A 279501-nucleotide genomic window follows, 5' to 3' on the forward strand; every position below is an offset into this window, starting at 1 on the left:
CTACTCAAGACTTTCCAAGTCTAATCTTTTACCGTGCAAGCAATAACATAGACTGGTTCGGTGGTTTTCCCTCTATAAATAGATCACATGTTTCCATATTGCAACGTATCTCTCTCAACCCTCACCTGACCAATACTACACAAAATTTTTTACTAACAGTTAGAGAGCCTCCAACATGATGAAAGGTAGTGTTCTCATGTACCAGGTTGCAACTGTGGCCCTGTTGGCCTTGGCTTGCTCTCTTGCCTTTGCCTCTGACCCTAGTCCTCTTCAAGACTTCTGTGTTGCGGTCGACAAGTACGATTCTGCCGGTATGAACACATTCTTATTACTACGTAGCTTCTTTTGGAAATATTCATTTAATTTAAAGCATCTTTACTGATTTTCTCATTATCTATAATTATGCTTGAAGGTCACGTTATTAACTACATTACATACTATCAATTATGATGGACATTTTACTGTTCCTTTTTTATAGTAACAGACTTTTATTTTCTGCATGCAGTATTTGTGAATGGAAAGTTTTGCAAGGATCCAAAGGATGTCGAAGCTGAGGACTTCTTCTTCTAAGGGCGCCTAAATGTTGCTAGAGACACTTCGGGTAAACAGGGGTCAAATGTCACCACCGTTACTGCGAAACAATTTCCAGGCCTTAACACTCTAGGCATATCCTTGGCTCGCCTTGACTTTGCACCATACGGCCAAAATCCTCCACACACACATCCTCGTGCCACTGAGGTTCTATTTGTCTTGGAGGGTACTCTTTACGTTGGCTTTGTCACCTCTAACCAAGCTGATGGAAAAAACATTCTCTTCACCAAAGTTCTAAATGTCGGAGATGTCTTTGTATTCCCAGTTGGTCTCGTTCACTTCCAATTAAATATTAGAAAATCCAATGCCATTGCCTTTGCTGGTCTCAGCAGCCAGAATCCGGGAGTTATCACCATAGCCAATGCAGTATTTGGATCTGAGCCTCCCATTAATTCCGATCTTCTCACCAAGGCCTTTCAAGTAGATAAGAATCTGGTTGAATATCTTCAAAAAGTATTCTAAAAATAGAAATATATAAAATAATAAACACATTAATGAACCGTTAAACAATTCTAATAAACTGAAAATTTTCATATATATTTCATTTGTTGTAACGTTATTTAAATAATTATAATGAAATAAGACGGTTCTTTACGTACTCTCTCATTTACTTAATTAATTACTCTACTTGAGTTGTGGCATCGTACGCTTGACGTAAAAGGAACGAGTATTGTAGTAATTTTGATAAAGAAATAAATTTACCCGTTATAGTGCATAGATCCGTTACGTTTTTATTTGTTTTAATTAAAAAAATGGATCGGGTATATTACTTATTATCTGTTAACCGGACTCGCTATCAGCCCAAGTGTAAGGCAAATATCGGATCCAATTATTTGCCCTCTAGTCATTAACATTGGCTCTGATAAACGCATGGACCCAAGTAGCCAACCACCATTCATCTCAAAGAAACGTTCTTATTAACAAGAAAGAAATGAAAAGAAAAGAAAAGACAAATCAGTAAAACCGGTGAATTAATTATTTAAAATTACTTTGATATTTTAATTTAAAATATTTTTTAAATAATGTGATACTATGTTAAGTGTTAGAGTGAGTAGTATAAACTAAGAGAGAGTAGAGCTTTTTTTTTTTTTTTCCCTAAAATTATCTCTAGAGTTAATACGCTTCAAATTTTCGTAGATTCATGCACAACTAGTAAACCGACGTAGAAATGCCTCATCATTCGTCAAATTGGGCGTTTGTCAAGAGGGCCTCGAGCAGTGTTACCCAAATAAAGAGAGATGCTGAGCGTATATGAAATTTACATCATTCAAGGGACGTACGGTAACACATATTTATGCGTGCCGTCTAACATAATTACGGTAAAATTGACTATATGTAAAGTAGAAAAGGAAAAATGATAAATACACTATACTTTTCATAACATATTTCAATCATATTTTAAAATTAAGGGCATTATTATAAAATATCATCTAAAAAAACACTACTTTATAAAAATACCTTCATTTTATATCATGTATTGTGAAAAGTATTATGAAGAATATTGTGTGTATCATTACTTGAAAAGAAAATACAGTGCAACTCTTTTCCCTCCGCTAGAGTACTACTCTCTCATTGGAATAGGTTAAATTAAATAAAAACATCGATTTCACTAAAATCACTCCAAAAATTAATTATATACATATACGTACGCAAGTATGTACAACAAGTAATAATTTCCCATTAATTCCTTTTAGATATTCAGAAAATTTTATTTAATTATTTTTCCTTTCAGTTTTATTAGATGTAAAGTCAGACAATGTGGACGTACGTACGTACGTACGTGCTCCATCTCTTCAAAGAGAAATGATATTTGCAATCGTAGTTATGCAAGTAGCGTACCGTTACTTTGAAAGAAATGAATTAATATGGGACCAACATGAAAAAAAACTAACTTTTTAATCGTGGACCCTACTCTTTTTCAAAGCGATTGTGCGGCGTTTGCAATTCCACGACTGTATGTAGCACTGCTCCTCTTTAAATATATACATATACAGAGCCATCTTTACCTACCCGTTGTTGGCCTTGCGATTTTGTTGTTGATGTTGTTAAATGGAGGGGCGCCCACATGGGACAGACTCCTTCTTCACTTTGTCTAACGCATAGCCTAAAGGCCATGCGTTATTTGCTTATAACGTATGGCTTAAAGCCATGCATTACTGCCATTAAATGGCAGTTTTACGCTGGCCTTTAAGGCCAGTGTTGTAGGGGGTTATATATAGTCTCCCTCTTTTGATTCTTGGTAATCATTTAAATTAGTAAAAAGCTTTCTCTCTTTTGTTCTCTCTTAAAATAATATTTAGGTTGTGGATTTGTTAAAGCGTTACTCTAGTTTTAAACTACATAGTACGCTTTACCACTAAGTGGAAACTCTTGAAATTTGTCGATTTGGAGAAACTTGTAGAGCAACTTTATAAGCTGAGCTTGATGTACTTTCCACTATGTTTTCTTACATTGGTATCTGTGATGACCCGTTTTTGAGTGTATTTTCGCTGAAATATTTGTTTTTATTTTAATTAATATATTAGCTATTTATTTTAATTTATTTGCGTTTTAAAAATTGGGTTTTAATTTAATTTATTTTATTTGAGGTTGTGTTTTATTTCTTTAAGTTGTTTTGTGGTTTTAATCTTTTTGGCGGTTTGTTTCGTTTTCCCGGAGTGAGGATTGGACCTCATCTCTTTTCACATCTTTTTCATTTTTTTCTCTTTTTCCTTTTTCTTTTCCATTCTTTTCCTTTTTTCCTTCTTTTTCTTTTTTCTTTTTTTCTTTCTTTCCTCTCCCGCTCGACCGAACCCCCCCCCCGTGCTCTCTCTCTCTCTCTCTCTCTCTCTCTCTCTCTCTCTCTCTCTCTCTCTCTCTCTCTCTCTCTCTCTCTCTCTCCCTCTCCCCTGCGTCGTCCCTCTCTCTCCTCCAGCCCAGCGCCGTCCGGCCACCAACCGGACCCCCACCGGTCCCATTTTCTTCCCCTCCCTCCGGTGCGCCTCCCCACCGAAAACCACCCCCAACCGGCCGGCCATTTGGCCGGAAAAAGCCCAACAAGCCTCCACGGATTTCACTCCGATCCGCCGCCGTCGCTCCACCTCCGGCCACCATTTCTTTACCACTTCATCACCGGTCCCTTGCCGTCCTAACCCACCCATTTCCGGCCTCCAACGACCACCGGAGCAGCTCCCACGAGCTTGTTTTCCGATTTGCTCTTTTTGGCCATTTCCGGCCATTCCGCCGCCACCCACGGCCGTCCGTCACTTCCATTAGCTTCACAACCATCCCTTGACCATCCTCCATCAATCTCGTGTCCTAGTTTGTCCCCGTTCAAAAGTGGGTTTTTCAGACCCACGGCCACAGTGAATTTTCACTGTGACGTTGCTGTTTTTCCGCCGCTTGCAACGCCGCTTGTTTTCTAAAATTGCCGTATAGCGCTGTAAGTATTTTCCAAACCCTATTTTCAGATTTTAATATATATTGCTCATTCAAATATTTTACTGTTGTTGGTTGTTGATTCCGGACTGAGTCCGAGGAGTTTCGGGGGTCGGATGGATGGAGGACGGAGTTGTCTGTTTAATTGATTTATGTTGGTTGGTTAATTTATTATGCATTGATATGGCATTTCATGGTGCATGCATGGGTGTTTTTGTTCATGTGTGAAAAGCCTGTGTATTGGCGTGAGTGGTTTTACGGGTGCGTGTGTATCACGAGCCCAAGCCGGGATGGGTTATTATCTCGGTGGAGCTCCTCTGGTCACTCGGGAGCGGAATAAACTGAGTGATGTCCCCTGAGTTGTCGAGAGAGATGACGGGAGCGGGGCTAGGGGATGCTTGGCTACGAACGCGCCGGGCGCGGAACCGGGCATCGCCCTACTCACCGACTCCGTGGCCCTTCGCTGGCGAGGGCTAGAGGGTGCTTGGCTACGCACGCGCGGGAGGCGCGGAACTGGGCATCGCTCGTTAGGTGTCACATGCGTGGTGATACTCTACGGTGTGACACTGGAGCCAGGGTGTGCGGATGACCCCTAGGGGAGGTCATGGTGCATACGGTTAAAATTGGATAATGGTTTATGAGGCCAAATGGGACTTTTGGCGTGGGCCAGATGGACTTCTGGCGAGATATTGGGCTGGATGGACTTCCGGCGAGATATTGGGCCAAATGGACTTTTGGCGGCCAAATGTGACTTTTGGCGTGTTTTTCAGAAAGGATATGCTTTTGGGCCAAATGGGTTTTTTGGCGTGTGTGGAAAACTTGGGTTTTTTGTGGGCTTTGTGCATTGGGCATGTTTCATGCATCTTGTATGAGTTTTATGTGTTTTTATCTGGTAGTGTTTGGGTTTTACTTACCTGCGGTACCATTCGTGGTTCCGTAGCTTTTGGTGCAGAGTTAGAGGACGAAGAGGAGGAGGCTGAGCCCGAGGATGCGGCTCCGCCGGGTTGCTGATGCTATCTTTATATTTGTTTAAAACTGTATTCGTGTTTTGTAATATTTATCTATGTACGTTTTAAACAGCTTGTATTACGTTAAGAAAAATTCTGGTACTTAGTTATGACTTTCGTTATCCGCTGCGTGTTTCTCTGTACACATCTGTTGCCTTGCACACACTCGGCACCCGTCGATGGGATGGTGACCCGGGTTGTCACCATCCGGACGTCTCAATTTCCCCGTGTTCGGGCGTGGGGATTTTGGGGGCGTCACAGGTGGTATCAGAGCGGTTTGGCTCTGGGTAAAACCACATGTCCCGTAGGTAGTACCAGAATGTTTTTAAAGTTGTGTTTTGAAAATTATGTTAAGTATAGTTGTCTTATTTGTTTTATTTGTGTGAGCTTGTTTGTTTGTTTTATTTATTTAGTTATGTTTTGGCATGCTGGTTTCTTTTGTTTCTGCTGTGTAGTGCTGTTTTTGTTTTTGTTGGTTTTATGATGGTTTTATTTGTTTTCTTAAAGGAGGGTCAAGAGTAGTGTTGTGACGGGAATATGGGGAGACCAGGGAGACCAAGGAAAAATACTCAGGAACCGCAAGAAAATACCTCCAGAGATGACTCCATAGCCGAAGCAATTCGGCAGATGACGGAGTTTATGCAACAGATTGCGAGGTCCCAACAGGCAGGGCCTTGGCCACCACAAGGACCTTGGCCACCACAAAGGGGTCCTTGGCCACCATCAGGAGGGCCTTGTCCACCATCAGGAGGACCTTATCCACCGTCAGGAGAACCTTGTCCGCAACAAGGAGGGTATTGGCCACAACCAGGAGGTCCTTGGCCATATCAGGGAGGGCCTTGGATGTATCCAGGAGGGTCCAGCAGCATGGTGCAGGCCGGATGCACCTATGAGCGCTTCCTAGCGCATCGGACTCCACACTTCGCGGGAAATGAGGATCCAGTTCAGGCTGGAAAATGGATCAAAGATCTGGAGAAGACTTTTGAGGTGTGTGGGTGCACTGAGGCACAACAAGTACTTTACGCCAGCTACCTCTTGCAGGGCACTGCTTCTGATTGGTGGGATACCAAGAGGGTGCTGTTGGAATCTGAATTGGGATCTTTTGCTGCGGTGACCTGGCAGCGTTTCAAGAAAGAGTTCAATGACTACTTCTTTCCCGCATCGGTAAGGAAGCAAAAGGCAAGAGAGTTCTCTAATCTGGTCCAAGGGGGCGCGACAGTGGAGCTGTACGCCCGAAGGTTCATAGAACTTGAGCGGTTTGCTCCTCATCTTGTCGCCACTGAGGAGATGCGAGCAGATCGTTTCCAGGAGGGGCTGCGTCAGGACATACGCCGCATGGTGGTCAGCCATCGGATAACCACTTTTCAGGAGTTAGTGGATGTGGCCACCCTTATAGAGAGGGAAAATAATCTGAGTTTGGGCTCCCCTTCAGGGCAAAAGAGGCGGAGTTTTTCTGGTGAAGGAAGCAGCTCGGGTTCACCTCAGAAGTTTGTTCAGTGGACTGGAACCCGATCTCAAGCATCCTCCAGTGTTCGCATGGGAGGACGTATGCCTGTTTGTGGAGTTTGTAATAGAGCTCATGAGGGCGAGTGTCGGACGAGTAGCGGACCCCAGTGTTATCGGTGCGGCCAAGTGGGGCATATTGCTCGGGATTGCCCCGTTAGAGCTCAAGGAAGCCGTGGAGGTAGACACGGTGGAAGAACCAACCCGAGACAAGCAGTGCAAGCCCGGGTTTATGCTGTCACGCCCGGAGAGGTGGACGATGAGGCACCAGCGACCCATGATGCTGGAGTAATCACAGGTATGGATCAATTTAGTCTTTTAAGTTGGATTTAATTTTTTTTGGTGCATTTGGTTTCTTCGTTGTTTTTTTTGGATTTCATGGGTTGTGTGTTTGGTTCAGGAAGAGTCCGTTTGTATGAGTTTTATGCTTGTACTTTGTTTGATTCCGGTGCTTCACGATCGTTTGTGTCTTCCACGTTTGCTCGGGTGTGTAACTTGGTCACGGAACCGTTGCCGAAGGCTATGGTAGTGGCGCTACCCGATGGCGAGATGGTGTGGTGTTCCAAGGTTGCGTTGGGATGCCCGTTAAATCTTGAGGGAAGGTTTTTGGATGCTGATCTGGTGGTATTCAAGCTGTTGGGTTTTGATATCATCCTCGGGATGGATTGGCTATACCGATATTCTGCGACTATTAATTGCAGAAGTCGGACAATTAGCTTTCAGCTTCCGGATGGTGATTGTCTGGAATTTGCGGGGAGTAGATTAAAAGAAAAGCCGATGATTATATCGGCGATACAGGCAAGAAGAGAGATTGCATGGGGAGCGGATGCATTCTTGGTTCAGATGGTGTCCACGCCGTCTGAGAAGAAGTCCTTGGCAGACATTCCAGTTGTGGAAGAGTTCCCCGATGTGTTTGTGGATGACTTGCCCGGACTACCCCCCGTGCGAGAGATGGAGTTTGTTATAGACTTGGAACTTGGAGCGGCTCCTGTGCATAAGGCTCCTTACCGCATGGCACCGGCTGAATTGAAAGAGTTGAAGACTCAGTTGCAAGAATTAGTAGAGAAGGGGTTTATTCAGCCTAGTACGTCGCCGTGGGGTGCTCCAGTTTTATTTGTTAAAAAGAAAGATGGAACCATTCGTATGTGCATTGACTATCGGGAGTTGAACAAGGTGACCATCAAAAATAAATATCCTCTCCCGCGAATAGATGATTTATTTGACCAACTTCAAGGAGCAGCCGTGTTCTCTAAGATTGATCTGAGGTCGGGATACTACCAGCTGAGAATCAGAGACCAGGATGTGCCTAAAACTGCTTTCAGGTCGAGGTATGGGCATTATGAATTTAAGGTGATGCCGTTTGGGTTAGCTAATGCCCCTGCAGCGTTCATGGATTTGATGAATAGGGTGTTTCAACCTTACATGGATTCCTTTGTGGTAGTATTTATCGATGATATACTGATTTATTCCCGAGATGTTGAAGAGCATGTGTATCATCTTAGCCTGGTACTAGAGAGATTGAGAGAGCACCAGTTATACGCCAAGCTCAGCAAGTGTGAGTTCTGGTTGGAAGAAGTTAAATTTCTTGGGCATGTAATTTCCCAGGGTGGAGTGGCAGTTGATCCTAGTAAGGTAGAAGCCATTTTGTCATGGCCACGCCCAACTACAGTACGCGAGATCAGGAGTTTCTTGGGACTCGCCGGTTACTACCGAAGGTTTGTAGAAGGTTTTGCTCGCCTATCCGGACCTCTCACAGCTTTGACTCGGAAGAATACAGAATTTGTGTGGTCAGAGAAATGTGAGAGAAGCTTCCAGGAATTGAAGAACAGGTTGACAACGGCACCAGTGTTAGCACTCCCAGAACCGCATAAGCCATTCGTAGTCTTCAGTGATGCGTCTAAGTTCGGTTTGGGTTGTGTCCTTATGCAGGAAGGACGGGTTGTAGCCTATGCATCTCGTCAGCTTAAGGACCATGAGAAGAATTATCCGACGCATGATCTAGAATTGGCTGCGATTGTTTTTGCACTCAAGATCTGGCGGCATTTCTTGTATGGGGAAGCTTGTGAGGTATTTACTGATCATAAGAGCTTGAAGCATTTGTTTTCCCAGAAAAATCTGAATATGAGGCAAAGGCGTTGGCTGCAGCTAATCAGTGACTATCAGTGTGAGATCAAGTACCACCCGGGGAAGGCTAATATAGTTGCTGATGCTTTGAGCCGGAAGTCTCATTTGGAGGATGAAGCCGAACCGTCAAAAGTGGATTCATTACTTTATGGGATGAGAAGGCTCCTTATAGAGAGTTCGCAGCAAGTAGAGATTTTGTCTTTAGTTCTTGACATTCGGGTAACAGATTTTGAAGAATTGAAAGCTCTCCAAAGAAAGGATCAGAAGCTGCTGAACATCAGGAAAAGAGTCCGAAAATCTCGAGGGCCGTTGCACTATAGCATGGATAGTGATGGGGTACTTCGGTTCCGAGATCGCAGAGTGGTCCCGAAGGACTCAGATTTCAAAGAACGAATCATGGCGGAAGCTCATGCGGCCCCGTATTCAGTTCATCCCGGCAGTACAAAGATGTATCGTGACTTGAAGAAAAATTACTGGTGGGATGGAATGAAGAAGGACGTTGCCTTATATGTGGAGAAATGCCACACGTGTCGTCAGGTAAAGGCCGAGCATCAGAGACCTGCAGGCATGCTCCAACCCCTCCCTATTCCTGAGTGGAAATGGGATGACATCACGATGGACTTCGTAGTGGGTTTGCCGAGAACACCTAGTGGGAAGAATTCTGTTTGGGTGATCGTGGACCGGTTAACGAAGAGTGCTCATTTTCTGCCTGTTAACAACACCGACTCTTTGGGTAAGTTGACCCGTTTGTATGTCAAGGAGATAGTGCGGCTACATGGCATACCAAAGACTATAGTGTCGGATCGAGACCCGAGGTTCACATCGCAGTTCTGGAAGAGTTTGCAGGCAGCTTTGGGTACTAAGTTGAAGTTCAGCACTGCTTATCACCCGCAGATAGACGGCCAGTCAGAACGCACCATTCAGACTCTGGAAGACATGCTGCGAGCGTGTGTCATGGAATTCCAAGGGAGTTGGGAAAACCACTTGCCGCTCATTGAGTTTGCCTACAATAACAGCTACCATGCGACCATTCAGATGGCTCCCTATGAAGCTCTTTATGGAGAAAGTGTAGGTCGCCCTTGTGTTGGGATGAAGTTGGGGAGAGTAGGGTAATTGGACCCGAAATAATTCAAGAGATGCAAAGCCAAATCCGGATCATTAGAGATAAAATGGCAGCAGCTCAGAGTCGCCAGAAAAGCTACGCTGATACCAGGAGGAGAGAATTGTCATTTGAAGTTGGTGATTGGGTGTACCTTAAAGTCTCTCCCATGAGAGGTGTTAAGCGTTTTGGTAAGAAGAGGAAGCTAGATCCGAGGTATGTCGGCCCTTTTCAGATTCTGGAGAGAGTAGGGTCCGTTGCCTATAGAGTTGCTTTGCCGGATTATTTTGGGGATGTTCATGATGTCTTCCACGTATCATCCCTGAAGAAGAGCTTTGGGCAGCAAGAGCCACGTTTCGTCGACCCAGCAGGTGTTCAGTTGCAACCGGATCTCACTTACGAAGTTGTTCCGTCGCAGATTTTGGATTGGAAGGAGCAACAGTTGAGGTCCAAGACGATACCTTTAGTTAAAGTGGCTTGGGGAGATCCGTTAGCTCAAGACTTCTCTTGGGAGCGAGCAGCGGACATGAGGGAGCAGTACCCGTATTTGTTTGAATGAAGAAGGTATGTATCTTGTTTTTTTTTTTTATCACAGTTGGCTTATGTACGTTTGTGTGGCTTGGTTTAAGTTGGTGGTGATCTTGCAATTTCGAGGACGAAATTGTTTTTAAGGAGGGGAGGATGTGATGACCCGTTTTTGAGTGTATTTTCGCTGAAATATTTGTTTTTATTTTAATTAATATATTAGCTATTTATTTTAATTTATTTGCGTTTTAAAAATTGGGTTTTAATTTAATTTATTTTATTTGAGGTTGTGTTTTATTTCTTTAAGTTGTTTTGTGGTTTTAATCTTTTTGGCGGTTTGTTTCGTTTTCCCGGAGTGAGGATTGGACCTCATCTCTTTTCACATCTTTTTCCTTTTTTTCTCTTTTTCCTTTTTCTTTTCCCTTCTTTTCCTTTTTTCCTTCTTTTTCTTTTTTCTTTTTTTCTTTCTTTCCTCTCCCGCTCGACCGAACCCCCCCCGTGCTCTCTCTCTCTCCTCCCTCTCCCCCGCATCGTCCCTCTCTCTCCTCCAGCCCAACGCCGTCCGGCCACCAACCGGACCCCCACCGGTCCCATTTTCTTCCCCTCCCTCCGGTGCGCCTCCCCACCGAAAACCACCCCCAACCGGCCGGCCATTTGGCCGGAAAAAGCCCAACAAGCCTCCACGGATTTCACTCCGATCCGCCGCCGTCGCTCCACCTCCGGCCACCATTTCTTTACCACTTCATCACCGGTCCCTTGCCGTCCTAACCCACCCATTTCCGGCCTCCAACGACCACCGGAGCAGCTCCCACGAGCTTGTTTTCCGATTTGCTCTTTTTGGCCATTTCCGGCCATTCCGCCGCTACCCACGGCCGTCCGTCACTTCCATTAGCTTCACAACCATCCCTTGACCATCCTCCATCAATCTCGTGTCCTAGTTTGTCCCCGTTCAAAAGTGGGTTTTTCAGACCCACGGCCACAGTGAATTTTCACTGTGACGTTGCTGTTTTTCCGCCGCTTGCAACGCCGCTTGTTTTCTAAAATTGCCGTATAGCGCTGTAAGTATTTTCCAAACCCTATTTTCAGATTTTAATATATATTGCTCATTCAAATATTTTACTGTTGTTGGTTGTTGATTCCGGATTGAGTCCGAGGAGTTTCGGGGGTCGGATGGATGGAGGACGGAGTTGTCTGTTTAATTGATTTATGTTGGTTGGTTAATTTATTATGCATTGATATGGCATTTCATGGTGCATGCATGGGTGTTTTTGTTCATGTGTGAAAAGCCTGTGTATTGGCGTGAGTGGTTTTACGGGTGCGTGTGTATCACGAGCCCAAGCCGGGATGGGTTATTATCTCGGTGGAGCTCCTCTGGTCACTCGGGAGCGGAATAAACTGAGTGATGTCCCCTGAGTTGTCGAGAGAGATGACGGGAGCGGGGCTAGGGGATGCTTGGCTACGAACGCGCCGGGCGCGGAACCGGGCATCGCCCTACTCACCGACTCCGTGGCCCTTCGCTGGCGAGGGCTAGAGGGTGCTTGGCTACGCACGCGCGGGAGGCGCGGAACTGGGCATCGCTCGTTAGGTGTCACATGCGTGGTGGTACTCTACGGTGTGACACTGGAGCCAGGGTGTGCGGATGACCCCTAGGGAAGGTCATGGTGCATACGGTTAAAATTGGATAATGGTTTATGAGGCCAAATGGGACTTTTGGCGTGGGCCAGATGGACTTCTGGCGAGATATTGGGCCGGATGGACTTCCGGCGAGATATTGGGCCAAATGGACTTTTGGCGGCCAAATGTGACTTTTGGCGTGTTTTTCAGAAAGGATATGCTTTTGGGCCAAATGGGTTTTTTGGCGTGTGTGGAAAACTTGGGTTTTTTGTGGGCTTTGTGCATTGGGCATGTTTCATGCATCTTGTATGAGTTTTATGTGTTTTTATCTGGTAGTGTTTGGGTTTTACTTACCTGCGGTACCATTCGTGGTTCCGTAGCTTTTGGTGCAGAGTTAGAGGACGAAGAGGAGGAGGCTGAGCCCGAGGATGCGGCTCCGCCGGGTTGCTGATGCTATCTTTATATTTGTTTAAAACTGTATTCGTGTTTTGTAATATTTATCTATGTACATTTTAAACAGCTTGTATTACGTTAAGAAAAATTCTGGTACTTAGTTATGACTTTCGTTATCCGCTGCGTGTTTCTCTGTACACATCTGTTGCCTTGCACACACTCGGCACCCGTCGATGGGATGGTGACCCGGGTTGTCACCATCCGGACGTCTCAATTTCCCCGTGTTCGGGCGTGGGGATTTTGGGGGCGTCACAGGTGGTATCAGAGCGTTTATAATTGCTTCCAGTTTCTTTTTGGCATATGCATGTAAATTGTGATTGTGTTTTTCTTTTTTTATGTGATTCGCGCATATGTGGTGCTACATTTTTTTTTAATAATTTTTTTTGGCATGATTTAATATATGCTTAGATATATTGTTATATTACATGTGATCTTTTATTTAATGTTGTAGATTAAATGTGATTACATGTGAATATTTGGTTATTTTCATGCTATTTTTTTTCCATAATGTTATAATACATGTGATCTTTTATTTAATTTTTAGATTAAATGTGATAACATGTATGTGTGTATTGAACATGTAGAAATATGATTATTTTATCATCTATGAATGTTAGACTTGAATGTTTAGACATTAGTCTTTATTTCTTTTAGTGATAAAATAGAAAATCCCACTAAGTAGTCTTAGTTAGAATTGTTAGTGTGAATGATAGGCTGAAAGAATTGCAGTGACCCCAGTAAGAACTGTAAATGCACTGTATAGCCAAAAAGACTACAGTGGCCCCAGTAAGAACTGTAAATGCACTGATGAAACAAGAAAAATGGACTGTAATGGTCTCATATGAACCATCTTTGTAGACTGGCCCAACAGGTTACTATAGTCTGACTGTCTTTGTAGATTGGCCCAACAGGATGCTATGGTTTGGGTAGCTGTCCTTGTAGATTGGCCCAAAAGGTTACTGCGGTTTTAGAAGGTTATGTCTTTACATGTGACTAGGTCTAGATGACTACTTAAGATAATGGGAGTATGGTTGAGATTTATGATGATAAATTCTCCCATATTTGTTTTTTTAAAATTTGCATGAGAATTGAGCTAGAAATCTAATAATTGGATATTGTGGCACAAGAAATGATTCTTAAGCCTAGTGATTTTTCGATCTTGTGACATATCTAAATTATTCTTTTTCTAACTTGAAAGGACGCGGCATATTTCTTAAGTGTCTGAGTAATATCCCTTCTTTGTGTATTGTAGTGAAATGGTATCCAAGAATATTGTTACCGACTTACATAAATGGGAGAAATTAGATGGAGAAAACTATGACATATGGCATCGCAAGATCCAATATGTTTTAGATGAGCAAGAGGTCTTGGAGGCCTTATCTCACACTCTTATTATGCCCGAGGAAGGGAACTCGGAACAACACAAGATAGATCAACAAGCTTATACCCAATGGGCTAAGAAAAATCGGTGCGTGCGCATAATTATGTTAAGCAGTATGCACAATGATCTAATGTGTGAGTTCGAGGTCTATGACACTGCCCAAAGCATGTGGGAGGCTTTGAAGTTGAAGTTTGGTAGAACTTTAGCCACTAGGTTGCGTGGATTAACCATGAGGTTCGACTCCTATAAGATGCGCTTTGACCACATGATGAAGCAGCATCTTAGGGCTATGTTAACTATGATCCTCGAGCTTAAGTCGGTAGGAAAAAACCTGACAGATGAACAGCAAGTACAGGTAGTGATAAGATCACTACCGAATTCTTGGGAGAATATGAGTCAGAACCTGACGCATAACGAGAATATCAAAGACTTTGATGATGTCTCACATCACTTAGAATTGGAGGTTGAGCGCCTAGAGGCTGCTAAGCCCAATCATACGGCCTATGTGGCTAATGCTGGTTCGCGCAAGGCATCAAGGCCTAAGCGCAAGAAGTCCAAGAATGGAGTAGCCGCTGGACATATTAAAAAAGTGTCAGGAACTTCTCAGCGCACCAAGAGGGGCAAGCGCGGGAAAAACAAGTCAAAATTAGAGTGCTTCAACTGCGGAAAGATTGGCCACTTCGCTCGTGACTGCACTGAGCCGAAGAAGGTACACTCTGACTTTTCTTGCATTGTTTTTGTAACTAGCCATGTGATGGTTGCTGACTCCTATCCTTTGTGGACTGTTGATTCAGGAGCGACCGAACACATAGTGCGAGATGGAGTCGGATTTGTGGAGTATCGTCGGATTCCAATTGGGAGCCGTGATATCAAGGTGGGGAATGGAGCTAGCGTGGAGGTACTGGGACTTGATACCTACAAGCTGAACTTGCGGGGTGGCCGCACTCTTTTCCTCCACAATGTGCTATACGCTCCCGAGATCCGACGAAACTTACTTTCAGTTGTTACTCTATTAAAACTTGGTTTTCGGATTTTTTTTTAAAACAATTATGTTGCCTTCCATTTGGGCCATGTGTTTTATGGCAATACTTTTCTTTAAGACGGTTTTATGATATTGGATTTGGTTTGTTCTAATATAAATGAATCTATTACTTTTCTTTCTTCATTTATTGATAATTTGGATCCATACACATGACATGCTAAGCTTGGCCATATAGGGCAAGATAGAATGACTCGATTAGCTAGAAAATGCCTAATAGGCAATCTCGCTAAGGTCATCTTGCCCATGTGTGAACATTGTCTAATGGGAAAAGTTAAGATAAAACCGTTTGGAAAAGCCACTAGGGCATCTTTTCCACTGCAATTAGTCCACTCAGACATCTGTGGTCCAATGAGTGTGAAGGCAAGACACGGAGGTATCTACTTCATCACTTTTATAGATGATTTTTCATGTTACGGTCATGTCTATTTAATCTCCCATAAGTCTAAAGCATTGGAATGTTTTAGGCAATATCTAATAATGGTTGAGAATCAGTTAGATAAGAGTTTAAAAACTCTAAGAACTGACCGAGGACGAGAATATCTCTCTGAGCAATTTAAAAGGCTTTGTGATGAAAAAGGAATAAAAAAACAGTTAACGATGCCGAGTACGCCGCAGCAAAATGGCGTGGCAGAAAAGAGAAATCGAACACTGCTTGAGATGGTTAGGTCAATGATGGCGTAAACAAACCTACCAATTTCTTTTTAGGGGGATGCACTTTTGACTGTTGCCTACATTCTTAACCAAGTGTCCTCCAAATCAGTAACTTCCATCCCATATGAACTTTGGATCGACAAGAAACCCAATTTGAGTAACTTGCGGCCATGGGGTTCAACAGGTTTTGTTCATGATCTTTCTTATAAGTATGAAAAATTAGGCCATAGAGGGAAGAAGTATATCTTTATAAGGTATTCAGAACATTCTAAAGGGTATGTGTTAATAGGTGAACAAACTGATGGAAGTGTAACTGAGATTGAATCACGAGATGTGGACTTCATTGAAAATGAATTTCCAAGTAGAGGTGAGGTTGATAGGAGTTTAGAACTTCATGAGATTGTAGAACAAGAGGAAAGTGCTCCAAGGAATTTAGTTGAGAATGAGGAAGAAATTCTTCAAGCTCCTACAAATGATAAAAGGGACTTAAATCCGAGTGGGAGCACACCACTTGTCAATCAATCACAACAACCTCAGCCGCTTAGAAGCACACATGAAAGTATTCCCCGTCGTCGTTTTGAGATTGAAGGGGAAGCTTTTATGGTAGATCCGCATGATGATGATGAGCCTAGGACAATTCATGAGGCTCTCTCATCTTCTACTAAAGATGAGTGGATGAAAGCTCTTAATGATGAAATTGAGTCTATGAAGACTAACCAGGTCTGGGATCTGGTTGATCTACCAACATGGTGTAAGACTATTGGAAACAAATGGGTTCTTAAAGTCAAATGCAAGTCGGATGGATCGATAGATAAGTACAAAGCTCTCTTAGTGGCGAAAGGATATACCCAACAGGAGGGTATAGACTATGAGGAAACTTTTTCACCAATGGTAAGGTTTGCTTCAATTCGCTTGATTCTAACTATAGTAGCAAACATGGATTAATTGGAACTCTACCAAATGGATGTTAAGACAGCATTTCTCAATGGAGAACTAGATGAGGAGATCTATATGGATCAACCAATGGGTATTGTGGTCAAAGATCAAGAGCGCAAAGTGTGCAAACTCAAACGATCAATATATGGCCTAAAACAATCATCTAGGCAATGGTACCTCAGATTCCATCGAACCGTTCTTTTGAATGGGTTTACGATGATCACAGAGGATCATTGTGTCTATGTCAAAAGGTCCAAGAAGAGTTTCATTATGTTATCATTATATGTTGACGACATACTACTAGCTGGAAATGATAAAGAGTTGATAGTCGCCACAAAAGAGTGGTTATCCTTCAATTTTGAGATGAAGGATATGGGTGAAGCAGAATACATTCTGGGAGTTAAGATCTACAGAGATCGCTCAAAGAAACTTTTGTGTTTGTCCCAACAGACTTACATAAAGAAAGTCCTCGAGCATTTCCAAATGAATGAATGTAAACCCATTGACACCCCTGTTGCAAAAAGTGAGAACTTATCTAAAGAATTGTGTCCTAAGACTCAAATAGAAAAGGAAAAGATGGCCCGTGTCCCTTATGCTAATGCTGTGGATAGTCTGATGTACGCAATGATGTGTACTCGGCCTGACATATGCTATGCAGTTGGCTTAGTGAGTAGATTCCAATCTAACCCCGGACTGGCTCACTGGAAAGCAGTCAAGAGGATTATGTGATATCTCCAGGGAACTGCAGACTATGTGCTGTGCTATCAAGGTTCAGATTTGCAGCTAAAAGGTTACAGCGATGCCGACTGGGGCAGTGACCTAGATGAACATAAATCAACCACTGGGTATGCCTTTCTGCTCAACAATGGCGCCATTACATGGAGCATCAAGAAACAACCCTGTATAGCTTTATCCACCATGGAGGCAGAATACATAGCTTGTTCTGCAGTGGTTCAAGAAGCTGTTTGGTTACGAAAATTCCTCAAGCATTTAGACATTGGCATGGATACTTCAGATCCAGTGACAATATTCTGCGATAGCACGGCTGCTCTCGCATATGCTAAGGACTCTAAGTACCATGGAAGAACCAAACATATAGATATCAGATACCACTACATCAGAGACATAGTAGCGTAAAAGGAAGTGGTTCTGAAACACCTCTACAAGTCGCATGGTTGCTGATCCCTTAATGAAGCCCATAGTAAGAGATGTCTTTGAGGCTTATGTTAGAAATCTAGGACTACGTAGACTGTAAATATATTTTGTGTTTCAAATGACATTGAGATGTAACATTTCCTTTGAAATATTAATACAATATGATTCAGTTATTGTCTTTATCGTATTGTTTTTTCTAATTCACACACAAGATATGTCAACGGGCTTAGATCGGCTCACTCACACGAGCGATCGCCTCTAGCACTTGAGAAGCAAGTAGAGATGAGACATTGTGTTCTTAGATAATTGTCCAAATGGATAATTTAGTTAACATAAATATATGTCGTTTTAGTGGGAGCTAAGATGAGGTCCAATAAGAGGACTATGCAACAGTTACCCCACAACCTATGTAGCCTGTGGTTAGCCAGATGTGAGATCCTCTTTGACGCCTTGGATGCGAGCAAATAGAGGAACTCGGGTTAGACGCTTAAGGAGCGGCTAGACTAAGATCTGTACGATGTTGATATAGACATATGCTCTTTGAGAAAGAGAAATCCACCGTAGCATGTGTTTCATACTACATGTGCTTATTCGACCAAAGTGAATAAATAGTTCTCCTCTTTCTCACTGTGTGAGTCTCATTTTTTTAAGTGTCCTTTACTTTTGACTATGTCACAAGATGGAGGTTATGATGTTTGCTACTTTGGCAAGTTGTCTATGGCCATGATCAATACAGTCTAAAGAGGAATTGCTGGGAAAGCGGTTTGACCAAAGTTGAATGATATGAGTGCAAAGGAAAGATTTTTCAATATCGCATCTTCGATAGTGTTTGCTGACGTCAAACTATGACGCTACATACTGGTAGCGACTAAGGTTGTGAACATATTGAAATGATTTAGAGATAGTCAAGCATTGTTTTGAGTTTTCTGAAACTCAAGAGGGTTTCGAAAATGCTTAAACTGATGCGATCGAATGAGTCTAGGACATAACCATACACTTTAGGGATGTTACTATGCTAGTCGATCTTCTCTAGAGAGATTTAGTGTATGTACTCCCACCTTTCTATAGATATGCTTGGTGGTCGCACGACCTATTTACTTTTATGAATAAGATTGAGAACATTAGAGAGATGCTGACCTGGGGTCATGCCCACTGTGTGCGAGTGAGAGATGTTAAATGGAGGGGCGCCCACGTGGGGCAGACCCCTCCTTCACTCTGTCTAACGCATGGCCTTTAAGCAATGCGTTATTTGCTTATAACGCATGGCTTAAAGCCATGCGTTACTGCCATTAAATGGCAGTTTTACGCTGGCCTTTAAGGCCAGCCGTGTAGCCCCCCTCTTTTGATTCTTGGTAATCATCTAAATTAGTAAAAAGCTTTCTCTCTTTTGTTCTCTCTTAAAATAGTATTTAGGTTGTGGATTTGTTAAAGCACTACTCTAGTTTTAAACTACATAGTACACTTTACCACTAAGTTGAAACTCTTGAAATTTGTCGATCTGGAGAAACTTGTGGATCAATTTTATAAGTTGAGCTTGAGGTAATTTCCGCTGTGTTTTCTTACAGATGTGAACAAACCTCTCTCACATCTGTAATGCTTTGTCGTTTTTCCTCTCTTTTTCTCTTTAAATTTTCAGATTTCTCTTTTATCTTCATTGGATGGTTTTCTTGTAAGGCACAAAATTTTTAAATGTGTTATTGCCGTTAGAGTAAGACGCAGAAATTCTTGAACTCTGATTTTTATTGTTTTTGGTATCACAGGGTAGCCCATATGTTCTTAAGTAGCCTTGTCGCTTGCTCGAATTCGACTAACCACTACACAATTTTTAGGTATAGTAAACTGAGCTTGGGTCTCACTTTTCACCCAATTAATTCGTGGCATGTATGATTGTTTTTGTTGAATTATTTTATGCATAATATTGGAAAGGAGCAACTGGCTTTGTAATTCTCTTGTATAATTGTTAAGGTGTGGCAATTTGAGGTTAATTTAAGTGGCTATATAGGATGTTTTTAAACTATTTTACTTATTGTATTCGGGCTCTTTTGAGTTGATATTGGTTTCCAGGATGTATTATTGGCGGATTATGTAATGTAATGTGTGAAATGGTGGAGTGGGGTATAGACTAATTTATATAGTTTTTTTTTTAATTTAATTTTATTTTTTAATAGCCTGGGGGTTAGTTTGAGCTTTGTGGTACTCCTCTTGAAACTTTGCATCAGACATGTGCTTATGTTAATTCACACCTTTATTAGGTTGGCTAACATTAAAATACTTGGTTATATGCTATAACACACTTGGGGTGAGTAGTCAAGTATATTGAGGTCTAGTGGTCATCAAATGGCCATCTTCTTTTCCTTTCATCTCAGTGCAACTTCTTTTACTTGTGTTAAGGTAAATAGAAAAAAGTAACCTATTACTTAATGTCTCTCAAGTAATAGTATACATGCATGTTGCAGAAAGAAGATCATAGTATATGCACAAAGAATATTCCTGTTATATTAATCAACTTCTAATTACACTTCCAATAAAGAAGATCATAAGATTGGTTTTGGAGATATTGAACTGTATATGTTTAACCAACCTGAACTCATGTATATGTTACATTGAACTGTAAATTTACATATTCCTATAGATTTGAATTTGACTTTAGAATTAGGATTTTCCTTATTTTTGGTTTTGGTTCTATTGATATGTAACCCCCAAGCTTTGTTGTGATATTGTATTTCTTTAACAGAAGCGTTGGGCAGACAATAAATAGCTTCAGCCCAGTTGTGATTTTGTCCAAGCGTCACAATTTGTAGTAAGCCATTATCAATTGCTTTGACACCTTTTGTTAAGATTTATGTGTGACAGCCTTATGCCATGACAGCTTTCTAGTTTTGGTAGTATTTTTTACTTTTTTGGTTCGTAATTGAGTATTTCTGACAATTTTTAGTCGCTGGAAACTAGCATATGGCTATAGCATATTTTCATCGCTGCGAGAAATATTATTTCTCGATTTTATATATTTGGTATTTGCAACAATAAAAATTGCTGCAAATACTAAAATATTTGCAGTGATTTTATACTTTTGCTGGTTTTGTTTATAAGTAAGTAAATAAATGCAACTAACATGCGGTGCAGTATAAATCGCTGAGAATAAATTTTTGTAACGATTTTAGGGGCTTTTTGTGACGATTGATGGCACTGGAAAATGTGTATGTTAGTATTTTTTTTAATAAATAGCTTTTATTCATAATTTGTTTTAATTTGATTAAGTTGAAGGAAGACTTATAGGTGGTTTTCTTTTTTGGTTAATTTTAAGTGTTCATATATATTATTGCATGTCTTCAACGTTAGATTATTAGACGTTATAAGTTATGAGGTTTATTGCTTGAAGTTGTTTAGCCTACTTTTATTGTCAGTAACAGATCTCATGAAGATCATAATGTTGGCTTCTCAATTACTTTGCTGCAATTATCTTTTTATTCTTGTACGAACGTTGGCGTTAATACCTCATATCTAGCTGGACTTTTAGTCTTGGAAATAACTGCAGGTATAGCCGATTCTATGGATTTGTACGTTTCTCAGTAACTTTCATAATTCTTCAGCTTTATTGAGGTTTTATTTATTTGGATTTTATTTCTTGATTTGAAATAATATCATCTAGAAGGGTTAATTCGTATGGTGTTTTTAAAAAGGGTCTAACGACTTATTATTTGATATATAATATAGAAGAGTTTGATGGATAAAATATATATAGAAAAAATACGTGCATATATATGTTTTTTTGGCAAGATTTTCTAGATAATAGAAATATGTTCTTTAAGTGGAGTTTTGGTCTCAATCACTTGTGTAGAGTTAGTTCAGGTTATACTTCGATCAATTGGCTTGTTGTATTATGAAAGAGTCAAGTCAAAAAGAGTGTTGCCGCACTGATTAATTTGAGACTTTGTAGAGCGATATTTTTGTGCCTTAGTCTAAACTGGTTTCGTTTCAATTTTAATTTTATTATAATTTTCATTATATTATTGTATAATTTTACCAACAGTGTATTTCCTTGTAGTGGGATCATACAAGGATCAGCGTTTTGTGTAATTAAAATCGTCAACTACGAACGTAAGTGGTTTTGAATAATTAAATATACCCGTGCTTTTTGTGATATAAAATTCATTAACAGGTGAATACGATAACAATGTGAGTTTCTTGGTCTAAATCATGTGCATGCGTCCACATACATGCAAGTTTGAAATATTCTGCCTTTCTCTCCTCAATATATATATATATATATATTATGATAAGTAAGAATGAGCCTTTCTCACCTAGCCCAATATTCTTTCATCATTTATATTATTTGATATTTGTAGATAGAGAACCTAAATCGTAAGCAAAAGGTGATGGAACTTAAGTGAAAGACCAAAATATATTCTTATATTTTTAAGTAGCTGATCGATGGATAGTAGGTTTTTGTACGTACCTTGAAATGTTTATGTTGTAAACATTACTTGTAATATTATCTCGAGAAGGATAAATATCACAAATATATAGGTTCTGTAATACGAAGCAAATTACTCATTCAAGCTTATTCCATTATATTTATTTACGGTATTACAGTGCCATCGTTCTCTGAGATCGATGAACCGCATGATCATGTTTCCCAAGTCTCTACGCACATATACATGCATAATATATTACATACAACATGAAGCTGAATATTACTGGTAGGGAGTGATCTGACTACATCCAACCAGTTTACATTTATATCCTGAAATGATAAATTTGGATGTTTTCAACATTGAGTTTCTGGAAGTTACTGCGCTTTCTGTTTGTTATAAACTTTCCCCAGTTGTATGCCCAATACTTGGCAGGGTTTTGCTCATTTGTTAGCTCCTCCAAAGGCTTAACCATGGTGTAGTGTGCCGGGTTGAAGAAAAAAGGAATGGAGAACCTTTCCCTCTCTGAGTTCACCATCGCCCTGTGCTCCACGCTCTCATATTCGTCATTGCTCCAAACCTGAATCATTTCCGTTAATTCTTTGAGCGAAACTGGCAAAAAAAAAAAAAAAAAAGGAACTCTAAAGGCATGCCACAATTCACATTTATGGATAGCGATCTTGATTGGACCAGTAATTAAGATACTTCCAGTTTGCAGTTTTGACTTCAAGCAACTTGGCTATCCAAGGTGCTCCATAATGTAATCACCATATTCTTTCGTCGTATAATTAGCAAGGGTTACGAATAAAAGTACGGGCAATGTTAGTCAAGAAAACAGATCTTTTCTTGAGATCTGAAAATGATATACCTGGACAATGTCACCAACATTGATAATATAAGCATTGGGGGTGGGTTTGACCCGAACCCACTCTCCATCTGTTTTGCGCTTCACTTCCAATCCTCCAACATCATCTTGAGCAAGGATGGTTAAGGCACCCCCATCCTTGTGTCGACCAACACCAAGAGCTAATTCAGGGTCAGGGCAGGGTGGATAGTGGTTGAGTCGGATAAAGCTGGTTTGGTCTTTGAAGAAGCCCCGGAAGCTATCTGCTGGCAGGCCTAGGCTCTGGGCCACAAGTTCCATTGACTTGTAAGCTAGTTTTACCATCTCTTGAGCATATTCTTGGCATGCCTCCCTGCTCAATATTGCTCGAGGGAGTCCCTCCGTCAGATCACAGTAGTCACATTCATTGAGTCCCTTGAATAGGGTCTCAAACTACTAGACTTTTAGTAATAAAAAAAAAACACTACTGTTTTTCACATATTTTTTTTATATTTATTTTCCAGTAGTTTGCGTGTATTCTCTATTCCACCCCCGCCCCCCATGCCAAGACCGATATAATATCATATTTCTACTGTTCTATTATCCCAATATTTTCTGAACGTGCATGGTATAACATCCTAAATCACACTTCTATAACCAACATGGCGTTTTGTACCACCTCTATGTGCTGGCTATGATCAGGGAACCATTCAAACTGGTACAGCTCAGATAGAATTAAGAACACTACATAATACTAGGGACAGGCTTAATTATGCAGTTCGGCACGTTAGTCAATTAAGCATATCATAATCGGTTAATCGTGTAAGTGTTTCTCTAAGTCAAAATTTTCTATCTGCAGTAGTAGTTATTATAAGTAGGATTTTAAGGTAAAATCTAAGACTTCAGGAGAATGTTGACGACGGTGTTAATTAACTTTACCTTATCTCGGGCGGGTATTCAGGCCACTGATTAATCCACTCTGTCACCTCCTTGTCATCAGGCTCATGGGAAGCCGGGACGAAGGTGGGTTCCTCTATGGTAAAATCAAAAACCTCCTTCCAGTCCCTTACGTTCTTGGTGTGCTCAGTTTCGTAGTAACCCAACACCTCCTTCTCATTCCTTCTGACCTTCCTCTTGTCCTCTAAACTCTGTGCAAAGAATTTCCTCGCTGCAGCCTCAATCCTCTGGCGCTTCTCCAAGGGCACCCCGTGGTTGATCACCTGGAAGAACCCCCATTCCTTGCATGCTTTGCGTATCTCGCTAACAAGGCCTTCAACGGCAGAAACATTTCCGGAGGAGAGTATAGGAGAAAGATCGATCAACGGGATGCGTTCGGCTTCGGTGAATACGATTCTGGGTCTGTGTTCAGGGTCTTGGAAGAAAGCTGGATCAACCTCTCCCATAGTTGGTGATTTTTGTTCCTGCAAAAACGTGGTTTTCTTTGTTCTTTAGAACTAGCCAGTACCTATAGTGATGCTGGAATGGTGGGTTTTATGGAGGGAGATTTGAGTTTGATGTGCAATGATACAATGAACTAGGACGGGTTTTCGGATTGTGTACGAGGAGATGATGATTTCCAACTTTGTTTTGTATATGTGCTGTTCTTTAATGTCGTACGTGTGACGTTTGCGCTTGCCTAAGTTTGACACTTCGGATATTTTGTAGCACTCCGAAAATCAGTAGTTTTTTTTTGTTCCTTTTAAATTCTTAGAAGACACATTTTGAAATGGTGGGTTTTATGGAGGGAGATTTGAGTTTGATGTGCAATGATACAATGAACTAGGACCGGTTTTCGGATTGTGTACGAGGGGATGATTTCCAACTTTGTTTTGTATATGTGCTGTTCTTTAAGGTCGTACGTGTGACGTTTGCGCTTGCCTAAGTTTGAAACCTCGGATATTTGGTAGCACTCCAAAAATCAGTAGTCTTTTTTTTTTTCTTAGAAGACACATTTTCTGAGGTTTCATGTTTGGTACTTAATACTTTCTTATAATTAAGCAACCTGCATTTTACTTCATTAAAATCATCATATGTATGACGGTACAGTCAAACATTAATAGAAATTAATTAATTTCATCATCATCATCGAATAAATAAAATGGTTATATATTCAACTAATTAATTGTTGTCCCATCATAACTGTTGCTGAAGATGGTTAACCAAATTCTTGTCCACTTAGAAGGCATTGGGAACATCAGTATTAATAGTAGGATTGGATTTAAAGACTACATTGTCTATAGTGATAATCTCAGGAATATTGCAGTCGACAAGTATGATTCTATTAGTATGAACACATTCTTATTACTACATACTTTCTTTTGGAAATATTCATTTAATTTAAAGCATCTTTATTGATTTCCTTATAAGCTACAGTTATCCTTGGAGGTTATGATATTAATTGCATAACATATTATCAATTATAATGGACATTCTACAGTTCCTCTTTTATAGTAACGAGCTTTCTTTTTCTGCATGTAGTATTTGTGAACGGAAAGCTATGCAAGAACGCAAAAGATGTCAAAGCCGGAGACTTCTTCTTCCAGGGGTGCCTAAATGTTGGTAGAGACACCTTAGGTCGACAGGCGTCAAATGTCATCACTGTTACTGTGTAACAATTTCCAGACCTCAACACTTTAGGCATATCCTTGGCTCGCATTGACTTTGCATCATATGGCCAGAATCCTCCACACACACATCCTCGTGCCACTAAGGTTTTATTTGTCTTGGAGGGTACTCTTTACGTTGCCTTTGTCACCTCTAACCAAGCTGAAGGAGAAAACCTCCTCTTCACCAAAGTTCTAAATGTCGGAGATGTCTTTATATTTCTAGCCGGTCTTGTTCACTTCTGATTGAATATTGGAAAATCCAATGCCATTGCCTTTGCGGGTCTCAACAGCCAGAATCCGGAGGTTATCACCATAGTCGATGCAGTCTTCGGATCTGAGCCTCCCATCAATCCCGATGTTCTTACCAAGGCTTTTCAAGTAGACAAAAATCTGGTTGAATATCTTCATAAACTATTCTAAAAATAGAAATATATAAAATAATAAACACATTAACAAACCGTTAAACAATTCGAATAAACTGAAAATTTCCTTAATTATTTCTCTTGTTGTAATGCCATTTGAATAATTATAATAAAATAAGACGGTTCTTTACGTACTCTCTCATTTCCTTAATTAATTACTCTACTTGAGTTGTGACATTATACGTGTGCTTGATGTAAAAGGAGCAAGTATTGTAGTAAGACAAATCAGTAAAACAAGTGAATTAATTATTTAAAATTACCTCGACGTATTAATTTAAAATATTTTTTACACAATGTGATACTATGTTAAGTGTTAAAGTGAGTAGTATAAATTAAGAGAGATTAGGGCGTTTTTTTTTTTTCTAAAATTATCTCTAGCGTTAACACACATCAAATTTTCGTAGATTCATGCACAACTTGTAAACCGACGTGGCAATGCCTCATCATTCGGCAAATTGGGCGTTTGTCAAGAGTGGCTCGAGCAGTGTTACCCAATAATAAAGAGAGATGATGAGATAGGATGCAGAGTGTATATAAATAATTTACGTCATTCAAGGGACGGTAACATGACGTATATGCGTGCCGTCTCACATAATTACGGTAAAATTGACATGTAAAATAGAAAATACAGTGCAACTCTTTTCCCTCCGCTAGAGTACTACTCTCTCATTGGAATAGTTTCAATTAAATAAAATCATCAATTTCACTAAAATCACTCCAAAAATTAAATATATACATATACGTACGCAACTACGTATACAAGAAGTAATAATTTTCCATTAATTCCTTTTAGATATTCAGGAAATTTTATTTAATTATTTTTCCTTTCAGCTTTATTAGATGTAAACTCAGGCAATGTCACTACAAAAATAAAAAGAAGATTAGGCTATTTTTATTTCCGGCAACACGAATATTGCTGGAAACACCCATATTTTTATTTCAACTTAATCTTTGTGGCTACTTAGAAAAAGTAATTTACACATTCTCTTTAGATTTTATCAAAAGTTGTTAATGATTCTGTTTCTTGAAACATCCACTACAAAAAAAAAAAAAAAAAAAAAAAAAAAATTAGCAGATTGGGCTCTTTTTATTTTCTGCAAGACTAATATCGCTAGAAATAACTAATATTTTAGTTTCAGTCGAAATCTTGTAGCTATCTGGAATGTAGCCGGAATTAATGACTTCATGTCTCTGCAACATTGCTGACTTTATCTTTGGATCATTTTGCATCAATATGTTGATCTTTTAAATTCACTAAATATGTTATGAGAGGACTCTCCAATGGTACATGAAAGAACTTCTCCAAGGGTTAGCTTAATTTAAAATATATTTAGGTTTTTGGCTTTGTTTTAGCCAATCACTGTCATTTTTTTATTTACTTTGGTTCTTTGAAATTATGATTAGTGTGTAATCGGGCTCCTAAACAAATCCCAATCAAAAAAATTTCATCTTGTAATCGAGATCTCGTCTACTTGATCTGATGAAACTAATTGATTGTTACCATTCCCATATTCTATTATTTGGCAAAAAAAATTTGGCAGACAAGGAAACACACTGTCTGCACTGTGCAAACTTTTACCAATCTATGATCAAAAGCTAGCTAACTAAACATTACTCAATATGTATGGTCAAGGTGATTTCCAGACGACTATATACCTACCCAAACTCAATAGGCCAAAGGAAAAGAAAAACAGATTCTCACGCACCAGCTGCAAATTTGCAACCTTCAGTTCATCTTATAATGGTTAGAATTGATAAAGCTGGGCTATTCACGACCAACACTTGGAGTCGAAGATCGTCAAACAGAATAATACAACACACTATGAGTGACAAGTTATAGGAACGATAAGCATACCCACAACTCTACAGCTTTCCTTTATCGGGGCATTTTGAATATAGAGTACTTTGTGATCATTGTGAATGCATGATTTACTAGAAATATCATAATGTGTAACTTAACCTTACCATTTATATAATGTTACCCTCGTTATTGTGTCTATGGTTCTAATATTATTATCAATATATCTGGGGATTTCAACTGTAGGATATTGTAGATATAGACAAGCTATTCCTATAGGTTCAAAAGGGTGATTAGATCTTAATGCCAACTATGGAATTAGAAAAGCTTTCCTCCCGCAGGTATGGATCTGTACAGTAATCTTGTTCTCGAATGATATCTTCTTTTCGCTTGTACTAATAGTTGGTCTGAATACCCATTGAAAAAGCAGTAGTTCTACATGATACTACACCTAGAGGGGGGGTGAATAGGTGTAATCCAATTTTTATGGCCTTTTGAAAATTAGTCAAACAAGTAGTTAGTAAATGAATCAAATAACACAAATAATCAACACATGATTTTGATCACAGAGTGGAAACTCATTTGAAGAACATCTTCAAAATCTAAAACCACTCCGGGTGTAAGACACCACCTCAAATCCACTATAAAAATTTTAGTTCGTTACAACCAATTTAGAGACACTCACAAAACCTTTGTAGTAGCTAAAATTGACTTGCAACACCACGAGTGACCCACTCGATCTCTACACGCATGTAGTGTCGGAACTCCGACCTTTCTATAGCTTCCCACGAGAACCTCTCGATCTCTACATCAACAGCAGCTCCGAACTCTTCCGGCCAACAAATATGTCCACTTCAATGGACTCATGTAAGAGTTGATTTTGAGTGCGTTGTGGTGGAGAAGTGTTTATCCAAGAGAGAATCAACCAAATGGGAGAGAGGTTGCTCTAAGAAGTTCTTGGAGGCCCTTAGGGTTTTTGCTCTAATTCTCCACACCTAGAACAGAAGTTAAGCTGTTCTATTTATAATTCCAATCAAGGAGGTGCTTCAAAACCCTAAATTGCAAGTGATCTGGAACATTGGCTCGAGCGAAGTATCGAGCGAGGGTCGAGCAGCACAATCTGCCTGAGTTCGCTCGAACTCAGTGTCGAGCGAGGGTCGAGTGGTGCAATCTGCTTGAGTTCGCTCGAGCACCACGTTGAGCAAGGGTTGAGCGGTGCAATTTTTCAGAGTTCGCTCGAGCGCCCTGTTGAGCGAGGGTCGAGCGAAGACATCCGTTTTGACCAACAACGAGCACACTTCAAGCACGCTTCAAGCCTTTCCGCAACAACACTTGTTACAACACTATTTTACACAGATTTTCACAAGAATATGCCAATACACTCATTTTTCCCTCAACACCCGTGAATTACAACACATTGATGCACTTTTATAATGATACTCTTTATGGACTTCTTGCATCTAAAAGTTGAGAATGGTGTATAGAAAAAGAGGTACACTTGATCATCATTTTCTGAATTTTATAACAGCTAGGGTTGATTGCCCTGACAATTTTTACTAATAACTACAATTTCCTTGTTTATTTATTTAAAACATGTTGGCTGATAGCCCTTCAAGTTCATAATGTTTGATTCTTGGTTTTCATATCGTGTAGCTCACATTATGTATTCCACATCTATAACCGAGCAAAAGCACAAACACATCAAATTTGGAATGAATGTTAAAATTAAAATTAAAGTTATGACTTGAAGAATTGAGAGAAGGCAAAGGGGATTTTTTTTTTTTTTTTTAAATCATGCCCTGAGGTTAAGAGGAATCAGGAAATTGCAGATGACACCAGAGGGCAGGGACAGCTGACTTGATGAACTTGATTAAATATCCTAAAAAATTGAGGTCGTAAAGCAGTTTGATGCACCACTTTGAAAATATTCGGATCCAACTATATATGTGTTCTCTGAGAAATTGAAGAACTAGTAATTCACTTGTAAGAGTCGTTAAACCATACCAACTACCACTGAGCTGGAACTATGATGATCAAGGACTGTGTAATAATTGTACAAGTGATTGGCTATAGGAGAAAACAGTTCAATTATTTTTTACAACAAAACCCATCGATCGCAACATAATTTGATAAGCAATTTCAGATAATTTGGGAAGGTCGTCTGTACAATAAACAATCATAAATATACAGAACGTGGCAAGTTCATCATCTTAAAATAAATAGAAATATAAGCAATCAAAGGAAGAGAATAAGATCCGAACACACTGGAAATATGTTGTCCATTATTTCAGAACTCTAGTATTTCCTTTTTTATGTTTTGTGAACCTTTTTGGTTTTTAATTTGTGCTCTTTGAGTGGAGCTTTAAACAAACTGTGTAAAGAATCTGCACAGAATTGGACTGTTCCTAGGATTAGATGGAGATTTCTAAAGAGTATTTGTTGGCTGGTAAAAATTTCTTTGCTATGATTATGTTGTGTGCTGTGTCTATTTTAGTTTGTCTTGATTTTGTTAAAATATGCCATTGACATCTTAGTAATTTTTTTAAGACCTAAACTTTGTATCTTGAAAGTTTTTCTGACTCTTTTACATCTTTCTTTAATTAGTTTGCAGTTTTGCTCTAAAGACAACATGGAGGACAAGTGTGTAAAATCAACACTTTCCAAAAATAGGAGGTATTCTGTATATTAGATACAATTGAAAGAAATAGTTTGGTGGGTTCTTTTGGGTCTTTTGCTTTTCTTAATGATATTAGCAAATTTTAATAGTAGTGCTTCTCGTTTATAGATTTTATAAACTTTAAAAATTAACAGGAGTTCATAGTTTGTTTTGTTGAAAAATTTACCGTTCGCCAAGCAAAATTTTATTTGCTGAGAATGAAATCCATAAGATTTTGATCAATTAATTCTCGAGTGCTTGTGAAAAAAAGACACATTTTATTTGCTTTGAAGAAGAAAAAGAAGTTTATTTGATATGAGTGAATAAAAATCAATATAATTAAAAAAAAAACTGAAAAAAAAATTATGAATAGCAGTCGCGAGGTTTTTTTTGGCCATTTTATACTATTTACAGCGACTCTTAGTCGCCACAATTAGTAACGATTTCTGTCAAGTACGTACTACAGTAGCCGCGGGAAAAAAATATTTCCTTGTCCAAAATTTGTGGCGACATGGGCATTTTTTTTTTTTTTTGCCGCAAAATAGGTATTTGGGGCGAAAATTAGTCTATTTGCGGCGACATGTTTGCAGTGAAAAAACTTATTTCTTGTAGTGGACGTACGTACCCCATCTCTTCAAACATATGCTATACACATAGATCACATATATATATACAAGGATCAGGGTTTTGTGTAATTAAAATCGTAAACTACGTACGTAAGTGGTATGGAATAATTAAATATTCGCCTGCTTTTTGTGATTGATATAAAATTAATTGACAAGTGAATGCGATAACAATGTGAGTTTCTTAATTGGTCTAAATCATGTGCATGCGTCCACATAAAATATTCTGCCTTTCTCACCTCAATATATATATATATATATTATTATAAGTAAGAATGAGCCTTTCTCACCTAGCCCAATATTCTTTCATCATTTATATTATTTGATATTTGTAGATAGAGAACCAAAATCGTAAGCAAAAGGTGATGGAACTTAAGGGAAAGACCAAAATATGTTCTTATATTTTTAAGTAGCTGATCGATGGATAGTAGGCTTTTGTGCGTACCTTGAAATGTTTATGTTGTAAACATTACTTCTAATATTATCTCGAGAAGGATAAATATCACAAATATATAGGTTCTGTAATACAAAAAAATTACTCATTCAAGCTTATTCCATCATATTTATTTACAGCTAGCATTACATGAGTGTCATCGATCTGTGAGATCGATGAACCGCATGATCATGTTTCCCAAGTCTCTACGCACATATATTTATATATGTATAATATATTACATACAACATGAAGCTGAATATTACTGGTAGGGAGTGATTTGACTACCTCCAACCAGTTTACATTTATATCCTGAAATGATAAATTGGGATGTTTTCAACATTGAGTTTCTGGAAGTTACTGCGCTTTCTGGTTGTCATAAACTTTCCCCAGCTGTATGCCCTATACTTTGCAGGCTTTTGCTCATTTGTTAGCTCCTCCAAAGGCTTAACCATGGTGAAGTGTGCCGGGTTGAAGAGAAAAGGAATGGAGAACCTTTCCCTCTCCGAGTTCACCATCGCCCTGTGCTCCACGCTCTCATATTCATCATTGCTCCAAACCTGAATTATTTCCTTAATTCTTTGAGCGAAACTGGCAAAAATAGAGGAACTCCAAAGGCATGCCACAATTCACATTTATGGATAGTGATCTTGATTGGACCAGTAATTAAGATACTTCCAGTTTTGCAGTGTTGACTTCAAGCAACTTGGCTATCCAAGGTGCTCCATATTGTAATCACCATATTCTTTCGTCGTATTAGCAAGGGTTACGAATAAAATTACGGGTAAAAAAAAAATTGATCTTTTCTGGAGATCTGAAAATGATATACCTGGACATTGTCACCAACATTGATGATATAAGCATTGGGGGTGGGTTTGACCCGAACCCACTCTCCATCTATTTTGCGCTTCACTTCCAATCCTCCAACATCATCTTGAGCAAGGATGGTTAAGGCACCCGCATCCTTGTGTCAACCAACACCAAGAGCTAATTCAGGGGCAGGGCAGGGTGGATAGTGATTGAGTCAGATAAAGCTGGTTTGGTCTTTGAAGAAGCCACGGAAGCTATCTGCTGGCAGGCCTAGGCTCTGGGCCACAAGTTCCTGTTGTGCCTCCGGCCTGTCCAAAAATCACACAAGACAATATTTAAGTGGTTCAGCAAATTGCTTATGTCCACTGGAGCCTCTTTTATAGAATTTGTACGAGATTTACAAAAAAATCTACAAATTTTTATCTCTCATGTCCCTCTTTCTCTCTATTTTTCTTTCTCTCCCACTGCTCCATTCTGCAACTGAGCTCTCTCCTATTTATAGGAGAGCAGACCTCTACGGTGCAGCAATCTGCTGCATGATGTTTGGGGAGGTGCCTAATAAAACAAAGCATCAAACAGTGCCTAATAAACCAAAGCACCAAACGGTGCATGTGCAGCAGGCCACTTGGGTGGCTTTTAACAATCACCCCCTCCACCCAAGTGTGCCATACCAGGCTGCTTGCAAACTGATTCATTTTTCAAATGAATGCATCTCTTTCTTTGACATGAGAGACTTCTGCTATCAAATACGCTCCAATGCACCCAAGGGTGCTCAGCAGTATACAATACTGATCAAGTTCAAACAGTGTTGGAACTTGATCCCTGTGACGACTTTCGTTAACATATCTGCTGGATTATCTTTAGTGCCAATCTTCTGAAGTTTGATGTCATCTTCTTATAATATTTCACGTACAAAGTGAAATCAGACATCTATATGTTTTGTTTGAGAGTGATATACTTGATTCTTGGCCAAATGAATTGCACTATGACTGTGACAGTAAACGGTAACCTCTTGCTGCTTAAAGCCCAAATCTGTTACCAATTCCTGTAACCAAATAGCTTCTTTCACGGCTTCTGTTACAGCCATGTATTCAGCTCAGTTGATGATAGTGCAATTGCCGACTGCAAAGTTGATCGCCAACTAACTGGTCCTCCAGCCATAGTGAACACATATCCAGTTGTCGATCAGCGTTTATCAAGATCACCTGCATAGTCTGAGTCAACATATCCAGTTACTAGACTATCTTCACTCTTCTCGAACTTCAAACCAACATCTACGGTCCCTGAAATATACCATAGAATCCACTTAGCCGCATGCCAATGAACCTTTCCAGGATTATGCATATAACGACTAACTAACCTAACGGCCTAGGAGATATTAGGTCGTGTACACACCATGGCATACATTAAGCTTCCAACAACACTTGCATATGGGATATTCCTCATGTAGTCCTGTTCTTCATCGGTTTTAGGAGACTGCAATGCACTAAGCTTGAAATATAGGGCCATAGGAGTACTCACCAGCTTCGTCTTCGAGTCGATGTTGAAGCGTTGCAGTATTCTCTTCAGATACTGCTTCTGAGTAAGGTGAACTTTACCTTTCACCCTATCTCTGCTGATCTCCATCCCCAGTATTCTTCGTGCTTCTCCTAGATCTTTCATTTCAAACTCATGATTTAATTGAGTTTTTAAGCGATCTATCTCCCCTTTGCTTTTACATGCAATTAACATATCATCTACATATAAAAGTAAATAAATGAAAGATCCATTTGTAAGTTTTCTGAAATATATACAACGATCGTATTGGCAACGAGTGTATTTCAAATTCATCATAAAGCGGTCAAACCGCTTATACCATTGCCGAGGTGACTGCTTCAAGCCATAGAGAGACTTCTTCAGACTGCATACCCAATTTTCTTTGCCAGCTTCTTTGAATCCTTCTAGTTGAGACAGATAAATCTCCTCTTCCAGATCACCATGTAAGAAAGCTGTTTTCACATCAAGCTGTGCTAACTCAAGATCATATTGTGCAACCGAAGCTAGCAATATCCGAATGGATGAATGCTTCATAACAGGAGAGAATACTTCACTGTAGTCAATTCCCTCTGTCTGAGCGTAGCCCTTGGCTACCAACCTAGCTTTGTATTGCAATCCATTTTCAGCAGTTTGATCATCTTTTTGATTGAAGATCCACTTACAGCCAATTGTCTTCTTTCCTTTTGGAAGCGGCACAAGCTCCTAAGTCTGGTTTTGGTGAAGAGACCGCATCTCTTCATTCATCGCCTTTGTCCATTCAACTTGTTCACTGGACTGTATGGCTTCTCTGTAAGTGGTTGGGATCTCACTCCCTTCAACTGGTAATGCATATGTCACATAGTCTGCAAAACGTGTCGGTACACGTTTCTCTCATCTCGGTCTGTTGGTTGCTATTGATTCAGGTTGTACTAGAGGTACTGTGACTGGACTATCAGCCTCATCTTGTCTGTGCTCTCCATTTGTTTCTCCTGAATCCTTTCGAGTGGAAAACTCCACCTTTTGTGAATCACCAGGTGTTTCGCTATCACTGCTGCCTTCACTGGAATCTTTATGCTTATGTGACTTAAGCATCTCAGATTCGTTAAATGTAACATCTCTACTGATGATCACCCTTTTGGACTCTATGCACCAGAGTCTATACCCTTTTACACCAGTACTAAAGCCCAAGAATTTTGCTTTCTTGGCTCTAGGATCAAGCTTACTTTCTTTAGCATGATAGTAAGCAGGACATTCGAAAACGTGTAAAGAGTTATAATCAGTAGCATGTGTACCTCTCCACATTTCAGTGGGTGTTTTCCCGTCATTGGCAGCTGCGGGTAGTCGGTTGATGAGGTGGCAGGCATATGTCACAACTTCAACCCAAAATTTCTTACTGAATCCAGCATTCAACAACATACATCGCACTTTCTCTAATAAAGTATGAATCATTCGTTTTGCCACACCGTTCTGCTGCGATGTACCTCGTATCGTGAAGTGTCTGACAATTCCCTCTCTCCGGCATACTTCCATGAAGGGATTTGAAGTGTATTCACCTCCATTATCAGATCTGAGCCGCTTGATCTTTATGCCGGTCTGAGTTTCAACCATTTTCTTCCAATCAAGGAAGATTTTCAGCACTTTCATCTTTATTCTTCATCATATACACCCACACACGACGAGAATAATCATCAACAAAAGTCACAAACCAATGCTTACCTCCCAAAGATGCATTTTGGGTAGGTCCCCAAACATCGGAGTGCACATAGTCAAGTATTCCCTGTGTATTGTGTACTGCGGTTCCAAACTTGATCCGCCTCTACTTCCGCAATACACAGTGCTCACAGAAAGACAGTTTACCAGTCTTGGCACCTTTGAGTAAGCCTTGCTTCACCAGTGTTTGCAAAGCTTTTTCTCCTGCGTGTCCCATACGCATATGCCAAAGACTGGGGGTGTCGGCATCAGTCTCATCTAGCTTCTCACAGCCTGTGGAAGCTCTTCCATCAACAGTACTTCCTTGCAAGAAGTACAAGTTTCCTCGCCTCAAGCCATTCATTGCCACCTGAACTCCCATTAGTACTTTGAGAGTTCCGTCTTCAATGGTGATTCTGAATCCCTTTGAATCCAGAGATCCCAGTGAGATGAGATTCTTCCGCAAGTTTGGAACGTACCAAACTTCTGTCAGAGTCTTGACGCTGCCATCGTGCAGCTTTAACCAAATGCTACCTATTCTCTGAGTCTTACAGGCACTGTCATTGCCCATAAGTCCTGCTCCACCCTCAATCTTTGTGAAGTCAGTAAACCAGTCCCGATTGGGACACATGTGATAGGTACATCCGGAATCCATAATCCATTCATCGGAATGACAAATGGATGATGAACTTATCAAGAAAAAATCCGAATCATCATCTCTGTCCACGACATTGGCTATGGAGGGTTGATTCTGCTGTTGTCCCTTCAACTTGGGACAATCCTTCTTCCAGTGTCCTTTATTGCGACAAAAGGAACACTCATCTCTGGCGAGCTTTCTGCTGACTGATGAACCACGTGATGTGGCCCGAGTTTTTGATTGAACACCGTTCTTCTTTCTGGGATACCTTGACTGTGGTCTCCCTCTTGCTGTTAGAGCTTCACTTGATGTATCTTGTTGTACCTACTTATTCTTTTTCCGGTACTCATTGCTAATTAAAGAGCTGGATACATCTTCAAAACTAATCTTTTCCTTCCCATACAATAGAGTAGTAATTAAATGCTCATATGTATCAGGCAAGGAATTCAACAAAAGTAAAGCTTTATCTTCATCTTCGATTTTAACATCCAAGTTTAACATATCAGCAAGAATTTGGTTATAACTATTCAGATGTTTAGACATTGAAATACTTTCACGAAATTGAAATCTGAATAGCTTCTTTTTTAAGTGCAAACGGCTCTCAATGCTCTTCTTCATGAACTTATCCTCCAATTTCTGCCAAAGTACCCTAGCATTTGTCTCTCTCATGACAAAATACTTCTGTTCTTTGGTAAGGCATAATCGGATTGTACTACAAGCTTGAGTATTAAGCTTCTTCCAATCCTGATTAGTCATATCATCTGGCTTTCCTTCCAACGCAATATCTAACTCTTGTTGGATCAAAACGTCCATGACTTCACACTGCCACATGCCGAAGTTGCTTATTCCATCGAACTTCTCAACTTCAAACTTGGCATTTGAAACAGTGGACCGACGCTCAGAGCTACTGGCATTTTCAGAGTTCCTATCTCTTCCAGATCCTTCCATTTGAATTTAGAAAATTTAGACTCAAAATTTCAAAATTCTAACCGTACGGATGAGTCTAGAATGATCCAAATAGTTGGAAAGCACTATTTGATCGTTGAAATCGAACTCCAAATGGCTGAGATCAAGTCCAAAATGGATCTGAAAAATGGACGGTCTTGATCATCTGGCGCGTGGGATGCATGCGCTGCGTAGGGTGTCTGGTGGGTGCATGGAGAACACGCGCTTCAACTCTGTAGGGTGCGTGGGGGGAGCGTGGGTGCGTGTCTGTCACGCATCTTCCACCTCTGGCGCGCGTGGGGGCACGTGGGAGCGTGTGGCTCAGTCGTCTTCCTCCTCCGATGCGCGTGGGGTCGTGTGAGTTACAGCAGATGCACATTTCGATCTTCTAGGGGTGCGTGTGGGCTCTTTCGACCTCCATTTTCGATTCCGTTTGCGGCAACGGATTCATCTCAGTGCAAGGAACACCCTGGAGTTGTCAAAAATTGATTTTGACCAACTTGAATTTTCAGACAGCTCGAACCAGAGCTCTGATACCAATTGTTGTGCCTTCGGCCTGTCCAAAAATCACACAAGACAATATTTAAGTGGTTCAGCAAATTGCCTACGTCCACTGGAGCCTCTTTTATAGAATTTGTACAAGATTTACAAAAAAATCTACAAATTCCTATCTCTCTCTCACGTCCCTCTTTCTCTCTATTTTTCTTTCTCTCCCACTGCTCCATTCTGCAACTGAGCTCTCTCCTATTTATAGGAGAGCAGACCTCTACGGTGCAGCAATCTACTGCATGATGTTTGGGGAGGTGCCTAATAAAACAAAGCACCAAACGGTGCCTAATAAACCAAAGCACCTAACGGTGCATGTGCAGCAGGCCACTTGGGTGGCTTTCAACAGTTCCATTAACTTGTAAGCTAGTTTTACCATCTCTTGAGCATATTCTTGGCATGCATCCCTGCTCAATATTGATCGAGGGAGTCCCTCCGTCAGATCACAGTAGTCACATTCATTGAGTCCCTTGAATAGGGTCTCAAACTACTAGACTTTAGGTAATAATAATAATAAAAAAAACACTACTGTTTTTAACATAATTTTTTTTATTCATTTTCCAGTAGTTTGCATGTATATATTCTCTATTTCCCTTCCAAACCGATATAAACATATGTCATCAATAAAAATATCATATTTCTACTGTTCTATTATCCCAATATTTTCTAAACGTGCATGGTATAACATCCTAAATTACACTTTTATAACCAACATTGCATTTTGTACCACCTCTATGTATTTGCTATGATCAGGGAACCATTCAAATTGGGAAAGCTCAGATAGAAATAACAACACTACATAATACTAGGGAAAGGCTTAATTATGCAGTTCGGCACGTTAGTCAATTAAGCATCATAATCGGATAATCGTGTACGTGTTTCTCTAAGTCAAAATTTTCAATCTGCATAGTTGTTATTGAGAGGATTTGCAAAACCACCACACAACCGAATGTGGTGAGTGATCTCTTTATATATTTACTCTATCTGAATCATTTACAAATCATGTACATAATGATGAATGGTAAAATAAAAGGAAACTAAATCAATCTATACAATAGAATTGCTGGAATTAAGGACAACTAAATGAGCCTAGAATTATGGTAAGGTTTCCTTAACAGTTTCCTTAACACCCCCTGCAAGCTGAGCGTCGGATTGGAACAGACATGAAGCTTGGTACGAAAAAACTCAAAGATAGGACTAGGAACACTCTTAGTGAAGAGATCAGCAACCTGTAGGTGAGAAGGAATGTACTGCGTCTGAAGTTTGCCAGCAACCACAAGCTCTCGAAGAAAATGATAATCAAGCTCAACGTGCTTGGCCCGTTTGTGAGAAACAGGATTAGAGCTCAAGAAAATAGCACTTTTATTGTCACATAACAGGAGTGGTTTCTGTGAGAGGGGGACCTTGAGATCTTGAAGAAGGTGCATAAGCCAGAGAAGTCCAGCCGCAGTGGTGGGAAGAGCACGATATTCAGACTCACAGCTGGAACAGGAGACAGTAGGTTGCTTCTTGGCACTCCAAGAAACTAAATTGTTGCCAAGATAAATAGAGTAACCAGAAGTGGAGCGACGAGTGTCGAGACAATGACAGAGTTTACAGAATAAGCAATGTCTGGACCAGTGATGGTCAGGTATTGGAGGGCACCAACAAGTGATCTGTAAAGAGTGGGATTCGAGAAAGGGGAACCGTCGCCAGTCAGATGCTAAGAGATAACCATGGGAGTGTGAACCGGCTTACTATCAAGCAAGTGGGCTCGAGTAAGAATGTCCCGTGCATATTTCAGTTGACTGATAAAAAGACCATCAGTAGTGGATGTGGCTTCCAGACCAAGAAAATAACTGAGGGAACCCAAATCCTTGGTGGCAAACTCAGAATTGAGCTTGTGAGTGAAGCTGTCAAGAAGAAAGGGATTGTTGCCAGTAATGATAATATCATCAACATAAAGGAGCAAATAAATAGTGTCAGACTACTGGTGGAAAACAAAGAGAGAGGTGTCAGCACGGCTGCAAGCAAAACCAAGTGTAATAAGAAAAGAACTAAACCGCTGAAACCAGGCACAAGGAGCTTGCTTGAGGCCATAAAGTGCTTTCTTCAGCTGACAAACATGGTCGGGATAGCGAGGATCAACATATCCAGGAGGTTGCTCCATAAAGACATTTTCAATAAGGTGACCATTGAGAAAAGCATTCTTGACGTCCAGTTGACGAAGAGGCCATATGTTGGTAACTGCAAGAGAAAGGACAACACGAATAGTAGTAGCCTTGATAACAGGACTAAAAGTGTCGGTGTAGTCAAGTCCAGGTACCAGAGTGTAACCTTTGGCAACAAGTCGAGCTTTGAGGCGCTCAATGGATCCATCAGGTAAATATTTGGTCCGAAACACCCACAATGTTGGTGTTGACAGGGCGAGGGACCAGGATCCAGGTGCAATTGGTCTGTAGAGCATGAACTTCTTCATCCATAGCAGCAAGCTAGGCAGGATTCTTAGCAGCAGATTTGAATCCTTTGGGCTCAGTAGATGCAAGTAGAGCAGAAAGAAGTCCAGAGGGTTCCAAGACAGTGAGATCCGCCGAATGACGAGTCTGAAAGATATCGGACCTGGCTCGTGTGACCATGGGATGAGAACCCAATGATAAGGCGAGAGCGGATGGGAGATCAGGAACAGAACGATCAATGGTAGTCTCAACAGGAGGCGGTGTAGGATCCAACAATGATGAGGAAGGACCTGCAATAGAATGAGGAACCTGCAAAGACTCATCCACTGAGTTAGTACAAATAACACACGGGGTGGATCCGGAAGGCGTAACGTGCGGAGAATGGTGCATAGGGAAAATAGGAGGGGGGTCGTTGGGACTGGGTTCAAGAAAATTGGAAAAAATGAGAGATTATATAGGCTGAGCTTGAGAGCTGATATGAGAGGGGAAATGGTGTTCATCAAATTGAACATGACGAGTGATATATAGCCTAGAGGTAGTGGGGTCAAGACAGTGAAACCCTTTATAGGAAGGATTGTTGATGAAGCACTAAAACTGCATGATTAAGTTACTTAAGTGAATAAATTGTTTAATAAAAAATAATTTAAGTACTTAATTATGCAATAGATCACAATACTTAAGTCAATTGATAAATTCTGGTATTTTTGTGCTTAAAAAGATTTATAATACAATTGTTTCACATGACAATAAATATTTCATTTTGATTCCTCTCATAACAGGGGTAGTTTGGGCAATACACAATAAAGATATCATTCAAGTGTGAATGTACACGTGCTGACCATTGCAAGACATGCAACACACATGCAATACACGTGTAGCATGAGCTGCACATTTGCTGTGAATTATATAATAAAATGACAACACACACTCATGCTGGAGCAAATCACGTTGAGCAACAGAGGAACGGAGGCTACAGCTCACACACGCAGCACGTTAGAGTAGACTCACACATGCAAAAAAGTGCAAACACAGTAGACAGCAGCCTTCAGACAGCACTCACACATGCACACATGCTGACCAAACTCACATGGACAGCACACAACCAGCACGTTACAGTAGACTCACACATGCAGAAAAGTGCAAACACAGCAGACAGTAGCCTCAAACGTGACAGCAACTCACACATACAGCAGAACACTCATTCGGACTGAAACATGCAGACCAACTCACACATGCAATACACATGCAGAAAGAAACTCACGTTGAAGACAGCAGCTGGAGCAGCAGAGATTATTCCTCCTTTTTTTTGTTCGGGTAGCAGACTCTTGAGGAGCATATATATTTCTTTTATTTTCTTACCTTTGGAAGAGAGTTTTTGGGAGTATTCTTGCTTTGTTTTCAGGACAGTGCAGTAGCTTAGCTTGGTCTTTATTGTTTTCTTTCATATTTCATTCGGCTACAGCAGTAGCTTAGTTTTGGAAGTTTTTTTTCTTGCTTTTCGTTCAGACCTGGAGTAGAGTAGTGGAGCATTTATTTTCTTCCTTCTCGTTTAGAGAGACGGCTGGTTTTGGCCTTGTCTTACACTTTGCTTCTCGTTAGAGATAGAATAGCAGCAGAGTGAGCTTGGAGTTTTTTTATTTCCTTTCTCTTAGTTAAGACAAAGACAGCAAGTTGCTGGTTTTGTTGCCCAAACATTAATTTCATTCTTGCTTTTTGTTTTAGACGCTAGCAGCAGAACAGTTATTTATTTTCTTTACTTCTTTTTCGTTTAGCTGGTAGCAGTAAGGTAGTCTTCATTTTATTCTGCTTTACTTTTCGTTAGAGACCTTCGGCAGCAGCTTTGATTTTTATTTTCTTTGTTTTTCGTTAAGACGCAAGGCAACAGAGGATAGTGCATTTTTTTTATTGTTTTTTTTAGAGAGTACTTTCTTTCGTTGCAGACGGTATCTTTATTCCTATTCGGCTGAGGCTCTTTATTTTTTGTTTGTGGCGTGAAGCTCTCTCTCGTGTTGGATCTCTTTTCATTTTATTTTTCTAGTTTTACGTTCAGCTGGTGCGGCGTCTTCTTCTTTTAATTTTCTTTCTTGCTTTCGGTTCATTTTATTTATTTATTTTGGGTTTCTTTATCTTTCATATTTTGTTATGAGTTTACTTAGATTACTTTTTATTGCTAGAAATATCATGTGTAGCTAATTTCTAAAACTTGGGTTGCAGAATGAGATTTAAGTTATTTTAGGTTCTAGTTTAATGCAATATTTTATGGTTGAATGTTGATTTCACTAAGTTACTAATTGAATTTAAATTGAAAATAGATTGAAGCTCTTGCTCTTGTTTTGTTGTTAACGTAAGGCACAACAAAAGCTTGAAAATTATCAAGGCTTCTCTCAGTTGTTTGTTAATGTTTGTTCGGCTAGTAAAGTAGAAAATCCCTTAGGAAAATATTGCAAAACTTGAGCTTATCTTTTTATCTTCCGATTATCAATGCCTTGATTGGGTTGTTAATCGAGAAAATTATCTAGAATCCAAAATAAAGAGAGTCTCATACCCAACCCAAGTGTTCATTAATTTGTTTTTTTTTAGAAACTCTAATTTCAACTTTGATTATCTTTTTGCATTGCATTTGAATTTTATTTTCATCTCTCATACTTGATTCATTTGTTACTCACAAATCTCTTATATGCTTTGATAACCCATTGTCCCTGTGGAATACGATTATGAACTTATCCTTGATACAACTTGACACTTCTACACTTGGAAGCACATTCGACCACGAGTCAAGTTTTTGGCGTCGTTGCCGGGGACAACTGGTGCTTATTAGAGCATTCCTCTACTGCTGAGAGGACGTTGTGGAGCTATGAACCTTTTCACAGGCTGGGTGACATCTAATCTTTTTCCCTTCTCTCTGTTTATTTTTCATAGTCTTTGATTATCTGCTCTTGTTTGTATGACTAGTTGGACTAGAGACCATACATCTCGACTGTTTAGGACAGAATCATTGACATCTTTTAGCTCTGCATCATCTTCTGTAGAATCATCATCAGACACTGATAGCATCATGGCTGAAAATGAGCATCATGATAGGGAAGTGGAGAATCTAAATAGGACTCTTAGAGAATATCTTCAGCCTGTTAGGACTAGCACACCTTCTTGCATCATTTTACCTATTAATGCAAATGCTTTTAATTTCAAACCCGGGATGATTCCATTGTTACCACACTTTCATGGTATGGAATCTGAAAACCCCTATTTACATATCAAAGAGTTTGAAGAAGTGTGTTCCACATTCGTGGATAGAACATGCACTGATGAGGTCATAAGATTGAAACTGTTTCCATTTTCCTTAAAAAACAAGGCTAAGACATGGTTGAATTCTTTAAGATCAAGATCCATTGGGACTTGGCAAGAAATGCAAACTGAATTTTTAAAGAAATTTTTTCCCATGCATAGAACCAATGCCTTGAAAAGACAGATCATGAATTTTGGCCAAAAGGATGTGGAAACATTTTATCATTGTTGGGAACGATTCAAAGACCTTTTAAATGCATGTCCTCATCATGGATATGAGAATTGGAGGGTCATTAGTTTTTTTTATGAGGGATTGCAACAAAAAATGAGACAATTTGTGGAGACCGTGTGTAATGGAGCATTTTTTAACAAAGAACCTGAGGAAGCTTTTGAATATTTTGATTATCTAACTGAAAATGCACAATCATGGGATACATCTGATGTTCATGATAGGTCGAAAAGTTCAAGGACAATTTCAGGGGGTGGGAAATATAACCTGAGAGAAGTAGATGATTTGAATACTAGGTTGGCTATGATTTCTAAGAAATTAGAAACCATAGAACTGAAGAAAGTGAATGAAGTACAAGTTGTACCTCAGATTACCTTGAGCTGTAATATTTGTGAAGGCCAAGGGCATTCAACTAATGATTGCCCAACCATTCCAGCTTTTAAAGAAGTTCTTTTGGATCAATCTAATGCTGTTAATATGGTTGCTAAATCATTTTTCAGGTCCTTATTCCAACACCTACAATTCGGGATGGAGAAATCATCCTAATTTCAGTTGGAGAGGTGATCAAGCTGTTTTACCTGCACCCAACATAGCTGGTCCTTCACAAATTGTACCTACACTATTCCAGGAGGTCCAGGACCATCTCAATATGCCAACCACATGGTCCCAGCTTAGAAAAAGAACCTTGAAGATAATTTCCAGCAATTATCCACCAACTTCCAGCAGTTGTCCACCAATTTTCAGCAATTCATGCAAAGCCAAGCTGCTATCAACAATCAAAATTCACAAGCCATTGCTGAGATTCGTGGGTCAGTCACAAGGTTGACTACAACCATGAATGCTTAAGAGAAAGGGAAGTTCCCTGCACAATCTCAGCCTAATCCCCAAGGCCAAAACCACCAATTTCAAAGTATGGCAGGAGATTCAAATGTCAAGCAAGTCAAGGCTATTACAACCTTGAGAAGTGGTAAGGTGATTGGCATTCCAGCTCAAGAGGTAGAAAAGAATGGTAACACCTCTAAATCTCCTTCTGAAAATGAGGAACATGATCCTTTGAAATCTGAAAGTGTCCCAAGCACTACACTTGCACATTTTCCTCAAAGGTTAGCCCCTTTGCACAAAGATAAGCATCACGCTGAAATTCTTGAAATGTTTAAGCAAGTTAGGATTAATATACCATTGTTAGATGCTATTCAACAGATTCCTACCTATGCTAAATTTTTAAAGGATTTATGTACCGTAAAAAGAAAATTGAATGTGCAAAAGAAAGCTTTTCTTACTGAGCAGGTTAGTGCTATTATCCAAACCAACACTCCTCCCAAATACAAGGACCCAGGATCCCCTACCATAGTTTGCATGATAGGGAGCTCAAAAATAGGCTAAGCATTATTAGACTTAGGTTCAAGTGTGAACTTATTGCCTTATAATGTTTATGTTCAGCTTGGATTGGGTGAGTTGAAATCTACTTCTATCACATTGCAGTTGGCTGATAGGTCTATTAAGATTCCTAGGGGTGTTGTGGAAGATGTTTTGGTTCAAGTAGACAAATTCTACTATCCAGTAGATTTTGTCGTACTCGACATGCAATTGACTAATCATTCTACTTTCCAAGCACCTGTTATCTTAGGAAGACCCTTCTTGGCTACTTCTAATGCACTCATAAATGATAGAAGTGGAGTTTTAAAGTTGAGTTTTGGAAATATGACCTTGGAGCTAAATATTTTTAATCTTTGCAGGCAACCGCAAGAAGTTGAAGAAGTTTATGAAGTGAATTTGCTGGAAAATTTCATCGATGAAAATTCTGCACATTACTTTCAACTTATTGACTCTTTAGAGAAATTTGAAGAAGATTTGAAAATATTTGATAATGTTAATAACTCATCTCTTGTTTCCTCAATAGGTTAGCAAGTTACACCACCATGGAGGCCAAAATTTGAGCAACTTCCACCATTGACATCAACCCTCAAGCCTTCGGAGGAGCAATCCCCAACTTTGGACTTCAAACCTCTTCCATTGGAGTTGAAGTATGCTTTCTTAGGACCACAAAGCACCTTCCCTGTGGTAATTTCTTCTCACTTAACTAGTGAACAAGAAGATAAATTGCTAGAGGTTCTTAAGAAGCATAAAAAGTCTATTGGGTGGACAATGGCTGATATAAAAGGTATAAATCCCTTGGAGTGTACCCATAGGATTTATTTAGAAGATGATGCAAAGCCTTCTAGGGAAATGCAAAGAATGTTGAATCCCACAATGAAGGAAGTGGTTAAAGGTGAGGTGTTGAAATTGCTTGATGTGGGTATCATTTAGCCCATCTCGGATAGCAAGTGGGTAAGTCCTATTCATGTAGTTCCAAAAAAATCCAGGCTTAACATTGTTAAAAATGAACAAAATGAATCGATTCCTACGAGGATTCCTACTGGTTGGCACATGTGTATAGATTATAGGAAGTTGAATGCCGCCACTAGGAAAGATCATTTTCCTTTGCCTTTTCTTGATCAAGTGTTAGAAAAAGTTGCTGGACATGCCTTTTATTGTTTCTTAGATGGATTCTCCGGTTACTATCAATTAGAAATAGCAACAGAGGATCAAGAAAAAACCACATTTACTTGTCCTTTTGGTACTTTTGCTTTTAGGAGAATGCCTTTTGGTTTATACAATGCACCAGCAACTTTTCAAAGATGCATGCTTAGCATTTTTAGTGACATGATTGAGAACACCCTAGAAGTGTTTATGGATGATTTTTCTGTATTTGGTGATTCATTTGAGAGTTGTTTAACCAATTTACAAGCTGTTTTGGCCACGTGTGAAGAGAAGCAATTGCTATTTAATTGGGAGAAGTGTCATTTCATGGTACAACAGGGCATTGTTCTGGGACATATTGTTTCATCTAGAGGACTTGAAGTAGATAGAGCAAAAATTGAGTTGATTTCTAAACTTCCTACACCTAAGTCAATAAAAGACATTAGATCTTTTCTTGGGCATGCAGGTTTTTATAGGAGATTTATCAAAGACTTTAGCTCTACTTTTAAGCCTCTATGTAAGCTATTGATGAATGATGTAAAATTTGATTGGACACCCGAGTGTCAAGAAGCTTTTTGTCGGCTTAAAACTTTGCTAACCACTGCTCCTATTCTTCAACCTCCTGATTGGTCACTTTCTTTTGAAATCATGTGTAATGCAAGTGATTTTGCTATAGGAGCTGTTCTTGGACAGCGTAGGAACAAACTTCCTTATGTCATTTACTATGCAAGTAAAACTTTGAATTTTGCTTAAAAAAATTATTCTACTACTGAAAAAGAATTACTTGCTGTGGTATTTGCTTTAGAGAAGTTTCGTACATATATTCTTGATTCTCCTATAGTCATCTTTACTGACCATGCAACTCTCAAGTATTTATTGACAAAGAAAGATACAAAACCAAGGTTGATTAGATGGATACTTTTACTCCAGGAGTTCAATATTATCATCAAGGACAAGAAGGGAGTAGAGAATGTGGTAGCCGACCATTTGTCTAGGCTCACAGTTGCTGAAACTGAACAAACGACACCTGTTCTTGATTGTTTTCCTGATGAACATCTTATGTTAGTTGAAAATTTACCTTGGTTTGCTGATATAGTAAATTTCTTGGTGACAGGACAAACACCACCTCATTGAAGCGCTCAAGATATACGAAAATTCATGCATGAGGTGAGATCGTTCTTCTATGATGATCCTTAAGCGCTCAAGATATACGAAAATTCATGCATGAGGTGAGATCGTTCTTCTATGATGATCCTTACCTTTTCAAGTATTGTTCAAATCAAATCATTAGGAAGTGTGTGCCCAATGATGAAATTTCTGGTGTCTTAAATTTTTGCCATAAGGAAGCTTGTGGTGAGCATTTTTCAGCCCACAAAACAGTGGCCAAAATTCTTCAAAGCGGATTTTATTGGCCAACCATGTTTAAGGATGCCTTTAGTTTTTGTAAAACTTGTGAACCTTGTCAGAAATTAGGAGGAATCACTAGGAGAAATATGATGCCTATGCAACCCATACTAGTGATTGAAATTTTTGATTGTTGGGGGATAGATTTTATGGGACCATTTCCTTCTTCTTATGGCTATTTGTACATTTTGCTTGCTGTTGACTATGTTTCTAAGTGGGTTGAGGCAATCCCTTGCAAATCTAATGATCATCAAGTTGTTTTAAAATTATTGAAAGAAAACATTTTTGCAAGGTTTGGCATGCCTAAAGCCATAATCAGTGATAATGGCACCCACTTTTGTAACAAGCATTTCTCAGCCTTAATGAAGAAGTACGGTATCCATCACAAAATCTCTACTCCTTATCATCCTCAAACCAATGGACAAGCTGAACTCACAAATAGGGAGATTAAAAACATTCTTGAAAAAACAGTTAACCCAAACAGGAAGGATTGGTCTTTGAGATTGTCTGATGCCTTGTGGGCTTATAGAACAGCCTTTAAAACCATTTTGGGCATGTCTCCATATAGACTAGTGTATGGTAAGGCTTGCCATTTGCCTGTAGAGTTGGAACATAGAGCATATTGGGCCATTAAGCAATGCAATTTTAACATTGATAAAGCTGGTTGTGTGAGAAAATTGCAGTTGTCTGAATTGGATGAGTTGAGGATGGATGTCTACAACAACTCTAAGTTGTCCAAAGAAAGAATGAAGAACTTCCATGACAAACACATCCAACGTAAGACTTTTGAGTCTAATCAAAAAGTGTTATTGTACAACTCTCGGTTACACTTGTTCCCTGATAAGTTAAGGTCTCGATGGAGTGGGCCTTATGTGATACAAACTGTTTTTCCTCATGGTGCCGTAGAGATAATGAATCCTCTCAATGGTAACATTTTTAAGGTTAATGGTCAAAGGCTCAAGCCTTTTATTTCTAACTTTGCACCTGAGGAATCTTTTCTACATTTGCTTGATCATAATTGATGGTTCTTGATCTATCCATTTCTTTTCATTGTTTTCTTTTGTTCTTCAGTTTTTATTTTTATTTTGGCTGCATTCCTTTCAAAGCTATCCAGGTACTTCCTTTTCCTCTTTCCTTCAGTTTTTCTTTGAATTTTCGGTTCTTCTTTTAGTTGTTTTGCCCCTTAACTGCTCTCTTTGTATAAATTCTTTCGTTTCTCTTGCATCATTGATGACAATGCTACAATCTAGTTAGGGGGTGGAAGAGAATTTATTTCTCTGTTTGCATGCCTTAGACATATTTTGGTCCACTTTGGGGGAGTGTTAGTAATGAGTTGAAAGCAGATTAAATCCCTCATTCTTGAAGTTTACACGCTGGAAAGTGATTAAAAAAAAAATCCCTTTAGGTAGACTAGTGGTAAGGGCTGATTTGTGAAAGTGTGGGTAGGCGCACATTCATAGGTCTGATTCCCCCACTAGGAAATCTAAAAATATAAATTACATCTGTGTAGTGGAAAATGCTGCCTACTACTGGGGTCCTTACAAAAAAAAAAAAGTAGGCACCTTTCAAAGTGTAATAGCGTGAAAGCCGCCACTACAATGGTTTTGAATTAGAGTAAGACCATGTGGTTTTCGCAGATTGGTTGTTGTGATTGAAACTGTTAATGTCTCTTGGTAGTCGATCTTGGAATTCTAACCCCATTTCCATGCACTTGAAAGAAAGCAAACTTTGTTACATTTAATTCCCTTGGTTGATTAACTAAATGGTGTATAAATCTCTCAGTTGATACAAAATTCATATTAATCTATCTCCAGTGTTCTTAAACTCAACAAGTCTACTTCATAGCATGTGATTCTTGAATTTTCTGAAATTGTATTTGGTAATCTCACCTTCGCATGAATTCGTTCACTTTATTTGCTAGAGTCTAGCAAAAAGCTAGTTGGGGGGGTGTGAGGAAGCACTAAAACTGCATGATTAAGTTACTTAAGTAAATAAATTGTTTAATAAAAAATGATTTAAGTACTTAATTATGCAATAGATCACAATACTTAAGTCAATTGATAAATTCTGGTATTTTTGTGCTTAAAAAGATTTATAATACAATTGTTTTACATGACAATAAATATTTCATTTTTATTCCTCTCATAATAGGGGTAGTTTGGGCAATACACAGCAAAGATATCATTCAAGTGTGAATGTCCACGTGCTGACCATTGCAAGACATGCAACACACATGCAATACACGTGCAGCATGAGCTGCACATTTGCTGTGAATTGTATAATAAAATGACAGCACACACTCATGCTGGAGCATATCACGTTGAGCAGCAGAGGAACGGAGGCTACAGCTCACACACGCAGCATGTTATAGTAGACTCACACATGCAGAAAAGTGCAAACACAGCAGACAGCAGCCTTCGGATAGCACTCACACATGCACACCAAACTCACATGGATAGCACACAACCAGCACGTTACAGTAAGACAGCAGCCTTGTCTTACACTTTGCTTCTCGTTAGGTTGTTAATCGAAAAAATTATCTAGAATCTAAAATAAAGAGAGTCTCATACCCAACCCAAGTGTTCGTTAATTTGTTTTTTTTTAGAAACTCTAATTTCAACTTCGATTATCTTTTTGCATTGCATTTGAATTTTATTTTCATCTCTCATACTTGATTCATTTGTTACTCACAAATCTCTTATACGCTTTGATAACCCATTGTCCCTATGGAATACGATTCTGGACTTATCCTTGATACAACTTGACACTTATACACTTGGAAGCACATTCGACCACAAGTCAACTGTAACCGAGAAAAATACAGGGAATGCTGCGAGGAGAAAATTTGTTAGGCATATAATCACGTAAGCAAGGATAAACACGACAACCAAATGGATGGAAATTTTCATAATTGGGTGAGGAGCCGTAAAGAAGTTCAAATGGGGACTTAGCTCCAAGAAGCGGTGTGGGCAAATGGTTGATAATGTAAGTTGCAGTGCTGAAGGCGTCAACCCAGAAGCGAGGGGAAATATGAGAGTGAGAAAGAAGGGCTCGACCGGTCTCAGTCACATGGCGATGTTTCCTTTCAGCGCGACCATTTTGAGCGGGTGTGTATGGGCAGGAAAGTTGGTGGTGAATGCCTGAGGTGCTAAGATGGGCTTTGAAGCGATTGCTTGTAAATTCTGCACCACCATCACTTTGAAAAATTTTGATATGAGTGGAATGTTGATTTTTCACAAAATTTTGAAAGTGAATAAAGGTATCATAAAAATCTGATTTGAATTTTAAAGGATAAAGCCAAGTGAATCGAGAGTGATTATCAATAAATATGACATAATATAGGAAGCCTGATGTGGATTTGACGGGGGAGGGGCCCCAAATGTCGCAATGAATAAGATCCAACACATGTGATGATCTTTTTTCATTACGTGCATAAGGTAAGCGATGATTTTTGGCAAGTTGACATGTAGTGCACAATGCAGGAGAAGGCAATAAAGATGTAAGAGAAAGATAACAATTTTTATTCAAATAAGAAATAATAGAGTGATTAACATGTCCAAGACGAGCATGCCATAAATCATAAGAAGCATGAAGAGCTTTATTTTTAAGAACAGAAATAAAAGCGGAGTTGCCGCATTCCAGCACATACCGGTTGCCACCACCCTTCCCGTTTGACTATTCTGGACAGTAAAACAATTATTAGTAAATGTAACTGAGAGAGGAAAATCAGAGGTTAATTTACTAATGGATAGGATATTTTTGGTGAGATGAGGAACGACTAAAACATCCAATAAATGAAGATTGGGAGTTGGAGAAGTGATACTGGTGTGGGTAATGGGTAGGGAAGCACCATTCCCTACAATTACACAATCCTTACCCGTATAGTTATTGGACTGGTCCAAAGTGGAAGGGTCTTTGGTCATATGGGTTGAGGCTCCAGTATCTAAGTACAATCACTGGGTTCGGTAGGGCTGTGCTCCGATTCCGACGGAGTTGGAATTGGAATTCCTACTTCCGATTCTGACTTTTGTCGGAATCAAAATCGAACTCCGATTCTGATTTCGAAAGGAATCGGAGTTCGACTATGTTCAGAATTATGAATTCTGAAGTCCTAACGGAAGTCCGAATTTCGATCGGAATTCCAACTTCCGAAGTCCTAACGGAAGTCGGAATTCCAATTCCAGTCGGAATTCAGAATTCCGATCGGTGCCAGAATTCCGAATTCTGACTTCTTTATTTTGATAGGTTTTATCTTCTTTTAAATTTAATTATATACTAATTTATGTATTAGTTTAATGTGATTAATCAAAAAGTTTATTTTATTAAACATAATATTAATTTAAATTTTAAATATAAAGAAATCAGTATTTATACATAGATTAATACACAACTCTGCTTATAATTTATATGTAGTAAAATTCTTTATAAAAATATAGGTCTTGATCAGTTTTTCATGCTTTTTTATAATGAAGTCAATCTTTTTATAAAAGACTTGAATTTGTACTTTTGAAATTAGTACATGGCATTTCTCTTTTACCATTTATGATTAATTTACTAATTAAGGAGACTTGCTTAACAATATATATATATATATTACTTATATATATATGTGTGTGTGTGTGTGTGTGTGTGTAGGCAGCTCATGATCTAGCTAGCTCCCTACGCATTTTCGAGCGAAAATCACAAAGAAATTTCCTGCATGCTTGAGGTAGGTACTACTAGCTAGTACTATTTTTTTTTGGAAAATCTTATAATAATTATGGGCATGCATGCAATGATTTGATGATTGACTTTTTTTAGTGATCATGATCAGATAGATCAAGATGAGTGCATACAACGTCACGATTAATACCGTTTACGATCGAACTCTAAATTTTATTCTCCAACAAAAATACCAACCAAATATATTATATAATAATAATATAAATAAAGCTCTAAAAAAAATGATAATGTAGGGAGAATTAATCAAAGTACGTAAGTGAAAACTGCAAGTGTGGGGAGAAATGATATGGCATTGTGGATATTTATAACTGAGTTTTGTTACATACAAATGAATTCACATACCGATCTGCGTATTAATATCATTATCTTCATATTCAAAATTTAAATTGACATAATTTTAATTAAAAGTCTGACTTTCTAACCAATCACGTTAGATGGGTGCGCGTACTGGTATACAGAATCGTTTACGACAATATATTTCCTTTATAGCTAGTTAGGAGCTAATTATACATAATTCAGAAGATCATAAACAATGAATAATAGAAATAACAGCCGAGTTCAAAATTTGATTAAACAGTACATAAGAATAAACATTTTGATTCAACCAAAAAAAAAAAAAAACATCATTTGCAACATCGTAGTTGGTCATTTAAAGTACCTGAAATTAAGATAAAAAAGTATTCAATCAAGAAATGTAACCAAATATTGATCCAGAAAATTGAACACAGTAAAAGTAAAATTTAATTACCATTAATACCAATAAAGATTAAGTTAATTCTAATATCAACTTATCATAATTCCATACTCCATCAGTCATCGGCAACTATACTGGGGTTCACAATTACATCTGTGAAATGATAAAAAAAATATAAAATAAATAAATTTATGAAATCATAAAAATAATTAAAATAATCAATAATAAAAAAACAAGTAAAATAAGGTTACCATTTTCAAGCCTATAGCTCTCATCATCAATGCCAATGCTATCTAGTCCAAGGGGTGTATCACTGATCTAGTTCTGTGTGCAAACGAGGGCCTCCACGGTTGACGGTGACAAAAAACTCCGGAAAGCATCTAACACTCGACCTCCAGTGCTAAACGCCGACTCAGATGCAACCGTCGTAATAGGAATGGCTAGCACATATCGGGCAATACGGGAAAGGATTGGATACTTGATGGAATTAGCCTTCCACCAAATGCATATCTCAAATGCAGGACTAGGTGCCTCGACCTCTTCCATAAAATACCGTTCAACCTCTGAAGTACACCCCATAATATTCTTCGATGCAATGAGCTGATGATACTCATTCATGATGTCGTAATTCCTACGGCGTCGAGGCAATGCACCTACTGGGCTAAAGTCATCAAAGGGAGGTGTCGGAGTCACGTGTGAGGTACCCGCTGAAGATGAAGGCTGTCCACTATTTTTGTAGTGATTGTACAAGTTATCGAGATTAGTTTTAAGCGATGTAATAAACGATGCAGCCTTCATTGCCCCAAGGACGGAATTTGCCCAATATTCTATCACGGCCAACTTGATTCGGAGGTCAAGGATCATAGCCACAAAGAGTAATCTATTTATCTTCTCAACTTGCCCCCAATATTTATTATATTTGGACAGCATCCTCTGAGCCATACCAGATAGAAGTCCGCTAGGGTCATCACAACCATCTTCCAAGTGGTGGTGTAGTGTGGAGATCTGACTGAACCACAAGTTTGCAGTCGTGTATGCGGATCCAGATATTTTCATTGTAATATCATAAAAAAATCTGCAAAAATGTGACAAAAAATCCTACACTCGTCCAATCATGTGTGTCTGGCGGACCGAGCCCCTTTCTGGCAGGCTCCAGCAAAGCATACTTAAGGCCCCCATTTTCCACCTTCATCCACTCAAACACTTTTTGGTACCTCTGTGCCACATCCAGCATCATATATGTAAAGTTCTATCGAGTGGGAACGTCCAAGCACACTGTCCGTGAATGTTTTATCCCAAGTTATTCTTCTATTGCCTTGAAGTTTTTCAACCTTTGGGGGGAAGCCCTCACATACTGCACAATGTTGCGGACTTTTGTAATGGAATCATCAACCTCTTTTAACCCCTCAGTCACAATCAGGTTGATTATGTGAGCACAACAACGAATATGGATAAACTCATGGTCCCGGATGACATCATCTCTCACTCTCGTATTCCGCTTGAACCATTCAATTGCAGTATCATTTGCACTAGCATTGTCAACTGTAATGCACAAAACTTTCTGAATTCCCCAATCTTTCAAGCAATCATCCATTGCCGCCCCAATTGATGCACCCTTATGATCACTGATTTCTTTGAATCCAATAATCCATTTTTTTAAAGTCCATGAACTGTCAATGTAGTGTGCTGTAATACACATGTAGGAAACATTCTGTATAGACGTCCATGTGTCAGTCGTAAATGAGATTCTCTGGCCAGTCCTCACAAACATTTGTCACATCTCAGCCTTCTCTTTTAAATGTCTTTTCATACAATCTCGCATCACTGTTTACCATGACGACAATGGGAATCGTGGCTCAATGAGCTTGATAAACTTTCGGAACCCTCTTTTCTCAACTGTAGTGAAAGGTATCTCATCTTCAATGATCATCTTGGCAAGCGCATCTCTCAACATCTTCTCACTGTACTGAGGGATGACCATTTTCTTAAGTTGCGTACCATCAGTCACAGTAGAAGTTTCATAACTTAGCATTGTCTGATCTTTGGCCGCCAATCCCTTCGCTATCTTATACCTCTGGCAACCATTTAGATGTGATATCAAACAAGTAGTGCCTTGTTTCTTTGAATGACATGCAACTTCTTGGCCACAATGGTTGCAAGCTGCGTGCGGTTCCGAGGGATCACCGTCAACTTTGATGAAATGTTCCCACATCCATGACCTTTTTTTATTTGATCGTGGACGTGGTGGCTTGGCCCTTGCGGATGGAGGTGGTGCATCCGGCTCATCCCCAATACCCATCTCATCCTCCTCATTAAATGTATCCTCATCTTCTATGTTTACCGGGAGTGGGAATCGACTACTTGCACATGAAGTTTGTGTTCTTGACATGGGTCTCAATCTCGGTGCTAGGGACGGAATTGTGACATCCTGATCCTGTTCTGGGGTCCTATATCGTTCTTCCTCCATAGCTTGAAATCTGACACATATATAGAAGACCAAATTAAGAAGTTTATTAAATAAATAAATAAATAAATCTGACACATATAATAGCTTGTAAGTGTCTGTTTCTATGTCCTATTTTTTCAAACCATGGGCATGGGCAAAAGGCTGATCATGCTTACTGTCCTGGTTACATATTAGTTAAAGAGTAATAACAAAGAGTGAAGGAGTTGGTCCATTGTTGTTTTAACAGGCACAGTTCCATAACTGGTGGTCAGTGTTGTGTTTATAGCTAATATTACAAGTCCAATGGTAGCAGTGGTACTCTAAGCAGATTTTTTGTAAGAATTTAGATGGTGATTCTTATGGAGGCATGCTGCTAATAATAAACAAGGTGTCATGAGAAGATGCAAAATTTTTCTTTCAAGAGCTTATTTTCATTCTAAGAAAATTTAGATACAGAACCCAAAAATTTTCAACTGCTGTCACATATCACAATGTACTTTATTTTTGGAATAAAAACTCTCCTGAAGTAACAAATAGTGGCACATGCCCCCACCTCTATCAACATGCCATCGGGAAAAGAATCGTGCATCTCACATATTCTTACAGAAACTTTGCCGTCTCAAAGAGCAAATATAAGGTGGCTTTCACCCATTAAAAGAAGACAAAATGCATCCACGAGTCAGATAAACTATCTTAAATTTGGTATGGCATATTGGTAGTTAATTTTCTAATTCTTGAATGTACAAATATTTATTTTACGATCTTCACACCTTTTGGAAAGCAAAAGGACTGAAAATATGCTTACTACATGGAGAAAAATTATTCATTACCACTACATTGTATGTCTTGAGGTCTGCTCTAATACTAACAATTATGGGACTCACCATTCTTGGAAATATTTTCTGATGTAACTTAAATAATGATTTGGTTAAAAACTTAACTAATCTTAGGAACATAACATGCCACCAATTACATGGCCAAATTACCATATATATATATATATATATATATATATATATATATATATCTCATAGATATCCTTTCAACCAGGCCTATGAGTACTTTTGTACGAGAAAAAAGGCCTACGATTGCTGCTTTTAAACCATATATATAATTAATACTTCTTGAATCAGACGTGCATCAGGTCTAAAGTTCTATTAGCTTTTTTCCTTTTATAGAGTACTTCTATTTCCTTGTCATGCAACTTCATAAATGATGAGCGCACACTTTTTACTTTCGGGAAGAACCATATATATATATATATATATATATATATAAACATACAATATAGAACATGCATGCACATGATCCCCGACCCATAGAGAAAGATATCATGCATGCAGCTGAGCCTGAGATGTACGTCATATATCTTTCATGATACATGCATGTATGTGTTTAATGAAAATTTCCATGAATTGTCCCCCAAAACCTAAATGGTGACTGACCAGTTTACATGTAGGCATATAAAGCGGCTTTCACCGTAGGTGACATCTAGTTGAAGATGCAATTGCAACCTTCCCCACGTGGCTATCAAAAGCCAGAACCCATTCATCTATTTCTTTGCATAGGTGATCAACATAGGGTTCTGTTGGGTTATCTTGAAACCTTGGAGTGCCTGATTTTCTATAACTCTATTGAGTATTGAGGAACATGTTTTCTTTGTGACATTTTCACAAACAGGTTGTCTTCAATGGAAATCACCAGCAGTACGTAGTGGTCGATCGAGTACGTACCCACCGGGCCACCAACGCAGGACTCTATTAGATATGAGATCGATACTCTAGTCAAGATCTAGTAGAGAATATGAGTTAGGCATGATCGTTGGCCAGGTACTCCCTCTAGTCGGGTTTGAGTTAGAGGCAGGTATATTCACCGATTGGGAAAAATATACCTGGATTTGGCACTTCGGCGATGCTACCTCTGGCAGTCTACGGCCGACGTAGGTCCGTGGGGGGCTGCGGCTTCGTGCGACGTGTGGCGTGAGAGGTCTCACGATGGGTCTGAGAGTGAAGGAACGAGGCTACGAGCTATGGAGGTGTCAACTGTCAAGGTGAGACCGTGAGACTTGAGAGCACTGAAAGCAGTGAGAGGCTTGCAGTGATGGACCCTCGAGAAGAAAGGTGCCGTGATTCAAAACGGCGTCGTTCCCATTTAAATGGAACGACGCCGTTCCAGTCAATAAGATTTAAATCCAAGTGCAAAACGATGTTGTTTTGCACCTGGATATTTTTTTAAAAAAATAAGTCGAAAGTCGGAAATCGGAACAAAAGGGGTTACCGATTCCGATTCTGACTTCCGACTTGGAATCAGAATTACTCCGATTCCGATTTCAATTTCTGAAACTTCCGACTCCGCCGAAGTCAGAATTGGAGCGGAATCAGAAGTTTCAGAATTTTGCACACCCCTAGGGCTCAGGCCCAGTCAGCCCACATGAAGAAGTGAAGGCCTCGGCAAGGTGTGCTGCTGAATCTGTCCGTGCATAGCATTGGTTGCAGCGGTCAGCATAGTGACCATCTTGCCTGCAGATCTGGCAGCGTGGTGGACAGTTGCCCTGGCCTGAATGGCTTCGCTGGTTCGACGGCCCACGAGTGCAAGCGGAATCGTTGTGGCCACTGCGATGGCCTTGCTGATTTCAGGAGGAATAATTCCTCTGTTGTGTCCGTAAGGTACCATTGTGAGTTGCTGTGAAAGCAACTGTTGGAGGAGCCGATGGTTCAAGAGAACGTTGAAAGAGTTCAAAGCCTTCGGCTTTGGACACCAGATCAGCAAAACCTGGCAAGGGAGTGAGGGCCATTTGAGCTGTGGAAAAATTAGAGAAATCGGACCCAAGCCCGCACAGGAACCAGTGAGACTTGTCGGTGCCATCGACAGGCCGTCCAATGGCATGAAGTTGGTCACAGAGGGACTTGAAGGTTCGGGCATACTCAGAGACCGTGTGGGTGCTGCGCTTCATCAACTGAAGATCATCTTTGAGCCGAAGCTCCCTAGCTTTAGACCGATGGCTGAAGGTGTTTTCAAGGGCAAGCCACACCTCACGGGAGGTGGACAAGCCCACTACCTCAGCCATGGCTTCCTCGGTGAGGGAGGAGAGGAGGAGGCTGAGGAGACGTTGATCCGTTTGCTTCCACGCCAAGTGTTTGATATTGGGTGTCTGAGAGGTGGGTGGGTCAAACTGTGAAGGGATTTCTAGAGTTCCATCCACATGTCCTAACAAGGCTTGGCTTTCAAGGAGAGGAAGTAATTGACTCTTCCATAGAAGGTAATTAGAAGAGGAAAGCTTGATGATAACCATGTGGATCATGGTGTTGAAGGGGAGAAAGGTGGAGTTGGGTTCGGCAGCCATGAGGGGAAGAGGGGATCGGGGATGTTAATCCAAGAAGGCTCGTGATACCATGAAAGGATTTGCAAAACCACCACACAACCGAATGTGGTGAGTGATCTCTTTATATATTTACTATATCTGAATCATTTACAAATCATGTACATAATGATGAATGGTAAAATAAAAGGAAACTAAATCAATCTATACAATAGAATTGTTGGAATTAAGGACAACTAAATGAGCCTAGAATTATGGTAAGGTTTCCTTAACAGTTATTATAAGTAGGATTTTAAGGTCAAATCTAGAAAAGCCTTCAGGAGAATGTTGACAACGGTGTTAATTAACTTCACCTTATCTCGGGCGGGTATTCAGTCCACTGATTAATCCACTCTGTCACCTCCTTGTCATCAGGCTCTTGGGAAGCTGGGGCGAAGAAGGGTTCTGTTGAGAGAAAAATGAGCGTATTGGCATATTCTTGTGAAAACCTGTGTAAAATAGTGTTGTAACAAGTGTTGTTGTGGAAAGGCTTGAAGCGTACTTGAAGTGTGCCCGTTATTGGTCAGAACACGTGATTCGCTCGACCCTCGCTCAACAAGGCGCTTGAGCGAACTTAGGCAGATTGCACCGCTCGACCCTCGCTCGACATGCAGCTCGAGCGAACTTAGGCAGATTGCACCGCTTGACCCTCGCTCGACACTGAGTTCGAGCGAACTCAGGCAGAGTCAACCGCTCGACCCTCGCTCGACACTGAGCTCGAGCAAACCTAGGCAGAGTGTGTCGCTCGACACTCGCTCGACGCTGAGCTTGAGCGAACTCAGGCAGATTGTGGCACTCGACCTTCGCTCGATCCAATGTTCTAGATCTCTTACAATGTAGGGTTTTAAAGCGCCTCATTTGATGGGAACTATAAATAGAACATCTTAACTTCTGTTCTAAGTGTGGAGAATCAGAGCTAAAATCTTAAGGGCCTCCAAGAACTTCTTAGAGCAAACTCTCCCCCATTTGGTTGATTCTCTCTTGGATAAATATTTCTCCACCACAACACACTCAAAATCAACTCTTACTTGAGTCCATTGAAGTGGACATTTTTGTTGGCCGAAAGAGTCCGGAGCTACTGTTGATGCAGAGATCGAGAGGTTCTCATGGGAAGCTATAGGAAGGTCGGAGTTCTGACACTACATGCGTGTAGAGATCGAGTGGGTAACTCGTGGTGTTCCAAACCAAGTTTAGCTACTACAAAAGTTTTTTGAGTGTCTCTAAATTGGTTGTAACAAACTAAAATTTTTATAGTGGATTTGAGGTGGTGTCTTACACCCGGAGTGGTTTTAGATTTTGAAGATGTTCTTCAAATGAGTTTCCACTCCATGATCAAAATCATGTGTTGATTATTTGTGTTATTTATTTCATTTATTAACTTCTTGTTTAACTAATTTTCAAAAGGCCATAAAAATTAGATTACACCTATTCACCCCCCTCTAGGTGTAGTGTTGTGTAGAACCACTGCTTTTTCAGGTTCCTCTATAGTAAAATCAAAAACCTCCTTCCAGTCCCTTACGTTCTTGGTGCGCTCAGTTTCATAGTAACCCAACACCTCCTTCTCATTCCTTCTGACCTTCCTCTTGTCCTATAAACTCTGTGCAAAGAACTTCCTCGCTGCAACCTTAATCCTCTGGCGCTTCTCCAAGGGCACCCCGTGGTTGATCACCTGGAAGAACCCCCATTCCTTGCATGCTTTGCGTATCTCGCGAACAAGGCCTTCAATGGCAGAAACATTTCTGGAGGAGAGTATAGGAGAAAGGTCGATCAATGGAATGCGTTCGGCTTTGGTGAATACGATTCCGGGTCTGTGTTCACGGCCTTGGAAGAAAGCTGGATCAACCCCTTGTTGGGAATTTGGACCTTCCAAATTCACCCCCTTATGATCTACCCTTTACAGGAATAACAAGAAAATTAAATAGAGAAATAATAACAACACAAGAAATTTATGTGGAAATTTCAAAACAGGAGAAAAACCACCAAATCCAGAGAAGAAAATTCACTATGTGAAAAATTATTACAATCACACAATTTTTCTCCTCACCCTCAAACACACCCACAAAGCTTCCCCACTAGTAAAACTTTAACTTTACACCTCTTCCCCTTTTACAAAAAGGCCAACAGAGGAATTTAACTAAAGTCAAAAGTTACTAGATAAGCTTTCAACTGGTGCACTTAAACTAAGAGGCTAAGCGCCTCTTATTTATAACTTAAGAATTTTGCTCCCTCATTATTTCCCACCGGCGTGGGACTAAATAAAGGAGCACAAAAGTCAACAATCTCCACCTTCCGACTTTGATTGGTCCCACAGCCAATCTCTACCTCAATGAAGATCTTCATAGTTTCCGCTATCATATTTCATCATAAAAGCATACCCACTCAGAATAAACCAATTCCAATCATTTCACTTCGGCCATGTTGAAAAACAACTTTGCTGAAAATCATGGTGTAACTTCCACGTTTGGCTTTCCTGGATGTTCATCAGCCATCAACATGAATTTCCACCACACACCCGGCATCAATGTCAAACCAATGCCTGTGTGCAAACTTGTGGACCCGTTAACATTAACACAGCCTCTATCATGACAACTTTGGGAATTAGTTGCATGCCATGAGGATGTACATGTCTCTTTTAAAAATCAAAATCTTCTATGGAAAGAGACCAACATTAGCATCATTTCCAGTATCTTCATTTACTGACTTGGAGCTACTTGCCGAATCTACTCCAGCTCTTGGATAATTTTTCTTGACGTGCCCAGATTGTCCACTCCCAGCAGACTACTTTCTTCTTCATGGAATTCTTCATCTTTCCATTTCCAGCTGCTACCATTACTAAATTCTCAAGTGGAACATTACTTCCACTACTTAGTTTTCTCTCTTCAGAAAAGATTTTACTGGTAACCTTTAAAAAAATTATTTTCTCCTTCCCATGTATCAAAATAGGTTTCATGTGCTCATAGGAAGGTAGAAGAGACCAGATGAGTCTCAAGGCTTGATCCTCATCATCAATTTTAATTCCAATAGCTTCTAACTCAATGACAATGCCATTGAGAACGCTTAAATAATCTGAAATAGTTGTACATTTACTCATCCGCAGTGTAAGAAATTGCTCCTTCAGGTATACACGATTTCAGACGCCCTTCGTCTGATACAATTCTTCAAGTTTTTCCCAGAATTCATTTACTGTAGATATTCCATGCACATTTGCAAGAACATTTTTGGTCAGGCACAGACGTATCGCACTTGCTGTTCTCAAATCCAGATCCTCTCAATTTTCATTGCTCATTTTAAATCTGCTCCTTTCACCAGTCACAATAGTACCAATGCTGACTTCAGGCGTTGGTCTACCCTTCAATGCCTTGTGTAATCTTGATTGAATAAAGACATCCTTGACTTGTACTTGCCACAAGCCAAAATTGATTCTCCCATCAAATTTCTCCATCTCAAATCTGACAAGATTTGAAGGCATACTTCCTGATATTACTTCGATGAATTTACTACATAAATGAATAGTACATCACTAAGTCAGTTCCCAGAAAAGATTGGAAGGTCACAATGGACACACTTAAAATTTTCAATCTCCTAGACAGAACCTCCTTAGATTATACGTATCCACACTACCACACCAAAGCTCCACCCTACAAAAAGAACCTAGTGGCTCTGATACCAATTGTTGAGAATTTGGACCTCCCAAATTCACCCCCCTTAGGATCTACCCTTTGTAGGAATAACAAGAAAAATAGAGAAATAATAACAATACAAGAAATTTACGTGGAAACTCCAAAACAAGAGAAAATTCACTATGTGAAAAATTGTTACAATCACACAATTTTTCTCCTCACCCTCAAACACACCTACAAAGCTTCTTCATTAGTAAAAATTTAATTTTACACCTCTTCCCTTTTTACAAAAAGGCCAACGGAGGAATTTAACTAAAATCAAAAGTTATTAGATAAGCTTTCAACTGGTGCACTTAAACCAAGAAGTTAAGCCTCTTATTTATAACTTAAGAATTTTTCTCCTTTATTATTTCCTACCGGTGTGGGACTAAACAAAAGAGCACAAAAGTCAACACCTCTCTCATAGTTGGTGAATTTTGTTCGTGTAAAGACGTGGTTTTCTTTGTTCTTTCGTACCAGCCAGTACCTATAGTGTTGCTGGAATGGTGGGTTTTATGGAGGGAGATTGAGTTTGATGTGCAATGATACAAAGAACTAGGACGCGGGTTTTCAGATCGTGTACTTGGGGATGATTTCCAATTCCAACTTTGTTTTGTATACGTGCTGTTCTTTAAGGTCGTACGTGTGGCGTTTGCGCTTGCCTAAGTTTGACACCTCGGATATTTGGTAGCACTCCAAAAATCAGTAGTTTTTGTTTTTTTTTCCTCTTAAATTCTTAGAAGACACATTTTCTGAGGTTTCATGTTTGGTACTTAATACTTTCGTATAATAACAAAGCCCTTTCATCGTTTAAACATAAAGTAAAAATTTGTGTGTTTGACAAATGTTTGAAACTATATGTTATTAGAGAAATGATATTTGCAGTCGTGGTTGTGCAAGTGGCGTGTAGTCGCTTTGAAAAAAATGAATTAATATGGGACCCACATGAAAAAAAAAAAACTGACTTTTTAATCGTGGACCCCACTCTTTTTCAAAACGATTGCACGGCATTTGCAATTTCATGATTGTATGTAGTATTGCTCATGTTATTATGATCCAACTCTATTCATCTCATTATATATGTTTAATAATATTGGGACTAATTATAAAAAAAAAAAAAAAAAGAGTTATATAGTACGTAGGATAATGATGTAATTTATGTTGTGGGAAAGGATTGACATTAATGATCATCATCATGTGTTGAATACTATATGTACGACATATTGACAAATTGGTAGTGGCAACGAGGTTGGTTTTTCATTTTTTTGGCCAACATAATTTGGTGGGAGACCGACATGCATGATCAATGATCAAGACGACTGCAACAAATTAAATGGAACTCATAGTCTTTAATCATATCGGCAAGATCGTCGGTACAAACATATTGACATTACTTCTCTCCTTCTCAGTCATGGTGGCAACCATGATATCACGGTGGTGCACTTTACTAATTTACTTGATCCACTACCACACGCACTATTGGTCTATTAATTCTAATTCCAAAACTTCATCATGCAGATCAAGTACCATTGTGAATTCGAAGTTTAATAGTGCACAACGTGCACTGCATGGCCGTGAGTTACATAAATATATATATATATATATGTATATATATATATATAAGCTAAAATTAAGCAACCCGCATTTTATTTCATTAAAATCATCATATGTATGACGGTAAAGTCAAACAATAGAAATTAATTAATTTCATCATCATCATCGAATAAATAATTAAAATGGTTATATATTCAACTAATTAATTGTTGTCCCACCATAACTGTTGCTGAAGATAGTTAGCCAAATTCTTGTCCACTTGGAAGGCCTAATTGGGAACATCAGCATTGATGGGAGGATTGGATTTAAAGACTGCATTGTCTATGCATGGTGATGAACCCAGGAATATTTTGGCTACTGAGACTAGCAAAGGCAATGGCCTTGGTATTTCTCAAGTTCAACTAATTAAAGTTAATGAGACCAATTGGAAACATAAAGACTTCTCTCTTGTTTAGAATTTTGGTAAAGAGGCGGTTACCGTCTGCATTATTGGATGTGACAAAGCCAACATGTAGAGTACCCTCTATGACCTCAGTGCCGTGAGGGTGGGCGTGGGGAGGATTTAAGCCATATGGTGTAAAGTCGATGTGAGCCAAGGATATACTTAGAGTATTGAGGCCTAATAATTGTTCCATTGTCACAACAGTGACATTCGACCCTACTTTATTTGAGGTGTTTCCGGAAATGTTCAACCCCAAATGGAAGAAACATGATTAGCAGTGACAAGTTTTGGATCTTTGCAAAACTTCCCATTCACAAATATTGCGAAAAGAAAAGGTACTTTGTTATCATCACTAAACACATCATGTTACACGGAATTAAAATGGAATCCAAACATATTACATATGTATGTGTGCATGTCGATCCATGTGTGTATGTATTTATATGTATTCAGATTCCAAATTAATTACAAAGAGATAGAAAACCAGTACTCAAGAATATATCGATAATATTAAAATAATGTGATTGTTGGGGGAGTAGGCTTTTGTACGTACCTTGAAATGTTTATGTTGTAAACAATAATATTACATTCTGTTCCATTCTCACCGATCTTTAATCATATTTCTCAAGTTCATCATTCTGCGTTGCATTAGATCTACTCTAACATGATGAGTACTCTGGTTCATTAATTAAACTCATAAAAGAGATATCAGCTTAGACAGTCTAGTTAACACCAAAAATTTCATCTGTCGTTAAAGCAAATAAGATGCACGTATGGCAGCGTGCTCCAGATATCAGTACCGTGTGTGGCAGGCTTTCTTTAAAAATTTGAATCCCAACAGCCTAATTTAACGCTGCAAAGGTGAAGGGAAGAAAGGTTGAAGGCATGCATCGAAATGGCACTTATGGAAGGAAAGAAAAAGGATATATACGTACCTGATGATGTTGGATCGGCCGGACTTCCTCCAACTGGCTTCTCTTGATCAAATTTGTTTGGCTGATCACTCGGAGTATCTTAAAATTTTGTGAATAATAGTCACTACAACAGATTGGCCTTTTCCCGGCGTTGTAAAATCGCCGGAAAATAGACATAAATCCCCGCTATAGTTATATTCCAGCGATTACGTAATCGCCGCCCATTCGCCGGTATTATTCTTCCACTTTACATATAGCACGGCGAATAAAGAAAATCACCGTGAAAAAATGAATATTTAGCAGCGATTTTTGTATCGCTGTCATATACTTTCAATACCATCAAATTCTATTCCAACGATTCATAAATCGCTGTAAAATTAATTAGCAGCGCTTCCATAGTCGCTGCCATATACTGTCCATGGTTACAAAACATATGGCAGCGATACATACATCGCTAGAAACTGAGTTTGCAGTGCTTTTGTAATCGCTGCCAAATACGTAACCATTTACAAAATTATATGGCAGCGATAGAAAAATCGCTGCCAAAGAGTAAGGCAGCGGTTTTTTAATCGCTGCTATATAGTTTTACTGTTTCAACAATATATGGCAGCGATTATAAAATGGCTGCCATATGATTTTGCAGCGCTGACGTAATCGCTGCCATATGCGTTTCCATTTCCAAAATCATATGGCAGCGATAGAAAAATCGCTGCCAAATTATATAGCAGCGGTTCTTTAATCGCTGCTATATACGTTGCCTGGTTCAAAACTATATCCCAGCGATCCCAAAATCGCTGCTATATGATATGACAGCGCTGTCTTAATCGCTGCTAAATCCATTTCTACTTTTCAAATTATATGGCAGCGATAAAAAATTCGCTGCTATATGATATGGCAGCGGTTTGTTAATCGCTGCTATATAGTTTTCTGTTTCAATAGCATATGATTTTCCAGCGACTAAAAATCGCTGCCATATAATTTTCCAGCGACTAAAAATCGCTGCAATAGGATTTTTTGAAATGGGAATCTATCGTATTAAATGGTTTTTTAAAATTATTGACGGCGATTAAAAAATCGCTGGAGAAACCTGAAAATCGAATTTTATATAACCTAGTAACCCAATATTCTTAATGGGTTACTAGGTCTCATTTATACTTTCTCCATTCATCCAATAGCACCTGATAGACATGATCATTTAATTTTCCATACTTAAACAAAAATTTCGCTAACCATTTCTATTCAATTCAAAATTTACTCATATGCATCAAATGAATTGACCAACAATCATATAATATCTTGTTACATTGGGTGGTGCATTATACGAGTCATATCAATTACAAACTGAGCTACTAATTACTCAAAAGATAAATATCACTAGTATAAGTTATTTCTAGATGACTCTACTCTCACTAAAACCAACAACTACCAGTAAAACATCTCATATTAGTTCAGGACTTTTCACCAACAGTCCCATCCAATTTTTCACAATATGACTTTTACAAAGAAAGGTGGTGAACACCAAGATAACGCCGCTTCCACAACTGTCAGCCCATAAAGGTGGTTGGCCATATCACCTGAAAATAACATGAGATATCCACAAGGGTTCAGAAATTGACAACAGTCCCATCAGAAATTGAGATAGTTTAAGAAAATATAAATGCAGTGGATTTAGTATTAATCATAGAGGCACAAGGTAAACTAACTAATTATGGCATGTTGTTGAAAGTGTATTAATTCTTGTATTTAATGAGATTTATTTGTTGTTAATGGTGAGACTAATAACTTACTAACATTTGTACATATAAATCTTACTGTCGTGGCGATTCAAGACTTGGACAGAAAGTGGCAAAAAAGTCAGAAGCCATAGAGTGCCCTTCATCTCATCCTATAATAAGCGGTTTGAGGAAGAATCTCGGCCAAATAAGAAAATGATCCTAGCATTTGGATGACCAAGAAAAACCCTATTTTCATGTTGTTCTTTCCGATAGCTCGCTGCAGCATGCAATTACTAATTGATATGGGGGTTTCTATTGTATGCTAATATATATATTTACTCGGCTGTAATGTCGTAATTGCATTACAGTACTACAAGTTTCTCTAGTTTTTGTTTTGGATCACATTAAGGAAAAAGCAAAAATCCTTAAATCATGTACCTTAGCCAACTATTTTTTCCAAAACTTTTTATTCCCATCAATTCACCATCTTGCATGCGCCAGGTACAAAATGGGCGTAGCCGTACCACGAGTTGCTTAATATTCAAGCAGCCATGGATGGATGGATCTATGGTGCATGTGCAATATGCTCGAAGAAGCATGAGAATTTTAGGTACAACTACGTCCTGGGGACTCAATTTATACAATCTCGACCAAAAAATGATGAAACAAGATTCAATTTAAACAATCTCGGCCAAAAATCTGATGAAACAAGACTCAATTTAAATAAGCAAAATGTGTATTTATTTTGTTAACTCACTCAAGGGAAGAATCCTTGAAGAAAGGCATGAGCATGGAGATAGCAATGGTTGTCAAAATAACCCTGATTGTGTCCTGCTTAGGCAAACCATTTCCAACAGCATTATTCCATACATGATGAATTAATTGAGTGAGTTAAATGACCAATCAGTTTGGAAATCTGAACGATATATTTAAGCAAAACTGTGGGCAAAGTTCAAGCCTTATATCTAACCTAGAGTATCTACCAACCTTGATGGGTCGATTCCCAACATCCCATGACAATCTGGAAAATCACAATCCAGCTATTTTAGATTGGTTCTTAGAATAAATTAACCATTTTATGGAGGAGTCTCATATTGTGTACATTGTAAAGCTTCAATATGCATGCAGCAGTTATAGTAACTTTGGCTGGGGGGGAAAACCATTCGCAAGATGACTCACATACCAATATGTTAAGTCAGCAGCAAAATCAGCACTCAGCAATTAAGTTGAGATATTGGCATGACCATCTTTTTGTCCCCTTCCATTATGACAGGTGCACCACAACCAAAACTTAAGTTATACTACTGCAGTGAGGGTACTGTAACAGAACTTATTCACTTCTTGTATGCAATCAGTGTTAATGAAGCTTACCATCATTATTTGGGACATGTCGAAGAGCTTCATCATTCAGTCCCAATGCCCAGACTTTAAAACTGTAAAACACCAACAAAGGAAGTATTCATTGCCTAAATAGTTGATACATGAGACTCATCCAACGATCATTATCTGAAAGAACTAAACACTTGGCACGATACAACCTACAGCACACGCTTGAAACCTAAGGAAAAGTGTATAACCTGCTATGATTATAAATCTGATTCCACGGGGCTTCCTTAAATACTCTGCCACATTCTCATATTCTAGATAAGCATTAACTGTACTTAAATATAAACACACGTTTTTTGCAGCCGCATATTTAAAAAAGTTGTTCCAAGGCAACCTCTTGCCCCTATTTTGAATGAAGCCATTCAGATCCATAAACATGTTTTAGTAGTAAAACATACAATGATAAATAACAATAAAAGCGACATTAGAATTGGTTATAATGATTACCTTCACTCTATTCCCCATGTGCATAATGCATGGTAATTCAAACCAAATAAACAAGTTAGTCTAGTATCTAAAATATAGGGCGCTCATAACTAATTTTCAGGTCTGGTTTCTGTTAATATGTGGATATGTCCGAAGGAGACGGGATTAAGTTGACAAGTGACTTTAATGAGTACCATCTTAGCGATGGTGTTAGTAAATCTCTAACTGCCGTGGAATAGGTTTATTTTACTTTAAATAAACCTACAGCACTTGTTGGGTTTCTTCAGTCCTAAGATGGAGAAAGAAGCAAGATATTTGTGAAATAATAGAGGGGAAAAAACCTAAAACCTCTCTAATGCACAAATGGTTGATCTCTGTTGAATATCGTTAACAGAGAGTATGGGAAAACCAGTGGCAACCTCAAGACATATAAATGCATACTTCCCTTCTTGTACATAATTTTGAATTTCAATTCTCTTTCATCTTGCAATGCCTTGTTGTTGCAAATGAAACATCCTCCTTTTGACCAAAACCCTATGGAAGCTACTAGTTCTGTTATTTAAGATAATATGTAATATAACTTACATTTATATATAACTGTATGATATACTTGAAGACAATAAATGAGATCTAGAAACATAATAGTATCAGCTGGGAGCTAAAAATGCAAATACATAACTACCATTCCAGCTTATCTGATTCATTTGGAACTCTCTCCTCCAAACTCTGTTCAGTTTTGATTAAGTCTGAAATGGAAGATTGTACACGTCCTCCTTGCTTCTCATCTCAACCTCTACGTGAATAGAACTGGGTCTCATTACAAAACAGGTAGAGATCAATGAACAACTCCAAAATGCACATAAACTTTATGGTAACAAGCCCAACGAACTTATAAAAAGTAACTTTTCATTTTCCCCCATTTACATGAAGAAACATACAACCAAACCCACTTACCATGCAGCATTTCCAACAGCTTCCCTCACACTTTCAAGCTTTTACAAAAGTGTTACTCCCTTTTTTTCATCATTTTGTTGGAACCATATGATGCAAGGTGTCAGCCTCGTAAAAAACAGATCTAATTTGTTCCAATTTCCCCTGCGAAATGTAGCAATAAAACACCACCACTTCAAACCTCAAAAGTTGAAACCCACAAACTGCACTAAGCAAAAATTAGGTGTTAAAAATTCAGAGGACAGAAATCATACCTCCATAACTCAAACTGTCAATTCCTTTCAGGTTATATTTATATAGATATAGTAATATCTATATATATTGAGATGGATATATTTATATAGATATATATATATATATATATCTATATATATATACATATATATGTATTGCCCAGTTGTGATATTGTCTAACAAAAAACCACCCAATCCAGTACAAAAAACCAAGGAGCATGTCACCCCCCTTATGGGTCGGGGGAATCGTTACACTGAGTCTGTCGATACGACTCAGTGAATGAAGGATGATCCTTAAAGAACTCCTGAAGCAATCTATCAGTCTGCATCTGATGCGCCCTAAGAGCCCGCATCTCTGATCTCATTTCATCCAGCTGACTCTTATACGCTTCAGCATCTTTCTTATGTTGTTCAGAGTCTTTCTTGTGTCTTTCAATCTCAGACAGATAGCATTGCATCTTAAGTTGGTCACGTTGTCTACTTGACTCGGGAATGACCATCTCCCCGAGTCCTCGCGCATATCCAGGTCGATGGCCAAGGACCTCCCTGAAGACAGTCGCTGCTGCCTCATCATTACGTTGCTCTGGTTCTAGGCCATCCAACCTACCTGTCATCTCCTTCTGCACATGCACAGAACAACGATTATTAACATAAGTTCTTCCTAACATATTACTCATTTATTATTGTCAAAAATAAACATTGTAGGGAGATGGACTGTATGTAATCTACTCACGTATGTTTCTTCTGTAGCATCTGTCACAAACTTGTTCTTCTTCTTCGACCAGCGCGTCTCTTTATAGAAGTCAACCAAATTTCCATTCTCAGCGCGCTACAGAAGATGAGCAACACGTATAAGAAGTTTTTTGAGGTAGAAACATAAGTTTATTGTTTAACAATGTGCATGGAATTACAAATAGCACATCGTGTTAATCAACCACTACCCAACTTTGTGGTAATTATATCACAAAAATGCAAAGGAAAATGGATTCACATGTAGAGGAACGTTTTTATAGAAAATATGGGTTTGGAATGCGATCAAGATTATTAAAATGAACATGGTCAGTTGGGAGGCATTCTCATACCTTTTGCTCAAGGATTCGGACGAATGATTTACGTCCTGATGTGTGATTAATTGCCTGCTTCTTCCTGTTCTCCCGGTTTTGAGATGAAATTTTCTGCAATGCACACATTTTTTGGTTAGCTATGTTGAACAGCCACTATATTTGCCTCTTTAGACATACTAATGGAAGGATTTATTACAGAAATTTGAGTTGGTTAATATATACCTTAAATGCATCACTGCCCCACCTTCCACACAACTTGACCCATACAAGAGGGTCCACCAAGCTTGTCCCACTAGCTAACGCCTCTTCATGGCTTTCAAATGATTGGTAAATCTTGTGCAAATCGTGATGGAAGGAGTTGAAGCGCTTACGAAGTGCCTTTGTCACCGTCAATCGGTGGTTTTCCCGTTCCCAGTCGAGCATGAAGTCAGACTACAATTCAGAGCAAACTAGTATTAATATTACGATTATGAGACATATAAACCACTTCAAACTCATCATATGATATCAAATTGATATCACTTACCCGAACACGATCAATGAGCTCCTCTTTCATGGCTTCTGGGACATCGGTCCAGCGCGCATAACTCATGTCACAATATTGTTTAACAATCCAGGATACTCGTGTCGTGAACATAGAAGCATGCTCACAACATGGGGCAGTCTCACCATCATTTATCTTTAAAAGTATTTTCCCGTACTTTCTCACCTTCTCAAACTCGATGCATCTAGCGGGCCCGCGAAATCGTTTTCTTTGTTGCTGCGTTACTTCAGGTTCTGTGGGGGCGTCCGCAACTGTATTGAAAAACTCACTAGATTAGTATATGTAATGTCAAAGAAACATAATTATAACAAACACATATTTTGTCAATGCATTCAATATATATCGAAAAAGTCAATATACCAGTTTGTGGTATACTGGCATCCTCCAATCTCGTGTCTTCTCTAGGAGGTGATTGTTCGCGCACTGGTGAGGCTTCCCGAGTAGGCGCTGGTGTGGGAATTGGGTTGGTAGATGGTGGGGGACTTGGGGGCTGTGTGGAGTCATCCGACGAGGATTGATTACACTCCTCCGGGCTGTGATATGAGGCAATTTTCGCTCCCCTTGGTCGGTTGTGGCGAGCCGAGTACGGTTGTGGCGAGCCGAGTACGGTATAGGGTCGGTGGCCATCGATCCTTAAATCATCAATTTATTTATTTTTCTAATTCAGTTTAACTAATCTATTTCATATAGATAAACAAAAGTATATTGAGTCTTTTGTTTATTAATAAAAATAAATAAAATAAAATCTATATTTCCATTCAATTAAATTTTTATAACAAAAGACTCAATTTTGTTATCTAAGATCCCAAAACGAGTAAAAAGATAAATTAACTTTAAACAATCTAAAATACTAGGATATGATGTTCTATTCTTTTAATTTTTAAAAGTAAATTTGAATAATTCTATATAAAACACACACTAGTTATAACATATATATAACTAATATGTGATATTATAATCAACATATAAATAATCAGATCCCACATTGTACAAAGAATTCATAGGAGAAAAACAAGCTGTTTTAAACAGGCCATATATATAAGTGTAAACATAGAATTGGTCGTTAATGTTTTAGCTCTATATGTAAGAGTCAAAATACTGTTTTAAACATGGAAGACAAACAATACAAAAATAGTATTGAAATTTTGGATTATTCGCTTTATACATGGTAGTCTTTAAAACCAAAAAGTCCATACCAATTCCACTGGTTTATGCATCTAGGAATTCAGCGATCTAAGTTCTTGTACTTTTCTGCCACTCACAGCAAATCAAGACAGAAAGTAGGCCAAAAATACAAAATCATAGTTACCTATTTAGCAACAACAGTCGCGGCAGGATGTGCGTGATGTTAGACAGGCTATTGCTGCACAATGGCAATCTGCTGCAAATTCAAACCAAATGCAAATTGAAACACACAATTATTTCCAAGAAAGAGACAGGGCCTAAGCAACCAATTATTAAAACAATATTAGTAGTAAAACATATTATACTGCAGGTGTTTCGCAGTTGTTAAAAGTTAAGAAGTGTTATGACAGGTGATCCCTAATCTCAGAAAAAACTGTTGTGGGAAGTTTTACATTAAGTTCATTGCCTGCTTAATATTCTCAAAGAATTAAAAACAGATGATTATATAAGTACAAAAGAAATCAGGACAGAATTTATGGTCACCACACCCCCCCCCCCCAGAAAAAAAAAAAAAAAGGAAACCATAAAAATAACATGCTTGTACTCACTGTTTGTAAATTAGCAATCTTTTTGACAAATCTTTTTTTTTTTTTAAGACAATAAGAGGAAACATATTAAGGATCTGAAAGAATCTTTTTGTGACCTTCAAAGACATATCATCCTTCCTATGGCAACAGAACTAGTTTTCTTGACTAGTTTGCAGGCAATGGTTGCTCGTGGAGACCTTGGAGCGGAACTGCCAATCGAGGAAGTTCCTTTATTACAGGTGAATTGATGTTAGCGATATGCATCACACAGTTTTTCTCTAAACTTATTCATAAAGTTGCTCAACATAAATAGCTTTGATGTATGATCTATTCTTTTGGTGTGGGTATAAAATGTTTGAGACTCATAAGTCAAATAATCATATGCATGTTCAATTAAACAAGTTAAAGGAAGAACCCCCATACATCTTGATCCAAAAATGGAGTTGTCAGTTTTGCACTTTTACTTTAGTTTATAATAAGTATATAAGAGAATAAAAATTAACTTTTTTTTATACTTTATTTAATACATATTTAATACATGTGCACTAAATTTTAGCAAAGAGATTTACTTTAGCCCGGTAGTTTTTTACTCAAAACTAGTGAAATGTTGATACTGTAACTATTTACAGTATTACAAACTGCCATAGAGTACTTAAAGCAAGCGATATCTGCAAGTAATAAATGTGTAACCTACTCTTAACAAAAAAACACAAAAAATGCTATGCCATATTCGCCTATTTGATAAAAACTAAACTGTGGCTTCTAAATGCATGATGGAAAAGTGAGTACTCTTTTGCTGATCTAAGTTCTTATAAATGATTCAAAGACTCTTCTACATCATATTAGTGATCATGATCCAAAAATCAAAAGGGTAATTTGTCATCCGTTGTTCCAAAACTCATATGGCATCCAAAAATGTCTAGCTGGAAAAAACTCTGTTGAACATTTTCCAGCTAACTAACACATAGTATTTTTATGTTTTTTGATAGATATTATGGATTTTATTCATAGTAAATAGGCATAGCCCAAGTACACGGGTAGTATACAAGAGAATAAACCTAAGTACAATCTAAAGCAGAAACAGAACTAAAGAAAAACATTACAAATATTGATATCCCTTAAAAGATAACTCGCCCAAAAGTTTAAAGTGTTGAGGGAAGAGATAACCCTGATTTGTATGAAATATATGTAGTGAGGACCAAATGACCACACAGTAGAGATTTGATTTTGAAAATGTGAGAATTGTAATAGGAAAAGCAAACATTAGCTCAACAAGTAGTTTCTAATGCTTTGTTGAGCATACATCCTAGGGAAAACAATCAAATTAATTTGAGATGAAAAATCCATTCTAAGGTCATCATTTTGGCTGAGAAAGGGTCCCATGGAGTCCCCTAACTACAAATGTACTGGTTCCTCTAATCTTATGCTCGTGATGTTAGAATGATTTTGAAGTTATTGATCATTGAGTTTTTATCAATTTCCTCATTGCCAACCACAATGAATGCTCTGTTTGTCAGTTTCCAACAATCTTATCTGAAGGGTATTGAAGTTTATGAAGAAGACTTGCTACCTTTCAGTAAGAATTCATTGGAGTTGATTGGTTAGAACTGTATATATTCTGTCATTTAGGTTAGCTAAATCCTATGTCATAATTACGATCTAGATGCAATGACTTTGGGCCTGACAAAGAATGAATGAACTCTCTTATTGAAGCTTTCTCCCCACAAGTTGTAATTTTACTTCCTGACCATGAACTGTTGGTGTGAGTCTATTACTCACGGACCAATATTGTCTTCTCACTTGAGGAAATAGAAGGAAAACCAGAATTGATCATTATGCAGTTTGAAATGGAAGCTTCCCAGTCAAGTATATATTTAGGTGTGCCTCTTATCACTTCTAATCTACTTCCTTGAGCTCTACATCTCAAGTTCTCAACTCCTGGTCTACAGGATTACTCAATAGAGCTGGACTGCAGGGCTCTTTCATGTCTGGGAGTTTCAGTTCACTTAATTTAGCATGGAGATATATATTGTGTACTTTTGCTTGAAAAGGGTTATGAGGTGAAGTGATAAAACTTTTCATGGAAGGGGACAATGGATACGAAGACACTCACCAGGCTGTTTACTATCCTAAAAGGGAGGTTGTTTAGGATTAAGAAGATCAATGAATAGGTTTAGGCCATGAAAAGAACCGACGAGGGGTGAACAATTAAATAAACAGACGTAATGCCTTCCTATTATCACCAGAACTTTAAAGCTTAACCATGAATTTGGCACCAGATAAGCAGCCCCCCCCCCCCCCCCCCAAAAAAAACCCAAGAAAATAAGAACGTTAACATTTGACAGATCCTGTTTTAATGCTTATATAAAGGTTGTACCTTGTATATAAGTTTTAGTGTATCATCAGTCTAAAGTTGTTGTAAGAAGGTAATTTTTTTTTTTTGATAAATAAAAAGGTAGAAATATGTGGCTTTGATTGTTTGTATTATTACTGGCTCACATGAATACCTTGAGTATCTGTGTATTTATTGAAATTTTTAGTGTTCTCTCTCTCTCTCTCTCTCATCTTTTATTGGCTTCTTTGTACTAGATGTAGAGGTTGACTTGTTATTCCAATGATCTCTCAGTTTCTGATCATTGCATCAAGTATGTAAAGTCTAGATCAAGCTTTGCTCTCCACATACTTTTCTTGTTGCCACTCGGCTGGCATAGTATGAATGCTTGAATTACCTGGTTTGTATAATCTGGTTTGTATAAGAATGTCTGAAGGCTTCAGAAAATGATTGAAGTTCATGAAAAGATTGGACTACAATAATGGTAAAAAGAACATTGGAAGTGGTCTCCCTATACCCAAAAAAAAGGCCCAAATCAGGGTTATCTCTTCAAAAATTAAAACCACATACCTATTTAAGTGAAAAAAAGAATACTTAACACAATACAAATTAAAAACTGTCTGAAGGCTAGGGAAAATGATCACCACAAACCAACAACATCAAACCAGCCCCACAGGGTACTATAACAGAAACAAACCAATAAAACACAAATCATCCATGCAACAAATAAAGTATAAACCATACAAAGGAACAGATGAGAACTCAGAAATGTTAGGGACCGAAAAGTAAGAAACTAGAGAAGCACAGATTTCAAATAAAAACCCTAAGCAACTCGCTGCATAGGCCAAAAACTAAGAAACAGTTCAATTTAGTAATTTTCCATAGTGATAAAATCAGAGAAACTAAATACCAGAGAACAGCCCAGCAGCATTTAATTTAAAATCACTAAAGCCAGTTATATCTATCTTGGCAGGTCGGCTACCATTTGCATCATTATTGAACTGCAATTGGGGGTTTCAGAATGGAATATTGTTTCCATTTTACATTCAAGTCCAAATTTTAAAACTATAGTTCAATTAGGAAGCAAAAAATCAGTTGTCTAATACCGAACGAAAAGGATGGGGCTAAAAAATTATAACTTGAAGTGAACGTGGGTGTGTGGTGAGAAGCAGAGAAGGAGAAGGTGCTTACTAGTAGTCGGCAACTCAGAACTCCAACAACTTCACAAGCCGTGCAGCACCAACTTTCCCATTCAATCTTTGGTGGAGATAGAGAAGGGGAAACAACTGAATGCCCTAGGATTACAAAATCAGAGGGTTTTCACGAGTGAGAGAGAGAGAGAGAGAGAGAGAGAGAGAGAGAGAGATAGTGTGTGAGACAGAGAGAGAGAGAGAGAGAGAGAGAGATAGTGTGTGAGAGAGAGAGAGACGAAGAATGGAACCTGAAGCTTTCAGCCGTATGGACTCTGGTTCAACCTCCGTGGGAAGAAAATGGCGTGGGGGTGGTGTGGCTAAATCGCTGGAGATTTCCTTCAGCTGAAATAGGAAGCATATGGCGTCGGTGGTCTTTTGGAGAAGGACAGAACGTATAGAGGCTGTGGAGAACGAAGGAGCAGGCCGTAGGGAATCGGGGGGTGGGTTTTGGTGGTTGCAGGGGGGGACGCGGGACGAGGATGAAAAATAAGACTTCGCGCCCAAAGATAAAGGTAAAGTGACGTAGTTTAGGCGATGGGAAAAGTATATTGTAATATAGCAACGATTTTATAATCGTTGCAATAGTTATTATAAGCCCCGGCTAGTAAATGGTTTTATTAGATCATGAATTTCGCGGGGATTTTTAACTCGCCGGCAAAACATACTTTTGCCAACGAAATATTTTGCGGCGATTATTACATCGCCGGAATATCCCCGATTTCTTGTAGTGAGTAAAATAATTTGAATTAGAATGTTTAATTTCTTAGGTTTTAGAAAATGAGTGAAAAAAGTTTAATAAAAATATTATAAAGTGAAATATAATTTTTTAATATATTTTTTGCTTAGAGTTTGTAAAAGTTGTATTGATTTTTTTATTTTATTTTAGAGTTTGTAAAAATTATAATGATTAGATAAAAAAAAAATTTGAAGAATTGAAATTAAAAATTATTTTATATTTTAATAATGTTTGAAGAGGAGATCCTGAAAAGTTTTACTAAGTTTTGAGAATTTCTAATCTCTTTCGCATTTACTAAACGTACCCTTACTCACATTTTTATATAAGCAATTCATCAGCTTGTTATATTTGAGGCCTGTTGGTATATGTTTACAGAAGAAGCCGAGAACACGATCGATCTATTGATGGCAGTTTGATTATATTAATTGAGATTTCATAATTTGTAATTGGTTCAAAATGTAATCAGGTTTAATTCACATATAAATATATATTTATATATATAAGCTAATGCAACCGTTTTATTTTATTTAATTATCACGTTACAATAACGTAGCAAACATATAAAACATCACATTCTTAGGATATATATTTTTTTAATTTTATTACTTTTAATCACACTAATTAGTAATTAACATGCAATTGATTTTTCTTTGAAATGATTGACTTCAAAGGTACTTGAAAATATGTGGCAGCTATTGGCCGGTGTGATGGTTGATGCAGACAAAAGTAGCATATAGATATGAATGGCCGCAGCATTATTCTTACATTTTTAATTTGCATACCGTACGTGATCTAATGCTTCAATGTACGTACGTAATTATTACGTATAATATTTCTCTAGCTAATTGTCTGGCCAGGGCTGTTTTTGAAGGAAGTTGACCACGTTCTTTTCCATTTGGAAGGCTTTGGCGAGAACATCAGGATTGATGAGAGGGTAGGATCCAAAGAGACCATTTGCTAGGGTGATAACTCCAGGATTTTGGCTGCTGAAACTGGAATAAGCAACAGCATTGGTCTTTCCCATGTTCAATTGGAAGTGAAGGAGACCAATTGGAAACACAAAGACTTCTCCCGGATTTAGAACTTTGGCGAAAAGGCGATTATCATCGGCGTTAGATGTGACAAAACCAACATAAAGACTACCCTCTACGCATGCTAGAATCTCAGTGGCACGAGGGTGTGTGTGAGGAGGATTTAGACCATGTGGAGCATAGTCAATACGAGCCAAGGATATTCCCATTGTGTTGAGGCCTGGTATTTGGTCCACAGTCCCAAGAGTGACCTTTGAGCCGAGTGGATTCTCGGTGTTTCCAGGATTGCGTAGCCCTGAGAAGAAAAAATCATTGGCCGTGACAAGTTTTGGATCCTTGCAGAATTTTCCATTCATAGCTACTGTATTCAGAAATTAAGAAGATGAGTTACTAATTAATTAATATTGATTGTTATAAAAATTAAAAGGGGCCATGCATGCACGCAGTTTCATAAATAATGGATGACAAAATATTTGTACGTACAAAAAGCAGTTGAAATGGGACTCTTGATTGCAACGCAAAAATCTTGTAGAGGACTGGGGTCATAGGCAGAGGCAAGGTGGGAGAAAGCGGCCAAAGCCAACATCAGGAGGGCCACGGCTACCAGAAGGTCGTACTTCATATTGATCATCGTCTTTGAGCTGATTCGATCTCTCTATCTTTTAGTATTGTGTGGGTTCTGATTAATGCTTGGTTTAGGGGTGAGATATATATGCCCGTATGGGGACCTGTCTATTTATACACGGGAGTCATCCACTAGTACTACTGCAGGATATATAATAGAGTCCTGCGTTGTTGGGTACGTACTCGATCGACCACTACGTACTGCTGGCACAGGATCCATTGTAAAATATTGGACCACTGAACAATTAATGGAAAAGTACATGCAGTAGTACTACTTGACCTACTATTAATGTTGCTTTTGTCAATGCTTTACATTGATCAGATCGTGAGTGCATATTATATAGATCATTTGGAATTGAAATGGCCTAGCTATCTAAGCTTGCTGAAGCACGGCCATATATTTGTGAGATATAAATATATATATATAAAATGCGCGCAGTGCCCTGATCAAATGGTGGCTTTAAGCATTAATGATCTATATATAATGTTGAGCGCGCAGTGAAAAATATAATTATTAATTGGCTCGCTTAATTCACACAAATATTGCGCGCTGATCAACATAATTTGATCTTTTCTCACTTAAATAAATCCTTTATTATTATTATTATTATTATTATTATTATTATTATTATTATACTGGATATATATATATAGATATATAGATATATATATATATATAGTGGGACGCTAGTGAGTACCTAGCTTATTACCACTTCATCTGATCCCACAAGTTAATGGAATTAGTCGTGAACCTACATGATGATTATGCGTATAATATACGTACGTAAGGAGGATGAATAACTTATAAATTTATATATTAAGTACTTAAAAATGCTAGCTCCATGATATATACTAATGAAGTGAGCATAGCTAGCTAGCATGCATGTGACAATATTATTCAACAATGACTTATAAAATAATCTAAATTTAGTATTTTGATCTCTAAAATCTTGGTTGATCGAGGGACTGGCATGCTTGAATAATAGATGATCAGATGAAAAAAACATTGTGAGAATTTTATGAATATTAGTGAAATATTTTGAGTTAAGTGTTTATTTGGATTTTGGAAAATGAGATAGAAAACGTTGAATAAAAATATTATAAATTAATAATTATTTGAATATAATTTTGTTAATATTATAATATCAGTGTTACTTGAATATTCTGTGATTCGATCGTACAAATGAATGATTGGTCTATTAATCAGTCAAATGATTTGATCTATTGATGATGATAATCTCAGTTAGTCTCATTATGCTATTATATATATATATATATATATATATATATATTAAGTGGTACTTAATTAGTATATTTTTCAATATCATCAGTTAGATTTAGTGGTTTGGTTGAACTAACCTCCATCCAATTAGAGCACTCTTATTGGAATATCTAAATGTAAAAATATTATACTTTTTAGCTATTAGGACAATAAAAGTGTTCACATTAAATTAGACAAAGGGTAGGTATAGTAGCTTTTAGCTACAGTAATTTTAAAAACAAAACCAAATTTACTAGTTACTGTACACACATCAAATACTTATTTTTTTATTTTTTTATAACACTATATCTTCTCTCCATCTACATCTACAAACTTTGCTCAGTTTCTTTAAAGTAAATAGTAAAACATGATAAAATAAAATAAATTAATAATTAATAATTAAAAAATGATAAAATAAAATAAATTAAAAATTAAAAAAAATTAAATATTTTTTAAATTATTAATTACTCATTACTATATAATAAATAAATAGATAATTCAATGTAAAGATGTGATGTAAATAGCTAAATTCAAATTCATTTTATATTATATTATTGTTATATAATTAAAAAAAATAACTAGTCTAATGTACAGACTTATATAAATAAAATAGCTAAAATTTAAATTTATTTTATATACATCAAAAGTGTCATTTAGATATGTATAATCCAATAATGCTCGTAGGCCTGAATTTTCTATTTCTTCTTTAATTGAGATATTAATGTGCTATATAGGTAGGTAGCTAGCTAGTAATTTTCAAAGTAGTACTGTTAGTATATTTATTATATTATCACGTCATTCACGTTGGGACAAATAAGTTTATGCATTCCTAAATAATTCCATACATATAATTGGTTCGTTCTAGTACTCATGTATATAGTTTTCAAATTGATCGAGTACGTACGTAATTACTCTAAATATCGAAGATCTAGAATATTATATACATATATATATATATATATTTATACATCTAGACACTCATAAAAAAAAAAAAAAAAGGAGTTTAAAGCAAAGCATGCAGCATTAAGTGTCATTTGGATAGTGAGTATTTGAGATGAGATGAAAGTTGAAAATTAAATAAAATATTATTAGAATATTATTTTTAATATTATTATTATTTTTAGATTTAAAAAAGTTGAATTGCTTGTTATATTTTATGTGAGAATTTGAAAAATTTGTAATGATGAAATGAGATGATCAAATGAAACAATTTCAATACTATCTAAACGGGACCCTAAACGGAATGTGTTATTATATGATCAGGTTTATATAAAGAGTAATTCTATATATAATCGTGAAGTAATAAATGTGACGCCCCCAAATCCTCATGCATGGACACGGAGAAATCGAGACGTCTGGATGATGACATCACGGGTCATCATCCTATCAACGAGTGTCAAGTGTGTGTAAAAACAACAAATGTGCAAAAAGAAATACGAAAGCGGATAACGAAAATCATGACTAAGTACCAGAATTTTTCTTGTTTAATACAAAGTTATTCAAAACATACAGAAATAAATATTACAAAACACAAATATAGTTTTAAATCTAATACAAAACATAAACTTCAGCACCCCGGTGGAGCCGCATCCTCAATCTCAGCCTCCTCCTCCTCATCCTCGATCTCTGCACCAAAATCTACGGTACCAAAAATGGTGCCGCAAGTAAGTAAAATCCAAACACCACCAGATAAAAACATATAGAACTCAAACAATATGCATGAAAGGATGCCAATGCACAAAACCCATAAAATTATATTTTTCCACGCACGCCAAAAATCTCATTTGGCCCAAAAACATAACCTTTCCAAAGATCACGCCAAAAGTCACATTTGGCTCATATCAAACTCAAACCATCAACCAATTTATCTGTATGCACCATAACCTCCCCTAGGGGTCATCCGCACACCCTGGCTCCAGTGCTACACCGCAGGTAACGACCACGCATGTGACACCTAAACAAGTGATGCCCAGTTCCGCGCCCCGCGCGTTCGTAGCCAAGCACCCTCTAGCCCTTGCCAGCGAAGGGCCACGGAGTCGGTGCGTAGAGCGATGCCAGGTTCCGGGCCCGGCGCGTTCGTAGCCAAGCATCCTCTAGCCCCCGCTCCCGTCGTCGCCCAGTGACAACCCAGGGGACGTCACTCAGTTTATTATGCTCCCGAGTGATCAGATGAGCTCCACCGGGATAATACCCCATCCCGGCTTGGGGTCGTGATACACACGCACCCGAAAATCCACTTACGCCAATAAAATATGATTTTCTCAAATTAAATAAAACGCACGCGCATGCACCATGTAAATGCGATTTCACTGCACAAAACAATCAACCAACCATAAATTAATAAAACAAGCAACTCCGTCCTCCATCCATCCGACCCCCGAACTCCTTGGACTCAGTCTGGAATCAGCCAACTAACAACAATTAATTATTGAGTGAGTAAAATATATTTAAATCTAAAAATAGGATTTGAAAAATACTTACAGCGCTATATGGTATGTTTAGAAAGCTCGCGGCGTTGCAAACGGCGGAAGAAAAGCAACGTAACAATGAAATTTCACTGTGGCCGTGGGTTGTAAAATACCCACTTTTGAACGGGGACAAACCAAGGCTTGGGATTGATAGGGAATGATCTAAGGATGTTTATGAAGCTGGTGGAAGTGGAGTTTGGTCGTGGGTGGCGGCGAAAACGGCGGAGAAAGGGCTGAAATGCCCAAAACGGAAACTAGCTCTTGGGAGCTGTTCCAAGGACTGTTAGAGGCCTAAAATGGGTGGGTTAGGACGGCAAGGAGTCGGTGATGAAGTGGCGAAGAGGTGGTGGCCGGAGGTGGAGCGACGGCGATAGATCGGAGCAAAAACCGTGTGGCTTGATGGGTTTTTTCCGGCTAAACGACGGCACGGTTGGGGATGAAACTTGGTGGGGTGGTTCACCGGAGGGAGGGAAAGAAAATGGTGGGACTGGTGTGGCTCACGGCGGCCCTGGGTGGCTGGCCGAGACGGCGTGAGGGAGATGAGAGAGAGAGAAAGAGCGCGCGGGAGAGAGAACCGGGGAGGGAAAAAGAGAAAGAAAAAAAAAAAGAAAGAAAAAGGAAAAAGAAGAAAAAAGAGAAAGAAGAAAAAAAAAAAGAGAAAAAGAAAAGAAGAAAAGAAAAGATGGAGGGAATAAATGAGGTCCAATCCTCATTCCGAAAAACAAAACAGATCCGTCGAAAACGAGATTAAAAAACCGTAAAACGACTAAATAAATAAAATACTACATCAAATAAATTAAAAACCAATTAAAATGCATTAATTTAAAATAAATAAACCAATATATTAATTAAATTAAAAACAACCCTTCAGTGAAAATACACGTCATTACAGTAAACGTTGCATAATCATTTTGAAAAAGAGTGAGATCCACTATTAAAAAATTAATTTTTTTTCATATTAGTCTCATATTTTATTTATTTTTTTTAAAATGATTATGCGACAGTTAAACAATTCACGGTTGCAAATATCTTTTCTATATAAAAATCATCATGATCATGTGACGTACGGCTAGCTAGTTAAATTAGAACTGGTGGAACATGTCAAAATTAAACTAAAAAAAGAGAACACAATCTTTCTTAATTAGTAAAATAAGATATAAAGCCATTTTGAAGGCTCTAACGCCTAATTATCAGCTGCATGCATGCACTGACAATCGATCCATGTGATAACCAAAACCATATTCTTGTCTAGTACTCATGAATACATGAATTGGAGTAGTACTCCATCCATGGCCAATGATGTTGATTAGTAGTACTATTAATAATGCATCCAACTGCATCCATCCGATCCAGCATGATGTTAATTATAATAAGATGAAGAATATCAGGGGGTACGTACGTACGTAGGTTTATTGACAAATCAGATCCACCAATGCACTCTTTTTTTATAGCTAGCTAGCAGCTTGATTCGTACGAGGTTGATATGTTATTGCAAGTTCTTACGTACGTGCATATATATATATATATATATATATTATAATTGAATTGGGACTGTAGTACGTCTTGAGTATTTTTCAATTATTTGTGCTGTTGTTGGATTATCTTTCCAGATTTGACAACCCAATATTTCTATTATATATATATATAGATATAAGTGGAGAAGATCTTAATATATATATTTATATATATAAGTGGAGAAGATCTTAATATATATATATATATATATATATATATATATGCTTGCATTCTAATTTGGATGACCCATTCCTTGATACATTGCGCAGCTTAGGACGCCTGCTTCTTGCTTTTTGTTTTCCCCTTAACATTAAGACAGTAACCGGGCTGTTAGAAAATTGTGCTTATGTAAAAGCTGGGCTCAAATATAATAATGTATTGTACGCTAGCTTTCTAATGCAACAGACGTGTTTACGGTGATCTAGATTGTTGAAAGTTTCCCCGATCGAGCAGGTAAAAGGTCGACATTAACACAACCTAACATATATCTTAATTCTAATTTCTTTCTCCACCTTATATTTTTGGATAATTATCGGACGGACAACGTTAGCAAAAGAAAAGACTTAATTGGTCTCTAAATGAACAAAATAACAATAACAAAAAACCGAGCTAGGTTCATGATATATATACATTTGTACGTTGAAAAGTAAAAACGAAAAGAAAAAGAGATGCAGCTACCTAGCCTCCCTTTCTACCTCTCATTTTCTCTAATTTTTTCCTAGCCTCTAAAGTCATCATGCAATCTTAGACGTACAAACACCAAAGTTTCCCTGAATTAATAAAATGATCCCAAGGACAAAATTAAGAAAATGCCAGTCATGTGCTCCTAGAGGCTCCATGGTCAAGTGCTGGTGAGGAAAAATGGTAAGTACCATTCCCACTTGCAACTTATTTTGATTGATGGAGAATGATAGTATGACTATCAAATGTGCTCATCAAATATCTCTATTCACATATTTTTATTTTTATTTTTATTTTTATTTTTTTTTATTAATGGTACTTAAGGAAATAACTAATAACTATTAGTAAATTTAAATTTTTTTTATTTTTTTCTTAATAGTTAAAGATATTTAAAAAATCATTAAAGAGAAATAATAAAAAAAATAAAAATAAAAACTCATTTATAATAATGTTTACATTTGATAGTCACGGCCTTGACATTATCCTTTAATGGATATGATGTTGCAGATAGGCAAAGGGAGGAAAGCATCAACGCGAGAAGGTAGTACTGATGTCAAATATTCTAGAGGGGAATTAAATTGAGATCATTATGAACATGTGGTCTAAATGTAGAACATTTACGTTCGAACGGTAACTTACTAACCGTTCGAACATGAAATTATTTGCGGGAAAGTTTTCTCCCGTGATTTTAACATTTGAACGTGAAATTTCGTTCGAACGTTAATATCCTGAGTACAAAAACGTTTGAACGCATAATAGTACGCGTTCGAACGATATTCAAACTCAGATTCAGAGTAAATTTTTATTCGATTAAAAATTAGATTTGCACTAGATTATAGCTACTAATGTCCTATAAAAGTTCCAAGCCAAACTGAATCAAATTAAAGTGTATTTATTTCTGAGAGTACAAAACTTAAGACATTCTATGTAATCGAAATGAACTGTTTTTTATCTGATTAGGTTTACAAATTCGATATGTCAAATAAAATAATAATGTTAAATTGCTAAATAAGACGGAGAAAATGCGTACAAGCTTCTGATCTCGGAGACAATGATTAAGAATTATTTTTAAAAAATGCATATCTTATTCACCGCAGAGTCTCTTTGCCATACGATTGTTTAGTTTGATTTAAAAAACAATTGACATACGATTATTTAATTTAATTTAATGAATAACTTGACATCAATAGCTATAATATATATGCTTGATTATATATTATAATCAAATATTACTATATATGTTAATATGTTAATATATCCTAATATATATAACATATATACTATCATATAATATAATATCATCTATAGTGCTACAATAGAGAGTGTTAGTTAATTAGCTTATAACTAAAATATTATTAGCTTAATATACTAAACAACTCATAACATGCATTTATCATAACACTATTATTGGAACAAAATGGGTTTTTAGAAACAAGAAAGATGAGTCCGGAGTCATTACTAGAAATAAGGCTCGACTTGTAGTCCAAGGTTTTAATCAAGAAGAAGGAATCGATTATGATGAGACATATGCACCTGTCGCAAGATTAGAAGCTATTCGAATGCTACTTGCATATGCTTGTTATAAAGATTTCAAACTTTTTCAAATGGATGTTAAAAGTGCTTTCTTAAATGGTTTTATAAATTAAGAGGTATATGTTGAGCAACCTCCAGGTTTTGAAAATCATATTTCCCCAAATCATGTTTTCAAACTCACAAAAGTACTATATGGACTTAAACAAGCTCCTAGAGCTTGGTACGAAAGACTTAGTGGTTTCTTGATTGAAAAAGGTTTTTCAAGAGGAAAAATCGACACAACTCTTTTCATTAAATATGAAAATGATGATATTCTTTTTATTCAAATTTATGTTGTTGATATAATATTCGGTACTACTAATGAAAATATGTGTCAAGTTTTTGCTAAGACTATGCAGGAAGAATTTGAGATGAGCATGATGGGAGAACTTACATTCTTTCTCGGATTGCAAATTAAGCAAGCAAAAAGTGGGACATTCATCAATCAATCAAAATATATTAAGGAATTACTGAAGAAGTTTGGGATGGAAAATGCTAAGGAAATTGGAACACCAATGAACCCATCAACTAAACTTGATAAAGATGAATCGGGTAAGCCAGTTGACTCGAAGATATATCGAGGTATGATTAGTAGCTTATTATATTTAACAGCCAGTAGACCAGATATTATGTTTAGTGTGTGCTTATGTGCACGCTTTCAATCATCTCCAAAAGAATCACATTTAATTGCAGTTAAGAGCATTCTTAGATATCTTAGTGATACAATTAACCTAGGGTTATGGTACCCTAAGCACACATCTTTCGATCTAATCAATTACACAGATGCAGATTATGCTGGCTGTAAAATAGATCGAAAAAGTACTAGTGGAGCATGTCATTTCTTAGGTTATGCACTAGTTTCCTGGTTTAGTAAAAAATAAAATTCTGTTGCACTATCTACTGCTGAGACAGAATATGTTGCTGCGGGTAGTTGTTGTGCTCAAGTTCTCTACATGAAGCAACAACTTGAAGATTTTAAACTCATGTATAATCACATTCCAATCAAATGTGATAATACAAGTGCTATAAATCTTTCAAAGAACCCAATACAACATTCTAGAACTAAGCATATTGAAATAAGATATCATTTTCTTCGAGATCATGTGCAGAAAGGCGATATAGTACTAGAATTCACAAACACACACGATCAGTTAGCAGATATTTTCACAAAGCCTTTACCAGAAGATAGATTATGTATGATCAGAAGAGAAATAGGTATGATGCATGCTATGAATATCTCTTAAAAGATATACTAGAGTCAATAAAAATAGAGATAGATTTTTTAAATACTTTTACATAAACTTGAGATTCTTAGTCTCATGTTTGAGACGCTCATTCTCTTCATACAATATCATGTCATTCTTATCCATGGGAATCGGCAAGCGGAATGAAGAATCTAATAAAGATTTCAATTGTTTATTCTTCTGCCGAATGATTCCTTCCCTTGTGTGAGACTCTTGAACAATTCGTTGAAATACAACAATTTGTTCTTTGAGCCTTTCAACTTCATGATTTTTGGCTTGTAGCCGCTGAGAAAAAGCAACAATAGAGGAAGAGTAGCGAGTCCCAAGACTCACCAAGTCATAAATAGCATCAGAATCTGACTTATTAGTCAGATTATTATTTTCTTGCTGCAACATGGCACCAATGGTAGCTGCAGAAAGGACAGGAGGTTGAGATGCAGAATGCCTCATGGATGGATCTAGAGAAATGTTAGAAGAATGAGCCATTGAGAAAAGAATAGAAGGCTTAAAACGAGAATGCCGAAGGAATGCAGATGAGTTATAGAGATGAGATGAAAACTTGATGCGAATTAGATGAACTTCAGGACTGATTTTATAGAGATAGCATAAAGAATAAGACAAACTATTGTCTCTTCAAATCTTATTTAGTCAAAAGAAATACAAGATATGCTGGACACACATTGTCAAAAGTTTTCTTACTAAGCCAGCGAGATTAACAGTAGATTATCCATATTTTTCTAGTAAACGATGAACCTCTGCAATAATCTGCCGATGTTGACCTTGTATCTGAACCCTTTCTAGTTCCAGCTCCTCTATTCGTGGTTGCAGATCATGAGCATACCAATCTGCAAATTTTTTCAACTCTTGGTTTTCTTGCTTTAGCCTTTTATTCTCACTATCCTTATTAGCAAGCTTCTGTCGTAACTCAGATATTTGCATGTTAAGATGATCAATCTCACTCACCCTCGCCATTAACCTTCGAGACAAGATCGTAACAGATGCAGCATATTGACTACTGAGCATTCTTGATTCTGCAATAATCTTAGAATCAACCTTACTAGAAAAACGGTTCACTGCTCCTATCATGGTATTGACGGCCTCAGGAGAGAAGATTGATGATTGATGCGTCAAGGGTTCTTGATTCAAGTCTGGAACATTAATGGAAGAGAATTGCTCAGCCATTCTATCTTTGTGGAAAAACAGAACTCAGGTCAATAAGCGATTATTTTTTGGCAGCCGATAGATGAAAATGATCATTTTTTTATAGAAACTCGGAGCCTTCAATCACGTTTGTCAACAACATCAGGCGATTGTTTAAATCTTCAGCCGTATTAAATTCATAGAGTTAGGCCTCGAGGCTTTGCAGCACTTGTCGGGTCACGGACGGCTCCATTTTTCAACTATCTATAGTGTCTACTTACGCACCGTTTTCTTCAGTCTATTTACTTATTACGGATCCTTTTTAATGATGCCAAAAGGGGGAGAAGTGTTAGACTAGAACATTAACACTGTTTAAATTGTTAAACTTGTTATATATGCTTGGAATTATATTTATACTTTTGCTTGAAAAACTAACGCACATTCTCAGTGGGAGCTTAAGTATTAATACAGGTTTCAGGTTCTATCAAGTATTTGTCATCATCAAAAATGGGGAGATTGTTGAACCCAAGATTTCAAGTTTTGTGTAATTATATATTTACACATAGATTTTGATGATAACAAATGAATTCAAAGAATAAAGAAGTCTCAAGCTCAAGTTGTCTACACAATGGAGTCAAGCACATCAAGGAAACAAGCATGAGCAAGAAGGGAACAAGTTCACATTAAAATTATAGAGTAATGTTGTAAATCTCTTCAAAATTCGAAATTAGGATTAATGCTCAAAATTAATATTTTATCATAAAGCATTAAAATACATTTTCCACATGTGCATGAATATTTTTGAAAATTAAATTTGAAAATTTTGAAAGATGATTGATTGTCAACTTTTGCATGTGCATGCCTTGATTAAAGGGTTGAACTTTGAAAATATTAAAGATGATTGATTGTCATTTTTCACATGTGCATGTTTTATTTGAATATTTTCAAAAGTGATTGATGCTTTTTTAGACTTATACAAAAGGTAGATGATTTTGTTTGAAACATTTGAAAAGTAAAGTGTGCTCATTTTGTCATATGCAAAAAGTAAAAGATTAGGTTTGAATTTTTTGAAAAGGAAAATGTGCTCATTTTGTCATATGCTAAAAGTAAAAGATTAGGTTTGATTTTTTAGAAAAAGTGAATGATGTTGTCTTTGACAATTGAAAAAGAAGAACCTTTTATTTGAATTTTTTGAAAAAGTGAATGATGTTGTCTTTGACATGTGAATCTTTTTAAATTTGAATATGAAGTCTCATATGCCTATAAATAGATCATTTGAGAGCTTCACATTCACAACACCAAGAACATACAACATTCATTCAAAGCTTTCATTCTCTCTTCTCTAAGCATTGAGCCTTAATCCTTATTCATTTTGAGAGATATAGTTTGCGCTGTATTGTTCTTATTTCACTCATTGAGGAGTGTTTTCTGATAACCTACCCACTATCAGCTCTTGTATCAGAAAAAGGGTGTGTATAACCCTTGTGTGTGTAGAAAGTATTCTACACGGGGAATAGTTGAATCACCACGTATAAGGTGATTGCAAGTGTAGAGGGTGTTCTACACGGATCCTTTGTAGCGGTGTTGTTCAAAGGTGTAATAGGTTTCTATCTCCACCTGAAGGAGGTTGAATAGTAAATTTGGGAATCCTCAAGGGGTAGCTTGAGACGAGGACGTAGGCAGTAGGGCCGAACCTCGTTAACATACTAAGTTTGCTTCTCTCTTACCCTTACTTTTTATATTTATTGTTATTTCATAGTTTGTTTATTTTTTATATTATATATTTGATTTATAATTGTTATTTTTTTTAGTACAACTCAATTCACCCCCCTCTTGTGTTAGTCATCTGGGCAACAAAATCCATGGAATCGAAGGATTCCATGGATTTCAATGGCTGAGTCGACTCAGCTTGAAAGCCAAATCAATTCGAATATCATTCGAACGCTACTGTTAATCCAACCGTTCGACTGTTGATCCAAACGTTCGAATGGTATTTGAATGTTTGAACATTGTTTGAGACGTTCAAACGTTTGGACCAAGTAGTAACCCGTTCAACCGTTCATTTAGACGTTCGAACATTAGATGGACCGTTCGACCTCTACGTTGAGTGTTCGAACGGTAAACGTTAAACATTAGAACGTTGTTTTACACGTTCAAAGGTACAGTTTTACCGTTCGATTACTATTCCAGAAATTCGAACGGTATAAACTATTTTAGTAATATTTGTTAATTATTTTTTTTCCATATTATAGTTCCAATCATTTTTAATTAAAAATAATTTCTATATTATAATACAATTAATGCCATAATTTAAAAATATAAAATTTAATATTAATATTTCTAGTAATATTGATCACATTAATATTAAATAAAGTGATATTATTTATTAAAAGTTATTTTGTTCACAATGTCTCACTTTATTAAATTGCTATTCTTTGATGTATACTGTGAATAGTTATTTAATGTATTTTTATTGTTAATATTGTGTATCTAATTTTTAATTATAAATTTCAGGTTGATTATAATGTCTTCTTCTAGGGTGGGACGTAAGCGACGCAATCTTGGCGAGACTAATAGTGGTCCGGTCAGGGAGAGGGCTATTTCACTGGAGCGACCAGTGAAGATTTTTGATTTTCAGAGTCTTGTCTGGGAGGGTCATTCATTGCCAACAGTCTTCAGCGATCGTGGTTGGGGACCTATCCTAGACGCACGAGAGGAAGTATGGAAGCCAGTCTCCTATATTGATATTGTTGCTGAGTTCTATAGAGAGCTCGGTAGTGCCAGCCCCAATGACGGAGGGGCCTACAAGGTCTCCGTCCGAGGAGTACCTATTGTATTTTCACGGGTACTACTTGCTGAGCATCTCGGTATTCTTATGTTGCCAGATGCATATCCGAATGTGGTGCCTAGAGAGTCTGATCCTTCAGCTGAGGTGGAGACAGCTGAGAATGAGGCATCAGTTTATACTGATGAGGTCGATACCCTTGCTGATCATGAGGTGAGGGATTTGGTTGTTGGTTCAGATGCTCCACTGTATGACGGGATGAAGAGCATCAAACAGGCAGATTTATCCTCTTTTTTCAAGATTTTGAATTGGATAATTGCCAACAACATTGACCCTCGGCAACACAAGACAGAGGTTGGCATTGATCGGATGAAATTTACGATACAGGTTGCTCGTGGCATTCCTATCGACTTGGTGGGATATATATTCGATAGGATTCGATCAGAGTCTCTGTACATTTCGATGGATATACTGCCGTTTGAAATCCTGATCACTCGATTTCTACTGTTTGTTGGTGTTGTGCCTGATGTTGCTGAGTGTAAACGGAAGCCGATGGGACCGATAAACAGCACCACCCTCTCACGCAGCACGGGACACTCGAGATTGCGTCTTTGTAGACATGTTTCAGATCAGGTTGATCCTCAGCGAGATGCAGAGCCAGGAGATCATGGAGTATCAGCTGCTGGGACATCCACACAGGCCGAGGCATTAGTAAACAATGTTACTCGTGAGGAGATGGACGAGATTGTGCGTGCAGCGATCAGCGAACAGACATCAGCAGTGATTGATGCAGTGCGTACGGACATCCATTCTGCTGTGTCTGTGCTTTGTACACAGATTGATGCCATGTCTGCGACTCAGGTCACCATCTGTACTCGACTGACACAAATAGAGGAACGTATAGCTGCAGTCGAGGAAGTGTGCAAAGACTTGGGTCTTAATTAGTACCTTTTATTGTTTTTTTTTATTTAGTTTTTGTTTTAAGTATGGACAATATTTTTTATTTTGTAAATTTAGTATTTAATTATGAAATATTATTATTTTATATTTTCTAAACTAATTATTAATTTATATTATTCCTATTATTTAATTAACCAATTTCTTATATTTACTAGTTAATATAAATATAATTCTGTAAAAAATTAAAAAATAAAAAATTGGTTACCCCTGATCACCGTTCGAATGATAAAAAATAAAAAATTAACGTTCGAACGATAAAATCAGTTTCCCTCTAAAAAAATTTTACTTAACGCGCTAAAATTACATTCGAACGGTAAAATTTATACGTTCAAATGGTATATATTTAGTGTTTGAACGTTTAACTAATTTGAGACAAAATATTTCGTCCCTAACTAGACCATTCGAACGGTCTGGACTATCTATCATTTTTTGATTTCATTCCAAAATCTAACTTTTTGGGACGATTTTCATTTCGTCCCAAACCAAAATCATCCCAAAATCAATTTTTTGTTGTAGTGTATATATATATACACATCAAGACACTCATAAAAAATAAAAATAAAAATTAGGAGTTTAAAGCAAAGCATGTAGCATTAAGTGTCATTTGGATAGTAAGTAGTTGAGATGATATGAAAGTTGAAAATTAAATAAAATATTATTAGAGTATTATTTTTTAATATTATTGTTATTTTTGGATTTAAAAAAATTGAATTACTTGTTATATTTTGTGTAAAAATTTAAAAAAAATTATAATAATAAGATGAGATTATCAAATGAAACAATTTCAATACTATCTAAATGTACGGTACCTTAAACATTTAAGAATGTTTTATTATATGATCAGGTTTATATAAAGAGTAATTTTATATACAATTATGAAGTGTATAAACGCTGGTAATCCTTTTGAAAATGAGTGAGGTCCACTATTAAAAAATTAATTTTTTTCATATAGGTCTTATGTTTTATTCATTTTTTTCAAAATGATTATGTAGTAGTTAAACAATTCACAGTTGCAAATTAATATATTTTTTTATATAGAAATCATCATAATCATGTGACGTAAGGCTAGCTAGTTAGATTAGAACTGGTACTGGAACAGGTCAAAATTAAACTAAAGAAAAAAAAGACGTACACAATCTTTCTTAATTGGTAAAATAAGATATAAAGCCATTTTCAAGGCTAGATCTAACGCCTACCTATCAGCTGCATGCATGCACCGACGATCGATCCATGTGATAACCAAAACCATATTCTTGTCAAGTACTCATGAATACATGAATTGGAGTAGTACTCCATCCATGGCCAATGACGTTGATCAGTAGTACTATTAATAATTTAATAATGCATCCAACATCAATCGATCCATCCGATCCAGCATGATGTTAATTATAATAAGATGAAGAATATCAGTGACGTACGTACGTACGTAGGTTAATTAACAAATCAGATCCACCCATGCACTCCTTTTTTATAGCTAGCTAGCAGCTTGATTCGTACGAGGTTTAAAATGATATGTTATTGCAAGTTCTTACGTACGTGCATATATATATATATATATATATTATAATTGAATTGGGACTGTACGTCTTGAGTATTTTTCAATTATTTGTGCAGCTGTTGGTTTATCTTTCCAGACTTGACAACCCAATATTTCTATTATATATTTATAGATATAAGTGGAGAAGATCTTAATATATATATATATAATATATATGCTTGCATTCTAATTTGGATGACCCATTCCTTAATATATTGCGCAGCTTAGGACGCCTGCTTCTTGTTTTTTGTTTTCCCCTTAACATTAAGACAGTAACCGGGCTGTTAGAAAATTGTGCTTATGTAAAAGCCGGGCTCAAATATAATAATGTATTGTACGCTAGCTTTCTAATGCAACAGACGTGTTTACGGTGATCTAGATTGTTGAAAGTTTCCCCGATCGAGCAGGTAAAAGGTCGACATTAACACAACCTAACATATATCTTAATTCTAATTTCTTTCTCCACCTTATATTTTTGGATAATTATCGGACGGACAACGTTAGCAAAAGAAAGGACTTAATTGGTCTCTAAATGAACAAAATAACAATAACAAAAAACCGAGCATGGTTCATGATATATATACATTTGTACGTTGAAAAGTAAAAACGAAAAGAAAAAGAGATGCAGCTACCTAGCTCACTTTCTACCTCTCATTTTCTCTAATTTTTTCCTAGCCTCTAAAGTCATCATGCAATCTTAGACGCACAAACACCAAAGTTTCCCAGAATTAATAAAATGATCCCAAGGACAAAATTAAGAAAATGCCAGTCATGAGCTCCTAGAGGCTCCATGGTCAAGTGCTGGTGAGAAAAAATGGCAAGTACCATTCCCACTTGCAACTTATTTTGATTGATGGAAAATGATAGTATGACTATCAAATATGCTCACCAAATATGTCTATTCACATATTTTTATTTTTATTTTTTAATTTTTTTATTAATGGTTAAGGAAGTAACTAATAACTATTAGTAAATTTATATTTTTTTAATTTTTTTTAATAGTTAAAGATGTGTAAAAAATCATTAAAGAGAAATAATAAAAAATAAAAACTCATTTATAATAATGTTTACATTTGATAGTCACGGCCTTGACATTATCCTTTAATGGATATGATGTTGCAGATAGGCAAAGGGAGGAAAGGATCAACGCGAGAAGGTTGTACTGATGTCAAATATTCTAGAAGGGAATTAAATTGAGATCATTATGAACCGATGGATGTACGTTAGACTTTTGAATATCCTCGCAAGTGGTAGATAGGCTCATTCTGAATCCACGTACTTTAATTGGGTACCATTGTGATCGTGACTATATATTTCTTTTTTATTTCTAATAAATTTATTTTCGTGAAAGAGAACGTCATCATCACTAGAATTAAGCTGGAAGAAGTGACCATATGGTAAGTACGCAGTTAATGTTGGTTACAGGAAACCATTAAATTAATAATATTATAAATCTAAAAAACACGAAAGAGTATTAATTAGTTATTTATATATATCCACCGACAAAATTAACTTTATGTGGCATGCATATTATATAATTAAATAATAATAATTGTTTTGTGAGATTAGAAGAAATTAATGATCAATTTTATAGAGCATGATCTGCGCGCTGATTATAAGCACATTTAAATTTCTCCTGCTGTACGTGGAAGTAGTACTACATGATCTGCATTTTCCTTCCTAGCTGTATCAATGCTGATCAAAATCATCAGACACTACTACTTCATGTACCATGTATATATATATGCACATAGCGTCCATGTACATAATACATTTGATTTTGAATTGACCAAAACAACACGTTTGAAGTATTGCATGCAGAAGTGGTCCGCGATCAATTCGGAAATGGTCGAATTGTGGTTGCGGTTTTCAACATGATCATGTGTGTAGTGGTTGGAGAAAGATGTGCAACGATTCTCCCCTCAAATAAAAGTCTAATCATCTTACCGTGCAAGGAAAATGGTTCAGTGGCTTTTCCCTCTATAAATAGATCACATGTTTCCATATTGCAACGTATCACTCTCAACCCTCACCCGACCAATACTACCACAGATTTTTTTTACTAAAAGTTAGAGACAGCCTCCAACATGATGAAAGGTAGTGTTCTCATGTACCAGGTTGCAACCGTGGCCTTGTTGGCCTTGGCTTGCTCTCTCGCCTTTGCCTATGATCCTAGTCCTCTTCAGGACTTCTGTGTTGCAGTCGACAAATACGATTCTGCTGGTATGAATACATTCTTATTATTACGTACTTTCTTTTGAAAATATTCATTTAAATTAAAGTATCTTTACTGATTTTCTCATTATTTGTAATTATGCTTGGAGGTCATGATATTAAGAGAATAACATATCACATCAAGTATATATGATGAAAGTGTACTAATCCTTTTTTGTAGTAACGAACTTTTCATTTTGTATGCAGTATTTGTAAATGGAAAATTCTGCAAGGATCCAAAGGATGTCAAAGCCGAAGACTTCTTCTTCCCGGGGCTAGATATTGCCGGAGACACCTCAAGTGGACAAGGGTCGAATGTCACTGCCGTTACTGTGGAACAATTACCAGGCCTCAACACTTTAGGCATATCCTTGGCTCGCATTGACTTTGCATCATATGGTCTGAATCCTCCACACACACATCCTCGTGGCACTGAGTTTATAATAGTCTTGGAGGGTACTCTATTAGTTGGCTTTGTCACCTCTAACCAAGCTGATGGAAAAAACCGCCTCTTCACCAAAGTTCTAAATACCGGAGATGTTTTTGTATTCCCAATTGGTCTCATTCACTTCCAGTGGAATCCCAAAAAATCCAAAGCCATTGCCTTCGCCGGTCTTAGCAGCCAGAATCCAGGAGTTATCACCATAGCCAATGCAGTTTTTGGATCTGAGCCTCCCATTAATCCCGATGTTCTCATCAAGGCCTTCCAAGTAGACAAGAATGTGATTGAACTTCTTCAGAAACAATTCTGGAAATAGAAATATATAATATAATAACCACGCTAATGAACCATTAAACCGTTCAAATAAACTGAAAGTTTTCATATATGTTTCCTTTATTGTAATATCGTTTGAATAATTATAATGAAATAAGATGGTTCTTTGTGTACTTTCTCATTTCCTTAATTTCTCTACTTGCGTTTAAGTTCATGAAGAGGGATCTTTCAGTTTATTCTCTACTTGCATCCTTGCGTACGCTAAAATTACACGTTGTAGTAAATAATTACTTGTTCCGGTAGAACTTGCTAAAAATTTATATATATATATATATATATATATATATATATATTCAAGAGATTATTCTTGTCTAGACATGATTTTGATTGCTTATAGATCGTTATTTCTTAGCTAGTAGCTATATTCCAAACAAAAAAAAAAAATGTTGAATTAATGGGACATGATTTTAAGCCCACCACTGGAGAAGAAAGTAGGCGAGTACGTGGATTCCTTATTCCTAGAGAATATAGGACAATAACATTACCAAAACAAAATCATCCCCCCCCCCCCCCCCACAACGAAAAAAAAACTATGGTACTTACCGTTCGCTAAACTACGAGTCGGTGGCCCTTCTCGTGGCTAGCTAACGTGAACTACTTACTCCTATATATGTGTTGGAATTCTACAGCAATTACCTAAGAACAAGTACATAAAGGGTCGAAGCAAGTTAGCAATAAAAGGTTTATTCAGAAATAGTAGAATTGCACATTAAATATTGCATGCACAGCTCCGTTACATCAATTTGGTTTGTTTTAGTTTGGCTCTTTTATAAGACAAATGCAAAAATAAAGAAAATATGAAGAGGGTAGTCGTCTGAAGAATCCTCTAACCAATTTGCACCCATATCTACAAGATTAAGAGTTTGTTCGAATAGTGATATGAGATGAGACAGTTTTAAATGAAACTTGAAAATTAAATAAAATATTATTAGAATATTATTTTTTTAATAGTATTATTATTTTAAAATTTGAAAATTTTGAATTGTTTATTATATTTTATGTAAAAATTTGAAAAAATTATAAAGATGGGATCAAATGAAATTGTTGCTGAATCCAAACAACTCATAAACAGTTGGTCCACATATTTCTACAAAATAAATTAGAAGGCCTTATTTCCTAGTAAAGCATTCCAGAGAATTATTTCCTAGTAGTATTAATTCAGAAAAAGATTAGAAGTGACTAACACATGGCCAGGATTAAATGAGTTTTGAATAATTAGAATTTCTGAACTGTTAAAGCGAAGTTAAATTGGATGAAGACACTCGACTAAAGATCAAAGAGATGTAATTTTAAGCTGACTTGATGATAACAATTATTTTCTAGAGGACTATTTTTTATCACAAACAAGAATCAATACGATAGTATATCATGAGGCTCTATTTTCTGTATTTTTTTGTACTGAAAAAAAATAAAGAAAACGTTCCGGATAATATATATTTGGTCAATGCTACCCTGCCGCCCGACTTTTAACCGCTGAGTTGGATTTTTTTTTTTTTTTTTTTTTTTGAACATTTAAGAAAATATATATAAATACAAATTCACTAGTGGTGACTTCTTTAAACATTTAAAAATAAAATACACTAACAGTCAAACCTAGCTAGGAATCAACTCCAAGGAGCCAACTAGCATTTTCCTTAGATTCCTAACCAGAACATAGATCTCCTTCCTCCGCTTTGTGGACATGTTCTTCCACTGCTCCTCTCTAAGATGAGCAAGAAAGACTGCCTCGCATAAAGCCTCTGCTGCTGGCTTCTTGCTGCACACATTCCGGACCGGATATTGTTATTATGAAAACATAATACAGTGGAAGACAATTACAAGTACACAGTCGTATATTTTGTAGAAAAATATGCATATACTAACCTCCCTCAAACAAATCCAGATGTCACAAAGCCGATTGGCCACCAGTGAACTTCCCTTGCAACATCTTCTGGTATGTGGAGTTCCCACTTAGCAGAAGATTGCTCTTTGAAATATGATCTGACAGCAGATTGAGGCATTTGAAGTCCTCCCTTGTCATTCCCCTGCCTGCGCAATAACAAAAGTAAAAATACTTTCAACATAATAATTATGACTCGAACCATACCGGGCAAAATATAATTTGTTTACACATACTGGGTACATACGCTAAGCAAAGAAAACTTGTCATTAACAAATCATATTAAACAAAGTTTGCATTATGTAGATGAGCATTCTGATGGCACATAGGCATAACTCAACATATCTTTACAACTTTTCAGACAAAATCTTGCCTTTATAATTATCCAGGCATACGCATTTCATCAAATTGCTCTCCCACCCATGAAGCCTCCAATGTACAAAGGAAGAAATAGTCACATGAAAAATTGTTTGAGAATTCTGGCAAAAATTTATCCATGATTCTTGCACATTAGAACCTCACTATTTTCCAATTCAAACGATCAAGATAAATTTTGGAATTTAAATGACACTTTTTTTTATGGTAATAACTTATTAAACTAAAAAAGAGAAGTTTCAAGAATTAACTACCTTGAAATAAACAATGATACATCCGTAAGTTGAGGTGCACACACAACTGCTCCCTGTTCAAAAACACCTTCCTTGTAAGCATGGAGAAGAACTCTAACAAAACATAGTTTGTGATCATAACTAGATTGGGTAACTCCCTTTAGGCTGAGGCCAAATATGCTTTCATCCTTCATTAACTTAAAAATTCTCGTCTTGTGGTCCAGTAGTTGAGAAAATAGAAGGAAATGATCACCATGGATTTCTCTCAAGAAATCAGTCAGCACAAAGCACGTCCTTGCTACCATTCCGTCAAATGCATTGCTATGATGAACAAATACCGAGCTAGCACAATTTCCAGAATTAGAGATGGCCAATGAATTCCCATTAGTGATATCTTCCTCATTATAAGTTTCCCTATTTCCAACTCTTCTGGGTCCTTCGTTCAAAGCAAGCCTAATGGTGTCACATGGAGGTGGAATGGGAACTTTCCAAGGCCTGACATCAGGAGGACAACGTTCTGCTTTTTTAGTAGACGCAACATTTTCCGTTGCCATAAAACATGAGTATGCATTGCAATCAGGAAAATCCAAAGGAAAAAATGGCAACTCCATCTGCAAGAGAAAGAAGATTACCATCAATGATTTATAACCCGGTACTGAACACTATAGTTGAAAGGTTCAAGAAGACTTACTTCACATGCAATCCAGTGCTTCTCTCTCAAACCTATTGCATGACCTCTTAGAGACAATAGGAGCCCAAAAGGCCTTGACCCAACTCAAGGGGAGCACAATGGAACATCTAAAAGAAAATGAAACAAAAACATAACAGGTATTATATATAGATAAATAAATTTTTTTTAAAAAAACAGTAGTTAAAATATTTCGAGCACATCAAAATAATATTTTTTAATCATGTTAGCATGCATCAAACAAATGATACGAATAACAATAAATAACCTTGCATTCAATCTGGCTAGTCATAATGCTTTTCGTCATGTAAAAAATTAATGATGGATACAATATTTTTATGTTCATAAAAATAAGTTTTCACAGGTGAAAGGTGAAAGGCTGAGTGCATGCTGAACCTGCTGATGAAAAGGCCAATCACAGAAACTAAGGATCTTAAACTTGAATTGCTTTTCATATTGGCCTTTTCCACATTTTAAGTATGGGCACGCCAAATTTTGTAATTAAAACAGAAATTTCATAGATAACTGATCATTTTACACTGATGATGCACACAGACTTATTACAAACTTGTAAGTTAACACCCGCAGTTATGCACATGTTAAATGTAGAGTCAAGGATCAAGCATAAGCTTTTGTGATGCAATTTTATTCTAGTAACACAAAGATGGAGACTTTACTAGGAAAAAAGGAATTACCCTATAAACAAGCCCTTTTGGTCATTATTTTTCAAAAGCATAATAGGACAGGATCTTGAGCACTGCACCTTGGTTGGAGTGTTCAACGTCCCAGAATTTGGAGCATCAAGGCAAAAGTTTTCCATCCGCAATCTATGCTTTTCCATGCACAATATACTCTCTTCCAAAGGGGCACTTACTCCACTGCTACTCTCCCATAAATCGTTATTATGAATAATGCCATTTTCTTCAGCTTTTGACCAAAATGATAAGAGCAACTCCCTGTTCTTGTCTACTATTCTTGCTGATGCAGCATGCTCTTTAGCTTCAGTTTTTGGTACACTGGGCATACCAGTAGAATGTGACTTGGGAACATCTGCAGCTCGTCTCAGACACCATGTGAGGATCCCAGACTCTAAGTGACAAAATTGCATGAGTACAAAAATCATCCTCATTTTCGGGTACAGAAGAGTTTTTAAATTGAGAGACTCTGTTGGACTCTGCAGCTGAATGTTTCTGCCAAGATTTTTCTGAAAAACTGTACAGCAAATCATCCCAATTAGTCATCTCAAACTTCTTAACTTAATGCAAAATGTTTCTATCTTTGAATTACTCACCAAGTAACAGGATGTAATATCTTTTGAAGGAGCTGAAATGCCTTTAATCCTGATACTTCTAATTTTGCAAGTTGACCTTTAAGTGAAAAACAATTGATCAAGCAGCCCCTCTCATCCATCTGAAGATAGAACAGATGAAATAAAAATAATATCAATATTACAGGAGTATGTGACCTAACACTATCTGGTTCTCTATTTGACTATCTATGAATCTGGACAGGTGGAAAATCAATTGCTGGAACACATAAACATCTTGTTGTGACATAGTACAACAAAGTATGGTCTTGTTTGAGCATCTTATGACATCTATTCTGCATGATGACGTAAAAAAATAAAATATCATAACTGTTTTTGACCCTCTAAGTAGCACACATGAGTTTCTTTTTCTCTCCGTACTGCATGCATGCACACACCCTACCCTCCGGCGCTCCTCGCCGGAGTTGATTCTCTTTTCTCTTTTCATCCCTGTTTTTTCCCTCTCCCTTTTCTTTCTTTTTTTATTTCGTTTTTTTACGTTCAGTATGGCATGGGTTAGAGAGTTAGTAATCGAGTCAAAACTATTAGCGTTTGCAAAGAAGGGAGATAACTTCCACATCTCGGAGCAGGGATGGAAGGTAAAACATGATGTGGTGGTGGGTCGAAATACTCTTCTCTGGTTCGTAAAAGTGCTGGAGGAGTGCCTGAGTGGGGGGAAGCAGGAGGTTTATTCAGTGGTAAGGGAAGGCTATCGTAGTTTCGTCGGCCAACGATGTGAGAATAGACGTGGAAGATTTCTATCTATAGCCGAGTATGATCAGGGGGGCCGAAGGAGCTTGCTCTGTTTTCCTGAAGGAAAAAATGGCTGGGGTTGGAGAACTTTGAAGGATATTGCTGTGGAATTGGCTCAGCACAAGAGTGCTATGTTCGGAATTGCTAGAGGAGCTAGGGGGAGCAATGAGGGGAGGGAACCGAGACCTTTTAATCGAACTTATTCGGAGGTTCTGAAGTCGACCGGAGAACACCAAGCGCTGAGGAGACAGGGAGGAGAAGCTGGGATGGTGCGCCGGACACCACAGGTCGTACGGGGTGCAGAAGGTGGCTGGGCTCGAGGAGGTCAGTTGGCGTGGGAGAGCAGCAGACGTTTACTGGAACTGCAGGGCCAAGTGAGGAAATTACAGAAGGAAATGGAGGATTTACGAAGATATGTGGGGCTGAGAAAGGAAACTGAAAGGTGGGAGGAAATAAAAGGGAAACACGATGGCTATTCTTCAACTCATTCGGATGGGCCACGAAATGGTGGGCTTATGCAAGCCCAAACCACAGGTTTAAATGCCCAGAAGGCTGGGCATGTTTCAACTCTTTCGGATGGGCCACGGAATGGTGGGCTTATGCAAGCCCAAACTACAGGTTTAAATGCCCAGAAGGCTGGGCAGAAGCTTCAGGCCGGGTGTGGGCCATCAAACCAGTTGCCGTCCCAGCCCAAGCCCGATGGCTTTAAGCTTTTGAGTTCTTGGGCGGGCGAAGCGGACCCGGTATATAGCTGTGGGCCTGGGCTAGCTTCAGCCCACCTAATGCCCAAGACCCAATCCGGCCCTCTACCCGGCCCGAATCCGGCTGACTCTGTTAGTGGGAGACCCGATTGTAACTCGGGCTGCGAAAGAAGCGTAGGCTTCGTACCGGAGACAGGATCTTGCCCGATAACGACGGAAAGGATCCCGGCGACTATACAGACACCGGTGACTGTTCCAGAGGCCTCCGGCGAGCATACTGACGGGCCGACGGTGCAAATCCTGGAGCTTATATCGAGTCTCGAAGGGCCTGGAGTGGTGCAGGGAAGCCAGACTGAGCCGATAACTTTGGTGAGTGTACAGACTCCGGCGATGGTAGCAGAGACCTCCGGCGAAAAGCTTGCTGGGATTATTGGAACAAACCCGGAGCCTGTTTCGTTGCAAGGTAGTCAGATTGAGCTGTTAAATTCAGTAGACTTGGGGGGGGTTTTTTCGGAAGGCCTGGTACAACCAGGGATCAATTCTGTGGTGCAAGATGATAAGGGAAGTGGGTCAGAAGTCTCAATATTTTCGAAGGATGACGAGCTTGCATTTCCTGATGTGTGTGGACAGCTGGGGCTGGACGACATCATTTTGGAAAGCGAAAGCAGTGGAAATCAGATCTGTAGCTTGGAGGAGCCTGTCCCGTTGAGTCTATGTCTTCCGATTCAACCAAATGTTTCAGATTGGGTCTTCCACAAGGTGAAAGAGATACAAAACTTGGTGGGTATTGATTGCGATGGCTATGAGGAACAATTCTTTGCACTCTTCACAGCGATTGAAGCAGGTCATAATCAAAAAAGTAAAGGTGAAGCGAAGAAACATCGAGAACTTAAACGATTGACGTGGTCGATGAACATGGAGGGTAGTGCCAGTAGAGGCAAGACAAAGGGGAAGGGGCTGGCTGTTTCTTTATGAAGTCAAAGATTATATCGTGGAATGTCCGTGGGCTAAACGATATTAATAAAAGGCTCCGGATTAGGAACTTGCTACGGGAGTGGAAGGCAGACATCGTGTGCCTACAAGAAACAAAACTAAAAATGTTTGATAGAAGATTGGTGCGAAGTTTATGGAGTGGGGTATACATTGACTGGGCTTTCTTGGCTTCGAATGGAGCATCGGGAGGGGTGATCTTGATGTGGGATAGGCGGGTGGTAGAAAGAATGGAAGATTTTGTGGGGCGATATACGGTGGCTTGCTCCTTTAGATGCGTCTCCGATAACTTTTTGTGGGCTTTTGCAGGTGTTTATGGCCCAAATATAGATACAGATAGAAGGTTGCTGTGGGAAGAACTGGCTGGGATTCATAGTTGGTGGGACATTCCCATGTGCATAGGGGGGGATTTCAATGTGGTAAGATTCCCTAGTGAAGTTTCTGGTTGTAGAAGATTGCGAATGGCTATGGAAGAGTTCTCGGAGTGTATTTTTGAGCTGAGCTTGGTGGATTTGCCATTAGCAGGGGGTGCAGCAACTTGGTCCAACAATCAATCATGGTCTCGCTTGGACCGTTTCCTAATTTCACCAGAATGGGAAAGCCATTTTCCGGACGCATGGCAAAGGCGAATGCCTCGTATTGGCTCGGATCATTGGCCTATTATGCTTGATTGTGGAGGTATGCGGAAAGTGCAGCGGCCGTTCAAATTCGAGAATATGTGGTTAAAGGCGGACGGCTTCGTGGATAAGGTCAAACAATGGTGGTCTTCTTACCAGTTCCAAGGTACACCTAGCTTCATCTTTGCGGGTAAATTGAAAGCTCTTAAACGAGATCTAAAAGCTTGGAATGTGGAAACCTTTGGCAATGTTGGGGAAGGTAAAAAAATAAAGATGGTGGAGCTTCAGGAGATCGAGAGGCGGCAAGAGTTACAACCACTTTCCCAGCAAGAACAGGTCCGGAAGTCCGAACTAGGAGCGGAGATTGAGAGACTGTTATTACTAGAAGAAATGTCTTGGCGTCAAAAGTCCAGGGCATTATGGTTGCGGGAAGGGGACCGAAGCACGAGCTTTTTCCATAGGGTCGCAAATGCACATCGGAGAAATAATAATATTGAGATGCTGAAGGTAGATGGGGTGGAGTGCAGAGACGAGCAGGTAATTCACAATCATGTTATTGATTTCTATGAGAACTTACTAACGGAGCAGGTGGGATGGAGGCCGCCACTGAATGGGTTGTCTTTTGACGCCATCGGACCGGGTGACGTGGAGCGGTTGGAAAAGGAATTTGATGAATTAGAGGTACATGGAGTAGTACGGAAAATGGCTAAGGAAAAGGCGCCTGGACCAGACGGATTCTCTATGGGCTTTTTCCAGGATTGTTGGGAGGTGATAAAGGAGGACCTCATGCAGGTGTTCCAGGAATTTTTCAGGGCTGGAAAATTTGAAAAAAGCCTCAATAGCACTTTCCTTGCATTGATTCCCAAAAAGACCGGGGCAATGGAGTTAAAGGACTTTCGGCCTATTAGTTTGGTAAATGGGGTGTACAAGATCATATCCAAAGTCCTAGCGAACAGATTAAGTGAGGTGATGGGGAAGATTATTACACAACCACAAAATGCTTTCGTCAAAGGAAGACAGATACTAGACGCGGTGTTAATTGCTAATGAATGCCTCGATAGTAGATTAAAAGCCGGGAACACAGGGATCATGTGTAAACTTGACATGGAAAAAGCTTATGATCATGTTAACTGGGATTTCCTTCTTCATATGCTTAGGAGATGTGGTTTCGGGGAAAGATGGAGAAAGTGGATTCGTTGGTGTATTTCTTCGGCTAAGTTCTCGGTGTTAGTAAATGGAGCTTCAGTGGGCTTTTTTCAGAGTACACGTGGACTGAGGCAAGGGGACCCGTTATCGCCATTGTTGTTTGTTATTATTATGGAGGCCTTAAGCAAAATGCTCTCGGCATTGGTTGATAATGGCCACCTCGCTGGTTTTTCGATTGGAACCCCAGATAGGGGTAACATAGTCATCTCTCATTTACTGTTCGCAGATGACACCCTAATTATGTGCGAAGCTGAGCAAGACCAAATGCGAGTGTTGAAGGCCGTACTTTTCTGTTTTGAGGCAGTATCCGGCTTGAAGGTAAATCTGGAAAAATCTGAATTGGTGCCAATTGGGGCAGTTCCTAATGTCCGACAGTTAGCGAGAACACTGGGGTGCAAGATCACCTCATTCCCTTTGACCTACTTGGGACTCCCGTTGGGAAGTGCCTCGAGGGCCCTTTCGGTGTGGGATACAGTGATCGAGAAATTCGAGCGGCGTTTGGCAGGATGGAAGAGAATGTATCTGTCGAAGGGTGGAAGAGTTACGTTGATTAAAAGTACACTCTCTAATTTACCCACCTACTTTTTATCTCTCTTTCCCATACCAGCAAGTGTGGCGGCCCGCATTGAGAAGCTCCAGCGAGATTTCCTGTGGGGGGGTTTGGGGGATGAGTTTAAGTTTCACCTGGTTAAATGGGAGCAGGTTTGCCGTCCTATTTCGGGGGGAGGTTTGGGAATCAGAAAACTAAAGGATTTTAATCGTGCTTTGCTAGGCAAATGGTTATGGAGATTTTCCAAGGAACCGGAATCTCTATGGAAATTGTTAATTGAGAAGAAATATGGGGGACTATGGGGGGATTGGTGTACTAGTGAGGTGAGAGGGGCACATGGAGTTGGTTTATGGAAACACATAAGAAGAGGGTGGGGGGCGTTTTCTCGCTTCACTAAATTCCTTTTGGGGACGGGCTCTAGAATAAAATTCTGGAGCGATGTCTGGTGTGGAGACAGGGCTTTGAAAGTTTTGTTCCCGTTGCTCTTCCAGTTGGCAAGTGCTAAGGATGCCTCGGTAGCGGAAGTCATGGAGGCAGCGGAGGGTCAAGTAGTTTGGAATGTCAATTTTAGCAGGAGGGCACAAGATTGGGAAATGAGTTGTTTTGCAGACTTTTACAGCCTTATCTACTCTGTTAGGCCAAACAGACAACAGGAGGATGCCCTGTGGTGGTCCCCTGCATGTAAAGGTATTTTTACTGTGCGATCTTTTTATAAGGCCCTCACCCAAGAGCCTATTATTCAGTTTCCCTGGAGAAAGATATGGCGCCACAAGGCCCCTCCCAAAGTGTCTTTCTTTGTATGGACAGCCTCCTTAGGTAAGATACTGACCACAGACAACTTGAGGAAAAGGAGGATTATTATTGCGGACTGGTGTTGCATGTGTAAAGGAGCCGGTGAGTCAGTGGAACACCTTCTCTTGCATTGTGATACAGCAAGGAGTCTCTGGAATGAAGTATTTGGACGACTAGATATGGCTTGGGTCATGCCAAAAACAGTGGAGGCAGCTTTGGCTTGTTGGGCAAGCTTGAGAGGTCGGCAACCTCTTAAAGCTATATGGAAGATGATCCCTCTTTGCGTTATGTGGTGTTTGTGGCAGGAGCGCAATGAGAGGACTTTTGAAGACCAGGCGAGATCGATGGAGGAGCTTAGAGCTTTATTTTTTAGAACATTATGTAGTTGGGCTATTGCTGTTGACTTCAATGGCATGGCCCTCCACGAGTTCCTTGTCTCTATTGTGCCTACCTAGTTAGGGCATCTTGCCTATTTGTAATACTGGTTTTTGCTACTTGATTAATAAAATTTGTTTATTCATCAAAAAAAAAAAAAAAAAAAATATCAATAGGAATGTGTTCTTGTCTGTAATGTAAGGAGCCCTCAAAACGCATCATTCACTCATAGGTTAGATGTCTAGAGAACTTCAATCACATCCCAGAGTAACAAGATATATGTAACACGTATACATATATCTTAATATAGCACTGGTACGAATTATAAATCTGTTTATCGGGAGCTATGAACTTGGTATAATGTAGAGGACTTCCCAAGTGACACCTTATTGGAGGTTGGGAATTTCAGCCCACTGAGTTTCAGTAGGCTTGGATTCCAAAAATATTGCAAATATAATAATCTTATAACAAAATTTAGATTGTGTACCTCCTTTTCACAAGCTAATTTTAGAGCATCAAGTCCTTCACTCACAGCAGAAACATCTATCCACACCCAAATTTGGTGACAGGAAGAACAGCACTGACTACCCTCTGACCTATTGCCTCCATCACTATTATCATTCATAGCATCACCACATCCACTCTCCTGGCAAACAGATCGCCACATATAGGTCACAGGAGCAATTGACTGAGAAACAGGTGCTCCAACATGACAAAGCTGCAAAGAAAAAAGGAGTTCATATATCTGATTCCTCAAGTAATACTTATTCATAAGAGAGCGGTTCATGAGATTACCTACCATTGCACTTTTCCATATATGGAGCCAGAAATAACAGAGTGAGAAATAGCTTCAGAAAGAGCTGAAGGGGATGGCGCCATCACCATTTTTAGAACGGACATTAAAGAATCCTAGAAGCATACGCCAAGGATTAGATTATGAATCTCGCAACAGAATATAATTGCCCTGCAGTTTTATTGGGCTCGTGGTGTTTGAACGACTCTAATGAGAACTGATCAAAAATGTTGCTTCCCCAATCAAAGAGGTTTATTTTAAACAAACAATTTGAATAGAATGAGGAAAGAAACTCTCAACTATAAAATAAAAAAACTAAAAAATTAAAGGAATTAATGTTTACCTCAGGACCCTCCAATTGGACAGCAACATGATAGCTTGCGTCATGTACAAGGACCCCTTGTCTAAACCACTTCAAGACTGCCCTAGAACCTCTTCCTCTTCATGATAATACAATTTAAAATCTAAGTGAGCTAGTAAAAGTTAGACACGTTAGACACATATTGTCCCTTGTATATGGAAGAGAACTAAAAGAAGCATGAAATGTGCGCGCACACTGATTTAAAAATAAATAAATACGCGCACGCACACATTTTTGTCAATCCATTTGATTCAAGCTCCTCCAGAAAAATTTGATAAACCAAGGAAAAATTTTACATGAAAGTATGAAGTCTCCCCAAATGATAACGGAACAAATTCATGGACTATGAAATATCTCGAAGTCAATTAAACAGAACAAATCAAAATAATGCATTACCTGCCATGAAGAACCAAAGGAACATAAAAACCCCAGAGCTTTGACATTATGAACCGCTTCGTATGCCAGACATGTGTTCTCAGCCTCTTCGTACCGTCTCCAGAAGTACAAAAACCTGTTTCTAGATTCATTTGGAGCTCAGCTCTCCGACGAACATGTCGAGGGACCTTCTTCTTATTATCTTTCTCCGAAGTACCATCCTTATTAACTTCTCCTCCTGCCTTCTGCCTCCTCCTGCATTTCTTCCTCGCAACTTGATTGTTGAATGCAGTCGTTCTCCGTCTCTTATTCCTTCGAGACCCGAAATTATTATTCAATCGATCCACTACTATTGAGTGAAGAGCCTCAAGCTCAGGACCTCGAGACTCTGCAAATTTCTTGATGTTGATTTTGCGTGGAGTTAGAGTCGATTGAGAGGGTTTGCTTCCTTCAGATGCCATCATCATTCACTAATTTCAGAATCACAAAATCAGAATGTGGTCAAACTGATAAGATTTAGGTGCAAAAGGCACAAAAAAAAGGGGGGGCAATCGTTTTTAAACAACCCAATAAACCTAACCAAGCTAGTTTAGTTTCTCACAGTTTGATAAGAAGATAACGAACTGTGGAACAGAGGACGGTGCTACTTTCTCCTTCTCTACTTGACACAAAAGAAAATTAAGATTTTTGAGAATTTTTAGAAGTAAATCTCCTATTAATCTATATATTAATATTGATTAATTTATATCTAAAATTTAAATTAATATTATTTTAAATAAAATTTATTATTTAATTAATCACATTAAATTAATATATATATTAATACATAATTATATTTACAACTAAATTTTCTCTTTCCCAAAACCCATCTCTGTTTCCGTTTCCAAAAAATTTTATAATCGATCAAAATTTTATGAGACTGCAAACGGTCTGGACTAGGATGCGGCCCAAATAATTCGTGGGCTTGAGCTCACCACATTTTATATTCAGGGCTCTACTAATTAAGTCTAATATTTAGTGCTTCTTCAGGTTTCTCAACGTAAGACCAATAAATATATAAATAAATAAATGATATAAGAGTATTTCAAGTTTTCAACTAGCAAGTTCTAAGGGTGGCAATTACCTATCAAAAAAGTTCTAAGGGTGGCAAATCATGTTGGTGGGTCATGTCAAATCATGAGCATTCGACTATATGGGTTAACCTAAACACAACCTATTAAGCTAAATGGATTAGAGTTTCAAACTCTAACGTGACTCATTTAAATAATGGGTGACACAATATGACTCATTTTGACTTGTTTAGCAATTAATTAGAAATTGGTCAATATACAACACAACCCATTTCAATACGTTTCATGAAATGGGGATGAAATGACCTACATAATCCATTTAACTTGATTACATAATTTCACATTAAAGATAAAATTTATATTGGATTTTAATTAAATGGACCAGGCTTAATATATAAATACAAGTAACAAATTGGTTCGATTTAGTCCAGATGAATCAGTCTCCTGGTTGTGAATTGCCACCAACACCAAGAACAAAGCACCATAATACCATATGTTTTAAGCTCTAGGTGAGTAAAAATAATCATAGAAAATAAAAAAAAAATGCACAAAAAGCCTGTGCTTCAGAATCAAAGCTGCACATTATATTGCAGTGTTCAACAACTTACCCTTGGGCCTTGGCAGAGATGGTAGAGAGGGGCAACCGGCAGAGCAAGGAGAAGTAGCGACGGCAGACAAAGACACAGAGAGAGAGAGAGAGAGAGAGAGAGAGAGAGAGAGAGAGAGATGACGGACAAAGACTTGAGAGGGAGAGAGAGATCGTGAGAGAGAGTGAGAAGCCGGAAAGAGGGAGGTCATGAGAGGTAGGAGTGGGGGCGTCGACACGGCGTGAGAGTGAGATTTGAGAGAGAAGGAGACCAAGAGAGATGGTGATAAGTGAGAACTGAGAAGCGGGATAGTGAGACTCTAAGGTGGGAGTGGGGCGGCGTGAGAGTGAAATTGATAGACATGTTAGGATTGTATGGTTTTTTTTTTATATATAGTTAAAGATGGTATAATTGTAATTTTAAGTTAAAATTTAAATAAATTTTAATTTTGAATTAAATTGATTGATAATTCATTTATTTTTACTATTATTCATTATTTTTTACCTACTTTTTATTATTATTTATTATATTATTATTACTTTTTATCTACTTTTTATTACTATTCACAACACTCTTTAACACTTCTTAACACCCAAACCCACGAACTTGTTTCGTCAAATTCAAATCTATTAATTGCATAAGGTGTTTGGGTTGGATTCAATATCAAATATTACCTTATACCTTTACAAATTCCAATAGTTTTTAGAATATCAAAATATAAAATTGGGAAGATTCAGGCAAGGGTTGTATTCGTTTACAATTTCATCAGGAGAAAATGAAATCCCTAGATGGAGAACTAAAGCAGAAGCAAGCTTGACACAGCATTCGTACGTTTCTCTCCACAAAGTTTTCGCAAAGCCATAGACGACGGAAACCTTATCACCATAAACAATGGCGGCTTTCTCTGACTCGGACCTACCCCATAATATATAATAATGAAATCCAGATAGAACCAGAGTTACTACAGGATTGTACCCAGGTTAAAAAATAAAATCGAATAAGTTAACTCGGTTCTCTTCTCATTTGCCCTTACCTGCCCCTAAATATGGGCGATGGGTAATCCGATTATCAATACAATAAAATATGGATTGGGTTGAGAAAAAATAGAATAAAATAAAAAATTTTGGAAAAACAGTTCTATGTAGAAGCCTAGAATCTAATTACAATTTTTTTTACAATTATAAATTATGCAAGTGTCGCATATTATTTTTTAAAAAAATAAGGTCTATTATTAAAAAATTAATTTTTTTATATAAATCTCATATTTAATCATTTTTTTAAAAAAATACACGATATTTACATACTTTATAACTAACAATATCATTTATCTTCTTAGATTATGTTTTATTTTTTAATAGTAAATTTTAAGGTTACAGAACCTTGATGTCTAGGACCGTCCCATGCTTGTCAAATAGAGAGGGGCAGTGCTAGGGCACCAATGGTGGGTCTCGACATTGCCCACCATTTCTTGTTTTTCATGCATTTTTTTAGTTCCTTAAATATTTAAAAAAAAATTACAACTTCATTTAAATATTTATTTAATTATTAAATAAAATAGAAAAGAAATCGAAACCCATTGTCAGAAGAGGAAGCATTTTCCAATAAGGCTGCTATTACACCAATGGAGGGGAGCAACCGAAGGGAAAAAAAAAAAAAAAAATTCATAATCAGGAATAGGTGACTTTTATAAGTGGGAATATCATTTTCCATATAAATAGAAAGAAAAATAAGCTATATATTTGTTAAAAATAATATTATATACAGCCATAAAATGTGTAATTCAATAATACTCGTAGGCCTAAATTTTCTATTTCTTCTTTAATTGAGATATTAATGGGCTATTTAGGTAGCTAGCTAGTAATTTTCAAAGGAGTAGTACTGTTGGTATATATATTATATTATCACGTCATTCACGTTGGGACAAATAAGTTTGTGCATTCCTAAATAATTCCCTACATATAATTGGTTCGTTCTAGTACTTACGTATATAGTTTTCAAATTGATCGAGTACGTACGTAATTACTCTAAATATCGAAGATCTATAATATTATATACATACATAGATATAAATATATATATATATATATACTAGGTGAAAAGTAACGTATAATACACATTTGCTTAGTTTATATTTAATTTTTTTTGTTAAGAATTAATTTTTTATTAATAAAGATGTAATGTTTTTGGTTACTTAAATAACTAACGATGTAATGTTTATATAATTAATAAATAATTACACGTTGTGATATATTATAAAAGAAGAGTATTAATAGAATCTATAATATGGTCCTATAAATAAACATCTTCCATAGTTTTATTAAAGTTGTTTAAATAATTATGATTCTAGAATGACGATCCAGTATTTTCCTCGTCTTGCATTGCTTCAATAGAGAGGACATTAAAATGCCTATATTTTTTCTCGTTCGGTTTCTTTGGATCTACGTAAACTTGAATCTTCTAAATTTTTTTTAATAATTTCTCCACAACACTTTTAACATATGGTCGATGTTCCTACAAAATAAATTTTGAATAGCTTTACATAATTAATAAAAAAAAAAAAATTTAATTAACTCATTATAACCAAACTCAAATTTTGAATAAAATTTTAAAAGATACCTCTCCAGCATATTCCATCAACTCAATTGCTGAACAACCAAGTGTCTGTTCTGCTACTTCACTAAATGTAGTAGCAACTAGCTTTTTAGTATTATTGTCCAGTTCAACATATACCCTAGCACTTTAAATACATTGAATATATTAATTTCAATTTGAATAGTGTTAAATTCTAAATTAAATTAGACATCAATTTTAAATTAAAATTGTAAGATACATATCGTGGTTTTTAGACTCCTTGACTGTTGAATACACACGTGGTTTTCATCTTTATCACTATATCAATATTAGTTTTTAGTATTCTACATAATACAATTTCTAACATGCTTGTGATATCTCGTATTTTTATGTATTTTAGTTAAATAATTATTTTATTTATTAATAATATTAGTTCTCTTGTTTTAAATTTAACATGATTTTCGTTATATTATTTTATGATTACTAAGTTATGAAATTAATTTTGAAGTACTTTCTTGATATTAATTATTGTTTAGTATTTAAATTATTTTTTTTAATTTATTTCATTGTTGGGCTTTATTGTTTTATTTTATTAATTTTTAGTTGTAATATTTTTATTTGTCTTTTTTCTATTTTTTGTGTCTTTTTATTTTATTGGACTTGTATTTTTCAGATAGGGGTTGTTTTTAGTGGGTTTTCTTTATTTTGGGCCCAGTCCGTTTATTTGTGAAGCCCGACCCATGGGCTTGCTTTCAACCCAGTCCTTTTTTTATTAAACGGCGCCGTTTTGGTCATTCCTTAGGTTTTTTTCTTCTTTTCTTCTTCTCATGCGCCCTACTGCCCTCCTTCTTCTTCCTCTTTTGGGTTTCGTATCTTTTTTTTTGCAAATCAGAGTTGCTGCACAAAAATTGAACCCACCAAAGCCTAGTTTTTTTTTTTTTTTGCCCTTTCTTCTATCTTCTTCTTACTCTTGTGCCCTCCTTGCTCTGAGATCCATCTCTTCGGCCTGAATTGCAAGCAATCTTCACCCCATATTTCCTCCATTCTCCCCATTGCGTATGGATAGATTATAATCTTTGTACTCGAACCGACATGGTGGATGCTCGGAAGAACATCTGGTCCAATTGTGGTTCTCGGATCAAAAGCTACCACTGAATACAGTCGTAGTGCCTCGCATAAGGCTACATGGAGATAAACCTGTCTATCCAGATCTTTTATACCAAAACACCCCCACTTTTTGTCATCTTTCACCAAAATAATCTCTTTCATCTCATCCAGAATCTTTGTTTCTACTGATGGGTGCCTTGCAAGAAGCCAAAGAAACTAAGTGAGAGCCATACCCATGGTGTCGCTGCCTGCCATCATGAAATTAAAGGCAGTGTACGGACGTGTGGACAGAACGAAAGAAAAGTATCGCACAACATCAATCTCACCAATTTTACAAACAGTGTTAAAGTAAAACAATAATTTTAACAGAAAAACAAGAATTTCTGTTAATGACCATTACATAGGCACTTTTTATATATAGAAGATATAATACACATCTAGACACTCATTAAAAACAAAAAGGAGTTTAAAGCAAAGCATGCAGCATTAAGTGCCATTTGGATAGTGAGTACTTGTGATGAGATGAAATTTGAAAATTAAATAAAATATTGTTAGAATATTATTTTTTAATATTATTGTTGTTTTCAGATTTAAAAAAATTGAATTACTTATTATATTTTATATAAGAATTTGAAAAAGTTATAATGATGAGATAAGATGATCAAATGAAACAATTTCAATACTATCTAAACGTACGGTACCTTAAACGGAATGTTTTATTATATGATCAGGTTTATATAAAGAGTAATTCTACATATAATCGTGAAGTGTGTAAACGCCGCGTAATCCTTTTGAAAAAGAGTGTAATCCACCATTAAAAAATTAATTTTTTTTCATATAGGTCTCATGTTTTATTCACTTTTTTCAAAGCGATTATGCAGCAGTTAAATAATTTACGGTTGCAAATATCTTTTTTATATAGAAATCATCATAATCTTGTTACGTACGGCTAGCTAGTTAGATTAGATCTGGTGGAACATGTCAAAATTAAACTAAAAAAAAAGACGTACACAATCTTCCTTAATTGGTAAATAAGATATAAAGCCATTTTCAAGGCTAGATCTAACGCCTACCTATCAGCTGCATGCATACACTGACGATCGACCCGGCCATGTAATAACCAAAACCATATTCTTGTCAAGTACTCATGAATACATGAATTGGAGTACTCCACCCATGGCCAATGATATTGATCAGTAGTACTATTAATAATTTAATAATGCATCCAACATCGATCGATCCAGCATGATGTTAATTATAATAAGATGAAGAATATCAGTGGGTACGTACGAGGTTAATACATATAATATATATATATATATATATATATATATATATATATATATATATATATGCTTGCATTCTACTTTGGATGACCGATTCCTTAATATATTGCCCAAGAATTTTTGGTATACGTGCAGCGCGCTTAGGACGCCTGCTTCTTGTTTTTTGTTTTCCCCTTAACATGCTTATGTAAAAGCTGTTAAAGATATATGTCGTGAAAAGTTTGCTAACAAACCAACAGATGAGGATAAGCTCAAGAAATACAAAACTATTGCTGTTACTTAACTTACCCTCCGTTATGTTCTTTTATCTTCTGTTATTTATTCAAATATTTAGTTACATGTAGTTATCTTCATTTATCTATATGATGTAATTTAAAACTGTGTAATCATCTATATATACAATCAATACACGATATAGATATATACCTGGTATTAGGGTTGTTCATCCGGGCTAGATAAAATCTGGCCCAAACCTGATTCCGGTTCTGGTTTTCGGCCCGGGTCAAATCCAGGCCGATATCCGGATTTGAAAAACTGGATTAATCCGGTCCAAGTACCGGATTTTAAATCCGGAACCCAGGTTTAAAACCCGGTACCCGGTTTTATAAACTAAAAGAAAAAAACCCTACTTCTTCTTCTTCTATTCTAGCGCCGCCGCCCCCCCCCCCCCCCCCACCCCCCGGATTCAGATCTCTCTCTCTCTCTCTCTATCTACTCTGCGACTCAAAGTCTCAAACTCCAGTCTGCAGGTTTTGGCTTGGTTAAAGGTATGAAATTTACTACTTCAGTGTTGTGTGAAAGGAATTTATGGTGCAAGAACTTCTTCTCTTTTGATGGAGCTTCTTGTCCCACGCTTTTGATGGAGCTGTTTATGTGTCTGAGAATCTTCTTCTCTTTCTTTTTGCTGGTGTTGGTCTAGACTATTGTTTTAAGGCGAGGCTACTTAGTCCTTTTCCTAAGAAAATATCAGTTTCAAGTTCTGGAAATGCGACGCTCTTTGCAAATACCTGATCCATGTTTAACCCGAACCTTGAATCTGAAGTTCTCAAATCGCAAGGGCCAGTCTATGATTTTGCCCGTCACCCAACTGTTGGTGTGGTATACGCTACAGCTTGGATAAAGGATGAGAATGATTCTTGGGTAGGAATCCACTCAATGATTCTTGAAAAAATTGCTTTTGCTGGTGTTTGTAGGAATCCACTTGGATGCGAGAAATCTCGAAGACTCCAACGAGAGCTTGCATCTCCAGAGAGATACGCCGCGGCTTCATAATGCCTCAGGGCGCGTGCTTTTCTGGGGCTTCATTTGAAACGGTGGCGGAGGTCACCATGCGCACCATGCGCGGGTGAGCTGAAACCTTGTGAGGATGGGCGAGGTTGACGGAGTAGGTCGACGAGTGTTTGACCGTCAGCGATGCAGTTTTGCCAGAGATAAAGGTCGAGAAGAGCCCAAGAGAGGTCGCCATATCGTTTACTCAGTGACGGGATAGAGTGTGACTCAGACACGGAGAGAGACAGAGACAAGATACTAGACAAGTCAGATTAAAAAAAAAAAAAAAAGACACGGGTTTAATCCGAAACTCGGAATCCGGGTTTTGAAAAACCGGGATTCATCCGGGTTCCGGCCCGTTTCTAATCCGAGATAACCCGATATGGGTTCCGACCCGGATTTAAAATCCGGATTCCGGTTTGGGTCTACCTGGATTTCCGGGTCGGAACCCGGATGAACAGCCCTACCTGGTATCAATTGAACCTGCTTTATTTTTCAAAGTTTAACTATGGGCTCAAATGTAATAATATATTGTACGCTAGCTTTCTAATGCAACAGACGTGTTTATGATGATTTAGATTGTTGAAGTTTCCCCGATCGAGCAGGTAAAAGGTCGACAACACAACCTAACGTATATCATGTTAATTCTAATTTCTTTCTCCACCTTTGATTTTTGGATAATCATCGGACGGACAACGTTAGCAGAAGCAAAGACTTTGGTCTCTAAATGAACAAAAAAACAAAAAACCGAGCTAGGTTCATGATATATATACATTTGTACGTTGAAAAGTAAAAACGAAAAGAAAAAGAGAAGCAGCTAGCTAGCCTCACTCTCTACCCCTCATTTTCTCTAATTTTTTCCTAGCCTCTAAAGTCATCATGCAATCTTAGACGTACAAACACCAAAGTTTCCCTGAATTAATAAAATGATCCCCAAGGATAAAATATTTAAGAAAATGCCAGTCATGAGCCTTGAGAGGCTACATGCATGGTCAAGTGCTGCATGGTGAGAAAAAATGGCAACTACCATTCCCACTTGCCAGTCCTGTCAACTTATTTTGATCAATAGAAAATGATAGTATGACAATTAAATATGTTTACTAAATATATCTACTCATATATTTTTATTTTTTATTTATTTTATTTTATTAATGGTCAAGAAAGTAACTAATAACTATTAGTAAATTTAATTTTTTTTTATTTTTTTTCTTAATAGTTAAGAATATTTAAAAAATCATTAAAGAGAAATAATAAAAATAAATAAAAAATAAAAACTCATTTATAATAATGTTTACATTTGATAGTGATCACGGCCTTGACATTATCCTTTAATGGATATGATGTGATGTTGCAGATAGGCAAAAGGAGGAAAGGATCAAATCGAGAAGGTACAGATGTCAATTACTTTAGAAGGGAATTAAATTGAGATCATTATGAACCGATGGACTTTTGAATATCATCGCAAGTAGTAGATAGGCTCATTCCGAATCCACGTACTTTGGGTATCATTGTGATCATGACTATATATTTCTTTTTTATTTCTAATAAATTTATTTTTGTGGAAGAGAACGTCATGACCACTAGAATTAAGCTGGAAGTGATGATCATATGATAAGTACGCAGTTAATGTTGGTTACAGGAAACCATGCATTAAATAATATTATAAATCTAAAAAACACGAAAGAGTATTAATTAGTTATTTATATATATCCACTGACAAAATTAACTTTATCTGGCATGCATATATATCACTAAATAATAATAATTGTTTTATGAGATTAGAAGAAATTAATCAATTTTTTCAGAGCATGATCGATCTGTGTGCTGATTATAAGCACATTTAAATTTCTCCTGCTGTACGAGGAAGTAGTACGTACTACATGATCTGCATTTTCCTTCCTAGCTAGATCGATGCTGATCAAAATCATCAGACACTATTATTTCATGTACTATGTATATATATACATGTAGCTAGCGTCCATGTACATAATACATTTGATTTTGATTTGGCCAAAACAACACGTTAGAAGTATTGCATGCAGAAGTAGTACGTGATCAATTAGAAAATGGTCGAACTGTGGTTGCGGTTTTCAACATGATCATGTGTGTAGTGGTTGGAGAAAGATATGCAACGATTCTCCCCTCAAATAAAAGTCTAATAATCTTACCGTGCAACGAAAATGGTTCGGTGGCTTTTCCCTCTATAAATAGATCGCATGTTTCCATATTGCAACGTATCTCTCTCAACCCCCAGTACCCAACCAATACTACTACTAAGATTTTTTTACTAAAAGTTAGAGACAACCTCCAACATGATGGAAGGTAGTGTTCTCATGTACCAGGTTGCAACTGTGGCCCTGTTGGCCTTGGCTTGCTCTCTGGCCTCTGCCTATGATCCTAGTCCTCTTCAGGACTTCTGTGTTGCAATCGACAAGTACGATTCTGCTGATATGAACACATTCTTATTATTACGTACTTTCTTTTGGCAATATTCATTTAACTTAAAGCATCTTTACTGATTTCCTCATCATCTGTAATTATGCTTTGAGGTCATGATATTAAGAGAATAACACATCATCAAATATATATGATGGAAGTATACTAATCCTTTTATGTAGTAACGAACTTTTCTTTTCTGCATACAGTATTTGTGAATGGAAAGTTCTGCAAGGATCCAAAGGATGTCAAAGCCGAAGACTTCTTCTTCTCAAGGCTAAATGTTGCTGCAGACACCTCAGGTCGACTAGGGTCGAATTCCACTGCCGTTTTTGTGGATCAATTACCAGGCCACAACACTCTAGGCATATCCTTATCTCGTGTTGACTATGCACCGTATGGCGTGAATCCTCCACACATACATCCTCGTGGCATTGAGCTTCTTATAGTCTTGGAGGGTACTCTATTAGCTGGCTTTGTCACCTCTAACCAAGCAGATGGAGAAAACCGCCTCTTCACCAAAGTTCTAAATGCTGGAGATATCATTGTATTCCCAATTGGTCTCATTCACTTCCAGTTGAATATTGGAAAATCCAATGCCATTGCCTTAGCCAGTTTTAACAGTCAAAATCCAGGGGTTATCACCATAGCCAATGCAGTCTTTGGATCTGAGCCTCCTATCAATCCCGATGTTCTCACCAAGGCCTTCCAAGTAGACAAGAATATAATTGAATATCTTCAGAAACAATTCGGAAAATAGAAATATATAATATAATAACCATACTAATGAACCATTAAACCGTTTGAATAAACTGAAAGTTTTCATATATGTTTCCTTTATTGTAATATCATTTGAATAATTATAATGAAATAAGATGGTTCATTGTGTATTCTCTCATTTCCTTAATTTCTCTACTTGCATTCAAGTTCATGCAGTAATTCTGAGGGAATTATAAAATTACACGTTGTAGTAAATAATTACTTGTTCCGGTGGATCTTGCTAACAATATATATATATATATATATATATATATATATATTCAAGATCTTATTCCTGTGTAGACATGATTTCGATTGCTTATAGATCGTTGTTTCTTAGCTAGTAGCTATATTCCTTAATTTTAGTGAATTACAAACAAAAAAAAATATGTTGAATTAATGGGACATGATTTTAAGCCCACCACAGGAGATGAAAGTAGGCGAGTGGATTCCTTATTCCTAGAGACAATATGTCCTATATATAAGGTGACAATAACATTATCATAACCGGCCCCTCAAAAAAAAAAAAAAAACTATGGAACCAAGGGTACTTACTGTTCGTTAAACTACGAGTCGGTGGCCCTTCTCGTGGCTAGCTAACGTGAACTACTTACTCCTATATATGAGTTGGAATTCTACAGCAATTACCTATGAACAATGTACACAAAGGGTCGAAGCAAGTTAGCAAGAAAAGGTTCATTTAGAAATAGTATAATTGCACATTAAATGCATGCACACATGAATTTGGTTTGTTTTAGTTTGACTCTTGTATTAGACAAATGCGAAAAAAAAATGAAGAGGGTAGTCGTATGAAGAATCCTCTAACCAATCTGCAGCCATATCTACGAGATTAAGAAGTTGTTTGGATAGTAAAAGGAAATGAGATAATTTTAAATAAAATTTAAAAATTAAATAAAATATTGTTAAAATGTTATTTTTTAATATTATTATTATTTTAGCTTCTCTTCCTTTCTTCTTCTTATTGCTCCGTTGACCTCTCATTTTCTGCATCATTTTTATAGCTTCTTCTCCTGCAGCAGACCGGCTCCTTCTTCCTTCTTTGTGACGCCGAATCCTTCACATTTTCGTGTGGTTAGCTTGCTTTAATTTCATCTTATTGTTTTGTTTCAGTTTGATGTAAACCGAACCCTCTCTCTCTCATTCTTCTACATTTTATTTCATGGTTTTTCTCCATTGTTGCAGGTCTGGCCAAGCTTCTTTGTGTCTCATTCCTCTTCTTTATTCCTTGTTTATTTCATGATATTGTGTTGTAAAACTCCTACTTTCTTCTTGGGTTGATCACGAATTTATGCTCTGTTTTTATACCCGGAAATGCTCTGTTTTTCTTGGTCATTTTGTGTCCGGTTTTTCCTCTCTTTATCTCTATAATTTTCGTGTACAAGATTTTGAGTAAAACCTTGTGATTTTCGGGTGTTCTTGGACTCAAACCGTGCCTGTTTTTCAGCCAACCCGTGCCCTTGTTTTTTATCCCAAGTCGTGAACGTTGAGTTGGGTTTTGGGTTGGTTATTTCCTCTACCGCAAGCCTCATTTTGCAGCCACAATATTCTGATTTTATTCTAGCAAATCAGCCCCTTTTATTCCGAAAATTTCATCTTCAATTACCTTGTTTTTGAAACCCATTTCAGTCTCAAAAATTGGAATTTTTGGTGATTTATTTTTAAGTTCACTTTTGTAGTTAATCGGGTATTTGATTTTCTAGAATTATTGCCTTTAAAAGCACTGTAAGTATTTTTTCCAAACAACTTGTGATTGAAATATATTTATGCTTTAACAAACATTTTTGTGGATTGGTTTGTTGTGTCAAACTGAATCCAAAGAGTTTGAGTGTCGGTTGGAATTGGGGAAGGAATTGTTTGTTTGTTTGATTGATATTGGGATTTGTTGGATTATTTTGTGACTTGTAGCATGCATTGCATGGTGTACGCATGATCATGTTTTGTAAAATGAAAATTGAATTTTTTACATAGTGTATGCATATTCATGGGTATGAATGGAAAATTGGGTTTTCGTGTAAAAGTGAATTTTTGGGTGCGTATGTATCACGACCCCAACTCGAGATGGGGTATTATCTCAGTGGAGCTCCTTTGGTCACTCGAGAGCAATTTACTGAGTGACGTCCATTGGGTTGTCGTTGGGCGACAACGGGATTGGACGAGATGGTAACGCTCTCGTGCCAATTCCGTGAAAAATGCGAGATTGGACGAGATGGTAACACTAGAAGATACTTGGCTACGAATGCGCTAGTCGCGGAACTGGACGTCGCTCGTTACGAATTCACATGCATGGTCGTTATCCATGTTGTGATGAAGGGAGTTAGGGTATGCGGATAGCCCCAAGGGAAGACCATAGTGCATACGGTTAAAAAAATTGGATATTGGTTTTGATAATTGATATTGGGCCATTTTCCGGGAAAAATGCGAGATTGGATTTCTAGGCCAAATGAGATTTTTGGCGTGCGTGAAAAATTATTCTTTTTGGGAAAATGATTTTTTTGGGTCTCATGCATATGATATCATATTCATGCATTTTGTTATTGCATGAATGTATTTTTATTTCAATATTTATTTGGTTATTACTTACATGCGGCATCGTTTCTTGGTACTGTAAACTTGAATCTTCCAATTTTTTTTTAATAATTTCTCCACAACGCTTTTAACATGTGGTCGATGTTCCAACAAAATAAATTTTGAATAGCTTTACATAATTAATAAAAAAAAAAAAACCTTTTTTTAATTAACTCATTATAACCAAACTCAAATTTTGAATAAAATTTTAAAAAATACCTCTCCAACATGTTCCATCAACTCAACTGCTGAACAACTAAGTGTCTGTTCTGCTACTTCACCAAACATAGTAGCAGCTAGCTTTTTAGTATTATCATTCAGTTCAACATATACCCTAACACTTTAAATGCATTGAATATATTAATTTCAATTTGAATAGTGTTAAATTCTAAATTAAATCAGATATCAATTTTAAATTAAAATTGTAAGATACATATCGTGGTTTTCAGACTCATTGACTTTTGAATACACACGTGATTTTCATCCTTATCACTATATTAATATCAGTTTTTAGTATTCTAAATAATACAATTTCTAACATGCTTGTGATATCTCGTATTTTTATGTATTTTAGTTAAATAATTATTTTATTTATTAGTAATATTAGTTCTCTTGTTTTAAAGTTAACATGATTTTCGTTATATTATTTTATGATTACTAAGTTATAAAATTAATTTTGAAATGATTTCTTGATATTAATTATTATTTAGTATGTAAATTTTTTTCTATTTTAATTTATTTCATTGTTGGGCTTTATTGTTTTATTTTATTAATTTTTAGTTGTAATATTTTTATTTGTCCTTTTTTCTATTTTTTTGTGTCTTTTTATTTTATTGGACTTGTATTTTTCATATAGAAGTTGTTTTTAGTGGGTTTTCTTTGTTTTGGGCCCAGTCCGTTTGGATTTGTGAAGCCCAGCCCGTGGGATTACTTTTAGCCCAATCCTCTTTTCATCAAATGGTGCCGTTTTGGTCATCCCTTAGGTTTTCTTCTTATTTTCTTCTTCTCCTACGCGTTGCTGCCCTCCTTCTTCCTCTTCTGGGTTTCGTCTCTTTTCTTTTGCAAATCAAAGTTGCCACACAAAAATTGAACCCACCAAAGCCTAGTTTTTTTTTGCCCTTTCTTCTATCTTCTTCTTACTCTTGTGCCCTCCTAGCTCTGAGATCCATCTCTCCGGCCCAAATTGCAAGCAATCTTCACCCTATATTTCCTCCATTCTCCCCATTGCATATGGACAGATTATAATCTTTGTACTCGGACCGACATGGTGGCCCCTCGGAAGAACATCTGGTCTAACTGTGGTTCTTGGATCAAAAGCTACCACTGAATACAGTCGTAGTGCCTCGCATAAGGCTACATGGAGATAAACTTGTCTATCCTGATCTTTTATACCAAAACACCCCCACCTTTTGTCATCTTTCACCAAAATAATCTCTTTCATCTCGTCCAGAATTTTTGTTTCTATTGATGGGTGCGTTGCAAGAAGCCAGAGAAACCAAGTGAGAGCCATACCCAAGATGTCGCTGCCTGCCGCCATGAGATTAAAGGCAATGTATGGACGCGTGAACAGAATGAAAGAAAAGTATCGCACGACATCGATCTCACCAATTTTACAAACGATGTTAAAGTAAAACAATAATTTTAATGGAAAAACAAGAATTTCCGTTAATGACCATTACATAGGTACTTTTTATATATAGAAGATATACACATCTAGACACTGAAAAAGAAAAAAAGGAGTTTAAAGCAAAGCATGCAGCATTAAGTGCCATTTGGATAGTGAGTACTTGAGATGAGATGAAATTTGAAAATTAAATAAAATATTATTAGAATATTATTTTTTAATATTATTGTTGTTTTTAGATTTAAAAAAGTTGAATTGCTTATTATATTTTGTGTGAGAATTTGAAAAAGTTATAAAAATGAGATGAGATGATCAAATGAAACAATTTCAATACTATCTAAATGTACGGAACCTTAAACGGAATGTTTTATTATATGATCAAGTTTATATAAAGAGTAATTCTACATACAATCGTGAAGTACTAAACACCGCGTAATCCTTTTGAAAAAGAATGAGGTTCACTATTAAAAAATTAATTTTTTTCATATAGGTCTCATGTTTTATTTACTTTTTTTAAAATAATTATGCGATAATTAAATAATTCACGGTTACAAATATCTTTTTTTATATATAAATCATCATAATCATGTGACGTACGGCTAGCTAGTTAGATTAAAACTGGTGGAACATGTCAAAATTAAACTAAAAAAAAAAAGACGTACACAATCTTCCTTAATTGGTAAAATAAGATATAAAGTCATTTTCAAGGCTAGATCTAACGACTACCTATCAGCTGCATGCATGCACTGACGATCGATCCGGCCATGTAATAACCAAAACCATATTCTTGTCAAGTACTCATGAATACATGAATTGGAGTACTCCATCCATGGCCAATGATATCGATCAGTAGTGCTATTAATAATTTAATAATGCATCCAACATCGATCGATCCAGCATGATGTTAATTATAATAAGATGAAGAATATCAGTGGGTACGTACGAGGTTAATTAACAAATCAGATCCACCCATGCACTCCTTTTTTATAGCTAGCTAGCTAGTAGCTTGATTCGTACGCGGTTTTGATATGTTATTGCAAGTTCTTACGTACGTGCATATATATATATATATATATATATATTAATTGAATTGGCCGGAGAAGATCTTAATACATATAATATATATATATATATGCTTGCATTCTAATTTGGATGACCGATTCCTTAATATATTGCCCAAGAATTTTTGGTATACGTGCAGCGCGCTTAGGACGCCTGCTTCTTGTTTTTTGTTTTCCCCTTAACATTAAGACAGTAACCGGGCTGTTAGAAAATTGTGCTTATGTAAAGATATATGTCCCGAAAAGTTTGCTAACAAACCAACAGATGAGGATAAGCTCAAGGAATACAAAACTATTTGTTGTGCCTCTAACCTGTCCGAAAATCACACAAAATAATTTTAAAATGGTTTAGCAAATTGCTTACGTCAACTGGAGCCTCTTTTATAAAATTTGTACAAGATTTATGAAAATCTACAAATTCTCAATTCTCTCACGTTCCTCATTCTCTTTCTTTTCTCTCCTCTCCACTGCCTACTCTGCAGATCAGAACTCTCCTATTTATAAGAGGAGTTCTCATCAATAAATTGCTAAATACGGTGCAGCAAATTGCTGCTAAAATTATGAGAGGCGCCTGAAAACGGTGCCTAACAAAACAATGCACCTTACGGTGCATGTGCAAATCATGCCACTTGGGTGGCTTTCAACAATCACCCCCTCCACCCAAGTGTGCCATACCAGACTATTTGCAAATTGATTCATTCTTCAAATGAATGCACATCTTTCTTTGACATGAGAGACTTCTACTATCTAGTATGCTCCATTGCACCCGAGGGTGCTCAGCAGTGTACAATACTGATCAAGTCCAAACAGTGTTGGAACTTGATTCCTGTGACGACCTTCGTCAACATATCTGCTGGATTATCTTCAGTGCCAATCTTCTGAAGTTTGATGTCATCTTCTTCTAATATTTCACGTACAAAGTGAAACCGGACATCTATATGTTTTGTTCGAGAGTGATAAACTTGATTCTTGGCCAAATGGATTGCACTTTGACTGTCACAGTAAACGGTAACATCTTGCTGCTCAAAGCCCAAATCTGTTACCAATCCCTGTAACCAAATGGCTTCTTTCACAGCTTCAGTTACAGCCATGTATTCAGCCTCAATTGATGATAGTGCAATTATTGACTGCAAAGTTTATCGCCAACTAACTGGTCCTCCAGCCATAGTGAACACATAACCAGTTGTCAATCGGCGTTTGTCAAGATCACCTACATAGTCTGAGTCAACATATCCAGTTACTAGACTATCTTCACTCTTCTCGAACCTCAAACCAACATCTACGATCCCAGCAATATACCGTAGAATCCACTTAGCCGCATGCCAATGAACCTTTCCAGGATTATGCATATAGCGACTAACTAAGCTAACGGCCTGGGAGATATCAGGTCGTGTACACACCATGGCATACATTAAGCTTCCAACAACACTTGCATATGGGACATTCCTCATGTAGTCCCGCTCTTCATCAGTTTTAGGAGACTGCAATGCACTGAGCTTGAAATATGAGGCCATAGGAGTACTCACCGACTTCGTCTTCGAGTCGATGTTGAAGCGTTGCAGTATTCTCTTTAGATACTGCTTCTGAGTAAGGTGAACTGTACCTTTCACCCTGTCTCTGCTGATCTTCATCCCCAGTATTCTTCGTGCTTCTCCCAGATCTTTCATTTCAAACCCATTACTTAACTGAGTTTTTAAACAATCTATCTCCCCCTTACTTTTACATGCAATTAACATATCATCTATATATAAAAGCAAATAAATGAAAGATCCATCTGCAAGTTTTCTGAAATATACACAATGATCGTATTGGCAACGAGTGTATTTCAGATCCATCATAAAGCGGTCAAACCGCTTATACCATTGCCGAGGTGACTGCTTCAAGCCGTAGAGAGACTTTTTCAGACTGCATACCTAATTTTCTTTGCCAGCTTCTTTGAATCTTTCTGGTTGAGACAGATAAATCTCCTCTTCCAGATCACCATGTAAGAAAGTTATCTTCACATCAAGCTATGCTAACTCAAGATCATATTTTGCAACCAAAGCTAGCAATATCTGAATGGATGAATGCTTCACAACAGGAGAGAATACTTCACTGTAGTCAATTCCCTCTGTCTGAGCGTAGCCCTTGGCTACCAACCTAGCTTTGTATCGCACTCCATTTTTAGCAGCTTGATCATCTTTCTGATTGAAGATCCATTTACAGCCAATTACCTTCTTTCCTTTTGGAAGCGGCACAAGCTCCCAATTCTGGTCCTGGTGAAGAGAATGCATCTCTTCATTCATCACCTTTGTCCATTCAACTTGTTCACTAGACTGTATGGCTTCTCTGTAAGTGGTTGGGATCTCACCCCCTTCAGTTGGTAATGCATATGTCACATAGTCTGCATAACGTGTTGGTACACGTTTCTCTCGTCTCGGTCTGTTGGTTGCTATTGATTCAGGTTGACATGGAGGTACTGTGACTGGATTATCAGTCTCATCTTGTCCATGCTTCTTTGAAGTAATAAACTCCACATTCTACGAATCATTTGATGTTTCGCCATCACTGCTGCCTTCACTGGAATCTTTATGCTTATGTGACTTAAGCATCTCAGATTCGTTGAATGTAACATCTCTACTGATGATTACCTTTTTGGACTTTATGCACCAGAGTCTATACCCTTTTACACCGATACTAAAGCCCAAGAATTTTGCTTTCTTGACTCTAGGATCAAGCTTACTTTCTTTAGCATGATAGTAAGCAGGACATCCAAAAATGTGTAAAAAGTCATAATCAGTAGCATGTCTACCTCTCCACATTTCAATGGGTGTCTTCCCATCATTGGCAGCTGCGGGTAGTCGGTTGATGAGGTGGCAGGCATATGTCACAGCTTCAGCCCAAAATTTCTTACTGAGTCCAGCATTCAGCAACATACATCGCACTTTCTCTAATAAAGTACGATTCATTCGTTCTGCCACACCGTTCTGCTGCGGTGTACCTCGTACTGTGAAGTGTCTGACAATTCCCTCTCTCCAGCATACTTCCATGAAGGGGTCTGAAGTGTACTCACCTCCATTATCAGATCTGAGCCGCTTGATTTTTCTGCCGGTTTGAGTCTCAACCATTTTCTTCCAATCAAGGAAGATTTTCAGCACTTCATCTTTATTCTTCATCGTATACACCCACACACGACGAGAATAATCATCAACAAAAGTTACAAACCAATGTTTACCTCCCAAAGATGCATTTTGGGTAGGTCCCCAAACATCAGAGTGCACATAGTCAAGAATTCCCTGTGTATTGTGTACTGCGGTTCCAAACTTGATCCGCCTCTACTTCCCCAATACACAGTGCTCACAGAAAGATAGTTTACCAGTCTTGGCACCTTTGAGTAAGCATTGCTTCACCAGTGTTTGCAAAGCTTTTTCTCCTGCGTGTCCCATACGTATATGCCAAAGACTGGTGGTGTCGGCATCAGTCTCATCTAGTTTCTCACAGCCTGTGGAAACTCTTCCATCAACAGTACTTCCCTGTAAGAAGTATAAGTTTCCTCGCCTTAACCCCTTCATTGCCACCTGAACTCCCATTAGTACTTTGAGAGTTCCGTCTTCATTGGCAATTCTGAATCCCTTTGAATCCAGAGATCCCAATGAGATGAGATTCTTCCGCAAGTCCGGAACATACTGAACTTCTGTTAGAATCTTGATGCTGCCATCGTGCAGCTTTAACCGAATGCTACCTATTCTCTGAGTCTTACAGGTACTGTCATTGTCCATAAGTACTGCTCCACCCTCAATCTTTGTGAAGTCAGTAAACTAGTCCCGATTGGGACACATATGATAGGTACATCCGGAATCCATAATCCATTCATCGGAATGACAAATGGATGATGAACTTATCAAGGAAAAATCTGAATCATCATTTTTGTCCACGACATTGGCTGTAGTGGGTTGATTCTGCTGTTATCCCTTCCGGTTTGGACAATCCTTCCTCCAGTGTCCTTTGTTGTGACAAAAGGAACACTCCTCTCTGGTGAGTTTTCTGCCGACTGATGAATCACGTGATGTGGCCCGGGTTTTCGAATGAAAACCGTTCTTCTTTCTGGGATACCTTGACTGTGGTCCCCCTCTTGCTATTAAAGCTTCACTTGATGTATCTTGATGTACCTGCTTATCCTTTTTTCGGTACTCATTGCTAATTAAAGAATTAGATACATCGTCAAAACTAATACTTTCCTTCCCATACAGTAGAGTAGTAATTAAATGCTCATATGTATCGGGCAAGGAATTTAACAAAAGTAAAGCTTTATCTTCATCTTCGATTTCAACATCTAAGTTTAACAAATCAACAAGAATTTGGTTGTAACTATTCAGATGTTCAGACATAGAAATACCTTCACGAAATTGGAATCTGAAGAGCTTCTTCTTCAAGTGCAAACGGCTCTCAATGCTCTTCTTCATGAACTTATCCTCCAATTTCTGTCAAAGTACCTTAGCATTTGTCTCTCTCATGACAAAATACTTTTGTTCTTTGGTAAGGCATAATCGGATTGTATACTACAAGCTTGAATATTAAGCTTCTTCCAACCCTGATCAGTCATATCATCTGGCTTTCCTCCCAACGCAATATCCAACTCTTGTTGGATCAACACGTCCATGACTTCACACTGCCACATGCCGAAGTTGCTTGTTCCATCAAACTTTTCAACTTCAAACTTGGCATTTGACATAGTGGACCGACGTTCTGAGCTACTGGCATATTCAGAGCTCCTGTCTCTTCCAGATCCTTCCATTTGAATTTAGAAAATTTAGACTCAAAATTTCAAAATTCTAACCATACGGATGAGTCTGGAACGATCCAAATAGTTGAAAAACACTATTTGATTGCTGAAATCGGACTCCGAATGACTTAGATCAAGCCGAAAATGGATCTGAAAAATGGACGGTTCTGATCTGTCTGGCGCGTGGGATACACGCGCTGCACAGTGCACGTGGGCAGCGAGTAGGCACGTGTATTACACGCGCTACAGTACCTTCTGCGCGTGGGGGAGAGTGAGGCGCGTGGAGTACACGCGCCGAACCTCTGTAGGGCGTGTGGGGGCGCGTGAGGCGCGTGTCCATCACGCGTCTTCAACCTTCGGAGCGCGTGGGGGCGCGTGGGCGCATGTGGCTCAATCGTCTTCTTCTTCCGATGCGCATGGGGGCGCGTGGATGACAGCAGATGCACACGCTGACCTTCTAGGGGTTTGTGTGGGCTCGTCCGACCTCCGTTTTCGATGCCGTTTGTGGCAACGGATTCGTCTCGATGCGAGGAACACCCTGGAGTTGTCAAAAATTGATTTTGAGCAACTTGAATTTTCAGACAGTTCGAACCAGAGCTCTGATACCAATTGTTGTGCCTCTAACCTGTCCGAAAATCAAACAAAACAATTTTAAAGTGGTTCAGCAAATTGTTTACGTCTACTGGAGCCTCTTTTATAGAATTTGTACAAGATTTATGAAAATCTACAAATTCTCAATTCTCTCACGTTCCTCTTTCTCTTTCTTTTCTCTCATCTCCACTGCCTACTCTGCAGATCAGAACTCTCCTATTTATAGGAGGAGTTCTCCTCAATAAGTTGCTAAATAAAGTGCAGTAAATTGCTGCTAAAATTATGGGAGGCGCCTGAAAACGGTGCCTAACAAAACAATGCACCTTACGGTGCATGTGCAAATCATGCCACTTGGGTGGCTTTCAACACTATTGCTGTTACTTAACTTATTCTCTGTTATGTTTTTTTTATCTTCTGTTATTTATTCAAATATTTAGTTACATGTAGTTATCTTCATTTATTTGTATGATGTGATTCAAAACTGTGTAATCATCTATATATACAATCAATACACGATATATCCCTGGTATCAATTGAACCAGCTTTATATTTCAAAGTTTAACTATGGGCTCAAATGTAATAATGTATTGTACGCTAGCTTTCTAATGCAACAGACGTGTTTATGGTGATTTAGATTGTTGAAGTATTTTCCCCGATCGAGCAGGTAAAAGGGCGACAACACAACCTAACGTATATCATGTTAATTCTAATTTTTTTCTCCACCTTTTATTTTTGGATAATTATCGGACGGACAACGTTAGCAGAAGCAAAGACTTTGGTCTCTAAATGAACAAAAAAACAATAAACCAAGCTAACCTCCCTTTCTACGTACCTCTCATTTTCTCTAATTTTTTCCTAGCCTCTAAAGTCATCATGCAATCTTAGACGTACAAACACCAAAGTTTCCCTGAGAGGCTACATGCATGGTCAAGTGCTTTATGGTGAGAAAAAATGGCAACTACCATTCCCACTTGTCAGTCCTGCCAACTTATTTTGATCAATGGGAAATGTGTCCATTCATATATTTTTATTTTTTATTTATTTTATTTTATTAATGATCAAGAAAGTAACTAATAACTATTAGTAAATTTAAATTTTTTTTTATTTATTTTTTAATAGTTAAGGATATTTAAAAAATCATTAAAGAGAAATAATAATAAAAAAATAAAAAATAAAAACTCATTTATAATAATGTTTACATTGGATAGTCACGGCCTTGACGTTATCCTTTAATGGATATGATGTGATGTTGCAGATAGGCAAAAGGAGGAAAGGATAAAAGCGAGAAGGTACGGATGTCAATTACTTTAGAAGGGAGTTAAATTGAGATCATTATTTTTTTTTTTTTTTTGAGAAACAAATTGAGATCATTATGAACCGATGGATGTACGTTGGACTTTTGAATATCATCGCAAGTAGTAGATAGGCTCATTCCGAATCCACGTACTTTGGGTATCATTGTGATCATGACTATATATTTCTTTTTTATTTCTAAAAAATTTATTTTTGTGGAAGAGAACGTCATGATCACTAGAATTAAGCTGGAAGTGACGATCATATGATAAGTACGCAGTTAATGTTGGTTACAGGAAACCATGCATTAAATAATATTATAAATCTAACAAACACGAAAGAGTATTAATTAGTTATTTATATATATCCACCGACAAAATTAACTTTATCTGGTATGCATATTATATAATTAAATAATAATAATTGTTTTATGAGATTAGAAGAAATTAAACAATTTTTTCAGAGCATGATCGATCTGTGTGCTGATTATAAGCACATTTAAATTTCTCCTGCTGTACGTGGAAGTAGTACGTAGTACTACATGATCTGCATTTTCCTTCCTAGTTAGATCGATGCTGATCAAAATCATCAGACAATACTATTTCATGTACTATGTATATATATACATGTAGCTAGCGTCCATGTACATAATACATTTGATTTTGATTTGGCCAAAACAACACGTTAGAAGTATTGCATGCAGAAGTAGTACGTGATCAATTAGAAAATGGTCGAACTGTGGTTGCGGTTTTCAACATGATCATGTGTGTAGTGGTTGGAGAAAGATATGCAACGATTCTCCCCTCAAATAAAAGTCTAATAATCTTACCGTGCAAGGAAAATGGTTCAGTGGCTTTTCCCTCTATAAATAGATCGCATGTTTCCATATTGCAACGTATCTCTCTCAACCCTCAGTACCCAACCAATACTACTACACAGATTTTTTTACTAAAAGTTAGAGACAGCCTCCAACATGATGAAAGGTAGTGTTCTCATGTACCAGGTTGCAACCGTGGCCTTGTTGGCCTTGGCTTGCTCTCTCGCCTTTGCCTATGATCCTAGTCCTCTTCAGGACTTCTGTGTTGCACTCGACAAGTACGATTCTGCTGGTATGAACATATTCTTATTATTACGTACTTTCTTTTGGGGATATTCATTTAATTTAAAGCATCTTTACTGATTTCCTCATCATCTGTAATTATGTTTGGAGGTCATGATATTAAGAGAATAACATATCATCAAGTATATATGATGGAAATGTACTAATCCTTTTATGTAGTAACGAACTTTTCTTTTATGCATACAGTATTTGTGAATGGAAAGTTCTGCAAGGATCCAAAGGATGTCAAAGCCGAAGACTTCTTCTTCTCGGGGCTAAATGTTGCCGCAGACACCTCAGGTCAACTAGGGTCGAATGCCACCAACGTTTTTGTGGATCAATTACCAGGCCTCAACACTCTAGGCATATCCATGGCTCGTGTTGACTATGCACCATATGGCGTGAATCCTCCACACACACATCCTCGTGGCACCGAGCTTTTTATAGTCTTAGAGGGTACTCTATTAGCTGGCTTTGTCACCTCTAACCAAGCAGATGGAACAAACCGCCTCTTCACCAAAGTGCTAAATGCCGGAGATGTCACTGTATTCCCAATTGGTCTCATTCACTTCCAGATTAATATTGGAAAATCCAAAGCCATTGCCTTAGCTGGTTTTAACAGCCAAAATCCGGGGGTTATCACCATAGCCAATGCAGTCTTTGGATCTGAGCCTCCTATCAATCCTGATGTTCTCACCAAGGCCTTCCAAGTAGACAAGAATATAATTGAATATCTTCAGAAACAATTCGGAAAATAGAAATATATAATATAATAACCATGCTAATGAACCATTAAACCGTTCGAATAAACTGAAAGTTTTCATATATGTTTCCTTTATTGTAATATCATTTGAATAATTATAATGAAATAAGATGGTTCATTGTGTATTCTCTCATTTCCTTAATTTCTCTACTTGCATTCAAGTTCATGCAGTAATTCTGAGGGAATTATAAAATTACACGTTGTAGTAAATAATTACTTGTTCCGGTGGATCTTGCTAACAATATATATATATATATATATATATATATATATATATATATATATATATATATATATATATATATTCAAGATCTTATTCCTGTCTAGACATGATTTCGATTGCTTATAGATCGTTGTTTCTTAGCTAGTAGCTATATTCCTTAATTTTAGTGAATTACAAACAAAAAAAATATGTTGAATTAATGAGTCATGATTTTAAGCCACCACTGGAGAAGAAAGTAGGCGAGTACGCGGATTCCTTCCTCCTAGAGACAATATGTCCTATATATAAGGTGACAATAACATTACCCCCCCAAAAAACACAAAAATAAAAATAAAAAAAACTATGGAGCCAAGGGTACTTACTGTTCGCTAAACTACGAGTCGGTGGCCGTTCTCGTGGCTAGCTAACGTGAACTACTTACTCCTATATATGTGTTGGAATTCTACAGCAATTACCTAAGAAGTAAGAACAATGTACACAAAGGGTCGAAGCAAGTTAGCAAGAAAAGGTTTAATCAGAAATAGTAGAATTGCACATTAAATATTGCATGCACAGGTCCGTTACATCAATTTGGTTTGTTTTAGTTTGGCTCTTGTATTAGACAAATGCAAAAATAAAGAAAGAAAATATGAAGAGGGTAGTCGTCTGAAGAATCCTCTAACCAATTTGCAGCCATATCTACAAGATTAAGAGTTTGTTCGGATAGTGATATGAGATGAGACAGTTTTAGATGAAACTTGAAAATTAAATAAAATATTGTTAGAATATTATTTTTTAATATTATTATTATTTTGAAATTTGAAAATTTTGAATTATTTATTATATTTTATGTAAAAATTTAAAAAAATTATAAAGATGAGATCAAATAAGATTGTTTCTGAATCCAAACAGCTCATAAACAGTTGGTTCACATATTTCTACAGAATAAATTAGAAGGCCTTAGAAATTTTAATCCATTTTCCTCTAGCAAACATGGAGACCTGCCCAGTAAAGCATTCCAGAGAATTATTTCCTAGTAATATTAATTCAGAAAAAGATTAGAAGTGACTAACACATGGCCAGGATTAAATGAGTTTTGAATAATTAGAGAGTTTCTTAACTAGATCTTATATATTTAATTTTGGAATATAAATAATAAACTGTTAAAGCGAAGTTAAATTGGATGAAGACACTCGGCCTAAAAATCAAAGAGATGTAATTTTAAGCTGACTTGATGATAACAATTATTTTCTAGAGAACTATTTTTTTTTTTTATCACAAACAATAATCAATACGATAGTTTATCATGAGGCTCTCTTTTCTGTATTTTTTTTTTTTTTTTTGTACTAAAAAAAATAAAGAAAACATTCCAGATAATTTTTTTTTTTTTTTTATTGTTAGACTTTAATTATTTTATTTTATTAATAATTAGTTATATTGTTTTTATTTATTTTTATTGTACTTTTCTCTTCGTTGGAACTTCCTATTTTTGGTTTCGGCTTTCCGCTGTTTCATTTCCCTTCAATTTGGGCTCAAGCCCATTGGGATTGCAGCCCAGCCCGTTCACCTCTAATTTTCTGCATTATTTTTATAGCTTCTTCTCCTGCAGCAGACCGGCTCCTTCTTCCTTCTTTGTGACACCGAATCCTTCACATTTTCGTGTGGTTAGCTTGCTTTAATTTCATCTTATTATTTTGTTTCAGTTTGATGTAAACCGAACCCTCTCTCTCTCATTCTTCTACATTTTATTTCATGGTTTTTCTCCATTGTTGCAGGTCTGGCCAAGCTTCTTTGTGTGTCTCATTCCTCTTCTTTATTCCTTGTTTATTTTATGATATTGTGTTGTAAAACTCCTATTTTCTTCTTGGGTTGATCACGAATTTATGCTCTGTTTTTATACCCGGAAATGCTCTGTTTTTCTTGGTCATTTTGTGTCCGGTTTTTCCTCTCTTTATCTCTATAATTTTCGTGTACAAGATTTTGGGTAAAACCTTGTGATTTTCGGGTGTTCTTGGACTCAAACCGTGCCCGTTTTTCAGCCAACCCGTGCCCTTGTTTTTTATCCCAAGTCGTGAACGTTGAGTTGGGTTTTGGGTTGGTTATTTCCTCTACCGTAAGCCTCATATTCCAGCCACGATATTCTGATTTTATCCTAGCAAATCAGCCCCTTTTATTTCGAAAATTTCAGCTTCAATTACCTTGTTTTCGAAACCCATTTCAGTCCCAAAAATTGAAATTTTTGGTGATTTATTTTTAAGCTCACTTTTGTAGTTAATCAGGTATTTGATCTTCTAGAATTATTGCCATTAAAAGCACTGTAAGTATTTTTTCCGGACAACTCGTGATTCAAATATATTTATGCTTTAACAAATATTTTTGTGGATTGGTTTGTAGTGTTAGACTCAGTCCAAGGAGTTTGAGGGTTGGTTGGAATTGGGGAAGGAATTGTTTGTTTGTTTGTTTGTTTGGTTGATATTGGGATTTGCTAGATTATTTTGTGACTTGTAGCATGCACTGCATGGTGCACGCATGATCATGTTTTGTAAAATGAAAATTAAATTTTTTGCGTAGTTTATGTATATTCATGAGTATGAATGGAAAATTGGGTTTTCGTGTAAAAGTGGATTTTTGGGTACGTATGTATCACAACCCCAAACCGAGATGAGACATTATCTCAGTAGAGCTCCTCTAGTTATTCGAGAGCGTAATTTACTGAGTGATGTTCCTTGGGTTGTCGTTGGGCGACAACGGGATTGGACGAGATAGTAACGCTCTCGTGCCGACTATGTGGCCCCTTTGCTGGCGGAGGCTAGAAGATACTTGGCTACGAACGCACTGGTCGCGGAACTGGGCGTCACTCGTTACGAAATCACATGCATGGTCGTTATCCATAGTGTGACGAAGGGAGTCAGGGTGTGCGGATCGCCCCAATGGAAGACCATAGTGCATACGGTTAAGAAAATTAGATATTGGTTTTGATAATTGATATTGGGCCATTTTCGGAAAAAAATACGAGATTGGATTTCCGAGCCAAATGATATTTTTTGCGTGCGTGAAAAATTATTCTTTTCGGAGAAATGATGATTTTTTTGGGTCTCATGCATATAGTATCATATTTATGAATTTTGTTATTGCATAAATATATTTTTATCTCAATGTTTGTTTGGTTATTACTTACTTGCGGTATCGTAAATTTTGATGCAGATGATAAGGAGGCCGAGCCTAAGAATGCGGCTTCGCGGGAGGATTGATTGGGTGCCTCTTACTTGTACATGTTAGAAATTATTTTTTCCTTCTTTTAAATTATATATTTTGATTAACGACTTTGTTATTGAAAAGTTGTAATATTTTTGGTATGCTTATTTTTAAGCGAGATTTGTATTTAAACAATTATGATACTTAGTTATCGACTTAATTTATTTCGTTGCATTGTTTTTATTGTACACTTTTGCTTGTACGCACACTTGGCACTTAGCGATGGAATGTGTGACCCGTATTATCATCATCCTGGACGCCTCGAATTTTACGTGTCCGTACGTAGGAAGTTGGGGGGCGTTACAAAAGGTAGTGCCTAATTTTTCGGTACAATGTGTAACTTAAAAAACATAGCAAAAAAATAAATTGAACAAAATTCACTTTTTAAATGACATGCACAACCAGCATTGAGATTAGGGCTGAGCAACCGGGTACCGGACCGGGTATACCCGGCCCGGAACCCGGATTCCAAATCCGGGCCGAAATCCGGCCCGGATATACCCGGGTTATGACCCGAGCTGGAACCCGGATTGATCCAGGTTTTCACAACCCGGAAATCCGGGTTCCGGCCTCTACCCGGTTTTTTTTTTTTTTTTTTTTAAGCCTATATTATTAAACTTTTTTTCAGAAAAAATGTATTGTGGCACTCTCTTTATTTTTCAGATCTTTGCACATAATGTTCCTTCAAAATTCACTTCAATGCTTCCCAAATTCAAGGTTGTCATGCAGAAAATTCATACACCAAAAAACCAAAAAAGAAACGCTACTGCCCAGTTAGGAAGTAACGCCAGAAAATTCACTTCAATGCTTCCCAAATTCAAAATGCACTCACTGCCCAGTTAGGAAGTAACACCAGCACTCACTGCCCACTTAACAAATACAACTACAACCTTGCTCAATTAAATTCATACACCAAAAAAGTCAATCCAGTGAAGCCTCAAAGGCTATGGTTCTATCAATATGCAGAACCAGGTCTTCAAATATCTGAGATATGGTCCTCAAAGGCTATGGTTCTTCCATCTGTTAAAGTTACAAAAAAAAAAAAAAAAAAAAATCAGGAAATTAAAACACAAGTATGACAGAGAAACTCTTGAAACTCAAAAGGAGGTGAGTTTGAAGGCATAACAACTAATTATTTAGTTGGAAAAATCAGTTGGTTAATTGTAACCAAAATGAGTTGGTATTCTAAATCCAAAAAAATCAAACTGAAAATTTGGCAAATAAAGAAAGGCTTCAGGTTCAAGAAACAGGTAACCAAACCAACCTCCCAATCTTTTACCGATCTAGCAAAATGTTAATCCAACTGAGTAACTCCATTTTGAAGTTACATATGATCCGCCAATTACTTCCTTACAACATGCAATACTACACAAATCTAGAAGATACATCTTCAGAGGTCAATCCCTACAGTACACAAGATAAAAAAAAATATGTTGGCAAAAAATACGTAGCCTTATAAGAAGCACCCAAATACTTCATAGGCAAAGAACAAACTTTACAGCCAAGAATACAGGCCAAGATTTCCGCATCACCAGCTGGAACAATATCATATTTTGCCAAATCAATATCCAAATCTAATAGCACTTCAAAACATAAGAAAAGGCATCACAAGTTTCACGGTTGTTCGATTTGTGTCACCAAAAATCAAAGTATCATTGGCAAAAAACGAATGGGACAGCAACGACCCTTCACTATCCCTCGACCCCACCAAAAAACAACAATCCCCTATCCATTGTAGCTTTCATCATTCTACTCCATGTCTCCGTAACAACCACAAACAACAATGGCAATCACGGATATCCTTATCCACTACTGGGTAAACTTCACCGACACGGCACTTCTACCCCGCAGTCCTATAACCAATAAAAAAGACTCCATTCTAATGCACCCAAAAAAAAAAAAATACTGAACCCAACAAAATATTACCGATTCATGAAACACCTATCAGAAGAATCGCAAGAAAACAAAAGACAAAAAGCATTACGCATACCTCTCCGCTCGAGAATTACGTTTCTCTTCCTCGGTGAGTTGTAAAGTTATACCAAACCGCTCGGCTCGACGACGGGATGACGGCGACGACGGGATGACGGCGATGAGTGGATGACGGCGACGACTGGATGAGGCTAGGGTTTCGGGAAAATTCGTTGAGAGAGAGAGAGAGAGAGAGAGAGAGAGAGAGAGAGAGAGAGAGAGAGAGAGAGAGAGAGAGAGAGAGAGAGAGAGAGAGAGAGATTGGGGGGGCGAATCGGGATGTTGCAGCCTGTTGGGGTATATAACCCAGTGCCAAAACGGCGTCGTTTTGGCACTGGGTTTGGGTTTTAAAAAAACCCGGGTACTGGATTTAACACCCGGGTACCAGGTTTTAAATCCGGTACCCGGACCGGGTACACCCGGGTTTTAGAAACCGGGTACCAGCCCAGGTGTTTTCCGGGCCGGTGCCCGTAACCGGAACCCGGTTATCCGGGTTCCGGACCGGGCCGGAAAAAAATCCGGCCCGGTTGCCCAGCCCTAATTGAGATGCCGGCAGCTCACATAAATTCTACATCTTCATGTCGTTCCAGGACAATGGTGGCAAGAGCAAGTCTATACGATGAGGATCTTAGATTCCTAACCAGAACATAGATCTCCTTCCTCCGCTTTGTGGACATGTTCTTCCACTGCTCCTCTCTAAGATGAGCAAGTAAGACTGCCTCGCATAAGCCTCTGCTGCTGGCTTCTTGCTGCACACAATTCGGACCGGATATTGTTATTATGAAAACATAATAAAGTGGAAGACAATTACAAGTACACAGTTGTATATTTTGTAGAAAAATATGCATATACTCACCACCCTCGAACAAATCCAGATGTCATAAAGCCGATCGGCCACCGGTGAACTTCCTTTGCAACATCTTCTGGTATGTGGAGTTCCCACTTAGCAGAAGATTGCTCTTTGAAATATGATCTGACAGCAGATTGAGGCATTTGAAGTCCACCCTTGTCATTCCCCTGCCTGCGCAATAACAAAAGTAAAAATACTTTCAACATAATAATTATGACTGGAACCATACCGGGCAAAATATAATTTATTTACACATACCAGGTAGATACACTAAGCGAAGAAAACTTGTCATTAACAAATCATATTAAACGAAGTTTGCATTATGTAGATGAGCATCCTGATGGCACATAGGCATAACTCAACATATCTTTACAACTTTTCAGACAAAATCTTGCCCTTATAATTATCCAGGCATACGCATTTCATCAAATTGCTCTCCCACCCATGAAGCCTCCAATGTACAAAGGGAGACATAGTCACATGAAAAATTGTTTGAGAACTCTGGCAAAAATTTATCCATGATTCTTGCACATTAGAACCTCACTATTTTCCAATTCAAACGATCAATTTTGAAATTTAAATGACACCTTTTTTTATGGTAATAACTTATTAAACTAAAAAAGAGAAGTTTCAAGAATTAACTACCTTGAAATAAACAATGATACATCCGTAAGTTGAGGTGCACCCACAACTGCTCCCTCTTCAAAACCTTCCTTGTAAGCATGGAGAAGAACTCTAACAAAACATAGTTTACGATCATAAATAGATTGGGTAACTTCCTTTAGGCTGAGGCCAAACATGCTTTCATCCTTCATTAACTTAAAAATGCTCGTCTTGTGGTCCGGTAGTTGAGGAAATAGAAGCAAATGATCACCTTGGATTTCTCTCAAGAAATCAGTCAGCACAAAGCACGTCCTTGCTACCATTCCGTCAAATGCATTGCTATGATGAACAAATACCGAGCTAGCACAATTTCCAGAATTAGAGATGGCAATGAATTCCCATTAGTGATATCTTCCTCATTATAAGTTTCCCTATTTCCAACTCTTCTGGGTCCTTTGTTCAAAGCAAGCCGAATGGTGTCCCATGGAGGTGGAATGGGAACTTTCCAAGGCCTGACATCAGGAGGACAACGTTCTGCTTTTTTAGTAGACGCAACATTTTCTGTTGCCATAAAACATGAGTATGCATTGCAATCAGGAAAATCGATAGGCAAAAATGGCAACTCCATCTGCAAGAGAAAGAAGATTACTATCAATGGTTTATAACCCGGTACTGAACACTATAGTTGAAAGGTTCAAGAAGACTTGCTTCACATGCAATCCAGTGCTTCTCTCTCAAACCTATTGCATGAGCCCCCTTAGAGACGACAGGAGCCCAAAAGGCCTTGACCCAACTCAAGGGGAGCACAATGGACCACCTAAAAGAAAATAAAACAAAAACATAAGAGGTATCATATATAGATAAATAAATAATAATTAAAAAAAAAAAACAGTAGTTAAAATATTTCGAGCACATCAAAAAAATATTTTTAATCATGTTAGGATGCATCAAACAAATGATACGAATAACAATAAATAACCTTGCATTCAATCTGGCTAGTCATAATGCTTTTCGTCATGTAAAAAATTAATGATGGATACAATATTTTTATATTCATAAAAATAAGTTTTCACAGGTGAAAGGCTGAGTGCATGCTGAATCAGCTGATGAAAAGGCCAATCACAGAAACTAAGGATCTTAAACTTGAATTGCTTTTCATATTGGCCTTTTCCACATTTTAAGTATGGGCACGCCAAATTTTTTAATTAAAACAGAAATTTCATAGATAACTGATCATTTTACACTGATGATGCACACAGACTTGTTACAAACTTGTAAGTTAACACCCGCAGTCAAGCACATGTTAAATGTAGAGTCAAGGATCAAGCATAAGATTTTGTGATGCAATTTTATTCTAGTAACACAAAGATGGAGACTTTACTAGGAAAAAAGGAATTACCCGATAAACAAGCCCTTTTGGTCATTATTTTTCAAAAGCATAATAGGACAGGATCTTGAGCACCGCACCTTGGTTGGAGTGTTCAACGTCCCAGAATTTGGAGCAACAAGACAAAAGTTTTCCATCCGTACTCTATGCTTTTCCATGCACAACATACTCTCTTCCAAAGGGGGACTTACTCCACTGCTACTCTCCCATAAATCGTTATTATGAATAATGCCATTTTCTTCAGCTTTTGACCAAAATGCTAAGAGCAACTCCCTGTTCTTGTCTACTATTCTTGCTGATGCAGCATGCTCTTTAGCTTCAGCTGTTGGTACACTGGGCATACCAGTAGAATGTGACTTGGGAACATCTGCAGTTCCTGTCTCAGACACCATGCGAGGATCCCAGACTCTAAGTGACAAAATTGCATGAGTACAAAAATCATCCTCATTTTTGGGTACAGAAGAGTTTTTAATTGAGAGTCTCTGTTGGACTCTTCAGCTCAATGTTTCTGCCAAGATTTTTCTGAAAAACTGTACAGCAAATCATCCCCATTAGTCATCTCAAACTTCTTAACTTAATGCAAAATGTTTCTATCTTTGAATTACTCACCAAGTAACAGGATGTAATATCTTTTGAAGGAGCTGAAATGCCTTTAATCCTGATACTTCTAATTTTGCAAGTTGACCTTCAAGTGAAAAACAATTGATCAAGCAGCCCCTCTCATCCATCTGAAGATAGAACAAATGAAATAAAAATAATATCAATATTACAGGAGTATGTGACTTAACACTATCTGGTTCTCTATTTGACTATCTATGAATCTGACAGGTGGAAAATCAATTGCTGGAAGACATAAACATCTTGTTGTGACATAGTAGAACAAGGTATGGTCTTGTTTGAGCATCTTATGACATCTATTCAGCATGATGACGTAAAAAAATAAAATATCAATAGGAATGTGTTCTTGTCTGTAATGTAAGGAGCCCTCAAAACGCATCATTCACTCACAGGTTAGATGTCTAGAGAACTTCAATCACATCCCAGAGTAACAAGATATATGTAACATGTATACATATATCTTAATATAGCACTGGTACGCATTATAAATCTGTTTATCGGGAGCTATGAACTTGGTATAATGTAGAGGACTTCCCAAGTGACAACTTATTGGAGGTTGGGAATTTCAGCCCACTGAGTTTCAGTAGGCTTGGATTCCAAAAATATTGCAAATATAATAATCTTATAACAAAATTTAGATTGTGTACCTCCTTTTGGCAAGCTAATTTTAGAGCATCAAGTCCTTCACTCACAGCAGAAACATGTATCCACACCCAAATTTGGCGAGAGGAAGAACAGAACCGACTACCCTCTGACCTATTGCCCCCATCACTATTATGATTCATAGCATCCCCACATCCACTCTCCTGGCAAACAGATCGCCACATATAGGTCACAGGAGCAATTGACTGAGAAACAGGCGCTCCAACATGACAAAGCTGCAAAGAAAAAAGGAGTTCATATATCTGATTCCTCAAGTAATAATCATAAGAGAGCGGTTCATGAGATTACCTACCATTGCACTTTTCCATATATGGATCCAGAAATAACAGAGTGAGAAATAGCTTCAGAAAGAGCTGAAGGGGATGGCGCCATCACCATTTTTAGAACGGACATTAAAGAATCCTAGAAGCATACGCCAAGGATTAGATTATGAATCTCGCAACAGAATATAATTGCCCTGCAGTTTTATTGGGCTCGTGGTGTTTGAACGACTCTAATGAGAACTGATCAAAGATGTTGCTTCCCCAATCAAAGAGGTTTATTTTAAACAAACAATTTGAATAGAATGAGGAAAGAAACTCTGAACTAAAAAATAAAAAAAAAAAAAAACTAAAAAATAAAAGGAATTAATGCTTACCTCAGGACCCTCCAATTGGACAGCAACATGATAGCTTGCGTCATGTACAAGGACCCCTTGTCTTCTTCCTCTACATGATAATACAATTTAAAATCTAAGTGAGCTAGTAAAAGTTAGACACCTTAGACACATCTTGTCCCTTGTATATGGAGGAGAACTAAAAGAAGCTTGAAATGTGTGCACACACTGATTTAAAAAAATAAATAAATAAATAAATACGCTCACGCACACATTTTTGTCAATCCATGCGATTCAAGCTCCTCCAGAAAAATTTGATAAACCAAGGAACTATTTTACATGAAAGTATGAAGTCTCCCCAAATGATAACGGAACAAATTCATGGACTATGAAATATCTCGAAGTCAATTAAACAGAACAAATGAAAATAATGCATTACCTGCCATGAAGACCCAAAGGAACATAAAAACCCCAGAGCTTTGACATTATGAACCGCTTCGTATGCCAGACATGTGTTCTCAGCCTCTTCGTACCGTCTCCAGACGTACAAAAACCTGTTTCTAGATTCATTTGGAGCTCAGCTCTCCGACGAACATGTCGAGGGACCTTCTTCTTATTATCTTTCTCCAAAGTACCATCCTTATTAACTTCTCCTCCCGCCTTCTGCCTCCTTCTGCATTTCTTCCTCGCAAGTTGATTGTTGAATGCGGTCGTTCTCCGTCTCTTATTCCTTCGAGACCCGAAATCATTATTCAATCGATCCACTACTATTGAGTGAAGAGCCTCAAGCTCAGGACCACGAGAGACTGTAAATTTCTTGACGTTGATTTTGCGTGGAGTTAGAGTCACGTGTAAATCAAATCGCGTATTAACATGTATATTAATTAATTTATATTTAAAATTTAAATTAATATTATTTTTAATAAAATCTATTATTTAACTACATAAAATTAATACATATATTAATATACAGTTCTACTTCTAATTAGTTTTTTTCTTTTCCATAACCCATCTCTGTTTCCGTTTCCATAGAATTTTATAATAGGTGAAAATTTTATGAGACTGCAAACGGTCTGGATTAGGGTGCGGCCCAAATAATTCGTGGGCTTGAGCTCACCGCATTTTATATTCAGGGCTCTACTAATTAAGCCCAATATCTAGTGCTTCTTCAGGTTTCTCAACCTAAGACCAATAAATAAATAATATAAGAGTATTTTAAGTTTTCAACTAGCAAGTTCTATGGGTGGCAATTACCTATATCAAAAAAGTTCTAAGGGTGGCAATTCATATTTGTGAGTCGTGTCAAATCATGAACATTCGACTATATGAATTGACCTAAACACAACCTATTAAGCTAAACGAATTAGAGTTTCAAACTTTAACATGACTCATTTAAATAACAGATGACACAATATGACCCATTTTGACTTGTTTAGCAATTAATTAGAAATTCATCAACATACAACACAACCCATTTCAATCCGTTTCATGAAATGGGGATGAAATGACCTACATAATCCATTTAACTTGATTACATCATTTCACATTAAAGATAAAATCTATATTGGATTTTAATTAAATGGACCAGGCTTAATATATAAATACAAGTAACAAATTGGTTCGATTTGGTCCAAATGAATCAGTGTCCTGGTTGTGAATTGCCACCAACACCAAGAACAAAGCACCATAATACCATATGTTTTAAGCTCTAGGTGAGTAAAAATAATCATAGAAAATAAAAAAAAAAAAAATGCACAAAAAGCTGCACATTATATTGCAGGGTTCAACAACTTAACCTTGGGCCTTGGTAGAGACGGTAGAGAGGCAGAGAGGGGCAATCGGCAGAGCAAGAAGAAGTAGCAACGGGAGAGAGAGAGAGAGAGAGAGAGAGAGAGAGAGAGAGAGAGAGAGAGACTTGAAAGGAAGAGAGAGACCGTGAGAGAGAGTGAGAAGCCGGAAAGAGGGAGGCCGTGAGAGGTAGGAGTGGGGGCGTCGACACGGTGTGAGAGTGAGATTTGAGAGAGAAGGAGACTAAGAGAGATGGTGATAAGTGAGAACTGAAAAGCGGGACAGGGAGACTCTAAGGTGGGAGTGGGGCGGCGTGAGAGTGACATTGATATGTTAGGATTGTATGGTTTTTTTATAGTTAAAGATGGTATAATTTTAATTTTAAGTTAAAATTTAAATGAATTTTAATTTTGAATTAAATGGATTGATAATTTATTTATTAATAGAGTCTTAAACGAACTTGTTTCGTCAGATTCAAATCTATTAATTGCATAAGGTGTTTGGGTTGGATTCAATATCAAATATTACCTTACACCTTTACAAATTCCAATAGTTTTTAGAATATCAAAATATAAAGTTGGGAAGATTCAGTTTGGGGTTGTATTCGTTTACAGTATAACCAGGAGAAAATGAAATCCCCAGATGGAGAACCAAAGTAGAAGCAAGCTTGACACGGCGTTCGTACGTTTCTCTCCACGAAGCTTTCGCAGAGCCATAGACGACGGAAACCTTATCACCATAAACAATGGCGGCTTTCTCTTATTCAGACCTGTCCCATAATATATAATAATGAAATCTAGATAGAACTAGAGTTACTACAGGATTGTACTCGGGTTAAAAAATAAAATTGAGTAAGTTAACTCGATTCTCTTCTCATTTGCATGTACCTGCCCCTAAATATGGGCGATGGATAATCCAATTATCAATACGATAAAATATGGATTGGGTTGAGAAAAAATAAAATAAAAAATTATGGATGAACAGTTCTATGTAGAAGCTTAGAATCTAAATACAATTTTTTTGACAAGTAATTTTTTATACAATTATAAATTATGCAAGTGTCGCGTATTATTTATAAAAAAAATAAAGTCTGTTATTAAAAAATATTAATTTTTTTATATAAATCTCATATTTAATCACTTTGTTTGAAAAAAATACACGATGTTTGCATGCTCTATAACTAACAATATCATTTATCTTCTTAGATTATGTTTTATTTTTTAATAGTAAATTTTAAGACCTTAACCTTGATGTCTAGGACCGTCCCATGCTTCTCAAATAGAGAGAGGCAGTGCTAGGGCACCAATGGTGGGTCTCGACATTGCCCACCATTTCTTGTTTTTCATGCATTTTTTTAATTCCTTAAATATTTTTAAAAAAAATTTACAACTTCATTTAAAATATTTATTTAATTATTAAATAAAATAAAAAAGAAATCGGAACCCATTGTCAGAAGAGGAAGCATTTTCCAATAAGGGTGCTATTACACCCATGGAGGGGAGCAACCGAAGGAATAAAAAAAAAAAAAATTCATAATCGTGGATAGGTGACTTTTATAGGTGGGAATATCATTTCCCATATAAATAGAAAGAGAAACAGGTTATATATTTATTAAAAATAATGCTATATATAGTCGTAAAATGTATAATTCAATAATGCTCGTAGGCATGAATTTTCTATTTCTTCTCTAACTGAGATATTCATGTGCTATATGGATAGCTAGCTAGTAATTTTCAAAGGAGTAGTACTGTTGGTATATATATTATATTATCACGTCATTCACGTTGGGACAAATAAGTTTATGCATTCCTAAATAATTCCATGCATATAATTGGTTCGTTCTAGTACTCATGTATATAGTTTTCAAATTGATCGAGTACGTACGTAATTGCTCTAAATATCGAAGATCTAGAATATTAAAAAAAAAAAAAAATAGGAGTTTAAAGCAAAGCATGCAGCATTAAGTGCCATTTGGATACTAAGTACTTGAAATGTGATGAAAGTTAAAAATTAAATAAAATATTATTAAAATATTATTTTTTAATATTATTGTTGTTTTTAGATTTGAAAAAATTGAATTGCTTGTTATATTTTATGTAAGAATTTGAAAAAGTTGTAATGATAAGATAAGATGATCAAATGAAATAATTTTAATATTATCTAAACATACGATACCTTAAACGGAATGTTTTATTATATGATCAGGTTTATATAAAGAGTAATTCTAATACAATCGTGAAGTACGTAAATACCGTGTAATTGCTTTAAAAAATAGTGGGATCTACTAGTAAAAAATTAATTTTTTTCATATAGGTCTCATGTTTTATTCACTTTTTTCAAAGCGATTATACAACAGTTAAATAATTCACAATTACAAATGTATTTTCTCTATTAAAATCATCATAATCGTGTGGCGTACGGCTAGCTAGTTAGATTAGAACTGGTGGAACATGTCAAAATTAAACTAAAAAAAAAAAAAAAAAGACGTACACAATCTTCCTTAATTGGTAAAATAAGATATAAAGCCATTTTCAAGGCTAGATCTAACGCCTACCTATCAGCTGCATGCATGCACTGAGGATCGATCCGGCCATGTAATAACCAAGAATTTTTCGTATACGTGCAGCGCGCTTAGGACGCCTACTTCTTGTTTTTTTGTTTTCCCCTTAACATTAAGACAGTAACCGGGCTGTTACAAAATTGTGCTTATGTAAAAGCTGGTCTCAAATGTAATAATGTATTGTACGCTAGCTTTCTAATGCAACAGACGTGTTTATGATGATCTAGATTGTTGAAGTGTCCCCGATCGAGCAGGTAAAAGGTCGACAACACAACCTAACATATATCATGTTAATTCTAATCTCTTTCTCCACCTTCTATTTTTGGATAATTATCAGACGGACAACGTTAGCAGAAGCAAAGACTTTGGTCTCTAAATGAACAAAAAAACAATAAACGGAGCTAGCTAACCTCACTTTCTACGTAGCTCTCATTTTCTCTAAAGTCATCATGCATTCTTAGACGTACAAACACCAAAGTTTCCCTGAATTAATAAAATGATCCCCAAGGATTAAATTAAGAAAATGACAGTCATGAGCCCCTGAGAGACTACATGGTCAAGTGCTGGTGAGAAAAAATGCCAACTACCATTCCCACTTGCCAGTCCTGGCCACTTATTTTGATCAATGAAAAATAATAATACGATTATCAAATATGTTCACTAAATGTATCCATTTTTATATTTTTATTTTTTATTTTTTTTATTTATTTATTTATATTAATGGTCAAAGAAGTAACTAATAACTATTAGTAAATTTAATTTTTTTTAATTTTTTTCTTAATAGTTAAAGATATTTAAAAAATCATTAAAGAGAAATAAATAAAAAATAAAAACTCATTTATAACATTTGATAGTCACGGCCTTGACATTATCCTTTAATGGATATGATGTGATGTTGCAGATAGGCCAAAGGAGGAAAGGATCAAGGGTTTTGTTACGCAATCCTCAACATCTCAACATCTTACATTTTTTTTAATTTTTATTATTTTATTTTTTATTAAATATTTAATATATAAATAATGAATAAAATAATTAAATTAATTTAAAAAAATAAATTTAAAAAAATATTAAAAAATTAAAAAAGAGTGGGATGTTGAGGTGTTGAGAAGTTATGTAGATTTTTTCAAGTATCACAGCGAGAAGGTACTGATGTCAGATACTTTAGAAGGGAATTAAATTGAGATCATTATGAACCGATGGATGTCCGTTGGACTTTCGGATATAATCGCAAGTAGTACGTGATCATGACTATATATTTCTTTTTTATTTCTAATAAATTTATTTTCGTGGAAGAGAACGTCATGATCACTAGAATTAAGCTGGAAGTGATGATCATATGATAAGTACGCAGTTAATGTTGGTTACAGGAAACCATGCATTAAATAATATTATAAATCTAACAAACACGAAAGAGTATTAATTAGTTATTTATATATATCCACTGACAAAATTAACTTTATCTGGCACGCATATTATATAATTAAATAATAATAATTGTTTTATGATCAGATTAGAAGAAATTAATCAATTTTTTCGGAGCATGATCGATCTGTGTGCTGATTATAAGCACATTTAAATTTCTCCTGCTGTACGTGGAAGTAGTACGTACTACATGATCTGCATTTTCCTTCCTAGCTAGATCGATGCTGATCAAAATCATCAGACACTATTATTTCATGTACTATGTATATATATACATGTAGCTAGCGTCCAGGTACATAATACATTTGATTTTGATTTGGCCAAAACAACACGTTAGAAGTATTGCATGCAGAAGTAGTACGTGATCAATTAGAAAATGGTCGAACTTTGGTTGCGGTTTTCAACATGATCATGTGTCATGTAGTGGTTGGAGAAAGATATGCAACGATTCTCCCCTCAAATAAAAGTCTAATAATCTTACCGTGCAAGGAAAATGGATCAGTGGCTTTTCCCTCTATAAATAGATCACATGTTTCCATAATATTGCAACGTATCTCTCTCAACCCTCACCCGACCAATACTACTACACAGATTTTTTTACTAAAAGTTAGAGACAGCCTCCAACATGATGAAAGGTAGTGTTCTCATGTACCAGGTTGCAACCGTGGCCCTGTTGGCCTTGGCTTGCTCTCTCGCCTTTGCCTATGATCCTAGTCCTCTTCAGGACTTCTGTGTTGCAGTCGACAAGTATGATTTTGTTGGTATGAACACATTCTTATTATTATATACTTTCTTTTGAGGATATTCATTTAACTTAAAGCATCTTTACTGATTTCCTCATCATCAGTAATTATGCTTGGAAGTCATGATATTAAGAGAATAACATATCATCAAGTATATATGATGGAGGTGTACTAATCCTTTTTTGTAGTAAAGAACTTTTCTTTTCTGCATGCAGCATTTGTAAATGGAAAGTTCTGCAAGGATCCAAAGAATGTCAAAGCCGAAGACTTCTTCTTCTCGGGGCTAAATATTGCCACAGACACCTCAGGTCAACTAGGGACGAATGCCACCAACGTTTTTGTGGATCAATTACCAGGCCTCAACACTCTAGGCATATCCATAGCTCGCATTGACTATGCACCATATGGCGTGAATCCTCCACACATACATCCTCTTGGCACTGAGCTTCTTATAGTCTTGGAGGGTACTCTATTAGCTAGCTTTGTCACCTCTAACCAAGCAGATGGAGAAAACCGCCTCTTCACCAAAGTTCTAAATGCCGGAGATGTCTATGTATTCCCAATTGGTCTCATTCACTTCCAGATGAATATTGGAAAATCCAAAGCCATTGCCTTAGCCAGTTTTAACAGCCAAAATCCGGGGGTTATCACCATAGCCAATGCAGTCTTTGGATCTGAGCCTCCCATCAATCCCGATATTCTCACCAAGGCCTTCCAAGTAGACAAGAATCTGATTGAATATCTTCAGAAACAATTCGGAAAATAGAAATATAGAATATAATAACCATGCTAATGAACCATTAAACCGTTCGAATAAACTGAAAGTTTTCATATATGTTTCCTTTATTGTAATATCATTTGAATAATTATAATGAAATAAGATGGTTCATTGTGTACTCTCATTTCTTTAATTTCTCTACTTGCGTTCAAGTTCATGCAGTAATTCTGAGGGAATTATAAAATTACACGTTGTAGTAAATAATTACTTGTTTCGGTGGATCTTGCTAACAATATCTATATATATATATATATATATTCAAGATCTTATTCCTGTCTAGACATGATTTCGATTGCTTATAGATCGTTCTTTCTTAGCTAGTAGCTATATTCCTTAATTTTAGTGAATTACAAACAAACAAAATATGTTGAATTAATGGGACATAATTTTAATCCCACCACTGGAGAAGAAAGTAGGCGAGTACGTGGATTCCTTATTCCTAGAGACAATATGTCCTATACATAAGGTGACAATAACATTATCATAACCGCCCCCTCAAAAAAAAAAAAAAAACTATGGAACCAAGGGTACTTACTGTTCGTTAAACTACGAGTCGGTGGCCCTTCTCGTGGCTAGCTAACGTGAACTACTTACTCCTATATATGAGTTGGAATTCTACAGCAATTACCTAAGAACAATGTACACAAAGGGTCGAAGCAAGTTAGCAAGAAAAGGTTCATTTAGAAATAGTATAATTGCACATTAAATGCATGCACACATGAATTTGGTTTGTTTTAGTTTGACTCTTGTATTAGACAAATGCGAAAAAAAAATGAAGAGGGTAGTCGTCTGAAGAATCCTCTAACCAATCTGCAGCCATATCTACAAGATTAAGAAATTGTTTAGATAGTAAATCGAAATGAGATTATTTTAAATAAAATTTAAAAATTAAATAAAATATTATTAAAATATTATTTTTAAATATTATTATTATTTTAGCTTCTCTTCCTTTCTTCTTCTTCTTGCTCCGTTCACCTCTCATTTTCTGCATCATTTTTATAGCTTCTTCTCCTGCAGCAGACCGGCTCCTTCTTCCTTCTTTGTGACGCCGAATCCTTCACATTTTCGTGTGGTTAGCTGGCTTTAATTTCATCTTATTGTTTTGTTTCAGTTTGATGTAAACCGAACCCTCTCTCTCTCATTCTTCTACATTTTATTTCATGGTTTTTCTCCATTGTTGCAGGTCTGGCCAAGTTTCTTTGTGTGTCTCATTCCTCTTCTTTATTCCTTGTTTATTTCATGATATTGTGTTGTAAAACTCCTACTTTCTTCTTGGGTTGATCACGAATTTATGCTCTGTTTTTATACCCGGAAATGCTCTGTTTTTCTTGGTCATTTTGTGTCCGGTTTTTCCTCTCTTTATCTCTATAATTTTCGTGTACAAGATTTTGGGTAAAACCTTGTGATTTTCGGGTGTTCTTGGACTCAAACCGTGCCTGTTTTTCAGCCAACCCGTGCCCTTGTTTTTTATCCCAAGTCGTGAACGTTGAGTTGGGTTTTGGGTTGGTTATTTCCTCTACCGTAAGCCTCATTTTCCAGCCACAATATTCTGATTTTATACTAGCAAATCAGCCCCTTTTATTCCAAAAATTTCATCTTCAATTACCTTGTTTTCGAAACTCATTTCAATCCCAAAAATTCCAATTTTTGGTGATTTATTTTTAAGCCCACTTTTGTAGTTAATCGGGTATTTGATCTTCTAGAATTATTACCTTTAAAAGCACTGTAAGATTTTTTTTTTTTTTTTTTTTTTTTTTTTTTTTTTTTTTCCGAACATCTAGTGATTGAAATATATTTATACTCTAACAAATATTTTTGTGGATTGGTTTATTGTGTTGAACTAAATTCGAGGAGTTTGGGTCAGTTGGAATTGAGGAATGAATTGTTTGTTTGTTTGGTTGATATTGGGATTTGCTAGATTATTTTGTGATTGGTAGCATGCATTGCATAGTGTACGCATGATCTTGTTTTGTAAAATGAAAATTGAATTTTTCGCATAGTGTATGCATATTCATGGGTATGAATGGAAAATTAGATTTTCGTGTAAAAGTTAATTTTTGAGTGCATGTGTATCACGACCCCAAGTCGAGATGAGACATTCTCTCAGTAGAGCTCCTCTAGTCACTCAAAAGCGCAATATACTGAGTAACGTCCCATGAGTTGTCGTTGGGCGATAACGGGATTGGACAGGATGGTAACACTCTCGTACCGACTTCGTGGCCCCTTTGCTGGCGGGGGTTAGAAGATACTTGGCTACGAAAGCGCTGGTCGCAGAATTGGGCGTCACTCGTTACGAAGTCACATGCATGGTCGTTATCCATGGTGTAACGAAAGGAGCCAGGGTCTGCGGATAGCCCCAAGGGAAAACCATAGTACATACGGTTAAGAAAATGGGATATTGGTTTTGATAATTGATATTGGGCCATTTTTCGGAAAAACAATGCAAGATTAGATTTCCGGGCTAAATGAGATTTTTGGCGTGAGTGAAAAATTATTCTTTTCGGGAAAATGATGATTTTTTTGGGTCTCATGCATATGGTATCATATTCATACATTTTGTTATTGCATGAATGTATTTTTATCTCAATGTTTGTTTGGTTATTACTTACCTACAGTACCGTTTCTTGGTACTGTAGATTTTGATGTAAATGATAAAGAGGCCGAGCCTGAGAATGCAGCTCTGTCGAAGGATTGATTGGGTGCCTCTTACTTGTATATGTTGGAAATTATTTTTTCCTGCTTTTAAATTATATATTTTGATTAATGACTTTGTTATTGAAAAGTTTTAATATTTTTGGTATGCTTATTTTTAAGCAAGATTTGTATTTAAACAATTATGATACTTAGTGATCGACTTAATTCATTCCACTGCGTTGTTTTTATTATACACTTTTGCTTGTGCACACACTTGAGACTTAGCGATGGGATGCGTGACCCGTATTATCATCATCTCGGACATCTCGATTTCCACGTGTATGTACGTGGAAAGTTAGGGACATCACAAAACGTAGTGCCTAATTTTGCTGTACAATGTGTAACTTAAAAAACATAGCAAATTGAACAAAATTCAATTTTTACATGACGTGCACAACCAGCATTAAGATACCGGCAGCTCACATAAATTCTACATCTTCATGTCGTTCCAGGACAATGGTGGCAAGAGCAAGTCTATACGATGAGGATCTTAGAGCATCCGCATCGGTCTCGCCAATGCCTTGTCTAAGTTTAACATAGCCAGCAGGTTAACCATTTTTCATCTACAATAGCCTAGTCAAATTTTAAAAGTTTGACATAAAGGCTACAGTAATTGTTGGGTCCTCGCCAACAATGAAGAGTTACTGTACCAAGTCTATACAATAGTTTATCATTTTTCTTGTACCGGCTTTCTCTCATTTCCCTCGGTTTACCGTTTTTCCCCTCATTTCTCTCATTTCCCTCTGCAGCTTCTCCCGAACGAAGCTCTCCCCCCATTCGACCTTCTTCGTCCAGCATTGGCGAATCAAATCCACCGGTTGCCTTCTCCAGCAGACGCCGTCGTCTCCGAACTGTCGACGGTAAGTTTCTCTTCCTCTCTCTTCCTCCCTCTTCTCTGATTTACTAAGCATTTTTTCGTGCCCTATTTTGCCCAGCCATTATCGAATCACTTGACCGAACATCAGCTTGCTCCACGATTGGAAGGCATCAGTTTGCTCCACCATTCACGCCGACGGTTCGAAGACCCACGAATCCGACGCTACCGTCGCCCCTGCTTGCTTAGATAAAAAATAAATAAATAAAAAATGAAACGTATTCGTTCTTGAAAGTTCGTAGCTTTGAGACAAAAAGCAAAATGAACGAGGACGACGACAAAGGCAACTCTTGCTCCACAGGGGATTTGAACCTTTGCCCCATCTGCCTCGGCCCTATCTTTCAAGATTCCTACCTTGATAAATGTTTCCGTATGTTTCTTATATCTTTTCTCTCTCTGTTTGGGTGCCGAGATAGTGAAGGAAATGAAAATCTAGAGGGTTCTTTTTAGACAATCATTATTGTTGGATTTTGAAACTTATCTATTACCTTAATTTTGGTTTCCAAATGATGAAAATTTGACATCTATTTAAGATTTCAATTTTTTTTTTCTTGATTTTTTCCTTCTTTTTTTTTTTGGCAATTAAATTGGCATCACTGTAATAAGTTAAAGACTGTTGTTTGTTCAATCCCATGAGTTGGGTTTTTGCAAGACCTCTAAAATTGTTATATAAAGAAACCCTTTTCAGCTTTCACTGCTTCTAACTGTTTGATCGAAAATTTGTTTGTATTTTATGTGAATTAATTTACGTCTTGTTTAAATTATTGAAGTTTAATTATTTGTTTAAGTTTCATTTTTCCCAGCATGAAATAATTTCCTGAATTAATCTGATCAGGTAATGTTGTGGAAGTCATGGTATGTAAAACAATACTAACATGGTAGACTCGTTCTTAAGAGCATTGTGGTAGAATAAAACGCAATTCCACCGTCTTTGTAGCATGTGAGTTTTATGGTCTGCATAGTTTCGAAGCTGAGTAACTGACAAGAAACTAATCACTTATTAAAAAAAAAATTAAAGGAAATTAATCACCAACTGACCGCCAAAATGTCTGCAAAGGTCTTGGAGAGGAGAGATGAACCGATTGCCAGATTTTTGTGGTGATATGCATGCATGCTTGTATGTGAAGGTGGTGCTGATGGGAGTGGGGTTGACTAGAGAAACTAAAGCACTTGGTTGGGTACATCTTTGCAGAATCATCACTGTTTACAATTACCAGAGTTCATATTAGAAGTCCACAATTGTTTTCAACATTCTTCTAATCATGTCATGTTTCTTAATTTTGTTGTCTATGGTTCAGGAATGTATAATGCTTGTTATTAATTTCCCAATTTAATGGGGAGTGAACATACTGCCTTCTTCCCCTGTAAGCATGAAATTAGTGCAGGAAATTGTATTTAGTCTTTTATTAATCTTGATAATTTTATTCATATGTTACAGATAAGTTTTGTTATACTTGCATTGTACAATGGACCAAAGTTGTTGCTGGCAAGCTCTCTCGCCCACTTCCCTCTGTAAAATGTCCCCTCTGCAAGGTTCAGTTTGATCTATTGTTCTTTCAGACTACTACACCCTGGTTGGGTTTCTTTTTTTCTTTCTTTTCCTGCTTCGAAAGTACTGTGTTCCCAAGTTGTTCCTTTATTTATTTATTTAATAAAGTTATTAATTAATATATTAAGTGTATTTGTAAAATTAAAAAAAAAATTATATTATTAAAATATATAATATTTTATTATTATTTAGACTTCAAGATAGTTAGTCCAATGTGGACTAATCTATCTAAAAATCTATTTTAGATAGATTTGTTGACATTCTAGCTAAATTATGGAGTTGGCAATGGCTAGGCCATTGCCAATGCTCTTAGATTCCTAACCAGGACATAGATCTCCTTCCTCCGCTTTGCGGACATGTTCTTCCACTGCTCCTCTCTAAGATGAGCAAGTAAGACTGCCTCGCATAAAGCCTCTGCTGCTGACTTCTTGCTGCACACAACTCGGACCAGATATTATTATTATGAAAACATAATACAGTGGAAGACAGTACACAGCTGCATATTTTGTAGAAAAATATGCATATACTAACCTCCCTCGAACAAATCCAGATGTCACAAAGCCGATTGGCCACCGGTGAACTTCCCTTGCAACATCTTCTGGTATGTGGAGTTCCCACTTAGCAGAAGATTGCTCTTTGAAATACGATCTGACAGCAGATTGAGGCATTTGAAGTCCTCCCTTGTCATTCCCCTGCCTGCGCAATAACAAAAGTAAAAATACTTTCAACATAATAATTATGACTGGAACCATACCGGGCAAAATATAATTTGTTTACACATACCAGGTAGATACACTAAGCGAAGAAAACTTGTCATTAACAAATCATATTAAACAAAGTTTGCATTATGTAGATGAGCATTCTGATGGCACATAGGCATAACTCAACATATCTTTACAACTTTTCAGACAAAATCTTGCCTTTATAATTATCCAGGCATACGCATTTCATCAAATTGCTCTCCCACCCATGAAGCCTCCAATGTAAAAATGGAGACATAGTCACATGAAAAATTGTTTGAGAACTCTGGCAAAAATTTATCCATGATTCTTGCACATTAGAACCTCACTATTTTCCAATTCAAACGATCAAGATAAATTTTGAAATTTAAATGACACCTTTTTTAATGGTAATAACTTATTAAACTAAAAAAGAGAAGTTTCAAGAATTAACTACCTTGAAATAAACAATGATACATCCGTAAGTTGAGGTGCACACACAACTGCTCCCTCTTCAAAAACACCTTCCTTGTAAGCATTGAGAAGAACTCTAACAAAACATAGTTTACGATCATAACTAGATTGGGCAACTCCCTTTAGGCTGAGGCCAAGCATGCTTTCATCCTTCATTAACTTAAAAATGCTCGTCTTCTGGTCCAGTAGTTGAGGAAATAGAAGCAAATTATCACCTTGGATTTCTCTCAAGAAATCAGTCAGCACAAAGCACGTCCTTGCTACCATTCCGTCAAATGCATTGCTATGATGAACAAATACCGAGCTAGCACAATTTCCAGAATTAGAGATGGCCAATGAATTCCCATTAGTGATATCTTCCTCATTATAAGTTTCCCTATTTCCAACTCTTCTGGGTCTTTTGTTCAAAGCAAGCCGAATGGTGTCCCATGGAGGTGGAATGGGAACTTTCCAAGGCCTGACATCAGGAGGACAACGTTCTGCTTTTTTAGTAGACGCAACATCTTCTGTTGCCATAAAACATGAGTATGCATTGCAATCAGGAAAATCCAAAGGAAAAAATGGCAACTCCATCTGCAAGAGAAAGAAGATTACCATCAATGATTTATAACCCGGTACTGAACACTATAGTTGAAAGGTTCAAGAAGACTTACTTCACATGCAATCCAGTGCTTCTCTCTCAAACCTATTGCATGAGCCCCATTAGAGACAATAGGAGCCCAAAAGGCCTTGACCCAACTCAAGGGGAGCACAATGGTCCATCTAAAAGAAAATAAAACAAAAACATAAGAGGTATTATATATAGATAAATAAAATAAAATAAAAAACAGTAGTTAAAATATTTCGAGCACATCAAAAAAATATTTTTAATCATGTTAGCATGCATCAAACAAATGATACGAATAACAATAAATAACCATGCATTCAATCTGGCTAGTCATAATGCTTTTCGTCATGTAAAAAATTAATGATGGATACAATATTTTTATATTCATAAAAATAAGTTTTCACAGGTGAAAGGCTGAGTGCATGCTGAATCTGCTGATGAAAAGGCCAATCACAGAAACTAAGGATCTTAAACTTGAATTGCTTTTCATAATGGCCTTTTCCACATTTTAAGTATGGGCACGCCAAATTTTTTAATTAAAACAGAAATTTCATAGATAACTGATCATTTTACACTGATGATGCACACAGACTTATTACAAACTTGTAAGTTAACACCCGCAGTTATGCACATGTTAAATGTAGAGTCAAGGATCAAGCATAAGATTTTGTGATGCAATTTTATTCTAGTAACACAAAGATGGAGACTTTACTAGGAAAAAAGGAATTACCCGATAAACAAGCCCTTTTGGTCATTATTTTTCAAAAGCATAATAGGACAGGATCTTGAGCACTGCACCTTGGTTGGAGTGTTCAACGTCCCAGAATTTGGAGCATCAAGGCAAAAGTTTTCCATCCGCAATCTATGCTTTTCCATGCACAAGATACTCTCTTCCAAAGGGGGACTTACTCAACTGCTACTCTCCCATAAATCGTATTATGAATAATGCCATTTTCTTCAGCTTTTGACCAAAATGATAAGAGCATCTCCCTGTTCTTGTCTACTATTCTTGCAGATGCAGCATGCTCTTTAGCTTCAGCTTTTGGTACAGTGCGCATACCAGTAGAATGTGACTTGGGAACATCTGCAGTTCCTGTCTCAGACACTATGCGAGGATCCCAGACTCTAGGTGACAAAATTGAATGAGTACAAAAATCATCCTCATTTTCGGGTACAGAAGAGTTTTTAAATTGAGAGTCTCTGTTGGACTCTTCAGCTCAATGTTTCTGCCAAGATTTTTCTGAAAAACTGTACAGCAAATCATCCCCATTAGCCATCTCAAACTTCTTAACTTAATGCAAAATGTTTCTATCTTTGAATTACTCACCAAGTAACAGGATGTAATATCTTTTGAAGGAGCTGAAATGCCTTTAATCCTGATACTTCTAATTTTGCAAGTTGACCTTCAAGTGAAAAACAATTGATCAAGCAGCCCCTCTCATCCATCTGAAGATAGAACAAATGAAATAAAAATAATATCAATATTACAGGAGTATGTGACCTAACACTATCTGGTTCTCTATTTGACTATCTATGAATCTGGACAGGTGGAAAATCAATTGCTGGAAGACATAAACATCTTGGTGTGATATGGTACAACAAAGTATGGTCTTGTTTGAGCATCTTATGACATCTATTCTGCATGATGACGTAAAAAAATAAAATATCAATAGGAATGTGTTCTTGACTGTAATGTAAGGAGCCCTCAAAACGCATCATTCACTCACAGGTTAGATGTCTAGAGAACTTCAATCACATCCCAGAGTAGCAAGATATATTTAACATGTATACATATATCTTAATATAGCACTGGTACGCATTATAAATCTGTTTATCGGGAGCTATGAACTTGGTATGATGTAGAGGACTTCCCAAGTGACACCTTATTGGAGGTTGGGAATTTCAGCCCACTGAGTTTCAGTAGGCTTGGATTCCAAAAATGTTGCAAATTTAATAATCTTATAACAAAATTTAGATTGTGTACCTCCTTTTGGCAAGCTAATTTTAGAGCATCAAGTCCTTCACTCACAGCAGAAACATGTATCCACACCCAAATTTGGCGAGAGGAAGAACAGCACCGACTACCCTCTGACCTATTGCCTCCATCACTATTATGATTCATAGCATCACCACATCCACTCTCCTGGCAAACAGGTCGCCACATATAGGTCACAGGAGCAATTGACTGAGAAACAGGTGCTCCAACATGACAAAGCTGCAAAGAAAAGAGGAGTTCATATATCTGATTCCTCAAGTAATACTTATTCATAAGAGAGCGGTTCATGAGATTACCTACCATTGCACTTCCATATATGGAGCCAGAAATAACAGAGTGAGAAATAGCTTCAGAAAGAGCTGAAGGGGATGGCGCCATCACCATTTTTAGAACGGATATTAAAGAATCCTAGAAGCATACGCCAAGGATTAGATTATGAATCTCGCAACAGAATATAATTGCCCTGCAGTTTTATTGGGCTCGTGGTGTTTGAACGACTCTAATGAGAACTGATCAGAGATGTTGCTTCCCCAATCAAAGAGTTTTATTTTAAACAAACAATTTGAATGAGGAAAGAAACTCTCAACTATAAAATAAAAAAACTAAAAAATAAAAGGAATTAATGTTTACCTCAGGACCCTCCAATTGGACAGCAACATGATAGCTTGCATCATGTACAAGGACCCCTTGTCTAAACCACTTCAAGACTGCCCTAGAACCTCTTCCTCTACATGATAATACAATTTAAAATCTAAGTGAGCTAGTAAAAGTTAGACACGTTACACACATATTGTCCCTCGTATATGGAAGAGAACTAAAAGAAGCTTGAAATGTGTGCACACACTGATTTAAAAAATAAAAAAAGGCTCACGCACACATTTTTGTCAATCCATGCGATTCAGGCTCCTTCAGAAAAATTTGATAAACCAAGGAAAAATTTTACATGAAAGTATGAAGTCTCCCCAAATGATAACGGAACAAATTCATGGACTACGAAATATCTCGAAGTCAATTAAACAGAACAAATGAAAATAATGCATTACCTGCCATGAAGACCCAAATGAAGACCCAAAGGAACATAAAAACCCCAGAGCTTTGACATTATGAACCGCTTCGTATGCCAGACATGTGTTCTCAGCCTCTTCATACTGTCTCCAGAAGTACAAAAACCTGTTTCTAGATTCATTTGGAGCTCAGCTCTCCGACGAACGTGCCGAGGGACCTTCTTCTTATTATCTTTCTCCAAAGTACTATCCTTATTAACTTCTCCTCCTGCCTTCTGCCTCCTTCTGCATTTCTTCCTAGCAACTTGATTGTTGAATGCAGTTGTTCTCCGTCTCTTATTCCTTCGAGACCCAAAATTATTATTCAATCGATCCACTACTATTGAGTGAAGAGCCTCAAGCTCAGGACCTCGAGACTCTGCAAATTTCTTGATGTTGATTTTGACAGCATGATACGTCTCCACTTGCCTTATTTTCTGTTATGAGTTGTATATATTTACTTCCTTATTTAAATAGCAGACTTTCCATACTTAGACAGATTTTGTACATAGTCATAGTTTCCTTTCTTGTAAATAGATTTAATTCCTGTAATTTAGCCTTGATTTCAGCCTTGTATCTTGCACACTTGTGCCTATATAATGAAAGGAAACCCTCACTCAGGAGGTATTGAATCATCTTGACATGGTATCAAGAGCCAGACCTTAAGGAATATTTCTGGTTCATTCTCGTGGGATAATTTTTTTTCTGGTTGGAGGCTAGTGTTGACTCTGTCGGCACTTTCTGTGAGTTGTTTGCTTGTGGCTGGGCTGCTATTATTTTTTTCTTGGTGGTGGGTGTCAGTTTTCATCCCGTCGGCACTGTCTGTGCTGGTTTCTTGCTGTCGTTGTTGCTGGGCTGTGCTATTTCTTGGAGTTTTGTAGCTGTCGGCAGTTTCTGTGACAGATTTGGGCTTCTCGGCAGTCTCTGTGTAGCTTTCGGCAGTTTACGTGCAGGAGCTTCTTGGCATTTCTGTGAGTTTAATATTTTTGGTGCTTAGTAGATACGTGCAGCAGTATTATTCTTGGCTGGTTTCCATCTTATGAGCATCATGTCTTCAGATTCTTTTACTGTGAAATTTACGGGTAAAAATTATTCTACTTGGGAATTTCAATTTCGCTTATTTGTTTTGGGGAAAGATTTATGGGGTCATATTGATGGTAGTGATCCCGCTCCTACTGAGCCTCCTAAGTTGGCTCAATGGACAATTAAAGATGCTAGGGTGATGACATGGATTTTAGGCTCTGTTGATCCCCTTATTGTTCTCAATCTAAGGCCTTATAAGACTGCTCAATCTATGTGGGAATACTTACGGAAAGTATATAATCAGGACAATACTGCCCAGCGTTTTCAATTAGAATATGAGATTGCCAGTTACACTCAGGGCGATCTCTCTATTCAAGATTATTTTTCTGGTTTTAATACTCTGTGGGGAGAGTTTACTGACATGATTTATGCCAAGGTTCCGGAAGCTTCTCTCTCTGTTGTGCAGGCCGTTCATGAACAAAGTAAGCGTGATCAGTTTTTAATGAAGTTACGACCTGAATTTGAGGTCACTCGCTCCAATTTGATGAACCGTGATCCTGTGCCCTCTTTGGATGTTTGTTTTGGGGAGTTACTTCGTGAGGAGCAGCGTCTTGCCACCCAGGCCACTTATCAGCATGACAAAATGATACCCAATGCTGTGGCTTACGCTGCTCACAGGAAAGGCAAGGGACAGGACATGCGGAACGTTCAATGCTTCAGCTGCAAGGAATACGGACATATTGCTGCCCACTGTGCCAGAAAATCTTGCAACTACTGTAAAAAGCCGGGCCATATTATTAAAGATTGTCCTACTCGTCCCCAGAATCGTCAGGCTAATGCTTATCAGGCTACTGTGGGTTCCTCTTCTTCTGCTACTACAGGAGATTCTTCTACTCTTACTACAGAGATGGTTCAACAAATGATTATTTCAGCATTTTCAGCCTTAGGGCTGCAAGGTAACGGTTCCCTTACATGGCTTGTTGATTCGGGTGCGTCTAATCACATGACTAGCTCTTCTGATACTCTTAGCAATGTTCGGCCTTATAATGGCTCATCACACATTCAGATTGCTAATGGTAGTCAGTTACCTATTCATGCTATTGGGGATGTTGATTCTACTGTTCAGGATGTTTTTGTATCACCTCAGCTCTCTACTAGTCTTATATCTGTTGGACAATTGGTTGATAACAACTGTGATGTTCGTTTTTCTCGTGATGGTTGTCTTGTGCAGTATCAGGTGTCGGGCCAGATACTCGCGAAGGGGCCTAAAGTTGGACGTTTATTTCCTCTACATTTTTCTCTTCCTACTGTTATTTCGTTTGCTTGTCACACTGTGAACAATAAGTATGAAGTATGGCACAAACGGTTGGGTCATCCTAATTCCGTTGGTTTATCTCATGTAATAAATTCTGGTTTGTTGGGCAATAAAGATAATTTTTCTTCTCATCTTTCTTTTGATTGCTCCACATGCAAATTAGGTAAAAGTAAGTCTCTTTCTTTTCCTTCTCATGGTAGTCATGCTGAACATTGTTTCGATTTGATTCATAGTGATGTGTGGGGCATTCTCCTGTTATCTCGCATGCCAATTATAAATACTTTGTTACTTTCATTGATGATTATACGAAGTATACGTGGATTTATTTTCTTCGTTCTAAATCTGAGGTCTTCTCTATTTTCCAACAATTCACTGCTTATGTTGAGACTCAATTTTCTTCTCACATTAAAATTCTAAGGACTGATTCAGGTGGTGAATATATGTCTAGTGAGTTTCATGATTTTCTTCAACAACGTGGCATTGTTTCTCAACGTTCTTGTCCTTATACACCTCAGCAGAATGGTGTCGCTGAACGTAAAAATCGACATTTGTTGGATGTTGTTCGTACTTTATTGCTTCAATCATCTGTTCCTTCTAAATTCTGGGTTGAAGCCTTGTCTACGGCTGTTTATTTAATTAATAGATTGCCGTCGAGTGTTCTGAATTTTGAAACTCCTTACTTTCGTCTTTATCATCGGCATCCTAGCTACCTTGATATGCATATTTTTGGCTGTGTTTGTTTTGTTCATTTACCTTCCCATGAGCGTCATAAACTATCTGCTCAATCGGTCAAATGTGCTTTTATGGGTTATAGTACTTCGCACAAAGGTTATGTTTGCTATGATCCATGCTCTAACCGATTTCGCATTTCTCGTCATGTTGTTTTCTTTGAAAATCAGTCATTCTTTTCTTCTCATGTTGAGTCTTTGCCTGAGATGCCTGTCTTGCCTAATTTTGATGACTTGGCTTCTTCTTCTGTTCGCTTCAAACCTGGCCTTGTCTATGAAAGACGACATCCTACTTTGCCCCTTCCTGAGCCTGATCCGCCATTTGAGCCTGCTCCGACTGCATCTTCTACGGGTGATCCGGACACTATCACAGTTCCTCGTCGTTCGACCAGAGTGTCTCGTCCGCCTGATCAGTATGGTTTCTCCCATACCTCTCTTCATACTACTTTGTCTTCCATTCCTATTCCGTCCGGATATTCTGCGGCCGCTAAACATGATTGTTGGCGTGGGGCGATGGCTGATGAACTTCAAGCTCTTCAAGATAATCATACATGGGATGTTGTCCCTTGTCCTGCTCAGGTGAAACCTATTGGTTGCAAATGGGTTTATTCTATCAAGCTGCGTTCCGATGGGACTCTGGATCGATATAAGGCCCGTTTGGTTGCACTTGGCAATAGGCAAGAGTATGGAGTGGACTATGAGGAGGCTTTTGCTCCGGTGGCTAAGATGACTACAGTGCGAACTGTCCTTTCTGTTGCTGCCTCTAAAGGTTGGTCTCTTCATCAAATGGATGTCAAAAATGCATTTCTTCATGGCGACCTTAAAGAAGAGATATACATGACCATTCCACCTGGTTTGTCCTCTTCTTCTCCCTTAGATGTCTGTAAGTTGAAACGCTCGTTATATGGGTTGAAACAAGCTCCTCGTGCATGGTTTGATAAATTCCGCTCCACTTTGCTTCAAGTTTCCTCTAAGCAGAGTCAATATGACTCTTCTTTATTTTTCTGCAAAACATCGATTGGAATTGTTCTTCTTCTGGTTTATGTTGATGATATTGTTATTACTGGGACGGATTCTGTCTTGATCACCCAACTGCAGCAGCATCTTCAAGCCTCATTTCATATGAAGGACCTTGGTCCTCTTACATACTTTTTGGGGTTGGAAGTTCATACTGATCTATCTGGCATTTTTTTGAATCAGCATAAATATACTCAGGATCTGATTACTTTGGCTGGTCTCCAGGATACTTCTTCTGTGGATACTCCTTTGGAAGTAAACACGAAATATCGTCGGGACGAGGGTGATCTCCTCTCTGATCCTACTCTGTATCGACAATTAGTGGGGAGCCTGAACTATTTGACTATTACTCGGCCTGATATTTCATTTGCTGTCCAGCAGGTTAGTCAGTTCATGCAGGCTCCCCGTCATCTACATTTTGCTGCTGTTCGTCGTATTATTCGCTATCTTCGCGGCTCTCCTAGCCGTGGCCTGTTCTTTCCTACTGGGACTTCTCTTAATCTTGTGGCTTACAGTGACGCTCTGTTACAGGCTGGTGCATGTTTCTTGGTGACTCCTTGATCTCTTGGAAGAGTAAGAAACAGGATCGTGTTTCCAAATCTTCCACTGAATCTGAATACCGTGCGATGTCTGCTGCTTGCTCTGAAATTCTTTGGCTTCGTGGTCTCCTCGCTGAGCTTGGTTGCGCTCAGTCTGATCCTACTCCTCTCCACGCTGACAACACTAGTGCCATTCAAATTGCTGCCAATCCCGTTTTTCATGAACGCACGAAACACATTGAGGTGGACTGTCATTCCATTCGGGAAGTATTGGACACTCACATCATTTCTCTTCCTCATATTTCTACTGACCTCCAGATTGCTGATATATTTACTAAGGCCATGACACGACACCGTCATCAGTTTCTTGTGGGCAAATTGATGCTTCTTGACCGACCAGCATCAATTTGAGGGGGGATGACAGCATGATACGTCTCCACTTGCCTTATTTTCTGTTATGAGTTGTATATATTTACTTCCTTATTTAGATAGCAGACTTTCCATACTTAGACAAATTTTGTACATAGTCATAGTTTCCTTTCTTGTAAATAGATTTAATTCCTGTAATTTAGCCTTGATTTCAGCCTTGTATCTTGCACACTTGTGCCTATATAATGAAAGGAAACCCTCACTCAGGAGGTATTGAATCATCTTGACAGATTTTACGTGGAGTTAGAGTCGATTGAGAGGGTTTGCTTTCTTCAGATGCCATCATCATTCACTAAAACTTAACTTGCCGAAATTCCAATCCGAAAGGCCTTAATTTCAGAATCACAAAATCGGAATTTGGTCAAACTGATAAGATTTAGGTGCAAAAGGCACAAAAGAGGGGGGGGGGGCAATCTTTTTTAAACAACCCAATAAACCTAACCAAGCCAGTTTAGTTTCTCACAGTTTGATAAGAAGATAACGAACTGTGGAACAGAGGACGGTGCTACTTTCTACTTCTCTATTTGACACAAAAGAAAATTAAGACACAAAAGAAAATTAAGGTTTTTAAGAATTTGGCTACGTAAAATAAAAGTCGCGTACTAACCTGTATATCAATATTGATTAGTTCATATTTAAAATTTAAATTAGCAATATTTTTAATAAAATCTATTATTTAACCAATCACATTAAATTAGTACACATATCAATACATAATTATGCTTGTAACTAGATTTTTTCTTCCCAAAACCCATCTCTGTATCCGTTTCCAAATTTTATAATAGGTGAAAATTTTATGAAACTGCAAACGATCTTGATTAGGGTGCCACCCAAATAATTCGTGGGCTTGAGCTCACCACATTTTATATTCAGGGCTCTACTAATTAAGCCTAATATCTAGTGCTTCTTTAGGTTTCTCAACCTAAGACCAATAAATAAATAAATAAATGATATAAGAGTATTTCAAGTTTTCAACTAGCTATCAAAAAAGTTCTAAGGGTGGCAATTTGTGTTTGCGGGTCGTGTCAAATCATGAGCATTCGACCATATGGGTCAGCAGAAACACAACTTATTAAGCTAAACGGGTTAGAGTTTCAAACTCTAACATAACTCATTTAAATAACAGGTGACACAATATGACTCGTTTTGACTTGTTTAGCAATTAATTAGAAATTGGTCAACATACAACACAACCCATTTCAATCCGTTTCATGAAATGGGGATGAACTGACCTACATAATCCATTTAACCAGATTACATAATTTCACATTAAAGATAAAATCTATATTGGATTTTAATTAAATGGACCAGGCTTAATATATAAATACAAGTAACAATATTGTTTCGATTTGGTCTAGATGAATCAGTCTCCTGGTTGTGAATTGCCACCAACAACAAGAACAAAGCACCATAATACCATATGTTTTAAGCTCTAGGTGAGTAAAAATAATCATAGAAAATAAAAATAAATAAAAATGCACAAAAAGTCTGTGCTTCAGAATCAAAGCTGCACATTATATTGCAGGGTTCAACAACTTACCCTTGGGCCTTGGCAGAGACGGTAGAGAGGCAGAGAGGGGCAACCGACAGAGCAAGAAGAAGTAGCGACGGCAAAGAGAGAGAGAGAGAGAGAGAGAGAGAGAGAGAGAGACGACAGGCAAAGACTTGAGAGGGAGAGAGAGACCGTGAGAGAGAGTGAGAAGCCGGAAAGAGGGAGGCCGTGAGAGGTAGGAGTGGGGGCGGCAACACGGCGTGAGAGTGAGATTTGAGAGAAAATGAGACCGAGAGAGACGGTGATAAGTGAGAACTGAGAAGCAGGACAGGGAGGCTCAGAGGTGGGAGTGGGGCGGCGTGAGAGTGACACACTGACATTGATAGATAGGATTGTATAATTTGTACGGGTTTTTTATAGTTAAAGATGGTATAATTGTAATTTTAAATTAAAATTTTAAATGAATTTTAATTTGAATTTTAATTTTGAATTAAATGAATTGATAATTTATTTATTAATACAGTCTTAAACGAACTTGTTTCTTCAAATTCAAATCTATTAATTGCATAAGGTGTTTGGGTTGGATTCAATATCATATATTACCTTACACCTTTACAAATTCCAATTGTTTTTAGAATATCAAAATATAAAATTGGAAAGATGTGATGCAAGGGTTGTATTCGTTTACAGTATCACCAGGAGAAAATGAAATCTCCAGATGGTGAACCAAAGCAAAAGGAAGCTTGACACAGCGTTCATACGTTTCTCTCCACGAAATTTTCACAGAGCCATAGACGAAGAAAACCTTATCACCATAAACAATGGCAGCTCTATCTGGCTCGGACCTGCCCCATAATATATAATAATGAAATCCAGATAGAACCGGAGTTACTACTGAAATTAAAAAATAAAAAGAAATGATATTTACGGTTGTAGTTGTGTAAATGTCGTGCAGTCTCTTTAAAAAAAATAAATTAATATGAAATCTACATGAAAAAAAAACTAACTTTTAATCATAGACCCTACTTTTTTTCAAAACGATTACATGGCGTTTGTATATTCCACGACTGTATATAGCATTACTCAAAAATAAAATCAAGTTAACTCGATTTTCTTCTCATTTGCCCGTACTTGCCCCATGGGCGGTGGGTAATCCGATTATCAATAGGATAAAATATGGATTGGGTTGAGAAAAATAAAATAAAATAAAAAATTCTAGATGAACAATTCTATGTAGAAGCCTAGAATCTAGTTAGAAATCTTCTGACAAGTAATTTTTTATATAATTAAAAATTATGCAAATATCGCATATTATTTTTAAAAAAAGTAAAATATATTATTAAAAAATTAATTTTTTATGAGTCTCATATTTAATTAATTTTTTTTTTAAAAAAAGTACACGACGCTTGCATTCTTTATATCTAACAATATCATTTATCTTCTTAGATTATGTTTTATTTTTTAATAGTAAATTTTAAGATTATAGAACCTTGATGTCTAGGACCGTCCCATGCTTCTCAAATAGAGAGGGGCAGTGCTAGGGTACCAATAGTGGGTCTCGACATTGCCCACCATTTATTGTTTTTCATGCATTTTTTTTAATTTCTTAAATATATAATAAAAATTTACAACATCATTTAAAATATTTATTTAATTATTAAATAAAATAGAAAAGAAATCGAAACCCATTGTCAGAAGAGGAAGCATTTTCCAATAAGGGTGCTATTACACCCATGGAGGGGAGCAACCGAAAAAAAAAAAAAAATTCATAATCGGGGATAGGTGACTTTTATAGGTGGTATCATTTTCAAGTTTGAATATGTATAAGTAAAGTTACAGTTGCATACTAATTTACGTACTAATATTGATTCCTTCATATTCAAAATTTAAATTAGTACTGTTTTTAATAAAATTTAATTTTTGACCAATCAAAATAAATTGATATACATATTAATATACAATTATACTCACAACTAAATTTTTTTATCATTTCCCGTATAAATAGAAAGAGAAACAAGCGATATATTTGTTAAACATACTTTTCAGTCTTCTGCAACCAAAATACACGAATAAAATCCCAATTATAAATCATATATTTTTATGATTTTGTTTGTGCAATCATCAACAAAAATGGTGAACGAATAGAGAAAGTCAAAGATTTTGTTTCTCCGAGTCTGCAACGATACAAAGTCCCAGTCCAATGGGAATAACTCCTGTAGGCAGATGGTGTAAAAATGGAAGAAGATTTCTCTACACCTAATTTTCTAAATTTTTTGTACAGTTACATTTTCTCTATTCTTATTTCCACATTCTCAGGAAGAACAAATGCAGCCATGGCAAAGCCACCAGCGTGATCTAGCCAATCTTGGAAAGGATCTCAACACTTTCAGCTTCATCAACACCAAGACGATAACCATTCACTCACAAATAAGGATAGAGAAAATGTATCGATTAACATTCTATATATGTTGTGGAATACTCATCTTCTCATGTGCTTCGCGAACAAGATTCCGCAGCTCGGGGAAAACTGATATGAGTAATAGTTCTAGTATCGAATGTGCAAGGAACTTCACACAGATAGAAGACTGCAATGTACAATAAAACATATTCAAATTCTTGGCGATGAACAAAAAGTATAAAACAAATATTAAAAAAATTATAGAAAGAACGGTTATCAAGAAGGGAGAAGAGTTGCTGCTCAACCTGAGTGAAATAATAAATGTCCCTCGCACAACGCCTGTACTGCGTATGACCAATCAAACTTACTAAAGCTGTTGGAGCTCCATCTGAAAAAGAAAAAAAAAAAAAATGTGGAGGCCATTGTCAAGTCATTACTTCCTTGTCAAGCTTGCTAAGAGTAGTTTGCCTATTTCCTAATATCTAGAACATTTTTTTTATGATTGTAGGTCCGGCAACATGATATCAGAGCCTGTTGAGTAGATCTTGGGATCCCCAGGGAGGTCTCTTCCTTGTAACATGTACACTGCCTGCATTTCTCCTAGTAGCTTGATTAACATAATTGGTCCTCTTCCAAGAGATCACGCAGATAGACAAACCACACAAGAAAAATCGCAAGTCTCATGAATGTACAATGTGATACATACGGATAACTCCCATCTTCACGGTTATTGCCAATTTTTAGTCCTATATTTCTTATAGTGATGTCTGGATTTTCCTCCCTCAATTGCTTGCAAAATGAAATATGATAATACAAAAAAAGGATAACTTCTAAACTATAACTATGGCCTCATAATTTGAGATCTTAAATTCTACAAATCTCAGGTGTTAAAAAGCTACTCGTGCTGAGCACTCGCATCCGGCACCGCACCACTCCCCTATCCCTATATTTTGAGAAACTTTTTAGGGTTTGATGGAAAAACAGCACTCCATCCGGATCCCTAAATTGTTGATGAAGTTTATGGGTGCTACAGTGAATCCCCATATATGGGGATTCACTGTACATCCCCATCACTCCTTGGCCCCAACGATTGTACCCTCCGTCCTGCATCTTCTTCTCCCTCCCCTCCCTTGCAACACAGCACTTGCAAACTTTTTGCATTTCCGCATAGCAACTACCTTCGGCTGTTGGCGATGGGTCGAAAACTAAAGAGTTGCACCACCGTGCTTCATGGCGAACTAGAGACAGCTCAAGAATCCTCTCATAACCCCGAACTCAAAGCCAAGAAGAAGAAAAAGAAGAAGCACAAAGACAACAAAGACGAAGCCAATCCCAAGAGGAAGCTTGAAGAAATCGAGTCCCTAGAAATCCAGAAGAAGAAGCAAGATAAAACGAAAGGGGACGATTCATAAAGCAAAACCCACCAAGGGAAAGAGGAACTGGAGTGAAATGATGACGTTGCTGATGATGAAACAGTGAGAGATGGACTCGTGGTCGTGACTGGGAAGAATGTAAAAGCATCCAAGTACTTGCCACTGAGATCGTTTGCCGAGTCGAGGCTACCCGAGGATGTTTTAGAGTGCTGCAAGAATTTTCAGGGCCCTTCTTTGATTCAGTTGCGGGCATGGCCGTTCTTATTGGACGGTCGCTATTAGAGAAATTGATAAGAGTAAATATTAAAAAAATACCATGACGTTAGAAAATGCACACATATTACAAAAAAAAATTATTATTTTTATAATACAGATTTCAGTTTGAAAAATAATACCGTATTTGATAGTTAAAATTGTATAAATATTTACTAGAAAGTAATATTTGAAAAGAAGATAATAAGACAAAAGAGTTAGTAGTTAAGATTATAAATGGAGGTGGGAGAAAAAAGTAATAAAAAAATAATAGAGAAATATTATTTAATAAAATAGAAATATGAATGGGGAATGGGATGTATGAGGTTTTTAAAAGATGAATAAAATTTAGGAAAAAATTTTAGGGGATGTGATTTTTAGTTAAATTATAGGAAATTTTATGGGGATCCGGATGGGGATGCTCTAAGAGGCCTATAGTAAAATCCTAGGGACTAACAACAAACAATAACTTAAAGAAGAAGACAAAACGCATTGTGCATTCAAATATTTTCCCATGGAGGATGGACATGTCCCAAAAGATCTCATTTGCTACTTGGTTCATTTCACGTAGAAATAGTCTGGTAAAACAATCTACAGTCACACACTGAGATTCTCAACCCCGAGACAAGCAGTCACAGCATCAAATATTGAATGGCTATTTGAGAAATCAGGAATTTTTCTTTTTATACAAGTAAAATGGAGACAGAAACAAATGCAAAACATAAATGGGAAAAAAATAAGAATCATAGCCAGGAAAAATAAGGAAACTATCTCATAATATATCGACTACAAGTCCCATGATAAAGGTAACATGTCACAACTGAATGACTTCAAAAGAACACCAATCAAATGCTTAAAAGAGAGCGTTACCTACCAAATAACATTTTCTTGACATCACTTGCTCTGCGAGTGGCCTCAAACTGTTGTTCAAAAGACACCAAGGCGGAGACTTTATTGCCACCAAATTGATTTTTAGTTTGTAAAGGCTTTTTATTAGCTTCAGAATCATTGTCATTACTCTGAGCGTTCTCTACTCTTCGGAAGAATGTGCCATCAGGCCAGAGAACCTAAAAGAAAACATAAAAAGAGTTGCATATGGTTTTTCATATTTCTCCACTGTGTCCATCCAATTGCAACTATTTTACTATAACAAATAATATTTTTGATAAGTTACAATAACAAGTGATTTTACTGAGGCACAGAAAATTTTAAGATCACAATACAACTCGGAACAAGTAAGTGAAGCAGGAGTGCATGTAATCACTTGTTCTCATCTCTCCGCAGCTAAAAAGTAAGCTAATTTCAGATTTAAAAAGAGCCTCATATGCGGTTGATTGCACATTATATTTAAAAAGAAAAAGGGAAAAAAGAAAAAAAGAGAAAAATATCTGGTGGAATTATGTACTTCAATCACCTTCAAAAAAGGACCTAAAAGTTATATTCTAATAATCCCAAAAAGGAAGTTTTATTCAACACGTTTTGCATGCATGAAATGGTCAAGACATTTTAACTCTTCAAATGTCAAGGATCAGCATACTTATCACTTTTTAAACTATTAGTTCTATTGACCAATCTACATTCTACAGCATTCAATTTGTGTACAAACTTTCAGTTTTAAATGTTTTAATCTGCAGATTTAAGGTCTAGACTGAGAAGTTGATAAAATAAAAAAGCTTTAGCATAATTTTGAGTCTCAGAGATGCCATCAATTGTAATGTCGTAATTATGATGCCACTCAATTTACTTTCCATTGCCTAACTTTTTCAAACATACCACTGTGTTTCCTTCAGTGTACCTGATGTGGATACTTGACTGCAGGCCTCATGTTCTATGATGATTCTGAGTATCAGCTGACTAAAGATATAGATCCCTTATAACATCAGTATTGGCATCCCAGAATCACGATTATAGTCACATATACCATATGTATGAAAAAGGTTCAGATCATTCCTTGAAGAATCTCTAGATAGGATTGTCCTTTGAGCAAGTTTCGATAATTCATTGGCAGATGGTGATGTATAACTAAATGATATACATGCAGGAAATGGTCAAATATCTGGAGCAACAGACCTTAAAGATCAAAACCAAGACATACACCCATCATTTTACCAAATAAGCGTATCATTAGTATTGCCAGGTTGAGGTTGAAAAACAAACATGTAATATGCTTACATTTTATGTGATTTCAATCATTGATTTCTTTAAATATTTCACATGGCAAGAGACTCCCAAAGTATGAAGCTTTTGCTATGAAACAAGACAGAAACATGTCAGTGTGTAACAAGCATACACCCACCAAATAAACAGAAAGTAGACAAAAGGCACCCAAAAAAAGACAAAAATGAATCTGAAATTGAGAACAATGAAACGAATGAACCTGAAGAGCCAAGTGAATGAAAAGTAAACATCAGGCTCTTACAGCACTCATGTAATGCATGCCATGCTTTATTTGCACATGCAGCTCCAAATGCTGAGTTCGTAAACATCTATGCTTGAAAAATGATGACATTTATTTTTGGTTCAATCCTTACCCCTTGAATCCACAGAATCCCTCGAGCAATAATGTCATCTCTCCGCAGCCAATGAATCTGCCTCAAGAGCCAGTCATCAATTGCATCTTGCATTATTAACTGCAAAACTTGTTTTGATATCCAAAAGACCTGTCTTCTGCATTGCCCATAGGAAGTTTTATTGATCATTAAGTTATGATAATCAAACAAATGATAGCATTATTGTTTGTTATAATCTTTAATACAATTACATCAGTCTAAAAGACCAACTTTGGATGAAGGGCTAAAAGATAGACGTAAGAACTCTTAAAAGTTATAGATGAGTTTTTACAAACAGAAAGTATAACAACAAAATGGTCATGCCTGGGAGCAAGATGAATGATTTTTTTGGAGACAATAATAAAAGAAATACCCATACCAGCCAATTGTTTCTAAAATAATACAAAATATGTAATAAAAGGATCAGTTGACAATATTTATCAGGTAAAAAAGTTGAAATTATAAATTGAAGGGGGGGAAAAAGCACATCCTCTGGCAAGAAAAGACCAGGGGGAAAAACTGGTAATTGAAAACCATGCCCAACAAGGCATTCACAACTTTATTTAAATGCCATGGGTGATCCCAGTAACAGAAAGAGATCTAAATGAAGAATGTAGGAGCAAGATAAAAATTAAAAAATTAAAAAAAATAAAAAAGAAAAAGAAAACGTTCATGTTCACACACAACACGACATTGATACGACGCATGAGCATGACTCCATGGCAATATGACTGAGTTAAAAATAAAATTGTGATTTAAGGCATAATATTGCTCACCTCAGCCAACCTCTTCTCTTGAGCTGAAATATATTGTCAACTAGATTCAACAGAGGAACACTTAAATTTGTCGGAGTCCACTGCAACAAAATCCAACCAAAAAACAACCATAGAGTTTAAAATGCTAAACACAAGTACATGTGAAAACTAGTTGGGTACAGGAACTAAGATACATAATATAGGATACACAAGGTATCTTTGTTCTGATTAGTAAAAATTTATTAATATCAATAGGCATAGCCAAGTACACTGGCTGAGGATACACAAGGTATCTTGACAGTCAGATACAACACATGAATGAAAAAGGAAATGAACTCAGCTAAAGCCACGATACCTCATGTGGCATTCCAACTGGGTCCTCCAAATGATCCGAGATTAACGGGAGACTTGCTGCTGGAAATCCACCCCGGTGTGTTCCATGTTTTGCAGCTAAATCATGTCTCTTCCCAGAACTGAAGTTTATTGGCTCTTTGGCTTGTTCAATTGTCTGAGGTGGAAAACTCTTTGAGTTCAGTTCATTGTCAGAATGTGACCCATTGGCGTTTGCATGATTAACTTCCTCTTGACCATCATTTTCATCCTTGTGTCCTTCATAATTATCATGAGAGCTATTCGAGGTTCCCACTGTATTATAAAATGATACGTGTCTATTTATCACATTTGCATTCCCAGACAAGTTCTGGACAAATGTTGAAGAAGAGGCTTCATTAGGGGGTGATGGAACAACAACTTTAGGCCTTAAGCCATCTGAAACCCCTTTGAACTGGCGTACAACATCATCCACCGCATCATCCACATTAACTGTTCGAGTTGTAAAAGTTAAATAAAAGAAGTATGTAGAAGGATAATGGTAAGCAAAGGAAAAATGGTCATAGCATCCATATAGATCAGGATCAACATGTAGTTTATGACACAAACAATTATCATCACGAACAACTATGGAAACCATCCATGTCAGGTTAAAGAAATATTGAAGGTAAAGTACTATGTTTTTTTCCCCTAATGAAATATCTACTAAGAAAATAAAATGAGAATCTGATGTTCACACAAGGGCCCCCCTCAAACAAGTGGCCAAGAAGTGAAATAAAAGCACAAATTTGTACAGCTAATCAGCCTCTCTCTCTGATAGATGGTTCATAAAATCCAGGATAAGCTGTCTAAAATTTATCTGAAACTATGCGAAGAGATAGCAATATTCCTTTTTCTTTTGATAAGTAAAAAATTAGATAAAAATTCTCGTTTCCAGAAAAGCAAGAACCAAAAGCACATAAATATTTTTTTATGCTAAAAGCAAATAAAGATCTAGACTGAAAAAATAAAATAAGTAACCACAAGTAACAGCCACTTATACAAATAGATGGAAAACATCTATGGACGTATGGCAAGTGATAAATGGGGAGTGAAAGGTGTAGAGCACATCAGAACATAAATCATTATTATTTTTTTATTAAGTAATTACAGATTTTATTAATTAATTAGGCATAGCCCAAGTACACAGGAAGTATACAAGCGGAAACACCTAAATACAAGCTAGAGACTAGGAACTAGTAAAGTCTGAAAGAAAACGTTTAACTTATCCCCATTCAATACAAGAACTTTTGCCCAAACGTTCTCTGCATCTCATGGATGCTATTAATCTTAATGACTTGAGCTGTGTGGTTGCCAAGGGCCATTCTTGTATACAACATAAACCGTCAAGTCAAGACCTCAGTTACATGGTTAGCGACACTGAGTTCCTAATTATGTATTAGCAAGACAGCCACTGACAGCAATTTTTTATTGACAATGACTATTTATATTTTAACATAAAACCCGATAAAACTTTAATCCAATTTCCCAGAAGTGATAACTAAGATATCCATCAGCAGTCAATCAACTTGCACAGCACCCAAGCTGTATAACAATCCAACAAGCAATTCAGAGACGTAACAGATAATACCATCAGCATACATTTGCATACCACCAAATAAAAATGATTACAACCTAGATGCAGGAACAGCTGGGGTGAAGCAAAAACCAAGAAGAAAAACCACGTACCTGCCAGGGTTCTCATCACTGAGGAAGCTTTTCCGAAAGCATAATTCTTCATAAAAGAAGGTGTTTTTCAAGGTTTAGATATCAGCAGGTTATTCAAATATGCGTGCACACATGAATGCATGTAACAAATCTCAAGAAGATGCAAACCTTTGAAGAAACACTCAAAAAATCCCACACTTCATGCTGTTCAGCAACATTAGCAATTGACAAGAGATCCTGGGAAAGACAGCAGAATCAGGCAACAGAATCATGTACAAGAGAGCAGTAAAACAAAACAACAAAGAAGGGGCTACGTATTACTTGCAGATATTTATCAAGCTGAACGCATCGCTGATGAACAAAAGTGTCATCTGTGTTTGATGAGAATATCCTTTTAGGAGGCAAATGTAACATATAATTTGGGATGTCTTTAAGATGTCGATGCAATCGCTCGAAATTCCTGTACCTGCAGACCATAAAAATGCTAAGTCATGAGAATGATTAAACCCAAAAGAAAATCCAGACATTGATGGAGGGAAAATTCAGATACGGATGAAGTGATAATAGCTTGAAACTAACAAGATAATGTAGTAACAAAATTAAAATTAGGACAGATGAAAACGCAACCTTCTTTTGACAAACCAAGTCTTATTTTCTGCATCTGTCACCCCAATTGTATAAACTGCAAAAGATTTTGACCTATGTTTCTCAAAATATGCTCCCATAACCTGTAGAGACAGAACCAGACAACACAAGTTAGACTAGAGTAAGCATTTATATATATATATAAAGTAATGCAATATTATTAAAATAAGCAAGGGGGCGCAACCCTAGTACTCAAGAAGTATATAAAAGGAAACGTCCAATAGAGTAAGCATTTACATCGCAAATACAAGAAAGCATCTCAATTTACATAGTTGATTTAATAATGATTGTTCTGGCAGCTCATATGATAAAGTTGTACATCACGTGGTATTTACAGGAAAAGAATGCTCACCCGGCACTTGAGCTTGGGAACTTGTTGTGCCTTGCTGTGGAGCACCATATCTGAAGCATTCCTACCACTATGCCTGCCAAAATTGGGGCTGTAGAACTCTGAAATAATGAGCCCTTCAGATTCTCCAGTAACTTTTGATTCTGTATCAGGTTGGGCTATCAAAGCAGAAGTGCTATTTGACCTCTTAAGCCGATGTTTATTAGCATCAGTTGCAAGAATACTAGTATGCTCCAATTTATCAACAAGATTCCCTCCCTCAAAATACAATTCCCTGTTGGGCTCTTGAGAGAAGTCTTCCCCAGTTTTTCTCTCGTCTCTTAATAGATTATCAAAATGCTGTCCATGCCTTACCTTCTTTATTGCTAGCTCATTTGTTCCTAAAGGCATTTCATGTCTGTTGACTAACATTTCCTTTCCCGGATCTTTACTAAATATGGCACCATTTATTCCAGAACCGTTTACTAGAGGATCTTGAAAACCTGCTTTAATGTCCCTCTGCTCTTTCTTTTTATAATTTCTTCCTTTTGTCCACATGTTCTCAAGATTTTCAGGTAAAAGAACTTCAGTTCTTCTCTGGGTCGCAGCCTCCAGCATTCGTGCCCAATCAGTAGACTGGTAATTCATAGGCTTTTCTGTGTCATATTTCAAAAATGATTCCATTTGATTGTCAATTTTAGTCAAAGTCATATCGGACCCTTGATTAGAGGATGAATATTCCCTCAAGGTAGAATCATCATCACGTAAACCTCCTGCTGTGAGAGGATGACCATGAGTATGAGCTGCTGCATTGGTTGACTGATAACTACCTTCCCAAATAACGCTGTCATCTTTAGCAGCAAGTAAAAGGTATTCAATCAATTCATTGACGTAGCTGATACATACACACACACAAATATATACAAGCATAATTTAGATGCCAAGGAATTTAATATATATTCTACAGAACCACTGAAAATTCTATAATAATGAATAATCCCTGTGTTTCTAAACAAAAAGGCTGAAAGCACCATCACTTAAGTAATAATACAAATTGGTTCACAAAACAGAGATTAAAAAAAAAAAAAAGGCTTAAAAACAACAAATTGCTACTGCTTTTCTTTTTTTTTGGGTTGGGGGGGGGGGGGGGGGGGGGGGGGTTGAATACTACGGTAAAATATTGAATGAATCATTCAAGAAACTTACCCAGGGGTTGCAAAACTCATAACGGGTTGCATAACCAAGCAAGTTACAAGTTCCCGAGCGATAGATCGAATCAAAGGAGAATGAACTTCTCGTGGTCTTAGTACCACAGCTAGCACTCCACCTACTAGCTGTTGAAGAACCTGCAACAAGATATAAAGCCTCAAGTGGATTCAAAAGATAAAATCAAAGAATAAAATGTTTTTCCATCAGAACTTTCCAGTCACACCTTGTACTCACTCTCAGGAGATATCAATGCAGGATGAAGCTCCTTAGAAGCCATTAGATGGTGTTTCAATCTCTCATCTCTCTCCTCAGAAGACAGTGTTGCCATAACTTCAACACCTATAGCAGCTTGGTTTCTTCTGAAGAGGTCCAAGTGATCCCCTATTAAATCAACTATATCCCTGAAACATTAGAGTCATTTAATTCTAAAATTCAAGTATCCAGCTCTTTTGTCCCCGAAAAGTTTCTTAATGACTCAGATTCTTTTCTTGTACCAGAAAAAGAAAACAAAACGGAAAAATACCTTCTATTCATTAAATAAAAAATAAAAAATACCTTGTCAGCAAGTCGACAAGGTTTAACTCTTTAACCCTTCCTGAGATTTCACCGAGAGCATCCATGATTATGGCCCGTATATGGTCTGGGAACTCCCTGTCTGGAGTAATTTCTGAATACCACATATCCACTACAAAATCCTTTAATATCTGATCAATAAAGCCATTCATTGCAGCCTCAACAATAGGAGAATCGATTTTCCTTTTCCATTTTGGTGGGGCAGGCGTAGTATAAAGGCGTGAATCATTCGCCGACAACTGTTTCTTCTCCAAATGAGATAAGTATGTTGGTAGATGAACTGATCGAACTTTCCAATGGAAATCTACCTCATTAAAAAGAATGCGTAGTGCACAAACAAACAGAATTGATATGGGTACATTCATCCAAATTGACTTACTTGTATCTGCGTGGAAAAAGACAGTTGATAACCGACAACACACACTACATCAGCGTCAGAAAAAATGGAAGTTATATGTCACGTTCAAACGAGGACCAAGAGAGCAAAAGTTTTACTGAACTGAGACTAAACAAGCGTTTGACCTAGAGGAGTATAGTTCTTTACAGAAAAACAGATTAACTAAAGAATTGTTCCCTTTCAATTTGCACGAATATATCAAGAACCAAACAGAGGATTAGGTACTAATTCTTGATTCCAGTCATAAAGTAGTAAAATAAATTTAAAATGGGATGAAAATTGCACTTTTCCACATCGGTTGAAAGTTCCTGCATAAAGCTTGCAGTATTTGATACACGGAAAAGCTAGATCAATAACAAAGAATTCTAAAAACATTGTAAAATAAAGACACGATAGTGTTTAGCTTAGCATTATGTATAGCCAGAAGCAATACGCAAATCGCTGTAAAGCCAAAGTCACGCACTTACGCGTTAACAAGTAGGAAACGGCGAAGATACACAGGGCCCACCAAACCGTTCGAAACTTAGCCTGCTCAATTAGATCCTGAATGGTCTCCATCGGCTTCATTCTATCAAAACTCTAGAAAATCTTAAAAATCCGAATCTCCAAGACAGAACTAAAGATTTGAAATCGCGCGGATTGAAGAATACCAAACCGGCAGCATCAAATTGAATCAGGGACGTCCCGGTGGGGTTTTGGTGGATGAATTTCTTAGGTCCTCGAAAGCAACGGTAAATTGAACTTCTGAGCAGCGGAGAGAAGGGGTTTCGATGGGTGGATCATTCCGTTTGGTCGTCTTACTTTCTTCCTCAGTTGATCTCCGGAGAGAGGGAGAGCGTACAGTACAAACGGCTTTTTCTTTTTTAGCAACTCAGCGTGCAAAGAATTTGCTGGATTTTGTGGCGATCATGAAGAGTAGTAAAGCCGTAAACGCTGAAAAGTCCCGCGTTTTTTTTAATTATTCTTTAAGAGTGGAGTTTTTTTTTTTTTTTAAATACATAAATACAGGATTTCGAATCTAAATTTTATATTTAGATAATCGAATTATATGTCTTCATAATTCATACTATTAAACTCTTAACTTTTAAGAGTAGAGTTTATTGTTATAAAATTAAATTTTTATATTAATCTTATATTTATTATTATTTTTGAAATAATATACTATATTTAGATGAAAGGAAATATAGTTTAAGTAATAATTTCCTACCAAAACAATAGAAAAAGTTGGATATGTTTACTTTGGTAGCAGGGGCACTTTGGCGAACGTGTTGAATATTCTTTTGTATAAAAATCCTGTCCAAACTACCATCTATGATCTATCTTTTCCCTCGAATTTCTCTCTTTCTGCTTCTCACCCTCTTCTCTCTGTCACGCTACTCTTCCCGCTTCACCATTTTCTCTCCGTTCCTGTGTCCAGAAACTTGTGCTTCCGTTTCCTTGATGGTTCCCGTATTCTACTGGTTCCCTCTTCTCTCCGTCGTGCTTCTTGTTTTTCATACTCGCCTCTCTCGAACACATCCATGGCACAGACCATATTTTTGAGGTTAGACTTCTCCAAGGTAGGTCCATTGTGCCTTCTCTATCTCTCTACTTGATTTTGTTTTTATTAGTCAGATCTGTTATTTTATTTTATTTTCCAATGTTAATTTTCTGGATTTTCGAGAATCTCCTGCACGTATTTGGTTGGAAGGCTAATTTTCTTTAGTACGGAGATCTTGTAGTTTTTCGTGGCCACGGGATCTGGGTTTATATGGGTCATTATTGATTTCATGGTGGAATTCTAATTTCAGATTTCTCGAGTTTTTTGCCTTCGTCTTTCTCCTTTGTCATCATAGGGTGTTTTAGGTTTATGTTGTGTCCGTTTTCGTGTCATGCATGCTTGATTCTTTCTTTTTAAAAAAATTTTTTCGTTTCGTTTGATTGCTGAGGTCAGTGATTTGCTCATTCAGTGATTTCCCCCCACCCCCAACAAAAACACCCAAATCTGTAGCTAAAATTGTTGTTAAAATGTATTCCGTGATAAAGGCATGCATAAAATGCAATTGGTATTGGTTTATATGTATGTGCAATGTTTCATGCTTGGGATGTTTACAGAAAGTCTCAAACTGTTCTACTGGTTTATTTTTGGGGGGTGTTTATTTATTTATTTGCAAGCTCCTCTGTTGATTCTTGATTTGGTTTTTTATTCATGTGTCCTAGAAATAAGCGGGGTGGCATTTTTTGGTTATTGCTGTTTAATGTCTAGAGGGTGAGAGTAAATGGGCTCATTAGTGGTCATTTTACAACCGAAATTGATCATACGATATGCAAAACAAGAGACACAAAATATGTACTGAGATGTACCATCCGTGTCTATTTGCTACCCTATCTTGACATGAATGTGAGTTTGCCGGAATCTATTTTCAATAGCGTTTGCCAGAAGCCAACCTGAGTTTGCAAGAAAAACCTTCAATGCTCTTTGTTTGTTTTCACAGATGAGAAAATATGAGAATAATTGAGATAAAAGTTGAAAGTTAAATAAAATATTGTTAAAATATATTTTTTAATATTATTTTTATTTTGAGATTTAAAAAATTTGAATTGTTTTTTTTTTTTATATAGAAATTTAAAAAAATTATAATGATTAGATGAGAAGAGATGAAAAATTTTGTAAAAAATAAACGAGACAGTTTGGATGCTTCACCTTCATCATCAATTTAGGATAAAATTCAATTGGTTGTACATGTGGTGTGATCATTATTACGACTTTAGCTTAAACATGTCATTTATTTTTAATAAAGTTATTAAGTGAAGCCTTATTCCTTCTATATGTGATCGGGGTTACTAGGATTGTGGTATACCATACTGCTTTATTTGTTAATAACTAGGTCGTGATGCATTTGCCTTAAATTTCAGCCTCTGCAACCTCTTCCTCAAGCTTTGCAATTACTGTCATTAATCAGATGCGATCAGATTCTCCTTTTAGATCCTTTAAAACATCTTGGTCAGTTAGCACACACAGACATACATACTGATGCAGGTTCATGCTATGGTCTTTTAGAACTTCAGGTCATGATCATTGGAGATACAAGCATGTAGCATGTAGGGTCATCATGCAGAGTCATCATCATTGGTTGTTGTTGCTTGTAAGAGACTTTATGTCATTATTGGTGAAAGCCATCGCTTTTATATTTTTCATTGGTACCCCTTTTCTTTCAGAGTAATTATTGTAACTTAAAATCTACATGGCTTGGACCATTCAATTAGTTCAGAAAATTGCAGCGAAAAGACTAGCAAGAGCAGCCCCTTCAAAGCCACGTGGGATGAATCTACTGAACTCATGCCCATTTCTTATTATTTCAAGTTAGGATTTTTTATGCTGGCAAAAAGATTAGCAATGGCAGATTTTTTATGATGGAGTTATTATTTTTTAAGTTGGGAATGTGCATATATTGGACAGGTTTCAAAAATTTTAAAAAAAAATTAAAAATATTATTATTAAAAAAATATTATATTATTATTGCCCAGATGACTAACACAAGAGGGGGGGTGAATTGAGTTGTATTAAAAAAATAATAATTATAAATCAAATATATAATATAAAATATAAATAAAATATAAAATAATAATAAATATAAAGAGTAAGGGTAAGAGATAAGCAAACTCAGTATGTTAACGAGGTTCGGCCCTACTGCCTACGTCCTCGCCTCAAGCTACCCCTTGAGGATTCTCAAATTCACTATTCAACCTCCTTCAGATGGAGATAGAAACCTATTACACCTTTGAACAACACCGCTACAAAGGATCCGTGTAGAACACCCTCTACACTTGCAATCACCTTACACGTGGTGATTTAACTATTCCCCGTGTAGAATACTTTCTACACATACAAGGGTTATACACACATTTTTTCTGATACAAGAGCTGATAGTGGGTAGATTATCAGAAAACACTTCTCAATGAGTGAAATAAGAACAATACAGCGCAAATTATATCTTTCAAAATGAATAAGAATTAAGGCCCAATACTTAGAGAATAAAGAATGAAAGCTTTGAATGAATGTTGTATGCTATTGGTGTTGTGAATGTGAAGCTCTCAAATGATCTATTTATAGGCATATGAGACTTCATATTCAAATTTAAAAAGATTCACATGTCAAAGACAATATCATTCACTTTTTCAAAAAATTCAAATAAAATCTTTTACTTTTGTCATATGACAAAATGAGCACACTTTCTTTTTCAAAAAAATTCAAACCTAATCTTTTACTTTTTGTATATAACAAAATGAGCACACTTTACTTTTCAAAATTTTCAAACAAAATCATCTACCTTTTGTATAAGTCTAAAAAAGTATCAATTACTTTTGAAAATATTCAAATAAAACATGCACATGTGAAAGATGACAATCAATCATCTTTAATATTTTCAAAGTTCAACCCTTTAATCAAGGCATGCACATGTAAAAGATGACAATCAATTATCTTTCAAATTTTTCAAATTTAATTTTCAAAAATATTCATACACATGTGGAAAATGTATTTTAATGCTTTATGATAAAATATTAATTTTGAACATTAATCCTAATTTTGAATTTTAAGAGATTTACATTACTCTATGACTTTAATGTGAACTTATTTCCTTCTTGCTCATGCTTGATTCTTTGATGTGCTTGATTCCATTGTGTGAACAACTTGAGCTTGAAACTCCTTTATTCTTTGAATTTATTTGTTATCATTAAAATCCATGTGTAGATTTATAATCACATAAAACTTGAAACCTTGGGTTCAACAATCTCCCCCTTTTTGATTATGACAAATACTTGATAGAACTTGAAACTTGTATTAGTACTTAAGCTCCCCCTGAAAATATGCGTTAGTTTTTCAAGCAAAAGTATAAATATAATTCCAAGCATATATAACAAGTTTAGCAATTTAAACAATGTTAATGTTCTAGTCTAAAACTTCTCTCCCTTTTGGCATCATTAAAAATGATCGGCAGCAAGTAAATGGACTGAAGAAAATGATGCGTTTAATAGTTATTGTAGATAGTTGAAAAAGGAGCCGGCCGTGACCCGACAAATGCTGCAAAGTCTCAAGGTCTAACTCTATGAATTTAGTGCGGCTGGAGATTTAAACAATCACCTGATGTTGTTGATAAACGTGATTGAAGGCTCTGAGTTGCTATAAAAAAATGATCATTTTCATCTATCGGATGCCAAAAAAATAATCGCTTCTTGACCTGAGTTCTGTTTTTCCACAACAATAAAATGGCTGATTAATTCTCTTCCACTAATGTTCCAGACTTGAATCAGAAACCCTTGACGCATCAATCATCAATCTTCTCTCCTGAGGCCGTCAATACCATGATAGGAGCAGTGAACTGTTTTTCTAGTAAGGCTGATTCTGAGATTATTGCAGAATCAAGAATGCTCAGTAGTCAATATGCTACCTCTGTTACAATCATGTCTCGGAGGTTAATGGCAATGGTGAGTGAGATTGATCATCTTAACATGCAAATATTTGAGTTACGATAGAAGCTTGCTAATAAGGATAGTGAGAATAAAAGGCTGAAGCAAGAAAATCAAGAGTTGAAAAAATTTGCAGATTTGTATGTTCATGATTTGCAACCACGAATAGAGGAGCTGGAACAAGAAAGAGTTCAGATACAAGGTCAACATCGGCAGATAACAGCAAAGGTTCATCGTTTACTAGAAAAATAGGGACAATCTACTGTTAATCTTGCTGGCTTAGTAAGAAAACTTTTGACAATGTGTCCAGCATATCTTGTATTTCTTTTGACTAAATAAGATTTGAAGAGACAATAGTTTGTCTTATTTTTTATGTTATCTCTATAAAATCAGTCCTGAAGTTCATGCAATCTGCATCAAGTTTTCATCTCATCTCTATAACTCATCTGCATTCCTTCAACATTCTCGTTTTAAGTCTTCTATTCTTTTCTCAATGGCTCATTCTTCTAACATTTCTCTAGATCCATCCATGAGGCATTCTGCATCTCAACCTCCTATCCTTTCTGCAGCTGCCATTGGTACCATGTTGCAGCAAGAAAATAATAATATGACTAATAAGTCAGATTCTAATGCTATTTATGACTTGGTGAGTCTTGGGACTCGCTACTCTTCCTCTATTGTTGCTTTTTCTCAGCGGCTACAATCCAAAAATCACGAAGTTGAAAAGCTCAAAGAACAAATTGTTGTACTTCAACGAATTGTTCAAGAATCTCAAACAAGGGAAGGAATCATTTAGCAGAAGAGTAAATAGTTGAAATCTTTATTAGATTCTTCATTTCGCTTGCTGGTTCCCATGTATAAGAATGACATAATATTGTATGAAGAGAATGAGCGTCTCAAACATGAGGTTAAGAATCTCAAGTTTATGTAAAAGTATTTAAAAAATCTATCTCTATTTTTATTGACTCTGGTCTATCTTTTAAGAGATATTCATAGCATGCATCATACCTATTTCTCTTCTGATCATACATAATCTATCTTCTGGTAAAGGTTTTGTGAAAATATCTGCTAACTGATCGTGTGTGTTTGTGAACTCTAATATTATATCGCCTTTCTGCACATGATCTCGAAGAAAATGATACATTATTTCAATATGCTTAGTTCTAGAATGTTGTATTGGGTTCTTTGAAAGATTTATAACACTTGTATTATCACATTTGATTGCAATGTGATTATACATGAGTTTAAAATCTTCAAGTTGTTGCTTCATGTAGAGAACTTGAGCACAACAACTACCCGCAGCAACATATTCTGCCTCAGCAGTAGATAGTGCAACAGAATTTTATTTTTTACTAAACCAGGAAACTAGTGCATGACCTAAGAAATTGCATGCTCCACTAGTGTTTTTTTGATCTATTTTACAGCCAGCATAATCTGCATCTGTGTAGCTAATTAGATCGAAAGATGTGTGTTTAGGGTACCATAACCCTAGATTAATTGTACCACTAAGATATCTAAGAATGCGCTTAACTGCAATTAAATGTGATTCTTTTGAAGATGATTGAAAGCGTGCACATAAGCACACACTAAACATAATATTTGGTCTACTGGCCATTAAATATAATAAGCTACCAATCATACCTCGATATATCTTCGAGTCAACTGGCTTACCGGATTCATCTTTATCAAGTTTAATTGATGGGCTCATTGGTATTCCAATTTCCTTAGCATTTTCCATCCCAAACTTTTTCAGTAATTCCTTAATATATTTTGATTGATTGATGAATGTCCCACTTTTTGCTTGCTTAATTTGCAATCCGAGAAAGAATGTAAATTCTCCCATCATGCTCATCTCAAATTCTTCCTGCATAATCTTAGCAAAAACTTGACACATATTTTCATTAGTAGCACCGAATATTATATCATCAACATAAATCTGAATCAAAACAATATCATCACTTTCATATTTAATGAAAAGAGTTGTGTCGATTTTTCCTCTTGAAAAACTTTTTTCAATCAAGAAGCCACTGAGTCTCTCGTACCAAGTTCTAAGAGCTTGTTTAAGTCCATATAGTACTTTTGTGAGTTTGAAAACATGATTTGGGGAAATATGATTTTCAAAACCTGGAGGTTGCTCAACATATACCTCTTCATTTATAAAACCATTTAAGAAAGCACTTTTAACATCCATTTGAAAAAGTTTGAAATTTTTATAACAAGCATATGCAAGTAGCATTTGAATAGCTTCTAATTTTGCGACAGGTGCATATGTCTCATCATAATCGATTCATTCTTCTTGATTAAAACCTTGGGCTACAAGTCGAGCCTTATTTCTAGTAATGACTCTGGACTCATCTTTCTTGTTTCTAAAAACCCATTTTGTTATAATAATAGTATGAATTTTGGGTCTAGGAACAAATGTCCAAACATTATTTATTTCAAATTGATTCAACTCTTCTTGCATAGCTAAAATCCAAGATTCATCAAGAAGTGCGTCATCAATATTTTTGGGTTCAATTTGAGATAGAAAAGCAGTATGATTGCAAATATTTCTAAGAGATGATCGAGTACTTACACCTTGTGAAGGTTCTCCCAAAATTTATTCCACTGGATGATCTTTCATAAATTTTCACTGTTTGGTTGCATCTTGTATTAAATTTTGATGATCTTTCCTGATGGCTCCATGTTGAACTTCCTCTATTGTTTTCCCTTTGTTGAGATTGAGACTTTCCGTGTTATTTATACCTCCTGTTTCTTCATCAATAGATTTCTTAGAGAGTGGAGAATTAGATTCATCAAATACTACATGCATAGATTCTTGTACAGTCAAAGTCTTTTTATTGAATACTCTATAAGTTTTACTATTAGTAGAATACCCGAGAAAGATACCTTCATCAGATTTTGCATCAAACTTGCCTAAATTATCCCTGTCATTCAAAATAAAACATTTGCATTCAAATACATGAAAGTAACCAATGTTGGGCTTTTTCTCATTCCAAAGCTCATAGGGGGTTTTATCTAACTTAGAATTTAGCATAACTCTATTTATAACATAATATGCAGTACTTACCGCTTCGGCTAAAAAATAACTAGGCAAGTTGTTCTCATTAAGCATTGTTCTTGCCATCTCTTGAAGAGATCTATTTTTCCTCTCTACTACCTCATTTTGTTGAGGAGCAGAAAAATTATGCACAAAACCATTTTCATCACAAAATGTTTCAATATTTTTATTAACAAACTCTTTTCCCCTATCACTTCGGATACTTGAAATAGTATAGCCCTTTTCATTTTGAATTCTCTTGCATAACTTGGTAAAAGCATTATGTGCCTCATCTTTATGAGCAAGAAAGATGACCCAAGTATATCTGTAGAAATCATCAACAATAACAAATGCATAATATTTTTCTCCTAGACTTACAACTCTATTTGATCCAAAAAGATCCATGTGTATCAGTTGCAATGGTCTAGTAGTGGAAATATGTTTCTTAGTTTTAAAAGAAGTTTTTGTTTGTTTACCAAATTGACATGCATCACAAATTTTGTCTTTAAGAAAATTTATTTTTGGTAAACCTCTCACAAGATCATCTTTTGAAAGTTTGGAAATAAGTTCCATGTTAGCATGACCAACTAGTTTCATTTTGAACTGAAAAGTAAATAGCATCTTGTGAAGTAATTTTTTCAAAATTGATTGTATAAACATTATTGTTTCTAAAAGCAATAAAACAAATATTATAATCATGATTATTCAAAATAATGCACTTATCCATTTTGAAAGTAACTGTAAATCATTTATCACATAATTGACTTATGCTCAAAAGATTCTGTTTTAGACCTTCAACAAGTAGAACATCTTCAATTATGAGAGAAGATTCATTATCAATTTTACTTATTCCCACGATCTTCCCTTTCAAGTTGTCTCCAAATGTCACGTGTCCTTCTTCTTTAGATCTAAGATCAAAGAACTTAATTTTGTCTCCCGTCATGTGTCTTGAACATCCACTATCTAAAAATCACTTGTTTTTGCTTGTGGATGACTTCATGCATACCTATAAAAACAATTAAAATGATTTTTCTTGGTACTCAAGTTCTTTGAATCCTTTATTTATTAGTATTAGAAGAAATAAGATTTTTAGGTACCCGTATGGCCCTAATAGTCATTGTATGATTTTTTCTAATAGGACAAGTATGATAATTATGACCATTTCTATTACAGAAATTACAAATAGTATGTGACATATATGAAGAACTTGAATGATTATAATAATAATTTTTTTTGACAAAATTATTTTTATGAAAAGAATTTTAATTATTGATTTTTGATGTAGAAGGATTATCAAAGAAATTTTTATAAGGTTTGTATTTTTGTTTTGGCATATATCCCAAACCTGCCTTATCAAAAACACATCTTTGACTACTAAAAAGTTTTTCAAAATTTCTTTTTCCATTCGTAAAGTTTTCAACAATATTTTCTAAATCGGTTTTCTTCTTATTCAATTCAAGATTTTCACCTTTCAAAATGATACTTTCTTTTCTTAAAATATTAATTTCATTTGTTAAAGAAGAATTTTTCTTTTTCAAAGCAGTATATTTGATACCCAATTTTTCAAATTCTTCATAAATCTCTTCTAAAATATTTTGCAATTATTCATATGAAAGATTTTTAATATGATCAAGATTTGTTACCTCAATGTCATCTTTAGCCATAAGACAAAGATTTGTTGATTCTCTATTGTTTGCTTCACTATCTGAGCTACTTGAATCATCATCTCATGTAGCTTTCATTGCTTTCTTGCCCTTGTTTCGATCTTTCTTTAGCAGAGGACAATCTGACTTGATATGACCATACTTATTACATTTATAACAAATTAAAGTGTCATTTTTACCTGAATCTTTCTTGGAAAACTTTTTGAAGGATTTCCTCGGAGGAGTTTTATTTTTTTTAAGAACCTCTGAATTTTTCTTGTTATCATCGCAACTTCTTCATCCTTATCTTTATTTTCCTCATCTTCATCACTTTCACTTTTATGAGGAACAGCTTTAAGTGCTAAGCTCTTCTTTGGTTTTCCTTCTTCTTCTCCTCTTTTCAATGTGTACTCATGGGTGATAAGTGACCCGATGAGTTCATTGACTTCGAGCTTCTTGAGATCTCTAGCTTCAAGAATTACTGTAACTTTTGATTCCCAACGTTTTGGTAGAGAGTTGAGAATTTTTCTTACTATCTCCACCTTAGAATAAACTTTGCCAAGAGCTGTCAAGCTGTTTATGATGTTAGTAAAAAGAGTATGCATACTAGAAATGGATTCATCATCATTCATCTTAAACATTTCATATTCATGAGTAAGAATATAAATTTTTGATTCCTTGACTTGCGAAGTTCCTTCATAAGTAACTTCCAAGTTATCCCAAATTTCTTTTGCCGTAGAATAAGTCATTATTCTATTAAATTCATTTCCATTGAGAGCATTAAATAATAAATTTATAACAGTTAAATTCAAAGTATAAAGTCTATCGTCTTCACGATCAAACTCTTCTTCTTCTTTTTTTACCTTTATTCTATCAACCACTTTTGTTGAAATATAAGGTCCATTTACAATACATTTCCAGATTTCTCGACCTTGAGCCTGAAAGAATATTCTCATTCTAACTTTCCAGAATGAGTAATTATCTCTACAAAAGAGTGGAGACCGACTGCTAGATTGACCTTCACCAAATGAAGCTGAAATGTTAGCCATAAGATCTTAACTCAAAAGATAGTTAATCTTATAATAGAGCTCTTAGCTCTGATACCAATTGTTGCCCAGATGACTAACACAAGAGGGGGGTGAATTGAGTTGTATTAAAAAAAATAACAATTATAAATCAAATATATAATATAAAATATAAACAAAATATGAAATAACAATAAATATAAAGAATAAGGGTAAGAGATAAGCAAACTCAGTATGTTAACGAGGTTTGGCCCCACTGCCTACGTCCTCCCCTCAAGCTACCCCTTGAGGATTCCCAAATTCACTATTCAACCTCCTTCAGGTGGAGATTGAAACCTATTACACCTTTGAACAACACCGCTACAAAGGATCCGTGTAGAACACCCTCTACACTTGCAATCACCTTACACGTGGTGATTCAACTATTCCCCGTGTAGAATACTTTCTACACACAAGGGTTATACACACCCTTTTTCTGATACAAGAGCTGATAGTGGGTAGGTTATCAGAAAACACTCCTCAATGAGTGAAATAAGAACAATACAGCGCAAACTATATCTCTCAAAATAAATAAGGATTAAGGTTCAATGCTTAGAGAAGAAAGAATGAAAGCTTTGAATGAATGTTGTATGCTCTTGGTGTTATGAATGTGAAGCTCTCAAATGATCTATTTATAGGCATATGAGACTTCATATTCAAATTTAAAAAGATTCACATGTCAAAGACAACATCATTCACTTTTTCAAAAAATTCAAATAAAATCTTTTACTTTTAACATATGACAAAATGAGCACACTTTCATTTTCAAAAAAATTCAAACCTAATCTTTTACTTTTTGTATATGACAAAATGAACACACTTTACTTTTCAAATTTTTCAAACAAAATCATCTACCTTTTGTATAAGTCTAAAAAAGTATCAATTACTTTTAAAAATATTCAAATAAAACATGCACATGTGAAAGATGACAATCAATCATTTTTAATATTTTCAAAGTTTAACCTTTTAATCAAGGCATGCACATGTAAAAGATGACAATCAATCATCTTTCAAAATTTTCAAAAATATTCATGCACATGTGGAAAATGTATTTTAATGCTTTATGATAAAATATTAATTTTGAGCATTAATCCTAATTTCGAATTTTAAGAGATTTACAACATTACTCTATGACTTTAATGTGAACTTATTTCCTTCTTGCTCATGCTTGATTTTTTGATGTACTTGATTCTATTGTGTGAACAACTCGAGCTTGAAACTCTTTTATTCTTTGAATTCATTTGTTATCATCAAAATTCATGTGTAGATTTATAATCACATGAAACTTGAAACGTTGGATTTAACAATTATTATTTTGACTAATCCAATACGGTATTATGACTTGAATGATTTTGGTTTTATGCAAATGGAATACATTTAGCTAAATTTTAGAAATGACTTTGATAAAACTAATGTCAATACTTTAGCCAGCTTTTAAGGTATACGAAAGAAGGGTAATATTAAGAATAAGTTTAAGTTGCTTAAGTTTTGCACAGATTTTTTATAAAAATATGGATTTCACTAAAAAAATTAATTTTTTTTATATTTTTTCATTGTGTGGTCCATTGTTTTACAAACAAGCTACTAGATTTTTATTTATTCGAGACTTGAATAAATTATTATTCATGAAAATAAGGTCATATATTTAAATAGATTAAAAAAAATACGCCTCAATATTCATAAAAAAATAATGCTGCAAATTAAATAGATTCAATATATTAAATATTTTTTATAATAAAATGTTACGTATCAAATCAAGTTTATAAAAAAATTTTAATAATAATTAATTTATTTTCTTAGAAATTGTAGTAGGCATATATCCTGGACAGTTTAAAAAAATATTTTAATAATAAAAAATCTTATGAAAATAAATTTATAAAACCGGATTACTTTTCTGAGATTTAAATAGAACAATTCTCAAATCCTCTTCCAGGCCGCCACGTGGCGTTTAGCTGCTCCAAAATCAGGCGTTTAAGATTAAATTCCGCTCAAAGCCTGAAACCACAGTTTTCTAACGACCACGACCCGCTCGTCGTTTTTCGAGTCACTAAAAAACACTCCCCAGTCCCCCCCATATTAAAAAAATCTAAAATTTCCACGCAAATATCTGATCCTTATCCAGTCTGCATCGCGCCGCTGATCACCAGAGTATAAAATTGCGTCTTTCCTTCCCCAAGGCTTCCTTGCTCCAATCTCTTTTCTGTGGGTGTGATCCGTGAGATACCGGCATCGCTTTTTGTGTGTGTTTCTGTTTGGATACGATGATAAAATCAGCCCTGCTACGTTCTTACCCTTCTCCTCTGCTACTGGAAGCCAAGGATCTTCACCGTACACAACTATCCACTGCAAGATTTGCTTCCACTGTAACTTGCTCTTCCAGAGACCAAGCTTATATTCCGAAACTCCAGCCCTTTAGCCGATCCAAGTTCGAACGGGTCGTCAAAGATCCCCCCTTGATCGAGAAGTGCGAAAATGAGCTTTCTGGTATTCTTCTATCTCTCAGAACTGTTATTTGTTTATGAGTTTTAATAAGTTTTGTTTTTTTTATTTTTTTCCTTTTTTGTAGATTCGAATGGTGGTTTTTTATTTCTTGGTTTTGTGTTTGACCCATTTGAAAGTCTTTGTTTACTTGGTTGATTTCTTTATTTGTTTTTAGATGTTGGTTATTTTGGGTAGTCGTTTCCATGGCTTTTGGTTCTTCTTTCAGATTATTGTTCGACGCTAGAAGGAGATGATTCTTATAGTTGTTGGAGGGCGTATTTCGAACTCAAAGATCTTGAAGTAAGCTTCTTCTATGAATGATAAATTAAGCAAACCATGTTTTAATGCTTGAGAAAACAGATGAAACGAACAGATAATATCCAGAGTCTCGTGCTATATCATATATTATTTTAGTTTCATAAACTTTCTGTTTGATTGCCGTGAAAACGGAGGGAGACGGAAGATAAGAAATCACCTCTAGGCATGCGACTCATATGTCATGTGAGCGTGCCTGATGCTGGAAAAGAAAGTGCTGAAATAAATAATCAGCGTCACTATATATACTTAAAGCTGTGCTGGGCTGTCTTTGTATTCCGGCACAACCAAATAGAATACGAGTTCCAAAAAATCCATAGAAAAAAAAATACTGATTTCTTTTCTTGATCATGATGTTCATCAGAGGGAGTCGCCAAAAGAAGACGTGGAGAAGCTGATTCTGCAAACAGGGGGCATAAAATCCTTAATCGGGTGCTTACACGGCATTGCAGCAATGCTAAAAAACAAGAATGCCGGGTCCAACAAAGCCAAGCCGTTGAATGAGGAGAAAGGAGGAGAGAGACTCTGTCCAATACCAGATGGATTGCCGAAATCACTGCACGAGGTCGAGGAAGAAGAGCGAGCTAGAATGCCTGATTCGCCATTCACCCGGCTTCTTAGAACCAAAGGGAGGTCCCCTGCATGGTATTCCCCCGCCCCTGACCATGAAACTGACTGATTTAAGCAGGGAGACGTGAGCAAGGTTGTGTCCAGTTCGTTGTATAATTACTGATCAAGTGGACGTGTGTGGTTAAAGATATGGGATCTTCACGTGGGTTGTGAGGCTTTTATATTTGGGATGAGTTTCTTGTAAAATTATCATAAAAAGTGTTTGGTCTGGTTTGTGGCAACCGCCAACCGCACTACAAACAATCTCATTTCTTGTAAATATGGAATTTCAAAAGCGAGGACGATTATAAAGTTCGTAGTTTGAGGTACCGGCTTTCTTAAAAAAAAAAAAAAAATCTACTTCGGGCAAACCTGCAAACCCATTGGAACCATAGAGGAAATATATTTTATAGAGAACATTTACCTCATCTCGTGTTTGACTAATATAGAAGATTTCTGGTGACATGAGGTCCTCTTTCGTTTTATGAGCAACCTTTCGCAAGGAAAGTTTGGCTGTCTCATTTAATGCCATGTGACCCAGCAACTGCTTAAAACCTGTACAAATCTAGGGAGGCATGGGGCCAGAGAATCGGTATAGACAAAGTATCTTACTAATATTTGGAACAATCTCACATGGGGAACTTCCAAGAGAATTTTAATAAGAGAGCCAGAAGTGTATTGCTTCTTGGAGGAAGTGAGTGATTTTCACTGGTACACGGAATACTTCAGCCAATTTAGAACTCACCATAAACACTGCTATTACCCCGGCAATGCAGGCTCAAAAAGGCATGCCATTTTGGCCGGTGAAGGTATCACGAATATCGGAGAACAGACCATAAAGGGAGTACTGTCGAAGATTTTCCACCTCATACCATGAATTTAGTGTATCGAGATTCTTATCTGTTCCAGAAAATGTCAATTGTATGCTCAAACTGCAATCAGTAGGCCCACCACTACTTAAGCATTTAGAGGTTGGCACTGCACAGCTTTGATTGTTCAGGCATATAGAGTCCCCAGAGCATGCATCGCACCCAAAGTTCTTCCAGTACAGATTTTGAAGAGTGCCTTTTTGGAATTCAAGGACCTGCATTCAATTTAAACCAAAGTTCAATGCTATTCCCGGAGAGAGGGGGGGAGAGGAAAAAACAAGCAAATGTGATATGGAGTTTACCAGAGTGAAACTAATTATGGTGTGACTTGTATCAGCAACCAATATTGGTAGAGATCTTGCTGCATACTTCTGTCCAGCAAAAGCTACCATATGCCCACCAGACAAAGCCTGGGAATTTGGGAAATTCATGAAATCACATTACTGAAGTGTTGATTTATATGTTTTCATGATACTTATGTAATGCTTAACAGAAATTCGTAAACCATCCAACATGCAGAAAGCATCACAAGTAAAGAGCTGCAAAATAATACAGGGGGTTATGTTTGGTGATGACTTCAAGAGTGTTCGATTCTAAATGGCTTTGATTACGATTTAGGATCTTCAATGATGTTATTACGATTGCATGTATGAAATTTCTTTGTGGCACATGCGAAACTTTTTGTTTCAAGGCGTGGTTCTTTTGCAATTTACATATATCCATCAAACTCGAACTCATGAAAAAATGAATGCACAAGATGTCTGATATCAAACATGTTCTTAAGCAATCCCCAAGAGAGGAAATACTCATCATGAAGAAAGGGAAAAAAAAAGGAGCAAGACCATAAAGAATCAAAGATCTAGCTAATGACTTTCTGACAACTAACACTGAGATCTCTTATGCATAGGCAATTAGGCATCAAAGAAACAGTAATTTCCGCGTGTTTCAAAGAGTCTCGTAGCAAAAGAATAGTTTGGAAAACTTCTGGAAAAATAAGCGACGTGCACATGAACTACATACCGGATTGAAGGCGGTGCTGTTAACGGTAAGATAAGAGATCTCATCGACTTTGGGCCTGAATAGAGCAAGTTGAGCACCAATATTGCCTGAGAGGGAGAGACGTAAATCGCAAGGAGAAAGTTGAGTCTGATTGAAGAAGAAGGAATCTCTGGTTGAAAATGCAAGACCAAAGGTAAAACCGTCGAATTTTTTAACTTTTGCATCAGCGCATGGACCGAAAACATTGTTTGTATCAGCTTCTGCTACAAACATCATCGCGATCATCATCATTGCAACCATCATCTGTGTTACCAATGCGATTGACCTCATGTTAGGTGTCCCACCTTCACCCATCTTCACCTAAGGAAAGAAAACTCGCTTACATTTCTGCAATTTCTAAGCAATGAACAGAACTGCAGAACTTTGCAGGAGACGAAAACAAGGCTAATGGCCGGCAGCACTTATGTGTATACCATTTGCATCCTCATAAACAAATTGATATGTGAATGATGCCTATAGGTCAACAGAAAAAAATGATATTGCATATGATCAAAATTATCAATCCAATGAAACAAAAAGGAACACAAGGCAAGCGACAAAACCCACTTTCAGAAACACATGCACAATAATTTCAACCCAAGAACAAACCAAAAATCGGAGACCAAGGAACCTTGTTCTAAGTCGCAAATAATCTCCTGAATTAACCCTCTTTCAAAGCTCAAAAAGTTACCATGTAGCCAGTTTCTATGGCTTCTATGTGAGTTTTCACCAATGATTCTGCGATTAAATGTAAAAAGTAGGAGATTTTCAAGAACCTCAAGATGGAAAAATTAATGTTTTTAAGGTTTAGTGCAATATATTTGGGTGCTCTTGTTTTCGTATCCCTTGGAACTATTCAAGGGAACAAGCACAAGGCGCGCGAAACGGTTGCATCGGCAAGCCAGTTGGATCTTGTCTCTCTACGGTTATGGAAGTTGATGTTTCACATTGGACAAGATTTTCTTTTTGGATATCGTTACAAAGGTTCCCTTTATTAGAAATATTAGGATATATATTTTGCGGTAATATTACGAATAATTGTAGAGTTAATAAGTATTACATAATTAAAAATAATAATAATAATATTTATTATTAAAATATTAATTTTTTTTATGTATATTCTATAATTTTTTTTTTTTTTAAATACTTAAACACTTTATAATTATAAATAACATTTCTCTATTTTACCTTTCTTCTCCTTCCATCTTTCAATATATTGTACGTTAAATGACTATTTATTTAACAATAATTTATGAAATCAGCATTACTCATAAATATATAAAAATCCACCATCTTTTCACTTTCTCTCCACCAAGTTGAAACAATAACTAACAATTGCCATTTGCCACTATAGTTTAGAAGAAAAAATAAATAACAATTGAGACATGTTTGAGTCATTTTTCCAATTCCTTGGTGTTTTTGGTGGAATATACAAGTGACTCGCGAGGATCATCCTTTGGACGGCTTGATCTAAGAAAAAAAATATATATAACAAAAAAATAATAATAAAATAATATTTATAATAATAGAGTATACAAACGTCTTGCAATTTTTTAAAAAATGAATAAATATGAGATTTATATGAAAAAAATAATAATTTTTAATAATGAACATTATTTTTTTTTCAAAAAAATTACATAATACTTATACATTCTAAAAATATATCTAACATTACGAGTGAGCATGCATATCAAATTTTATCGTTTTCAAGTTAAAAATGACAAATTACATCATATAAGCAATTCCACTAATAACTTCCAAGCATGACACTCACATAACATTGTTCAGGTATCTTGTACTCAAAGTTACTATATTTCTTTTTGGGTAATGTTACGTATAGTATTAGAGTACGCAATTTTCACGTATTTTACTTTAAAAAAAGTAAACTTTGTTGTTAAAAAAATATTTTTTTTGTGAGTTTTAAATTTATCTCATTTTTAAATAGAGTATGTGAAATCTTCACACTACAAAATTACAAATATTTGATGTGATGATATAAGAAAAATATAGTTGCAAGTATAGTTGTGCATTAATATAATGTGATTGGTCAAAAAATAGATTTGATTGAAAATAATGTTAATTTAAATTTTAAGTATGAATAAAATAATATTAATATACAGATTAATGTATAACTATATTTATATGTAGCAAAACTCGAGAATATATCGACGTTCGAAATGTTCCCTTTTTTGAATGATTTTAAGAAGAGAGAGGGTTGAGAAATCTGGTCCTATAAATTAATAAAAGAATGGAATAAAGCCAGAAAAATGTTCCCCTCGCGTGTGACGTCTTCTCCCGGTGGTTGACTCGGTGCCGAGGTCCAATTTTTAGTACCGAGTTAACCTCCCTCCTCCGACCAGAACACGCGAGTTGACTCGTCAGGCGAATAACTTCGTATTGAAAAAGTAAAAACCATTTCGTCATCTAAGGTAAAACAGAGAAGTCTTGATGGAATGATCTGGAGGCGACTCGGCGAGTCAAAAGCATCAGCAACTCGTTCAGCTTTTTAGGTCAAGTTGGTTTTCTTTTTTTAATGTTTTGACTGTGACGCAGTGAAGTGAATAGGGGGAAACTTGTATCTCAGAGAAGAGCCTGGGAGATTTGGTACAGGGTAAAGGACAGCCATCTCCAGGTTTCAATGAGACTTCAATGCTTTGTTGTTTCTGACCTCTGATTTTCTGAGCTTCCCCACCAAAAAAAACCCGTAACTCAAAAAAACAAAAAAAAAAAGGCGAGAGGGAGGAAAAAGGCCATAAATATTGCTATAATGCCACGCCCTTATTTCCAAAAGCTGATTCTCTCTTCCACAATCAGAGCCGAAGAACTGGTACCAAAACCTCTCTCTTTAGCTCTCGGTTTTTGGGTTTGGTTGTACGTCCTTGTTTATATTTGTAGTCGATAGTCTTTCAAGGAGAGAGATGGTTTTCTGTTTGGTTTCCGAGAATTGAGCGATTGAAGACGAAGTTTGGAAAGATTTACTTTCTCCGTGTCGTTTTGCACTTCGAAAAACCATTTCTCTTGGGGGATTAAAACTCCGTTTGGTTGGTAGGCTTGTCTTATGATAATCTGATAAAAATCCATGAATTTGTTTGGCTCCAGAGAAAAACTTGGCAAAGTAGAAGGAAAAACTGATTATTTGATTTAAAAATTTTAAGACTAATTATTATCATTCTTAGGTCATCAAAAATGTGGGGGAAAGGCTTGAGCGGATTGATCACATTTATATTTTTAAGATCTGAATTGCTGAAATAAGCAAGGTTTTTAGTGTAGTTTTGTCCATCTGTCGTTCTATTATAAATTTCTATGGAAAGGTGTTTTCTTAGGATTCTCATTTAGAGTAATAAGTTTGAGTGCCTGAAAGTAATTGAAGATTGTAGATTTTTCTGTGTGGGAAATCCTCAAAAGATGAAAGGAGCCTTGAAAACAAAATATGTTTCAGTGTAAGATTCCTATATAATCTGATGAAAGGAGCAAGTCAGTGTTGTGATTGAATACTTAAATATATATTTCCTTTTTTTCCCTTTCCACCATTTTTAGCAATCAATTGGTCTGAATTCTGAAATGCTCCCTTTAGTAACATTAACGAGGAATTGAACTTCTGAAATTTTATGATGGCTACTTCGAACCCTATATGTTTTAGGTTAGAGTTTTTGTCTTTGATTTTTTGTCATTGCACTCATTGAGCATTGAGGAATTACTTCACTTTATTATTTACTGTTAGTATTGGAGGTATGTTTGATCTTAAAAGAAATGTTATCAGAAAACAGCTTGCAAGATAAAGTATGTTTTACATTTTCACCATATGGTAAGTCAATGCAATTGTTGCTATACTTTATACCATGGACTGGAAACTGGATTTTCTGTACCATGATTTTGATGCCGATGTTAAAATTAAACTATTCTGGGTAATTTTGAGGTATAATTGACATTTTTTGTTACTGACACTGGGTTTCACCATGTAGGCATTTATCACTTATAAGATGACATGAGGCTAGTAAATGACAGAGATCTATAAAATTCAAGTTTTATATACACTTTTTGAAAAAGTAGATACTCTGGATTTTTCTCATTATTATTATGCCTATTGCACAATATCATTCTTGCTGGGATATTTCTGGGCTTCTCCCAGATGATTTAATTTTTGCTACAGTTTAAGGATTTAGGATGAACTTTTGAGTTCCATTCATACCATGTTTTGAGAAGTTGCAGTGATACACTCATCTCAACTCAATTAAACCGTTTTTAAGGTCTTATCTAAATGGGCTTGGTTACATGGATCCGCTTGTGCAACTTGGTCTTCTTTAGGGTCATGTCCCCATTCACAATATGTCTTTCCACCATACACACTTCAATCATGCATTCCATTGCAACATACAGAGCCTAATATGATTCCATACAAGCAGAGGATACCAGAAAATTTTTCCAACAAATTCAGGGGTGAGCTTTCAACTGTTGCTACAATCACTGTTCTGGATGGTCGCATATGGCGAGTAGGATTGAAAAAGATTGGGAACAGTGTATGGTTTCACAATGGTTGGCAGGAATTTGTTGAACACTACTACATCCGTGTTGGGTACTTTCTAATATTCAGATATGAGGGGAATTCAGGTTTCTTTGTTCATATATTTAATTTGACGACTTCTGAGATAAACTATCAACCCAATGCATTCAGTAGCATTCAAGGGCTCAATTATCGCAATCAGTATAATGTATTTGAAGAAATGGAAGATGATGATTCTGCTGAAATTATGGGTTCTGCACTTCCATGCCTTGCTGGTGGGCATATGAAAAACAAGCTTCTTGATGAATGTGGAGAACAAATGGAACCAAGTTACAATCCTCCCTCACTGCAGAATTTGTTCAATGGGTCTCAACTTAAGAACTGTTTAAATCAGGCTGGTGACAGGAACCGTCATGTATCCAAGGGTGTTAACAAATCACCTGCTGAAATTCAAGCCACCCGAGAAATGAGAATTAATTTTAACACAAGCGAGCTTAATAAGTCTTTGGATGAAGTGAAATTGCGAAGTCTAGATCAAGTAACTCTGAGAATTAAAAAAACCATGAGAAAAAAGCAGAAACCTGATCCTGGTAAGACACCCTAAATCCTAATCTCTTTTAGTCTTGTACTGTTAAACATCTTAATTTTCTCATCAGTAACTCTATAAATATACAGATGAGCAGGTGTCATCCGCTCATCATGAAGATGCAGGAATGCAGCTTAGATTTTACGAAAGTTCTTCTGCAAGAAAGAGAACAGTGACAGTGGAGGAACGAGAAAGGGCTATTAATGCAGCGAAAGTATTTGAGCCGACTAATCCTTTCTGCAGGGTTGTCCTTCGACCATCCTATATGTATAGGGGATGTATATTGGTGAGATGTTGAAATTGATCTGCTTAAACATGGCTGTACGATATCCTAGTAACTGTCTGCTTAGTGTGTATCTACTCTTTTTGTATGTACAGTATCTGCCATCCTGCTTTGCCAAGCATCTGAGTGGGGTTTCAGAATTTATCAAACTTCAGAGTCCTGATGGGAGACAGTGGCCTGTTCGATGCCTCTACAGGGGAGGTAGAGCTAAGTTAAGCCTGGGATGGTATGAGTTTTCGCAGGAGAATAATTTGGGTGAAGGAGATGTTTGTGTCTTTGAGCTGTTGAAGATGAGAGATGCTGTACTGAAAGTTACCATATTTCGTGTCCTTGAAGATACAGGATTGGTGGTGAACCGGCCATCACAGCTGAATGTCGGCCCAACAAAACTAATTAGAATTTAGTTGCTGGGTAATCTCCAGATTTCTGAGCTGTATAAAGAAAAGTTATCTTTTGGGTGGTGATCAAGCACTAGCACTGATCTTTTTTGTTCATGTGGAGTTTTGTTGCTATTTAGTGTCCATAAACTTCCCAGGATGACTTAGTGGTGATTTTTTGTTTTGTATTTTTTAGGAATTTGAACACAAATTTGATCAAACTAGGGTTGTAAATAGATTGTGCAATCTGATTTTTTTTTTTTAAATAAAACTGGACCAGAGCAGTTCATCCTAGTCATTCCCTCTTTTCCCAGCAATTGATTTGCTATTTTCAGCTTCAAGTTTTGTTTTATTGCTCCAGTTACATACTCATTACTGATAGTGCATCCAACAAATTACAGAAAGCAACTCCAAGTGGTGAAGGCCTTGGTCTTGGGTATCACTCTCTTCAAATCCAAAGTTTAAGACTTTATGAGTATAAATAATCATTTGAAGCCTCATCCCCTAGTGAAAAGTTACAATATAACCAGTTATGGAGGAAAGCTCTCGAGAGTGCTGTGCATAAGACCAGAGTTTACGTTATAAGAGTGGGTCTGAAGGGTTCTGCTTTGGAGAAGTTTTCCGACATAAAAAAATAAATAAATAAATTACAGAAAGTAAAACATGTAGATGGAATTATTTTCATATTATACTTCCTTCAGCATTATGCAGAGCTGAAGCGAAGTCCAAACACGATAAAATATTTATATTGCTGGAAAATCCACAAGATCAAAAAATCAATGTGGACTTTCAAAGCATATGATAATAATATTAGATCGTATATCTTTACAAACTAGGAATTTTATTTCCCTGATTCTATTTTGACTGAGCAATTCAGTGAAAATTGATAAATGATTGATGTTGTGTTCTTATGCAAAGAGTTACGTTTGTACTTCTTCAGGAACAAGAGCAAACGTAGATAACAATGAGGCATCTAATGTGATCCTTTGATTAATCAGAACAAAACCATACCTATAAAGAAAATTAACTCGCAAAACAGGAAAAAGTTGATGTAAAATTTTAATGTGAGCTCTCGAAGCATATAAAGTTTTGAACTTTTGCTTAGACTGATGGCTGCTGTATGATCAGCAGCTCGACATTTGATTTTTGTTAGTAATTACTTGTATTTAATAAAAGCAATTCCTTAGAAATAAAGTAACATATATGGTAACATACTAACACGATTACTGTTCTGAACACAAAAAAAACCCAAAATCGCCGTTGCCGGGGATCGAACCCGGGTCACCCGCGTGACAGGCGGGAATACTTACCACTATACTACAACGACTTGTGTCCTCCTTGGTTTTAATTCTAAATTTAAAAATTCAACATAGAGGAGACCGTCATAAAAAATTAAGCAATAGAAAACGCAAACATAAAAGCTTGGGCCCATTTTTCTTTTCTTTTCTCAAAGTTACGGTTTTATCCTGAATTCTCGCATAGAGTTTTATTTGGATGACTGTCCCCCATATTGGTTTGTCAATATCTTTGATTAAAGTCATCAACAGAACAAACGGTCCAAATTGATTCACCAAGGATGAACCCCAAAGATGGCCCGGATAAGAGGTCTATCCTTTAATGGCAAACCAATTCGCTCTTACTTTTTCTCTTGGCAAGCATTTTAGAGGTGCACAATCCTCTCTCTCTCTCTACAAAGTAAACCCATCTGCATTGCTTTCTCAACCAACCATCTCCACCCCCACCTTATCCATTTCCTCCCATCCTTTCCCATACAAAATCCCATTTACTTCCCTCCCACTTATCTTTGCGTTTCTTCAAATTAGCAAACCACTCCTCAGATACCATCACAAAAGGTAATTCATATATTTCCTCTACCACTCTGTTCACTTCCTTATTGTTCACTTGCTTCAATTAATTAACCAACCCACTCCTGTTTTTTACCAGGTATTGTGTAATAAATCTTGCATTTTTTCTTTCCTCTTTTGCAGACAATAATGGCTACTCTATCATCAGCCACCATTACTGCTGCCACAACCACCATTGCCAACTCTAGAAGGAGGAAGAACAATGTGCACTACTTAACAGGGCTCAACTCTTTTGGTGGGCTCAAGGCTCACAACAGTGTGGCCTCACTAGGCCTTCCTGCATGCACCGAGCAGTCCTTTGCAAAAGTGGTGAGCTCCCTGAAACTTCCGTCACAAGGCAAAGGCAGACGTGGAGGAGCTCTATCTTCTACCTGTAATGCTGCTGGTGAGATTTTCAGTATTGCAGTCATCATAAATGGGCTGGTTCTTATTGGAGTTGCAGTGGGGTTCGTCCTCCTTCGAATCGAAGCGTCTGTTGAAGAGGCAGAGTGAGAATTTTAGAACTTCGATTGTTTTATGCTTTTTTGCTCATCAAGATTTCTATCTCCTGAATTCTTCAATTGATGTAGAACTGTATTGTTTTGCATATTTAAAACAAATTAGTAAATTGTGCTTCCTCTTATAAATTGGATCAAAGAGAAGAATGATAAAGAAACAAGTTCTCGTCTTGGTTTAAATAAATTGATATGAGGGACCCTAAAGCAAGAGTTCGTTCAGGCCTTACTGGAATGGGTTCCAACTTGCTTTCTCCATGTGGTTGATATATGCATGTATGCGTGTATGTATGTACGTATGATTTAACCCCAGTTTGCATTGGAGAGGGCCAACGCCAAGGGGGCATCCAGATTGTTAAACGGAACTTGATCGCAGCAAACCAGAATTCACTCTACAAGGACTTCAAGCATCAAATTTAAGTCTAACCCAATGTTCAAACGCATAACTTCTAAATTACTAAACAACATTCAACTCAAGACCTCTTTATACATGAGACTTAAACTTTTTTCAACTCAATTCCTCTTTACACGCGGAACCCACAACCTTTTTCAACTTTCCATAAAAATATTTAAACTAATCTTAATATTTAAATACATCTAAACTTATCTTAAATAGACCCACAAACTCACTCCATCATCTCAATTCACTACTATTCATAAGGAACTCAACTCAACTTAACTCCACTTTACAAGTCTACATTCAAATGTAGCCTAAAAGGAGTTTTACCATTTAAATTTTTGCACAAAACCACTTCATAATAAGTAACTTATTACTAGCTACATCATCAATATCACACATTACAATATCGCCTTTATCCTGATACACTTCCTTCTGCCGGTAGACTTATTCATGGGGCACTTCTAATCTTTGGAAATTTGCAAACTTTAAAAAGAAAATCTATACTTCGTCCACCTGTGGATATCAGACAAGTTCAATTTGCCAACTTGTGGTTTATAGCATTACAAGTTGTCTGGTCTCTTTTATTCTATGAGCGAGCTACGAGTTAAAGTAGGAGGGGAAGAGCCGCGTCTTCTTTTCAGACGCACACACTTTATACCCTCTCCTTCGGGAACTGGATGTTGGACACTCGATTGCATCAAATATTTTATGACCAAGTGTAATGGACGCAGATAGAATGAACCTCAGCGGGCAAACAGTCACTTGAAGAAACACGTTTGGCAAACTGAACTCTACCCGATAGCAGAAGTGGCTAAAGTTTAATACACTCTTAATTTACAATACGTTTATTGGTGCATAGCGGGTTTTATGTGCTCTTTGTGCCCTGGGAAGGAAATGCATTGCCAGGTTTAGCGTACTAGAATTCTTATGGGGGAGCTTGCTTGAAGACATTAATGGCTATAGGGAGATCCGCAACTCTACTATGAAGTTGCTCATATTCGGTTGACTGCCCCCTTGGGGTGCATTTTCCGGCTAATTTCAAGCACATACATCCTGTGAATACCAAAATTCCAGAAAGTATCCAACTGAATTGCAAATTAGCCAGTGCTTTAGCTCTCAAACCAGCCTCATTAGACTCGCATGTGACCGCTCCAAGCATGTCCTCACTACCAGCTTCAGCCAAAACCATAGCACAACCTTTTGGGATAAATTGAGGAGTCCATAGCATAAACCCCATAATCATAAACCAGCAGCCTTGTAATACAACTGAAATCGAAAGTACAAGAGCAGCGGGAAAATTGGTTGGTAAACAAGTCACTACCAGAGCTGCGATGAAAGAAACCAACACTATGAGCTGCAATAGCCAATGGTAGTGGCCTTCCAGTCCAACATGATCAGCCGAGTGGAAATGAAGTAGGAAAAGCTCTTGACCAAATACAGAGGCAGCAAGGATTCCAACAACCCCAGAGAGGATCTCAGTTGACTGAGTAAACTCTGCAGAAAGGGTAAAACCTGCAAAAATAACAAGGTGCAGGAACATGGTTGCATGCTCAAAGTTGTCAAGCCTGAAAGCGAAACGAAGGAAGGGGTAGTCTAGAACTTGCATAAAAATTGCAAAAACGGAGAAAGATAAGATGAAAATGAGCTCCAAGTGTTTGAGTTTGGAAAAGGGGCCATGAAATGGGAACCAAAACCTCACTGTGAAATTAGAAGGGCCTTTGAGAAAGTAGGCTCTGATGGTGTTGATGATGTGCCATAGACCGAGGAGAGTGAGTGCCAAACCAGGTAATAAGTGCCCTAAAAATGTACCCATGGAAGCTTTTCTTTTTCAGAGATTGGAGCTTTGCCTCTTCTGGAATCCCCTACACGGACCTTTAATACATGAAGTGATTGCAGATATCTTGCAACATACAGTTCTTGAAACCGACAAAAGTTTATTGTGTGAATCTAATCAAAATTTTGGTGCATGATGCATGCTGCATGGGTTTCCACAAACAAAACAGAATGAAACGACACCCATTATGTGCACTAATTTAAAGTTTTCAAAGTCACCTAGTCATTTGTCAGTCCATTCTCTCTCTCTCTCTCTCTCTCTCTCTCTCTCTCTAATGGCATCCTCCGTGGTATCAATTATGTTCATGCCATTGATTTTCATTACTGATTTTAACAGAAAATGTACCAAAGTAGTTGGAACGTCGTAAGTTATTTACTAGAAAAATTGGAGACCCGTTGGTATCAATGGGATCACATCAAACCACGGGGAATGGGTCAATTTTCCCTCTTTGATAAATGTTTTAACCATAAAAAATCTCATAAAGGTAAACTCATAAATTGACATTAGTTGACGTGATATATTAAATTATAAAGATACTTTTATTGTAAGATAAATATAACGTACCACATCAAATTACATCAATTTATATATTTATTTTTATAGGATCTTTGGCTGTAATACTTTTCTCCATCTTTTTCTTTTTATAGGGTGGGTTTTCCACTAAACGATGGAAGCAAACCCCTGCAGATAAAGTATGGAAGGCCTAACTCCTTGAGATTGCGCGGCCAACTTGAATACCACCATATCTGCATGTAGTGGGGAAGGCAGCGTCTCCAATAATATTGGGGCAAATTTATTAAAAACCTCCCAGGCGCATCCTTCTCAATTAAATAATTGAATTAATGACAGTAAAGCTATAATATTCCAGGTATATTACCTAGCAATTACCACGATGAGCAGAATATCCTACTTTGTATTGCGGGTCCAACTCCACTAGCATTACTTGTTTATAGAAGATATAAAGGTGGGTTATGCTGAGTCTAAAAACAACCAAAGAACTCCAATTCAGGCTTTAAACCAGACACTTTAAAAACTTTATGTCCATGGCTGATGGAGCTACTTTAATTTTAAGCAGAACTTCCTCTTGAGGATGGCACCATTCTTATTTAGGGTAGAGACTGCTTTTTTTCCGCACAGCAACAATTGAACCGAGTGTACGAAGACTAGAAACCAGAGCGGCAGAGAGAGTACAGAACGAAGGAGTGAACAGAAAAAATGGAATTTGCTTAGGCACGTTCATCATCTAGTTGTATAGCATTTTCTCAAGGATGAGTTACCAAAGAGAATGACAACTTTTCTTTTTGAGAGATCATTTTGGCTCTACAACATTGTTCTCTCCAAAAGAACAGAACATATATTATTTTTAGGATCCGGATCTTTTATAATTACCATCTGATCTATAGAGTCTAGAGTGAAAGAAAGATCCTCATTTTGTCACAGCATTTATTGGTACATGTTATGGAACACAACTTATAACTCTCTCTCTCCTACTCTAGATCTAGAGTTCAGATAAAAACTCTAGTTAAGCCATTACAATGATACAGAACAGTGCTACCTATCTCACCATGCGTGAAAAGGTGCATTGTACTACTACGTCATGAACCCCATAATACTACCAAATCTACCGTTACACATTCAGTGAGCTGGTTTCTGAGTTCGGCATGTGTACAAGCTGGTACAAGCTCCATTCTACGTGAAAGTTCAGAAGAATGCGAAAAAATAAAATGTTAACGAATCACAATTTCCCACGAAGTTATCGACTTTGCCGATCCCCTCAATTAAAGACAGTTGCTATAATGGGTAGTTATACTTTCACTTACCAATTCCATTCCTTTGAGGGATTCTTCAGCATGGTTACCTTTTTGGTTTTAGCTTGAGTCGCGTCGAAGGGAATTTTAAGCGAGAGAGGGATTGAAATATGTACTCAACATCTCATCTCGAACTCCAAAGTTCCAAACCCCCTTTTCTACTATGACCACAAGTGAGTGTTGTAACCACCGCGGCCATGCTTTCTTGGCATCCCAACATATGCAATAGCCATTAATCAAGCTGTTATAAACAGTGGCATAGGGGTGCAGGTCCGGAATCCGGATTTTCCTGAATTCGGTTACGGGTTTCAGCTTGGGTGCATATATTAGGGCTGCAAACGAACCGAATCGAGTCGAATTCAAATAGGGGGTCAAGAGCTCGTTTAGCATATATATCTGCTCGAACTCGACTCGAACTCGAAAAATATTGAAAATTTTTGATCGAGCTCGACTCGTCTAACGTAAATTATGATCGAACTCGACTCGAACTCGAGTACAAAAAATACTCGAGTTTATACGAGCTCGAGTAGCTCGACTCGAGCTTGAATTAAATCTGATTCATAATTTTTATTTTTATTTTTTTGGTTGGTTGAAGCACAAATGAGATTTTTTTTTTTTTTTATAAATGAATGGAATTATTTCTCTTAATCAATTTTAACTAGAATTATGATAATATATATTAAATTGAGCTCTTAATGCTTTTAGACATAAATCAATGATTCATCACTTGCCACATGCCCACAATATAATTACAATTTACAAATAGGTAAAATAATAATTTCAACATCTAAGATATCATATTACAATAAATTACAATTTCAAATGGAAAATCACTAATTACAATTACAATTTTCAGAAAACTTTAAAAAAAATAAAAATAATAAATTATAATTTCAAATGGTAAATCACTAATTACAATTACAATTTCCAGCAAACTTATAGTGTTAAATTTAGAAATACACTAAATAATACCATCATCACTATCACACTATATAGTGTTAAATTCTTCTCCACCAATAATACCATCAACAGTCTCCACCAATGGACTTGCAGATAAGCATTCAACAATTGGTACTTGTTCAGACATGTCTAAAAAAAGATACAACCAGCTAAAGTTAGAAATATACTAAAAAAGCTTCTATCAAAAAAAAAAAAAAAACCACTAAAAAAGCTACTAAGAGGATTTCCTCTTATTACTTAGTTTAATCAAAATAAAAACCTACATGATAACGTCACTATTTAAAGTAAATAGCACATCCAATCTACAAGAAATGATAACGTGCATTAAAGACGAACTCCAAGAAAACATATAAATCATAATTACCAACAAAATAATTAATTGTTTCACTTTACACGTATAAAAAATAGAAGGAATGATCAATACAAAGTACAAACACATATAAGCACATCTTAGAGCCCAAATGACACATATGTGAGTGTAAAAAAATCCTTGGAGACGTGCCTTTACATGCATTAGACACATATTGAAGTGTCTTTACATGCATCAGAGATGTGTCAGTACTTAAATAATATTGAATATGGGGAAGGGCATTATGATAGAGGAGGTTTGGGTTGAATTCAATGAATGCACCGGTTTGATCAGATCTTTCCTTGATTGGATTGAAAATCTTATTTTTATTCATTCAATTGTTTGAAGGATATCCCATTTTCGTCGGTTTGAAGATATTCCTTCTTCTTTCTTCAAAAGAGTTTAGTTTATGGGTCTCAATTGGAACACCCTGTGCGAAGATTTTCTCGACAAAACCAAGCAAAATCAATCAACTAGAATTCACTTCAAAGGCTCAAGTTCTCAAACGTTGACCGGTTCAGAAAAAATCCAGTTCTCCAAGCAAAACCCGTGAGTATAAAAAAAATCCTTGTGCCAGCATCACCCAGACCAGCAAACTAAAAACTTGATAAAAATAATCCTTCTCATCTCTTTATTTTTCATCACGAGAGGAACGAGCTATCGAGAAAAAAAAAATCTTTCTCATCTCTTTACAGACTTCTTCTCATCCCAGTTAGTCAAAATCAGAAATCAAACGAATCAATTGTAGTGTAGAGGTAATAATCGACATCAGAAGAAAAACAACAACAGCAGCAAAAGCAATAATAATAATTTCAAACCCATTTAGCTCCCATTGAGAAATCAAATGCGTTGAGACAAGAAGACAAATTGGTCGAGCTGAAACTTACCTTTTGAAGCCCACGGAGAAGAAAACTGGTCAAAGAGAGTGGTATGTTCTGAAATTGTGAGAGCTATACTGAGAAGGAGCGGCCGAGGAAGCAAAAGGACTAGATCATGGGGCAAGAAAGCAGAGGGGCTGAAGCATGGGGCAAGGAGTTGTATGGAAAGGACTGGAACACGCCTAGTCTGAGTATATCTTGAGTATCGGACACGCTTCATCCCTTCAAATTCTAACTTCGGCTGACGGCTATCCTGCCTATCCATCTTCTCAAGCCGAAAACGTCCCACCAAGAAATTGGTGAGAGTCGTGCAACTGTGCAAAAATTCAAAAATAAAATAATCAAACTAAATAGCCTAAAAGAAAAGAAAAAAAAATTATAATATATTTAAAGTTGTACTATTTTATTATTCTATAGAGTCATAAATTATAAATTATAATATAATTGAGATTTTTATTTTGATCAAGTATTTTTATTATTATTTTTAATCACTAAGAAAAAAATTAAAAAATTATATATTTTCATACTAGTCACTACTAATAGTGAAATACATAAAAAAAAATTTAAAGGAATAGCAAAAAGAATCGAGATAGTAGGAAATATAAAGTAGTTACTACTAACAAATAAGTTGTTATAAAACGTCACGAAATTACCTGAAAAATAGGATTACATGATTACATCATAAGTATTTATGCCTAATTGGCAGAACTCCAACTTTTTAAAATGGATGTATGGAGTTCAAACCCCCCCTCCCCCAAACTAATAAAAAAAACAATAACTTTAGCCGTATAGATGTAAGTTGTGAGTTATAACCCTAACATTGCTTTATCTATACATGTGTGACATGTTTGATGTTTCACTTGATATGACCCACATACACATACTAAAATATAAGCCTATCAAATATTAATATAATATCGATCCATTGTCATTTTCCAATACATATGGCATCAAGAATGCCTAATACATTAAAGTCATTTAAAAAATCACATAATAAAACTATGAATTTAATATTAAAGTATTCAATTATCCTTCATATAATATTAAGTATGGCCAAATAATCAAAATAAGATTAGTTAAGAAAGTGACGCAATCAATAATTCTTTTATGAACTAAAATTTTAATACATTATTATTGTAAAATAATAAAACATGTTACTTATACATAAACTTAAAATAACAACATATATTACTTATACAAAGTATCAAAAATAATATATATAGCATATAAAATATATATAATAAAAGAATATGTGTAAGTATATATGTAAATATATATAAATATTACGAGCATTGTGACGAGCTCAAAACGAGTCGAATCGAGTTTATACGAATATTATTCACGAGCCTAAACTGAATCGAGTCGAGTTTATACGGGTTTTGCTCGTTTAATATTCGAATCAATATTAGTGTTCACGAACAACTCATTTATTAAATGAATCGAGTCCGAGTCGAGTTTATACGAGTCGATCTCGAATTGTTCATGAGCGGCTCTGTTCGTTTGCAGCCCTATGCATATTAAAATCCGGCCTATCAGGCCCAGGTATCAGTTTTAAAACCCGGTACCCGGGTTTAGGGCCTGTTTGAAGTTGCGTTAAGAGTCTTAAAAAATGTTTAAATATTTTTAAAAGTTCTTTAATGAAAAAATTAGGTCGTTTAAGTGTTACATATTAAAACACTTTTAATCTCAAATAAGCTAAAAAGTACGTTTGAGGAAATGCATCATTTTGATGCTTTTTCTCAAAAGTGTTTTTTCAGATAATGTGGAACGTAATTCAAATTTTAAAAAGATTTTCAATGGACAAAAATATCCATACAACTTTCAAACTTTCAAAGATATGATTATAATCTTTAAAATTTTAAATAATCGTCATTTCTATCTCAAAAAGTACTTTTTTAATTGTTTCCAAACAAACGTAATATGTTTAAAAGTACTTTAAGCATATGGTTACCAAACAGTAAATAAATTTTTAATAGTAGAACTTATTACTTAAGTTATAAGTTATAAGTTATATTTTCCACCGCAATTCCAAACATACACTTAATAGACAAAATGTTACCCTAGCTCGTGCCCCCACCCCCTAACAAAAAATGTAAATCACTCTCTCTCTCTCTCTCTCTCTCTCTCTCTCTTCTCACGGTGAATCCTAAGTTACTGTGGCCGTCTCTCTCAATGATCTCTCCGCTGACATTTCAATAACGCTCTCTTTCTTTCTCTCCCTCCCCATCTTTAGCATTTCGGTGGGCCCTAAGTTTCTTAAATCTTTTTTTTTTTCCTTTCCTTTAACATGGGTCGTTTCCCAGATCTAGGAAGAACTTCATTAGTCAAATTTGTTTGCTTATGATTTTAGTTTTGGATATGTGGCCTTCTTGCTCTTTTTGTTATGGGTTAGATCTTCGTGCCGTTGTCTTTTCCCTAAGTATGTTTTATTCTCTATGTTTCTTTTGTTCTTTGGTTGATGATTTTTAGTTTTTTATTTTCGTTGTGCTTTGGATATTAGAGTATATCTATATTATACAGATTTATGTCAATTTGGGTATTAGAATATATCTTATATTGAGTTTGGGCAAAATTGGTGTTTTTAAAATTAATAAGATGTACGCGTTTAAAATTAAAGGGATTTTTTTTTTAATCTAAAACAAAGTATTCATGCAGTATTGCTCTACCTATAGCAATTACATATTTTTATCATTTAGTGAGCCAAGTATATTGAATTTTTTGTGGCTGGTTTTCATTTTCTAAAAACCATTCATTAGGAAAATTAATGTCTTCTAAAATTGATCTTGGTAATTTGATTTTTGCATCATCTGTGTTTGTCTGGGTTCAAAGAGTATTATTGTCTTTTGGGCTTTGCCGCTTTGTACTAATACAAGAATATTTATATTTATTTTTATGCACTTATAATATATTCTATATATTATATTAATGTTACTGGCTTACAACCTTTTAACATTTTATATCTTGATGTTTTGATGTTTAGTCTTCGGGCTTTCAAGAAATAGGAATTTTGTAGATTTTGAATGAAATCTGAGAATCAATCAAAGTGAATTGGCCCATAGCTGAATTTCTAATAAGGAAACTTTATTGTGAAAATTACATTTTCTGAAATTGGTTTTTATAATAGATTTGATGAGTGTTATTAATTTGAGTTTCTTCATTTCACTGATTCAAATTCAAAGGATAACTTGTTATGTTTTCTATTATGTTTTCATTAAACAACCTAATAAGTTTGATATGTTTGATCGGTTTTAAAATTTTCTTCCTCTATTTGTCTTGGACCCAATAGTCGTATTGGTTTTATTGTTGATCAGTTTCTTACCCAAAGAGTCTTTCAGTTTTCATATTGAGATAAAATCTTGAGATTCCTGTGGCTCTTTGTTGTGTAATGTGTTCAAAATTCAAAATTTCGGGGAGACCCGACATACTTGTTGTGGAGAATGATAGGAGTCTACCATGCTTCTATTATTTATTACTTCCGAGATAGTTCATACTTTTGCTGGCCATCAGGTACACAGCCATCAAAAGTATGTTTCTTTATGAGTTCTTGCAATCCAATCATAGCTGTGCCACCTCCAGGTATGTTTCTTTTTGTGAGTTCTTGGGTCATATAGCTATGATATTTATATGAATCAAAAGTTCAGTTTAGTTTTGAGTCTCTTAATCTCACTTTAATGCCATAGGTTGCCAAAATCACTGATAGTTGTTCAAAACCTTTTGTATTTTGCAAGATCTCTTTCAGTCCAATCATTTGAAGTTACTATTTGGTGTGGAGATTAATCACTGATGGACATGCTACTGATTTTGTAATTCATATATTGTAATTTTGTATTTTATAATGTAATATAATATGTAAATAACAAATAATGTAATATCTAGTAGATAGTAGATTGCATTACGATACATGCATAGATGAATAGTAAAATTTTTATTGTATTTTACATGCATTTAGTATTTTTAGAACACAAATATTACGCTTTCCAATTTGATGACTGAGAAATTTTTTTTAGTGTAATAAAGGCTTCTGTATAAAAACAATTATGGTTTGAAACTTTTTAAATAAATATAGGCTTTTACATTAAAAAAAATTATGCTTTTAAACGGATTATTTTTTAAAAAGAGATTTAATAAAATATAGGCTTTTTACCAAAAAAAAAATTATGTTTTTAAATTTAATTTAATATGAAAAAAAAAACTGGGTAAAACCTGGAAGCCGGATTCTTCCGGGTTTCAGCCCGTGTAACAATCCGGATATATCCGGACTAGAACCTAGGCCGGATTTGAGACCCGGGTTCTAGTTTGAAACCCGGATGTACAGTACTAGGCATCAGGAGCCATTCCCTTCTTCCTCTTTATCATATCATCTGCGTCACCCATCCTAGCTTCCTCGATTTGGAATGATGACACTCAAGCAAGACTCTTTGTAACTAAAGTATGAAAGTCCCGTGGAGCTCAAGCCCCCAAACCACACACATAAACATCATATCCTCCGCTCAAAAGTCTTGCACATCAACTCCAGAGACCAAAATACAAATTGTACGTATTTCTTATGAAACTAATAGCACTTTCATCATTCAAATTAAGTGTATTGATTAACATAAGTGTTGAGTGTAATCAGAAAGCGACATGATAAATCAAAAAGAACTTTGCCCTAATGACTGTAACAATCTTTTCTATAGATGTATTACAATTTCTCGATCAAAATTACTTTTAGGTAGAATTCAAGCAGTTCCTCACTCATCTGTTGCAAGTTGCAAGCATTATGACTCATCGTACCTAACAAAACTTGATTTGAAACTTTGAAGAGAATAGCGTCTACCACCTTTCCTTCATAGCTCAGGAAATCTGCAAAACAAGAGCATTCAAATCACTTACGTGTAAAACAAACTAAATTGGAGTCGTAAATAAACTAGCGAACAATAATCTAGGTGTACATAAGCACAAATACCGGCCGAGACCAGAACTAAAATCTAGGCGTATAAAAGCAAACTTCAGGGCTGGGCGGTGACATTGAATTGAACTAAAAATTCGAGTCATAAACGCAGCACACGCAGAGGGCTTATTAGGTCTTGCATTTTGCTTGATCCAAGCCGCTAAAACTAATTTGCAAGGCGAGCAATACATTCTGTTTTCAAGTGATCTGTGTATAATTTTGTTTTTTTTTTTTTTTTTCGTTTTCATGGGTCCGAACTTCCAGAGCCTGAAAGCTGAAAGGTTCTTCTTTAATCTGCAATAGGTTTCATGGTTCCAAACAAGACAAGGAGATGGAGCGTCTAGCCTTCTACCAGATATTTCAAATCCCAAATTTTTAATAACCCCAATCACCAAAAGCATCCGCAGAAACATTCTTGTCGATTTACATGAGCTTTTATTACACTTACCGAAAGCCAAAAACCCTAGATACATCGATATTCATATCCAAAATTATATTTTTTTCCTCTCTTAAAATGCCTGGCCAACCAAAAAAATCATCCTGAATAGCAACGCAATATGAGCATATGAAAAAAAGGGCTTTTTTTCATACAATGCCCCATCTATTTAATGATTAAAATAACAATAATAAAAAATAATCACCTGATTTCTTTAAGCAACGGCGACGGGTTGTTGCTTCGGCGGGTCGAGATTCTTGTTTTTCTGATCGGTATCTCCAAGAAAATCTTCGACGTTGTAGACGACGGTGATGTAGAGGGAGCAGCTAGGGCAGCGAGCGATCTCTTCGCCGAGGCGGAGCTCGTCCTTGGTAACCTGGAAGAGGTCCCCGCATGGGCACGGATACGTGTACGCCTGCAGCTCCTCGTTCCACTCCATGTCCTCGATCTCCACGTCGTCGTACGACATCGTTTCCTTCTCCTTCCTTCGTCTACCTCTCTTTTCCTCTCTGAGTTGGATCGACCTAAGGGCTGAATGTAATTGGGTCGGGAATTTGCAATCTGGTGCCGTATGTTTGGATAATTTATGCGTTGTTCCGTTCCCTGCCTTTTCGTATTTTAAGGGGGCCACTTAAAAATGATTTGTTTTGGATTTTTTTTTTAATAATAATTCTTCGCGTTGAAGGAACATTATTTATTGGAAAATGCTTGTGTGCCTCTTCCCTATGTCCCCTCAAAGTGACCGCTGGTCACAAAAAATTTTTTTTTTTTAATTTTTTTTTTACTTAGTGATTAAGGAAGTGTTTTTAAGTGTATTGATATTTTTTTTATATTTTTTAAAAATTTTTAAATATATTAAAAAAATATGAAAAGAAAAAAAAAAAAAAAAAATATGACCGTGCGGTCAAATGGAGCGGTGCACTCTGGGCGGCAGAGTAGCACCGTCCTTATTTATTTACTAATTCACAACTCTTCCTCTAAAATGAAATAAAAATGTCATTAAATAAAACATAATTAGAGACTAATAATTTTTTTTAAGACAGATTATAAGTTAATAATAAAAACAAGAAAGATAAAAGATTTTGGAGACATTTGAATTCAGAAATCATTTCATCTCATCATTACAATTTTTTTAAATTCTTACACAAAATATAATAAATAATTCAATTTTTTTAAGTCTCAATTCAATTTTTTTAAATATTAAAATAATAATATTATTAAAAAATAATATTCTAATAATATTTTATTTAACTTTCAACTTCGATATAAAACCATCACATCTCATTTCACTATTCAAATAAGTTTTTAATAAATTAATTCAAAAAAATACTCCTAGTCTCCTCAAATTATCAAGATACTGTTTGAATAGTGAGTTGAGATAAAAATTAAAAATTTAATAAAATATTATTATAATATTTTTTTAATATTATTATTATTTTAAAAATTAAAAATTTTGAAATTTTTATTATATTTTGTATGAGAATTTGATAAAGTTATAATAATGAGATGTGATTAAATATTTTTTATATCCAAACAGAGTTAATTATATTTTATCAATTTTAAGACAATCACATTCCAAACTAAGAAAATTAGTAATGTAGCATTCTTATATATAAAAGTTGATATAAATATCACAAACAAAAATTGAAAAACAAACCTACAATAGGGTATCTCTCTCTCTCTCTCAATATTTTTACGTCTAATTTATACATTTTAATAATAAAAAATTAGGACATATTGTAATTTCTTAATAGTTCGAAGGAGACCGTAAATGGTATAGCAGTTTGGAACAACCATCTATATTTTCCTTTAATTAATTCGCAACAAGATAAATGATAAATCTATACACATATATTTTAAAAACTATTATTATAAATTTAATTTAATTTAATATATTACACTAAATTATGTTAATTTATGAGAAAATATATTTGTAAATTTTATTTTTTACACATTCGACACTATGTTGATATGAAAAGTTTTCACATTGACTATATTAAAACGGTGTTTTACAATTAAAAAAAAAGCATAATTATTGTTTTTATTTAATGACATTGGAAGTCATAAATTGCCTGAGTATCGCTCAGGTGGCACACTAGTTTTTTCCATAACTATTCTCTCTCCCCTCATTCGGTGAAGGGAGCGAGAGATGGTAATTATAAAGGGGAGTGGCTATTATGTTGCCTCCACCATATTGCTAGGCATACTATTTAGTATTTTTTTTAATTATTTTTTTAATTATTAAGTTAAAAAAAATATATCAATATATTTAAATTATTTCTTTAATCACTAAATTTAAAATTCTTTTATTTTAAAAAAAAAAAGCGATATATGTAGCGTACACATGGAGCGGCACAGCATTTCTCAATAATTATAGAAGAACCTGAGGTGTGACGTTGTATAGGGGAGAGCGTCTGGTTTTTCGCGACTACTATTTCGAAAGATCATGTAGACTTTTATCGTCACTATAAGTAACCAATCGTCTGCGACTGTACGCTATGCAAGTAACTTTTCGCCATTCATTCTTGACGCAACGGGACATGGCTGTTCGTCGTAATAGGACTGATCGTCAGGGTGTAATTTGTGTAAGAGTTGTTCTATGGAACAACAACTGTAGCAGCTGCATACTTGCACACCAGACGTGGCATCCGTTTGTTTGTTTTTTTTTTTTTTAATAATTCAAAACGTGCGTTTTTAGAAAATGTATACGGTTGGTGTTTTTCATTTCGAATTCCTCCCTCCCGCGAAACCCCTACTACGTCGCCTGCATGACATCGTCCTCCGCCCAGCGCCACCGGCGACGCCGGCTCTCTGCCTAGAAACACCGACTAACACTACATTGCTCATACAAAGCTGCCGCTCCTCAGGAAATTGTTTAACAAGCAAATGGTGCTTGTTTTTGGACTGCGAAGACCAGACCTCTTTGGCCGCCGGCGTTGCTCAAACAGAAGGTAAAAAATTTTCTATTTCTGGGAACTTCCATATGGTTACGTTCATCGTGTACTTGGAGAGGTGAGTTTTGGGTTTTGTGAGATGTATAGTTTTTGCATCGTCATTCACCACTCTACTGTATTCAAGCTGTGGTTTTATAAATAGAAAAGGAAAAAAAAGAAAACGTGCGTTTTTAGAAAGATCCAGTGATTCATGGAACATCATATAGCTCAATCCTCACAAATATATGCATACAGTTCATATAGCTGAAAAGTGCACATTCAAACGGCTTTTAAGTTTGGAAATGAACTTCTTTTGTCATGAATCCAAACTCATACCAATTGTTCAACTTATCCACAGTTTTTTAATCTTTTTTATGGTAAAGGACGTGGCTTCTAGCTCAGTCTGGAAGTCTGTAACAATTATCATTCAACAAGATGCCATGAGTTTCATCAAGAACATAAAGTTTTATACCTTCATGTCACCAGCTCGCCTTCCAAACTTCTAGCTGCAACAACGCCAATGAATAAATTGTGCCCTTTGGCTCTGGTGCTGGCCTACCAATCTCTGCAAATGCCTCCCATATTCGTGGACAATCGAACTTCAGTCCAATGGATATGTATTAAAATCTGAACTTGTATAGCAGGAAGTTTGAGACATACTTGATGGCTGTTCTTCTACATTCCAATATGTTCAATGACTTACCATTTTAAGTTTACTTTGTATCTACATCTATTAAATTTGATTCTACCATATCCACAACAAGAATGTGGGACCAGATCTCAATTTTGATGAGGTAAAACGTTGAATTGCCATCAGGATGCTATTATATGACCATAACAGTTTTGCCATTGAGTATAATATATGCTGCGGAGTAATAATCAAATTAATGACTCCAAAATGCTGCTAGTTATTTTCATATATACTTGGGATAATTCAACCTTACTGAAAAACATAAATCCACCTTGCCCTTCAAATCATATGAGGATCAGAAAATGACAAAAACAATATATGAAGTGCATAAAAACTGAATGTAAATTAATAACAGAAGTAGTTTTGAGCAATGTCACTAAATAACACTTAGAGAAGTCTACAAAGATAATTTAATTGCACAAAAGTTCTTTACACGGTGAAGGTTAACACCATACAATTTACATACATGGTCTTGGTCCACAAACCATGTGCACTTCAAAAGAACCATGCAAAATCCAAAAGAGTTCATACACCGTACTTTATATAGAATTTATCCGAACCAAATCAACACTATTACAATTTTTCAGAATCCAGTACAAATACAAAAGTTTTCGCTTTTGCTTTTTTAGATTCTTTGCTAGCTCTCTCACTTTATCTTCCCGTTTCCGAACGGCATACTCGCGCTGTAATAGCGAGTAAAAAAATGTGATGAAGGAGCTTGAACTTATAACCTGGATAGCGAGATTTAGAATTCTTCTTGAAGCATTTGCAACTCCTGAAAAGATCGAAAAAATTTAACATTAGATGACATAATACATCTGAAAAATTCTTTACGTGGATTCTTGTTTACAGTCATCGCTAAATGCCAAACCAGAAGACCTTTTTCTATGATACTTCTTCCATTCTTCAGGCTCCCCATATCAAACACATAGTTTATTGTATTCACATTAGAACCATATTTCTGCTCTACGTAAACATTCAAATTCCAGGATATGGTCATCCAACTCTTCTCATCCTCCATCCCTGGATTTTAGTTCTTAAAAGAAACCTTAAATTTTACACATTAACCAGCCCTACTAAACCTAGAAAGCAACTGAAATCCACCAATTTTTCATTCCACATTGCCATGTAGCCAGAATTTGAAGCTTACATCTAGTATTCACATATCTGCCTAGCTCTTTCCTTTTCGTATTCAAGTACACAAAAAACCCGGTTCATTAAGCCACTTCAACATTTGATTTCCCAAGCAATAGAAACTAAGAAAGCAATGCAAAGGTAAAAGTCAGACCAACTAACTGTCTCAGGAAGGTTATAGATAACCACAGAACTCATAACGTTTGCCAGCGCAAAAATCCTGCAAACCCAGGTATTAGAAACATGGAATGTACAAGAATTACAATCATCGATGCAAACCAAAATTACATATGTGCTGGAGATTACCGGTCATCATATACATTAGACTTCCCAACGCTCTCAACTCCCTCTGTATCAAGGTACAAGACAGAAGTACTAACTCCATCAATATCCAACTCTATTTGTCACAGAGAGAAAAAAGAGAAATGTATGCCATGAGAGGCAACATCGGCAACTAGAATCATAGATTATTTTCTAGCAAATACAGGGAGCAAAAAAGAATGAAGTAAATAGAGACAAAAAAAATTTATTTTTGCCCAAGCCCTAAAATCACAAATTATTTACCTTCCCACGCCATGAGAGGCAACATCGGCAACTAGAATCACAGATTACTTTCTAGCAAATACAGGGAGCGAAAAAGAATGAAGTAAATAGAGAAAAAAAAAATTAATTTTTGCCCAAGCCCATTCCCGCGTCATGAGAGGCAACATCGGCAACTACAATCACAGATTATTTTCTAGCAAATACAGGGAGCGAAAAAGAATGAAGTAAATAGAGAAAAAAAAAATTCTGCCCAAGCCCTAGAATCACAGATTATTTATCGATTATTTACCTTCCCACGTCGAGAACACAAGTTCGGGAGAGAGGAGGGAACTCGAGCCCAGTTTTTCAAATGTTTCTAAAAAATCAGAAGGATGAGGAGATTCGAGAGGAAAAGTTTGTGCAAGACGAGGGGGAGCTGGTATACGGGAACCGAGTCGAACGTCGAGAAGGAGAGAGGAGGGAACTGGAGGCTTTGTTTCTCAAAAGTTAAAATGAAAATCAATTGGAGTTGAGAGAGGAAACAAAAAGTCAGGGACTATTTTGTCATTACACATCGCCACATAGGGTGTGCGTCTGGCTGCTCCCAAACAGGGGGCAGACGCGAAGATTAATTCTTTGTGTAATTCACTATATCTAGTATCCATACCTCTTTTGTCGCAATTCATTTTGACGGACCGCTTCTCGTAATTCATTATATCTATACCCTCGTTTCGTCGTAATAGTACTGATCGTCGCTCTTTCTTGACGCAACGTTCATCTGCTTGTATAGAGAAGGTTCGCTGGACTCGAGAAATTGCTTCTTGTTGTTGTTGATTTTCCGGGCACACACATACGAGCAAGAAGCAGTGGGAAACTTTCGACCCAATGCAAATGCAAGAGAAAACGAAAAAACTAGCAAGAGATGCCAAGTCACGGCGATAAACGCTTATACATACACAAATAGACCGCCATGATGCAGGGGCTCCACCAGCAGCAGCAGCAACTGGCTGCCCTACTCTCCGTCGCTCTACCCAAGGAAGATTCCACTTCCTCGGCTGGCGCTGCCACCGCCACAACCGCCGCCTCTTCAGAAGGTGGCGACGACTCGGGTCGACTCGGAGCCATCAACTCGCTCCACTGCGCGATCCTCTACCCGGCCAATTCGCTCCTCGTCGCCCACTCCGCCACTTTCCTCGCCCAGGGCTTCTCTCAGCTTCTTTCGGACAAGTAAAGCCTCTCTCTCTCTCTCTCTCTCTCTCTCTCTCTCTGTTGCCCTTCTTCAATTTGATCTTTGCTTTACATAATTTGCGTGGTTGTAGGGTTCGGTTCTGTGCGAACTATGGTGCTAGTTTTAGGTGTAAAGTAGTTTTAGTTGGGGCTAGTCACCAGGGTTCGCTGGAATTTCGTTTCGTGCTCTGTTTGGTTGCCAAGAAAATGTATGAAATCCAAAGAAATCGAAAATTGTTAAGCCTTTTTTTTGGGGGGGGGGGGTGGTTTGGCGCGTAATTAAAGAAGGCAATACTGTCCAATCTATTTATCTAATAAAACTATTCGTTTTAGTTGAACAGAGATTTTCGTCTTCAGAAAGCATTGCATTGAATTTCACTTTTGGATTACTCTATTCCTCTTCGTTTTGAAATTTGCATAGTAATCCTACAAGACATCTGCCTTTAGTAAAGGTACCTGGAAATCTGAATATATCTTCCACTTACTTATTTTGGTTGCATTATATACTATCGTGTAACTTTTACGTGGGTTGTGGGTCAGATTGTATTCAGTGCGACAGTCAGCAGCCATGGCATATGGAGCTCTTTGTGCCGTGGTGTGCTCAATTCCTATCACTTCAAATGGAAGACAAAATCATGTCATGCTTGGAAGTATGGTTGACCGGTTCATTGGTTGGGCGTTGCCATTGCTTAGCAATGTAGGCCCTGGTGATGGGACCGCGGAGTTGGCATTGGAAGGCCTGCGGGAGTTTCTTAATGTTGGAGATGTTGGTGGAGTTGAGAGATATGCTTTGCCGATCCTCAAAGCATGCCAAGTTCTTCTTGAGGATGAGAGAACCTCCTTGAGTTTGTTACATCGGCTTCTGGGTGTATTGACCTTGATTTCTTTGAAGTTCAGTAGATTCTTTCAACCTCATTTTCTCGACATTATTGATTTGCTTCTTGGGTGGGCATTGGTACCGGACCTTTCCGAATCAGATAGACGTGTTATGATGGACAGTTTCTTGCAATTTCAGAAACACTGGGTGGGTAGTTTGCAGTTCTCTTTGGGGCTTTTGTCAAAATTCTTGGGTGACATGGAAGTATTGCTTCAGGATGGGAGTCCTGGAACACCGCAACAATTTCGGAGGTTGCTTGCGCTGCTTTCTTGTTTCTCAACAGTTCTGCAGTCCACTGCATCTGGATTGCTGGAAATAAATCTACTCCAACAAATAATTGAACCTCTGACCAGAATGGTACCACGGTTATTGGCATGCTTATCAATAGTTGGGCACAAATTTGGATGGTCGGAATGGATTGGGGATTCATGGAAGTGCTTGACTCTCTTGGCAGAAATATTGTGTGAACGATTTTCCACCTTTTATCCTCTTGCAGTTGATATTTTATTTCAAATCCTGGAAATGAATCATGCCAAGAAACCAATGGGAGCAGGGAAGATTACTTCTTTTCAAGTTCATGGGGTTCTAAAAACCAATCTTCAGCTATTATCTCTGCAAAAGCTTGGTCTCCTTCCATCATCTGTGCAAAAAATACTGCAATTTGATGGTCAGGTATCTCACCTGCGGCTGCATCCAAATCACTTAGTTACTGGAAGTTCTGCTGCCACTTATATTTTCTTTCTTCAACATGGGAATAGTGAAGTTGTTCAACAAGCAGTGACCTTAGTGATTGAAGAGCTGGAATTGTTAAAGGCCATATTGGGAAAGACTTTAGGTGATGGAGATGTGGTCGATAGCATTTCAGATGCTAAATCCTATTCAAAATTTGAGTTATTTGCACTGATTAACTTTGACTTGAAAGTTCTTTTGACCTGTGTTTCCTTAGGTGGGCGTAGCAGTTTGGTTGGCCAACCAGACATTGCCACCTTGTATCTTAATAGGTCAGAGAAGTTGGTGACTTTTATTATCGAGAAACTGAATCCTTTTGAATTGCCTATTCAGGCCTCTGTAGAGTTGCAAGCCAATGTTATCAAGACATTGCAAAGGCTAACTGCAGTTGAATTTTTAAGCAAGCATTCTTTAAGATATCAGACTAATGAAAAAGCTTCCTTGGACGTTGCTGCTGAAAAAGTCCCTGACAATGACAATTTCAGGGATGGGCTGTCAGCTGTTATCATTGGGCATCTGAGGAAGTATAGTGTGTTCCTTGTCAAAGTTCTTCATGTTTCTTCTCCTCTCGCAGTTAAAGAAGCAGCCCTAGATTGGGTCCAAAGATTATGTGAGAGTATCATTGCTATTTATGAGAAGTCAAATACAAACACTTATTTCTATGAAGCATCTGGTTATGTTGGAATTCTTGGGAATCTCCTTTTCTCAGTTTTAGATGCTGCATCCGACAGGGAACCAAAAGTGAGGTTGCATGTTGCATTAGTTTTGGAGCTGCTTCTACAAGCAAGACTTCTGGACCCCATGTACTTGTATCCTATTGCTGAAGTGGTCTTAGAAAAGCTTGGTGATCCTGATATTGATGTAAAATACACATTTGTGAGGCTGCTTGCCAATGTCCTTCCTACTACAATGTATGCATGTGGCCTATATGACTATGGAATATCTACCACATCCAGTCCTGTTATGCTTAGGTTAGGCAATAGTTCAAACTTGCACTGGAAGCAAGTGTTTGCCTTGAAGCAGCTGCGTCAGCAGCTTCACTCACAACAACTTGTTTCTATTTTGAGTTACATTTCTCAAAGATGGAAGGTGCCTCTTTCTTCTTGGATCCAACGGCTGATTCATACCTGTCAGAGGTCAAAGGACCTTGCTTTTAGTCAAACTGAGGAAGCAGGAAACTTTGGCGCCTCTGGTGTATGGTTGGACATCAAAGTGGATGAAGATATTCTTTTAAGAAGTTGCTCCGTCAATAATCTGGCTGGTGCCTTGTGGGCTGTACATGAAGCAGCTAGGTTTTGTATTGCTATGCGCCTTCGGACTAATCTTGGTGGGCCCACCCAGACTTTTGCAGCTTTAGAGCGAATGCTTTTAGACATCGCACACTTGCTTCAGCTTGATGGTGAGCAAAATGATGGGAACTTAAGTATGATAGGATCTTCTGGTGCTCACTTGTTGCCAATGAGGTTATTGTTGGATTTTGTTGAGGCCCTAAAGAAAAATGTGTATAATGCATATGAGGGCTCTGCCGTGTTGCCCTCAGCTACTCGCCAGAGTTCCTTGTTTTTTCGGGCAAACAAAAAAGTCTGTGAGGAGTGGTTTTCTCGTATATGTGAGCCCATGATGAACGCTGGGTTGGCACTACAATGTAATGATGCTATAATTCAGTATTGTTCTCTACGTTTACAGGAACTCAAGAATCTTGTGACTTCAGCTTTGAAGGAGAAATCTAGGTCCCAGTTGGCGGAGAACCTTCATACCATCAGGGATAGATTTTATGGAGACATATTGCGGGTTGTACGGCATATGGCGTTAGCTTTGTGTAGGATTCGTGAACCTGATGCTTTGAGTGGCCTGCAAAAATGGGTTTCAATTTCATTTTCTTCCTTGTTTATGGAGGAAAACAAGTCTCTCAGTCAAAGTGAGGAAACGGGACCTTTTATCTGGATAATTGGACTCGTATATCAGGCTGAAGGCCGGTATGAAAAGGCTGCTGCTCACCTTACTCACTTGCTTCAGACTGAGGAATCGCTCAGTACAATGGGTTCTGGTGGCGTACAGTTTGCTATTGCACGTATCATTGAGTGCTATACTGCTGTATCTGATTGGAAGTCTCTAGAGTCCTGGCTGTTAGAATTACAAACACTCCGTTCTAAATATGCTGGGAAAGTTTATTCTGGTGCTCTGACTACAGCGGGCAATGAAATTAATTCATTCCATGCCTTGGCACGCTTTGATGAGGGTGATTTTCAGGCAGCATGGGCTTGCCTTGACTTGACACCTAAAAGTAGCAGTGAGCTCACACTTGACCCTAAACTGGCCTTGCAAAGGAGTGAGCAAATGCTTTTACAGGCAATGCTTTTCCAAAATGAAGGAAAGGCAGACCTGGTTTCCCATGAATTACAGAAGGCCAAGTCAATGCTGGATGAAACATTGACTGTTTTGCCTCTTGATGAATTAGCAGAGGCAGCAGCGTTTGCTACCCAATTGCACTGCATCTTTGCCTATGAAGAAGGTTACAAGCTCAAAGGCAGCCAAGACAAATCCATACAACTTCAGTCAATATTAAGTTCATACATCCAATCATTGCAGTCTCCAATTAGTAGATTTCATCAGGATTGTAACCCATGGTTAAAAGTTCTCCGGGTTTATCGAAACCTTCTCCCTACTTCTCTTGTTACTCTTAAAACATGTTTGAATATGTTGAATTTGGCCCGTAAACAAGGAAACCTAATGTTGGCTAACCGTCTAAACAGCTATCTGAGAGATCATGTGTCAAATTGTCTTGAGGAGAGGCACCGCGATTTTCTCATCTTGAATTTGCAGTATGAGGACATCCTGCTAATGCATGCTGAACATAAATACGAAGATGCTTTTACTAATCTTTGGTCGTTTGTGCGGCCTTGCATGGTTTCTTCGGCATCTGTAGTTTCTAATGCTGAAAAAAATATTCTGAAGGCCAAGGCTTGCTTGAAGCTCTCAGATTGGCTTAGACGGGAATATTCAGATTTGAGTCTGGATATCATTGTTCTAAATATGCAAGCAGATTTTAAGAAGGATTATAGCTCTTTTTATGGCCAAGGCGGACCCTCCTTTAGCAGTGAAAACCAAAGCTCTAGACCAATTGTGGGTCATATTATTGAAGAAATTGTGGGTACAGCTACCAAATTGTCTACTCATCTTTGCCCCAGTATGGCTAAGTCATGGATTTCATATGCCTCTTGGTGTTTTAATCAAGCCAGAGACTCTCTCTCTAACCAACATGAATCAGCCCTTCGCTCTTGCTCGTTTTCTCCTGTTCTTGTTACAGAAATTCTGCCTGAGAGATTCAAGTTAAATGAAGTTGAGATTGAGAGAGTGAAATCTTTGATTTTACAGTATTTCCAGAACAAGTGTGATCCAAATGGTTTTATGGATGAACAGAGAGAACATAACTTTTTGATTGATTCTTCAGAACTTAATTTGAGTGTGGACAATGCTGTAAGGGCTCTGGCGCAGCAAGTAGTAAATATTATTGAAGCTGCAGCTGGGGCACCAGGGGCAGAAGACTCCAGTGGTGAATGCCTTTCTGCTACAATAGCTTCTCAGTTGAAGATTTTCTTCCTACATGCAAACAGTGGCCTGGACGAAGTTGATGTATTATCTGTAGTTGGTGATTTACTTGATGTTTGGTGGTCTTTGAGGAGGAGAAGAGTGTCCCTCTTTGGGCATGCAGGTCTTAGTTTCATACGGTATCTGTCATATTCATCTGCCAAGCTTTGCCATGGTCAGTTGACTGGCTTTGATTGTAAGTCTTTAAAACAAAAAACTGCCAGTTATACCCTGAGGGCTACATTGTACGTCCTACATATTATTCTCAATTATGGAGTGGAGTTAAAAGATATTCTGGGCCCTGCCCTTTTGACGGTTCCTTTGTTGCCATGGCAGGTGAGACACTGCTTCTGTGTTTTTTTCCCTATGTTTTTCACAATAATTATCAAGTGACTTCAGATCACAATCTTATTCTGTAGGAAGTAACACCCCAACTGTTTGCTCGAGTAAGTTCTCATCCTGAGCAAGTGGTCCGGAAGCAGTTGGAGGGCTTATTGATGATGTTGGCCAAGCAATCGCCTTGGTCCATAGTGTACCCAACATTGGTTGATGTAAATGCTTATGAAGAGAACCCTTCAGAGGAGCTTCAGCAGATACTGGGCTGTTTGGTAAGGGAAATTGCTTCTATTTCTTTGTTTGACACTTGTGTACATTATAATATGTCTAATATAAAATCTCTTTACACCCATCATTTGAAAATTGGGCATACAAGCATTTCAGAATACCCTCATGTTGATAAGTCTATGCTAATTCCAACAACCCTCTTTTCATTCACATGGTTGACATTAGTTGGAGGAGCTTCAGCACATACTGGGTTGTTTGGTAATGGAAATTGCTTCTATTTCTTTGTTTGACACTCTTGTACATTATAGTATGTCTAATATAAAATCTCTTTATAATCATTTGAAAATTGGGCAACAAGCATTTCAGAATGCCTCATGTTTATAAGTCTATACTAATTCCAACAATCCTCTTTTCATTCACATGGTTGACATTAGTAGTGTGCCTTCTTTAAAAGTTATAATATGGTCTCATGTGTGTTTGCTGCTGCTTGGATTTTGTAACTCCAGTTCATCCATATATTTGTTATAACTGTAACACCTCGGATAAGTATAAGGAGCTGGTGAACGGGATCCTATATTACTTGGCTGGGAGAAGTTTTTGCCATTTGTAATAATTCCAAGGGGCTCAGCGTCAGGCCCAGATGCTGCTTGGGCCTCCCTTGGATCATTTGAAATGGTATTAGAGACAATCATAAACAGAAGTGTGGGATTAGAATCTTGCCACCTATGATGGAATGACTTGACGAGGATGTTAGAGACTTAAGAGGGAAGTTGTAGCACTCTCGATTGAGTATTGGAAGGTGGTAGGTAAGTGGGATCCCGCATTGCTTGGGGGGAAGAAGTTCGTTCTTACTGTTTATAATGATTCCAAGGGGCTTCAAATTTAACATTGATCAGCACTTTTGGAATATAGGCCTAGATGTGGCTTGGGCGTCCTTGAGTCATTATAATAACTGTATGATCACTTTTATGATTAAAATATTTTAATTTTAATTTTAATTTTTTTTGTGAGAGCTCACTGACCAATCTCATTTGTTTTGGTGGGGACATGATAAGCATTTGCTGCTTCACTTTGTGGTGTGATCATTTGTTTATTTTTTATACTAAAGCATTGCCAATATCTCCCGTTTGCTTCCTATTGGAAGAATATTTTCTTGCAAATTCTCCTATGGTTATGGTCCTATGGTTATGGGATTGCTACTAAGAAAGGTGAGGATCATTAGATGAACGATGTAACTAGGCTATATAGGGTTCCCAGGCAAATGGCTTCTCACATCCTGATAAGGCCTTAAAGTGCCCATTGTATGTACATAATATTTTCATACTTGTTAAAAAAATGGGCATAATATTTTTGTGATTTGAAATACCAAATCATTACCATACAATTTGCTGCTTAGTAGTTAATGCTTCACGAAACATCACGTTTACCAATACTATATTATAGTTAAGCATCCTTCCCTTAATTTGATATTTGTTTTAAAGAGGACAATAACCCATAATTTTATTAAAAAACCATCACTTATGGCGGAGGAAAAATTGTGTTTACATCCAAAACATCTTGGGGGATACAAATTATCATCAAATCCCAAAACCAAGATGTTTAAAAATTATACTTCTCCTGTTTTAACCAAAGTGTAAGCAATAATTTTTTCATCTCTGCTTTAACCAAAGTATAAGCACTATATTTCTTACAGATATAAGATAACGTGGCTCTATCTAATGACAGATTTCCTCTGACCTATCTTGGCAGCTCACTCCATTGAGAAAAATCCTTATTGGTCCCTGTCACTCCTAGCTTCACAAGCCTGTCCGCCACTGGGTTAACCTCTCAGAACACATTCCCAATAGCATAGACACAGTTTCACTGCTCAAAAACTTGATCTCAGAAATGAGTTAGAAACCATGGAATGGTAACTCGGCCACAACCATTCAGCACCCACTTTTGAATCTGACTCCACTTCAACTTTCTCCAAACCTAGTCTATTGCACAGTTTCAGTCCATCAAAGATCCCCAGTACTTCTGCTTTTGTGTTTGTTCCCTCTCCACATGTTTTAGAGAAGGCTGCCACCATATGTCCCTTATCAATAACCGCACCCTCACCACTTGTCCCCGAATTCCCTAGACTACACCCATCCGCATTCAGTTTGAAGCATTCCCTAATTGGCCTCAACCGGTGCAAGATCCTCGCCTCCCGGGTCTTGGCTTTTATCATAGGAATTCCTAGTAGCGAAGCATTCCCTTAATTTGATCTTGCTTTATGTTTTGTGCTGAAGAATTTTTGTAAATATGATGCTTAATCATCTTGAACTTTTTGTTTCTTGGTTGAACTGGGTTATTAGAAGATTATAGCATAATCTTGTTACATGCAGAGAGAGCTCTATCCAAGGTTGATTCAAGATGTTCAGCTGATGATAAATGAGCTGGGAAACATGACTGTTCTTTGGGAGGAATTATGGCTCAGCACACTTCAGGATCTTCACACAGGTACCATTGTGTCACTTTATGAGGCTTTTTCTGTCATGATGTCATTTAATTCATGCGCATTTCATCATCTCATTATATTGTTAGGTCTCCAGATGGTAAATTTACTGTAAATATGCATCATGCAACTTGACTATGAACATTAGATTATGTGTCTAAAATATTTAAGTCAACCCAAAATGAACTGTTATGTGCATGTTGAAGCCTGAAGGTGTGGACACCAGACAAATGTGGCAGTGTACATAGGTTTTTTCAACTTGACGTTTTTTTTTTTTTTTTGACAGGTAAGAGTGAAGGTTTTTTTGGACGTGACTTTATATAGGGTTGTTGTTTTGGGCTATTTTGATCTCATCAATTTCCTTAGGGTTGATCTCCTGGGATATTTGACTCATCAATTGTCACATAGTATATTCTTAAAATTAGAAATTGTTGAACAATCACAACTTTTTAATTGCAAATGGGGCTAACACACATTCTTATGGGTTTCCCTCATGCATGCTGCTACTTCACTATTTTTCTTTAATCACACAGCATATTGAACTGTCTCACTAAATATGCTTTCAGATGTAACGAGGCGCATTAATTTGTTGAAAGAAGAGGCTGTTCGGATTGCAGAGAATGTCACTCTAAGCCAGAGTGAGAAGAACAAGATAAATGCTGCTAAATACTCAGCCATGATGGCCCCCATTGTTGTGGCATTGGAACGTCGTCTAGCTACAACTTCCCAAAAACCCGAAACACCTCATGAAGTATGGTTCCACGAGGAATATAGGGAACAATTGAAGTCAGCCATCTTAAATTTTAAGACACCCCCAGCATCTGTAGCAGCACTTGGAGATGTGTGGCGTCCATTTGACAATATTGCAGCATCCTTGGCATCTTATCAGAGAAAGTCAACGGTTTCATTGAAGGAAGTTGCTCCACAACTAGCCCTTTTATCATCTTCTGATGTGCCAATGCCTGGTCTTGAGAAGCATGTCACAGTATCTGAATCTGATGCAAGAGTCACTACTGGTCTCCAAGAGATTGTCACAATTGCTTCTTTCTCTGAGCAAGTGGCTATTCTATCAACCAAGACTAAACCTAAGAAACTTGTAATATTGGGTTCAGATGGTCAGAAGTACACATACCTTTTGAAAGGGGGAGAAGATTTGCGCCTTGATGCAAGAATCATGCAGCTCTTGCAAGCTATTAATGGGTTTCTGCATTCATCTCCTGCAACCTGTAGTCCTTCTCTTGGTATTCGATATTACTCTGTCACACCAATCAGTGGTCGAGCTGGTCTGATTCAGTGGGTTGACAATGTGATAAGTATCTACAGTGTCTTTAAGTCTTGGCAAAACCGTGTCCAACTGGCACAGCTCTCAGCATTGGGTGCTGGCAATGCAAAAGATTCAGCTCCTCCACCTGTTCCCCGACCAAGTGATATGTTCTATGGTAAAATCATACCAGCACTCAAAGAGAAAGGCATTAGGAGAGTAATTTCAAGAAGAGACTGGCCTCATGAAGTCAAGCGCAAAGTTCTTCTGGATCTAATGAAAGAGGTTCCTAGACAGCTTCTTCATCAAGAACTATGGTGTGCCAGTGAAGGATTCAAAGCCTTCAGCTCAAAATTGAAAAGGTACTTTTTAATCTATATTCTTGACCCAACTGTACAAAAAACTTTAATCCAATTACCCGGGGTCCCTAAATTGTACAACTTTTTTCCATGAAGTTTTAATAAGTGCAATATACTCTAGGCCTGGTTTGTTTTCACAAACCATCTCATCTCATCTCATCTAATCATTACAAATTTCCCAAACTCTCAAACAAAATACAATAAACAATTCAACTTTTTCAAATCCCAAAACAAAATAATATTGAAAAATTATATTCTAACAATATTTTATTCAATTTTCAACTTTCATCTCATCTCATTTGTGTAACCAAACGAGGCAGCCATGGTCACGTGTCTTTCTTCTTTGCCTTGGGTCAAATGTTCTGTTGGCCTCATCTTTTGCCTTTGGCATTGTGATCTTGAATCAATCAACTCTTCTGTGCTGGTGTGTAGAGTGATTCTCATTTCATATTCTTAAATCATCCGTTTGAACTATTTCTGAAGGTGTATGAAATAGTTAACATCTATGATGCGGTCAGTGTGGTGAATGAAGGAATTAAGGTTTTGAGGTGTAAAAGGCAAACTCTATTTTTTAGTGTTGAAAAAAACCCTTAGAGACCTTAACAAAACTTTTTTCCCCTTGACAAAACTTAAAAGCCTAAGAACTGATAATCAATCGTCAACTTTTAATTATAACAAAATATTATCCTTAAAACAATACTAACTAAAAAAAACATAGTAACTATGAAGCATAGCTCTCTGCAATTCTTATCCTTGGTTTGTATATATATGATAGCTAAAAAAAATATTGGAAAAGAAATTTTCTCTTTAATTTTGTTTTTTACTTAATAAAAAAATTGTTTTTTACTGGAGAAATAATTTTGCAGTAACCGTACTTATATAAATGCATTTGCATCCAACTATCTGAGGAGGAAACTCATTTTTGTGTTTAGCTCTGATTTTGTGCAATCCAATGGATGCCCAAATGACTGTTTTTCTCAATCATTATTTTGTCATCATGTCACTTGAATGAACACACTATGAACACTACTTATCTAGTCATCAAGATTGTTGACCAAATATGGAGATTATTCCACTTCCAAATCATAATTTATTGGGATGGTAGATCAGTAAAGTATCCGATGTCATTTTTATGAGTGGTACTGTGATATTGTACCAATTTTTAGGCACATTACTTTGTGCTAACAGTTGCATACCTTTTTTTTATAAGTAAGAGATAAATATTATTGATATGAATGAGATAGGCATAAGCCATGTACACCGGAAGTATACAAAAGAACACCTAAATATATTCTAACTGCAATGAATTAAAGGGTAACAGTTGCATACCTATTACCTATATAATTTTCAAAACAATGTCTTTTATTTCTATTGTGCCACCTCAACATTTTTATAACTAATTTTATCATAATCATCCAAATAGTTTTATTTTTTTTGCAAGCATTTTTATTTCTCATTTAATTTATATAATAAACCTTCAATACACGAAAGACTTCAGTTTTTACTTTCCAAAATAGCTTATCATAAATTTAAATAATGTTAAAGGACACAGAATTTTAGAGGCCAGAAACACTCGTCTTCTTTCATTCATAACATTTTGTCTTCGTTTGGTTGAACCACATCATCCATTGAATGTTAAATGACCATAAATTTAAAATAATTTTAAAGGTCACGATTTAATTTTGTTTATAATTTGATTTATATGTATTCCATTAAAATTGGTAATCGAAGAAAATCATGTTTAAATAATTTCACACAATCAAGTTATAAACAAAATTAAAAATAGGATAGAATTAAATGATCTTACTGTGGGTAGTTAATTGAACTGACCATAATACTTCTGTTAGATACTTGAAAATATACTTGCGGCCACATATGTTAATATAGAGGTAAGGTGCCTGCTACTCACTGCTTAACTTTCGGGTAGTTAGCTGCCATTACAATGTAAACCACGTCTGCAATTTCTCACTCTCTCTTGTTCAATAGAATAAGGACATGAAGAATATAGAGAAGGGAATTAAATGTTGAAGTCTACAATCTCTTCAACCTTACCACAGACATCCATGTGCCCCCCAGCTACTAAGCTAGTTTCTTTCATCTAAATACATGGTTTAAATAGGTTAATTGGCGAAAGAGAACCAGTATGACCTGTGAATTTTCTTTCTAATTTCTCATTTTTTGGAATGGTACACGAGTTTTACATGTTGTGCAATTAGAAAATATTTTGTTTATTAGATTGTGCACAACAAAATGTCAAATGCTTCAACTATTAATTTTGGTTTTGACTTGCAGGTATTCTGGAACTGTAGCGGCCATGAGCATGGTGGGCCACATTCTGGGCCTGGGAGATAGACATTTGGATAATATTCTTATAGATTTCTGTAAAGGAGATATTTTACATATAGATTATAATGTTTGTTTTGATAAAGGGCAAAAACTAAAAGTTCCAGAGATTGTTCCCTTCCGTCTTACACAGACAATTGAAGCGGCTTTGGGGCTGACCGGAATAGAAGGGACCTTTAGATCAAACTGTGAAGCAGTTGCTGGTGTTCTGAGAAAGAACAAAGACATACTCTTGATGTTACTAGAAGTGTTTGTTTGGGATCCACTGGTAGAATGGACACGGGGAGACTTTCATGATGATGCAGCAATTGGTGGTGAAGAAAGAAAGGGCATGGAGTTGGCTGTTAGTTTGAGTTTATTTGCATCACGAGTTCAGGAAATTCGTGTTCCCTTGCAGGTACCTGTACATTTCAAAACTGGAGCTTATTATCTCTGTTTGAAGAAAATGGAGAATATGTGGTTCCTAGCAAATCTTGCACATGCATTGCAATGTCTCTGCGATGGATTGTACTGAACCACTCATATTTTGTGCATCATCTTATAGTTTGAGTCTGTATCTAACTGGCACTGTAGCCAGTCTTTATTTATCACTTTGCACATAACAACATCTTTAGTATTCTATCATATTTTATCTAGAACCTAAAAATTCGTTTGCCCTTAATTGCAGGAACATCATGATCTTTTATTGGCTAATCTACCGGCCATTGAATCTTCTCTTCAGGTATGAGGGAGTACTGCCTACGTGTTTGTGGCTACTTACAATTTTTCATCCTTTGTTAATTGTCTTTTTGTTTTCAAATTTAGCTGACTTTGAGAATTTATCTACCAGAGATTTGCTGATGTCCTAAATCAATATGAACTTGCCTCTGCTCTTTTTTTTCGAGCTGATCAAGAGAGGTCTAACCTTATTCTACACGAGACATCGGCAAAGTCATTTGTTTCTGAAGCAACTAGCAATTCAGAGAAAACTCGTGCATCATTTGAAATTCAGGCTCAAGAATTCGCTCAAGCGAAGGCTGTTGTTTCTGAGAAAGCTCAAGAGGCAACAACTTGGATGGAGCAGCATGGAAGGATCCTTGATGCTTTACGACACAATTTGATTCCTGAAATTAATTCTCATTTAAATCTGAGTGGCATGGAAGAATCATTTTCACTTACATCTGCTGTTCTGGTGGCAGGGGTTCCATTAACTATTGTACCTGAGCCCACACAAGTACAATGCCATGATATTGATAGGGAAGTTTCTCAGCTCATTGCTGAGTTAGATGAGGGGCTCTCTTCTGCCCAAACTGCCCTCCAAGCATACTCTTTGGCTTTGCAAAGAATCCTACCTCTAAATTACCTTTCAACCAGTGCAGTGCATGGCTGGGCACAAGTTTTGCAACTTTCTATGAATGCACCATCCTCTGACATCCTCTCTGTTGCCCGAAGACAGGCTACAGATCTTATGGCAAAAATACATGGTGATAATCTCGATTCTGTCAAACGCAGGCATGGTGATCTGTGTCTTAAAGTGGAGAAGTATGCAGTAGAGATAGAGAAAGTTGAAGATGAGTGTGCTGAGCTTGCCAACGCTATTGGTTCAGAGACTGAATTAAGAGCCAAGGATAGTGTTCTGTCTGCTTTTATAAGATATATGCAGTCTGCTGGTCTTGCAAGGAAAGAAGATGCCCTTTCTTCCACTCAGTCCACACAATCTAAATATGAGGGGACAAGGGATGCAAGATTGCAAAGGGAGCTGGAAGAGAAGAAGGAGAAGGTTTTATCTGTTTTGAATGTAGCTCTTAGTGCTCTGTATAATGAGGTTAAGAGTAGGTTACTAGACATGTTTAGCAATTCTACGAGAGTAAGAAGTGGAAACAATAGATTGCAGTACGATTTTGGAACTTTTTTCTGTAAGTTCGAAGAACAAGTTGAGAAATGTGTTCTCTTGGCAGGGTTTGTTAATGAACTACAAAAGTTGATCAGTAGGGAGATACCTAGCATTGATACAGATAAAGACCATTCAAAATATCTTTCTGAGGGGGATTGGGTCTTTATTTTTAAAAGTGGTTTACTTTCCTGTAAGAGTTTGCTTGGGCAAATGACAGAAGTTGTTCTACCAGATGTGATAAGATCTGCAATTTCTTTCCGTTCAGAAGTCATGGATGCTTTCGGATTAATCTCACAAATCAGGGGTTCTATTGATATGACACTGGAGCAGCTTCTTGAGGTTGAAATGGAAAGGGCATCTTTGGTTGAACTGGAACAGAACTATTTTATTAAAGTTGGTCTCATTACTGAGCAGCAGTTGGCTCTTGAAGAAGCTGCTCTGAAGGGTAGGGATCATCTCTCTTGGGAGGAGGCAGAGGAGCTTGCTTCCCAGGAAGAAGCTTGTAGGGCACAGCTGGACCAACTCCATCGAACTTGGAACCAGAGGGATGTACGTAGCTCTTCACTCATGAAAAGAGAAGCTGACATAAAAAACTCCTTGGTTTCTTCAGAACGCCATTTCCAGTCTCTAATTTACGCTGACGAGGAGAGGGAGCTGAATAAAAGCAAAATGATACTATCCACCCTAGTTAAGCCCTTCTCTGAGTTGGAATCTATGGATAAATCCTTGTCTCCATTTGCTGTTTCTAGTACCTCTCACTCAAATGATATCTCGGATTTAGTGGATTTGATAACTTCTGGAAACCCAATATCTGAATATATTTGGAAGTTTGGGGGATTGTTGGACAGACATTCTTTTTTTATTTGGAAGATATTCCTCGTGGATTATTTTCTTGATTCATGCATACATGATGTAGCTTCATCTGTGGATCAAAATTTAGGATTCGACCAGCTCTTTAATGTTGTAAAGAAAAAGCTAGAGTTCCAGCTTCAAGAACATATTGGTCATTACCTGAAGGAAAGAGTTGTTCCTGCTTTTGTGGCTTTGTTAGATAGAGAAAATGAGCATCTGAAGCAAATAATAGAGGCAACAAAGGATGCTGGTCTTGATCAAGTGAAAAAGGATGGTGCGGCCGTGAAAAAGGTTCAACTTATGCTTGAGGAATACTGCAATGTTCATGAAACGGCTAGAGCGGCAAGGTCAGCAGCTTCCCTTATGAGAAGGCAGGTAAATGAGCTCAGAGAGTCTCTTCACAAGACTAGCCTAGAGATTGCTCAAATAGAATGGATGCATGATGCCTTGTCACCCTCCCATAGTAACAAGGTCACACTTGAGAGATTTTTTGCCAGTGATGATAGCTCATATCCAATTATTTTAAGCCTCAGCAGAGCCAAATTGCTGGAGAATATACAATCTGCTGTGTCAAAGATAGCTAGATCACTTGACTGCCTTCAGGCTTGTGACCAAACTTCTGCTACAGCAGAAGGGAAGCTTGAGAGAGCAATGGGGTGGGCTTGTGGTGGCGCAAATTCTAATGCAACGGGAAATGCTTCTGTCAAGAGTTCAGGAATTCCTACTGAATTCCATGACCATTTGATGAGGCGACGACAGTTGCTGCAGGAAACTAAAGAGAAGGCATCAGATATAATGAAAATTTGCGCATCATTATTGGATTTTGAAGCATCAAGAGTTGGCATTTTCCGGTTTCCAGGAGATATTCATCCTTACAGGAATGGCAGTGATGGCAGAGCTTGGCAGCAAGCTTACATGAATGCTCTAACAAGATTGGACATTACCTACCATTCTTTTACACGTGAGTTCCTGAGAGTTAACTTATATATTTTTCCATTAATTGCACTTTTATGTGAGTAGTGAGTCTATTTTTCATGTGCATCATAGGTACTGAACAAGAATGGAAACTTGCACAAAGCACCATGGAGGCTGCTTCCAATGGCTTATATTCTGCAACTAATGAACTTTGCATTGCCTCTCTCAAAGCAAAGTCAGCTTCAGGTTACATGTATTTTATTAGCATTCATCACTACATCCTTACAAACAACATACTTATGCATATGTTGTACTAGGCATAGACATGTTCATTGCTAGGTTAATATTCAATTTTTATTTATTTATAGGTGACTTACAAAGCACTGTTCTTGCTATGAGAGATTGTGCATATGAAGCCAGCGTTGCATTATCAACATTCAGTTGTGTTTCAAGGAGCCATACTGCCTTGACTTCTGAATGTGGTTCCATGCTTGAAGAGGTGTGGCCTTTACAATAATTGATGCTAATCAGATTTTTTGTGAGTTGATGCTAATGTGGAAAATGATTTAGCTTCTACATCCCTTATGATAATTGATAAATTTGTCTTGGTAGTTCATAATGCTGATCAGCTAATTGGTACTAAGCCATTCTTCATGCTGGCCGTCCATTTAGCTGCTTCTTTCTGTTTCTTTCCATTTGCAGTTTGTGATTTTTTAGAGCTACTGATGAATTGTAATTCAAGGGATTCTTAACGTATTCTTTTCATGGTTTTTGTCTGCCACTAATGTTTTCATACTTTCTGTAGGTTCTGGCAATAACAGAAGACCTACATGATGTTCACAGTCTAGGAAATGAGGCCGCTGCAGTACACCATTCTCTTATGGATGATCTTTCAAAGGTTCTCATTGTCTCTCAAATTAATCGTTACTATCCAAATTGTTTTGTACTGTCACTCATAGCTTGCTCATCCTAAGTAAAACGTTGTTTACAAGTGGGGACTCGCTATCCAGATATCACCATATAGAACTTTTTTTTTTTTGAAAGATTTGCTTATCCAGGTCTGCCCTGAAGTTGCAACAATATATTATGATTTTCTCATGTTTGTACAGGCAAATGCTATGCTTCTTCCACTTGAATCAGTGTTGTCTAAAGATGTTGCTGCGATGACTGATGCTATGGCTAGGGAGAGGGAGCGCAGTACAGAGATATCTCCCATTCATGGACAAGCCATTTACCAGTCTTATTGTCTAAGAATCAGGGAGGCCTGTCAGAGCTTTAAGCCCTTGGTACCATCACTCACATTTTCTGTGAAGGGGCTTTATTCCATGTTGACCAGGCTTGCACGCACTGCAAGTCTACATGCTGGCAATCTTCATAAGGTACTTTTACCATTCTGAGATGGATCGGGTTGATTTTATTTTAATACCAATATATTTTGAGAATCACAAGGTGACTGAACATGAATGCTTTCTCTTTGACAGGCCCTTGAAGGACTAGGAGAAAGCCAGGAAGTAAAATCGCAGGGAATTAGTGCCTCTAGGGCAGATCTTGCTGGTGATGCTGCTGAATTTGTGGACAAGGAGGGAGGAGCCCTCTCCATATCTGACAGTGGAAGCACTGAAAAATTTCTTGGTGTTAATGAACTTTCTTTGGAAGATAAAGGGTGGATATCTCCACCAGATAGCATCTGCAGTAGCATCTCAGCATCTTGCTTCAGCCTAGCTGAAGAAAACGTTCCAGATTGCTTAAATAACCTGACAGATGAGATGGGGCAGCTTTCACATGGGTCCAGTGCCACAGGTTATCAAAACTCCACTCCGTTCTCTCAAACTGATTTTCAAGGAATCTCAGATTTTAAGAAGTCCGGATTCAGTTATGTGGAGGATAATGTGCTTGATACAGGCTCTGTCAAGTCAGCAATGAATGAACCAAATGAGTATCTCAAAGCTGTGACAGCACCGAATAAGGACTCAGAAGATAAGTTTGAGGGCAATGATAATATTTTTTCATCAAGGAAAGCTAAGATTGAAGATGAAGATCGTGAAGCTCCTCTACCTAATATGCCTAGTAGTAGTCGAGTAGGCACGGGTAAGTATTACGTGTATCCTATCAGATTTTCCATGTAAATTGTTTTCTTTCCCTTTCGGCTTATATATCTAAATAATTTAATTAATATGGGAAACTAAACCAGATCTGCCATTGAAACTATAAGGGCTTGTTTGGATACTAAGAATATCTCAGAATATTTGTAAATAGTTGTAAAATAGTTTGAGTTAAGATGTTTTATTGGTTTTGGGAAAGGAAAGAGAAAAAGTTGAATTTGAGAATATCTAAGAATACTTGACAATAGTTGTGTTCCCAAACAAACCCTAAGTCATCCCCTCCTATGTGTCAAATTAATAACCCTTTAACAAGACTAAAGAATTTCGACGAGATTTTAGTCACTCTAGATTAGTTCTTGCAACTTGAGCACACATTTCATAATTGACCATATCTACCCCAAGGTTTACTGAAATTTTTGAGTCTCTGTGTTTGTTGGGTGTTGACCTAGTTGTCACTTTCTTGTTTGTACTTTGTCATCACTAGGTAAAAATGCTTATGCAATGTCAGTTTTGAGGCGAGTTGAGATGAAACTAGAGGGTGGAGACATCGGTGGTAACAGGTACCTTTATTCTTTGGAACTCTATGGTAGGATTTAAATTAATTTATTATTAACAGTAAACCGTTCTTGGACATCCAGGAATATCAGTGTTGCAGAGCAGGTGGATTATCTACTTAAGCAAGCCACAAGCATAGATAATCTTTGCAACATGTATGAAGGTTGGACACCATGGATTTGAAATTGTGAAGCCTTCCTGCGTTATATACAAGCTGTGATCTCAAATTACTCTGTGCGAGATAAATTGTCGGGTGTTTTTCACTTATTAAGCTAAATGACAGACACTTGGGCCGTAACATTTGCCTGCCTACAAGGAAGCAATAGAAGCTGTGCCTCTGCAAGCCCCCCATATTTGGCATTAAAATTTCTTGCTTCACTCTGAGCTGTTACCCGAGCAAACCCCATATTTGGGTTCACAACGTGGTGATTTCTCCCATAGAATGAACCATGGGCATCTCAAGTGAGATATTTGCCACGAGTTACAAAGAGCTCCATTGTATGGTGTTATCCAAGCATGTTTGGTTTGGCCCATGCCTTGCTTCATGTGGTCAACAGTTGTTCAGACAGAGGACATACTTCAAGCCCGTCCAAGACACATCTCATGTTAACATGAATTTCCTTGGCAGATTTGCTTTTGTGACATTTCTAGGGCTTTTTCGCCAACATTCCATGCATTCATCGCCTTCATGCCTGACGCGGTAAGTCTTCTTGCCTGCTGCCCGTGCAGGAACACAGTTGACGAGTTCACAACCTATTCTGTTGATGGCAGGAGAGAATGGGACGTGCTTTTGGGAGGATTTTAGCTCCGGGCATCATTCCGTCGTGATAAATTATAGTCGCCCGCGTGTTTGGTAGATCAACAGTATCTGTAAAGACAGTTGAAGTGCATTAGCTAACATCATTTGCATATCGATAAACATGTGATTATAGCTATGATAACCCTTTGTTAATTCTTTATCCTGTTGTAATATTTACTTGTTCAATAATAGGCAGTTTGATTCAATATGGCCTTGGGCGGAGGCTACATTTCTTGCGTACACAGCCGATTAGCTATCGAGTCTTCTTGCTACCTTTTCTTCTTTCATTTTTGGACGGTGCTACTCGGGCTCCAATTAACCAAAGTAGTGACCACAGATTTGCTTGGTGCTCCTGCTGTTGTTGTGTAACAACACCTTCTCGGATTTGCATTAGAACTTCGAATACAATGCTAGTGTGCAAAGTTATCCATTCATTTTGATCGCTAATATATTTTATTTTATTTTATTTTTATTATTATTTTTTTACTTAAAGGTTAAGGTTAAGAAAGTGAATATTAGTGTAATAATATATTTTTTTTTTATTTTTTAAAAATATTTAAATATGTTTAAAAAATGTTGAAAGAAAAAAAAAAAATTAAAAGTGATTTAACTGGGGTTACACCCAACAAAGGGCGGCAGAGTAGCACGGGTCTTATTTTTTAAAAGAAAAATGCTGCATGCAGCATGAGAAAAGTTACCATTGATTTTTTGTTTTTTTTAATATATCCTTTTACGTAAGTGTTAAGTAATAAGTAAGTATTTTTAATTGAGTTTATGATTATTTTTTGAAAAAAATATTTAAAGAGATTTAAAAAGTATTTTTAAAAAAATAAAATAAAGAAATACATTTTAGGTATGAATCATCTAGCGCGACTGTCAATGACTCAGCATGACTTTTGTTTAAAGGAAAATGCTACTCTCTCAGTTGGGGCTCCGGGATTTTTTTTTTTTTTTTTTTAAACCTGTTTTTTAATGATATTGTAAATTTTTTATTTTTTTAAAAAAATATTTAAAAGTACTAAAAAAAATACATATGAAATTTAAAAAATATATATATACAAAATATACTAGCGGAGCCCTAGCGGGAGCTCCCAACCACCACCGAAACATACGAATCCGGCTACTCACCCTGTCATTATATTTAAAAAAACAGAAATACTAAACCTATTGGGAGAGGGTCCGATAGTGCCTCTCCAAATTCTTCTTTTTTTTTTCTAATTTAATAATTAAGGAAAATTTTTTTTAATGATGTTGGGAATTTAAAAAAAAAATATTTAAAAATATAAAATTGAATTTAAAAAATCAAAAGAAAAAAAAAAATCTCTTCTCGGACCGAGCTCGGGATGTATCACTGCTCTTAAAAAAAATGAAACTGCTTGCCATCATTAGCCAACCTCTTTTTAATACTGGCAAAGCTACTTTATTTTTTAACAAAATAAATTAAGATCCCAACAGTTTGACGTGGACCTGTGGTTTCGAGACTTCCTGTGGGTGTGGGGGCAAGGAAATGACCGAAGATCCGACAAAAGTGGCCCAATCTGTTTTAAGGCACACAGTAAAAATTCACAAGAACGTGTGCGGCTGTGTATATCAACCTTCCTACATAAACCCCACTCTCATTCACCCCTCAAAATATCAACCATCCAAACGTTTCAAATATCTCCAAAAAAATCAGCCTCTCTCTTCTTCAATTTTTGTCTGCTACCATTACGAAGAAACCCTTTTTTAGGCATGTCTGCATTGGTGGATATCTGGACTAGTGAGCTTGCCAAGCTGCGAGAAAAGGCCAGTCAAGCCATCTCCAACCCTGCTAATACTGCTGAGCCCAGCCCCAAGGTTCAACTTCAACCCATGGAGGAGAGCTCAACCATGTTCAGTCAAGCTTTTAGCCGGTTCAACCGAATCAACTCGTCTGTGGTGCAGTATTCTGAGGCTTCAGTTTCTATGATTGTTGACTATTTAAGTGCTTGAATATTTAATGCGCGCCACAGTCCGTCTTTAATTTTGTTTCCTTTTCTGTCTTTGGTCTTGGTCCCTATTTCCCGTGTGAAATGATATTCCATGTACATGGGCCCAAAAGATTGTAAATGTCGCTCTTGAACCGTTTATGTTAATGCATTTCGCCAACTTTTTGCCTTTGTTTGTTAACAAATGTTTCCGCAATCCATCGACAAATGGGAGGAAGAGTTCAAATAAGAAGGGTCTTCTTGAACTTTAAAATGTTTGATATATGGGGCCATTTAGCATTCTGTCCTATTGAACTTTGGGGATGAATCTACGCCGGACAAAAGCACACGTAAACTCCAGTACGATAGTTCAATGGACATCCAGTTTTTCGTTATCCCAACCAATATTCTATGCCAAATCCAGTACTTGGCAACCTGCACAGCCGGCTATCTCTGCCCACATGACGTGGATGGGAGAGCTGCTAAAGCTTGGAGAGAAGGTTAAGGCAAGGAAGCAGATAGCGGCCATTCCTTAGAAAAGCTAAGCAAGTACTCGAAGAAGAAAACGAAGTTAGCAGCTGAATGGTACGGAGAAACAATTATACTTTTTATGTTGTCGGAAGCCCACCGTTGGTTTGCGTATGGACTGCCTTGTGATGAGGGGAAATCAACGAACATGCATGCAATAATACTGGAATAGAATCCGCATCATCATCATGTATATACTTCAATTTCTTTGTTGAACTTATAAATTTAATGACCAAGTTTTGGTTTATGTAGTAATAATTATTAGTTGTTGTATTGTATTGATGCCTTTCCATGAATCCTTAAATCTAGTGATACCGCAGATCGACTTGTTTCAATTCATGCTGTCTCAGGGTATGTTGTTCCTCAATTAATTACGTACGCATTTAAACATTTCCTTTATCAATATATGTTTTTCTTATTAATTTTTCATACGAGTATTCAAAAATAACATTCTTTTACTAATCACGACAGGCAAGACATAGGTGTAGAATATTCCCACCCAGAGACAGAAAAAAGAACAATTTCCTTTACTAATCTGCAACTGCAAGTGCCCTGGCTATATACCATAAACCTTTTCCAACTTCCAGGAAAAAAAATTCACGCTTTCATAAACGTCAAGAATGTCTAAAACCGAAGTTCAGATTCTCTGTTCCTATTTCTCCTATACATGTTTGTGTGTGCTTGCGTATATACACAAAATTTCGCCAAGCAAAGCTGATTGATCAACAAGGACTTGCAGTTCGATTTAATGCAAAAAAAATAATAATAATAAAATTAAAAAGAAAAGAAAAGAAAAGTCATGAGGTGGAGCTTGCCTCAATGTCAGTAGAGGATAACTCGTTAATTAAGCAGGGCTTCTCTTCTTCCCACAACACAATCTCTCTTGCATATCTGAGAGCTTCATCGACAGTATCATTTTCCAACCCAGTTACCGAGGAAACAAATAACTTCCCATCTGCGAGAGAACGGAAGAGTGTCTTGAACTTAATTGCTATATAGTGGAAAGCTCGATGAGCCAAGGAAGGGTTAGTGGTGTTGTGACGATTCTTGCTGGTAACGGGATGGAAGTCATGAAACCATTCACACCTTGTGAGAGGGACCTGATCGATCTTTTCCTCGAGCAGATCGAACTTGGTGAGAATTAGCAAGAAGTTCTTGTTCTCAAATGTCGGGTGAGTGACTATGCTTTCAAAAAGCTGCTTGCTCGCCAACATCTTGTTTGTTGAGACTCCATTAAAGTCTTCGTAGAATTCATCATAGTCGGTCAAAGCAACACAAAACAGGAGAATATCCGCGTCTTCAAACATGTCCAACCACTTGCAGTTTGCCCCCAGGCTTCTGGGATGTACTCGAATGAGTTGATACCTGCAAATGCTAAGCCAAAATATGGTGAGATAAATATATATATATATATATATATATTTAAAGAAAAATAATGCAAATATATGTCAAAACCTATTCATTACATTTCACAATGGACAAAATGTGTGCTTAAACAAATAAATAAAGCACCATGTATCCTATTGGTCTAAGAAACTCGATGAATATACATAGTTTATTGTGAAGATCTACATTCATAAAAGCAAGAAAAAAGAATTTCCGTTGTTATGGTTTCCTTTGTATTGCCAGAACAGAAGATCAATACAAAACATGGCTGCCAATACTTCAAAAGTTTCAACCTTGACCATGTCTTGGATTCTATTGATGATTACTAGGTCTTGATTGAAACTGGCTAATACCGCATTGCTCAAAACAAGTTAGCAGAAAATGTGATCAGTGATAAAGAAGGCATTCATGCTTATATCTAAAAACAATCAATACATAGAATAGAATAACCGACCTTAGTGAAGGATCATGCTGATAAGCAGTTTCTACTAAGTCATCTCGTGTTAATTTGGGAAATGAAAATTCTAAGCAAGCAAGGCTATTGCATGAGGTAATCCCCTCGGCATACAAGATGTCCATTTCAGAGGGTTCATAATCTGTCCTAGAAATCTCTACAGCCTGCATTTGGAAGATATATGTTAGAAACGAATATTTAGCAGAATTCCTAATATTATTCTACTTTCGACTGTGGAACAAGCTATTGATGCAAAAATATGCAAATACAACTAATGATCATCCAGATTTCATCATAGGAGATTGAATAGGTTTCTTTGTGTTTTTTATTTCCGTTTAGAGACAGGGACCGCAGAGCATTATCTCACCCGATCTAGGAAATAAGTAGCTTCTCTGGGTAGCATTTCTAATTCATTCCTCCGGTTGTATGTGGCTTTTATGGCTGCCTCCTCCCACAATTCCTGAACACATGGTGCATATTTACTAAAGGTAGCTGGTTCCAAAGTACCCAACGCCATAGCTTGGAGGAGCCAATCCGAGAAAGCTTTCACTCTTGGCCCAATGGCATAGATTGTTTTATCGACTATCAGGCTTGTATTATCTATTGCAAACATGAAAAATATATATTATATTCCTGATAAGGAAATTACTGGCACCGACAAGTTAATGTTAAAGGTAATCATCTTAGCGTAATTTAAGCAACAACATAACGTTAAATGACAAAATAGAAAAGGATTCATTGACAAGTACCCTATGTACTTGCTGAAAGTCAAATAAAAAGAAAACAGAGAGTAAAATTATTATTCTTTGAATGGTCAGCAGCAGTAGCAGCAGACTGCATTTAAGTGATAACCCACTTGGCTTCTTCATTACATGATGGTCAAGATGCCATTCTGTTCTACTGGGGACTCGAAGAATCCAACTCATGTAGCCATGCCAAAAGTACCCAATGGCCACGTTGTTAAATGAAAAGGAAATTGCCTTTTTTTTGTTACCATTGTTGATTACTGGTGCTTGGGATACTTGTTTCCTCGTTTTGGTTCTCTTATTGATTTATTTTAAAATTTGTTACATGGGAAACTGTGGAACTATAGACGGAAGGACTTAAAGCAAAATGGACATAAATGAAGCTCCTGCAATTATGTCTGAGTTTCACAAAGTAGTCGAACGACTCGAACATATTGCTCTCGTCGCAGGAAGAAATTGAACAGAATCTCACAACTGAAACTTTTGTAGAGATTCTAAAGCTGGATCTTAATATACTATAGAGTAAATGTTTCTCAATCATCCCTGCCACCACCATCATCCAAAACCATATCCCAACCGTTTAACAATTGATTGCAGAGATCCTGCTGTCCCTACACTCCACAATTATAGAAATTTGCAAAGGCAGGGAAAAAGTTTCAAGATGTATGAGAGTAAGTGAGCATTGGGTGAATGGTTGCATACCATAAAACACTGTTTTTGCAAATTGAATATGTCATTTACCTTCTTAAACCTTGTTTTTATACTGAAAGAAACCATGCAGGATACTTGTTCTCTTGTTCTCATTTACTATCACTAGGTTTTTTTTTTTTTTTTTTTTTCCAAAACTTCAAATTGAATTATGAAGAAGTATATTCAATGCATCATCTACATATCCTCAACATAGTTTACATGAATCAATTGGGATTTGCGCCTCCTTAGCTAGGACAACTATACATTGTACCAGGCTTTTGCCTATACTTTGATGAATATATTATATTGACTTATAAAAAAAAAAAATGAATCAATTGGGAATAGCATGCAAGCATTATAGAAAAAGAAAACTTTATAGAAATAACCCTCAATGTACCTGAAGGTCCTGACGTATTAATAGCACGTCCCTTCTTCTCAAGCAAACTTTGTTTTTCAAATCGTTCACGCCCCTCAAGAACAAAACTGAGATACATGTACAAATTTCTTTGGATCACAAACTTGATAGCTTGGCGCTCATCTTCAGAGAAAGGAACATTGTAGAGAAGCTTGGCCTGACAATAAGCAAGTAAACGGGGTTCTACAGTTACCAAAAATTAAGCTTGGCGCTCATCTTTCAGAGAAAGGCACATCATACAGAAGCTTGGCTTAACAATAAGCAAGTGAACAGGATTCATAGTGTCACCAAAAATTAAGGCAGCACCATACAACAGAGGAAAAGTGTTTTCAGGGCTAAATTGTATCAAAACCACTTGTCTATCCTACACCAGTTAATTGAAAATGACAGAAAATTATGAAAATACTCGGCCTTAATATTAGTACATTGGAACATATAGTCATCTAATAAAGAGAATTGAATTACTGTCGCAACCTCTAATCTAACTTTTTTTTTTCGATCACAATTCAGGAGACTATGAATATAATTATTATATAGGTTGAGTGCAAACGGTGAACAACTAAGTTATGAGCTGTTCAAGAAAGTCCGATTCATCATATATAAACATAATTATAGCACGAGTTCAAAATTGAAGTAGTTCCCTCCATAAAATTTTACCTGTTTATATATAGTACCCGAGCCAGATTTGTTATAACCAACTAAAAATAGTTTATGAATCGATTTCTGGACGACGCTGGCTGGTATAACTCCACTCACTTCTTCCCCAGCAGAATTTTTAGAATTAGGAGGCAGTGGCAGGGACAAGACCGTGCAAACCAACTTGGTTCTAGTCTGCAAAGAGTGAAGTTCCCCAGTTAAAACAAGTTCAGTAAGATGTAATAGGTTAAATAATCATGATAGTGTACATCAACGTACAAATATACCTTGTCCCATATTTTACCCCTTATATTATTCTGCCCCTCTTCTTGGTATGACCCATCATCACTCACCCAAAAGTGAGGGCTCCCTTCACATGGAACCCCGGCCGCCTGTTAAACATTTAACAGAATAGCTTTGACTCTGCATCTTTACAAGACTCTGCACAATTTAAAAGAACCAGATTGCATGGAGCACACACCTTGAGCATCCAGAGCTCTTCTTTAGTAATCTCCCTATTGTTCATCAATACATTTGTGTTTCCGTTGCTAGCATTTAGCTTGATGAGGCCCCCGACATCCAGCTGGGCACTAATAATCTGGGAAGGCTTTTTTCCTTCCTGTTAATTCAAGGGGCAACAGTTATTGCATCGCAGTTCGCTAGGATGGCTTAATTCGTTTAAGGAAAAGAACAAAAACAAAACTGAACAAGTAGATTTTGATGCTCACCCTTCCCCATAAACCGGATACTTTATCATACCAATAGCATCCTGGTCTTAGCTTCTTTGGTGGGTTTTTGCAGCTCTGCAACTGAACGAGCTCTTCCTGAGTAAGAGTCTCGCCATTCACAAAAACAACCTCTGCTTGCACCTGATTCGCTTCACAGAGAATCTCAGCATTCATTATCCGTTTAACTTCCGGATCAGCGAGCAGCCGCTTGAGCAGCCTGGAACCCTTTCCCAGCTTCCCTCGCCTCGCCTCGTCAATACTATAACCAATGCAAGTAACGCATTTCCTTCCTTCTGGCATTGAACCCATTGCTCTAAGAAGGCAATCATAACAATACTTTGCCCCACAAACAATGCAAACCTCCTTCTCCGTGAACCGGTTTCCCTTAAGGCATCGATAGCATACCCCTTTCTTCACATTTCTCGCGACCTTTGGGTTCACATCAATACTTCCATCCTCAGAATGATAGAGCTCTACATGAGCTATCACGTCTCTCGAATCAGGGTCACGAAATGTCACAATCGATGGTCTTTTGACGTGGTTTGGAGCTTCATTATCACCATCATCCTCTCTACAAGAGAAAATCTCAGAGGAACGCCCCGGCGAGCTTAAACCAGACTCCGTTGATTCCGAATTGGTTGGATTCATATAATCATGAGCACCTTCACCCTCCTTATCATTGTCAACTTCGAACTTGCCAGAACCCGTCGATAATTCGAGCGAACCATCAACAATTCCAGAATATCTAATTGTGCCAGGACTTTCAATTTCATCCGACAACGTGGGCTTGGGCTCATAACCATTACCACAAGCTAATATACCGGAGTTATCTAATGTTGGGGATTTCTGGTTTAAAGGTCTGGACTTTTCAATAGGTCGGATCACTGGAAGTGAGAGATTGTTAATCAGAGATGTGGAAGAAACTGGAGCGGCAACAGGGATTCGGCTGATGTCAACTGGGATTACTTGGGGTATATCGTAGGAGACGGGAGGGCCATTGTACACCAAGGCAATCGAGTAATCGGTACGGCTGTACTCGTCATCATCATTTTCAGGGACTGCAGATACAGCCGGCCGCAACTTTCTCAGCAGTGCAGCCATAGTTATTGTTCCAAGTTAAGGTAAAAGACGAAACGGCTAGTGCCAATCACACAAAGCAACGAGACTATTTCAAGTACCAAGGAAGCATAACCATCAAATTCACAAACCATGAAGCAAAAGCACAAAACCGAGCTAAAACGACCTTTTTCCCTCGGGCCAAAAATGAAATCAGAAAAGACAGTATGAGTTTGAACTGGAATCTTCAGCGGACAAACATGAAGTGAAGACGATGGAAGTGACAGAGCAAAGAAGGAGACGAGATGGAACAGAAGAGAAGACTGAGTTAGAACTTGACCGCTTCCCATCAACGCGTTGAGAGAAAATGCCAGGAATTGATGGGTGAAAATGCCAGAAAAATTTCAGAAGACCAAGTCATAGTTGACTGCTATACCGTCTGCGACACAGCGTAGCAAAATACAGAAACAGTAATGCCGCTTGTCTGAGTTGTACAAGGAAGGAGCGAGAGGTCTTTCTGGTACATCGAACGAGTAGTGCGGTCCAAAACATGCGTCGAAGGAAATAAAAAGGAAATGTTCCTTGCTGATCACACAAAACAGAGGAACAAAACCCAATTCCGTAGCGCATGGGGATGAGTAACATCAGTTGGTGGTAATGATATTATGATGGGAAAGTTGACTTCAGCGGCTTTGTAGGTTAAAGATGATGTTTGACTCGTTTAACACATGTTGGGCCACTTCAATAACAGAAGCTCCTGCGAATATTCACCTTAGGCCTCGTGAAAACTTACGACTCTCCCACTCTTAATATCTATGCGGACCTAGGCCCATTGAAAGCCCAAAAAATCGATTCACCAGTGATATCCATCTCAAGCCCACTTTATAGAGCCAGCCCTAATAAAAGCCGGCTCTTCCCAATCATATGTTAATGTAACGGTGAGCCTATACAATGTCGAGTAGGAAAGTTCTACATATTAGATTCTTAATTTATTTCTATTTTAACATGTAGGTGTGAATCATCTATCGTCTTTTAATAGAAAGAAAATTCACGTCAACAAATACTCAAAAAAAAAAAATGCATCAGGATGTATATTTGTGATAAAAAGGATCACTTATCACAAGAATGAGTTCATTGGATGAGAGTGAATATGTATGTAATATATAGCATTACTCGTGTTGAATAAAACATTGGATTGAGACTATAGATCTATCGTTTGAATTCATATATAATGAAATCCGGAGAGTGAAACCCAACGTGTGTAAATTATGCCATTTTTGATATTATGATGGTTATATATAAGTAGGAGCTAGCCCTACGTATTGAATCTATAGAATAGAATTTTACCCATTTAAGTATTGTTGAAGATCTTACTCCTAAAGCATAGATCTTGCATGCAGTCTGGTTTGAACCAACCCACCACAACTTTTTTGTGTGCTTTATCGATCGAGTTTTCAATGTGCTCTTCAAGGCACAAGTACTTATAATACACACGTTTACAACATCTACCATTCTAAGAAAGTTTTTCTTTTTTGTTTTTTCCGGAGCAAGAAAAGTCCCTATGATTCTATCTGCAACACGAAAAGAGCACCTCAAAATTTGCAACACGCAGACTTATACATGCATCCATTAATAGTTGGTATTAGGGTTTAGATCAGAAAAGTCACTGCAATGACTCCATGGATAGATCAAATGAGATTGAGGAAACTCTTCACTCTCCATTTTTCTTTTTGGTTGCTTGTTTTCCTTTGTTTTATCTATTTTCTGCAAAGAGTACGTACAGATCTTCTTCTTATGCTAGCTTTTGAAGTATTAGGTAGATTTACTTAAAAGACGTTGAAAACAATAGCCAAGGCCCAAAACAACTTTTCACGTAATTGATCTTTTGAGCAACTACAGGTAGGGCGGCCGAGGCACCGCCCATGCCACCCCGACCCCGCCCGCGCCACCCCATGTGGGGGACGGTCTGTGCCCAGCTCTGCAGTACCCCTGTGCCAGGGCTTAGTCCAACTCAAATATTTATATATATATAAAGTAAATTCGAGGGTTAAGTTAAACCTAACCCTCTCCCCTACGCAGTCTCTCTTTTCCCTCTCTCTCTCTTTCCTCTCTGTAGCACTGCCCTATCAGACCTTCTCTCCCTCTTGCAATTGCCGCAGTAACTTGGCCCGCGTCCTCTTCTTCTCCTATCCTCCTCCTCTTCTTCCCAAACTCTCTCTCTCTTTCTTGCCGTCGATGTGAGTTTGCAAAATCGTTTTTACTAGTTTAGATTTTTTTTTTTTCTTGTTCCGATTTGTTATATATTGTGTTGTTGATTTGTTTATTATTCTATGAATTTTTTTTCTTTGAGTTTTTTTTTTTTTTTTATTGTGACGTATAGCTGCTGGTGGACGTTGGGCGGGGGGTGGACGGACCAGAGGTCCTTCCGGCACCCCGGCACACAAACGGGGGCCCACCCCCAGTATATGGTGGCGGATTTGGGGCCACCAGTACATTATTTAGAGCTGGCTCGACCATGATGGTCCTAACCACTGTAAATTTGTGGTTATGCCATTAATGCCATAAATAATATATAGAATCAATAGCACTACGAAAAAAGAATTGAGTACCTTGAAATTAGGACGTTAATCAATATAATTAGTTTTAGCTACTATATAATATATATATATAGTAGTAGTAGATCGATCGATTGGCTTATCATTGTGGCATCCATCCACGATCACTCCGTTGCTAATTTAATATTTGCTTCAGCACGTATTTGTAAATGGAGTGCATAGAATGAATCAAATTAAGCAGATCATATATCAACTAATGGCTGCTTTATCAAGAAACAGACAATTAATTAAGCAAAGTGAGATTCAATTTATAAGCTCACAAATCTCTGCTCTTCAAGACGGCTAAATATCATCACTATTAATTATTTTCTCGCGAACCAAACACCCATCATGAATATGAAATTAAGTTACTATATATATATCGGGAACAGAAAAACAAACAAACATAAAAGACAAATATATATTTTCACGAAGCATACATATTTGAGAACTCATGATAGAAAATACATGATATACACGCAGACAAAATTGTGACATCATGATAAAGTTCGATATATTAAACTTGATAGGAAAATTAGTGCACAGACTACACTAATAATTACAATTATAAAATGCTAAAGCCACATACGAGGATTCCGACTGAGGATCCGACAGTGGTATCTTATTTTATTTTATTTTTTTACTTAGTGATTAAGATAATATTTTTTAATAATATTATGAAAACATATTAAAAAGTATTAAAAAATACCTTAAAAAATAATAATAATTTTACACAGTCCGAATCCACGTGCGGCTGTAGAGTCCCTCTTTACAGTTTACATTGACTCAATCGTTGCAACCCTATCACTATGATCCCGAACAGAAAGCGCGGAAAAAGACGCAATATTTATTGCTAGCAACACAGACAATTTACTTGCTTTTATCACTCATGTTTGGCCTATTCATTCATTCTTTAAAGAACGAGTTTGTGGAAAGTAATAGGATGACCCATCTAGCAAGGCAAGTTTTCTCGTCACAAAGTGAAAGCCCTGACGTTTCTTTCATATACACATCTTGAAAATAATAATGCCTCTGTATATATAACCACGATCGACAACTTATCTGTTTGGGGCACAATGATCCAGAACCATTCATTTCTTTCTTCTTTTTTTGGCTCGTCTTCAAATCCTATGTAATTGCATTGCGAAATCAGGTGGTCCACCATACACTAATATTCGCTACCACGCTGCTTCGATCAACCTGACTCTGGTGTGAATCGAGAATAGCTTTCAGAACACTGTTTTCATCTCTCTCCCTACCAGGCTAGCTCATTTAACTTTGACCGTGCCTCCCGTTTTGGCTTATTCTCCCAGCTGAAGGCGAATGCAAGCTCGATGTGTACCCATTGCTCGGGAACAGCTGCTCCGCCGCCCTCATCTGCCTCAATTCCGGCGCGTTCCCAAGCACACGCCACACCTTCACCGACTTGTCCAAGCTCCCGCTATACACTATCCACCGTTGATTGACCTTTTCCGACTCTTGATCTTCGTCGACGGTGAGGCATTTGACGGGGCCTGTGTGACCAGTCAGAATCGAGAGGCAAACGTGGGCCCCGTTCTGCTCCTCCCTCCTCCACACGCAAATATTCTTATCCGCCGACCCACTGAACACCAGATTTCCCGCCGTGGCAAGGCACAGCACCGCCAACTTGTGGCCCCTGAGAACCCCACCGTGAGACAGATGCTTCTCGCGTTCCCAGAAGTTCACCACCCCATCCGAGGATCCGCAATATACAACGGCCGACGATTGGTTTACGGCTAACGCTGTGACCGCGTTTTCCTGTTTCAACAAAACCTGAACCAGGAAGTGCTTGGTTCTCTTATCTTGTAGCTCCCTCCGCCATACCTTGACAGTTCCATCCGCCGCGCCCGTGAACACAAAGGCATCGAAGCCCGCTACGACGGCGTTTACGGCATCTTCGTGGGCGTTGATGGACTCCAAGCATTTAGAGTTTGCGACGCGCCAAACCTTTAAGGTCTTGTCCCAAGAACCCGAATATAACAAGCCCAGCTCTTCGTTCAAGCTCATGCACGACACGGCATCGAAGTGTTTGATGCGAACGACGTTGCGATGGCGTCGGACTTCTACGTAGTTCTTCGGATTAAGGGAGCTCTTGAGGAAGTCCTTGAACGTGGGCAAGCTTCCGATACGATTGAAATTGCTCGGGTTTTTAAGGGAAAACTTCCAGACCCGAATTTTGCCGTCTTGGTGACCGGTAAAAATCCTTTCGCCGCATATAACAATGGTTTTAACTAAGCCACTGCTGGATTTAAACCCAGAAAAATCCTTCAGATTCTTCCAAACTCGTATATTTTTACTATCCGAACCCGTGTATAACAAATCCCTGGAAACCGCTAAAGAATATATGTGACCCTCTTCGCGTACGAGCGAGCCGATGAGGCCGTTCCGAGGCGTACTGTCGTCGAATGGATTAAACAGCGAGGATGTAATCCACGGAGATTTACTGTAGGGCGAGGGTTGCATCCAGGGAGACATGGCGTACGGAGAGGACGCGCTGCTACCAGTGTCGTAGTTTCCGGGGCTCGTGGTTGCCGAAGCGTTGCTCTGGCGGCAAGAAGACTCGTAGTCGTTGCTATTGTGGCGATTTTTGGGGTAGCTCTCCTCATCATGATGATAGTTTTTCGCGGCGATATTGGGATCGGACTGCAACAGCGCCCCGAATTTAGGTCGGCGGAGTGTCCCGGTCCTCTCCGGCATGACCACCGTACCTCCCCCAACATCGTTTGTCATGGTAGCTAGGTTGACGGAGGTAATATTTGATCCAAATGGAACAAGAAGGGAAGAAGTGAAGGAAAAATTGATGAGAAACTGATTAATAGTGAGTGTTTGTGAATTGTACGTAGATTTGGACGGAAATAACAAAGTGAAGGAAAAATAAGTAAATTGCAGAGGTTAGGAGAAGTGTTCGGAGGTACGTAGCTATACATATATATTTATATATGTATATGTAAACAAGAAAGGGATAGAAAAAACAATGGTGGGTGTGGGTTGGTGACACGTGGTGGAAGGAGACGTGAACATTACGAACCGGGTGAGCCAGTGAGCAAGGAAGCTAAAAATGGAAAAAGGTGTGTAGAATTTGCGTGGAGAGTGGAAAGGCATTTTATTTGGTTTCGTTAATGGCGGCGTTTGAACTCCACACGTTATTTCGGGAAACAGATTTTTGGAGGTTTCGTAGAACGTGTCGTCGAAGCGTTTTCAGATTATGGCCATTTTGACCTTTCCTTTCTACGAGAAGCCACATGCATGAAGATGATCAGAAGATTGGCCCCGGCCATGAGTCATGGGTCAATGAAAACGTAGCTTTGACTGCCACGACAACGTACTTTTATTCATGTGTTTTTTTTTTTTTTAAATGAAGCACGCAGTGCTTGCCTTTGAACATCAAGCTTGTATATATCTAATTTGCTTGTTCTCTTTGGATTTGCTTTTGTGACCTTGGGAGTGGATATTTTTTATAATATATAGAAGGGGTAAAGAGTTTGATTAGAAATTTATGGGTACTCCTTTATTTTTGTTTGACTTTCTCAATTGAGTTTTAGATTTTCATAGCTTTTGTTGGTATTGTTCGGGCAAGTTTGAAATATTTGATTGATCTGTTCATATTGATAATCATGTGGTCAACTACAAGCGAAATTTTAATTTGTGAGTATCCTTTATATATAATACGTTAAGTTGTTCCATTTCTTTGCGTCTGTTAATTTATTCATGTATGTATTTATCTTAATTATTGGGTATACATATACAATAAGATTGTGTTTAGTTGTTGAGCCCAAATCAACTCATTTCAAATCAATAATTGATAGGACTTGTTACTTTTTCAATTTTCATAAAAAAATTAAACTCATCTCAACTTACTTTATATACTAATTTAACTTAAAAATTTAAACCCATCTCAATGAGACTCACAAAATACTATTATTCACAACTTAACTCAACTCATCTCGATTCTCAACAATATCCAAACGTAGCCTAAAAAAATTATCATTAAAATTTTGTTTCCTATTTGAATGTTGAGCTGAGTTGAATTCTTTATGAATAATAATGAGTTGAGATGATGGAGTGAGTTTTGTGAAACTCATTTAATATGAATTTAGATATGTTTTGATGTTAATATAAATTTATATATACTTATGGAAAGTTAAAAAATGTTGTAAGTCCCACATGTAAAGAGATATTGAGTTGAAAAATGTTGTAAGTTCTACGTGTAAAGATATTTTAAATTGAGATGAATTTAATAATTTGATAGTTGGGTGTTTGGATATTAAATTTAGCTTAAAATTAGACTAAGTTCAATCTAAGTTCGAAACAGGCTTTCCTTTTGGTTTTAAGTTGATATGATATATTTTAAGTTATTAGTAACAAAAATATCTTAACTAAATAATTAATATAATGAATCGGTCCATATTAAAATCGTTTTGTAGTTAAATGTAGTCAAAAGGTGACCCAAGCGGCTAGCTAGTTAATATGGAGAAAATACAACCTACGTACAGTCCTTTTAATTTGTTTGGCTAAAATGTTAATTATTTCATTGTTAATTAATTACCATGCTGAAAAATACACCAAGAGGCCATGACTCAGCTATGAGTAGTACTGAATTATGCTTAATTTACGATAGTGGCGAATTAGGAAGAAATCAAATTAATGAAAACATGAGAACATGATCGAAATTCTAATCCCCTAGCCAGTACGTACCCATGCCTAGTAATGAATATTGGACTCCATTAATCTCTCCTTTACTACTTCTTATAAGTAAGCCTTCATATAAATATATATTATATATCCTAAAAGCCATGAGTGTGATGTACTGATGTAGGACGTCGTCATGCCTTTAGCCTCGCTGTTGGGCTGGGATGCATGCAGCGTAATTAATTGCATTGACATTAATGATCATGTATTTGACTTTAGAAGGAACGTAATTGCAGAAAAAGCAGTTCATGTATATCCAAATCAAGATTTTTGAATCTATGAAGCAGCTTCTGAAGACTCTCATCAGGCCGCCTTAATCATGTCATTATTGGTGCATTGATCTTATTGCGAAGGGGCATGATCATGCTCATGCAGCATTCAATCTCCATTATTGTTCCAAAGTAATAATCGTAAAAAGCTTTTGGATTTTTCGACGATTTTACAGTGTAATTTGTAAAGCGTTTGATCTTGTTTTTGCAAGATCGACTTCTTTCTGATCTCCTCATCCAACTTGGTTAATTGTGGGCGTTCATATAGAAATATTAATTCCTCGTTTTTTCATACGACAGGAAAACATTATTTGTCCGCAACTAACCAGTAGGTGAACCACACCATGCGCCCACTGTTCCTCTAAATTCCTTGAACCTTTTAGTATGCTTGCTTTCATTTAAATTCATCCCAAAAAGTCTTGGGCGTCGTGGCGCGCCAAAACCGAGATTGCTTCGCATTCGCTCGTGCCCAAATGTCAATCATAATGGCCGCTACCTATGGTAACAGGTTGGTGAGACTTTAGACTCCCTGACAGCGACCTTCACCTATGAAATCCATTTGCCACTTGACATAGTTTTCCCTCCCGAATTGCTCCCACCCAAAAACACCCAAATGTTTTCCTCTCGACACGTAATCCAACTTAGATTCATGTGCACCAATTGTAATCTGACACGAGTACAAACCCCGAAGGTCACGAAGCATAAGCATGACGATCGGGATCATGAAGATGAGCCAAAGGCGCCGAAGCCAAAGGCGCCGAAGCCAAATGTTGTGCGAGTCGAGCTCTTCCCTGAAATTTGACAATGTTTGTCGACGAGACTGACACTTGGCTGTCTCTATCGGCCCCCACATTGCTTTTGTAGGACCCACTGCATGTTACAATGTACGTTGGCTTTCTCCATTGGGCAGTCGCATGCTCAAAATTAAGCTATGGTAGCTGATATCAAAGGAAAGGCCGGGGTGGGGAGTGTTCTTTCAAATGATTTCTTCCCATAATATAATATCATATAAATAATCTGTTTGTTCGCAAATCATATTATCTTAATGATTTTTTTTTTAATATATGAATTTGGTCGCTCGATTAACTGATGATAAAATCATATATAAGATACTCCATGCGTCACCAATATCTTGGTTATATTATTATTATTTGGGGAACACGATCGAGTTTGCTATGGTGGGAAAAGAGCCAAATTATAGCTGAGATTTTTATGTTCATTAAATCGTTCTACATACAACTGTCACCTTGAGTAGGTATGGAGTATTAAGTGCTCAGAAAATAAATAATAATAAGGTAAGAATTGCATTTGTACCATCTTTTTTATTAGAGAAGTTGACTTGGTGCAACTGCCCGATCTGCCTTTTGCTCTCTCAATCATATTCGTGAGATTGGGAAATACCAACTGCTTTGAGAGAGAGAGAGAGAGAGAGAGAGAGAGAGAGATCTTATGAAAATTATATAGTTTCCTTCTTCGATTCTATAGCGAGTATTAATTAATGTGTTTAGTCAAGCACTTAGGAAGTAATTAAATAGAGCTGCAAAAAAAAGAGATCATCAGAAATATATATATATATATATATATATCGACAAGCTTGAAGATTTGGAAAATCAGAATTGTACACCAGAATTCTGGCAAGTATGACCACGGCGCTCTTCCTGATAATATTAAAACAGCGCGCATGACGAGATCAAGAGTGGTGTTTAGTGTTTATCGAACAAAATTTACGCATGCATGCATGCATGCTTTAGGATTTGGTCGCTAAACATCAAACACGTAGGTCTCCAAATTGTTAAAAAACAATTCATCTGATCATGCTTTATATACATTTGAATACGCAATGATCGGATATTGCTAAAAAAAAAAATTGAAAATCTGGTAAAGGGGATGTCTGGGGAGCAGCCCCAATTGATTGATGCATTATATTATCCTCGATTAGTTTGGAGTTTGTCCACTAAATAGCAGTCACGTACGTACGTTCCCTTGCCAGCAAACATAATTTTAGGTACGCTAATTAATTAAACGTATTATATATCTGTACGTTTTTTATAACATAAGCAAAGATCGAATTGTTCACAAAAAAGAAACAGAATGCCAACAGCTAGCCATGCCAGGGAACAGATCATCAATCAGAGCTGGCACGTACGATTTGTTTATTGCAATTGATTTCACTTTTTGAAACTTGTCAGGTGATCATAATGATCATACAACACGTACGTTTAATTTTCGTACCAACCAAACAAAAATCTTCTGTAAATACTTATAAATTTTGAAATATTATGTCGCAAATCAACACGTATCAATATGGAAGCTTAGCTGATCAAGAATTCAAAATATACATGTATTATATATATAGCTAGGCATGAAGTGTCCGCACATCTAGCTTACTTGCTAGCTGTTAGCTGTTACTACATATATAATTATTATATATATATTCAAATTACTTAGCAATTTCAGTACTGCTAGCTCTTCCAAAATTGAATATTAGCAGTACTTATATTATCTTATTAGAAGATAAAAATATTAAATAATTAAGCAAAAAATGATTAGTAGGTTGTGATAGAATGTTGAGATCATAATTATTTATGAATAGTAATATTTTTTAAATTTTATTAAAATTAATTTAATTTTTTTTATTGAAATGGGATTTAACTTCTTAAATTAAAATATATTAAATAGGTTAAAATAAATTTAACATTTTTATAAAAGGTTGAAAAAATAATAAATGCCCTCATTAATATAACAACTAAACATAATCTTAATGAATTTTATTATATATAAGTAAAATTACGTACTAATCTGCATACTGATTTATTTATATTTAAAATTTAAAATAATATTATTTTTAATAAAATCTATTTTTTATTAATTATAATAAATTAATATATAATTATACTTATAATTAAATTTTTCCTTAACTGGCTGGGACCAGAGAGCAGCAGTAATGCACATTCCGTGTACGTACTCGCCGCCCGTTCTCAACCCCATTATTTGAAGTTGATTCCAATCTGAAGTGGCTCCAAGCCTCCAAATGAGTTGAAAGAAGACAAAAAATAACTTAATTAACGGCCTACAATTTTTTAAATTAGCACCATTTCTTATGTATTTGAATTGTTTGGAGAGTGATGAGATGAAATTATTTGAGATGAAAATTGAATAAAATATTATTTTAAATAATATTATTATTTTGATATTTAAAAAAATTAAATTATTTATTATATTTTATGTGAGAATTTAAAAAAATTATAATAATAAGATGAGATAAGATAGATTGATAGTATTTCTCAATCTAAACAATCCTAAATATAAAAGATGTTTTAACTACAAATAGATCTTATAATAATAAATATATAAATTAAAATAACTTTATATATACTTTAAGGCAGGTTTGGAAATAAGATGATAATTTTAAATTTGAGATAAAAGTTTAAATATTATATTTTAATAACATTATTATTTTAAAATTTAAAAAAATTAAATTACTTATTATATTTTATGTAAAAATTTAAAAAAATTATAATAATAAAATAAAAATATTATATCTCATCTTATTTCTATACCTGCCGTTAGGTGTCTCGAGTGTACGATATCAAATCCTCAAACAGCCATCTAGAAAGAAAGATGCTTCTACGAAGACCGATGGTGATCTACGTACCGATCATGGAATGCATGCACCGATTCAATCCTTATTTTTTCCTTCTTAAATATTAAGAAATGTTTTTTTTCTTTAAACATTGATAAATGCATTTCTTAATGTTTAAGAAAGAAAAACCAGTTGAAAAACAGAAAAAGAAAAAACAGGAATCAGTGCTTTCCAGCTAGCTTTTTCTAGACAGAAAATGCTTACTTTTTCCCTCTAATTATATATGAGAAATGATATTTACAGTCGTGGTTGTGCAAGCGGCGTGGAGTCGCTTTGAAAAAAATGAATTAATATAGAACCCACATGAAAAAGAATTAACTTTTTAATCGTGGACCATACTCTTTTTCAAAACGATTGCGCGGCATTTACAATTCCACGACTGTATGTAGCATTGCTCATTATATATGTCGGGTCCAACACAAATTTTATCGGGACTTCTTCTCTTTTATTTATTTATTTTTTTTTAATTTTTTATGTAAACTAAACGATAAATACAAATTATAAAGGGGAATCATGATAAAATGGGATTATATATATAATAAGCTACACAAAAATGAGAAATGAAAACATCTTAATTATCTCCTGGCGTACATTAATATATAAGATGTCCATGCATGGTAAAACGTCGAGTACCGAATGAGGGTTTTGACTTTTATGTATAGATATTGATTTTTGGGTCATTTTATAGATTCAGTTTATTTCTTGCATTATAACTATATATATATATATATATATATATATATATCTCGTGCTCGATAGCTAGCTAGATAGCGGCCATCAACATACATACATGGATACTTTTCAGTACTTTTGAACGACTAGCTAGCTAGCGTACGTTTAAGAGTACTGCATCGATCTATACGTTAAAGGTCAGTTTTTTGACTTTTATTCAAGTATTTTGGATTTACTAATCGCGTTAGCTAGGCCAGCCTCCATCATCTTATATATATAATTCCACGGACAATGACTATATAAATCCATTGATTCCGGCCGGGTTATTATCATATATATATGGCTAGCTCATCAGATCATGACTTTAAGAAATGTCGATATTATTAATTGTACGTCACGTTGGATTTTAATCAAAGATTTCATTAATACTTTTACATCATGATGCAATTGAGTAGATCATGATCACATGCATGCATGTATACCATCAATATATACTTGCAGGTACGTATACAAAATTATAATTTCGTGGGAAACGGTTATAAGTTATGATCTAAAAGTTTATTTCGAATATAAAGGAATAAAATGATAAATTCTTCCGAAATGAAGACAATTGATAATGATCATATACGTACGGACCATTCTTTTAAAATGATGAAAGAGATCAGATACGACCATGATCTGTTAGTTTTGTTGTCAACTAAAGCTAGTGCTGGATATCGACTCTTGAGGGCCGAAACTATATATATATACTAGTTGAGGTGCAACGTGCGATCCACGTTTGCTTCATTGCATTGTTTGGTTAATTTACAGGAATTTGTCAGTAAAAATATTATACAGATATACACAACAAAATAAATTATAAATTTGTTTTTTTCTTTTGCTGTCATTCTAACTTAGGGCCATATTGGACAGGACAAATTGAAATAACATTGAAGTTTTTGTGTCTTTGTTGGTTGAATATTTCTGAGTCTACAACAAGTTGAATCATCCATTGACAGCAAAAAAAATAATATTTTTGATAAAAAATTGATCCTAATAAAAAATTTAACATTGGGAAAAAAATCTAATAATTCAAGTGGAGTATAGCATTTACATTGAGCTTAACACCCTCAACCTGTAAGAATGATATGCTAAATACATTATTAGTAGTACATATTGAAATAACAGACTCTATGCCACCTTTTCACAAACAGAATGAGGGCACTCGGCATGACACTACAGCAAACAATGGAGGACAATTACAGAGTGATCATGATTTACAACAAAAGGGTACCACGGGTACCACACAACAGCAGAGCACAACACAATCGAGTAAAAGTTGTAAAAGCTAACAGTAGACAAATTTGTTATTGATGTCTACGGTGATTTGTAATCAACTCAATTGTTTTTATTCCTTTACATCATGTATAAATACCGACAGCTGTAGACAAATCTGAAAGACACACAAACCTGAAAGGACCATCAACTCCAAACCAAAAAGTGCATATTCCCTACCAAAAAGTGCAGATTTCCTGCAGGAAACAAACCAATAAATCAGATTAATTAAAGGAAAAAAAAAAAGATGACATGCCAAAAAAAAAAGACTCAAAGCATCATCAACCCCAAACCATACAGTGGAAATTACTTTTGTTCTGTATTTTCTTTAACAAAAGTACCATATAGAATTCTCAATAAAAGAACCTTTCAATTTTTGGTATAAAATAAAATAACAAAATAAAAATAGCAAAATATTTTACTTTTTTCCTCTTCTTATTGCATTTTAATACTTTCATGCTGTTCAAGAGAATAAAATTTCTTAAAAAAAAAATTTAACCTCAACATAATTTAACCCATTGCTAAACTATTTCAATAGGTTTCATCTTCAGAAGTCTTCTCATCCCTAAAGAGAACACAATATATTCTCTCTATTTGTTGCTATTGCATGAAGATCCCTGAAGCACCTGAAACAGAAATCAGAAAGTGAATAAGATGATTCCAATGGATTATATATATTTGATCCAATTAAATAGATGTTTGATTTATTAATTTATGGAAGAGCACTCCAATCTTATTTATGAAGTTAGCCCACTTGTGAAATCCTACACTTGAATAAATTATTTAAAATAATTAATTTTAAAGAATCTGTGTGATCACTGTGTTGAAGTAGCTTACATCCTAATCTAATATTTTTAAAGAAACTGTGTGATGAAGTGGCCTTGTGATCTCAAGTAGTGCCAAGTTTTTACAGCTATATACTTTCTACATCTGCACTCAATCATGGTATGAATGAGTTTATTTGGAGATGAAGATGTCTGCCAGTTTGTAATTAAGAGACATCCTTGAACAGTAATCTTCTAAAAATTATGAGAGGCACTTGATCAATCATTCCCAAACAAGGGTATTGTGACGCCCCCAAATCCCCACGCCCGAACACGGGGAAATCGAGACGTCCGGATGGTGACAACCTGGGTCACCATCCCATCGACGGGTGCCAAGTGTGTGCAAAAGCAACAAATGTGTACAAAGAAACACGCAGCGGATAACGAAAGTCATAACTAAGTACCAGAATTCTTCTTAACGTAATACAAGCTGTTTAAAACATACATAAATAAAATATTACAAAAACACAAATACAATTTTAAACCAAATATAAATCATAGCATCAGCAACCCGGCGGAGCCGCATCCTCGGGCTCAGCCTCCTCCTCTTCGTCCTCCAACTCTGCACCAAAAGATACGGAACCAAAAATGGTACCGCAGGTAAGTAAAACCTAAACACTACCAGATAAAAACACATATAGAACTCAAACAATATGCATGAAACATGCCCAATGCACAAAGCCCATAAAACATAATTTTCCACACACGCCAAAAACCCATTTGGCCCAAAAAACACATCCTTTCCGAAAAACACGCCAAAAGTCACATTTGGCCTTTATCCGACTCAAACCATTATCCATATTAACCGTATGCACCATGACCTCCCCTAGGGGTCATCCGCACACCCTGGCTCCAGTGTCACACCGCAGAGTACCACCACGCATGTGACACCTAACGAGCGATGCCCAGTTCCGTGCCCCGCACGTTCGTAGCCAAGCATCCTCTAGCCCTCACCAGCGAAGGGCCACGGAGTCGGTGCGTAGAGCGACGCCCAGTTCCGCGCCCGGCGCGTTCGTAGCCAAGCAACCCCTAGCCCCCGCTCCCGTCGTCTAGCGACAACTCAGAGGACATCACTCAGTTTATTCCGCTCCCGAGTGACCAGAGGAGCTCCACCGAGATAATACCCCATCCCGGCTTGGGGTCGTGATACACACGCACCCGTAAGACCACTCACGCCAATACACAGGCTTTTCACACTTAAACAAAAACACACGTGCATGCACCATGTAATGCCATAACAATGCATAAAAATAATCAACCAACATATATCAATAAAACAAGCAATTCCATCCTCCATCCATCCGACCCCCGAACTCCTCGGACTCAGTCTGGAATCAGCCAACCAACAGATAAATAATTATTGAATGAGTAAAATATATTTAAATCTGAAAGTAGGATTTGGAAAATACTTACAGCACTATACGGTAATTTTAGAAAACACCCGGCGTTGCAAACGGCGGAGAAAAAGCAACGTAACAGTGTAATTTACACTGTTGTCGTGGGTAATAACTTACCCATTTTCGAACGGGGACAAACCAAGGCTCGGGATTGATAGGGAATGGTCTTGAGATATTCATGAAGCTAAGGGAAAAGAGTTTTGGCCGTGGGTGGTGGTGGAAATGGCGGTCGAAGGCCAAAAAGGGGCTGAACGGAGTTGAGCTCGTGGGAACTGCTCCGGCAATGGATCGAGGCCAAAAATAGGTGGTTTAGGTCGGCAAGAGGTAGGGGAAGACGCTGTGAAAAGATGGCGGCCGGAGTTGGTGCGAAGGCACCGAAAACGGTGAAAAACCGTATGGCTTGGAGGAGCTCGTGGCGGCTAACGGTGGCTCGGATGGAGGTGAAACTTGGTGGGGATGTTCACCGGTGAGAGGGGAAGAAAACTGGGTGGGTGGTGTAGGCCACGCCGCCGGAGAGCGGCGGTTCTGGGCTGCGAAAGCAACCGGCGACAGGGGCAAAAACAGAGCAGGTGCAGCGACTTCCGGCGGCTCTCGAAGGCTAACGGCTGGTCCGATGGCTCTGAAAATTGGTGGGGATGATCTCTGGTGGAAGGGGAAGAGAATGGTGGTGGCGGTGCACTAAACGGTGGCCGGACGGCGGAGAACTGGCCGGTCAAAATGGAGGCGACGGGAAGGAGAAAAGAGAGGAGTGCTGCGCGGGGAGAGAGAAACCAGGAAGGAAAGAGGAAGAAAAAAAAAAGAAGAAAAGAAGAAAAAGAAAAAGGAAAAGAAAAAAAGAAAAAGAGAAAAGAAAATAAATGAGGTCCAATCCTCACTCCGGAAACCAAAAACAGATCCGCCGAAAACGATATTAAAAACTGTAAAACGACTAAAATAAATTAAACACCACCTCAAATAAATTAAAAACCAGTTAAAACACATTAATTTAAAATAAATAAACCAATATATTATTCAAATTAAAAACAACCCTTCAGTGAAAATACACGTAAAAACGGGGTATCACATCCTCCCCCCCTTAAAATAAATTTCGTCCTCGAAATTTGTGAGATCAATATCAGCGCCAAGTAGGATACACTACGCAACTCAAAGTATACTTGAGAAAATCATACCATCAGCCATTTCCACACAAGTATGATTAAAGATCTCTCCAATTATACTCCTAAAGCAATTCCATCATATTCGTACTAGTCTCCCAGCGACGCATCACGTCTAGAACTCCTAAAGTAGCCACGTAAACCGGAATCACCATATCGTCAAGAACTTCAAAACTACACCCAAGAAAATTCTAAAAATTATTACTTCTTAGAATGAATTGTATTAACCTCAATCAACCTTCATGCTATATCATCGAAACTTTCATTGTATACTATATCTTGGTAACCTAATAGTCACTTCCAAAATAAACCATCAATAAACATAATTTGCCCAAACAAAATATTACTCTCCAATTACAAGCACCTTCTCGAAATTTTAAGTCATCACTAATTACTCAAAATCAGCACACCTAATCATGAACTATCACTCCTATTTCCTCAATTATCTCTAGCTACCTTAACTAAATCAAAATTCTGCAACGACACCCATGATCATCAACAAAGAAGACGATATCAATCAATTGCAACCTTCCAAATTAAAAACAAGTATCATTATCTCAAAATATGCCAATCTCATCTAAGATAAAGAACATAGGGCTCGAATCCGTCCCGACCAACTAATAAAGCACCTATAACTCCTACCTAACAACTTACACTTTCAAGATCATCACCTAAATTCTGAATATCGTCTAATTTAGAGATAACTAAATTCACTACGAACCACGATTAAATTCACGATAACCTTAGTAAACCCTTCTTATAAACTCACTTATCTACTTCTATTCTCATAACCCTAATATTAGCACGACTATTTCCTTCAATTGCATACAAAATTAAATCTCAAGATAGGCCATGCTATTCAAACCTCCAATCCATCAAAACTATGGCAATACTCTCCTGACTTCTACTGCTTATTACCTTACGTACCTGTTTAGGCTAATCACCGTTGATTTCCAAACTTCCACTTTCAAGATTTCATTATCCACTACACATGGCGACTCAACAATCTCTCTTCTAGTTAAATAAAATGTATATAATTCTCCCAATTGGACACTCAAACTCCAAAGGAAAGTATAGCCTCAAAATTTAAATTCTTGTGTGACCTCAAGTCACAATTAATTTTTGAAGATAGTCTCAACAATAAATGCCAACCATCACTCCAATTGGTAACCCACTTCAACTGTACACTCCGATCAACTCACTAAGAACTCGAAGTTAAAATCTATTGAATTTAATACTATCACATCTAATCCACTTCAGTACTCACCAAAGCCACTTCTCTCAAGCCAAAAAGAGACTAGGATTTGTACTCTCCGAAATCCATACACCCTCACCACCACTATAAATGGATCTCATGTACCCTTAGCTAAGATCAATAATCATTCTAACGTATAAGTGATCCATCACTTATATTTCCAACATCCGTACCTTATCCTCAAAATAAACAAAATTTCATTTCCCAAAACCTGCATCATCTATTATCCTCAACTCGGTATGAATCAATCTTAAAACTTGTCACTATAACCTCGAGCTATAACAATTATTGCCAACCCACATTCCATTGATTAACACGCTTCGACTGAACGCTCCAATCAATTCACCACTATCACGTGTCAATCTCATACGTCCTTAGCCGAAACCAATAGTCATTCCAACATACAAGTAATCCATTACTACTATTTCCATCATCTGGACTTATATCCGCAAATCAACATGAATCATTCCTATATCTACTTAACTTATACCCTTAACATCAGCAAATAGTTATCGCTTAAAGCTTTTTACTGAAAATGACCTTAAACCCGCTAATAATCCGTTCCCAAAAGTCTCTAGAACATAAGGTCTCAACTTCAATCAAATTCAATACCAACAATTAAACTATTGCTTCCAAAACCTCAATGGATCTATTTCTTCCGAACCGACAAAAATCATTTCCTAAAATCGATTACTACAACCTCGAGTTAACAATAGTCATTTTCTGAACTAAATCAATATCTACAATCCTCAAAGAAGTATATGAACTAAATCATTACCTTCCATTCTCAAAGAAATGTACCCCAGAAAAATTTCATATTATTAACTAAACTCTGATCAACCCCATTTTAATGGTTGCAAACTAATCACTCTCCAGAGTAGATCAAGCTAGCACCCCAAGTCTGTAAAATTAAGAACTCAACTCTTATTATAAATTGGTCCTTCAACTCTGCAATTCTAATACCTTAAATCAAATAAGAATAATTTCTAAAATTTCTAAGATCAATGAGCTTACACCCCATAATAGAACAATCGGCTCCCAAAGCTTTTAAAATCTAATACATTAACGGATAATAAATCATTTTTTGAAATCCTCGAGATTGATAGCTTTAATCCAAAACATTCACCTTAAAACTTGTAAATTTTAAAACCCCAATTGCCACCAAATTGTTCATCCGAATCAGCGAAATTTAAAACTTGAAATTTAATTATTTCCCCCAAAGCTTGTCGAACCTAAAACCTTAATTACCAAAATCTTATTTCCTAAAATCTGTAAGGCCTCAAACCTTAGATAAAATTATCTTAAACCAATCCTTAAAGTTTGTTGAACTTACACTCTCCTATTCTATAGCTTCATTACATAAATTCCACAAAACCTAAGACCTCAACCATCTTAAACGACTTAAAGCTAACTCCCCTCCTTAGTTGCAACTTACATTCCTACTCCCAAGAAATTGCCTAATCCATGTCGTTCCCTTCTAGCCACAATATTATAAAAGTAACCCACCTCTATAAAATTCAACCCTACTTCACTAAGTATTTTTTTTTTCCCTATCAACGACATTCTCAATAATACCGTCCTCCTGCCATAGCACAATCCTCAACCCCACTTTAACTCCGGACAAAACAAAACAAAACAACTTAAAACAAAATAAATAAAACAAATAAACAACATACTTCCAATTCAAATAAAATAAAATCAAACCAAACCAAATCAAATGGAATTAAATAAAATAACTTCAAATCAAATAAAATTGAATCAAGTTAAAGAAAAACAATTCAACTTAAATAAATTAAAATAATTTTAACACCAGCTTTTAAAACTTTCTGGTACTCCACCTATGGGACATATGGTTTTACCCAGAGCCAAACCGCTCTGATACCACCTGTGACGCCCCCAAATCCCCACGCCCGAACACGGGGAAATCGAGACGTCCTGATGGTGACAACCCGGGTCACCATCCCATCGACGGGTGCCAAGTGTGTGCAAAAGCAACAAATATGCACAAAGAAACACGCAGCGGATAACGAAAGTCATAACTAAGTACCAGAATTCTTCTTAACGTAATACAAGCTGTTTAAAACATACATAAATAAAATATTACAAAAACACAAATACAGTTTTAAACCAAATATAAATCATAGCATCAGCAACCCGGTGAAGCCGCATCCTCGGGCTCAGCCTCCTCCTCTTCGTCCTCCAACTCTGCACCAAAAGCTACGGAACCAAAAATGGTACCGCAGGTAAGTAAAACCCAAACACTACCAGATAAAAACACATATAGAACTCAAACAATATGCATGAAACATGCCCAATGCACAAAGCCCATAAAATATAATTTTCCACACACGCCAAAAACCCATTTGGTCCAAAAAACACATCCTTTCCGAAAAACACGCCAAAAGTCACATTTGGCCTTTATCCGACTCAAACCATTATCCATATTAACCGTATGCACCATGACCTCCCCTAGGGGTCATCCGCACACCCTGGCTCCAGTGCCACACCGCAGAGTACCACCACGCATGTGACACCAAACGAGCGATGCCCAGTTCCGTGCCCCGCACGTTCGTAGCCAAGCATCCTCTAGCCCTCACCAGCGAAGGGCCACAGAGTCGGTGCGTAGAGCGATGCCCGGTTCCGCGCCCGGCGCGTTCGTAGCCAAGCAACCCCTAGCCCCCGCTCCCGTCGTCTAGCGACAACTCAGGGGACATCACTCAGTTTATTCCGCTCCAGAGTGACCAGAGGAGCTCCACCGGGATAATACCCCATCCCGGCTTGGGGTCGTGATACACACACACCCGTAAGACCACTCACGCCAATACACAGGCTTTTCACACTTAAACAAAAACACACGTGCATGCACCATGTAATGCCATAACAATGCATAAAAATAATCAACCAACATATATCAATAAAACAAGCAACTCCATCCTCCATCCATCCGACCCCCGAACTCCTCGGACTCAGTCCGGAATCAACCAACCAACAGATAAATAATTATTGAATGAGCAAAATATATTCAAATCTGAAAGTAGGATTTTGAAAATACTTACAGCGCTATACGGTAATTTTAGAAAACACCCGGCGTTGCAAACGGCGGAGAAAAAGCAACGTAACAGTGTAATTTACACTGTTGTCGTGGGTAATAACTTACCCATTTTCGAACGGGGACAAACCAAGGCTCGGGATTGATAGAGAATGGCCTTGAGATATTCATGAAGCTAAGGGAAAAGAGTTTTGGCCGTGGGTGGTGGTGGAAATGGCGGTCGAAGGCCAAAAAGGGGCTGAACGGAGTTGAGCTCGTGGGAGCTGCTCCGGCAACGGATCGAGGCCGGAAATAGGTGGTTTAGGTCGGCAAGAGGTAGGGGAAGAAGCTGTGAAAAGATGGTGGCCGGAGGTGGTGCGACGGCACCGGAAACGGTGAAAAACCGTATGGCTTGGAGGAGCTCGTGGCGGCTAACGGTGGCTCGGATGGAGGTGAAACTTGGTGGGGATGTTCACCGGTGAGAGGGGAAGAAAACTGGGTGGGTGGTGTAGGCCACGCCGCCGAAGAGCGGCGGTTCTGGGCTGCGAAAGCAACCGGCGACAGGGGCAAAAACAGAGCAGGTGCAGCGACTTCCGGCGGCTCTCGAAGGCTAACGGCTGGTCCGATGGCTCTGAAAATTGGTGGGGATGATCTCTGGTGGAAGGGGAAGAGAATGGTGGTGGCGGTACACTAAACGGTGGCCGGACGGCGGAGAACTGGCCGGTCAAAGTGGAGGTGACGGGAAGGAGAAAAGAGAGGAGTGCTACGCGGGGAGAGAGAAACCGGGAAGGAAAGAGGAAGAAAAAAAAAAAGAAGAAAAGAAGAAAAGAAGAAAAAGAAAAAGGAAAAGGGAGAAAGAAAAAGAGAAAATAAAATAAATGAGGTCCAATCCTCACTCCGGAAACCAAAAACAGATCCGCCGAAAACGATATTAAAAACCGTAAAACGACTAAAATAAATTAAACACCACCTCAAATAAATTAAAAACCAATTAAAACACATTAATTTAAAATAAATAAACCAATATATTATTCAAATTAAAAACAACCCTTCAGTGAAAATACACGTAAAAACGGGGTCTCACAAGTATAAAAAGCTTCCTCCTTGTCCGTGAGTTTCAACCAGGAAATCCTCCTTGCACTCAATCTCTTCACTCCAATGTATCCTAGATGGTTGTTTATGGTAGTTAAAATGTGTGATTAAGAACCATCATATAAGATCTATATATAAAGGTGAAGACTAATCATTCTGGACAAAGCCAAAACATTTGAGAAACGTATTCTACAAACATCAATAAAACCCATAGGAACAAAAGCTAAACCTACCCACAGTGCACTGCCATTGACTCTTTTATATCAAAAGGCTCATTCCTCTGCTTTAGACCCAAACGAAAAACAAAAAAGCCTATAAAAAGCTAAGCTACCCATGCGTATGAATGGGATTGAGTAGACCCTAGGTAAACTACTTTCAGTAATTGATTAGAACTAATTGAAGTAAACACCCGAGTTCAACACAGCTGCAACCATAGCATGAACTAATTGAAGCTTTACTGACTAATTCAAGTAGATAGTATAGTTAATAAGCACTCAAAAACCAGAAGAAAAAAAAAAACCTGAGCAGACTGTGAGAGAATCATCCACCACAGTATCGAGGTCTTGAAGGTTGTCACCAGGTTGTTACGCTTCTGGTATACACTCCACGAAGAGAATGAACTCCTCTGCTTATTGACCATCACAGCCGGCGTAGCCCCTTCAAAACCCAAAGGAAATCTCAAAAATTCTAAAATTTTTTATATTTAACAAAAATCATAATTCAAAATACACAAATAGATAAAAAAGCTTCAAAATACACAGCAGCTCTATATTACATACTTTCCTTTAAAGATACGTTTTGTAGAATTCTTGAGAAGAATAACTCTTTAAAATTTTGTCCCAATCAGGCTATATAAAGAGTCAAGTCAACACAACACAGTGCAACACGGGATAAATAATCCTGAATTTAAAAACCAGTCTCCCAGAGCCTTTTGTAGTTGTACCCAAATTCCACACGAACCGTTGGATCACAGACTTGGAATTGTACCCAAATTCCGGATTAGTGTCTCCATAGATCTTACAATTTAGTAATGCTTTAAGCAGTGGGATCATTATTATTTTTTTCATATGTGTTTAAGATTTATTCATTTAATATATATATATATATATAAATCACATCTTCAAAAAGCTGTAAATTTCAATTTTTTTTTTTCGGTAGATATCATTTTTTGGAGTTTATATATCTCTATCTACAGAACAAATAGGAGAAAGGGAAGGGAGGAATAACTACAAAATCCACCCCTTCCACAGTCCCCACTCAACTCTCTCTCTCTCTCTCTCTCTCTCTCTCTCTCTCTCTCTCTCTCTCTCTCTCTCTCTCTCTCTCTCTCTCTCAGGCTCATTTTCCTTAACTTTCTCTCCCAGTTTCCCCCTGATCAAACATAGCCCTATAACCACCTCTCCCCCTGTCTCTGAAATTTGAGAGAGAAGCGTTTAGAAAAATAGAATTTTGTCTATATTGTCAATGATGTTTAAATGTATTTGAGCCTTTAATAATGTGCTCTTACCTGTTGGCATTAAATTATAGAAGGAATTTGAGATATAAAAAAATGTAAGTACATAGGTATATATAGGGAGATATGATACATAACAAATATTATAAGCATTTATAGCTAAAGCAAAAAAAAAAAAAAAGCAAATAATTCCAAATAATTTCACACATATTATATTAAATGAATCAAATGAGATAATACATCTTATAAAAAAAATTGTTCTAAAATATAAACATCCAGTTTACAAGAAGAAAACTACCGATTTATGCAATGAAAGTATTTCTATTGATAAGTTATGTATTCTTTGATTTATGCAATGAAAGTATTATCATTTAAAAAACAATAATAAAGAAAACTTAATGATAAGGTAAACAAGGATAATATAGTTCACTCCAGTTAGGAACTATTAATTCAAATAGCAATAAGTTTTAAACAAACCATAGGTCCAAGCAAGTTTGGGAAATAAATGATCATCTTTCAAATTCATATTACAATTTTTTCCTTAACTAAATAAAGGAAGATATCAGACAACATAACTAAGTTAAATTATTTACTTTAAAAACAAAGTTAGACCATCAAAAAAGAAAAGAACACGTTAAAAAATAACCACAAGAAACACATTACGTATGAACAATTCTAAAATTCTGAATGGCCACATCAATATAATACCAAAATCAGACCTGAGTACAATATAAAAATCAAGAACCCAACAGTAAAACCCAACACATCATGGGCCATTACATCTCCAATTCCACAAATTCAAAAATCCAAACACCAATCCAAACACGTAAGAAAAAATCTGTATGTGTGTGCATGAAAGCAGCCTCTCCAACTCTAACCCTCTTACCACCTTCAAGAATTGATCATACATGCTCATACACCACCTCAAAAGGTACCACAACCACCTTATAAGCCACTAAAGCAGCAGCTAAAATTCTCTTTCCAGATCTGTCCAAAACAAGGAAAAAAAAAAACAAAATCTGCAGCAACTAAACCGTGAATCACAAAAGGTTTCACCTTCTGTTTTCTCTTCACTTATCCTCTAATTTTCTTCAGTTTGTTGGGTAATATTACAGTGTTAAGATGTTCACCTCCTTATAAATGAAATCACAACAAGAACCCTCCATAAACTCCAAAACAGAAGACCCAAAGCATACACAACAGAAAATTCTACAGAGTTTAAACTCATAACCAGTGCATGCATTCTTTTGCTGTTACCTTAAGCTCTCCTCCTCATTTCTTCCTATGTAATACTCCACCATTCAGGCCTATCATATGCTCATTATTAAACCTATTCGGCTAGCAAATATTTTAACAGAATTGAACCAAAAAAGAAACCAAAAATATTCTGTAGTAGTAAAATTAACCGACATCTCACGCACACGTTCATGGACAGAATTAAATAAATTCTTAAAACATTTGAAGTGATGGAGCAATAGGTAACAAAAAATAAATCACCACATGAAAAGCTAAAATAATGAAGAAAATAATGAAGAAAGAAAAAACACATGAAAGAACACAACTCAAAGATTTAAAAACCATGCTCTTCTCATTTTCTCTGCAACGAAAAAGGGAAAGATAAATTATTTACATTTAAAAACAAAGTTAGACCATTGAAGAAGTAAAATACAGGTTAAAAACTATGTACGAGAAAGACATTATTATGAGTAAACAATTCTAAAATTCTAACCGACCAGACAAATGTAATACCAAAATTGGATCTTACTAACATATCGAAATGAACAACCCAACAAGAAAATCCACCGTATAGATGATTCATTACATTTTCAATTCCACAAATCCAGAAATCCAAACAATGAATCTGAACACAAACATGAATAAAAACCTCTATGTGCGTGTGGGACTCATGCTATGTGGCAATTCCCGTTAGAAAATTAAATCTTTTTTTGAAGTTAATATATTAATTTTACCAAACTTTAAAGCCTAGCTAGACCTCAAATTTGTAACATGAAAAACTCAATTATTTGATTTGGCATTAAACCATTTTATTTATACTAAAGAACACAGTAGTAATTTTGGTAAAAATGGAATGTACTTACTGAGGAATCCTGCAACACCAATTCCAGTTGCAAGGTAGAGTGTTTTTAGATAGATCTGAAATAGTAACAGTCATATAAGCAAATTAATTAAGATCTCACAAAATGAGGCAGAAGAGTTGAAATTCATTCTTAAAACCGATATTAATTTAAACAGAAGCTAGCATATATAATAATACCGTTAGAGATGAGATACTATAGACTTTAAATCACATAAAAATTACAAGATAAAACATAATATAAATTTAAGCTTTTTTAAGATGATGCAAAGACAATGAATTTTCAAGTTTTCAAGCTTAAAAAAAGAGGGGGGGGGGGGGGGGGGGGGAATGGGTGTTAAAAACAAAGAGATGAACAATTTATTGGAAGAGAGAACAAAAGAGAACCTACCTCCAAATGGCGGATGTCATTCCCACCTTGATAAGTATATAGCTGCATCATAAGAATACGGGGCAATTGTTTTTTTTTCTATAAAACTTGAGCAATTGTTAATTGCACTCGTATTTGAAGCACCTATTGATCAAAAGAAACATAATCAAAAACATGTATACAAGCAAGCTTCCAAACAAATTGACACTATGAATCCAACATCAGTTGAACTAATTCCATCCAATTGAAACAGGCAGATACAACCTTGTACGTAAAATATGCTTGTAAGTATGCTACTTGATAATTGAAAATATGAGCTTTGGATACCAAAACAAGTCAATCAAACACAAAGCATACTCATGCTATGTGGCAATTCCCGTTAGAAAATTAAATATTTTTTTGAAGTTAATATATTAATTTTACCAAACTTTAAAGCCTAGCTAGACCTCAAATTTGTAACATGAAAAACTCAATTATTTGATTTGGCATTAAACCATTTTATTTATACTAAAGAACACAGTAGTAATTTTGGTAAAAATAGAATGTACTTACTGAGGAATCCTGCAACACCAATTCCAGTTGCAAGGTAGAGTGTTTTTAGATAGATCTGAAATAGTAACAGTCATATAAGCAAATTAATTAAGATCTCACAAAATGAGGCAGAAGAGTTGAAATTCATTCTTAAAACCAATATTAATTTAAACAGAAGCTAGCATATATAATAATACCGTTAGAGATGAGATACTATAGACTTTAAATCACATAAAAATTACAAGATAAAACATAATATAAATTTAAGCTTTTTTAAGATGATGCAAAGACAATGAGTTTTCAAGTCTTCAAGCTTAAAAAAAAGGGGGGGGGGGGGAAATGGGTGTTAGAAACAAAGAGATGAACAATTTATTGGAAGAGAGAACAAAAGAGAACCTACCTCCAAATGGCGGATGTCATTCCCACCTTGATAAGTATATAGCTGCATCATAAGAATACGGGGCAATTGTTTTTTTTTCTATAAAACTTGAGCAATTGTTAATTGCACTCGTATTTGAAGCACCTATTGATCAAAAGAAACATAATCAAAAACATGTATACAAGCAAGCTTCCAAACAAATTGACACTATGAATCCAACATCAGTTGAACTAATTCCATCCAATTGAAACAGGCAGATACAACCTTGTACGTAAAATATGCTTGTAAGTATGCTACTTGATAATTGAAAATATGAGCTTTGGATACCAAAACGTCTCAATAAATCACCAAAAACATTTTAGAATAATTATTAACTAAAATGGTTGAGAACTTCAATGATGTGATCTGCCAAATCATCCAAAGAAGGTATAGAATCTTCTGGATAAATTGCAGCAGCTCCTAACTACAAGAACTCTTTTTTTTTTATATGTGATTGCTAGAACTCTTATGAAAGGGCCAGAAGAACAATGTAAAAAAATAACATTAAGTTGCAATTGAATACAATATATTTTATCAGATAAAATAACAGCCGAATAAGAAGACTAAGTCAATCAATCATTAACACACCTCATGTCAGGAAGGACTGATATGATAAATATAGAAGAAGGGGAACAACAAAAAAGCCACCTCAGGAACAAAGAATATTCCTTGGAAACAAGAGTACATCTACTAAAGATTATTGATATATATTAGAATCATAGTTGTGAGAGAGTATTGGAAGAAAAGGGGAGAGATGAGAGGCAGAGCACAAAATCTTTAGTTTTATCCCCTATATATATGTGCCAAATGGAAATGAAAGCTCTTACCTATTTTCTTGTAGTAGAAACTTATGTCTTAGCACCAAATGAAGTAGAACAACAAAGAATAAGTTTTTTCAAATACTGTGTAAATAGAAACTTGTTTTAATTTTTTAAAAGAAATGGGTTTTAAGAATGAATCAGGATGGGTTTCAAGAATTAATTAAAACCTATTTCTACATGCTTAAAACATGAATCAAAACCCAAAGAATGAATTAACAAATAAGCATCAATTAGAACCCATTTGTTAAGCATGAATTCAAACCCACTGGTTTTAACAAATCAAGCATCCTTATTTCTTTATTTATTTTGATGCTTAGTTTGGGTTTTAATTCATGCTTAAAACCCATTTGCAGATTTGATTCAATGTAATAAAATTTTGAAGGAAAAAGTCGTGTTAAGCATGATGGTGGCCCTACTTTGGTCTTTTCATTTAATGACACTTTCAAGTACACTCACATAATGCATAGGGCCTTCAAGGCTTCAAGCACACCTGAATTTTCAGGAAGGGAATTCTTCTTTCATCACCCTTTCCTCATCGTCCCATCAAGGGATAGATACCATGCACCTTACATGTGGGATCAAAATTTGCCTCATTTATGGACTCATATATATCTAATTCAACATACCCACTTTATGTGTCTCCCCAGCACTTCTAAGCAGCTTCTATCTAGCATATTCCATGGCCAAAATTCTCCAATCCTAGCCCATGATGGAATTTTCGTCATTTTAAAATCCAGTCAAACAATTTTGAACTTACCCAGTAGGGAAAAAAAGAAAAAGAAA

At 36.9% G+C, this 279501-nt stretch overlaps 23 protein-coding genes, 4 long non-coding RNA genes, 2 other non-coding genes and 5 pseudogenes across 56 annotated transcripts in view; 12 read left to right on the forward strand and 22 right to left on the reverse strand.

Moving 5' to 3' along the window:
• The first annotated feature begins 147 nt into the window (after positions 1-147).
• LOC122311405 lies at positions 148-1053 on the forward strand (annotated as a pseudogene).
• A 20992-nt stretch (positions 1054-22045) lies between these two features.
• Positions 22046-24197, reverse strand: LOC122311341 (jasmonate-induced oxygenase 2-like). The gene is made up of 3 exons (XM_043125881.1): positions 23673-24197; positions 22779-23106; positions 22046-22490 (listed from the first exon to the last, which is right to left on the reverse strand). Exons 1-3 carry the CDS (start codon positions 24134-24136, stop codon positions 22236-22238), a joined length of 1047 nt encoding a protein of 348 aa, XP_042981815.1. The 5' UTR covers positions 24137-24197; the 3' UTR covers positions 22046-22235.
• Positions 24198-24884: 687 nt separating this feature from the next.
• On the forward strand, positions 24885-25759 carry LOC122310020 (annotated as a pseudogene).
• A 5751-nt stretch (positions 25760-31510) lies between these two features.
• LOC122310021 lies at positions 31511-61199 on the reverse strand (annotated as a pseudogene).
• On the reverse strand, positions 43302-43409 carry LOC122312102. Its single transcript, XR_006243016.1, has one exon. It is a non-coding gene; the product is annotated as a small nucleolar RNA R71 (small nucleolar RNA).
• Positions 61200-63921: 2722 nt separating the features above from the next.
• LOC122310022 lies at positions 63922-68641 on the reverse strand (annotated as a pseudogene).
• A 1321-nt stretch (positions 68642-69962) lies between these two features.
• On the reverse strand, positions 69963-72021 carry LOC122310023. The gene is made up of 6 exons (XM_043123911.1): positions 71819-72021; positions 71377-71662; positions 71073-71282; positions 70869-70961; positions 70520-70615; positions 69963-70406 (listed from the first exon to the last, which is right to left on the reverse strand). Exons 1-6 carry the CDS (start codon positions 72019-72021, stop codon positions 70017-70019), a joined length of 1278 nt encoding a protein of 425 aa, XP_042979845.1. The 3' UTR covers positions 69963-70016.
• A 6080-nt stretch (positions 72022-78101) lies between these two features.
• On the reverse strand, positions 78102-79110 carry LOC122311303 (germin-like protein subfamily 1 member 17). Its single transcript, XM_043125811.1, has 2 exons — positions 78882-79110; positions 78102-78759 (listed from the first exon to the last, which is right to left on the reverse strand). Exons 1-2 carry the CDS (start codon positions 79027-79029, stop codon positions 78209-78211), a joined length of 699 nt encoding a protein of 232 aa, XP_042981745.1. The 5' UTR covers positions 79030-79110; the 3' UTR covers positions 78102-78208.
• Positions 79111-96190: 17080 nt separating this feature from the next.
• Positions 96191-97287, forward strand: LOC122311859 (germin-like protein subfamily 1 member 13). Its single transcript, XM_043126622.1, has 2 exons — positions 96191-96408; positions 96607-97287. Exons 1-2 carry the CDS (start codon positions 96273-96275, stop codon positions 97155-97157), a joined length of 687 nt encoding a protein of 228 aa, XP_042982556.1. The 5' UTR covers positions 96191-96272; the 3' UTR covers positions 97158-97287.
• Positions 97288-98651: 1364 nt separating this feature from the next.
• Positions 98652-109846, reverse strand: LOC122310024 (annotated as a pseudogene).
• A 9472-nt stretch (positions 109847-119318) lies between these two features.
• LOC122311863 (germin-like protein subfamily 1 member 13) lies at positions 119319-120384 on the forward strand. The gene is made up of 2 exons (XM_043126626.1): positions 119319-119525; positions 119702-120384. Exons 1-2 carry the CDS (start codon positions 119371-119373, stop codon positions 120252-120254), a joined length of 708 nt encoding a protein of 235 aa, XP_042982560.1. The 5' UTR covers positions 119319-119370; the 3' UTR covers positions 120255-120384.
• A 12675-nt stretch (positions 120385-133059) lies between these two features.
• On the forward strand, positions 133060-134157 carry LOC122311861 (germin-like protein subfamily 1 member 13). The gene is made up of 2 exons (XM_043126624.1): positions 133060-133279; positions 133477-134157. Exons 1-2 carry the CDS (start codon positions 133144-133146, stop codon positions 134025-134027), a joined length of 687 nt encoding a protein of 228 aa, XP_042982558.1. The 5' UTR covers positions 133060-133143; the 3' UTR covers positions 134028-134157.
• A 4011-nt stretch (positions 134158-138168) lies between these two features.
• LOC122311866 lies at positions 138169-141047 on the reverse strand. Of its 2 annotated transcripts, XR_006242892.1 has the most exons (5): positions 140956-141047; positions 140317-140481; positions 139480-140209; positions 138754-138893; positions 138169-138509 (listed from the first exon to the last, which is right to left on the reverse strand). It is a non-coding gene; the product is annotated as an uncharacterized LOC122311866 (long non-coding RNA). The 2 variants fall into 2 exon arrangements; XR_006242891.1 differs by lacking the exon at positions 138754-138893.
• A 6-nt stretch (positions 141048-141053) lies between these two features.
• LOC122311858 (ribonucleases P/MRP protein subunit POP1-like) lies at positions 141054-142692 on the reverse strand. Its single transcript, XM_043126621.1, has 3 exons — positions 142313-142692; positions 141622-141730; positions 141054-141541 (listed from the first exon to the last, which is right to left on the reverse strand). Exons 1-3 carry the CDS (start codon positions 142690-142692, stop codon positions 141230-141232), a joined length of 801 nt encoding a protein of 266 aa, XP_042982555.1. The 3' UTR covers positions 141054-141229.
• Positions 142693-142770: 78 nt separating this feature from the next.
• LOC122311862 (ribonucleases P/MRP protein subunit POP1-like) lies at positions 142771-145020 on the reverse strand. The gene is made up of 5 exons (XM_043126625.1): positions 144616-145020; positions 144219-144288; positions 143566-143796; positions 142910-143028; positions 142771-142830 (listed from the first exon to the last, which is right to left on the reverse strand). The coding sequence occupies exons 1-5, from the start codon at positions 144744-144746 to the stop codon at positions 142800-142802; spliced, it is 582 nt and encodes a 193-aa protein (XP_042982559.1). The 5' UTR covers positions 144747-145020; the 3' UTR covers positions 142771-142799.
• Positions 145021-150482: 5462 nt separating this feature from the next.
• Positions 150483-151591, forward strand: LOC122311860 (germin-like protein subfamily 1 member 13). Its single transcript, XM_043126623.1, has 2 exons — positions 150483-150707; positions 150905-151591. The coding sequence occupies exons 1-2, from the start codon at positions 150572-150574 to the stop codon at positions 151453-151455; spliced, it is 687 nt and encodes a 228-aa protein (XP_042982557.1). The 5' UTR covers positions 150483-150571; the 3' UTR covers positions 151456-151591.
• An 837-nt stretch (positions 151592-152428) lies between these two features.
• LOC122311865 lies at positions 152429-156705 on the forward strand. 4 transcript variants are annotated; one of them, XR_006242889.1, is made up of 4 exons: positions 152429-152539; positions 154104-155021; positions 155097-155405; positions 156093-156705. It is a non-coding gene; the product is annotated as an uncharacterized LOC122311865 (long non-coding RNA). The 4 variants fall into 4 exon arrangements; XR_006242888.1 differs by having other exon boundaries at positions 156474-156705; XR_006242887.1 differs by having other exon boundaries at positions 155097-156705.
• A 146-nt stretch (positions 156706-156851) lies between these two features.
• Positions 156852-159548, reverse strand: LOC122311855 (ribonucleases P/MRP protein subunit POP1-like). Of its 2 annotated transcripts, XM_043126614.1 has the most exons (6): positions 159115-159548; positions 158431-158539; positions 157761-158350; positions 157505-157560; positions 157116-157280; positions 156875-157015 (listed from the first exon to the last, which is right to left on the reverse strand). In XM_043126614.1, exons 1-5 carry the CDS (start codon positions 159258-159260, stop codon positions 157138-157140), a joined length of 1044 nt encoding a protein of 347 aa, XP_042982548.1. In that variant the 5' UTR covers positions 159261-159548; the 3' UTR covers positions 156875-157015; positions 157116-157137. The 2 variants fall into 2 exon arrangements, with proteins under 2 accessions (XP_042982547.1, XP_042982548.1); XM_043126613.1 differs by lacking the exon at positions 157505-157560 and having other exon boundaries at positions 156852-157015; positions 159115-159542.
• Positions 159549-159572: 24 nt separating this feature from the next.
• LOC122311856 (ribonucleases P/MRP protein subunit POP1-like) lies at positions 159573-168336 on the reverse strand. Of its 5 annotated transcripts, none has more exons than XM_043126619.1 (8): positions 168015-168336; positions 166707-166781; positions 161424-161824; positions 161011-161107; positions 160681-160788; positions 160369-160599; positions 159712-159830; positions 159573-159632 (listed from the first exon to the last, which is right to left on the reverse strand). In XM_043126619.1, the coding sequence occupies exons 2-8, from the start codon at positions 166761-166763 to the stop codon at positions 159602-159604; spliced, it is 1044 nt and encodes a 347-aa protein (XP_042982553.1). In that variant the 5' UTR covers positions 166764-166781; positions 168015-168336; the 3' UTR covers positions 159573-159601. The 5 variants fall into 5 exon arrangements, with proteins under 5 accessions (XP_042982553.1, XP_042982551.1, XP_042982552.1 ...); XM_043126617.1 differs by having other exon boundaries at positions 161424-161828; positions 166711-166803; XM_043126618.1 differs by having other exon boundaries at positions 166707-166803.
• Positions 168337-170028: 1692 nt separating this feature from the next.
• LOC122311854 lies at positions 170029-181370 on the reverse strand. 12 transcript variants are annotated; one of them, XM_043126605.1, is made up of 16 exons: positions 180950-181369; positions 180465-180508; positions 180068-180324; positions 179736-179913; positions 179510-179649; positions 178328-179198; positions 177958-178058; positions 177652-177796; positions 177499-177567; positions 177352-177397; positions 175649-176115; positions 175315-175394; positions 174521-174656; positions 172864-173056; positions 170670-170752; positions 170029-170551 (listed from the first exon to the last, which is right to left on the reverse strand). In XM_043126605.1, exons 1-16 carry the CDS (start codon positions 181047-181049, stop codon positions 170426-170428), a joined length of 3036 nt encoding a protein of 1011 aa, XP_042982539.1. In that variant the 5' UTR covers positions 181050-181369; the 3' UTR covers positions 170029-170425. The 12 variants fall into 12 exon arrangements, 10 of the variants coding, with proteins under 10 accessions (XP_042982539.1, XP_042982538.1, XP_042982544.1 ...); XR_006242883.1 differs by adding an exon at positions 171789-172012 and having other exon boundaries at positions 170495-170551; positions 180068-180470; XM_043126604.1 differs by having other exon boundaries at positions 178328-179147; positions 180068-180470.
• A 5-nt stretch (positions 181371-181375) lies between these two features.
• Positions 181376-183895, forward strand: LOC122311864. The gene is made up of 2 exons (XR_006242886.1): positions 181376-182041; positions 183378-183895. It is a non-coding gene; the product is annotated as an uncharacterized LOC122311864 (long non-coding RNA).
• A 9897-nt stretch (positions 183896-193792) lies between these two features.
• On the forward strand, positions 193793-195411 carry LOC122311988 (CCG-binding protein 1). The gene is made up of 3 exons (XM_043126794.1): positions 193793-194161; positions 194385-194458; positions 194838-195411. Exons 1-3 carry the CDS (start codon positions 193939-193941, stop codon positions 195150-195152), a joined length of 612 nt encoding a protein of 203 aa, XP_042982728.1. The 5' UTR covers positions 193793-193938; the 3' UTR covers positions 195153-195411.
• A 165-nt stretch (positions 195412-195576) lies between these two features.
• LOC122311986 lies at positions 195577-197947 on the reverse strand. Of its 2 annotated transcripts, none has more exons than XM_043126792.1 (4): positions 197681-197947; positions 196972-197310; positions 196254-196361; positions 195577-196166 (listed from the first exon to the last, which is right to left on the reverse strand). In XM_043126792.1, exons 1-4 carry the CDS (start codon positions 197681-197683, stop codon positions 195861-195863), a joined length of 756 nt encoding a protein of 251 aa, XP_042982726.1. In that variant the 5' UTR covers positions 197684-197947; the 3' UTR covers positions 195577-195860. The 2 variants fall into 2 exon arrangements, with proteins under 2 accessions (XP_042982726.1, XP_042982727.1); XM_043126793.1 differs by having other exon boundaries at positions 197621-197947.
• A 1305-nt stretch (positions 197948-199252) lies between these two features.
• Positions 199253-203030, forward strand: LOC122311984 (B3 domain-containing transcription factor VRN1-like). Of its 2 annotated transcripts, none has more exons than XM_043126789.1 (4): positions 199253-199816; positions 201367-202080; positions 202166-202362; positions 202455-203030. In XM_043126789.1, the coding sequence occupies exons 2-4, from the start codon at positions 201375-201377 to the stop codon at positions 202761-202763; spliced, it is 1212 nt and encodes a 403-aa protein (XP_042982723.1). In that variant the 5' UTR covers positions 199253-199816; positions 201367-201374; the 3' UTR covers positions 202764-203030. The 2 variants fall into 2 exon arrangements, with proteins under 2 accessions (XP_042982723.1, XP_042982722.1); XM_043126788.1 differs by having other exon boundaries at positions 199254-199816; positions 201393-202080.
• Positions 203031-203991: 961 nt separating this feature from the next.
• Positions 203992-204063, reverse strand: TRNAD-GUC. The gene has a single exon. It is a non-coding gene; the product is annotated as a tRNA-Asp (tRNA).
• Positions 204064-204366: 303 nt separating this feature from the next.
• LOC122311989 lies at positions 204367-205208 on the forward strand. 2 transcript variants are annotated; one of them, XM_043126796.1, is made up of 2 exons: positions 204367-204589; positions 204681-205208. In XM_043126796.1, the coding sequence occupies exon 2, from the start codon at positions 204731-204733 to the stop codon at positions 205091-205093; it is 363 nt and encodes a 120-aa protein (XP_042982730.1). In that variant the 5' UTR covers positions 204367-204589; positions 204681-204730; the 3' UTR covers positions 205094-205208. The 2 variants fall into 2 exon arrangements, with proteins under 2 accessions (XP_042982730.1, XP_042982729.1); XM_043126795.1 differs by having other exon boundaries at positions 204371-204589; positions 204725-205208.
• Positions 205209-205746: 538 nt separating this feature from the next.
• LOC122311985 (transmembrane protein 45B) lies at positions 205747-207382 on the reverse strand. The gene has a single exon (XM_043126790.1). The coding sequence runs from the start codon at positions 207306-207308 to the stop codon at positions 206421-206423; it is 888 nt and encodes a 295-aa protein (XP_042982724.1). The 5' UTR covers positions 207309-207382; the 3' UTR covers positions 205747-206420.
• Positions 207383-209904: 2522 nt separating this feature from the next.
• LOC122311990 lies at positions 209905-211606 on the reverse strand. Its single transcript, XM_043126797.1, has 2 exons — positions 211334-211606; positions 209905-210226 (listed from the first exon to the last, which is right to left on the reverse strand). The coding sequence occupies exons 1-2, from the start codon at positions 211587-211589 to the stop codon at positions 210126-210128; spliced, it is 357 nt and encodes a 118-aa protein (XP_042982731.1). The 5' UTR covers positions 211590-211606; the 3' UTR covers positions 209905-210125.
• A 4258-nt stretch (positions 211607-215864) lies between these two features.
• On the reverse strand, positions 215865-217275 carry LOC122311991 (diphthamide biosynthesis protein 3-like). The gene is made up of 2 exons (XM_043126798.1): positions 216896-217275; positions 215865-216166 (listed from the first exon to the last, which is right to left on the reverse strand). Exon 1 carries the CDS (start codon positions 217157-217159, stop codon positions 216905-216907), a length of 255 nt encoding a protein of 84 aa, XP_042982732.1. The 5' UTR covers positions 217160-217275; the 3' UTR covers positions 215865-216166; positions 216896-216904.
• Positions 217276-220695: 3420 nt separating this feature from the next.
• On the reverse strand, positions 220696-222510 carry LOC122309983. Its single transcript, XR_006242585.1, has 2 exons — positions 221755-222510; positions 220696-221668 (listed from the first exon to the last, which is right to left on the reverse strand). It is a non-coding gene; the product is annotated as an uncharacterized LOC122309983 (long non-coding RNA).
• Positions 222511-222642: 132 nt separating this feature from the next.
• LOC122309982 lies at positions 222643-242733 on the forward strand. The gene is made up of 15 exons (XM_043123833.1): positions 222643-223197; positions 223738-228727; positions 228811-228999; positions 231325-231439; positions 232001-233057; positions 235347-235794; positions 236065-236118; positions 236227-239083; positions 239170-239283; positions 239406-239536; positions 239843-239935; positions 240147-240416; positions 240519-241125; positions 241624-241699; positions 241778-242733. The coding sequence occupies exons 1-15, from the start codon at positions 222941-222943 to the stop codon at positions 241875-241877; spliced, it is 11358 nt and encodes a 3785-aa protein (XP_042979767.1). The 5' UTR covers positions 222643-222940; the 3' UTR covers positions 241878-242733.
• Positions 242734-245548: 2815 nt separating this feature from the next.
• On the reverse strand, positions 245549-251643 carry LOC122309569 (extra-large guanine nucleotide-binding protein 1-like). Its single transcript, XM_043123079.1, has 8 exons — positions 250023-251643; positions 249776-249913; positions 249582-249686; positions 249316-249489; positions 248641-248815; positions 247175-247407; positions 246808-246971; positions 245549-246332 (listed from the first exon to the last, which is right to left on the reverse strand). Exons 1-8 carry the CDS (start codon positions 251121-251123, stop codon positions 245765-245767), a joined length of 2658 nt encoding a protein of 885 aa, XP_042979013.1. The 5' UTR covers positions 251124-251643; the 3' UTR covers positions 245549-245764.
• A 2715-nt stretch (positions 251644-254358) lies between these two features.
• Positions 254359-256728, reverse strand: LOC122309570 (protein JINGUBANG-like). Its single transcript, XM_043123080.1, has one exon. It carries the CDS (start codon positions 256421-256423, stop codon positions 254945-254947), a length of 1479 nt encoding a protein of 492 aa, XP_042979014.1. The 5' UTR covers positions 256424-256728; the 3' UTR covers positions 254359-254944.
• Positions 256729-263992: 7264 nt separating this feature from the next.
• The window catches only part of LOC122310536, a 16584-nt gene continuing 1075 nt past the window's right edge, over positions 263993-279501 (reverse strand). Inside the window, exons 4-11 of one of the 5 annotated variants that reach the window (XR_006242636.1) lie at positions 279345-279417; positions 277880-278002; positions 277501-277555; positions 276970-277092; positions 276583-276637; positions 273551-273687; positions 264780-264906; positions 263993-264477 (exon numbers count right to left, since the gene is read on the reverse strand). Coding sequence is in view for 1 of the 5 variants with exons in the window: in XM_043124491.1 (XP_042980425.1) it covers positions 264871-264906; positions 273551-273687; positions 276583-276637; positions 276970-277011; positions 277880-277930 (321 nt within the window). In the remaining 4 variants the exon portion in view is untranslated. The remainder of the gene's footprint in view (positions 264478-264779; positions 264907-273550; positions 273688-276582; positions 276638-276969; positions 277093-277500; positions 277556-277879; positions 278003-279344; positions 279418-279501) is intronic. The other 4 variants (XR_006242637.1, XR_006242634.1, XR_006242635.1 and 1 more) reach the window with 4 other exon arrangements.

The sequence above is a fragment of the Carya illinoinensis genome, chromosome 5 (genome assembly GCF_018687715.1).
Source record: "Carya illinoinensis cultivar Pawnee chromosome 5, C.illinoinensisPawnee_v1, whole genome shotgun sequence".
In the NCBI taxonomy this organism is placed as follows: Eukaryota; Viridiplantae; Streptophyta; class Magnoliopsida; order Fagales; family Juglandaceae; genus Carya; species Carya illinoinensis.

Coding starts and splice junctions, on each gene's coding strand:
- LOC122311341 (XM_043125881.1), bottom strand. CDS start 24,136: ATGGGAGAGGTTGATCCAGCTTTCTTCCAAGACCCTGAACACAGACCC. Junction 23,107..23,672: donor GAATACCCGCCCGAGATAAG/GTAAAGTTAATT, acceptor AATATTGAGCAG/GGAGGCATGCCAAGAATATG. Junction 22,491..22,778: donor ATGTTGGTGACATTGTCCAG/GTATATCATTTT, acceptor GAAATGATTCAG/GTTTGGAGCAATGACGAATA.
- LOC122310023 (XM_043123911.1), bottom strand. CDS start 72,021: ATGGCCACCGACCCTATACCGTACTCGGCTCGCCACAACCGTACTCGG. Junction 71,663..71,818: donor CTACTCGGGAAGCCTCACCA/GTGCGCGAACAA, acceptor ATACTAATCTAG/TGAGTTTTTCAATACAGTTG. Junction 70,962..71,072: donor GGGGCAGTGATGCATTTAAG/GTATATATTAAC, acceptor TGTGCATTGCAG/AAAATTTCATCTCAAAACCG.
- LOC122311303 (XM_043125811.1), bottom strand. CDS start 79,029: ATGATCAATATGAAGTACGACCTTCTGGTAGCCGTGGCCCTCCTGATG. Junction 78,760..78,881: donor TCCCATTTCAACTGCTTTTT/GTACGTACAAAT, acceptor TTCTGAATACAG/TAGCTATGAATGGAAAATTC.
- LOC122311859 (XM_043126622.1), top strand. CDS start 96,273: ATGATGAAAGGTAGTGTTCTCATGTACCAGGTTGCAACCGTGGCCTTG. Junction 96,409..96,606: donor CGACAAATACGATTCTGCTG/GTATGAATACAT, acceptor TTTTGTATGCAG/TATTTGTAAATGGAAAATTC.
- LOC122311863 (XM_043126626.1), top strand. CDS start 119,371: ATGATGGAAGGTAGTGTTCTCATGTACCAGGTTGCAACTGTGGCCCTG. Junction 119,526..119,701: donor GATATGAACACATTCTTATT/ATTACGTACTTT, acceptor TTTTCTGCATAC/AGTATTTGTGAATGGAAAGT.
- LOC122311861 (XM_043126624.1), top strand. CDS start 133,144: ATGATGAAAGGTAGTGTTCTCATGTACCAGGTTGCAACCGTGGCCTTG. Junction 133,280..133,476: donor CGACAAGTACGATTCTGCTG/GTATGAACATAT, acceptor TTATGCATACAG/TATTTGTGAATGGAAAGTTC.
- LOC122311858 (XM_043126621.1), bottom strand. CDS start 142,692: ATGGTGTCTGAGACAGGAACTGCAGATGTTCCCAAGTCACATTCTACT. Junction 141,731..142,312: donor CAAAAGGGCTTGTTTATCGG/GTAATTCCTTTT, acceptor ATTTTCTTTTAG/GTGGTCCATTGTGCTCCCCT. Junction 141,542..141,621: donor AGCACTGGATTGCATGTGAA/GCAAGTCTTCTT, acceptor TTTCTCTTGCAG/ATGGAGTTGCCATTTTTGCC.
- LOC122311862 (XM_043126625.1), bottom strand. CDS start 144,746: ATGAATCTAGAAACAGGTTTTTGTACGTCTGGAGACGGTACGAAGAGG. Junction 144,289..144,615: donor CCTTTGGGTCTTCATGGCAG/GTAATGCATTAT, acceptor ATTATCATGTAG/AGGAAGAAGACAAGGGGTCC. Junction 143,029..143,565: donor AATTAGCTTGCCAAAAGGAG/GTACACAATCTA, acceptor TTCTATCTTCAG/ATGGATGAGAGGGGCTGCTT.
- LOC122311860 (XM_043126623.1), top strand. CDS start 150,572: ATGATGAAAGGTAGTGTTCTCATGTACCAGGTTGCAACCGTGGCCCTG. Junction 150,708..150,904: donor CGACAAGTATGATTTTGTTG/GTATGAACACAT, acceptor TTCTGCATGCAG/CATTTGTAAATGGAAAGTTC.
- LOC122311855 (XM_043126613.1), bottom strand. CDS start 159,260: ATGGAAAAGCATAGATTGCGGATGGAAAACTTTTGCCTTGATGCTCCA. Junction 158,540..159,114: donor CAAAAGGGCTTGTTTATCGG/GTAATTCCTTTT, acceptor ATTTTCTTTTAG/ATGGACCATTGTGCTCCCCT. Junction 157,016..157,115: donor TCTGGATTTGTTCGAGGGAG/GTTAGTATATGC, acceptor AGTTGTGTGCAG/CAAGAAGTCAGCAGCAGAGG.
- LOC122311856 (XM_043126619.1), bottom strand. CDS start 166,763: ATGATGATGGCATCTGAAGAAAGCAAACCCTCTCAATCGACTCTAACT. Junction 160,600..160,680: donor CCATATATGGAAGTGCAATG/GTAGGTAATCTC, acceptor TTTTCTTTGCAG/CTTTGTCATGTTGGAGCACC. Junction 159,831..160,368: donor AATTAGCTTGCCAAAAGGAG/GTACACAATCTA, acceptor TTCTATCTTCAG/ATGGATGAGAGGGGCTGCTT.
- LOC122311854 (XM_043126603.1), bottom strand. CDS start 181,049: ATGAAGCCGATGGAGACCATTCAGGATCTAATTGAGCAGGCTAAGTTT. Junction 178,059..178,327: donor TTCCCAAGCTCAAGTGCCGG/GTGAGCATTCTT, acceptor CTGTCTCTACAG/GTTATGGGAGCATATTTTGA. Junction 177,568..177,651: donor AGCTTGATAAATATCTGCAA/GTAATACGTAGC, acceptor TGTCTTTCCCAG/GATCTCTTGTCAATTGCTAA.
- LOC122311988 (XM_043126794.1), top strand. CDS start 193,939: ATGATAAAATCAGCCCTGCTACGTTCTTACCCTTCTCCTCTGCTACTG. Junction 194,162..194,384: donor GTGCGAAAATGAGCTTTCTG/GTATTCTTCTAT, acceptor TTCTTCTTTCAG/ATTATTGTTCGACGCTAGAA. Junction 194,459..194,837: donor TCGAACTCAAAGATCTTGAA/GTAAGCTTCTTC, acceptor GATGTTCATCAG/AGGGAGTCGCCAAAAGAAGA.
- LOC122311986 (XM_043126792.1), bottom strand. Junction 196,362..196,971: donor ACAGCACCGCCTTCAATCCG/GTATGTAGTTCA, acceptor CCAAATTCCCAG/GCTTTGTCTGGTGGGCATAT. Junction 196,167..196,253: donor CCATAATTAGTTTCACTCTG/GTAAACTCCATA, acceptor AATTGAATGCAG/GTCCTTGAATTCCAAAAAGG.
- LOC122311984 (XM_043126788.1), top strand. CDS start 199,757: ATGCCACGCCCTTATTTCCAAAAGCTGATTCTCTCTTCCACAATCAGA. Junction 199,817..201,392: donor CAATCAGAGCCGAAGAACTG/GTACCAAAACCT, acceptor CCATACAAGCAG/AGGATACCAGAAAATTTTTC. Junction 202,363..202,454: donor TGTATAGGGGATGTATATTG/GTGAGATGTTGA, acceptor TTGTATGTACAG/TATCTGCCATCCTGCTTTGC.
- LOC122311989 (XM_043126796.1), top strand. CDS start 204,731: ATGGCTACTCTATCATCAGCCACCATTACTGCTGCCACAACCACCATT.
- LOC122311985 (XM_043126790.1), bottom strand. CDS start 207,308: ATGGGTACATTTTTAGGGCACTTATTACCTGGTTTGGCACTCACTCTC.
- LOC122311990 (XM_043126797.1), bottom strand. CDS start 211,589: ATGGATAGGCAGGATAGCCGTCAGCCGAAGTTAGAATTTGAAGGGATG. Junction 210,227..211,333: donor TTCTCCGTGGGCTTCAAAAG/GTAAGTTTCAGC, acceptor ATCTTTTTTTAG/ACATGTCTGAACAAGTACCA.
- LOC122311991 (XM_043126798.1), bottom strand. CDS start 217,159: ATGTCGTACGACGACGTGGAGATCGAGGACATGGAGTGGAACGAGGAG.
- LOC122309982 (XM_043123833.1), top strand. CDS start 222,941: ATGATGCAGGGGCTCCACCAGCAGCAGCAGCAACTGGCTGCCCTACTC. Junction 229,000..231,324: donor AGCAGATACTGGGCTGTTTG/GTAAGGGAAATT, acceptor TGTTACATGCAG/AGAGAGCTCTATCCAAGGTT. Junction 239,084..239,169: donor TACCTACCATTCTTTTACAC/GTGAGTTCCTGA, acceptor TGTGCATCATAG/GTACTGAACAAGAATGGAAA.
- LOC122309569 (XM_043123079.1), bottom strand. CDS start 251,123: ATGGCTGCACTGCTGAGAAAGTTGCGGCCGGCTGTATCTGCAGTCCCT. Junction 249,687..249,775: donor AAGAGCTCTGGATGCTCAAG/GTGTGTGCTCCA, acceptor AATGTTTAACAG/GCGGCCGGGGTTCCATGTGA. Junction 247,408..248,640: donor TAATACGTCAGGACCTTCAG/GTACATTGAGGG, acceptor TGTTTGCAATAG/ATAATACAAGCCTGATAGTC.
- LOC122309570 (XM_043123080.1), bottom strand. CDS start 256,423: ATGACAAACGATGTTGGGGGAGGTACGGTGGTCATGCCGGAGAGGACC.